Here is a 282,328-nt window from a genome sequence, read left to right on the forward strand (position 1 = left end):
AATTATAATTTTTTATTTAAGAGAATAATGCATTTAAATTAGTTAAAAGAGAGAACAAAACAAGATTTAATTTAATCTGTAAAAAAAGAAACAAAAAAGTGATTAAAAGATAATAAGATTAGTTAATAACCTCCCAACGCAAGCGATGAGAGTTTATAGAATAAAATGCTAATAAAAATAAGTTAAAACTCGTGAAAGTGGTGGGCCCCGACTGCAACGATTTGACGCCCTTTAACTTTTTTTATGTACATATTCTCTCACGTGTACTATTTCTTCTACCCTTTATCCCCACGTGCTTCAATACCCTTTAAAATATTCACATATTCTCTCAATTTCCCCTCCCTTAAATTCTATCTCTGCAACTGTCTCTCTCTCTTCTTTAAGAAAGAGAAAAAAAAAAATGAATTCTCTCAAAAATCTCTCAGTACTCTTTCTCTCACTTGAAATCTCTTTCATCTCTATCATCTCATCACCATCCTCTTCTCCTTCAACAACAAGCACAAGCCCAAGCCCAATCACATGTAATAATAATAATAATAATAATTGTGATGGCGACTATTCATATTCGTGTTTAGACGGTACCTTAAGCAGAGTTAATTCCTTGAATTCCAAGCGAAAAAACCAATCAAAACCCACAGAGGGAAAACCGTCGTCAACCAGCTGTGAGGTGTGGAGCAAGACCTGCTCGGAGGCTGTTTTGGCCCTGGCACGGCAGCCAGAGACGGTTACATGGTTAAAGAGCGTGAGGAGGAGGATTCACGAGAATCCTGAGCTTGCTTTTGAAGAAGTCAAAACAAGCGAGCTAGTTAGAGATGAGTTGGATAGGATGGGGATTGAATATAGGTATCCTTTAGCTCAAACGGGTATTCGGGCTTGGATCGGCACGGGTGGGCCTCCCTTTGTGGCTGTTCGAGCTGATATGGATGCTCTGCCAATTCAGGTAGCTTAGCCTAGCTTCAAAGTTTTATTTTATCTATTGATGTATATGTGTTATCATTTATGCATGCATGTGTATTGTTCTTGGAGATTATGTTACTGTACCTGGTGAGGATATCTTGTAACTCAGAGGCTTTAAGGAAAAAATCAGCTTTTTTGGGGTGTATTTGTTCTTCTTTATTTTCTAATTTCTTCTTTTCATCTCCTTTTTTTTTCGTTGAAAAAAACAGGAAAATAAGGAAATGAAATCAGATGGCTAAATTATCTATCATAATCTATTTTCTTTTCTAGTGCATTAGATTTGAATTAGCTGCATAAAAATGTCTGATATAAATTACTTGTTACAGAGATTTCCAGCTTGCTGCGTGTTTTATATCAAGCCCTAATTCAAATTTATTATTTTTTTTCTGGAGAAAAACAGGCGAAAGTGAAAAAGAATTTGTGAATGACTTCCTTAATGTTGACATGGAAGATAAAGAATCTATACAGCTTAATTTTATTATTGGCCTGTGAAGATGAATCAAATCTAGTGCGACAATAATTTAATTATAAAGAATATTTATGACTCAACTATATTATTTGTTTGTCAGAGCATTTAATTATTAAAGTAAGTCAGATTTAATGTGACACCTGAGATGAGACAAATTAAACTATATTCGTGTTCTAAAGTAAAAGTTGTGAAGAGCATAGTGACAAAATACGTGGGAATGGATTGGCATTATTAGTGTCTCCATGGGATCGGGGCTTACTTTACTCTCTTGGGATCTCACTGTAAGAAATCCTGGGGTTGCCTGTTTCAGGAAGCTGTAGAATGGGAGCATAAAAGCAAAGTGGCCGGCAAAATGCATGCTTGTGGGCATGATGCTCATGTCGCAATGCTGATGGGTGCTGCCAAGATTCTGAAGAGCCGCGAACATCTCTTGAAGGTTTGTTCTCTTAATTCTCTTGTAAATCCTAAAAGAAGTTCTATCGAACATCAAGATCTTAAACAAATCCTGATATTTACGATTCAAATTACCATTTCCAATAAGAAATCATCGTAGTCTTTTTCTTTCTTTTTAATCTGCTCATAAATTTATAGAGTATATTGGGTTTTTGGAGAGAATACTATTTGTGTTGTACTGGGTGCAACATGATGCTAAGGAAATAGGCAAAAGGAGTATATTGTTTCTGTTGGACCTCAATTTCGAGTGGCTAGCATTGGTCTACGAAAAAAGAAGGGTTTGTGTAACTTTTCTCTTAGCCATAAATGGCCGTAAACCGTATAGGTTTTTTCACTTTTGCTTCGTTATTTCCCATCAGCTGCTCTTGTCCTTTTTCTGCCTGTCTTCACTCTCCAGTTTGGTTCTTGAATTCGTGGTCTATATAAATATCATTTGGAATAATTATCTCTCTCTCTCTCTCTCTCTCTCTCCCCCCAATGCTTGAACCCACCAATTGAGGATTGATTATAGGGACGAAATTCTCAAACCCACCAAGCATTTATGTATGACAAAAAGAATTTAACTCGGCTTTGAAAATTGTCGGCTAGAAGACAAAATCACCGCAACTCCCTCTCAAATACGTCAGAGGTAGTTTAGATTTCTGGGCATCTCGTATAATGAAATGCATGTTTTTCTCTTCTTTTCTAGGATTTCTAGCTCATGCTTTCGTCTTCATAGGTTTAGGAAAGCGACTGCCTTTAATGTGCAAGTCTGTCACGTCCTTGAGTGTATCAATTATACATGGGCTTATTAATTTCTTCTGTCCTCGTGGGCATTTTTGTGTGTTCGTTTTAGTCTGTGCTCTAGCATGTTTCCACTTTTGTGTACAGTATACGCTTACAAAAGAGCTACTGATGTGACTTTGAGATTATTTGCTATGGTTAGATGTAATCATTATAAACACAAATAAGTTTTGATGCATGCATGGACAAGAGACATAAGATTTGGATCTGTACAGGAGTAAAGTAAATCTCTTCATGCTTTTAGCCTTCGATCTGTCAAGCATTATAAATGTTGCATTATCACCATTTTAAGTAGCGAAAAATTAAGACGAATCTGGTGTCCTAGTCCTACAAGCTACAGAGACAACATATTTTGTTTGAGTTTACATTGCAAAAAAAATAAAAAACTCTTATTGGCCATCTTGCTATCGATTTTGAAGAAAACGAAAAATCTCGGTATTTCTCCTTGCCGAGCAAACTATGGACGTTACACTCGAGGTGGTCCTCAATCATTCGACATGCTTTTTGGAAGGAGTTGAGGTAATAATCAAATTAATGATTGTAAAAAAGATGTAAAACACCTGGAACCTTTTTTTTTTTTTTTGTCCACCAAAAATATTCTATCTTTAAAGCGAGCTTGACCTTTATTCAGTTTGCATTAAGCCTTTTTATAATGAATGTCTGTTTGCTTTTATTATTCGTTCACATGCTGAAGGACTTCATTTTAGTGCTCTACGACCATAGATTTGTTTCTTACTTTGTCTTATCTGGGAGCGTGCTTTAAGCTCAGAATCTTTTGCTTAAAGAAATGAATTGGCCAGGAATCTAGTTTCCCACAATGGCTTTGTTATATGACTAGAATATATCGAAAGAGAGGATAATGAATCATTTAGTGCACGCTGCTTTCGCATAAACAATCTTCTGTCCATGGCTCACGCTTAAATTAAGGATTAAATCATATAATCCGAGTGAAGTGCTTAAAGATTTGACACTTCGAGGAGAGAGAGTCATTGTCTAGTGAAATGAAATTAGGTGTTGGTACTTTATTAGTTTAAATGAAGTGATTAGGTTTGGATAATTAAAACGCTTGTGACTTTTCAGACTCCTGAGCAGCTTAAATGGGTCTTTGGTGTTCATAAGGAATCAGTGGTTTTATAAAACTAGGTCATAATTAAACAAAAAATTCTACAGGTTGACATAGACGTGCATGCTAATTCTGCTCTTTATCACCTTGAGTTGACTGATGAAATCAATAGAAAATGATAACTATCTTCCATGTCTGCGAATGCACCCTAGCTCTATCTTGATGGGAAACTTTATCCACCTTTCTCTAAATTATACCTTAAACCTGAAAATCTTTATTCATGTTTTGATGATACCACGGTGGATTTCTAAACTTGTTAGTTTCACTGTTGCAATTACAGGGAACTGTAATACTGCTCTTTCAGCCAGCAGAGGAAGCGGGGAATGGAGCAAAACGGATGATAGGAGATGGGGCTCTAGAGGATGTGGAAGCTATATTTGCAGTTCATGTATCCCATGAGCATCCTACTGCCATCATTGGTTCAAGGCCTGGTCCTTTGCTTGCTGGATGCGGCTTCTTCAGAGCAGTAATTAATGGCAAAATGGGCCATGCTGGCACCCCTCACCACTCTGTTGACCCCATTCTGGCTGCCTCTGCAGCTGTAATCAGCTTGCAGGGCATTGTGTCTCGTGAAGCAAATCCGTTGGACTCTCAGGTGTCCATGCTAGAAAACTTAATTAGCTTTCCAAAACTGTTTTCCTCCATCAGAATTGTAATTTCGCTAACCGAGAATTACTCACTTTCACTAAACAGGTAGTGTCTGTTACCACAATGGATGGAGGCAATGATCTGGACATGATTCCAGACACCGTTATACTCGGTGGCACTTTCAGGGCTTTCTCCAACACAAGCTTTAATCAACTTCTTCAAAGAATCGAAGAGGTTTGTTCTAATTCCCCTTTTATTAATTCGATTCAACACCACTTCCACTGAGTATAGTTGGTACTGAATTCAACCAGTAGACATGCACGTAGGCTATCATGATTTACATCATTAATTGCATGGCTGCTTACCTGTGGGCTAGCTATACGGGGGCCTGCATGCCCTTCTGTATGGGAAATTAAGAAACCACCTTCCATGATCTCCTCCCTTTCTAGTCTAAGCATGAAAAAAGAAACATTGTTTTATGGTTTTCAAGTGGAGACATAGAGGTATATCTCCAGCCACACAATCCAAACGGAAACTTCATATTTCGAGGTCCCGTTCCTCTGAACACCTGTCAAATTTGAATAATTGATCCAACAGTTTTTGCGTATGTATGAAAACAGGTGATCGTTGAACAGGCTTCTGTTTTCAGATGCTCAGCAACAGTAGACTTCTTTGAAAATCAGTCCACGGTATATCCCCCGACCGTGAATGATGATCATATGTATGAGCATGTGAGGAAGGTGGCAATTGATCTGTTGGGTCCAGCGAACTTCAGGGTGGTACCACCAATGATGGGTGCAGAGGACTTCTCGTTTTACACTCAAGTGGTCCCTGCAGCTTTCTATTACATAGGCGTGAGGAACGAGACATTGGGGTCAACACACACGGGTCATTCACCATATTTCATGATAGATGAAGATGTTCTTCCCATAGGCGCTGCAACTCATGCAACTATTGCTGAAAGATATCTCATTGAGCATGGTTGAAGTGAGCGATAAGCCCTAGCTAGCTTATGCTGCTAGGCAAAAGTCATATCTCTCAGGGAAAGAATTGTGCAGAAATTTGCCACGTGATTCCTGCTTTCGTATTTGTACCATACATGGGGTTTGGGAGGGGGGCGATGGAGGGAATCAACTCCTCTTTGCCAGCGTAAAGGACAGAGGGAGAATTCATACTCATGGATGTGGTTGTAAGCAGCAACTCTGTAGAACACTTTCAAGCTATAGTAATTTGCTTATATTTGTTCAGTCAAAGCATTGGAGTTGTATTCACGGTGATTTAACCTGATTGAAAGATGGGTAGAAGTTATTTTTAAAAAAAGTCTTTAATTTGAAGATGTATTTTAATAATATTTTTTTAAAATATATATATATAAACACATCAAAACAATTTAAAAACACATAAAAAATTAATTTGAAGCTAAAAATAATTTCAAAAAATTTAGAGAATATAGTTGGACTACAATATTAAATACTTAAAAAATCAATTTGGATGCAGAAGACATGTTTTATGTTGCTTTTTTGTTTAGTAGTTCCAAATTATTTCCTTCTTTTCAACTTTAAGAATTGTTTTTACATATAAAATAAAAATACACTTGTATATTAGATAATAATGATTGTTCCTCTTAGAGTATTAGAAGAAAACTAAAATCCATCTACAATATCCCTGAAATGCTAACCACTCTCCAAGTATACGAACAACCATAAACTAATTACTTAGCACCTGCTGAGCAATTATATACCTCATATGTCATCTAAAATAAAAAAATCCCAATCCCTTTAAACAACAAACCTCTACTACTAATCAATAACATAAATAAGGGATAAATATAGTTGAATTAGCACAACACTTAAAAGAGATGGGGTTAAAAGTAGGACAAACAACAATTTGTATTTACAATTGTCTAAAACCTGAACGGGTCAACAGACTATACACAATCTTGAGAGGAAAAAATATTATGAATTTTAAGCAATTTATTATAGATTATAACTAATCAATGAGAGAGCACATCGCTAAGTTCACTGACCAATATGGCTATCAAGCAACTAACTTTTTTATAAAACTAAGGTTGTTTGATTCATCTTTGATCAAAATAGCTCTCCACTAGTTCTCATATTACCTTACAACTCAATCAACAGTTTAAAAAAGATGGAGACTTGTTTTTATGAATATTTCTACAAGACAGAACTAGAGGTCATGTTGGATAAATTAGCTAAAATAGTCCAAACTCTAAGAGAGGCTATAAAAATTTATACCATTTGATTTAAGACATTAAAAACTAAGTGCATTGTGGCTATAACTGAGAAAGATTGCATAAAGTTAATACTAGAGGGAATGCAATAAAACATAAGGAAGAGGTTCATAAAAAAAAAAAAATTGACATCTACAACTTCATTGATGTTGTTGCTCATTAAGATAAAAGGCTAGCAAAATTGATAAAATAGAAGCCATTGAGAAGGATATATCATGTTGATTATTCAAATAATATTGTTGGTGTACATTTATGGACCAATTCAGACTCTAATAAAGAGTTTGAAAAGATCTAATAATAGCTCATATCGATCATAAAAATCAAAGATGGAAGAGTGTTTAAGATCTTGACATTAAAAAAAGGCTAAAAAGGCTTCTAAACCTGGTAGCAAAGATGTAAAGACTACCAAAGTAGTCGGAGAAAACAAAGAATACTTTTTTATTTATAAAAAAAGATTAAAGAAATCTTTGACTAGTTAATGTATGAGCGGTAAATTAAGCTCCTAAAAAAATTATATTATCCCAGAACTAATAAAATTAGAGGAAAACAATATTATAAGTGGTATAACTCTTAGAAATGTGACCCTAATAGGTGTGTAGTCTTTAACAATCAAATCTAGAAAGCCTTAAAATCCAGAAAAATCCATAAATGAAAGTTAATGGTGATTTATTCCTCGAGGTCACTAAAATAGTGGATGCCTCCAAGCTCGATTGGCTTCTTCAAAAAAAGATAGCAATAAAAAGAAAAAAAACATCGACCATAATAAAGGCTGGTGTTGGTCATGTATGTTAGTACTAGAAAAAAATGCATATTTTATGGAAAAGCTAAATAGATGTCTTGACAAGCCTAAGATATACCTAATAATAAGGTGTTTCTATGCCTTACTTACCACATGATTCTTTCAAAGGGTAAAGACTAGGTATGCAATGTTAAGCAAGTAGTAACTCAGAGATATATCAAAACCTTTAAGCCTAAAATATGAATGAATAGCACAAGCACTAGCCATATCAAATATCATTTAAACTCAATGAGAAGTTAGATGATGAGCTTATCAACTATCATGAACATCTCCTAGACTTGGAAATCAAATGAAAATAAGGACAACTTTAAAAAAACCTATTTTAGAAGAATCCAACGCCTAAACACCTTAGTGATGAAGGAGGATACACATGTAAGTGTATAGGCCTTGTATAAAATTGATTGGTTAAATGTAGCATTAATTTTGTTCATGTGAAAATATATTTATTATTAGTAATGACATTATTTATATTTCATAATCCTTTATGTTTAATTAATGAGTTTAGAGTAAATATAAATCTCTTGGAACAAAAATGTTTTGCCAAAAAAATTATAAAGTTATTATCATGTGATTACATTGTTTTTAAAAGTTCTTGGCCGATGTTTTATTAAGACTAAACATTAATTAGAGTAGTTGAGACTGGTATATATTATATTCTTTTTTTATGAAAAAGTAGTTAATATTATAAGTTTAGGTATGAAAGATATCTAGAACTAATATGTAGATACTTGCCACATGACATGTACATTGAACTGACTCACATAGAGATTTCATATGAAAAGATTACTTATGTTTATTAAAAGGCTTATGTGACAGTTATTTACGTGATCTTTAGAATTGAAATCACTAAGTCATCTTATATAATAAATGTTATGTTTTGATCATGACTACATGTTTTTCTAATCAAATGTAATAACTGAGCATATATTGGGTATAACATGAACTATATGAAGATATTTGAGTGATCAATAAAAGATTCATTAACCTAGGTGAATTAGAGAAAATATTCTACATGCTTTCAAATAGTATTAATTGTGAAATCCTAGCACATGATGAAATAAGATTTGAAAAGAGTTTCAAATATTATTTAAATTATCAATGATTATGGTATTGAGAATAAACATGATTCAATAGAGTAGACACACTTCGTGCTATGATATCTAAATTGAAATGTCCATGATGAGAGGATGATGATTACGCTAAGAAAATAATCATTGAAAAGTTAAGTTAAATCACACATAACTTTCCTAATTTTTTAGGGATTATGACACATTACTAGATTATGTATTTGATCTTTAAATATAAAGCAATCAATTATTGAATTGATAATAAATTAAGTTATTTAATTTATTTAATTATATTTTCATTAGGATTGTGATTTATATTTAGGTCAACTTATTAGGAATCTAATGGGTCACATACATTAAGAATTATTAATCAAAAACTAAATTGAGATGATTAATCAAATGTCACTTAATTATGGATAAATTTTAGAAATTAAGGATTATACTATAATTAATAAATGATATTATAATTCTACACCTAAAGAGAACAAGTATGGACTTTACAGGGAGGTATTAAACATACTATAAAGGTGTTACAAGTGGATTTTAATTATTAGGTCTAAACCCCCCTCCCCAATATTGCTTTCTTTGTGATAGAATAAAGGACAAGCTATTATGCTTTACTTTGGTATGTTGTACTAATATTTTCAAATGATTTGTTCATATTATCATATCAAGTTTTGATATTTTGGTTACTAGATGATGCATCAACTAAAATAGTTTAGGTAGATTACAAATCATATCTGGTTAATTCAAATATGACGGATACATGGTTATATAACGATAACATCGATCCAATATAATTCATAAGCATGGATAATATGGGTCATTTAATTGACTTTTCACTAAGCAAGAAGATAACATGTAGTGAGTGACTCATAATAGATTTTGCTAGGCTAAATAACTTGTAAAGAAAAAAAAATGGAAAAGAATTTGAAACATGGTATTAAATAAGTTATTATGACTTAATAACATATTTTAAGGCTTTTGATAAAGCTTGTAGAAGTATTAAATACCATAATAGAATTTTTTTTCAATAGATGAAAGATTAGGTTGCCTTGATTTCTTTACTCATTTAATTTGATCACATAAAAATTGCATGCTTTACAACTTAAACTAGTGTTATATCTAGTCTTATTTACAAATTTTGAACAATAAAATGAACTAAAATTGTTGCAAAGTTTAAATTTATAAATGTCTATATAGAGTTTGGGATCATTTGAGTAGAAGTATACAACATGTATTCTTTTTTATTTTTTTTTTAATACTAAATCTTTGAAAAATAACAAAGAATATATTACCAACTCTTATTTTATATTGTTCTCACATGATCAAGGTTGAAAATAAAATCGATCGGTTAGTCTTTAGATCATATCAGTATGATTTTAATGAATAACATAGAATAATAATTTATAAATAAAAAAATATATTAAAAGTATCTTACTAATAATTTAGTGATTTTATAAATCATTTATGTGGCAAGTAAATCAATTTTATAAATCACTATTGTTAGTAAGGTATTTTTCTTAGAGCAATGTTACATTTACAGATTAATTACAACAGATCTCCTATTAAAATGACGTGACAATTACTTTATTCATACTCTTTAAGTACTATTGATCTGTATGCATGACCCTTTCCTTTAATGTATTGATTTTATTTTTTATTTTTTCATAGACCTTTTCACAACGAACAAAAAAGTGAAAAGGATTTTCAAAACATTTCAAACTCACCATTTGCAAGGGCATGCATGCTGCAAGGTGCAAATGGCAAAACAAACCACATATACTAAAACAAATACGTTTCTTTTGACCAGCCATGATAGAACAGTGAGAGAAGTCCATTGAGAAGAACCCAGTAGGATCATAGCACACTAACCAGATGGATTATTCAGGACTCTAACAAAACCATGCCCAGAATTGATACATGACAAAACAGCATGTCTTTTTCAAAGCTCATCTTTTGCTGGCTCTTGTTGGGCAACTTCATCCCTGTTCTTCTCAATGAAATCAATGATGTCTTGTTTGGTCTTATCTCCTTCATACTGCACCATCTTTCCACTAGCTGACCTGAAGTAGACTGTGGGGAATCCTTTGACGTCGTAGGTATCGCCTGGGATATCATTTGCAGTGGCGTCCTACAGGTGCCGCAAGAAAATAGTTGCATCAATAGTAAGTCTTGTTTCCACGCAAAAACCTTACATCTAATTAAATCACAGGCAAATAAGCGTCGATACATTATTTTCAAGTGTTCATTACACAGTGACAAAACCATAGTGTAAATATCTAGAGAGAAAAAATACACAAAAGAGCAAGTGGATATGTTAAAGGTATGACTAAAACTAAAGTTCTTAGAGCAAAACGAATAAGAAAATCAGATGAAAATAACAAAACAGTAAGCAGCCAATCATTGTAATGACCCAAACGTATCGATAGTGATGAGGATATAACACCCTAATTTTCATATTGTGTCATCTTCCACATCATCAAGAATTTTTTTAAGAAAATACACATAGCTTCTTCAGACAGGAGATGAACAAAACTTACAAGCTTCGCAATAAGAACATCAGCATCACGTTGATATGAGACGGCAATTTCCTCCAAGATTGGAGCCAATTTTTGGCAGTGACCGCACCAAGGGGCATAAAACTCCAAAAGGACTGCAAAGATACAGTGTAAATACCCCAATTAACATTTTTGTGAACTTGTACAATCTGACAGAGATAAAAAGTACACAGAAAACACCCGCTTAAACAAACAGAAATGCTGCCATCCAATGGAACCATCACAAAAACACCAACGCATTCTAAACTAGGAATACAGTGAGGAAAGAATTAACAAACCCTAGAATCTAGCGAAGAAATAAAGGCAACTACATGTCATTAAAATAAACAGAGATGAAATAAAATGGAACAAGCACACCAATCTAATGATATAGTGAAGGAAGAACCGATGAACCCTGCAAAGCTGCATATCATACACACCATTTTTTCCAGATTTGGTAACCAAGTCATCAAGGCTGTCAGCGACAACAACTTTCACTGGCTCTTCATTAGCTTCGGGGATAGGTTCAGATTTAATAAATGGCGGTACTTTGCCTTCCTGCACAGAGTATTTCAAATAATTTTATACGTACCAAGAAGGCTTTCCATAAACAAAGACAATTAAACCCTTTTGGATCCCGTGACTGGAATATGAGTACCATCATCAACAAACTAAAAAACAGTGTAACTTGTACTTGAATATGAAAATTAAAACATAGGCATCACCTTGTACTCCTTCACCCAAGGAGCAATATGATCAGACTCCAAGTTTGACTTCAAGTATTTCTTTCCATCTGTGGTCTGTATGACGAGAAGAGGTGCTTGGTACTCTTTGAGTCCAAAGTACTGTTCATCCATGCAAACAATTTAAAGATAAAAAAGAAAATATTGAGTAAAAAAATTACAAAATGTACACATAAAAGAAGACTTTCTAACCTGTAGGGCACTTTGACTAGCCTCAAGGTCTCCCAACAAAAAGATTAACCCATCCCCTTTGTGTTGCTCAGCAACTTCTTGATAGTTAGTTTTAATGGAATCAGCACTGTGACCGCTGAAGTTCAAAAATAACATCGCCTGCAACGGTCAACCAGGTTCTTAGAAGATCCATAGTATACAGTAAAAGAAGACGCAAGCCAAGAGTCAGCAACAATCATATGATAAACCAGCCAGTTTTGTTCAAAAAGGTGTTTACTTGAAACTAATGCATAGAATAATAAGGAAAAGACCTTATTGTATTCGTTGGACATTGCATGATGCTCTGATATTTCATGAAGAGATGCAAAGTAAAATCTGGAATTAAGCACAGTATGGCTCGAGCTATCCATTTCCCTTCCTTACCTTCCAGAAAGCAAAGGTGAAAGAAATGGAGTGGAAGGGGACTACCTAAACAAATTATCCTAAGAGCATCAATGGTTAAAGAATAGTGTGATTTAGTACGTAATTCCAAATAATCACTTTGTAATTTATCAAAAAATGACAACAGTACTGAGAGCTTGTGTTTTTATACCTTATCAAGGAGGCTGTCAAAATATTTGACAATATAAGGGTGATTGCTTGGTTCATCATCGAAGACAGTCACAACGGGTGCACTAGACTCTTCAATAAACTTCTCAAGAGCATCCACATTAAAGTCCTGCAAGCATGTGGTTTTATCAGAAGAAACCATTGATTCACAAGACACTGCTGAAAACATATATATAAAAATATTACACAGAAGAAACTTTTACTCTCAAAAGGCATGGAAAATTTAACGTGAAACCCACTGCAAATAACGCAAATACCTTAGAATCAACAAAGAGTTCATCGAATGGCTTGAACAATCTAACTAGGGGTCCAGACACCGATGATTCCCCGCGTGGAAGGTGCTTAGCATCCAAAGTGTGGGCAAATTCATAGTCAGAACGCAATTTATCTGTGACAGCGAGAAAGCTCTCAAACTCCTCTCCAGAAAACTTTGGGAACACCCCAACCTGCAAAACCATAAAGAAACTATTAACATCCTAATTTCTGCAGAATCACGTACGTAAAAAGCAAACAAAAGGTGTACTTACAATTACTACTTTGTTGTCACCAATGAAACTAGTAGCATCATCAGCTGATTTCAATTCAGCAGAAGCAGGACCGGTTTGTTTCTTCAGATACTCAGCAATGCCATCTGCATCACGAGGGCCTTTGTATTCGTTAACAGATGTCCCTCCCTTTCTCAAAATTTTAATTGTGGGGAATCCCTGAACCTCATATTTCTCAGAGATCTCTTGGTTAACCTTCTCATCGGCATTAACTTTGGCAAGAACAATTTGAGGATCGTTACTGCTCAATATAGAAGCTGCTTTCTCATACTACAAAAGAAATTGACTTCATCAGCGAAACATGCACGCCATCACATAACAGGAATCCAAATCTTAAAAAGAAAAGGGTAGCTAGATATACTTAAAAAAGAAAAAAATCATTACCTCTGGTGCTAGATTCTGACAGTGGCCACACCTGTGCTAAAACAAAAGAGATTAGAACTCTAGCCCAAGTTAGAAGATTTTTCAAAATTTGATATAAACATAGGTCTTTTAACACATCATCAACAGCAAAACAAAAATAATAATTAAGAAAAACTGAAATCAAATTAAGTGAAAGAACTAAAAAGATGAAAAGAAAAGAACATAAGGAATTGAAGTGTAGTGTGTACGGTACCAAGGAGCGTAGAACTCAACGACGACGAAATCGTGCTTGGTGACGGTCTCAGTGAAATTGGAGTGGTCTAGCGTCAACACGTACTCCTTAGATTCATCCTCTCCAGTAGAAAGCGCTACAACGAGAGAGAAGACGAATAGACAAGACCAAAGCGAAACCTTAGAGACCATCATTTAGCGATTGAGGGAGAGTTTCGAGCGGTGTCTGATTCTTGTTCACGTTGGGTGCGGTGCAGGGTTTTATGGAGGCCTGCGAGTAGCAAGTGAACGAGCCGAACATGGAAGTAACACGTGGCATACTTCGCCTTCTCTTAGTACTTTTTTGAAGCCTACTCGCTTTCCATTTGCTGTGTATCCACGTGGATGGTGTTCATTGGATTAATCTCGTCACACGTGGACATTTTTGGTAAGTTCAATATTTTAAGGCAACTATATCTTGAGAATTTCTTGATTTAAATCCCGAGGTGAGTTATTTTTAAAAATATTTTTTATGTTAAAATATATTAAAATAATATTTTTTTATTTTTTTTAAAATCATTTCATTAAAATAATTTAAAATATATATATATATATAAATTATTTTTTAATAGAAAAAAGTTAATTTTTTTGAAACAGGGACTAATGCGCGTTTTCAATCAGGCTTTTTATATTGATACGATGGTACCAAAGAGTACTAATGAAATTAGTTCAACCAATTAAATAAGAAAACGTCATAGTAACTTCTTTCAACTTCCGTCAATTGTTTCACTTTTTACTAACCTTTCCTTAACCTTGACTTTCTACTCGTAGCCGTACACATAAATTTTAATTTTTTTATTGGTATGACAATTTTGTTTATTGTGTCAATTAAATGCTCTTATAAATAATTAATTAATTTCTCATATTCTAGATTTTTTTTATGCGAAAGAATGTCTCTTCAAAATAATATTATATTTAATAAAAAAATTATTTTAAATGATAATAAATCCTTTTAAAAGAGGAAAACTCTTTTGAGATTTTATTTTCTTACTATTTTATGATTTTCTATTTCAGGTATCTTCGAATTAGTTTTCAAATATTTAAGCTTAATTATCTTCTTTTTCCAAAACTAAAAATTATATTATAACTAATTAAAACATTTATTATTCTATTCAAACAAATGTAGAACAAATAATTCCAAGCAATGTTGTTAAAAATATATTTTTGACATAATACAAAAAACATAAAATAAAATGGATCATAAAAATAAATGGTAAAATCTTAAGAAATTTCCAAATAAACAAAAAAAATTATCTTAATTTTCATAAATGTACTCAATCGGCACAATAAAAATTTTGAGATAAAAAGAATTAAAATAATATACTCAGATGATAAAAGGTGTAAGTTGGTGTACCTACAATGCATTTTTTTTCCCGTAGGAAAGGTCAAAGCACGCATTGGTAATAGTAGAAAACTTTTTACTAATTAATTTATTAGCAGAAAGTAGATCGTTGGGCCACAGCGTATTGATTTTTCAAAGTAAAAAGTATTCAATCGTTCCTAGTGTTTTTTAGTAAAAAAAAGTTAAGTTTTGAGAGGGTTAACTCCATATGATTTTGTTAATTTGATAGTTTAAAAGTAATTTAGAAAAATAAAAAAAAATATAATTTGATTAAAAAAATTTCAAATAATATTTTTTTAATATTGAAATAATAAATTAAATTAACTAAGATCAACCTGAGTTAATTTATTAAATTCATTATTTGAATCATGAGATCATGATAATCTTATATAAAATAAATTAAGAAGCTTAAATCCTAAATAATGAAATTAAAAAATATATATATATATATATATACACATATAAAAAAAATAAAAACAAGTCTATTCGCTAAATCAACAACTCAGGTTATAAGATTAGAATAGCCTCAAAAAAAAAAAATCAACTTCATGTTAAATGATGAAATTAAAAAGAAATCAATTAAGAAAAGGATACAAAAAAAAACCCAAATCAACTCAGATTAATTTATCAAACTTATAACCCAAGTCAAGAAATTGGTATAACCTTAAAGAAAATAAACCAAAACAATGACCCAAACTAATTTGGGTTAATCTCCCAAACTCGCAATTCAGATTGTGAAATTGAGATTATCCATAAAAAAAAAATTATTAAATTTAAATCTCAATCAACCCTAATATATAAAATTAAAAATATATATTCTAAAAAAATCCAAATCTACCTAAATTAAGTCACAAGTCTCTTAACTTGGTTATAAGAAAGGTGGTATATAATGATTCCATCAATTACTTGGTAAAAAAAATTTGTGTAGACGGTTGATGATGAATTTGACCACATTCAAAGGTCAATGAGGTGTAAGGCCCGATTTTTTGAAGTGTTACCTCATTACACCCGATTTTTTTTAATTTTTAATTTTTTGCATTTTCAAAGGATAAAATAAAACGGCCTTCTCAAATTATTGAGGTGTGTGTAAGGCCCGGCCCGGCCCGGACCAGACCTAATTAAAATCTTTAAATGGGCCATGTCTAATCGTATACCTTGCTGATGATTTTAGGATGGTAGTAGACCTCATACGGAAACCATATCAGACTGTTACCAAACCAGCTGTATGCGCTTGTGAAATGCCTTTTTATTATTGTGCGTCTAACATAGATTCAACTAGAGCTGAAAATCCAAGTGCAATTTTCATTTTGAGCAGAGAAGGACCCAAATGCCCACCCACAACCACCACCTCCTCCTCCTCCTTGATTTTGCCGCCGCCGCCACTCCATAGCGATGGTAGGAAATAGCTAGCAGAATCCATCACCCAGATGGATTTTGTAGAGTGAGAACTCCACAAGCCTTTAATAAACCATTCTAATAACCACCACTCAAGGATCAAAATCCAACGGAAAATTCAGTGTTGACTACAATTGTCCTGCAAGTCAAGCATTCTGACCTGCGAATTGATCATTCCAAAAAATCACAAGGTACAATCCCTTGCCTTCCATTAATATTATCACTAAATTCGTATCAGAACAAAACATGACAGACGTAGATTATTCAAATGCATAGGAACAAAAATGAGAGCAGCTCCTCAATTTCATTACCAAGTACTTGAATGAAAAAAATTACGTTTTTTTCCTACATCAAAAAGTCTACATACATACACCATCTGAATCCTCCATCCAGTCCAGCTACACCAGGTACATCCACCAACAACCAATCAACCAATAAATGAATTTCTGTACAAAATTTCCTACATATCTATTCAAGGGTTAGGGAAGAACCAATTGTAAAGGAAACAACGTTTGACCTCACAAATTTCTATAAGCAATTCTACTTCATTGTGTTATCCAAGTGGTTCTTCAACCCATTGTGCCTAATCTCTATTGGTATATTTGTTTTTTTCCCTTTCCTACTGATCGATTATGAGTGATCCAGGTAAAACATGGTAACTTGCCTGAAGGACCTTCAACACAGCTGCTGATGCATTTCCTATGGGCGTCCAGCATCTTGAAGCCTAATTTCTTCATGAGCTTTCAAAAATTCTGAAGTGAAGTTGCCCAAAGCCTCAAAAATTGGGACCAAACCTGCTTGTAAACTACTAGAAGCTGCATCATGAACTAATTTGGCCGCTTCCTTGTGCCTTGCTCTCTCTTCTTCCAATTTCTTCCTCAATGAATCCAAATCCACCTTCAGATCATCTAGCGGTGAGATTCCACTTTCTGAAGGAACCTTTGACGTACTTTTATCTAATGATGCATCATGCTCGTGCTCGATCCTTTCCTTCTCCATACGTAGGGTTTTAAGCCGTTTCTCAAAATCCTTTGTAAGGTACTCTGCTTTGATCCTCTGTCGTTGCTCCTCACCTTGCCGTTCCCACAACTGATGCAAACTTGAAGCAAAACCAAGCATCGCATTCTCAACTCCCTCCTCAGAAACCCTATCCATTGCCTGGTACCAATCATTGAAAATTACAAAAATAGGCGGAGCACCAATCCTACTTGGGGAAAATGGAGCAATCCCATCAGGGGTTTCTTCAGGTTCCTGGTGAAGACACCTTAAAAGCCACCTATTTAATGACCCAACATAAGATTTTTGGGTGTTAATCCAGTTGTTAAAGCAGGTGCACCAATTGATAAGCTCCATTTCAAGTTCAACTGTGGCTTTCAAACCAGAATCTCTCTGTGCCTTAAGAGAGCGAACTTTGCTTTCCATGATAGCTTGGAACTGCTTCTGGTGACATTTGTGCATGGACTTCCACATCCTTATCAATCTGCAAATAAAAGTCAATGATCATATAAAAATGGAAGATTACAAAACATCTAAGAACAAACAACTGAGAGCACAAAAAAAAAAAAAAAAGCTCATGCGTTGGCTTTTTCCCCCATCTTCTAGTGATTTACGCATGCCAAATGGCAGCACTAGGACATATGAACACCCGGAAGTCTTCAAGTACCACAATTTCCTCTAGACCCGCAAGAGTGTACAAGGGTTATCAACACTTGAATGAAATACCTCATTACTCCCTAAAAATGTACAAAGATGATAACTAAATCAAGTAGCAACTGGAAATGAAGAATATTGATGGGTCCAAACAGCAGAAATGTCCATCTACTTGTGCATGTAACCAAATAATTCAGTGAACAAGGAGATGCCAAGACTCAAACCAGTTTATTAAATTCCTTTTAGTAAAGACCAGTGATAAAGGTCACTTTACCAACTAACATGCCCCATTTCTTTTCATCTCAATGCAGGATAAGAAGCATTGATGGTGTGTGAGATCACTATAGTTCTTGGTCACAAATCAACCCTGGTTCAAGTAACGTAAAAACACTGCATCCTTGTATGGACAAATGGGAAGCAATAGTCCCCAAGGACCAACCATCCACACATTTGCCCTAAAAGACCTAAAATACATATTGTGCATATAAGAAGTGCAAGTTATGAACTCCAAATTGCTTACTTAGCATTGAAAAGACCAAGGAGCATAGCTGTTAACATACCCATGAATCAATTTAGTGATCTGTGGCTCCAATTCTTCATCCCTCAACCTGTGTATCTTACTAGATATAGCATCAACAGCTCGGATACAAACATTGATTTTTGTCAGCAATTTTCTTACTGAAGCCTGTGTAGCATCAATTTTACTAGACTCAGCTCCACGGTCATCCAATATTTTTAACCTTTTGCACTGCTTTTCATACATGACCCGTAGCCGCTCTTCATCCTGAACATTCGCAGAAACACTTCACATGCTAAGAAACATTCAACAGCAACTAAAGTAATAGCACATCAATTAGTACTCAAAGCATCTTTCATAATATAAAGGCAATTAATTTTTGAGAATTTTCCATTTTGTTTTCTCCAAGGATAATTTCCTTTTCTCAGATATCATTAGCAGGCATGTTTAAATAATATTATAAATCAAAGACTGGTTGAACACTCAAACACTTGAACAAGATCCACTGTGAGGAAGAAAAACAAATAAGTCGACACTTCCATGTATAATAATTTGTTGGTGACGCAGAATAAAAAATTGCTTGTGTAAGCTTATTAACCGGAAGCTGTTTAACAAGTATTGAACTCAAACTTAATTATCAGATGAATATTTGAAAAATAAAATCATGGCAGCCAAAGAAGAAAGCCGAAGCTTCAATGCCCCATACCTTCACTTCCTTGTATAGTTTCTTCTCCCAAGCATAAATTTCCTGTAGAGTAGATGAAAGGTTTCTGTGCCTTGGGTCAAAGTCATTTCCAGGTTCGGCAGCATAAGCTTTGGCCAATTTCATTGTCCTAGAAGAAATGCGTGCTGATGGCCTTGCAGGAGGGTGGGAAGACCCCAAATACAGGATCCTGGAAAGAATCACTGCACCAAGCCACGTTAGTTTTACTTGAGCAGCAAAATTAATGTATTTGATAGAGATCATACTTAAATCTGACATAACAAGGGAAGTAAGTTATCTCCAGTAGGACCAATCAAACGGTAGAAAGAAAGGATGAGGCATTAAATTAAATTAACATTCAAGTTAATATTTCAAATCCTACTCGTGTGTGATACCATAGAGCAAATTTTCCATGGGTATTCTTGAAGGAAATCTAACCATTGAGAGAATAATTTCTTTCATTCTAAACTTTAACCTAGACTGCAAAGATGTGAGAGTACATATGGTAGACAATACGCCAAACAAAAAAGAGCATAAACCCAAAAGGGAGCCTGAGCATATGTCTAAGCAACAATCAAGAAAAACACTATAACTAGCATAACAAAAATACAAAACAAAATCCTACCTTTAAGCAGGGTACTTCTTCGCTGATGTTGGTAAGGCAACTTGCTCACCTCAAGCATTAATGCAACCTCTTTCCCATAATCATAAGCAGTCTCAAACTCATCGCTGATTTCCTTGACCACCTCTTGAAGATCCCTTGTGCCATGAGCCGAAAATGTAGTGGTATAAGTAGCAACACTACTATGCTTTGAAGATTCAACATCCATTGTTACATTAGATGCATCTTCAACCTCAAAAGTGACCCCCTTTTTCCTCACAGTCCCCTCCCCGGGACTCTTCGATACAATGCTATCAGGACTCTGAATTGTATCCGGACTCATACTGCTCTTTATTCCTTTACCCTTAATTGACTCTAAACTCTCACTACTACTTGCAATATGCCCAGATTTTGAAGTACCCTCTCCGTAATTCCTTTTCATTTCCTCATTAAATTTCATTCTCCCATTCAAATCCATGTCTTCACTCGCTTTCTTCTTCTCTTTATGAACCTCTTTCACCGCTTCTTGCTCCGCTTCATCTTCTAAATCAGGTATCCCTTCTCTCTCCCTCACCTCCTTTGAATCCGGGCTACTGGTACTCGACCCATACCCGTATCTCGCATTGGGATAATAACCCGGATACCCACCACTCCCACCATTATCGTATGCATCAAACACGTTGAAATAATCCCATGTCGACACTTTCGGTGGCGATGGTGGCACCGGTGGTGGCTTTTCGGGAGATGGCTGTCTTGCGGGCGATCCCCTCATCGGGTACCCAAAATACCCACCTCCATAATAACTCGAAGACCCATTTACAGACGGGTCCTCATATACCACCTTTTTTGCCGGGGTAGCTGACCTTTTCATATAAAACGTATTAGAATACGAATTCTCATGCGAGTATGGATACGGGTACTGGTTATAGTACGGGTTATCTCCTGAATAATTAGGAAAGCCCCAATTTCCTTGAGGTTGTTGATAATCAGTAAAATTATTATTGTAAGAGGTTGGAGGCACCTCTCTTACGGCTTCTTCTTCCTCTTCAGGGGTGTCATGAAATTGAATATGACCCGATGAGTTCGATTCGGTATCCGACCCGGAAGACAAATGCAAATGCGAATCTTCAACCTCGTCGTCTTTACTTTTGCTGTCTACAGAGTGCGAAAGTGAGGTTGAAGCAGAGGAATCCTTCGATTTGTGCCTGGATTTTCCTTCGCGAGGCGGTAATGTTAGTACGGGAGAGGCAGGAGAAGTAGAGGAAGAGGCGATCACGAGCCCTTCATCGACAAATCGGCGAATCGCGCCGCCAACTTCCCTGAGTGAATGGAAATAAGCCACGTGTGCAGCAGCGAAAGCGTAGCGGTGGTCGGAAGCAGCTTTGATTTCTTCTTTGCGCTCTCTGCAGAGAGTTACTAGTGGTAAATTGTCCACCTTAGATCCTCCACAGCCCATAGCAAGGAGAAATGAAAGCAAGTTTGATCAAGAGATGAAACGGCGTAGTTTTCATGGTGATTGTGTAATAATTCTAGAAGGAGAGGGCATTGTTTTGTGGATCAGTGGTTCTTTTCAGTGCACGGAGAAAGCGGTGGTCACAGATGGACGAGAAATGTACAGAATAGAAACCATGGTGGGAACTTGAATCCGACGGCTGGTATCGGAGTGATTGAATCAGGGATCGGGAAAGGAGTTTCGATTTTGAGTATTTTATTGTTTTTTGAAGAAGATGGACGGAAACTGAGACATGTTCGGGTTTAAAAAAACAAAACAAAAACAAAAAAAGGAATATTGATGTATGGAGATTTGTGATTGCAGTCAGGGAGGTGTTAGAGAGGGAGGGGGGAGCAGAAGAGGGGTTGCGGAGGGGTCCATGTCCTCTTCTTCTGTGCAGGGTTTTTGCAGAGAAAAGGAGGGAGAATTGAGAAGAGAAGAAGACTCGAGGAACCCGCCAGCCTATGGTAACGGACCTTTGTCATTATGATTTCTCGGGTAGTTTTCTTTTTGCCTTTTTCTATCTTACAGCCTTCTGGTTTCGTTGGTCGTTGGGGTTAATAGACCTGATAAAAAGACGCCCGCTTTCTAAACAGCAAAAAGAAAAATTAAAAAGCGAAAAAAACAGCGCTTCTCTCTTGTCAGGAAAGTTCTATTTCGTTTTGGTTCAGTGTTCAAAAACGACGTGGCATTAGTCAATGTCCATGCACGCTTGAAGGCGCCTTTTTTAAAAAAATAATAATAATTAAGTGCTAATAAAAAAATAATTATTTCAAAGAAGTTGAATGGTTATTTACGTAAAAATAAAATAACTGAGTTAGTACAAAAAAAAAAAACAATCAATGTGTATTTGTTCAGAGTTAAATTCAAGACGCGTTATTTAATTACACTACAGAATCAACTCCCATGAAAGGAAAGTTCTATTTCGTTTTGGTTGAATGGTAAAAAATAATGTGTCATGGGTCAATGTATCATCCATGCTTATCCATGCTTGAAGCATGTTGTTTTTTTTTTAATAATAATTGAGTGACGACAACCTCTGAAAAGAGTTACAAATAAAATAAAATAATAATTAGTAGAAAAAAAACAATGAAATTAGCTAATTAGCTATGTGTATTCATCCGCATTCAAAGCACGTTATTTAAGTACTCAAAAATCAACTCTCTTAAAAAGGAAAGTTATATCTCGTTGTGGTTGAATGATCTATTATATTTAACAAAATCAAATATATAAAATAGCAGGTTTTTAAACTATATTTATTAGATTTAATCCAGTTTAACAGATTGATTCAAAATCTCTAATTAAGTTTAAAAAAGTAAAAAAATTAGGCTGTAGTTGACCTGGAAAAATATGAGCGACTCATTAAATTAGTTTAGAATTTGCATGATCTTGCAACTTAATAAAACTCCTGTTTTTTAAATAAAAAAAATAATTTTAAAATATATATTTATTAAGAGGTGGAACAAATTCCGTGATGGTTCTCCGAAACAAAGTAAATTAATTTACAAATACTTTTCATTCGTGGGTGCTTTTTTCGCCCAGCCAAAAAAATTAATGAACAACTAGCATTATATATTATTTTTTTATGGTGCACCCCAAAACAAAACGTCTACAACATGGTGGTTTTATTTTAAAGGTTAAAAACAAATTACTATGGAAGACAAAAGATAGGCATTGCCTCGCATGCTTGGTGTAATCTTCTACGCGTGAATCTATTTTTTTTTATATTGGTTATTAATCTATATTAAATTTTATTATATAAATATTAAAAGATAATTTTTATTTTTCCAGTATAAAATTAGAAGCTCATTAAAGTATATACTCCATATTTATATATAAAAAAAAGTTATATTTTTTTTATATAAGATAAAAAATTATTTTGATTTAAATACTTTAACTTAAAAAAGAAAATAATATATTTTTAGTATATGATATATAAATTTTTAGAAATAATCTTTTAAATTTTATTATTTATAATATTTATAACCTCCATCCATATAAATTATTTTAATTTTTATATTTAAAATATTAAAATCTCAAATAAAAAAATTATTTTATTTTTTAAAATTAAGTCAAGCCAATCAATATCATCCAGAGCTCGTTTCCCAGAACAGGTCAACCCCGAGCCACATATAAAGACCATGGATTTAACCGTTTTGTTTTCAAATATGAAAAAGGTGAGGTGTTCCTTCGCTTTCCATACACGTGGATTGATATCCTTGTTTCTCGACATGATGTACAACTGGACATCTCACACACTTCTTTCTTTCACTGCTACAGACCCAGACCAGATAGAGCATTGATTTCCAAGATGACAGGAACACACTCTCATCGAAATATCACCCCCGCAAATCCCATATGAAAATATGGCTGCATTCAATAATGCTAGAGCTTTGAGGTGTCATGGCTGCCACGCATTCAATGAAATCCGACTACGTGTCTTCCTTCCAGGATTTCTTATTCAAGACGTGCATTTTTATTTTTGTGAACCTTGTACAGAGACAACAATACACTCGGTGTCCCTTTATATATATATATATATATATATATATATATATATTGGATAAAAAGAGAGTCGTTCCTGTTTATTAATTTACTGGATCTTGGCCCGTGTGCTATACTGTGGGACTGGATTATTTTTCCATAAAAAATATTGCGTGTTTTTTTTTTTAAATTATATCTTGGACTATAGATCCTGATTAAAATTAAATAAATTGATTTTATTTTAATTAAATAAAAAAAATAATGATAGTGATTGACCAAATTTGAAAAAAAGTGTCACGGCTATCTGAAAAAAAAATCTATTTCTAAAATTGAAAAAATAATGTAGCTAATTTTTTAATTAAATAAATATAGAATAATGAAATTATATAAAAAAAGAATAAAAAAAACTTAGCCTGAGTCAATCTACGTTAGCATAACAAATCTATAACCGGGTTGTAAAGAGAAAGCTAACTCGTTAAACTCACAGTTCAAATCATGAGATCAAAATACCTTAATGAAAAAGAAAATTAAGAAAACCATAAGACCTTTTTTTTTCAGAAAAAACATCGAATTAGAAAATTAGAAAAAACAATAAGTTTTTCAAAAAAGAATGTCAACTCGCACAACAACTTTTCAAAACCATAACTCGGGTCATTAGACCAAAAGTACCATATATAAAAACACTCATCCATCAAATGTTCAAGAATAAAATTGAAAAAAAAATAATAATACAAAAGGATCCAGAACTAAAAATAACAATTGAAAAAAATAATGATCAAAGTTGAAATAAAAAATAAATTAGCGAAAAAAACTATAAATTTTTTATTGAATAGTAAAATTAAAAAGAAAAATCAATTCAACAAAAAGACAAAAAAAATAATTAAAATAGCAAGGACAAATTTAAAAAAAAATAATGATAACAAATTGAAATTGAATGATAAAATTGAAAATAAATAAAAATTTTATAATAAATAAAAAAAAAAATAAAGATCGAACATGAACAAATAATATATCACAAATTGAGATTTAATATGAAATTAAAAATAAATAAATTTTTTACAAAAAAACCAAGAACAAAATTTAAAAATCAAATAAATAAGGATCAAATTAAACAAAATAATATATAGCAAATTGAGATTGAAAGATATAACTAAAAAAAAAAATTTTTTTACAAAATTATCAAGAATAAAATTAAAAATTAAAAAAATAATAATTAAAGTTGAAATATTAACTACAAGGATAACTGTAAAACTTTAAGTGTTCAGCATAAATTTTGAAGGGAGAAGAAAAGAAAGAAAAGAGGGAGAAAAAGGAAAAGCCACTAATAAAAAATAAATTTATTTATTTATTAAATTCAAAATGATTTTAAAATATCATGACTAAACCGCACAATGGTGCCTAATATGACACGAATGTTGCTGGTATATATCCTATGCTATGTTCCCGTGTCTTTTCAACTTCACTTTTTCTGTCTTTTCAACTTCTCTTTTCTCCTCACAGTAGAGGTGAAAAGTTTTGTTGGAATCCCTACAATGCCTTTTTTCTTCTTCTTTGAGTGAATAGCTTTCGTTTGTTTTGTGAATCTATTTGCCAAACAGGATGAATGTTATGATGGCTTGCCCCTCCAATGTAAGACTTTGCGTTAATATTTGAAATTGTGATGCAAAATAATTTTTTTATTTAAAAATATATTAAAATAAATTATTTTTAATTTCTTTTAATTTTTAAAATTATCATTATAAAACAATAAAAAAGACATCAGTTGATATTTTTTTAAGTAAAAAGCATTTTTAAAAACCACTCAAAAACATTAACTTAAGTGCTCCCAACACACCCTAAATTCACACATGTACACAAACCCCAATCATTAAATTAAAAAAAAAAAATACAAAGAGACTTCATAATTTCACTATGACCTGGAAACAGAGTAGATTTGCAAAGTGTTTTCATTATCTTTATTCTTGATTTCTTTTAGATTAATTTTTTTTTATTTCATCATTTTAGTTACATTGATTGTTGATTGAGCTAGATAATTTATTTCATGCTTTATTTTTTTGGGTTTTCACATTCTCGGAAAAAAGACCCCAGCATTGATTTGGTTTTTGAATTTGCAAAGAGAAATTTGGTTTGATTACCTTCATATAATTAAAAATAAAAGGACTGAAATTGAAAGTAAAGTAAAATGACAACCCTTTATATAAAAAGAATACATGTTTTTTCTTTTTTGCTCCATTATTTCTTTTTTTTTTCAATTCACTCATCAAGGCTTTTTTTCTTAATTTTATTATTTCATATTGTGTTGATTGGTGATTTGACTTAGTGATTTGGTTTATGTTGCTTTTTTCGGGGTTATTGTAGTCTAAAAAACCTTGATATCAAATTAGTTCTTGATTTTGCAAAAAATAATTTAATTTTATTGTTTGCAAAAAATAAAAAATAAAAGGATCAAAACTCTTGGTGAAATGGTATCCCTTAAAAAAAAAAAAGGAATCTAGTGTTAGTGCCTTTAGCTTTAAGATTTTGTCCAAATTTATTTTTGAGTCCTTTAGTTTGGAAATTATATGATTTAATTCAACACTTTTTTGTATTTACATTTTAGTTCCTGAATTTGAGAGATGAGAGAGAAAGTTGTTGGTTTACAGTGAAAAAAAAAAAAAAAGATTGGTGGTTGACCATATTTTGACAGTGAAATAATTTGATTTTAATGTCAGCAAGTTTTATTTGACAATTGAAGTTATATTATGATCTTTTTAAACCTTTATATTAAATGAAAAGATAGATTGTGATTGTGAGAAAGTTTATTTTCTTGGTTGGATTTTGTATTTTTTGACTATTTTTTTCTAGTGGGGTTAGGTTGATTAATTGTATTTGAAAGGTTATAAGGGTGTTTAAATAAGTATTTTTAGATGAAAATAGTTTTTGTATAAAAACAGCACCCCTAATTTTCTTGTCACCTTTATGGTGGCTAATTTTATTTTAATATTTATTAGCGTATATAATTCTCAATCTATTTTATTAAATCTACATATATAAGATTTAGAGTTAATAATTAATATTTTTTTTCTTGTAAAAATACACGCTATCAACTCATGAATATTTTTTTACATTAAGAGAATCTATCGAACCGCAATGTAGTCAAGTGGGGTTATTTTTTTACAATCTTAGTTCAACAAATCACAACTTATTATTTAATATCTAATTGTGTTTTTATAGCTATGATAATGAAATTAAACTAACAATATCATCAACTATTTTCATATTCGACGGTGGCTTTTGACGCGTCAAATAGAGAGGTTGAGGAATGATCGATAGCTGCTGCTGTAGTTGTTGTGGTTAAGTAGAAGTTTGATGGGAACGCATGAAGGGATGGATTGCCACGTGGCAAGAATATTGTTTCTGATGAATGGGAAAACAAAATATTATTCCTTGTTTTGTTAGACGGGTTTTGATTGATAGCGTAGCCAATGGGTGGGCTCATTCTAACCGACCACTTTTGCAGGGTCTACAAATTGCCAACGCAAGTCGCCGCACGTTATTACTTCCGCATCCAGATGTCTCCACCGAAAAAGCAAGAAAAAAAAAGAAGAGAAATTGCAAAGAAGCTCTGGGTGATATTAAAAAAAAAAAAAAAACGAAATTAAAACGAAAACGATAGCTGGGATTGGAGAATTTCCCCAAGCAGCTTGATGAGTATATTAGTGATCTTGGCTTTATTATTATTACTCCTCAGTTTTTAACCCTAAAATTTCCCAAAAATTCAAAAAAGAAGAATGTCTTTTTCAGAAATAGTCATTTTAAAAAGCAAATATTAAAATAATACAGTTTCTAATTGCAATTATGCAAGAATTTAATTTATAACCAGTCAAAAAACCATATTGACATGCAATTTAGGGTTTAATTGAAGAAAATTAGATAAAAAGATGAAATTGGCTATATTTGCACAAATTAAAAATAACGTGTTTTAAGTTTTTAACTCAGGCTAGAAATTATTGTACAAAAAAAAAAAAAAGGAAAGAAAAGAAGAGAAAACCATACCCAAACACCAAAAAACCCAAATCATGAGGAACAAAAGAGTTGGGTTTGTAGATCACTAAACTAGTTCATTTTGAACTAGAGAGTTCCATCAAGGATAAAGGAACAAGAGAGGAAAAAAAAGAAAGAAGGAAAAATATAGAAAAAGAAGCACAATCCATAGAAAAAGAAGAAAACCTAATCTAGAGAAAAAAACCACCAAAATTCTCTACACCACTATGACAACCACCAGAAGCCTCAACAACACCTCCCCACTTTATTGGAAACACCCAACTTTTGATTTTTAAATGCATGAACAAGAGCTTAGTTCAAAAACAAATGTATTTATTTGATGTTCATGCAAGTTTTGTAATTAACATATTATTATTGTAAAATATTACTTTACATTTTCATTTTTCTGTTTGAAAAAGAAAAGGAATTTATTACATTGCATGTTTTGATATTAAATTTTATACTTGTTTATAAAACCTAAAACCTATTAAAATGTGACCAACCTTAAAAAAGCTTTTATGAGTCTACATTCCAAAACCTTTTAAAAAATCTAAAATTAGTCTAATCTAGTATTTTAAAATAGTCTTATTCATTATCAAAATTTTTTTGAAAAAATCAAAATTCTTTTTTAAAATGATAAAATCTTCAATTTTAAGGATTAACGTAAATTGTTTTTGTTAAAACTTTCATTTCAATGAAAATCATCTATTCTTAAAAATTAATTTAGACCTCGTTTGTTTGCTGAAAAATAGGTTTTTTTTTTTAAGTGGTTTCCTTGAAAAGTAAATTATTTTCCTGCGTTTGGTATTGTCATAAAAAATAAATTGAAAAATATTTTCAATGTTTAATTATATTATGAAAAATAAGTTAGAAAATAACTTATTAATATTTTTTAAATTTATTAAAATAATGAAGAACAAATCTTATAAATGAGAATGAAATTGAAAAAAAAATATAAATTTCATAAATTATTTCAAATAAAATAAATAATAATCAAAATAATAAAAATCAAATCTAACAGATAAAAAAAATTAAAAGATAATGAAATTAAAATAATAATAATTACAATTTCATAAATTATTTTAAATAAAATAAATAACAATAAAAAGAATGAGAATCAAATTTGATATATAAAAATTTTAATTAAAAAAATAATAAAAGAAAAAAAAATAACAATCATAAAAATAAGAACAAAAGTTGATATAAAAATCAAATCAAATTCTTAGGGGGTGAAATTGAAAAAAAAAATCAAAACAAAATATATAACAATCAAAAGTTTGATAACTAAATTTGTTATAATCACCAAATAATATGATATTTCTAAATTTTTCACAACTTCTAAAAATTATTTTCCGTCCAAAAAAAATACACTTTCCTAGAAATTAATTCAGATTTTCTTTTGCCTGAAAATTATTTTTTATTGACTTATTTTTCTAATGATAAATAAACACATAAAAGTTTAAAAAGTAATTTTTAAGAAACCAATTTTCACCAAACAAATGAATCCTTAATTTTTTTTCATGGAATCTTTTATTTTTAAAATTAATGTAATTTTCTATTGTTCTCACTTGCGCCTATTTGAGGGCTGTGAATCTTGTTTGGCTGGACTTCTTTATTTGACTTGGCCTGTTTGCCCTTGGGGTTTACTCTGAGAGTGAGCAATAATTGAAACTTTATTCAAATAATAACATTGAGAGAGGTTGTTTTTTAATTAAATGATTATTTTATGAGTTTTTAATGCTTTAAGAAGTGTGGGATTGACACTTCAAAAAGAGTGCGGCTGGGTATAGAGTTGCCTTGAGCCGTTTAGGCCTGGACAGTGGAGCTCACATATAAATGCATTGGCTTTGACTCTCCGTTTCGGATCCTTCAACCAATCATTACCTCAATACATTATGGTTTTCGATGCATGCATAGCTCATCATGCACCTCAGGAAACACCGCAATTAAAGCAGAGTGGATACAAAACAACACTGATCTAATAAGGATCCTCAGAAAAGAACTTAATTTCCAAGAAGAGATGTTAAAAGTGCCAGAACAGCAATCACAATAATGATATTTAGAAAATAGTTAGATTGGAGAGGCTTATCTGGGCTCCCGCCAACTGCTTCATACTCTGCTCTAATCTTCTGTTTCATAGTCTCTGACAACTCTCTCTGCAATTCAAATAGGCAACACTAGTTGAATTTATTCCTTTCTTCTTCATTTAGACTTCCAAGTTTTATATGTGATTTCACAAAAATTGCAAGTAGCTTCATCCTGTCTGTATTATTAAAAGAAACGGCAGTAGAAAACAAGATGCTTGTTTTTTAGTCCTGCAGTGAATCATGAAAAGTGAAAAAATGAACATTTTGCAAAACGTATATTTCTGCCATATAAATCATCCATGCAACCCTAAAAACCAAGGAACTTTTATGATTAACAATTAACAGAACGTTTTGCAACAACTTGCTTGTAATTACGACCTTTCCAGAGGAGTACTTGGCTGCCACAAACTTCTCTCCTGCAACACCATCTAGCATAATTCCCTGATCACCAAATCATCATTTAGTTTTTCAAGTTACAAACTTTCTTGCAACCATTGTATTTTACAATTGAATCTAATCGTGGTAGTTCCAATAAATTAAACATAGAAAAAGACTTTAAAAGACGGTGTATGTGTAGGTAAGCATGCATGGACAAGTTAACAAAGGGTTAGTTGGATCTAACCCCGGAGTTCATGGAAAGAATGTGTGCATGCGCAGCTGTGAGTGAAAGCACATTCACATGACATGTCATCAATCAGGAACTATTTTACAAGGCTTAGAAATCATAAACATCAGCCATCATAAGCTCTCAATTTTATTTTTTTTCCTGAAAAAACTGGGTTGCATATATAAGATGAACATTTGACCAAGACCTTTCAAATATTTTCGAGGGCAGTTATAGTAATCATTAGAACGTGGGTAAAGGCGAAAGACATGAATTGAGCATCTCGGGACAACACTTGGCTAACAAACCTCTGGAGGATCAAATTTTGCCCCAAGATTGCTGAGCTTCGCATGGGCTTCAGCATAATCCTTGAAGAATGCCTCCTTATCTTCAGCATATTTCTCTGCATACACCTGCAGTTTATGCAATGCTTAGCTGATTAAAAAGATTGTTATGTGCTTCTTGACCATCTTACTCTCAAACCTCAATCCATTTTACCTTGAATGAAGGATCTTCAAAAAGAGCAGCATCAGTTGGCAATACAAGTAGATCTTCATCCTTTCTTTCTTTAATATCCTGTGCAGGTAAATCATATTCAGCAAAGAAGCATTGTAACACCCCCACTCCCCAACCCAAATTTTTACATCTTTCTTATGGTATAAATAGCACATTCTGATTGTCAAACCTTGAAGTACGAATTGTCAAACTTCAGCCATTCTGCTGTCCAGGACTGCCCTCCTGGTGCTCCAGGCCCATTTTTCTGTCAAGCAGCAGATAAAATGTGTAAATATCCAACTGTCAATGCTTTCTATAGCTACTACTGTTTCTATTACTACCCTCTATACAGGCTGCAAGATGAGATAAAAGGATCCTGATGGTGATATCAAAGATAAACCATCAATTACATATATTTGTAAACCAGAAAACATGCAATAATCCTATGTCAAATGCTCAGCTGTACGTTTTATCAAGGACAAAAAGAATACAGAGGAAACGGTAGTAGTTAATAAGGAAGTTGTAATAGAGATCTAACATCTCAACTGCATGTTTTAGCTTTAAGAATTGCCTGGCGGCTATAATCATATATCACTAGTTGCAATTCTCCAGAAAATAGAGAATATATAGAGAGAGGGAAAAGTTTGACCAGTAGTCAGTTTCTAGCATCTCATTCGAACAATTATTAGCCCATGAGCAAAAGATATGCTCCCAGTTCACAGTGATGTCAAATGAGAAGGAAGATGTATAGAAATCAAAGTTACTGGTTGAGCAATCAGGATTAATGGTTATTGAGGATCTTTCAAGGTAACTCTGAATATGAGATTGAGAAATCACTAGGAACCATCACCTAGAATCCCTCACTTGTGTACTATACATAAAGCTATATCTACTGTTGCATATGGAATCAATTGGTTAGTAGTAATTTAACCTTAATGAGACATAAAAGTCTAGGGAATCTCCATATTGAAATGAAACATTAATAACAGTAATAAATGATGATTGTGCAGTCTACGATTAAGCAACTCTAGAAATACTTATATTCTAAAAAATTGGAAGAAGTCGCTCTAATACCGTATACTTCGTCTCTGGTTTGCCCCAACCACTGCGTTCTGGTCTAGACCTTCCTAGTGTGTGTGCACCAGACAATGCAACTATTTCCTGCAGTTTAAAGACTTAAACAGCAAACATAATATACACATTGAGATAGCATCAAGCAAAGCATGATATGCAATTAAGATTACCTTGTCATCTAATCCCATTCTATAGAAAACTCCTCGTAAATGATCAGCAGGTTTAGGGGGGCCAGCATCTATGCACCAATTAGAATTTTAGATATCAATACTTAACTGTAGTTAACAAGCATTAAGTTTATGAAAAACATTTATTACAAGAAAGGATTCAAACTGAAAATACTTACCGGGAAGCCTCCCCTCTTCAGGGCATTCATCAGGGACTGAGACATCCACCCTGCCATACTTCATGGGAATTTTGGGGCCTCCGGCTTCCTAAAACCACAACACATTTATCAATAAAATGTTTAAACAATGATTTCAAACAAATCACGCTAAATCCACAGAAGAGCAACCTAGACCTCTATAGCAGTTGCGCTGGCCATTTGGAACAAATCCGCATATGTCACACCAGAATACTTATCTTTGATAGGCTGAATCAGTTTCAATGCATCAACAAGCCCTAAAATCCCAGTTAATTAGGCAACAAATATTACAGAACCAAGCTAATTATTAGTTACACTAATTAAAATGTGAAACAATTACCTGCATTGGCTGCATGCTTAAGTTCAATTTCAAATCTAAGACTTCCATTGGCTCCACCCCTTTTTGGCCACTCCTCTATGTTCTTGTTGTATGTGCCTGCATCATGCCACCCCAACCGAACCTATAAAAGAAAACAACAGCATTATATCAGCATAGAAACTAGAAAGCGAAATTTTTTCTTGGCTAGCAAATAATTAAGCAGTTTATTATGAGTTGATCATTGAAATTTAAAGAGAAAAAAAATGTTTATATCAAGTAAATTAAAATAAATAATAAAACAGTATTACCAGAATAGGATGGCAAAATTTAGATTTAAGAAGCTCCTTAATATCTTCTCTCGCACTCTTCAACTGAGCAGAATCCGACGCCGCAGCAACGGTGCTCATTGACGATCGCTTCTACATTAAAAAAAAAACTCAGAAAAAAAACAGCCAGCGCAATATAATTTATTTATATATAGAGTGGGGGAGGAAGTGAGACCTGATCCTTAAAAATGAGGGGTGAGCGAGGAGGGAATCGGAGGCATTTGAGAGAGGAAGGAGAGTAAGAGGAAGAGGAGGCAAGAGAGAGTGAGGAGGAAGCTGAAGAAATAGAGCGACGGACGCGAGAGGGGGAGGGGAGGAGGCGGGAAGTGGCGGCGGCACCACCACTGAGAGAAGCCATTGGTTGCGATTTTGGTTGAGATAGTGTTAGTTGGGAGAGGTACTATGCCATCTGGGATTTTGCACCCGCTTATCTGTTGGTTGGCTGGCTCTCCTCGTGTTTTGGATGAAGTGAATGTGGTGCGCACACGCGCATTTATACAGGCTGTTTCGCAATAGAATCGGATTTCTTTGTGTCATTTCATTGTATGTTATTCATTATGCTATACATTATACATCATACATTGTATACTATCTCCGCTATGCATCAAATATTTTTATTTCTCATGGTATATGTAAGTTTTTTAACATATTTTTATAGTTAAAAAATTTAAGTGCAAATAAAAAAATATATGTCTAAATGTAATTAAATAAATTGATAACTATGTGCACTAATAAATAAATAAAAAATCATTAACGACACTTGAAAATAAAACATGAAAAACTAAGAGACAGGTATAGATTAAAATATTTAATCTCGCTAGACAAGACATTTACCAAATCATATTAGCTAAATTTTTTTAATTAAAATATTTTTTATTTGATCAAATGATAATGAAAACAAACAAACATATTAAATTGATGTAATAAAATAAATAAATAATATGCAATGCTACACATATTAGAAATATTATCTAAAAATAAATATTTTTATTTAAAAAAATATAGCTCAATTATATAAAAGATAAAAATAAAAATCATAAATGAATTAGAAAAATATCTTCAAACATTAAACACATAACCAAAAAATCATCATCATTTAAAAGAGATTCTCTAAATAAAATAAAAGAGATAAAGGGTGTTAATATAAATATAATTGAATTTTTTTTTAAAAAAAAAAAAAAAAGTCAGGTGGTACTAGGCCTGGCAAACTAAGTTAGCCCACCTGACCCATTTCATCAAGGCCCGTATATCTGGGCCTTTTTTTATAATTGTACCTGGGATGAAAGACATGTCATCAGTTCTAATTTTTTTATATATAAAAAAAGCAGATGATGTATCATCTGTTTTCTCCAAATTCTAACCATTGTGATGGCTAAAAAATCAAGAATTATATTCCTTTGACTCAAAAACTTTTTTTTGACATTTTTTTTGCCCAAAACACTTTCAAAATCACAATAAACCGATATGTGGCCCAAAATACTGCCTCAAAAATAAAAATTTAAAAATACCTCAAAGAAAACTTTATCGTGAAATGAAATCTATTAATACTAAAATCAAATTTTTTTATTGTTGAATTATGGTAAAACATTATTTTCGCTCTCCTTAACACTTTTCAAATAACTCTCTCTTGAAGTCAAGAAATAAAATGCTAAGAAAAAACAATTTTGAATCAAAATTTAAATTACAAAAACTAAATGGATTGTAGAGTAAGAAAAAAAAAAGTATGTGGGCCAAACATTTATTTTTATTTTTTTTTGCAAATTTGAGATTGGTTATGGTTACTTAGATTTCTCGTTGTTTTATAGTTTTGTTTTTGTTGAAATTCATATTTTTTGAACAATTTTTTAAGAAATCAGTCATCAATCATAGTTTGCTACGATTAAAATAAAGTTTAAGGAAAAAAATTTAAAAAAATTATAACTAGCAAGGATTGTTACAGTGAAATACCTAGCTATTTTAAAATATCCTGTAATTGTAACTGTAACGTATTATTGTACACATCAAATTTTCGTATGATAAGATTAGGTGGTCAAAACAACATAAGCAAAAGCATAAAAAGGTTTAATTTTAACCTTCTTCTGGGTGGATATCGGATAGGATCAGCACTAGAAAAAATAATAAACTGCTCTTGGATTGTTTAATTATAAAGCTAGATCAATCAAATAATTATAAACTTAGCTTATTACACAAGAGGGGACTCAGCAAACACCACGACTCCTCACTTTTTTACCAAACTATTTGTCTCAAAATGAATGTAAAAGAGGTTGAAGTTGGCAATTTGATTCTGCCATTTTTCCCTACCCCAGAAAAAAAAAAAGTTGAGAAATGCAATACATGGAAACAATTTTTTTATTATTATTAATATGAATATTCTAACGTGCATCTTAATTAATTCTATTAAATTTAAAATTAAAAAATATATAAGTTTTTGGTAATTCTTAAAAAACTTAAACTTATAATTATTAAAAATTAAATTTAATATCTAATTAATTAAGCTATTCCGAAAAAAAAAAACTTCGTGTGCAATCATGCAGACTGATTATTAACTCCCTCAGCTGTATTTATTTAGATCAGCCCAGCACATGTGCCCAAAATTAATAATCCAAACCCAACTACCAAGAGCTCAGGAACCAGGCCTAAGAAAATAGGGCCGCATATTAATCTCGGTAGACATAGCTTTAAGGTGGGCCGAAATGCTACGTGTTGTTAGGAATTGTGTTTAAATAATATTTTTTAAAAAAAATTATTATTTTTTTATTTTTTAAAAACAAAATGCCTCATGGCACAAGAGAAATGAAATGAGCTATATTTTATCTTGATGAAGCCAGGTGGCTGAATTTCCTGTCAATCCACGATTCATTCATTTATTTATTTATTTATGTCAAAGATACTATGAATACAACAATGATAATACCACATTAATTGTCAAACATATTCGTGATGATTTTAAAAATCTCTGTAATGAATATACAGAAAAAAAATAAAATAAAAAATCAAAGTATTCTGAAATTACTATTTATTTTTTATTTAAGGGATAATTGCAAAAATCTTTCTACAGTATAATTATTATTATTTTATTTTTTCTAAAATTACAGTATACAATTAACTCAAAATTTAAAGTAAAATAAAACAATAAATTTACTATCCTATACAATATAACACGAATACACAAACAACATATCATTTTTTTTTCTAATCTATAATTTTTTTTTAATTCAATAACAAAGTTATGATATTTAATATAAAAACTCTTTGGTCATTAATTGAAATATAATAACAATTTTGTAAGTAGTTTAAATTTTACGGGAGGATGCATTCTCTTATACAATTTATAAACCATAAAATATAAATGGTAATTTATGAAATAATAGAGATAAGGTCAAAGAGAGGAAGGGCAGTTTTTTTTTTTTTTTAAATCAAATTTCACAGGTGGCAGGTTCTAATTTCTTCGATACCATTGCATTAGGTGACACGTTGCTATCGATGACGTCACATATTAATCCTTTTTTGTTTCTTTTGGTATGTCCAAGATTGTAAAAAGTTGTTGATGATGACGATTATAGTTTGTGTTCTTTTACTTTGAAAGTGCAATGCTATGCTACGATAACTCATAAAAAGTATAGAATATTATTAGGTGCCTGCTACATCTACATTGTCGTTGCCTTATTGTCGACAATATTTAAACTATATATAGTAGGTGGTACAATGAATCAAGAGATTTGTTTGTTTTATATACTCAAGTTTGATTTATATGGTTGCTTAATATAATAGCTATTGAAAGCTTTATATAATTGTTAACTTTTATGATCCGTGAGATTAATGAAGGTGCATTCAAGCAGGTCCAGATTCCCATGTTAATAAAATAAAAAATGAGATGGAAAACAAAATTTCAAGCTTTTTTTTTTTTCATTCAAGTCCTTTCTTTTTTATTGGATTCCTTTTTTATTATTATTCAAGTTCCTTTAAAAAAAAAATATTAAGTGTAATGATAAAATTAAGGAACCAAATATATAAGTAAAACATGAGCCACAGATGTTGATTTGGATTTACGAATCCAATCATAATTTTTTAAAAAAATCATGAAGATTTGGTAGAAAGGCAAATAAATAGGATTGATCGTTCTTGAATATGAGGCATGATTATTGAAGGAAATAAATGAACATATTTGTTTCTAAATAATAAGTCATGAGAAGCAGGTCCATGGCCTAAAAATATATATTATTTGATTGCGAAGAAAGAAAATTGATTGAGCATTAGAAAAGGGGGATTAGATTGATTAGTGACCATTGTGTATCAGTAGTTGCTATTACGGAAAGGAAATGAACGTGATATGTGATATTTCATGTAGGAGTGAGAAAAAAATTGGAAAACTAATTAAATTGAAAAAATTAAAAAAAAAATAACTGATTAAACAATTAAAATTTTTTAAAAACTAACTGGTTTGGTTTTATAAATTTAAAACTGAAAAAATCAAACTAAACTCAAACAAAAAAAAATCAAACCAAACTAGAAAAAAAACCGAGCCAAACAAAAAAAAAATGGCTAAATCATTTGAACCGTTTTTGTTCTAAAAAATCAAACCAAACTAAAACAGGTCGGTTTGAACCAGTTTTAATTTTTTAAAAAAAATTTAATTTGGTTATTTTTTAATATAAAAACCTAACTGAAAATGATTACCCTAATTATATGTATTGCATTGAAAGATAATTGTAACAAATATATAATTATCAATATAAACTAAATGAGTTAATTTTGATACATGTATTTAGTAATACCTAAGTGGTGGGATAAGATTTTGAAGGATTTCTGAAGGATACTGTTAGAGGTCTAGGCGCGGGGACGCGCCAACGAAAGCACACTGCCTAGAATTCAGCAGCGATGGACAGCGGCAGAGACGAATTCGGCAGGTAGCGTGCAATGGTTTGTGCAAGTCTTTGAGCTGGCGACTTGGCATGGACATGGGGCTTAGATAATGGACCTTCTAAGTCAACAGCTGACGCAGCAACAACTGGCAGTTGGACTGCCAGAACGTGGGTGAAGTGGCACAGCTTCATGGCCCAGAACGTGAGTGACTTGGCAGCTTCGTGGGGGCAAAACGTGGGTGATGTGGCAGCATCCTGTGGCCAGAACGTGGAGCATTACTAGGGTGCTCTTCAAGCTGATAGGATCATGGGGATCATGGGAGAGAAAGTGTCCCACTAAGTCCTAGAAAATAGGGGTCATGGGTGAGCCTTGCAGCTCACATATGTATCTATAAATAGGCTGCAAAGCCTTGCTGTGTAGAATGCAATTTATGTGCAGAGCACATACACTCTTATTGTGTAATCTTTTGTTGACGAGATAAATAAAGGTTGAGAGGTATTCTTGTAAAGATTCGGTGTGCTTGCTTGTGTTTGTTCTTTGTTTACGACGAGGCGATTGTGAGAACCTCTTTGGATGAGCGAAACACATAGTCGTAGGAAACACGAGTGAAAGGGAGGCAAGGCTGAGTCTAGTTGGGACTAGACTGCCGCATTGGGTTGAATTTCGTTGCGAAAAATTTAATCCCGTGACAGATACCATGGTGAAAGGATAAAGATCATGAGGATGTGTCATACTCGTGGAAAGAAAGAAGGATAACTTTGGAATAAATAAAGGAAAGTTAATGTAAACATTGTACAGTGAAAATATCCTCAAAATGAATCATTAGTTATGGATATTATGGTAATAAATATGTATATGCAGAGATTAGTATTGATGTCTTTTAGTTTATTTAATTTTTTTATTAGGTAGACTTTTATATAAATGGAAGGATTATGTGTAAATAAATTTAGAATAAGTGAACAAGGAACGTGTGATAAAAAAAATCAAACTTTTATAACCTAAAGAGCCCCATTTTCAAGGACAAAGCACATTTTATTTAGTCTAAAAACTAAAAATTAAATCAAACTTTTTGATTTTAATCTGTTTTTTTTTTAATTTAATAAAGAATTAAACTACCTTCATTAAACTCTCTCATCAAAACGAATATATTGACCAAGATTGATTTTTTTTCATCTTAATATGATTGATTAAGAACCTTCTCTCTTTTTTTTCTATTTTCTGATGATTTTCTTTCTTTTCTTTCAATTATTAGAAACAAAAAATTTTATGACTGAAATGTAAACTTTAAAAGAAGAGATTAAAATATAGAAAAACACGCCTCTTGAATAGTAAAAACATAGAAAATGACCCTTCTTGTTTTATGCCGTTAATTTTGATCCCTGCTATTTAATTATTTTTAAACTGAATTCTGTAATTTTATTCCATAATAGTAATCTTTATATAACATAGAAATAAACATAGTCATAAAACATACCTAAGAGCATGTAAAGCGAAACAAACTCCATTGCATAAAAACATTCAAACATGGCATACGAGGATTAAAAAACAAAAACAAAAATCTAATAAAGTGTCCGAATTTCAAGGACCAAAAAGAACAAGAAAAAGAAAAAGCCATCAACAATGATATGCTAATGTATTATTACATTAGGTGAACCGTGGCAGTACAATGAATTCCCCATCTATTTTTTTTTCATTAATTGTTGATTATTTATAAATTAACAGTTAATGAAAAAACCTTGCGTGCTTAATTTTAATTACATCCTCTAATACTAAATTAATAACCACCATCATGGCAACGCACGTGATCATAAAATTGATAAGAGATTTTTGGCAGCAACATTAAATAGTACAAATCGAATTTAAAGAATATTTATTTTTGTTTTTCAAATGTGTTTTTTATAAAAAAATATTTTTTAAATTTTTTTATTTCAGACATTTTAACGTGGTAGTATCAAAAATAAATAAATAAAAATTATTTTATTATATTTTTAAATAAAAAATAACATTACCAAACTTAAAAATAAGCAATTTATGTTGTCTTCTCATGATTTATCAATTTACCTAGCTTGCTAACAAGAAAGATTAAAGGATACAAAACCAAATTTTGTTGTGGACTATCTAGTATGTTAGATATTGTGGTAGCTTTTGTAGTTGTGATTTAAAAAAATTATTTAATAAAAAGTACTTTTAGTTGAGGTTGGTTTGATATTTATATATGTTTGGTTAAAATCATGACTGAAATTGAGATTGAACAAAAAGTAGTTTAATATATTTGATTAAGAATGTTTTTCAAATTGAGGTTATAAGATATATATATATATATATATATATATATATATATAAATAATAGTTTTAAATTTAAATATTGTAGATTTAACTACTGTTATTATATCATGAAATAAATAATACTTTATATAAAATATTTTTATTGTTCCATTAATCTATCTACAACTCCATCACGTATGAAATTCATTTGATAAAGATTATAATTTTTATGGTTTTTTGAGTGTGCAACAAAATCAGGTAAAATATCATCAGGAACAAAATTGAGATTTCAATCAAATTTTACAAATGTTAAATCATCATGCGACCTCCTTTTAATTTATGCAGTGTCATTGAATAATATTAAACACTAGTTTTTCGAATAAAACACAATTAAAAATAAAAAAAAATTAATTTTTTTACTAGATTGGACCCGATCCAATATATTTAGGTTTGGGTCAAATCCGGACCAATCATGAACAGTTGAGACGTTCTCCATTATTCACGTGAACAATGAAGAATGAATTAATTCACTCTCCATAGACGGTATAAGAAGAGAAGCAACTTGAAGCTGTTTTTGGTTAATCTATGTTTTAAATGTAAATTATACTAGATCCTATAAATAGTAAATTATTTTTTATAATTTACCAAACAGTTTTTTTAATGATTTATTTTAAAATCAGAAATAACCACATAAATAAACATCCTCTAAATCCTTGTAGCTTGTGCTAATAATCTCTAAAAAACACACACACACAAAACCATGATACCCCAGGGAAAGTGTGGCTGTTGATTCCCAGAGTTTAATCGATCCTTTTTCTCTTTCAATTGATTACACACACACACACACTCTGACGTCCTGGCTGGTCATTTGTTTTGATCGAGTTTTTTTCTTTTTCGTTTTTTCTCGCGGCACTTTTCCTTGAGAGCAGACCAGCAATGGCTTGCCTTGAGGACACCGTGGCGTGTAAGATAACACCAAAGTTCGGTGTACCTGCGAGACCAATGTCTCAACAGAATTACCTACCTTCATCTATGCAGGTAGGCCCATGTCACTAGAAGCATACTTCTCTGGTCACCCAAATAACTCAAAAGTCAGATCATACTCTGTCAAGACGTGACAGAAATTCTAAAATCAACCTCCACCGACGGCCTCTTGGTTTGGTGATATGTTTACAGCACAACACCTTCACTCACAGAGGTATCTAACATACCTAAAAATGGATTTAAAAGCGTGTGCTCCGAGGACTAATAAGTCGTCAGTTTTTCTAGAAAAAAAAAATTGCATAGAAAATTGAGACTTTTTTAAAACCATAGCAACATTTAACGATTTTTTCTGAATTCTAAATGGTCACGGCCACCTGCACCCTTGCTGGGGGATGCCGATGGTTACCCGTCGTTTTTATATTCATATCTTAATTATTACTTATTAAATATAAAATTTAAATATTTATAAAATTATTTATTATATATGTATATATATATATTTGAAGTATGTATATACATATTAAATAATAAAATGATAAATATTAATCATATATATATGTGTGTGTGAGAGAGAGAGAGAGTTTTATGTCAACATTAAAATTTATATATATATATATATATATCATTTTGTATTAAAAAATATCTAAATGTTATACAAATATATCTATATAATATAAATATATATTTCAAGTTAGGTTCGGACGGGTTTATATATATATATATATATATATGAGAATAATATATTTTAAAATATAATATTATAAGAAAATTATAAATTACTAGTGTGTGTATGAGAAATAATATACTAGGATATATATTAATATACTATATAAATATATTAATTTGATATATTAGTGCATATAATACTTTAATTTAGATGATATTGCTAGAAAATACACTTGAATACAAAACATGCTATATTATAAAATAATCATACATTTTAAATCTAATAAATAGTGTTATAAAATTAGAATACCATAAAAAAATAATTTATTTTCAATGTTCTCCAGCACCAAAAAATGTTTGATAAAACTAAGAATTCTACTTTAAAAAAAAATTAATAACTCAGAATGTATTATTTTGTAACTTATTTTCTTTCATATGTTTAAAGACTAGAAAATGATTTTCAAGTCATTGTTTTTCATTACACATCAAACATATTAATGTGTTTTACTTGAAAATATTTAACAATATTATATGTCTATAATATTATATTTATACACACACATGTATGCATGTATAGTTACATTTTATAAAATAAATTATATATAAATATATGATATAATATTTTTTTTCACCTATAAATTTAAGATGATCAATTCTATAGTTTTTAGACCCAGCCTGGTCCAAGGTCCAGGTTCCGAGTTTTGACCCGGTCAATTATTAGTTTTTTACAAAAATCAAAATGACACAATTTTAGAAGAAAAAAAAAGTCAATGAGTTGAAACCGGGGTTTTGACCAAGTCTTGTCAAATCAACCTGCTGAATCACGCCGAGTTTTTTTTTTTCTGTTTTTTTTTAACCAGTCCCGGATTGATCTACGGGGCCGGATCAAATTTAAAACTATATTTAATTCATCCTTAGTTAACAGATCATGCCGGCCATGACCTGCCCTAAAATGTTAATCCAGGTTAAAGGCAAAACCATGCTATATCATTTATTTTAATTGAAGCTACTCCATTTCAATTTTTAATTTTTTTTAAAACACATTATTTTGAAACAAGATCTTCTTAAAAGAGTCCTCATCATTTTGGAAAAAGAAGAAGACGTCATGACATCTTTTTTTATGTTTTGTTTTTTTTTGTTAACATGAAACCACATCATTTAAAAATTAAAAAATCTAGAACAATATTGTTTTTTACGAAGAAGAAGAAATTTGTCCAGATCTAACCTAGGCCGATGCCAGCTTTGCGTTACGGATTAATCAACTGATTCATTCATCCAATTAAATGATGGAATAGAAATAATTAAATTGGTGAAAATGGGTAGTTGACTTGGAAAACTCAAAAACTCGATAAAAGCGAGGCGGAGGCGCGGGCATGGCGGCGTGGGTTGCGCGCGCGCGAACCTTCCATGGTGAGCCAGCGAGGTGGGAAGACACGCAAATGATACAGATTCCAGACTTCTCGCTGCGGTCGACGACTTTTTGATGAATCGGATTCAACGCTGATACAGTGATTGTAACTTGCATCCGATTTGCTCTTATTTGGTAGCATACTCTTCGAAACAGGGCGGTGGGAATCACTCTCCAATGCATCTCAGGTTAAAGCCAAACGGTAGGATTTTTGGAGTTGGGGGATTTGATTCGCTGCTAATTTCATACTCTGTAAGTGATGTTATATTTGTAAAGCTCGAATTTATCATATTTTATAAAAAAAAAAATAATTGATTCATTGACCTGATCAACTCATACTTTATATAATCAAAACTCAGCTTTTAATCATTGATTTTTTTATATATAAAAAAATTATTAAAATAATATTATTTTAATTTTTTAAAATTAAAATTAAATGTTGGTTTTAGTTAACCTAAATCAACAATCAGACTTTATCCCAAGTCATATTTTACAAATAGAAGTTATACTCGGAATCTTGTAGCAATAGGAAGGAAAATGGGAATATCATTTTAAGAATTTCAAAATTGAAATTGCAAGTGATTTCCGTGTTTTTTTTAGGCAGGATTCCTGTGATTGTAGCATTAATAGGTATATTTTGGGATTATTTATGAGAACTCTTTTTGGGTGCATAAATTTTAGCAAAAAAAAATTGAATTTTTTGGAAACGCCGGTTGGCCCGCATTTCCAAACGCTCTCAAAGGCATGGGTTTTTCCTATTAAAGATTGCACTATTTATCCTCCCACATATTATTATGGATAAATTGTGTAATTTTTTTTTTGTTCCTTCAATTTGATCCTTAGATTTTTTTTCCATGTGATTGCATTTTTTTGGCCAAATTCAAGGACAATTAAAAAATTTATTGGATAAGGATGAAATTAAAAGATTGGGGACTAAAATGAAAAAGACACCATAAACGAGTGATGATTTCAAAGTTAATTAAAAAGTTTAATATGGTTCTCATATTTTAAAAACTATAAATGTTCGGTACCTCAATATTTTATCAATTTTATTTTGGTACAAAAATCAATTTTTGTTATTTTTTAGTTTTTGATTTGAGAGATGAGAGAGAGAAAGTGTCACTGCCTAGCCCAACCTACTAGATATTGTCCGTTTTGGGCCTTATTGCCCTCATGAATTTGTTTTTGGTGACCACGCATGGCACTAAAACATGTCTGACAAGTCAGTAACCCACACTACTAATAAGGTCAGTTACCAAATCCTCACTCGTCGATGTGAAATATTACAATCCACCTCTTTTAAAAAGTCCGACGACCCCGTTGGCATAATCAGATAACCAGTGAGGCCGGCTCTAATACCACATGTCACAACCTGGCTTAACCTGCCAGATATTTTCCACTTTGAGTCTTATCGCCCTTATGGATTTGTTCTCAGTGACCACACATGGCCCCAAAATGCGTCTAACAAGTCAACAACCAGCACTATTAATAAGGTTAGCTACAAAATCCTCACCTTTCAATGCGGGATATTATAGAAAGGTCCCCGAATTCCAACGTAAAGAGAGTTACTATCGTTGACACCAATTCAGGCCACCAAAATAGTCGATCTTGATGTCGAATGATTACATTTGATGAAAGAGGTTTATGTTAGGTGACTTTCACTTTGAAATTGCCTAAACAAATATGAGCTTGTGAAGATTTTGGGTTTTGAAATGATTATTTTGGGTTTTAGAGGCATGAATAGGTTTATCACAATTTCTAGGGTGTTTTGGGTTAAAAAATGATTGAAAATGAATTTTTAAGTTAAAGAACCTTCTGGCCTGATTTTCCAGCCACCATAGTGGCTGAATTTTGGAAAAATTAGGCAACGTGTCATCCGATTATTTTTTTTTCAAAACAATAGGATGGCCAAATGCAACATAAAAAAGGCCCATGCACACGAGCATTAATGAATAGGCCCAACAACGCCGTGCCCCTATGCCTTTTTCTTATTTTTTTAATTAATTCTTTTTTTAATTGTTTTTTCCAAAATTATTATTTTTATTTATATTTTACTTTTATTTTATTCAAACATTTTAATGTGTGTTTCTATTCCTATTATCGTTTAATTTGATAAAATGATTATTTTGATCAATAAGATTTAGCGAACACAATTAGGTAAATATCTTGTCTTACAAGATTAAATATCTTAATTTATGTTTGTCTCTTGATTTTTTCTGTTTTATTTTTAGTTAGAATTAATGAGTACACATAGTTCTTGATTTATTTGATTAAATATATGCATAGATTTTTTTGTTTTGCTCTTAAAAATAAATTAGCTACAAAAATGCATTAAAAAAACTAGCATATACAATTTTTATAATAAAAGATAAAAATATCTCACCTATAGCAGAACATATGTCACATAACTAGTAAAATAAACTAAAGGAGGATGATAAAATACTATTTCTTTCACCATGATGCCAGACTCAGTGCATGGTGGACTGCTACAATGCATCTGATTTTGGTTTTTTTTTTTTTTGTTCTTAAGAAATTATTCATTTTAGTCATCATTTTTTCAATTTTGTCATTTCATGTCATGATCATACAAGTTTAAGCCTATTAATTTGCTTTGGTTCACATGCTATACCTTGGTCATGATGTCAAAAAATGCCTTGACATTAAATTGATGCTAAATTTTTTAAAATAGAATTTGATTTTATCAATTTATAAAATTGAAATAATAGGGATCAAATTTAATATAGAAAAAAAACACAACCTTTTTATTCTTTTTTATTGTACATGGGCGTGGAAAACTACAGTTTAATCTTTATAGTTTTTTTTTTTAATCTTTTTTAGAGTTTCAGGTTTTAACACTAAATTTCATTTGTTTTACATTTCAGTTCCTAGAATTTGATATGAGAGAGAGAGAGAGAGAGAGAGAGAGAGAGAGAGAGAGAGAGAGAGAGAGAGAGAGAGAGAGAGAGAGAATCATTGAAACATAGGAGATAATAAAGAAAATGATCAATTAGTCACATTCCAACCATTAAAAAGATCGTTCTATGATGTTAAGAGATTCTTGTTGACGGAAAGAGTTCCATTGAGGTATTTTCTTAAGAGAGTATAAAAAGACCCAGTCTAATCATCTTATTAGATCATCTACTAGCATCCAATTCCATTCATATTGATAACTCATTAACCAATAGTCAAGTCCAATCACCTTGTTAGTCGACAATTAGTGACCAAGTTTGATCACCTCTTTAGCCTATTAAACACTGATGGAAAGGCCTAGCTTTAATTTAAATTTATTCTGACTTCATCAATGATCTTTTTTTATGGGAACATGAATAAAAGCTAATTCATTTTCATTTCACACCTCATCCAAAAAAATATTTTTATAACTAACGACTTAAAAACTTCAAGATATGAGGGAGGAACTAACATCTCCATCACAAGTACTTTAGCTCCTTTAAATTTCCACCAACTCTCTATAAAATAAAGGTGCTCAATGATATTATTCTAGTTATATAGCAATAGCTTTATATTATTCCACACTGTCAATAAAAAATACAACACTTAGATCCATCACATGCATCAATAAATGCATAGAGACAACTCTCGTTCCTCAAATAAACATGAAAAAATGACATGCAAGTAAGCACAAGAACACTCATGCTCCAACCCTTTCAAAAAAGTTGTTCCTGCTATGAAGAACAATCATTGGCAAATCCTAGCCATAAGAGTATTTATTGCAATCAATCTCCCTTCAAATCTCTCTAGTATACTCCTCCTAATAAAAAAAAAACCATACACAAAATGAGATTGGTAACTACATAAGCTCCTTGGAATGAACATTGTTCCCACCAAATATGATATTTTATATTTTATCATTAAGTGTTACACACCCATCTCTTAAAAGATCATGTGTTCGTTAAAGTTAACTAAGACAATTACAATGGACTTACTGATCCAAGATAACACATACAAAATATATGGACCATCTTAGAGCTTGTAATATAAGATAAAGACATTTTGTGCAAAGTCCTTCCAATAACATTTCATGGATTTGCTCAGGCGTAATAACATAACGTAGAGTGTTACTTTGTTTTTATCTCTTATGATTTTAGTGCCAAACCAATATCCCTCTTCAACATAAGTATACTAGCTAATAAAAGCATAATCAAGCTCTCCATCATCACATAAGGAGAAGATGAGAGCATCAAAGTGTACCTCTAAAGGTTTGACGAAGAAATGTTTAACGTGGAAAGTCTACTCGAACCCATTACCACTAAAACCCTTACTAATGAGGTTTAAAATTATTTTTTATAGAAGCGTCTATATAATCTCCCTAATTGAATTCTTCTCGCAATAAAATAAACAATGAAAAATCATATTTGAGTAAAAGAAGTGTACGTGACCAGACAAGAACACCCTCATTTCCAAGCAACCTTAGGGCATCTAAAAGGAACATCAAGTGATCAAGTTGAGATCGACTTATTTTTTCTAAGCTCATTACCAGACCTTTGATCACCACAAGTGTTAAGGTATTAGCCTCTATTAAGGGAAAAGAATTTTTGTGATACCTATATTTCATAGAGTGGCATAAAAAAAACCCAATAATTTTTTTTTTCACCATGACATCGGTCATGATACTAATGAATGTCATACCCTTAAAAAATATAGAAAGATTGATCATTAGGGTTATGATATAAACAATAGTGAAAGATAACATGGGTTGTTACATGTCAAAATCCTGAAAGCCAAGAACATCATAATTATGAAAATACACCCAAAATATTCAATTTGTATTCATCTAAGTCTTGTCAAAAGATTATTACAACCCTTTATATACTAAATAAGAAAATTATTCTCTTCAAATAGAAAAACTAGGAAAGCCTAATAATACATTATAAAAAAAACAAAAAAACAAAATTCCTAAAATGAAAAGCAAGAGTTAAAAACAACTAAGAAAAATATTGATTTTTTCCAAAAAGCTCTTGCATCAGTCTCCTCGGATTGGAAGGGACTTTTCCCTAGGTTTAGGGCTTGCTAAGAAATTATTCTCCCTTAGAGGTAAGAAAAAAAATCGAATAACTAATTAAACTGAGAAAAAAATAACATAAAAAATCAAACCAAGAAAAAAACTGAATAAATCGATTAGAAAACAAAAAAAAATGGTTTCGGTTCAATTTTAATTTTATAAGTCTAAAACTAACAAAATCAGACCGAATTGAGATGATTTAGCCCAAATATAAATACCTAACAAGTATAAAATGAAAACCAAACCCTAGAAATTTTAACCAAGACACACCCTCAGCCACCCCTCTTTGACCCTCTCATCACAAACCATTTTTTATCTTACCTCGTCTTTCTTTGATCAACAAGACCAATTTTTGTTTTATTTTGTTTTCCTTTTCCTCTTTATATAAACAAGACATGCTCTCTCTTTCCATCTTATTTAATGAGTTTTTTATGTTTTTAATAGTATATGCGATTGATTTATCTCTAATTTTTTCATTTGTTGATGTTGATGGATTTTTTTCATTCCCCTTGCAAGTTCTTTGAAGTTGCACGCTCTTATGTCTTTTTTCTTTCTAAGCTTTTATTTTTCTAGTTTAATTTTGTTTTTTTATTTATGGTTTGCTTGGAGATACTGATTTGTTTGGTTTGTTTCATTCTCTTTGATGGATTTGTTTTTCATCTTTTTACTTTTCAAGGAAAATGTTTCCTTACTATTGGCTCAATTAATGTAGGAAGTCACTCCATTAAAGTTTGATGAGGATGTGTGTTTCACCATGGCTATTGAAAGTAGTGGTGGAAAGGTGTGATGTTCTTCGTGAAAAATCATGAGATTTCATTTAAATTTTATGATAAATCTATATTTTCAAATAATTATGTTTGTTGCTTTTATGATTTGTTTTGGTTATTATTGTAAAGGTGTGCTTGGTTAAGAAGAAAAAGGAGAAATGAGAGAGCTTTAACTCTTATATGTGTTATTTTAATTATTACATGAATAAAACTTTGAACTTGGGATTATTAGTTTTCTACGTTTTCTGGTTTTGTGTGTGTTTAAGAGTGTGCATGAGTGCTACTATTGTTTACTTCCATAAACTTTTGAACAAGTTAAATCAATATTTTATTGTTATCTTAGCTTTGCTAGGTTCATGGCTTTTTTTTGTCCCACTGATTGGTATTTATTATTGAGGTTTTATTGTTTATTTGTTTTATTTATAACAAAGAAAGAAGACATGTTAATTTTAAGCAATGATTTATTTTTATTTAATGTAGTTATTGAATATTTGGTTTTGGGCTAATTTTGGTTTGTTGTATGTTTATGCAAAGACGAGCATTCACTTAACCATAAGAATCATAACTTTGCAATTTGGTACTGCTAAGAAAATGAATGAACTTTATGACATTATTCATTTTGAAGTTGTTCTATTAATACTTTTTCACAAGGTATCCCCCCGTTTCTCTTATAATAACAATCTATTAGGGAAAAAAAAAAAAAAGAAGAACAACAACCTTTGCAATTCATATGATACAAAAAAAAAAAAAATACTTATAACATATTATGAAATTCGTTGTTTTGTAGACACCTTATGCAAATTCTTTGACTTACAACCTTTTTCCATTTCAGTTGCCAAGTTGGTAGCAGGATTATGTTAAAGAAGATGGTCAATGTTCAATTCAATCTTTATTTAAAAATAATAATCAATAAAGTCTTTAATTAAGCTTTGTTATACATTTAATGTAGTCCTTAGATTTTTCTATCATTGACGAGTTATTATCACAAAAAAAAAAAAAGAGAATGGACAAGCCAAGCTTATAATAAATAAAAATTACTATATAAAAAGTTACATTTTAGGGCCCATAACGAGAGGAAAAAAAAAAAAACAAATCAAAACACATGTAGGCAAGTGTACAAAAACCTAAAACAAGCTAAAAAAAGCCCAGGCCCAATTAAATTGAAACAAGTCCAACTAGTTTTGAAAGGAAAAAACCTGTACCAAACCGACATGTAATTATTAGTTTGAACTAGTTCGTCAGTTCGGTTCGGTTTATAATTTAAAGAGAATATAAATTTTAGTTTTGTTAGTTTTTCACCCTATCCTTCACCAGTAACATTGTTTTTATGTATACGTCATCCCACCATAGATCCCTAACAACTTTGTATGGGTTATCAATTATTAATCTCTAACACAACATTTTTATATGAGTCACCCCATCATAGATCCCTAACATATTACCTTTGTACGATCCATCCCATCATAGGTCTTATCACCAAGATTTTCAATAATATTAATTAATATAGATGGAAATAACACACTAATTTCTAATTTTTTATTTCCTAAAGAGAAACCTCTTTATTCATTCCTACATAATAACGTCTTGTTCTACAATCTCTTCGAGATATGGTTATTCTATAATATACACTAATTAACTATCAGGAATAGTTGAGGTCTAATACACGTGCTCTATGACCTCCAACCAAAATCATTAGTAATCATTGGGCTTTCATACCAATTGATGCAGACATGAGTGAAGGATAACGAGATTTGTTAAAAATCAAAACCCTTAAAGACCAAGAACACTATAACTATGAGAAGATGTCTAAAACATTCAATTTTTATTTATTCAAATCTCACTTATCAAGAGGCTATTACAACCCTTTATATATAAAAACAAAAAAAACCATATTAATACTAAATAGGAAAATATAAAAAATATAAAAGTTATTCCCTTTAAATAAAAAAAAGTAGAAAAGCCTAATAATACTTAATTAAAAAAAATTACAAAACTGAAAAGAAAGAAATAAAAGTAACTAAGAAAAATATTTATTTTCTGAAAAAATTCTTGTATCAACTTACCTCAAATAATTTTTCAAGAAGGAAATGCATTTTGAACAAAAAAAGGTTGACACATACCATGATGCGTTGCTCAAGATTAGATAGGCTCCAGGGATTGTATCTCCATTTGCATGAGAAATTCTTTTGAAACCCAAAATGACCCGATATCTCATCACCTTAGTATTAAAAAAAGTATCATATTGATTATTTTTTTAAAGTTAAGCCATGTCTTTATTGGTTTTTTAGATTGTCTTTAAACCTGCTAAGTCGATCAAATCATATCAAATTAACATTCACATGGTTTAATTTAAAGTTTGGTTTATGCAGTGATTCAAGTTGGAAAGTTTTAAGGATGACCAACTGTGAAAGGTTTAACAACACTTACAAAGAGTTTCCCATGACAATGTACTACCATTGTGTTGTTATTATTTTTTTTATATGCTAACATTAAAATTATTAAGGTGTTATTTTTTTAAAGCTGAAAGTTATTTTTGGAATAATAATAAAATGGTGCTTAAAAAAATGGTGCGAGACAAAGGAGTTTTACTTGGAAGATGTCTTTTTTACCATTGTTTTAAATCATTCTAATTTTATTTTTTTTTATGTTTTCTGAATGCTTTTAGTTTTTATTAAACAAATGATATTGAAATAATTGTTATATTTTTTTTTAAAAAAATCAAAGATATTAATAAGAAAAGGAAGGCTTTTACTAGAAATTTTTTTAATTGAATTTAAATTATTACTCTTCTTATAAAAAATATTAGTGCCACGTAATTAAATTAAAAAAATTCAAGATCTTCTCATAACACATGAACATATATCCTTAGCTCCACGTATTTCTCAATTTCATGAATTAGTTTTTAGTTAGCATTAAAATCTTTTTTTAGCATTTGTTAGCATATATGTTCCCTGGTATATTTTATTAAAAGATGCATCAAAATTTGAATTAATGATTAAGATTTCTCTTGGCAAAAAAATTCGTCAACAACATTTAAACATTATTTTTCATGTTAAAAAATTTGTTAATGCATGTATTATAGCATGAGCCAATTATATATAAGTTTTTTTTTTCCAAACTAGCATAGTAGGAAAAATATTTACCAAAATAGCTTAAGTGGGAAAAACATTTCTTAACACACACAACATAGTCACTCATATAGGTCCATATATGCGACTTGCTATTAATCTCTTTTATAACACGTGCTAGCAAATCATTTTTTCTTATATGGTGCATGTACATACAAAAAGTTTTGCATGTTGCTTGTGTTACACATTAAAAAAAAAATTGACCCTCTAACCTATGTGCAACACACGACAATATCTAAGTATTTCGTCAACTTTAAGTGGTGGGTGACTCTCTAAAAGCTTTAGAGGTGACTTTTCTCGGTGTCTATAACGTTGTTTCATCGATATCTTTGTAATGTAATTGGTGTCATATCATCAGACTAACGGTGTGTTTTCAGCGTTTTGTTCTTTTCTTTTTTCTTTTTTTTTTTTTCTTTTTTTCTTTTTTTCTTTCTTCTACTTTGGTTATTATGTCAGCCTATTCTTTTTCTCTCTCTCATTTGGTCCCTCATTTTTTATGTTTAGTTAATTTTAGTTTTATTATTATTATCATCTCATCAATTAACTTATTTTTATTGGAGTTGGGCAAAGAAACCTTTTTTTTTTTTTGGCAAAAACAAGAGATGAAATGATCATAATAATGAAATCAAAGTAACTAAATAGAAAAATTAAGGGGCTAAATGAAGAAATAAACTAGCAAAAAAGAAGGAAGAATATTTTTCCATATAAGTTGCTCATAGGAGACCCCACGCAAAACTCACCCTAGCAACTAGTCAAATAGTGTTAATTTTCAACTACGGTAGCTGAAGAAATATCTTTTTTTCAACCTTGCATGTTTTGAAAAAAACTACGTTACTTATTTTCAATTCCAACTTTTTTTTATTATTATGTACAATATATGTTTTGAAGTTTAATAATAGTTTTTTTTAAAAAATATTTTTTATTAAAAAATATATCAAAATAATATATTTTTTATTTTTAAAAAAATTATTTTTAATATTATCACATTAAAATAATTTTAAAATATAAATAAAAAAATTTAAATTTTATCCACCCTCCTCCATTTACAAGGCAATACCAAACAGAGACTTTGAGTTTTGTACTCGTCCTACGTCCTCATACGGTAGAGAGCAGCACGACTTCTCATACAATAAATAATTGATTCTTTGCTACCATCATCCCGAGACAAACCCATTCGACGACGCGCTTTAAGATCCGGTGAAAACACGGCCCAAATCTCTCGTCTTATCAAGTTATCTTTCCTCTCCCGCTTAGAAGCCGGCTCGACAACTACACCACTACAAGCGACAGCAACACATTTATATTATTATTCCTCTCCCATTAATGCTAAGTAAATTCCCTTTTACAAAAGTCGAGTCCAATCCAAACAGAAATAAAGTATCCTTCTCTTTGCCTATTAGAACAAAACACATTACATCACGCAAAACTCTTATCTTTGTGTCCATCGAGTGGTGAAATGGCGACGAAGGAGGAGGAGAACACGGTGTTTGATGTGAAGGCAGCGAATGTGTTAACCCAGGAGCTGAGAGACGTTTTTGCTTCTGGTAAAACAAGGAGTTACGAGTGGAGAATATCTCAGTTGAAGAGTATTGTTAAGATGTGCGATGAACACGAGGAAGACATTGTTGATGCTCTCCGTCTAGATCTCTCCAAGCCTCAACTTGAATCCATCGTTTATGAGGTCTGAGAAATCCCAGGCATAACCTTTTTTTTTAGAAAAATCTTAGTTTTTTTTTTTTTTGTTTTGTTATATATGATATTCTCAAACGTGATATGATGTGATTTTTTATTTATTTTTATGCGTGAGCAACTGTTTTATAAATGGAACGATTTTAATGCGGAATCGGTGACTATCTATCCGTCTAATCTATTATTGAATTTCAGTTAGAGTTGAGGGAGGAACCAGTAATTGATGACTCTTTATTTTTAGCTGTACTACAGGACACTGAAATCACAACCGCCGCGTTTTTGTTTCTTGATCTTTGGTTTGACTAGCAGTCTGTTATGATGTGGGTTCCCCACTACTCTCTAGCTTTTAATTTAATGGATATTCTTAGGTCTGGTTTAATCCCGTATCTTTCATGTCTTACTTTCGATTGCCATTACTGTTCGTCTGTCTCATGAAGAGTTGGGCAGGAGTGGTCCTCTATTGACGAGAGAAGCATTAATGACACGCCACTTTTTTTCTCTGTTTTATTTTTTTAAAATGTTCCTGTCACAAGGTTTGGCCTCTGTCTCGAATATGATACGCAGGTGATGTGTGGCATTCAAGGGAACCTGCAGGACTCGGGCATTTATAGATAGATAGATAGAATGTTTATTGCACTGCTATTCTTCAGGAATATGACTGATACCTAGGATGCCAGATATTCATGATGGAAGGAAATTATGTCAATAAAGAAACAAAGAAATTTGTTTGGATAAATATGATGTTGATTTCTAAATCAAAGATAGCCTGCTACAGATATGAAACCTGAGTCAATTGCCTAACCTGATGTTTATTGTATTTGACTCTAATTGTGGAGTTGGTGCTTTAGATTGTTTAGCATGCGCAAACCTTGTTTAGTTCAGTTCTGTTTGGCCGGGTACAGTGGCAATGAGATTGTAAGTGGAATCTGGGATGGGATTTTAGTACAACTAGATTGAATGTGCCAATGAAGAAACAAGTAACTGGGCAGTATTTCCTAGAAAACCATTTTCCTGGTAAGACTTTTGCCGAAAGAAATCCAAAATCATATCACCATGACTCCAAAGCACCACCAACTGTATTTACTATGGATTTAACTGTTTTATCAGGGAATAGTTACAATTTCTTATTAATCTGCTACAGCTTAATTGCTAATTACGGACGTCATCTTTTAATCTTGTAAGATGAACTTTATTGATAGGATGTGAGGTGTGCATGTGCAAGCACTTGCATCTTTGTGCATCTGAAAGAGAATAACGGAAGCTGCTGCTTTTTATATAAATTCGAAAAATCTAGCTCCCTAAATATTCTCATGAAATAACTTATATTATACGAGTTCTATGTGAAATTTCATGTCAGTTTCTCAAAAGTTGACTGATGGTTTGTTATGCAGTTAACTATGGTAAAAAACTCGTGTGCATTGGCTATTAAGGAACTGAAACGTTGGATGATGCCAGAAAAGGTAGCTGCTTTGAATATTGCTCCACTATTTGTAGTTTGTTTACAGTTTTGATCTTTTTGGTAATTGAGTTGAGTGTAATCAATATATCTTTTCATTGCAGGCAAAAACTACTTTGACAACTTTTCCTTCATCGGCTGAAATACTGTCAGAACCACTGGGTGCTGTGTTGATTATTTCAGCATGGAATTACCCTTTCTGTATGTTCATAGAAAAGCCCTATATTTCTTTGCATTTATTGTTGATACTATAATAATCAATTCTTATTTCTCTCTTTCTAGTGTTGTCTATGGATCCACTCATTGGAGCTATTGCAGCCGGTAATGCTATGGTTTTAAAACCATCAGAACTTGCACCAGCTTCATCCGCACTGCTTGCAAAGCTACTTCCAGAGTATTTGGATTGCTCTTTGATAAAGGTTGTTGAGGGGGCTGTTTCTGAAACTTCTGCACTACTGGAGCAAAAGTGGGACAAAATATTTTATACAGGTTCTTCTTCATTCCTCGGTTTGTATGTGCATGTGATGTCTAATTGTTAAATTGTTCTATAGATAGAAGTATATGGCGGTAAATCAACACTAAAGAAACTGTGTACTTATTTTCTTACAATTCTCTGAAGTGATATAAGAACATCTTGCTAGATGTTGAACAAGTTGCGGAATTCTTTTTCCAGAGGTATTTTGAAAGGTTTCAACTCAGCTGCTTAGTAAAAGTCTTAGAGGTCCTCTCTGCATTTCTGTGATTGACATGTTTGGAAAAGTGTAATTTTATTAAACTGACAAAAAAAGGGAGCAACCATAAGCATATTGAGCATACACAGTAATATGCCATGATGAAGGGAGAAGGCAAGGCAGAATAGAGCAGGAAAATACATTCCGCTTTATACTAATCTCAAGAAAATCATGTGTGAGAGAGGTGATCCTTCTTTTTTTTGTCTGTTTGACATGGCTGTCATAGAACATTCTATAATTTTTGGTGTTCCTAAATGTCTCATGTCAATCATCATCATACCACTTAAATTGCTTGTTGTAATTTGTGAGATTTTCCTGGCAAGTTTGGTAGCATGTTCTTATTATCATCTGAGGGGCTGTAGCTTCTGTATTCCTCTAAAAGAAGTAATTTTGGCTCTCGGATTGCTGTACTTAAACCTTGTAAACTGAAATTTGGTTGAAGGGCATTGTAGAATCCAGATTTTCTATACATTAGTTCCTTTACATGAGGCAGTTTGTTGGAATTTGGGAGTATGTGAGACTTAGTGGTCAGTACTTTTCTGAAGAATGAAAGCTTCTCGTGGTTGTGGAGTTAAATAGAATATGAAGAGGTTAGAATGTTTTATGCTGGGCTTGCTATTATAATGGTAGATCAAGTAATGCATCTTTTGCCTAGGGATGGCATGTTTCTCTTTAGATTCGAGAGTGATAAAATGCATTGCTTTGGGATGTTGCTGACGTGGAGTGATGCTACTATTTTCTCAGGACAATGCTCCTCAGAGTATTCAGCTATCCCAGTTTGTTGAATATGATATTCAAAACGTGCTCTTTTGAAGTACTACTATATTTAGTGTTTGTCTCATTTAAAGGGCATGGTTTTATGCCTCAAATAATTAGTCTAAAAAGAGGAAAAAATAAGAAACAATTCAACTATTGCCCAGTTGACAGAACTTTCAGTTATTCTTTTGGAGAAACCCTGCAAGTAAAAGAGGAAACTAAACTGATGCTTTAAGCACAAATTAAATGGTGTTTTATTCAACACAAACTTGAACCCAAAAACATGTCATCCTTGATTTTACAGGCAATGGAAGAGTAGGACGAATTGTGATGGCTGCTGCAGCAAAACACCTGACACCGGTTGTTTTGGAGCTTGGAGGAAAATCTCCAGTTGTTGTCGATTCAGGTATCGATATACAGGTAAAAAGCTCCTTGCATCTCTTTACATGTGTGTGTTATGGGTGCCATTTTCTCCATGTTCATTGCTACATACCGTTGGTTAAGGCACCATAAGTTTCTTCTTACTGTCATTTTCTGACACATCTACCTGCTTGTCCAAGATTGCAACTAGGCGGATAATTGTAGGCAAGTGGGGGTGTAATAATGGACAAGCATGCATCTCTCCGGATTACATTATAACGACGAAAGATTGTGCTGAGAAGCTGGTAATGCTGATTTCAAGCATTCATTTCTTTTTCCTTGTTGGAACATTTTGTTTTTCAGCCACTCATTAATTCCTTCTGTGGTACAGGTGGACTCTCTGAAAAAAGAACTAGAGGCATTTTATGGAAAGAACCCATTGGAATCAAAAGACTTATCTCGAATTGTGAATTCCAACCATTTTGCTCGTTTGACAAAGCTACTGGATGAGGATAAGGTTTCTGGGAAGATTGTTTATGGAGGTGAAAGAGATGAAGCCAACCTGTGAGTATCTGCTTGCCATTTTCTTGGTTCGTTAATTTAGTTTAACTTGGTGCTATTTGCTTTGCATTGACAAATCTTTTCTTCAATGGCAGGAGAATTGCTCCCACCATATTATTGGGCGTCCCACAAAACTCTCTAATAATGAAAGAAGAGATATTTGGTCCATTGCTTCCCATTCTCACTGTAAGCATCAAGAGATCCTCGGCTCATAGCTGTATTAATGTACGGACAGTGTATGAAGTAGGACATAAAACTGAATCTAGACTGCTTCTACAACATTAAAGGAGGAGCTTCTCTTTACAATGGGTAGAAGTGATAGCTCTGATATTATATATGCGGAGTAATTACTATTACAAATAGCAAAAAACATCATGGTTTTCTATATATGCTCTCTCTCTGTGCTTGTTGATCAAAATGAGTTGGTAGGAGGTTGTCTTCCACTTTAGTGGAGTAATTTTCTGCTGGAACAATGCCTTTGTAAATGATAAAAAGGAAAGATTAATCGTTACTGTTTTCTGGATAACAGTAATATTTTTTTAAGAGTAGAAAGTTCAATAGGTTGTCACATAATTCTTGTAATAAAATGTGGGATGCCAATTATGATTTCTTTTGTTTTTTTGTTCAAACAGGTCAGCAAAATCGAGGATAGCTTTGATATAATAAAATCAGGAACAAAGCCACTTGCAGCTTATTTATTTACCAATAACAAGAAGCTGAAGGAGCAGTTTTTGATGTCTGTTTCTGCAGGGGGTGTGGTCATTAATGACACTACTTTGCATGTAATTATTCTTCTCTGAACTTCCAGAACCTTGTGCATATCCTTGCATATATGCATACTACACGAGCAGTCTCAGTCTGTATGGTTATCACCCAGGTACACTTTATAGTTGGGGGTGATGGTGGCCGGAGATGAATGAGTGCCTCTGGCGCTCACAGTACTCGTGAATGATTCCGGCACTCTCTCCTTTTCACATGAAGTGGGAATTACCATGATAACAAACCATGGACCACAATTATGTGCGAGGGAGGGACTAAGACTCCTGGATTCCAAGGCTGTCGTTTGTTCCATCTTTACATATACTTGCTCTTGAAATTTGTGGACGTAATTTCATTAACTGAATAACCATCTAGTATCTGCACCTAATATGTTCTTGATGGTGCAGCTTGCAGTTCATAGTGTACCATTTGGGGGCGTGGGCGAGAGCGGAATGGGTTCATACCATGGCAAATTTTCCTTCGATGCTTTTAGCCACAAGAAGGCAGTCGTGTATCGAAGTTTTGTAGGTGATGCATCTTTGAGATATCCACCGTACACACTGGGAAAGCTAAGATTGATGAAGGCTCTAATCACTGGTAATTTTTGGACAATACTTCGCACCCTGCTTGGAATGTCTTAAGTCTAGGTATATAATGTGATGTGTTCAGTGTGAGCTCAATCACTATGTTATTTTTGTACTTAATTTAAGTTGGAACGTTGATTCATTACAAGAACGAAAGTGGAGTGCATTGTCAGTTAAACCCTCTAATGAATAAAATTTGTTTTGTAAGTGTGTTATAATGCATTTCAAAAGTATTTTTTTTTTTAAAATAAATCGAACAATTTATTGTAGCCGTCGGCCATGTAGCCAAATGGCGCCTGGTAGCATTGCATGTCTGAGAGTTTGCGAGTTAGGACCTTGTCCCAGCAGCTGATGCTGTAAGGGATAAACTACCACGAATCTTCTACTAGTGACAACCAAATATTGGTCAGATTCTAGACAAGAGGAATACCATAGAGATTCTAGGTGTGTCGTCCGATGATCAGCTGGGTGTGGATCGGCTCCAAGGGAAAACTGAATGATTCAAGAGGAATCCTCTAAAAAACTAAGAATATCTGACCGTTGTTCATCTGTCAGTTGTGTCGGGAATTCAACGAGGAAGACAACTCTCAAGTTTCCTCTCCGCCCCTGCTCTTTTGTGCTTGGCATGCCTTGACCTTCTATGATCCTTTCATAGCCATGGTGAATGATATCGTCGATCATCAAACTTGTTTCCTCGCCGCCCAACAAAGGGACTGAGATCCGGCAACCAGTTAGAGCCTTCACTAGTGGAACTTCTACTCCTATCTCCAAACCTTCTCCTTCCCTCCGAAACAGAGAGTGTCGTTTCTCGGCAATCACGAGGATTATATCAGCTGTGCAAGTGCCAGGCCTCTCTTTTCCCGTTCCTTCAAATGTGATCTTCGTTCCCTTTCTCCATCCTGGCTTCACTCTAACTGTCAATGTTTCCTCTTCTTGAATTACTTGCCTGCCAGAAACAATGGAAGACATCATCAATATAACTAGCTAGTGATGTTTTTCTCCGTTCTAGTTTCATCCTTCTTCGATCGACTTTCAAATGCCCTGCGGAGTCTCCTGGCAAATATGTGCACGCCTTCCGAAAAAGGGTCGTTGTTTCCCCGGCTTAAAACTATTCTTTGCGACTCGGATTTTTTTACAAAGAACGTGGTTTTATGGAATTTTTAACATTTAGCAACCAAGACATGAAGAATTGCAATTTCGAAGCCTGATCTAATTGTAAATCATGTTATCAAGGAGAAGAACAATCAAAATTCATATGAAAAAACGGAAGCAATAAACGATGAACTCTGGACCTGGGAACAGACCCTGTATTTGTAATTATGACATCTCTTGTTATCTCGATCTTTTTCATGCACCCATAACATAACTCCTCAAGCGTGCACTCGAGAAGCCTTTCAATAGCCGGAGGTTTCATCTTTCCCGTTGAGTTTGAAAACATGATGGTGCTGGCGTTCTTCCGGCTTGCATTTCTTGAGAGAGATGCAGACAAGCCATGACGTGAATCGGTTCTTTTCTGACTCGTATTTCTCTTTCGGAAAGATAATTTTCGAGAAGGGCTCTTCAGGCTTCCACTTCTTGACAGAGGAGAAGATATATTAGGAAAGCAGCGATCCGTGCTTTTATGTCTGAAGAATCCTCTTGGACTCGAAGGATTGTATCTAAAACTGTGGATTCCATTCATCGTCTTTCCCTCTTCTGTATCGTAACCAAGTTCCTGGAAATTCCACCTACGTGAGGATATGCAATATTCGTGATGGATGTGAGTTTCGTTAATTTTTAAAGATAAACGTCTTGATGGGATTTCAGGATTTCGAATCTCTATGCCAGTTTGTTCGAGAGATGATCAAAACAAAAACTTCTGGAAAATATAATTCCTGCAAACTTTACATTTATTAATTTATGCATGGAAGTACCTATACCTCGGGAGCTTGGCTGATGGCTTCAAATTTCACTTGTAATTCATCTGATCTGCCTGAAGACGGTGGAGATAATTTTCTATCACCGCGACACCATCCGGCGAATATGCATAGATAGGCTTTGCAAAATTCTTTAAAGCTGGAAGGTTGCTCTTTCTTCACAGAAACGGGGGCACCTGTTGGTAAGCCTAGAATGTCAGGACGAACCATGAGAAAAAGAAAGGGAGAGGGAGAGGGAAAGGGAATAATCACGGGAATCAAGAGTTTGTTGAGGCCTTTAATTAGCAGAATCCGTTAAAAGAGATGGAGGCTACCTTATCTTAATCATGCTTAATTGCTTATTAAACCTGTTCTAGTCTGGCAATTAACTTGAAATTTAGTTAATTTAAGTATTTAACTAAACTTATATAAGATCCAATTAAATCAATTCCAAATTTTTTTTTTTTAAACTTTTATCCAAAATAATATCATGTTTATTTTTTTTATGTGTCATTTCATTTTTTAAAAAAAAATTAAATCAGCATGATCGATCTAACTTGAATTTTAAAGTACTTCAAATTCCAAATGGATTTGATAACTATGACCTTGGTTAGCTAGTACTAGCATATTGTTAGTGAGTTGTCTACAAATTTTTAAAAATTATTTATTTTATTTAATTAGATGATAAAAATAAATAAATAAAATTATGAAAGAATATTTTTTTTGTCAAATTTGTCTTTTCTTATTTATGTAACTTCTTTGTTATTTTGACACAAAAATATTTTATTTATTAGTAGAATAGTTCATTAAAAAAAAAAGTAAAATCAATAAAAAAAAGTATTTGTGAAAACTATAATAATTTGAATTAAAATGGAAAATATATGTATATAATGCATATTAGAATACCACATAATTATTCATAAAACAATCAATAATATTATCATAAAAAAAAGACTTAATCTTCTTTAAAAACAATAGCATAATTGAACAATCACTTAAATATTATTTTATTTTATTTTTTTAAATTTTTTTTGTCAAAAATAATAAATAAATATACAAGAAAGAAAAAAGCTTTGACCCATGCGGACTTAGAAGGCTTGGCCCACTCCCTTGTTTTTTTTAAATGGATGAATGAAATGTTGTTTTTTTTTTTTTTATAAATCATCTATATTGTTTTTTAATTGACTTTCAACCATCAAACTCCATATTTGTATTTTTTAAACATAAAAACCCTAGTTTTTAACTTATTTTCATTTGAAAACACCTCAAAAATATTCTAGAAACCTCAATAAATCAATTTCTAACCTCAAAATAGCTTACAGTCACTCTAAGAAAAATCAACCAAATAATATAAAACTTTGTATAAGTTTCGATATATTTTTTATCATAAACAAAAAGACTTAATCTTTTTAAAAACAATAGCATAATTGAACAATCACTTAAATATTATTTTATTTTATTTTTAAAATTTTTTTTGTCAAAAATAATAAATAAATATACAAGAAAGAAAAAAGCTTTGACCCATGCGGACTTAGAAGGCTTGGCCCACTCACTTGTTTTTTTAAATGGATGAATGAAATGTTGTTTTTCCCTTTTTCTTATAAATCATCTATGTTGTTTTTTAATTGACTTTCAACCATCAAACTCTATATTTGCATTTTTAAACATAAAAACCCTAGTTTTTAACTTATTTTCATTTGAAAACACCTCAAAAATATTTTAGAAACCTCAATAAATCAATTTCTCTTTGATACTAAGATAGCTTTTTCTATTGTCGGAATGTGATTGGTCAAAAACTTTCTCTTTCCTCTCTCTTTTTTATAGTAAATTTCTCTCTTCATTCAAAAACTTTGCACAGTGACAAATGTACAGTGAAAATCTCACGCTTTGGGTCTGGCAATCATGTCAAACCCAAGGTAGTGGATTGCTAGACCCAAAACGTTTGAGTCTAACAGTCATGGGAAACTTAGGGGTCATGGGTTTGGCAGTCATGCTAAAAATAGATGACGCGTTACTTGCCAGGGCAGATGACATATCGCTTGTTTTGCCCAAATATGGTTCCTGAAAAACTTGGGCCTGTGCTCTTTTGAATTAAAAACCTATTTTGCAACTTTTTTTTAACCCAAAACACCCTGCAAAACCATGAAAAACTCATTCATGGCCTTAAAAAATCGCTTTAAAAACTGAACTCAACCTTAAATTAAAAATCAACTTGAGTTCAGATTTATTTTTTATGAAATTTTAAGGTATAAAAAAACCTAATGTGAACTCCTCGCATCAAATGGAACAATTTAACACAAAAATCTTTCATTTTGGTGGCTTAAATTGGGGCCAATAACAAGTTTTTTTATCTACTGCTAGAATCTGGCGATCCCTCTCTCCCTCTCCTCTCTTAACTAGGGACCAAAAAATAAACCTTTATACCAAAATTGAATTGGAACAATTTTTAGGGATTGCAATTGTAGGACCAAAATGAATGTTTTCAAAACTTATGGTATGTTACCTATATTTGTCGTGTTTTTTTTATTTCGATCCCTTCTTTTCCAATCCCACCATTTCATAAGAATTTGAAATCAATTGCTCTTTAAATAGGACTTGATTGCCTAAAAATAAAGTTTGAGGACCAAATTGAAAAAAAATAAATATATGCACAATGATAATTATAGAGTGAAAATCCCATTCCTCTTAGTATATAAGTAATTAAGAATGAATGTATAGGTTTGAAATTAAATTGAAATTTCCCAAAAAAATAAAAAAATTTATTTTTACCTATATTTTTATTTTTATTTACAATTTGCTCCTCATTTAAAAGTCTTTTTTTATTATTATTATTTTATAAAAGTTTCATCTAAGCCTCCATATCCTTCAAGATTGTGTTTTTGCCTCACGTGGAATCCTACTTAGCCATTATATTCCTATCTGGACACGTGTCGCATGGAACGTGGCATCTGATGGTGACGTGCGATATTATATGGCCCCATTATTAACTGCATGCGTATTCAGAGTCTTTTCCCAGAATAATGAATGCAATGTCTTCATTTTGATCGGCTTTTAACTCTTCTTTTTTATCATCTACGGACTATACTGTTGCTTTATCTTTCGTGCACCCAAGGAAACGCATACGTTCAAAGATTTGGATTTTGGAGACAAATCTTGTTCACTCAGAACCATCTACTCCTCCTCGCTTTATGACGAAGAAGCTTTTATTTAGGCTTTTATTTTATGAGATATCCATGCCTATCTACTTGTTTTGTATTGATTATATATATCATTTAGTTTTTCTTATATAATGTTTTTAATGTAATAAATCATCTCAATTATAATGATACATTATATTATAATTTTAAAAATTATATAATTAAGCATGTAGATATAATAAATCAAGATTAATTAACAAATATTAAGCCGTATGACCAAAATACTGTAGCAAGTTTATTGTTCATCATCTCAGACCACCGTGGATTGAAATGATCAAATTTTTAAAAAAATTTCATCTGATCCTTGAATTGTTTTTTCACAATTGAGCCTAAATTTACACCCAATTACATTTTTTTTTTTAAAAAAAAGGGTTGGATTGAAAGTAAAATGATCAAAATAAAAAAATTGCAAGTAACACTGACTTTGAATTTCATACAAAAAATTTATTTAGTCTCCTTGTTTTTGGTTTATGGGTTATCGATCTCTTTGGTTTTTATAAATTCAATTTTGATACCATAATTTATTTTCCCCTTGTTTTTCAATTTAATTTCCATGAAAGAAAAGGGGGGAGCAGGCAGAATTGCTGGAATTTAGCTTAGAAAGATGAAGTTATTGTGTATGTTTATTCTGATCATCAAAATTGTTGAAAATGTTGTTAATAGGTTTTATATGGCGATAAAAGTCTTACAGTAGTTGTTTTGATTTTCAATACTGCTTAAAAAAACAGATCTAGGTTGAGGATAAAAAAATTTATTTGATTTGATTTTATTATTTGAGCTGTTTTTTGGGTTTATTAGGCTGTTAAGTGCTTGTTTATTTTTACGTTTCAAAAACGCACTTCAAAAAGTTTGAAATTCTTTTTAATAATACCTATTTTGTTTTTTATTTTTTAAAAATTACTTCTATCCGGCACAGCACGTACCGGATGTACTAGCTACTATACCGTCCACTAAAGGATGTCCGTGAGAGTACAGTTGAGAGTTGAGACACGAGTTTATTCGATGATGGAAAAAAAAAGGAGCGTTGGCGGGTAAGAAATTGGTTCCCGCCACTAAAGCGACAGGCCAGATCCAGAAACTCCTAGACCGGAGCCAAAAGCCCCCTGAATCCCACTGACATGACCTCAACAACCCTCAGTTCACCACCTTCGCTCCTCCTAAGTAAATTAAAAAATTACCCCTCTCACTGCTATTAAAAAAAGAAAAAACCCAAAAATAAAAAAAAATCGAAGCCCCCCCTCTCTCTCAAATAGTAACCTTTGCTTTCCATCTAAAATCATTTCCTCCTCACCCCGAAACCAAAAAAAAAAAATAAATAATAGAAAACCCACTGCTACACACAAATAAAAATAAATCCGAGTCTTCTTGTTTATGTCGTCGTCATCGTCGTCGTCGTCGTCGTTGTAATAACTGAAAAGTGTGTGTTGTCTCTCTCTCTCTTTCCACTCTAGCTTCTCGGCTTCTCCTTTTGTGTTTCAGGTACAGAAAATACTGTTAATTTCACTCTGATTTATTTTTTCCATCTTCTTTAACTGTGACTACTCAATATCGTTCTTGACGTCCTGATTTGTTCCTATTTCCTCTAATTACCAGTCCTCGTAGCAATCCCTTGCTCTTGATCATTTTTCTTGATGCTCAGTTGACGAGGTATTGAGATAATTTCTAGGGTTTTTTTACCCCCCCCTCTCGTACTTACTCTTTACTTTCTTTCAGTAATTGTTTCTTGAAATGTTGTTTTTGTCATGTAAAGACCAATTTTCTTTTAGCTCCATCCGTACCCTGCATTTTGATTGTTCCTCGGGAAAAATATGTTATTTTCCAGAGTCATTTAGAAATAGGAGTAAGGCATTGTTATAACTGATGCCTTCTGTTTGCTAGCAGAAATTGTGTGTTGAATTTCTGCTATATTTCTACTACCATTATTGGATAAATGCGTATACTTGCACATATCTTTGAAAACGGCCTTTTTCGGGGGCGAAATTGTATTTTTTGTTATCTTCGCTAGCACATAATTATGCTGTGTTATGGGCGCATAATTATTTGGATACTTTCGATTGCTTAAATATTTGATGAGATTTTTATTTTTACTCGTGAAATAATTGAGTTTTTTTTTAATCTGTGATAATTATCGTTGCTGATTAGCAGAGTAGGCTAATGATAAAATGACTCCACCAGCTACGCGAGGGAAAAATAAAAGGAATAGACCGGCTGATATTGCTAATATCACTTCTGAGATATTAAGGTACAACCTTTTATTACTTATGGAGATAGTCCGTTATGTGTATTGTTTTGATTTTGATTTTTATTGTTTCTTTGCATAGGAAAATTCATGCTCATGGTAAAGTTACTGATGGAGACGTGAACCAGCTGTACATGATATGGAAGCCAGTTTGTCAAGGCTGCCGTGTGAATACTAAAGATAACCCTAACTGCTTTTGTGGATTGATTCCACCACCCAATGGAAGTCGTAAATCTGGCTTATGGCAGAAAATGTCTGATATTCTTCAAGCACTTGGCTCAGACCCATCCAATGATCTTCGTAGTACTGATGAAACTCCGTCTGGTCTAACTAATCTGGGAGCAACATGCTATGCCAATAGTGTACTTCAGTGTCTGTACATGAATGCCTCGTTTCGAGAAGGTGTTTTCTCTGTTGAGCCAGATGTGTTAAACGAACAGCCTGTGTTATATCAGCTTGTCCGGCTTTTTGCACAGTTGCATGCTAGTAAATTAGCTTTTATTGATCCAGCTCCATTTATAACGACCCTGGAGCTAGATAATGCAGTTCAGCAGGATGGCCATGAGTTCCTGACCTTGCTTCTTTCACTGCTTGAACGTTGTCTGAGCCACTCTAAAGTTTCTAAGGCGAAAACAATTGTTCAAGATCTTTTTCGAGGAAGTGTATCACAAGTAACAACGTAAGACAAAGACCAATTTTGACTGTGTTTTATTTTTATTATTGGATTTTTGTTTGTTTATCTGGTGTTCTGATGATTATCCTTCTATGTTTATGTCAGTTGTATATTTTCTTCTTTTGATTTGCCTTATTGTTTGTGTGGTCATTTTTTAGTTATAGCACTTTTAAGTGTTTGCAATGCTTAATAGTCATTGATATGGATTTTACAGTTTTTTTTTTTTTTTTTTTTTGTTTGTTCTTTATGCAGGTGCTCAAATTGTGGAAGAGATTCTGAAGCATCTTCCAAAACTGAAGACTTCTACGAGCTGCAGATGAATGTCAAAGGCTTGAAAAGCTTAGACGAGAGTTTGGATCAGTACCTTAGTGTGGAACAGCTTCATGGAGAGAATCAATACAATTGTGAATTGTGTAAAAGCAGAGTCGATGCTACTCACCGCATCAGGTTGCGAACTCTACCTGATGTCCTTAATTTTCAGCTTAAGCGTTACGAGTTCCTTCCAAAGGTACTTTGTGATATCTTTTCAAGAGCATTATTTTTCATTGTCTTACCATTATGAAATCTTATAACTGTAAGTGCATTTATCTCTATTCCAATCTCTGAATTTTGGTTGTTCTATACTTTAATTTTCACCTTGGTGGTGTCGTGATCGGGCAGTAGCCTTTTCTTAAATGATGCATTGCAATTGACAAATGAGAACTTTTGCTCTGTTCTTATAGTGAAGATAATTACTTGCATGTGATGGGATTTGAAGTAGCTTTATTGAAATATCATGCATGGGTTTCTTGATGGAAAAAAGGTTAATGCATTGCTCGCGGTGAATTCAGAGAAAAATTACTATTGATGGATTTTGTGACAATGGTGTGAAGTAGGAGTTTGATAATAGGCTCATAAACAGTGACTATTTTAAAACTTCTTGTGATATCCAATTTTTTAGTTGCGTAATGGAACCTGTAGTGCCTTTTTTCATGAATGCAATTGCTTTTTGCATGGTCATAATTTTTAATTTTTATTTTTTAGCTTGAGGCGGGTTCTGTGCTTTATATTTATCTCCCTTGCTTAGGATTGGTTCTTTTCATGCTATATTGTTCTAGATTTTGGGAACCAATCACAAGAAAGAAAAGTAGCTCTTTGGCGTAGGCAATCATGTATTTAAGCATTTTGTGCATTGATTTTTGTCAATAGACTACTACAAGGAAGAAAATCACATCTGCTTTTGGTTTCCCTGGAGAATTGGATATGGGGCGTAGGCTGTCTGAACCTTCTCAGCTGGAATGGATATATGATTTGTCAGCTGTGTTGATTCACAAGGGAACTGCTGTAAATAGTGGCCATTACATTGCTCATATCAAGGATGAGAATACAGGGCAGTGGTGGGAATTTGATGATGAGCATGTCTCAAACCTAGGTCGTCGCCCATTTGGAGAAGGCTTTTCAAGTTCTGCTAAAGGTGTTCATAGTGACAAAGTTTCACCATCTTGTGCAGGAGTAACGCTTGCTGATACCAGCAGAAGTATGGATGCTGTTCAGCCACAATCTTTAGAATCTAACATTCATAGTTGTAAAGAGATTTTTTCATCTACTGATGCATACAGGCTGATGTATAATCTTAGGCGTACTAGAAAGAATGATGGTAAAAGAGATCATATTGCCAACAATAATCAATTAGAAGGTCACAAGGGTTTACACAATGGCTTTCCTCCTGCATCTCAACTCTTTGAGGATATAAATGATATGAATGCATCATATGCTGCTGCTTGTGAAGAGTACAAATCGAAGAAGGAAAAAGAGGTGCGTCATATCACAGAACGGAGAGAAGAGGTGCGATCAGTTCTCTTAGAAGCTCCTGTTCGATTGCATCAAGAACCATTTTATTGGGTTTCTACGGACTGGCTTCGCCAGTGGGCTGACAATGTCACTCCGGGGTGAGTGCGTATTTGTGGTTCTACAATATGCATGCATAATTGTTGCTTCTGGGATAAAGTATTGACAGGGCATTGCCTAAGATTGTTGTGATTCATATTTGCTAATTTGTCATAGGCACCTAAGCCTCCAAAATGTGATCATCTTAATTGTGTATATTTCTGTTTGTTTATTTACTTTTGTATGGTTTGCATATCAATTGTCAATCACTTTGCAACTGTCCTTTTAATGTTTCCTATGATTTACTCCATATTGTCCTGCAGTGTTATAGACAACAAGCCTATCCAATGCTTACATGGAAAGGTTCCAGTGTCTAAAGTTGGGTCCATGAAGCGGTTGTCTGCTAAAGCTTGGGGAATCTTGTTTTCTAAGGTATCTCTCTGTCTAATTATCTTGCGTATAGTAAAACACTTCATGATGCATTCATATCCTTTCCCTAGTTATTTTTGTTATCAACATTTGTGCATGCATACATGTATATTTTGTATTTCCCTTTGTATTTGCGTTTAACTTTTTTTTTAAGTATAAAGGAGAGGCTTCCCAGTACTTCTAGTTCACTAACTTATTTTCTTCTCCTTCTCTCTCTAGCCTCCACACACGCATGCAAGCACAATTTATCTGTGTTCATGTTTGTCTGATTCAAGCTTCATCTAGCTTTTCCTATGTATCCTTTATTACTAGGCTGTGCCATCATTGTTGATGCTCTTCTGTTAAATGCCTGACAACTGCAGTATGATGGAGGGCCAGCACTGACCAATAATGACTGCTGCATGGCTTGCCTTATTGATGGTGCCAAATCTGTGGTCTTTGCTGATAGCTATAGGGATCAAAGAACATTAATGAGAGATCTTGCAAATGATGTAATTGCTGGGAAGTGCTTGGATGGAGCATATTTTGTGTCCAAGACATGGTATGCTTGGAACCTTTATGTTCTTTTTTTCTTTTCTATTTAATTTTTACTGCTTTTGTTAATGATTATTAGGCATGGCTTGCTAAAGGGCTTTTTTTTTTTTTAATTTAAAAATTAACTGATCCTGGCAACAGCATGCTAATTTTAATCATCTTTTTTTTTTTTCTCCTGTACAAGAACAAAACGAACTCGTGCTTTTATTGTCAACAACTACTGCATTTCTTCATCATGTCTTTTGAACTTGACTTGGTCTGCTTGGATTGGTGCGTTTCTGGAAAGTATCCAGTAATTCTGATTTTTTTCATGATTTTAGGCTGCAACAGTGGGTGAGACGAAAAAATATTGATACTCCAAGTGAAGCTGATGCAGGACCAACAGCTTCAATTATGTGCCGACATGGGCAACTAAGACCTGAGCAAGCTGGTGCCAAGCGATTGCTGGTTCCTGAGAAACTTTGGCACTTTTTGTACAAGGATGCGGTTGCTGTAAAGTCTGATGATCCCTTGGGATGCACAACTTTTCCTTCAGATTCTGCACAGTGTTCTGAATGCAGTGATGAACTTTCTGAAGTTGCCTGCTTTGAGGATTCTATAAGGTTATTTACATGTCTTATTAATAGCACGGATCAATCCAATCTCTCTTTTCTTGAATTGTGCCATGCTGCAGGGAGATGAAGCTCAAACAGCGCCAAAATCATGAGAAGTTGGCTACTGGAAAGAGTATTCCCCTGTCTTTGAACTGCACGTATTACTTGATGCCTTCTTCTTGGCTCACAAAATGGAGAAACTACATAAATTCAAATGGAAAGAATATTTCTTCATCAGTGGAACCTGAAGTTCTCGATCCTGTTATTGATGCACTGAAATGTGAATGGGTAACTTGCAACGCCTGGATATTTCCTTGTCGCTTTTCAAACAAAATTTTTCTTTTGTAAGAGCCAATATGGTTGAGGTTACTTTATAGCACGTGGAGTGAACAAAGGGTAGTTATACTCCTGGAATTAGAATCAGTTTGTACATCAGCCTACTCTTTTTCCTAGCCTATATTTCAACTTCAAATGTAAGGAGACTTATTTGTTGTTCAACTCCTGCCCCCCTCCCCCCTCTTCCTTTTCAGCATTCACGACTCCTAGAAAGGCCTCCTGACCTGGTGAACAAACGCGGTGTGCTTATACAGAAGAGTTCTACTGTAAGGATTACAAGTACATAACTCATTATTTGTTTATGTAGGCCAGTAATTGCAAGAAACATGCTCATGTGCCAAACTTAATTGTATTGATTAAAATGGGGCTGGAAATGCACAACTTGCTGTATTTTAAGAAACTGTATTAGGAAGCCACTGTACACTTCATTTCAATCCTGCTTAAAAACCTAGAAAAAGACAAATAAAATAGAAAGATGCTGCTATTTTGAGTGCGCACTAATTTCAGATTTTTTTTCTTTCGATCTCCTTTGCCTTGTTTATGGGTTCTAGACAGATGCTTTTACAATAATTACAGAGAATGACTGGGACAGCTTCTGTGAAGACTGGGGCGGCAACAAGGAGAAAGGCATAATGGCAACAATTGAGTCCAGTGATGTTGCAGAAAATAATTTGGGTGGGTCCCAGGAAGATGTGCTTATATTTAAAGACCATCCAGGTTCTCAAGACGAAGCAAACAATGACCCAGAGATCAGACAGCCTTTGATTAGGACCTCTCCAGAGGTAATAAAAATCCTACCAAATTCATGTTTTGAACTGTGTTAACCACAGTTCTACACAAGCTAGTGAAAGCCCTTCATTTCGTCGTCTCTAATTCTTCGGAGGCTTCTGCATAGTCATACATCTGGTTCCAATTTCAGAGCCATGGCCTCCTTATCAGGAGGGGAAATGGTCACTGGGATTTGGCTTCCATTGTCTCTTGTGCTGATATGGAGTTGATTTTTCTGCTAGATTTGCGAGGATTGCATTGGTGAAAGAAAAAGTCGTGAGTTGGCGAAGAAGCTGAATTACTTCAATGAGGACATAAATGTATCTCTTGTACGTGGTAAGGAAGCTCCAAGATCAATATTAGAAGCTTCTTCAACCACTCCTGAGACAGATCGGCGCGCCTCCAAGCGATCTCGAAAGACTAGTTATGGGACTTCAGTAAATCTAAAAGTTTCTGGTTCCACATCATTATACCAGTTAAAAATGATGATATGGGAATCACTTGGGGTAAGCTACAGTGAGCATATAACTTGATGAACATCTAGAATTTGATCATCAATGCATTTTGGATGCCATGTGCTTATACTGTTGCTCCTGTTTGAATCTCATCCGTACATGCATCAGTCTCTGAGATTTAAGCAGGAAGGATTGAAAATTTTCAAAATTAGATTATTGCTTCCATGGAATTCATAAATGTATGCAGGAAAGTTATATTCTTTCTATAACTGACAAATGATGGGCTGTAACTATTTAACTCGGAAGAGATCTTTTAGAATTGGTCAAGTTTTGAAATATTAAAAGTCAGATGTTGGCTGAAAGAAGTGTATAGGTTCGCATAAAATGACATGGTTGTTATCAAAGAATTCTGGATAACTGTGATACCCAAATTAACTTTGCATGTCTTCACAATTTGTGATACCAGACTTGTATTTCTCATTTGCTATCAGTAGTTTTCTTAGACAAATATGTCCCATCCTTTGGCTCTCCAACATTAATATTTTTATTTCCTTTGCTTAACCTCTTTTAAGTCATGGCTCTAGAAACTTGTGGATATGATGTCTGTGCTTATGTGCCATCAGTTTAACTGAGTAAATATCTGCAGGTGGTTAAGGAGAACCAGATACTTCACAAAGGTTCAATGATAATTGATCAGGAAAGTGCTACGCTTGCAGACTTGAGTATATTTCCTGGTGATAAGTTGTGGGTGCAAGATTCTGAAATCCACGAGCATAGAGATATTGCTGGTAATATGAGTCACTATGCTACTTTACTACTTTAAAATTAATGGTTATTTTATTTGAGTGACAGTCGCCTCTTATTTAAGCAAAACTTTTTTTCCTGATGCAACTTGTATGCTTGAGCAGTAATGCTATTTACCATATAATGATAGAAACGATAATAATAATAATATAGTATGAAGTTCAAAATAGTTTACCAATTATGTGGCCTTTATTAGAAGGTTTTGCGTTTCAAATTACCAATGTGATTTTGATATAACATGATTGGCCAATGTTTTTGATGGAATAATTATCATGTTTAAAATACTTGTTATGTTTCATACTGGCTGGCTTAATTGTATCAGTGCCAGTACCTTGAGATACTCTGAATCAGCTGCTTTTTATTTATGTATTTATTTATTTTTCTTATGGTGTCAATATTCTACAGATGAGATTACTGACCAGAAAGCAAACGCACAGCATCCTGAAAAGGGGTTTCAGGGAACACTTTTGACTACAACGACTTCATCCCAAGTTGCTTAAGACGCATGCTTTGAATAGCTGTCTCCATGACACATCTAAACTCTTTAGATAAATATTCTGGAAGGAAGACCTGCATTTTGGAGGTGAGTCATCATTGACGGACATGTTGTATGCACCCCCACACAATATATTCTTCCTGCAACCCTGGCTTCTGATTGCTGGCCATCTTTATTTTCTTTTCATTGTGTAGGACCAGTGGCTGGCCTTGGTTGGTTTTGGCTCCCAGCATTTTGACTTTGAAAAGACTGGTTCAGTACATAATTTTAGAACTCCCCGGACACTTTGTGATGTTTGTACCCAGAGATGGACTGACCCTGTTTTATACTGTTGGCTGATGTCTGGAAAGGCAATGAACTTGGTGACCGACCTTTTTTTATCATTTCCCTCTTGGGCAGACGAGTGGCTGAACTTGGTGGATTTTGGCAATTGCAGATCCAATGAAACATGTTGTACCTTTTTGTACCTTGAGATGAACGAGACCATACAGCGCTGTTGGTCAACACCTGGAAAGTAAATGGAACCTTTGTTGTTGTAGATTTGCTGTTCGAAATGTCTGAAAGCTTTCTCCGATGAATGCTGGATGTCAATTATGTTATGGATGAACATTCTCAGTCATTGTTCTCTGGTTTAAATAGGAAAACGATAAAACCCTTCACTGTGAAAAGCCTGGTATTCGTGCTCTCATGCCTGCTCATCAAATGTTGGGCATTAGCCCATGCATTTGATGCACTGAGTATACTACATGGCATGTGAATCGATGACAACACAGCCTTTATGCGAGTGCTCCATGAATCATCGAGCTCAAACACCATAAGGTAACATGCAGGAACTCTCTGGTGACTTGGGTTTTGTCTCGGGGCGTTTAATTGCTCCTTTTTCGCCTCCTGATCCAGTAACCGGCGTATGATGTTCAAACCCGGTTGGGCTTGAGTTGGCTTGTTTGGATTGTGGAGTACCATTATTATTTAAGTGACGGATTTCTATAGAACATGCTTGACGTTAATATTTTATAGCAATAGCAAGTAAAAAATAAGCTCCATAAAGAGGTGGATGTGAAATCCGCGTGCGCTTTGGTAGAGGGAGATGGAGACCTCTCATCTATGAATAGGTTGACGGAGTCGTCTAATGATGTATCTGAAAGAATTGTCAGATTAAAGTAAAAAGAGTGGCGTGGGAAAGATGAGCGAACTAGAGTCGTCCAAAAAATTATCACCGCCACTTTCCTTGAATTCGAGGACGGCTATGAAATGGTAACCGATTAGCCGGCCGTTAAATGCATCTTGCAGGAAGGTTGACCTGCTATTCTCTTTTCGAAGATCAATAGAAGTGGGTGCGGCCTACACTACTACATTGCATAGCGACAGTTTTGGGAAAAAAAGGGTCTTCACATTTTCTCTAGAAAATAAAAGGTTGCATTCCGTTAATACTTGTCTGCGTTTATTGGGCACTACATGTTTGAAATGGTAGGCCTGGTGGCGGCGATACATGGATAGATGTTGTAAGAAGAAAAGCTCCTTAGATCCACCGTCTTCGCGAGTTCTGGTTCCCTTTGAACCACCGATCCCAGCTAGCGTTTACCGGACCTTGAGTCCTATGATAAATAAATCAATTATTTCACACCAGCAAGATCATCATCGATGACGGATGGATAATAACACAGAGAGGGCAGTAACAAGGAATACTAATGACAATGTTCTTACGATGGAAGCAGCGGGTCAGGAATCGATTCAACACTTGACAGGAGTCTGCAGAGCAAGTAAAAACCAAAGGATAAAACTCGAAGAGGATTAGGAAGGCAGAGGGGGTTTATTTAAAAAGGGATAAACGCATTCTTTACTAATTTTTGCTTACTCTTCGCAAACAATCGACGATTCCCCTAATGTATCAAGCTGGTCCAGCTCCTCCTACACAATTTAATAGCTACAACATGTTACTGCAATACCTGCTCGGAGTCTCACATACTGCTCTCACAAAACACACGAAATGAAAGCTAACCTGTATGAAATTGATTTGATTCTGAAGCTGGGTGATTGCAGCTACCATTCGATGCTTACTCAGGAAGTTGTTAGGCCCTGTTCTTGGAATAAAACTTGATGTTTCTGCCGCTACTGACTCCTCCCTTTTTGGTTCTTCAAGCGATGACACCGAATGTTGCCCGTCCATTTCTACTGAATCCGATTCCATGGTTCCCGAGACCAGCGGGTGTGTTTATGGCAGGCAAGCACGGAAAGAAAGGAGATGCCAAAAGAGGAGAGAAGTGGAAGGAACAAGTAGGGGGGCAGACTTGGTTGAAAGACGAGTGGACCAAGTCCATAGAAAAAAAAATTAGGAGGATAGAGCGTCCACTGGTGTTTAACTTGTAAACAAACAGTAAAAGCAGTTGAGTCAAAAAGTTGAAACGCAGGCACTGAACACGGTCCACCACCACAGAGGCGTTGATAGGACAGCAAGTGTCGAAACCAGACCCAAGCCCACTTTATTAAAAAAAAAAAAATCATTTCACACTGTTTAATTCAAATTTAAAAGAATATAATTTTATTATTTATTGTAAAGAATATAAAATTATGTTGTATTGTGATAGATAAAAAATTTACGAAACCAATGACATTAGCTTGTTTGGTTAATTTGAGTTCATTTTATTTTTTAATTAAATGTTATTTTTTGTTGATTTTATTTTTCAACATTAATTTAATTTGACATTAAATTTTTTTAAAAATTATTCTTACAAGTTTTACAGATAAATCTAAATAAATTATATATTTTTCCATCTAAGTATTATATTGAGATATAATTTCGTTTATAATTAAAGTCAAATGTTTTTGAAGAGCACGTTACGTAAACCTAAATATTTTTTCCCGGCGGCGTAGGGCGCGCGGAGGGGCTAGGTGTCCATTTCCAAGGTCCATTATTTTCTGTCTTTTTAAAAAGACAAAGGATTCATCACCAGATGTTGGCTGAGGTGGCATATAAGCTTGTTCTCCTTATCCCTTATTTCTAAACGATGATATGATTAATTTTTTTTTTATTACAAGGTATTTTCTATATTAATGAGATCAAGACTTTTTCAAGTGATCTTAGAAAATTATCCTGAACACCTGTAAATCCAAAAAATTAAGAAAAGAAGCAAAACAAAACCAAGCAATCTTTTTTACATTAAAAAAACCCAGAACAAAACTTTATGGGCCTTATCCTAATGGACCTGTTACAGGCGTCCGTGTAGGCCTTCGAACATTACAAAATGTCCCAAAGTTTTAGGGTTCTAACTCCTAATTCTAATCTTCCGAAAACACTGTTGGTTGGTTGGGATGGTGATGCAGGTGGGTTAGCAAGCAGAAATGGCAAAGCGAATGATGTATTGCTGGCTGTCAACCCCATTATCAACAGCCAAACAACGCTTCAATATCAAAACAGCCCCCTCATACTCTAGACCAGTTCTTGCTTCTGCTAGAGCCGAAAGAAGTATTTCCACTGCCAGTAAGAAAAAGAAGAGAAAAGAGAGAAACAAATCCGTAGAGGAACTTGTTGTGGTAAAGAATGATAAGGAAAAGAGAAGAACTCGCTCAGAGAAAGAATACGAGGAGCTCCATTCTTTCCATCAGACTGAAAGTCACGTCCCTGTAATGCTAGGTGAAGTTGTTGATGTTTTCTCTTCCTTACCTCTCCGCTCTTTCATCGACTGCACTCTTGGCGCCGCTGGTCATTCCTCTGCTGTCAGTGCCCTCCCCCCACCCCCTCCTATTTTTTTTTCTTAACTTTTAATTTTGTTTGATAATGAAATAATATATATATATTTTTAATTTCATTTGACAGATAATAAAGGGACATCCTGAATTAGAATGTTATATAGGAATGGATGTGGATCCAGTTGCACATGCCAAGGCACGTGCTCATATTGATGCTCTCTTGCAATCAACCCGTTCTAGTTTGAAACCACACTTGCTTTTCAAGAATTTCAAGTATATAAAATCTGTGGTTAGTGAGATTGATGATGATTGCAAGCTCTTGAGCTCTGGAGTTGATGGCATCTTAATGGACCTTGGAATGTCATCCATGCAGGTTTATCTAACTCACCCCATTTCTTACTTTCTCATTTTCTATCACTTAACTACATTTTATTTGTTTCTTTGTTGACAATTGCTTGCTAATTTTAACTTATAGGTGAACAATCCTCAAAGAGGGTTCAGTGTACTCGCTAATGGACCTCTTGATATGCGCATGGATCCTCGGGTACTAGCTCTCATTAAACCACCCTTAGGACATGTTATCATGTTTATTGTCAACAATACCTTGTCTAGCTCTAAATTGCAAATAGATTATCTATTGTTTTACTGGTATGGTTTGTCTCAAGGGTATCTAGTTTTATTTAAACTGAAGGCGGCGAAGATTAACTAGTATCATTCGCTCTAAATCTGGATATGGAAAGATGAGAATCAATAAGAGACATATGGAATGGTGCAAAGTTGAAGCACGGCTGACCACATATGTAGGTTAATTCAAATTATCTTTCTTGAGCCAATCTAGTTTGGATCAAGACTTGGAGTTGAGTTGATTGTTTATAGTTGAGGGGAAGTCGGCCAAAACTGAACTGGTGAGAAAATCTCATGACATGTTATCTTAATTTATTTTCTTGGAGTCCTCTGGTGTTCAATGTTTTCCTCCCAAGCATCACAGTGGATGTTACTAAGGACTCTGTTATATTTTTTGCTCATCAACATGTCAACATTCCATCTTATAGGCTCTTCCTTGCTGTTTATTTTATGTTTTATATCATCTTGGCCAAAGCCCAGTTGAGATTTTACAATGATTTTGTTTGAATTATAAGATCAATTTGAAGCTTGTACAAGTGATCACAGATACAGCCAGATGCAATGACTGGGTTATGCCTTTTAAATCATGGCTCATTTTCCCTCTTGTAGGGATAAATTTGCTGGCCACATTTTGTGGATGAAATTGTGAACCTTTTCACTCATTGTTTTCTAACCTATGCTGTTGACAGGGGAGGGTTTCATTTCTCATTTAAACACTATAATGTCGTTACCAAGTGATTTTCAATAAAATTTAGTGTGGAATGCCTTTGTGGTTCAATGGCACCCATAACCCTCCCTGTAAGAGGTCTTGGTCTTGAGCCTTGGTCGAGGAACAGAAACTTCTGTGGTATATTGGTTTTCAAGATCTCTGCATCACTTTTAAAAAGAAAATTTTGAAGATGCTGATTTTACCTCACAGAATCAATAAAATACATGTTCATCTAACTGACTGGAACAGGCATGTGACAGGCAAGTGTGAAAGCAAAGGACATATTAAATTATTGGCCAGATGATGAACTGGGCCGAATTCTGCGCGAGTATGGAGAAGAAAGCAACTGGCGTTGGCTTCAGAAAAAGATTGTTCAGGCTCGTCAACAAGGTGGTTTGCATTCTACTGGTGAACTAAGAGATCTTATTCAGGGTGCAACTCATGGAACAAAAGGTGGGCCTTTACCCAATACAGTCCATCATTGTATTGTTTTACCTTGCCTTCTCTATTCCTTCTAAAATTAAGGTAACCTTTTCCAGCATTGTTCAACAAGTTACATGCCTAAATCTTTGCTGATGCTTGGCGTTGCTCCACAGAAAAAAGAAGGGGGGGGGTGTTTTTCTAAATGATTAAATTTGTTATTACATTGCTACAGGAGGGAGGCAAGGTTGGATAAAGACAGCAACACGGGTGTTTCAAGCTCTGAGGATAGCTGTCAATGATGAACTCAATACCCTGGAAAAGTCTCTTCACGCCTGTTTCGAGTGCCTTGTCCCTGGAGGAAGGCTTGCTGTCATCTCTTTCCACAGTTTGGAGGACAGAATTGTAAAACAAACATTTCTAAAAATTATTGAAAGCAACGGGGGAGATGGAGATGTGGTTGAAGAAGAGGCTGGTAAAAGAGATTTAAGAAAGATGAGAAATGACATTGATGCAAAAGAAACATGGATTCGACAGATGGTACAAGGCCAGAATGGAACAATCCTTACCAAGAGACCAATAACACCATCTGAAGAGGAGGAAAGACTAAATCGCAGGTCTAGGAGTGCCAAACTCCGTGTGATTGAGAAAATTCGTTGAGATATGTATTGCAATTGCTGGCTTGCTGCCCCGTATCATTTAGGGAAAATCCATGTATAAAATATGATCTGTGCCTAATTGCTGTGCCTTCATTATTCATTATTTTTATAGATTAGTCGGTTCATAGCATGGTATTTTGTTTTGCATTTTGTAGTTATGACCAGCAATAATACATCTAATCATCCTCCAGGTCTACAAACAAATGAATCATAAATGAAATAAATTCCAATTTTCTCACCATTCTGTGATCTGAATGGCAATTTCACTCTTTATCCTTCGTTGTGCCATGGGCCAATTGGGCTGTTGTTGAATTCTATTAAGCCCAAGTAAAGTTTAAAGATCTTTTTGTATTCTTGGTGGAGATTAAGTTTAATGAATATGAAAATAAAATAATAATTAAATAAGTAGGAAAGCCAACAGGCTCGACCGCTCGAGTTTAACCGACTGTTAACTACCAGAACATGAACTGATAACGTTAACTACAAAGTACAAACCATTTTTCGAGTGGCCATGACAGTGACAGTGGTCTCGAAATGAACAGCTAAAACACCAAAAAAATCCTCCTCCCTTGCAAGAGTGGCACATGATTTTCCTCTCGGAAGTCGAACTTGAAATAAACAGGTGAATGAAAGCTAAACTCTGCTGAATTTTTCTATCACTTTTCTTTTTTGCCCGAATTTGGAGTTATAATCCTTCATTTTCCTGGTCCATTTGGGCTCAAGTATTCAGAGAAACATGCAGTATTATTTCCTAATTTTCCAGTGTAAAAGCTAAATTTTGGTTTGCTATGATGGGTTTTGATTTTCATGTTTATTAATTGGGTCATTCAAGGGAAGCAGCGGGTGAGGAACTGAGGATGATGATACCAAGTGGTAACAAATGGAAAGCAACAGGGAAAGAAGGCTTGACAACATTCACATCTTTTGCTTTCCCATACCTCACCAATTCCAGGTTTTATTTGGTGTCTTTGGAACTCACTTTTAGTTTAGTGAGGATAATTGTTCCATGGAATTTGAATTTTATCGTGTAGATTTTTTTTTCTTTGCATCTGTTTTTGTCTTATGATGTGAAATTTATTCAGGAAAAGAAAAGAAACTGTCAATGTACGTAGAGCCGATATGGCAGTGTATAACTCAAAGAAAGCAAATTTAACTGCTGCAAGAAAGGAAAGGATGAATTTGCCGATTACCGATGGCGGTTATCGTATCAGTGAATTTCTAAGTCACCCGTTTGGGATTCAAGCTATATTGAACACGGGTAGTTTGCAAAGTTTTCAGTCACTTGATGCCAACACATATAGGTGCATTTTGCCAAAAGTTGAACTTCTTAACTTTGAAGCAGCACCTGTGCTAGACTTACGAGTTTCCCCATCAGACGAACATTGCACTGTTGAGATGATTTCTTGCAAGGTAGAACCAACCATGCACTTTATGTAATGAAAGAAAAAAGCTAAAAAGAGGGATTCTTATTTATGCACCATGCTATTGTTTTAGCATTTCTTTACTTTGATGGTACCAAAGGATGCATAAGATAATGACTAGCAGAAGAAGCAACTGAATTTGGAGGAGAAACTGCTTCTCTGTTTTCACTGTAGATGTATCACTGCCATCCATTTTTCTTTAAATTCAAAAGATTTGCAGATCTCTTCCATATGTATGGTCATCTCGATGGAGTCTAATTTGATGTATGTGGGTTGCTGATTTACTATGCAGTTCCAAGGTTCAGAGCTTGTGGAACGCCAAAATGACCATTTTTCAGGTACATGCCTATCTCTTAACTTCTGCAAGACAATAGTTTACGAGAAAACAGTTTTATAAAACATTGATAACAGTAAGCATATCAGGTCATGTTCAAATTGAACATATCAAACATTTTCAGGTTTCTCATGTAGGGATGCATTGTTGAAAGTCTTTTAGGCATAATAATTTCCATCACAGCTTTTATACAATATGCTAAATGTGCAGGTGTCATGTACTCATATTACACATAATGCAACTACCTTTCATCGAAAAGATAAGGCCTTAATTAAGAACTCAAGTTGCTTTATTTGACCAGCTGTTTTGTAGATTCAATAGTGTCACCTTATTAGTACAGGAGTTTATCTTGTATGTTATGAGATTGTTGCAGATTCTTGCAATCACTATGTTTCAACATCTTGACAATTCTTTTGAACTTTGATTTCTTCAGCTTTCATGGTGAACTACATGACATGGAACACAAATATCTCTGAACCATTTTTGGAGGTTGACGTGAAGTTGAATCTCATGCTTGAGGTTGTTAATACACTTTTAGATCATCATAATGGCTAAGTATTTGTATGGTTCATTGTCGTAGTTACTGAAAGCCCTTTCTTGTAAGCTGACTTCTTTCAGTTAATTTCCTGACATTTAAATTTTAGACCCTGTGCTCCTGCAATGGTTAGAGTCCCTCGCCCAATGTAACTGCTTGGTTAGTTAACAGCAGATATTTCTTGTGAAAACAGTGAAGACTATTTTTAGAGATTCAGCACGACCATAGCCTGGCAACCACTCTCTGGTTGACTGTTAAAGATAGATGACTTCAATATTAGTCACTGGGCATTGAAGTAACTATGACCTATAATGGCATCATTTATCTGCTTGTTAGCTATTGTCCACTTTTATCCTGTAAATGGAGTAATTTAACCCAAGGATTTTTTTAAACTTACAAAAATTTCTGCCTGTCATTCTGACTTTCATGTCAATATTCAATATTTCCTCTCCACACTTACACCAGTAGAAGACTTGCTCTGCTCTCTTTTACTGCTCTTCAATTGTCAATCTGACACTAAAGTTTGATTCTAACTTCTTGCTTTGAGGCAATATTGTTTGTCATTTCTGTTTCTTGAAGTTGAGTCTCGTGGAATTTCAAATTGAGTTGTTTGTTCGAGTAAGAAGATATTGTGACTAAATATTCTCTTCAAAAAAAAAAAAAAAAAAAAAACTGTGGCAAAGTTTCCGAGTCTTGTTTGAAAAATATCACAAGCTTGTTATTCAATCTTATCCCAGAAGCTCAGGTTTTCTGCTTAATGGACATAATGTTATGACTAGCTTGCCTATTCTTATCAGTCATAACTGAGCTATTCCTGTTTTTTGGTTATTACATGCCTTATCTGCTTCAGTGAATAATTTGTTGCATTTTGCTCGTCTTTTCTTTATATGGTTGTTGAGCAGTTAATATCATACTCTTAAAGGTCTTCATTCTTTGAATACAGATTTACACACAGCCCCTTACTTTGCTGCCAACATCTGCTGTGGAGAGTGCTGGAAATTTGTGAGTGATCTTACGATGAAATTCAAAATTACAGTATATGCACTTGTGGGATTTATTGTCTTAATGAATATTTCATTTAACATATTGGTATATTTGTTGCTGTACATGATCCTGGAACTAGGAAACCCTTGTAAGTATATTGGCCTTATTTTACCAGTGAAAATAGATCTTGGATGAAGAAAGTATCACGCCCTCAACGTGGCATCACGATAGATGCTACCGTGCTTTGATTGCATCAACTAAAATAATTTTTAACCAGCCAAGGATTGACTTCTTAACATCCATTGAGTGAGCTTCCTCAAAGCCATTGTTTAATCAGTGTCCTACAACATGCCACAAGTATCAAAGTGAGTAGATTGGAGCCATTGCAACTGGCTATTCCTAATACGAGGGTTGAAAACCAAAACATAGAAAATCTAAGTTCATCCAAATAATGGAAGAATTCTATTTCCCGTAAAAGAAATTATAGCTTTCATCAACTACATCCTGTTACTAGAATAAATAAATGCATCCTGAGAGTCACAACTTGTTTGCAATTTCAAGAAGACATTAAGAGTTGCAAGAAGTTTTTTCCTGCTAAATATCTAGTAACGTTTCATTTTAGTGCTGATTAACTGGCTAATAGCACCATGTAATTTTAAAAAAACCAGTGATTCTTTCCTATTTTGCAAGATGCACTTGTACTTCTGTAATTTTGGGAACAGAGCTATCATATAATAGAAACAGCTGAACTTTGCTGACATACAGAGTAATGCAAGCTCTTCTGGATAGGCTCGTACCATTACTTCTGGAGCAACTGCTGCTAGACTATAACAAGTGGACAAATCAACACCGGGCAATTATTCCATGAATATGCATCCTGCTTGTGGTTTTCACGGCCAGGTAATTCCGTTGCACTTGCAGTTGTCTTTCATTAATCTTATTCTCATAAGAATTGATGACAATTGTTGATTCTTTGTTTGGAGTTGAAGTAAGCCAATTGTCCAAAAAACATAGAACATCTCGTATGAGTTCTGGAAGATTAAACTTAAGAGTCTTACATTTTTGTTAGTTTTTTCTGCATCACCCAATCCATGACATCTCTGCGATGAGATTCGGCTCAGATTGATTTTGTAATCTGAGTGGGTCTGAAGAAGTTATCTACAATAATAGATCGCTAAAGAAGTTTTAAAATGCTTGTTTTGCAAGCTTTTGCAGTGCTATATGATCAATGGTGACACAGGTAGACCTGGTGATTAAGACTTAGAGCAAATGAGAAATATATATTAACATTCACATCTTGTATTATTATGAACTTATCGAAATCTTTTGATAACATATCAAACTGCAGTAAAACGATTCAAACAATAGAACGATTTCATGATCAAACTCATCGAAATCTTTTGATAACATATCTTACTGCAGTTCATGTAGAATTTAGGTGAAAGATTGCAAGATGAAGATTTTGCATGTTAAGTCGTCGCATCATTCCTGGTTGGTTTGCATGAAATGAAACAATGTTTGAGTTGTGCAGGCTAATAGCAAAATGATAAAACAAAAAACAAAAAACAAAATAAAATGTAGGAATCTACAAGAAGAGAACTAATAAGTGAATGAATGCTTTTATTTGCATAGATCTCGTGATGCAAAGAGGTGGTTATGCCAATTAACTCAATAGACAGTTTCAAGTTGACAGCTCATTCTCTGCGCTCATGCTCTTGCTCTGACTGTGGACATTCAGGCTTCCCTTGGTAGAGAACGCGACGGTGCCACATTAAGTAAACTCTTAATTTCACTGACTCTTAGTAAAGAAAGCAAGAAAATTGACAGAGGAAGTTTGAAGAATAGCAGGGCAGACTTATTATTCAATGTATTTGCTACACTCCGTATACATAGTTTATATAGGAAAGTTCTTGTCTAAATAAGTAAACTGACAGACTAGCAACTAATATTTAGGACTTAATTACAGCAATAACAATCAAACTAAATCTCTAAGATACGATTTACAAATCAAGCTTTAATTGATTTCCAAATCTTAACACGCCCCCCTCAAGCTGGAGCATGGATGTCCAAGGTTCCCAGCTTGCGCAACAGATTATGAAATAACGGGCTTTTGTGAATATATCTGCTATCTGCTGTGTTGAAGGTACATAAGTGGTCTTTATCAATCCTGATTGTATTTTCTCACGCACAGTATGACAATCAATCTCGATATGTTTTGTGCGTTCATGAAATACGGGGTTGGCTGCGATGTGTAATGCAGCTTGGTTGTCACAGTACATGAGGTTGGTTGCAAGTGTTGCAAATCACATAGGAGTTGTTTAAGCCAAACCAGCTCACAGGTAAGTGATGCCATTGATCTATATTCTGATTCTGCTGAAGAATGTGATACCACCGACTGAGATCCCTTGGTTGCTGCATGATGGTGCCATTGAGCAGTTCACCTTATGACGTTGGTTTTGTTCCATTGGAATTTTAGTTGGTCTTGACCCAATCAAACCTGCATCTTTAAGTATATCAAGAGTGTATTTACGTTGGGAGATGACAATACCTTGTTTGGAGTAGGCAACTTCAATTCCAAGGAAGTACTTGAGATTGCCCAAATCCTTAATTCGAAAATGGTTGTGAAGAAACTTTTTCAGTTTTTCAACTGTGGCAGTGTCATTTCCTGTGATGATCATATCATCAACGTAGAGTAGTATTGCTGTAAAGGAAGCCCCTTGTACCTTAGTAAACAGAGAGTAATCTGCTTTGGATTGTTGAAATCCAAAGCTCTTGATGGCTGTGGAAAATTTTGAGAACCAATTACGTGATGCCTGCTTTAAACCGTATATGGACTTCTGAAGCAGACACACAATATTCGCCCCCTGACGAGGAAGGCCAGGAGGAGGCTGCATGTAAACCTCTTCATTCAAATCACCGTGAAGGAAGGCATTTTGAACGTCGAGTTGGTGTAAGGGCCAGTGACGAACAGTAGCAACAGCAAGCAAGCATTTGAGAGTAACTAACTTGGCAACAGGGGAGAAGGTGTCTGTGTAGTCAAGTCCTTCCAATTGATAAGGGGAGAACATGACGAGCCAGGGGGAAGCAAGGCGGCATGAAAGCAGTGATAATCTTGGAGGTGGGAGGGGCGGGTATGGGTTCGAGTACTTCGGCGTGGGAGAGTAGGCGATGTGGAAACAGGTGGTGATAAAGGTGGATCATTGTATGATCCTAATTCATCCCAAAAGGACTTGAGTGCTGAATAATAAGCTGCTATGGTTTGTTGTTGTTGACGATGTTCCACGATCCCTCGTTTGAGCTCAAATATGCGTGAGAGATTTCCTTGTGAGAAACGCTCACTGAGATCTGCCCAGACATCAGCAGCAGTATCAGAGAAGATTACAGTATTTGTCAAGGATGGACTGATGGAGTTGAGGATCCATGACTTTACGATCTGATTGCATCGTCTCCAAGCTCTATATTTAGGATCTGTCTCTGAAGGTGCTTTTAATGTGCCATCAATGAAACCAAGCTTATTCTTGGCCTCCAGAGACATCATCATGGCACGGCTTCATGTTGCATGATTATCACCTTCCAAAAGTTGGTTGACAATGGCGTGATTGATGTGATCTGAGGGATGGATGTAATAAGGATCATAAAAATCCATTGTTTCTGTCATGGTGATGTTGGCGGAAGCAAAATAATGAGCAGTATTAGGTGTTGAACCACTGCTCTGATACCATAAAGAAAGCAAGAAAATTGATAGAGGAAGTTTGAAGAATAGCAGGGCAGACTTATTATTCAATTATTTGCTACACTCCGTATACATAGTTTATATAGGAAAGTTCTTGTCTAAATAAGTAAACTGACAGACTAGCAACTAATATTTAGGACTTAATTACAGCAATAACAATCAAACTAAATCTCTAAGATACGATTTACAAATCAAGCTTTAATTGTTTTGATTCCAAATCTTAACACTTAGGTTATGCTACAATCTTCTCATTTTTTTTTAGCCCTCCTTCAGCCTTGGATCTTGTTCTGGATGATGGAACTGCGATTGGTGCGTTTGATGTTTTGTGTTGTTTGTGCTGTCTGTTGCCCAACAGGCGCTAGCATCACAACCCGTAATGCTATGACTAAGTGTATTTAATTAAGCCGTGTTTGGGAACGCTAGTTTTCTTAAAATTTAATTTTTTTGTTGTTTAATTTTTATTTTATTTTCAGATTATATTGATATGTTGATGTTAAAAATAATTTTTAAAAATAAAAAAAATATTATTCTAATATATTTTTGAATAAAAAATATTTTAACTCGTAATTGCTATCATATTTCCAAACACAAAGCTATTTGAAAACAAGTCAAGTTGATGTCACAAGGTAAAATTATTGGAGCCATAAAACTTATTTTTCTTCTGTACTAATATCGTTATTTTAGTAGATGAAACTATTTAAATCTTGTTTATTTATGTTTTAAAAGTATTTTTTAAAAAAATTAAAATTTTTATTTTTTTTTTGCTTCAAATTAATTTTTTAGTATTTTCAACTAATGTCAAAATTAAATTTTTAAAAATAATATTTTTTTATTTTAATATATTTTTAAATAAAATACTTTGTTAGTTATATCTTATTTTATTTTAAAATATTTTTTAAAAAAACAATTCTTATATGAGTTTTGGACAAGGCATGATGGACCCATTTAATGATCCATTTCATTTCATGCATGTTCTAACATGACTCCCATGAACCACTAAAAAATAATTTGCATTAGGAAGATAATGGCCACCCATTAAACATGTTTTCTTATTATTTAGTTTTAAATAATATCATATCATTAATTAAATTCAAAAAATATTACACATTTCAAATATTAAGCATCACACCTAATACAAAATATTGAAATACAATAAAAAGTGACATTTTCTGATCATCAGTAATATTATAATATTATAGAACAAGCATGTTCTGTACAAATTTTCTAATCCCTAGACCCACAGCGCATTCAAAGCATGTTTCTGATTACTAAATAAATAATAAGACTACAAATTTGTAGAGCAATTATAGACCCTTAAATAAATAAATAAATAAAAACAGCTTGGCTGCAAGCCAGAAATCTTCTGTTAAACCCCAAAATGGATTTTTACTAACAACCTCATAGGAAAAGATTAGTCTATCTCCAAGGGGTATCATTCCATACATGAATTCCACCAAAAATAATAATATTATCTCACTTGAAAATACATGAAAATAATATACTGATATAATCTATATACATATAGGTAGAAAAGGACAGTTGAGAGTAAACTAAATGTATGTTTGGATGGAAGGTAACTTGTGATTTTTTTTTAGTAAAAAACATGTTTTTTTTTAGTTTTTAGAGGTGTGGTTTGTGCTTAAAAGATGTTTTATCTTTGAAAAAAAACCATCACATTAAAAAAACTAAAAGAGATCAGTGAGTCACTATAGATTGTGTCTAAAATCATTGTGTATTGCACTGTTTACGTTTAAAATTCATTTTTGCAATAAGTTTTGGCCAATTTTTTTTCATTGTTTTTTCATTTGTTTTGTTGGATACGTGACAACATCCCTACCATATATCTTTATGTTTTTTTTTTTTTTTTTTTACAGGTTACAGCTTTCCCATCGCTTTGTTTTTTCCAGTACAAACGCATCAGAGAATGCCTCACAAACAAACCAAAGAACACGTTCACAATTCCATATCCATCTCAATTAAAATTAAAAAAAAAAATACTAAAAGGGCTTAAGAAAACATTGTAGCTACCGAGCGTTATTATTATGGACTGGAGCAATTCTTATCGCTTGAAGGTCTGCTTTAGTGTTTTCTTGCACTAAGTTGGAGTTGGAGTTCATGGAGATTTATTCCCTGTTGGTTTGTTGGTTTGTTTGTGAGATGAGAGTTTTTAAGTTGTTAGTTCTCGACAATGTATGCTTCTATAGGCTTGGGTGTGGCTTTAAGGATGGGCTGGTTGGCGGCTCTATCCAGGAGGAACATCATCTTGGTTTCACTCCAAGATCTTAGTTTGCATCAGGATTTTAGCTTTAAGCAGTGTTTCTCATGGGAAGTTTGTTATATTTCACAACATGTTTTGTTGAATTTCTTTTATTATTTTTATATGTTGTTTATTGGTATGTTTTCTTTTGCTTTAGAGAGCAAAGACGTGGCAACCATCAGAAAATCTGGCTTGATTTTAAGAGTCCTTTCTTCTGGATTGTACGTGTTCTCATATGTTACATTAAATTTAAAAAAAAAACTAAAAGATCAATGAATTACTGTAAATTGTGTCTAAAATCACCGTGAATTGCACTGTTTACATTTAAAATTCATTCTTACTATAAGTTTTGGCTAGTTTCCAAACTAAACACCCTTTAAAACGGGATTATCATCTCACATCATAATTAAGAACTTAGAAAAGAAAACTTTCTTCAACAAGGGGAAATCTGGCACTACAAAATGAACGCATGAAATTGAGATATGCATAATGCATGGTTCAAATACTGTGGTTAGTTTTCATTTTGCCTGCCCACAGAAATCATAAAACCCAGTCAGATTCTTGCTCGCCTGCATCTTCTTCGTCTTTCCTTTTCTCCTCTGTATGTCTAATAGAAGGACAGCTAGTTTGCCACTTCTTAAGCTAATAGTTTTTTTCTTCTTCTTTCGTCATTGATAATTATCTCAAACGTGACAAAAGATCACTATATATGCAGTTTAATGTATTATTTCATGCCTACTAACCTCTCTTCTTTGATCAGAACTCTGATATGACCAAGCATAAGGGATTCCTTTTCTTTCGATGATCTTCTGTTATTCCTTTATGTGCAAGTAATTACTATATATATATATATATATATATATATATATATATATATATATATATATATATATATAGAAAGAGTTTAAATTGGGCTTGATCATCATGTGCGGTTCATCCATTACACAAGTCCAACACATGCATACGTTGTCGAATATTCCAAATTTCAGCAAAAGAAATGAAGAAATTAATGATGGCGATGTCGGTTTGATTTTTGAAATGGTAAGCGAGATTAGGGGGAGCTACCCTAGCTAGTTCCTAGTGTTTACATAAATTTAGAAATGCGTGCGTTCGTCTAATCTGCATTAAATATTCCTAAATCTAGCTTTTCTACGACATGCAGGAAATCACGGTTTTATGACTCATTAAATATTATATAAATTAATACAAACACATGAATATTAGTTTTATTAAATATAAACTAGCACTTTCAATTTAATTCTTCACTTGCGAACCCAAGTTATCACATGCGGATCGCATAATTCGTAGCCCACACGACACATTAAAAAAAAAAAAAAAAAAAAACCAGGAAGGGGTGGTAAAATTCTAGACAACAATGTATCGTGGGTGAGAATATTGTGTTTATCATAGATATAAAATCCAATTTGGTCGAATTAATTGATTCATAGCCTTGACTGGGTTTCAAATTATAAAAATTTAGGCTTGTAATTGACTCGATCAAACCTAAGTGACCTGATGTAAAGCGAAAGGTCGATATTCCAATTTTTTTTCATATTTTTTAAATAAATAAAATTAATTTATAAATACTTAGCCTCACGTATCTTCTTTTATATTCTATATCTACATGAATTGTTTTTTTAATTTTTTAATGTGAAATAATTATGGGTGATTATTTTTCAGTTTAGTTTTTACCTAGAAATTAACCAAATCAAATTTATTTTTAAAAATTAAAAACCAAAATATTATTATTAAAAGTTATTGAAACTTGGTCGATTGAATCGTATAAAAGTTAATTTTTTCTTGGTTAAGTTTAAAACCCGAGTAAGAAAAAACTTAACCCAATAGGTCTTTATTTTAATTTAATTGAAACTCATTGAAATATTAACAACACTTATAAATATTATTATTTTTCCCGATTTGAAATTAAATTTTGATTCCACAATGGTGGAGAACGAGTAAATTAATTGTGGATTATGATAATAATTTGTATTTCCTTGGATTTTTTGTTTTTCCATGATCATTGTACTTTTTTTTTTTTTTTCCAAATTCAGTGGTGATAAACTTGGTTTTCCCTTTTACAATTTAAATAAAAATTATATATATACATACTTCTCTCTGAGTTTTGACCTTTTAATTAGATTTTAAATAAAATACGAAAGAATCCAAATTCAAATTGATTTAATACATTCACATGAAAATCGATTATAACTTCAACGTGTATCTGATAAAAATAAAGAACAACGTGAAAGAAATTTATGGATACCAATCAAAGAACTAGGCATTTGATTTTTCCCATTAACAAAAAAACTAACATTACCATCCTCAGCCTCATAAACACTATTTATTACAATAATAGTTTTTTTTTTAATTTTTTATATTTTTTTAATTTTATCATTCAACATTTAATTTATTAGAGATTAAAATTTGTTGAGGTTTGCTTTATATATGGTTATCTAGATCTCATGATCCATGTCGCTAGTTTGACGAGTTAACTTAGTTAGCTCAAATCTTTTCTTTTCTTTCTTTTAATTAGTATTTTTTTTTATCAATTTTATTCTTCAAAATTAGATTGATGAGGAATTAAACTTTATAATTTATTTTGGTTTTGCTTTCTACAAAGTTATTTCGATCTCATGACTCGGGTTATAAGTTTTGTGGGTTAATCCTAGTAAACTCTGGTTATTTTATTATCCTATTTTTAGATTGATTTTTTTTTTCAATTTCACATTTCAACCACGTGTTTATTAAGAATTGAACTTTATATTTTATTTTGATTTGCTTTCTATAAGGTTATCATAGTTTTATGACCCGAATCACAGTTTTGGCAGCTTAACCCGGTTTACATGAGTTATATTTTTTGTTTACTTTCTATAAAGTTACTCTAGTCTCATGATCCAAGTCATGGATTTAGCAGGTTAACCCAGGTTGACTTGTATTATTTTTTTCTTGTTCTTTCATTTAATTAATTTTTTCTTCAAAGTCATCCCTAGTTGATTTAAAATTAGGTTTCATAATTTATTTTGAAGTACTTTTAATAGGGTTATCATCGTCTCATGATCTAGGTTATATGTTTGACAAGTTAACTTGAGTTGAATCAATCTTTTTTTTTTATTGATTTTTTTAAATTTTATTATTTAATAATGAGTTGATTAAGAATTGGGTTTCAAAGTTTGCTTTTATTTATTTATTATAAAATTATTTTAATTTTATAACTCAAATCATGAATATAATAAATTATTCTAGTTAATATAGGTAAAGTTAATATATTATCATTTCAATAATTATTTTAAAAAAGCACCGTCTTAATTTGTGGGTCAAGCTGCGTTTTTAGTATTCCATTTCTATATAATTTTACTATTTTTACTAAAAAGATTAAATACTCCTGAATGTTTATTTTAAATTAAAAAAAGTGTAGCGTGGCGCGCGGAACATCGATCTAGTTACAACCACACTAAAATGACAAATCCAATTTCAGAACTAAAGAAGAAACCAAACAAGTAATGTATGAAAGACTAAAGACCCCTGTTCTCAACCAATAAAATCCATTCCTTTAATGACCCCATCATTTATTATATAGTTTCCTAGTAGACTTCCACGCGGTCTCGGTCTCACACCTCTCTCTCTCTCTCTTTTCTTCTTTTTTATTTTTTATTTATTTTTTATTTTTTTCTGGAGACTTGATAGAAGGAGAGACAGACGCTCTTACCTTGTGAGACCACATTGGAGTGAAATCCTCTAGCAATTACGACCTTCCAAACCTCCGCGTTCTACAGCCTGTGCTGCCGTCCTCTTTCCGTGAACTTTCCTAAGACGAAAATCTATTATTAATTTATTAGTTATTACCTATCCCTTTCCCTCCGAATATAATAATGAAACACGTAAAAATAATTTCTTACCGAAGTTGCTAAAAATTAAAAATAAGTATTATTTATGTCGAACCTCTGTATCTCTCTCTAAAAAAAAAAGGGGTTTAATTAATCAGAATTATACTTTGCTGTCTTGAATTATCATTTTTTTTAAAAATATTATCTTTCTTTTGATTTATTCGTTAAGTATTAAATAAAAACCCTCGTGTTTTTATATTTTCAATTGAATTTTTTCATAGATGGCAATGAAAGTTCCATCTACTTTCATAAATAATTTTATTTTTTTAAAGTGGGAAGTATTTTTTATTTTATTTTTTGAATAATAGAAACTTCATAAATTATGAAAGATATACAATAAGCTAGAATTATCTCTAATTTTCTTGAGAGCCCTAAAGAGATCATAAGAATTTACATAGCTAATTTTAACACGGTTCTCAAAAGTTTTGTGTATATAGTTTCTAAAATTAACATATATTCAACTTAGTTAGACATATAAATATTTTAAGAATCATATTAAGACTGAGCATATAAATTTATATTATTTTTTTAAACCCCAATAAAATTTTGGATCATTCCCAAATACTTTCTTTTTTTATATATATTTTGTTAGAAATTAATGTTAAAAAAATTAAAAACAGCTTAAACATTTTTTAAATTAGATTAAATTCTTATTAGGATATGTAAAGATTTTCAGCACAAAATACAAAAAAAATAATTTTTCTTAAAAGGATTGTTGGACAATAAAAACGATCAAACCAAATAGAAGGTTAATGTTTATATCAAAATATTATAGTTAAAAAAATTAATCAAATTAATAGTACAAGCACTCGATTTATTATAACCCTGGTATTTTAAGGCTTAAAATGCCATTAAACCAAGAGAAAAGAAAAATCCTACCAAAATTTTATTTTTTATTTTGAATCCCCGTTGTAATACACGTGGAGACATGCCACATCTATAAAATGCCGAGACTGATGTCTCTATTCAGGCAAAAAGCAGAGTAGATTTCAGTTCTCGAGTCTATAACTCGTCGCTCTTGACACAGAGCTTCTCTCTTCTTTCTTTTTCTTGATCAAGTTACAAGCCATAACAATACCTTTTTGCTAACAACATAATTGACTCTAAAGATTTGAGAAGATGGAAAAGAAAAGCAAAAGAAGCGTATCATTGATGACGATGATGTTCTTGTTCTTCATAGTAATATCTGCTGATTTTCAAGGCTGTCTCTCTGCTGCCAGTCAAACACCCATCAAAGGAGAGTCAAGAACCCCTGCTAATGATCGCTTCGGCTCCTCTGTTTTCTTTCGTGTCACCGGAAATGTTTATCCTACTGGGTGTGTATTTACTTGATTCTTTGCAGAAATAAAATGAAAATGTTGGATTCATATTGGAATTTTATACTCTGTTTCTTGGTACTTTTTTTTATTTATTTTTAAAATAGTTTGTTTTATTAAAAGTATTTTTAGGTATTTTGTGTTTAGTTTGGATTAATTTTCTTGTTAGTCTGGTAAGAATTGCTTGGTCATTCATCAACATCGCCTCTCCGATCTTTTTTTTTTTTTTTTCACTACTATATTTGCAGCTTTATTTTATGTTCTTGTTTGACTGCCGCAACTGGATCTTTCTCCTGTCTGTGTAACATTTCCACTAGCATTCTCCTGATTCAATCCCACTTGATGGATTCTTCTAGGAACGAGACCCCTTTGTAGTCCTACGTAGTTTCTTTAGCATTTCTTGAGATTTTCCTTTTCTCTCTCTCTGGAAAGTGTTTGACTAGACCAGTTTCTCACAAAACAATTCTATATCAAGTGTTTTTTTTTTTTTTGGAAAAATAATTCTACATTTAAGTTTCCTTGGCAAAAGGAAGACATGGCTTAGAAAAATGAATTCCTGCCTTAATAATTCCTGATTGAACCCATTTCCCAGAATTCCTTATGATTTACCTCTTCTTTTTAAAAGCTTTAATTGTAGTGGAGTGATGATGGTGATGATTCTCCTTACAATTTGCAGGTACTACTCTGTGATTCTCAACATAGGCAACCCGCCAAAGGCTTTTGACTTTGACATAGATACTGGAAGCGACCTCACCTGGGTCCAGTGTGATGCTCCATGCAAAGGTTGCACAAAGGTAAAAGTGTCCTTACATGATGACAATAAGCAACATGTAACAAAAGTTTGATCATATATCCTCGCCAAGTGTTTGATATGCATGCTAAATAACATGTGCAGCCACGCGACAAGCTTTACAAACCAAAGAACAATCTTGTGCCCTGTTCAAATTCCATATGCAAGGCCGTCAGCACAGGGGAAAACTACCATTGCGAGGCCCCCGATGACCAGTGTGACTATGAAATCGAGTACGCTGATCTTGGTTCATCTATTGGTGTGCTTCTGTCAGACTCCTTTCCGCTAAGATTAGCCAATGGCACTCTTCTCCAACCTAAAATGGCCTTTGGGTGCGTATCACGCATTCCACCGCACCCTTTTAGTTTTGTTTGTGCTTCATAACACACAACTAAGCTTCAAAGAAACTGAGTTTTTACCATGTTTTATGAGCATGGACACAATCTTGAGAAAACGTTGCAATCCTGCAGGTGTGGATATGATCAAAAACATCTTGGCCCACACGCACCTCCTGACACAGCTGGGATCCTTGGCCTTGGCAGAGGTAAAGTAAGCATTCTTTCACAGCTACGAGCCCTGGGTATCACGCAAAATGTGGTTGGCCACTGTTTCGGTAGGGCAAGGGGAGGCTTTTTATTCTTTGGAGGTCAACCTTTTCCATCTCCAGGAATCACCTGGACACCAATGCTACGCGGTTCCTCAGAGTAGAGTGCTCTCCTCTAGCTCTGTTCTTTTCCTTCTTTAAGCAATTACTCTCGGCTTTTATTTTGCTTAGTTGCTTCACTTAAAATCCACTCGTTCTTTCTTTTCCCAGCTCACTATACTCATCAGGACCTGCAGAACTTCTTTTTGGTGGAAAGCCCACTGGCATTAAAGGACTACAGCTTATTTTTGATAGTGGGAGCTCCTATACCTACTTCAATGCTCAAGTTTACCAGAGTGTACTCAATCTGGTGAGATATACTTGATTTTTTATTTTGGGGAATAGCCCTGGATCAGATAGAGAAAAATTCAGTAAAATATCGTGTTATACGAATCAATAACTTTCTGTCTCAGGTAAGGAAGGATCTTGCTGGAAAGCCATTAAAAGATGCACCAGAGGAGAAGGAACTTGCAGTTTGCTGGAAAACTGCAAAACCTATCAAATCTATTCTTGATATCAAGAGTTACTTCAAGCCCTTAACCATAAGCTTTATGAATGCAAAAAATGTGCAGCTGCAGTTGGCACCTGAAGACTATCTGATCATCACTGTAAGCACCTCTAGAAATAACTTTACAAGTTTCCTGCTTAGCAACCATACATTTAGACACCATTTCCTGCAATCATGAAGCATATCTAACTGCCTCTCCCATTTCAGAAGGATGGGAATGTGTGTTTAGGGATTCTGAATGGCAGCGAGCAACAGCTGGGAAACTTCAATGTGATTGGAGGTGGGAGAAATTAACAGAATCACGAACCCTATCTAACAAAGCCCTCTATATTTGCTAATCAAACGAATCTGATTCCCCTGTTCTTTGCTATCCACAGATATTTTTATGCAAGACAGAGTGGTGATTTATGACAATGAGAAACAACAGATCGGATGGTTCCCTGCAAATTGCGATAGACCTCCCCAGCCCTGAACCATTCTCTCGTAATGTCTTCTTTTTAATTGCTCGATCTTGGATTTCTAGAAGACCAATAAGCTGACTGGCGGATCTTTTCACCAAAAAATACAAGGCAAAAATAACTTCATGTCATTAGACATAATAGATACATGCATAGGAACATTCAAGCATAGATGACGCAAGTGGGATTATCCCACATATCGAGAAAAAAATTATAGTTTATCACAGAACATGTAGGCTCATGCGAGTCCTCGTTTCATTTCTGCTGCAATATAGAAACATGATTAAATACAAGAAAATGATTTGATTTAGTTAATATTTCGATGACTGTACAAAGAAGATTACACCTGCACAAAAACAACAAGGATGCATAAGGTGGGGAAAACAAAAAACAGATATGGCCACCATATCAAGCAATTTTACGTGTTCTTGGTTACAATAGCAATTTTGTTAACGATGGATTAAGGTGAACTCGGATTCAAATAAATGTAAATATCCTGACAGGGTGTGGCCAAATAACAGAGCAGCAAGATCACAATCCATGGTGAACAGAGATTGCTATGATTTTACCAAATGGTATGTTGCCAAGAGCAGACTATCAAAATCCTATGCTTAAATCTTCAATAAACTCCATAATATTGTAAATATAGATACGACTCGATTTCAAAATCACACTGGAACAATTAGCTAGAAGAACATCGTAGCAGAAACTTCTTTGGAGTAGAGATAAATAGGGATCAAGACTAACCTCAAAGGCCAGCAGTAGCGATGGTAACAAGCATTCCATCAGACTCGATTTGCACACTGCATGGTAAAGCAACTAAAACGAGATGAATATACTTAGAGCTCATATCACACTGTATAGTAACATTAACATCCTTAAATTTAGCCAACGCCGCCCCATCTATTGCTATCAAAAATCAGTTGCCTTTTAGCAGACTGAAAATCAATTCAGCCGGGCTCCAATCAAAATCTACATTTTAGTAACTTAACAAATTTATGTCAACATGAATATAGTTTTGTTTTTCAAAAAAAACATTTCATAATATATTTTTATTTTTTAAAATTTATTTTTAAAATAGCATATCAAAACAATACAATGAAAATATATTAAAAAAACAAAATTAATTTTTTTTAAAATCAAAATCTTACAAAAACATTTTCCACTGTAGAATCAAGGCAAACAAACAGAATGAAACTCGTTAACTAATCACAACATTAATTTAATGATAATTAATTTTCAAATTCAATTCAAGGCAAAGCATTTATTTATAACATATGAAGTGAAAATTAGAATCTAGAGCTAACCAAAATCCATAAAGCAATTGAAGAATTGTACTCGTCTCTCACTGTAGAATCTCCACCTGCCTTGCCATCTCATCTCCTTTATTAATTTCCCTACCACTAGAAAAACCCACACACAGCTGAACACTTACAGCTAAACAGCAGTCAACAGACCAATCACTGCTAGTCAACTGAACGATGTTGTTGCACTACCTGAGAGGCTGAGAGGTTGGAACCTGACTGTGACCGTCACATTTTCCGACCTCTTGCTGGTTTCAGCAGTTCATGGGCCTGAACTAGCAGGAGAACTATACAAATTCGAGGGAGGCCTCGAAGAAAGGTTATTTTGGTATGTGCAATGGCAAATTCAATGGTAGGAGCATCTTCAACCGGGCAGCTAAAAAAAATACGCAAAAGAAAAAAGTTTTAACTTTTATATATTTTTTTAAACACTTTAATCGATCAGTCAAATAGACAATTAAATAGCTGTTGAAGACAGGAAGTGTTATTTTTACATTTCTTTTTAGTAAAAGGCAAAAGTAAATGATAATATTGGCCAACATCTTTATTTTGTATCCGTTGGCCAATATCTTTATTTTCTTTTAAAAGCAAAACAAATAGAACAAAAAAAAACAATGTTTAATTTTTTTTTTTTATAAAAGCTTAACAAAAGGAAAAAAAACTTACTTGTAAATTTCAAAACCTTGCATTGTGCCTCACCTTTCTCTCTAATTTAGAAAAACAAGAATTAATTGTCTTCCAGTTAATTAATAACATCGATTATGTTAATTAGCTTGAATAAAAAGGTATGTTTTGCTTAAAGACTTTTTTCTTCACATCTCTTGATTCTTGAGACCTTTCGTTGTTAATTTGCAATTTGTGATTATTTTTATTTCCTTGTTATTTTATATTTTTTATATGGGTTAAGGAAGATAATTTTTATTTATATTGTTTATCTTTGACAAAATTAAAAAGAAGTAATAATGATAGCTGATATTGATAAAAACATAAAGTGACATATCTTAAATTTATTTTTAATTGCCTGTTTTAATTTGAGGTTAATTATATTTTGTCTTGTTGAAAATACAACTAAAATAGACAAGACAAAAATAAATTTAACAAGATAAAATATAATTGACCTCAAATTAAAACAGACAATCAAAAATAAATTTAAGATATGTAACTCCATGTTTTTATCAATATCAGCTACCATCATTATTTCATTTCAATTTTATCAAAGATAACAATATATATAAAAATTGTCTTTCTTATTTCATATCAAAAACATAAAATAATAAAGAAATAAAAATCAAGAGATGCAAAAAAAAAAAAAAAAAAAGTCTTTAAGCAAACATAATTTTTTTTTCCAGTTAATCAACACAATCGATATTATTAATTAACCGGAGAACAATTAATTCTTGTTTTTTAAATTTAGAAAGAAGGGTGAAATTTGCAGGTAAGTTTTTTTCCTTCTGTTTTGCTTAAATGTTGTTTTCTTATATTTGTTTTGTTTTTAAATGAAAAAAATTAACATTGACCAACGGATACAAAATAAAAACGTTGGCCAACATATATAAATCAACAGAGAAAAATACGATAGTCAGCACTGTTATTTACATTTGTTTTTTGCTACAAAGAAATATAGAAATAGCATTTACTGTGTTTAACAACTATTTTAGTTGTCAATTTAGCTGACCGATTGGAGTGAATAGAAATAAACAAAAAAGCTAAAAATATAATAGTTTTCTTTTACCTATTCTTTTAGCTTCTCGGTTGGAGATACTCTTACAACTTTTATCTCCACACTTAATGTAAATGTGAAAAATTGCATTCCTTTTTCAATTTTTAGTTCTCTTAAATTGTGTTAGGCACATTGAACCACACCTAACATAATTGCTTCTAACTCTTCTTTTTTTACTCAATTTGAATGGATATGGATTAAACACAACCTAAAAAAATCGAATCCACCCTTATCTTCCTCGTTTATGTCTTGAAAATCATCATGGTCGAGTTTATACACTTGATCGCCATAATTTTCTTCTTCATCTAGATGTTCTTGCTCCTTAATAACCAATGTTTTATTTGTATAGTTAGCTGCAACGTAACCAAAACCTTCACATCTAAAACATTGAACCTTGGAACTCGACTTAGGTCATTCAACAAGAACATGTTTGCCCTTGTCTACTTTAGAAGGTTGACTGTAATCTATGAGTGCATGCTTGACTGTAAGAGTGCGAGAAAAGAAACTCAATCGAAAAAGACAGAGAGCTGAACGCCTACTATAATCCCCACCAAGGCCAAGGGCTGTGGCCCAGTCCTTGCCTGCCCTGGTTTGGTTCCCAATTTTTGCTGACCCTTTTGTGCTAATGAATCCAAAAGAAATTGTTGATTCTTTTTTCAATCTAAAAAATGGTTGATTCTTGTTTCTGATGTATACAGTCAACACAAAAGGCTTCCCAGCAAATTACAGAAGAAGCTGTATACATGTGCACTGGAAACCCATTGCCCAAAGACGTAAATAACCCACTGGCTTCTGAATAAATCTTTTGCAGAGAGCTATAAGCGTATGAATGGTTTCCATATATGATTTGATTGTTTGTTATAATGTGCAATTTGTGAATGATTTCCTATTTTTCATTTTTTCTGTACTAATTCTTCATAGGAATTTTGAAATCAAGACAAGGAAAGGTTTGGCCTTGGTGGATATCGTCAGAGAAGCGACCACTTGTTATTCCAACAGGTTTGTTTTCCAGATTAAGATGAAATCAGATGTCCGAGTGCCATTGATCAATGATGAATTCCAGAATTTTATAGGACCCTCTTTCCAAATTGTGGAGCCTGTGTTTTCACCATCCAGAAATTGTCTATTCTCATTCTTTCTTGTAAAATAAGTTCCCCCGCCCTCTCGCTTGTCATTTATTCCGTTTTGGACCATGACATAAAAGACAATGTATTGATCAATCGAGTTTTCCCCCCCCCCTTTAATCTGTCATTTTCCACTTGAAAGAATATAAAATTAGGGGCGGGAATTGATCGAGATACGGACATTGCCAACTTTCCTTTTTCCCGAAATGGCGACCCTGATCTTCCATTGCCACAAGGTCTCCGACCTAATCGAAGCTTTGGCTTACTCCCATCAACTGTGAAGACGCATGGCCATTTTTAAGTTTTCTTTCTCCACAGATGACCTGATGTTTAGATAGGTTATTGATGGAAGCAAACAGGCAAGCATGTGCATCAATCATCATGGCATAAAGTTACAAGTCTGCTCCTTCTAGATACAAACAAAAAAAACCCTTCATTTTGTTTTGATTTATATTTACCTCTTATTTGTTATTTGGAGAATTTATGACGATATTCAGGAGAAAGCACTGTTCAAACCTGATGAAATCGGGGTTAGAGAGCGTATTAAAGTATCGCAGTCCCGTGTACGGCAACACAGACAGCAGCAGCACTATATCCAGGGAGCCAAGAATCGAATCTCATGGTTTCCACAATTCATTCGCTAAAGGGGGGCAATAAAGATGAAAGGGTTAGTTAGTCTTTCCAAAAATTCACATCTCTCACCAGAAGGAACCATCTCCACTGAAAAGCTTGATTTAATTATTTTCTGCACGCTATTTTTTCTATCGTACGTTTTAATTGCTGATGCCTATGAACTGGCCTGTACAACAACTTTTAAACGACTTAGATATCTTCCCTACACCATGGGAACTACCCACGACCCCCTTCTCACCTCTGCAGATAAAATAAACAGTTCACACTTACATTTAACGTAGCGTGTAATCTTTGTTGCTGCAAAACTGGACCTTCAAATAACGAAACTACTTACAAGCAAATCACCCTTCTTCTGCATCCTGTCATGGTGAAAATGACATTAATGATTCTCCCCTCAACTTTTGAGCAGCCTCCTGTGCCGAATTTCAACAAAGTCGCTCGTACAAATAACCCTATTTATTTCCCAGTTTGTGCTATCATTCCGATGTCCTGTTGGTCCAGACAATCTCAATTTCAAGCGTTCTAGAGGAGCCATCCTTGTTGCTATCATGATTCAGGCTGAATAACCCACTGTATACTCCCTCTGACACAACTTTATCAATTTGGATTGTCACTCTTCCCAGAGTATTCTGAAAAAATAAATCATCTCCCAATCAGAATTTTTGTGTGTCAAAACATACTGCCTAAACATAGCATGTGCTGTTGACAATTAGCAAATCAAGAAAAAGATCAGAGATTCATGTGTAATGAATGGTTTTCCTACAATCAAATGTTTATGCTTCTCTTCCAAGATGAGCATATATATTCGATGAGTAGCAATGAATTGATGACCATTCAAACCGAACGCTAAAAAATCTGCTTTCAGAAAATTGCACTAGAATGCGTATAGATGAAAAACCAATTACTTTACCGAAAGTAATTCTTAAAAAAATTACCTTGCCAAAAGTATTTTTGCTTTTGCAAATGATGTGAAGTTTTTGGCCCTTCGGTGGTACATCAAAAGCCCATGTGAATCCTTCTTGCCATTCTGGAGATATACTGTGGCTCACAACCTGACAAAATAGATCATTTCAATATGAAATTTAGCACTCCCTGACAATTAGAAATAAGCATATAGTCACCATTTTCCTTGGGATCCGATGTTGCATTTTGGCACAATATTAAAATTATGGTTATAATGTACATTATATTTATTCAAAAGGATGAATAATCTTAGTAGACCCATTAGGTGTTGACTTCCTCTGTTTTTGAAAAGGAGAAACTACAAGCTGCTAGGGGAAAACTTCATCTGGTTGAAAACAAATATGGGAATCTCTGCATGTGATACAAGTCATGCTATTTAATATAACACTGAAAGGCTAGGTTCTGTTTATTCCTTCAGAAAAAAAAATGGTATTCCAAAAGCTCACTCATCCTACCAGACTGGTGTGCAATCATGTTTACCCCCAAGAAATGCAACAATTTACATACCATGAATTATCTCAAGTAAACACCAATCTATGACAACTGCAAACTGAATGGTTTGTCTATGAACATGTTACTATAGAAAAACTCTCACCTTGGTCTGGCGAGGAGGACCATTGCCTATTGTCAAGCGACAAAAAGCATTTGTGGTTCCCATTGCCTGCTTTAGGTTATTCCCACGATTAATTGTAACAGTCAAAGATCCTGGCAAACAGTGCAACAGGAGGTCTGCTCTTTCATGAAAACTTGGTGGGCACGTTTTCATCAACATTTGTAGAATAGGAATAGCTTCAGCTGCAATCATGGCCTGGGACTTTGCAATATCTATTGGCATGGTTGACCAAGACTGTTTTAACAAACATAAGGTGTCCAACACGGATTCCTGAGCTGCCTCACTACCAGATTTGAGTGAATTTACCAAGTGGGGAATGCACAGGGTAGCTGCTTCAGAAACATGGAGCTTAGGAAAGTTGGCGAATATGACATTCAAGGTTCTCAAGAACTGTACATTGATAGTTGCTGTGGACCACAATTCTCTTTCAAGAGCAGCTGCAAAACAAAGTTACAGTTGGTTCCATAATTAGAAGGAAAAAAAGGAAAAGCATCAATGTCCAAATAATAAACCAGAAGAGAGAAGTACTCATATAAGAAAACTTCCTCTAGAATGAAAACATGCCGTTATAAATTATATGAAATTCTGGTCCTTTGCCTCATACAGGCCTATAATAGGGATGACAGTACACAAGATGGTACACCTTCAACCCATCAACAAAAGGATCAGATATGTAACAAAATGGAAATAAAATTACCTGTCAAAGATCTGATGAGCTCATTCGATACATATTCTTGGAGAGTATGATTAGAAAATAACAATTCAATCAGCATGGCTGCCTGCCCAGCCACATCAGCACTAAGAGACAGTAGTAGTTCCTGCACTACTAATATGCCACCTGCTTCTGCAACAGCTCGCCTATTAGTCCTACTGTGCATGACAAAGTTCTGCAATGCACAAACTGCTACCATTGTCATTGCTTCTGACGGTTGATCTTCAAGCAAGCTTACCAAAGCACGACAAGCTGAAACAGAATCACTGGCCCTTGCAAGTCCTTCCTGCTGGGAGAGGTCCCCAAGAGCTAGAGCTGCAAGAAACCTGCAGGTCTCTGATCTGGTTTGCGGGTCTAACAGATACTGAGATAAAGGTGCTATTGCATACTTAGAAGCCTTCTTCTCTCGTACTCTGATGTGATTAAACAAAGCTTCAAGTAGTGTTCCGGATAACTCCTCACATTGATGAGATCTTAGCAGGTTCAACAAAGAATCTATAACACCAGCTTCAGTCATCTGCTCTGCACTAGAAGCATCAGTCCTTTCATGAACAATTAAGCCATTAAGAGCCACTTTAATAGTGCTCTCACAAGTAGAGTGCAACATTTTCACAAGAACCACCATAGGAACTTTGAAGTAGTACTCTGCATTGACACGCAGAACATTTGAGAGAACCAAAGCAGCCGTTTCCCAAAGCTCAACAGGTGGTTGAGGATCATCTTGAATAATAACCTTTGCTAGCTCAAAAATTCCTCCAGCATCAGCAACAACCTTTGGCCAGCTAATGGAGATCTTTTCCAGTGCCTTTATTGCTGTCTGTTGAAGGTTCAATATTCCAATTCCTGCAAGCTGCACAAGTGGAACCACTGCATTTTTTGTTGTTATATCTTGCTGAAAATGTTCTTGTGCAAGAAGATGAGATAGCAGTTCTGTGCCAAGTTGCTGAATGGCTTGAGATGGGGACTCCAGAAATGAAATTAAAGGCTCAATGACCTGGCTGGGAGTAAGTTTCAATGTTGCAAGGCTCTGTGGCTTCTCCAAAATATTTACAAGGGCTTGTAAGGCACTGTGCTGTCCCCACAAACCAAAATCTGGCCGAAGCAAAACCATAAAAAGAGGTTCTACCACTTTTGCAGCATCTGAACTTCTAGCAATTGCACCACTGTTTGTCAAAATGCGGAACAGTTCTGCAATTGCAGAGCATAATGAACTGGGCACAATTGGGAGTAGCACAAGACATTTATCTACAATACCTGCTTTGACCATATCCAATTTGCGTGGGGCCCGATCTTTCCCCAACTTTATTAGAGCAGAGATACTACCCTCAATAAGTCGGAGATTTGTTCCAGAAACCAAGCCAACAAGAAGATCCACTATGTTAACATAGGCTGCTGCAAGCTCCACCTTTAGTTCATCATCCAACAATCTCTCAAGAGCACAAACCACAGATTCCACAACTGCCGTGTTATCAGACTGGATGAGAGATATAAGGGGCTGTATGCATTCAGAGGCAGTTGGATTTGATCTGAATTTTGCATTGCTAAACAGAATAGAGCAAAGTTCTGCAGCATCTCTCTTCAGTTCCAAGGACGAAGCAGAAGACAATATTTTGTATAGGCTCTCAAGTGGATTACCTTCAACATCAACAAATAAAGTTCCTTTTGAATTATGCCCTGATGTCAGCTTGATCAGGGCAACAAGAGCAGCCTCTTGCTCACTCTCTGATGCTGCATTGAGCATGTCAATCAATGGCTGAACAGCCTGCCAAGCTAATTCTGAGTCTCTAATGCTTTCAGCATCAAAAAGTTCATGGAGAGCCCTTGCAGCACTAAATCGAGCATCTCTTGATCCGAGGCGCAAAACAGCTATAAGTTGATTCAAAGAACTAAATGATGCTTCATATCGAATAAGATCAGGATTGCTAAACAGGATTCTTAATAATTCAGATATAGAGGCTTCTGTGGAGTCTTGAGGACTCAATGACAGGTATTTTGTTAAAGCATCGAGAGCTCCTGCTTCAGCCATTATTAATTTATTTGCATCACTTCCTTCTGCAAGACGGCTTAATAGTTGAACAGCAATTGGAGGAGCACCTGGTCTATCTGGAATTGGTCTTAAGAGATCCACCAACAAAGGAATAGATTTGCGTGCAGTGGAACCAAACCTTACATCTTCTATTTCAAAAAGGTGTTCCAGAATAACTTGATCAGGGCTACGTACCAATGAAAATTCTTCTGATAATGCAACAAGGTTTGGCATATCCAATTCTATGAAACCGATTAATGTTATTAAGCCAGCAACAGCACCAGAGTTTGCAATAGTGAGGCTTATTCCCTTACTTCCATTGCAAACAAGACTGGCCATTGCCTGGGCAGCAAAAAATTTATCAATCACTTCATCAGATCTCATCAAATGAGCAAGAGAAGGTATGATGTGCATTGTTGTAGGAGACAGGACAATATTTGGGTCTTGGAATAAGAAAGCCAGGAGCAATGCACTGATCCATATACCCTCTGTATCCTCAAATTCTGCCTGGAATGAAGAAAAGTTCTTGAGGCTCAGCCACCATAACTTATGCAAAATTGTCTGGAATTCATCATATTTACTCACAGTTTTTTTATCCAGAGTACCAAATCATTGAAAATAAAATCACAACAAGTAGCAGAAACTAACATTCTCGTTTATAGAGTATTCTAAGAACAACAATTTAACTGCATAGTCCATTAAAATAGTTTTTTTTACATCACTGATCCCAACCTCTCTTCTTTTCTTCACTGTTCTTATCTTCTCTACTCATTTCCCCACTCACTCTAGTTCATTATTCCACCGTAAATGTGTGGGTCATAATGACACATTATAAATGCCATATATTATCATAAGCAAGTCTGCACTTTATTTCATGCACAGTGAATACAAATCATCTCCTCCTACTTTTTGAGGGAGACAGAGGGTACTAAGCACGAAAGCTTACCATGTTTGTTATATCCCCATACAGTCTATATATGTATGCAGACAGATCACATAATCAGTGTGACATCTTAGTCACATAGGCTATAATTTACTTATACATCCATTAGCAATCATCAAATAAGAAAGTAATTCACCACAGGAGAAAGGAAAAAACAGATGATTGTGGCACAGCTGCATTGGAAACAGAAAGCCCTGCTATTAAAGAGGCTAGATAAGGGCATACCTGTGGAGTGGAAGTATAACTGAAAAGCTTATCTGAGAGAGCCTCAAGTCCACCAGCTTCCATCACGATGAGCTTGCTTTTTGCATAGATGGAAGAAATTATTGATAGCAACCACAAGGCAACAGTACCGCCTAAAACAATGACTGGATCAAGGACATCAAATTCATCTCCTTCCTGGAATGCTGATCTTTCAAAAAAACCTCTTGGAGTTCTGACTTGCATTTCTAAAGACAAGTAGCAAGTGTTCTGCTTCATAATATTCACCAAGGCATATATAAGGGGTTTCAAGTATCCCGACACATCAAGTGCTTCCACTGACTGCTGTGTGTGTTCTTTAGCAGCACATATGAGTAATGTGATCCCTCCAATTTTCACTTCTAAACTGGAGGAATTTATTATTCTATTGGCTAGAGAATCAATCGATCTTGATCTTGCAATCAACAGATCACCCACCACACCTGGCTGATCGCCACAGAGCTGAGACAAAATTTCTATTGCCTTATCTTGCAGTAAAGGTGGCCCCTCGGCCAGTAAGCGTGCTAGAGGATCTAAGCTTGAGGGCACTTCTGAGAGGACAGCCCGAGGAAGGTAAGTGAAGTTCACACCATGTTTCATCCTCACCAAGAGTGCAACTACTTCTAAAGCATCTGTGATATCAGTGCCATCCATACCCATTGAGTTCAAGGAATCAAGTATTGCAAGAACAGAAAAACGGCACTGAGCATTTCCACCGAGCACATCACCTACTGGAAAATGACTCAGCAATTGATGAAGAGCTCGCGATGCATTCTTTTTTCCTTCTGAAGTTCCTTCTCCCAGGACTCTTGTCAAGGCACCAACAACATCTTCTGCCAGGGCTTCGGCAGCAATCTGGGGATCAGAGAGGAGGTTGGCAAGTGCAGCAATTGCTGTTTCAGCAGCATCAATGGAAGTTTTAGCCAACTTAATTAGAGGCTTGACGTCTCCTTCAGCGATATAAGGCATTTTCATAGTACTTTTAGTCTTAGTTGGGCGCGACAAAGCACCCAATGCTCGAGCTAACTGTGTTGCAACAACTTGAGTATTATTACTGGTCAAAAGCTTCATGCAGGGATGCACAATCTCATCTGTTGCAAGACTATCACAGATATCTTGCCTTGTAGTTAATAGATCAGCAAGAACAGAAGCTGCAGATTCTTGGGTTTCTTCGTCCGAGGAGTTCAGAATCTGGATAAGAGATCTTAGAGCTTGATTAGCTGCAGATCCCCTTTGCACAAGATCCTGATGTGATGCCATCGTTAGTACATGACCCAAAACTCTTATGGCGTGGGCTTTTGAGCCAGAAGAGTCGCCAAGAAGCAGAGCTAATAACTGATTAATAGTGGTAGAGTCAGCTGTTTGGACAAGCCTGGTAAGTGCCATAGCTGAGGCTTCTTGGCCTTTAGGTCCACCACTCTTTAAAAGCCATAAAAAGGCAGGGACAGCTCCTGCACTTTCAACACAGGCACGGATATCTTCACTATGACAGCACAGATTCCACAGAATATGTGCTGCATCCTCCCTTGCCTTCTGAGACCCTGCCTCTAACAGCTGCACAAGAGGAGGAATCCCACCAGCGGCAGTGATAGCCCACTTACTGTCATCAACCTGATCAGTTAAGATTGCTAGAAATCGAACACCATATTCTTGATGCTGCTCACTGGATAATCCCAACAATGATATCAGTAACTGAATCCCTTCTCTCTTGCCGATGGCATCCCAGATGCCTACCCCGCCACAACATAGGCTGGTTAGCGAAAGTATTAGATACTCCTGCGGATCCCCAACAGCCATTGTTATGAGCCCAATAAGAACCTTCTTTGCTTCTGCATAATCAAGACATATTGAGAGGTAGATATTGCCGTACAGACTTGCCATAGCTTCAAGGACACGTTCCTGAACCAGCTTATTATCCCGAGGCTTCAGTAGCTTTACTAATATATCCTCTATCTTGGTTGCATCAAAAGTTTCCTCGGCAGTAGTAGCATTTTTCTCAAAGACCATCAAAGCATAGGCAAGTGCTCCAATTATATCAGCAACTGGTGCAGCAAGACGAGGAGACTGTGATAGTTCTCCAAGATATAGTATCAAGGCAGACATCCCGCCACAGATATTTGCCAGAGCTCGTGTTGCATGCCCCTGCAGAGCCTGGCCGAACTCCCCTTGCATACACTCTTTAGAAGGAGCAACTATGGCCCCAATCAGAATGGGAACCCCATCAGCATCTACAATAGCTTTCTTGGCCTTCGTTGACTTTGAGGAGAGAGCTTCCAAAGCATCAGCAGCACTAGCACGAACAGAAATATCATTATTCTGACCCACAAGCTGAAGCAAAGCTCGCACAGCTCCAGAATCAATTACTTTCGGTATACTATCACCAAATGCCAACATTAGACAGGCCAATAGAGAAGCTGCATTGGACTGGGCAGTGGCATTGTCAGAAGACAGAAGACCCACAATGATATCCACTCCTCCAGCCTCAAGCATTGCTCTCCAATAATTATCCTTGTCCCCACAAAGATTTCTCAGTGCCCCAGTAACAAACCCTTGAACCACTTTGTCCTGCTTGTTCTTCGGATTAAGCTGTTCCCATAAGGTTGGTGTCACACCTTCTGTGGCAAATATCTTGATACCAACTTGATCATCTGAAACCGAGCCAGAGGAAACTTCATATATAGCCTCTGCTGCTGCCTTCCTAGCCTCAATCGATTCAGACTTCAGAAGTGAGAGTAAAGGTGGTATACACCCACCAAGAAGTACCTTCACTCGTAAATCATCATCTTTGCACAAAGCACTGAGAGTCGAAGCAACATTAACTTTTGCCCCAGAAGTACCACTCCTGAGAATGGATATGAATAACGGCATAGCTTGGGCATGGGAACCAATGACTGCCCTTGCCTCTTTTCTTGCTTTGGCAAGACGAAGCAGACGAGCTGTTACAAGTTCTTTTTCAGGCGGGGAAGATATCCTGGAATGTAGCTTCTCAATGAAGCGAGCAACCGCAGCCATTGTATCTTCACTGTCATCCATTTCTGCCGTTCCATTTTGTTCCCTGTATATAATCAGAAAATCCATTAGCTCATAATTAATTAGTACTAATTCTCAAGAATTAAACCACTAAAGATGATGATAAATTCTGACTTGGATTGTCTTGATATTCATTTCACTTGCCATAACACAGTTATGGCAGTCTGTTTCTCGTAACAGGAAGAGAATAAAAAGTTTAACTCATGGCTAAAATATTCATCGGAATGATGTATAGAGTTTATGGGATAATTTTACTTGAGAGAAGGATACTAACTTAGACTCAGGAGCAGATGAGGATGTAGGATCTTGCAGTTTAGAGGAAGGAAACTTTGACATTTGCACCAACACGCCACTCTAGCTTCCTTCTAGGCCACCTGCCAAAAAAAAGAACAAATATCCCAACTAATGAACATCTGCAATTTCATTTACAATCAGCACACCAAGCACTAAATCCTTAGAACTAAAATCCCCAAAATTATAACAGCGAAACAGACCCAATTCTGAAGATCACCCACAGTACATACCCACAAAGCCAAAAAAAAAAAAACACTGAAAATTATTACTCCTTACTTTCAAATTTTCCCAAACATATCCCAAAGTGAAGCAAATTCCCACAATTCATTTTCAACTAGAAAACCAAGACCTGTCATTATTTTCCAACTTCAATAAACTTGTGCACCCTCAGCTCTCCAATTACTATAAACCATTTTATAGATTATGCGTACAAATACAAGCATGACTGACAATAATTCTTTCCACAAAATGAAAGAAGAAGAAGAAAAGCACAAACAAAACACTTGGAATTAACAAAACCACAATCAAAATGCTTGAAATAAAACACAGCACAAGACCTCGCCACCCCACGCCAATGCAAATGCCAGAGTAACTCCCTCACTTCTTACTATCCAAAAACCAGGCATCTAGCCCCAATCATCACCGTCCAATCCAAAATCTTGAATTATACACTGCAATAGAAGCTCCTTAGGCAGCAGCGCAAACCTAAATCACTGTACCAAAATAGCGAATTGGAGATAAATAATTGATATCACAATTGGGTCTTTTAGCATTAGAGAGAAAGTGACTGGTACCACATCTCAATTTTATTCGAAAAAAAAAGTAATAAAAATAATAATAGAAATGGAGATCGGATCAGAAGTGCATGTCAAGGAATCTAGGGCAAGAGAAACGTCATTATCACGTCTCTCGTCACAATCCTCATGATTTCCTTAATCTCTCTCTCTCTATATATATATTAATTATTGATTAGTAACTCTTAATAAACTACAAATTGTATTTTATACAGAAACAACTAAAAATTGAAACGAGAAAGAAAATGCTACCTGAAAAGTTAAAGTGTGAGGGAAGAAACTGGCCTCAATGGAAGTTGAGAGAGAGAGAGAGAGAGAGAGAGAGAGTCTGGGTGGTCCTTTTCGTTTCTTCTCTAAGACTGAGAGTGTGTTTTGCTCACCAGTCTCTTGTTTTTCCTGATTATTTTGGGATTTTTGTTTGCTGGCTTTTATTTAAACCTTAACCGTTACTGGCTGGCAGACAGATAAGTTATTTATATTCATTGGTTTTGGTGTGTCTGTCTCTGTTAATTGCTGCAAAAATTTTGTTATTAATGAGACACAGTGATTCCGTTTGGTAAAAGAGTTAGGAGCATGGCAGCGCAGAGAAGTACCCTTTTCTTCTTGAGTTATTTTTTAATTATTTTAATGTATTGATACTGAAAAATAAATTTTATAAAATAAAAATTATTATTTTAATATATTTTTAAATAAAAAAATTTAAAAAAATATCTTTTTTTTTTGTTTTATATATTCATGGTCTCTTATCTAGATGGTTTTTTACTATTTGGTTTTGCAGTTTAAACATCTTTTTAAAATTTATTTTTAAATTTTTAGTTTTAAATTTTTTTTTTTTAGATTATTTTGATGTGTTAATATTAAAAATAAATTTAAAAAATAAAAATAATTTTAAAAATAACTTTTACACTGTCAGAAATTTCATTTATCCTGGAGGATTCTTTCTTTTTCACGTTTGATTTGTTATGTAATTGTCAAAAACAAATCTCAATGAAAGACACGTAGGCTTTTTGGACTTTTATATGATTGAGATTAGCTTTCCATTTCTTGATGTCTAAAGGGAATTGTAATTTTCCTCACTGCTAAACCTTTTTTTTTTTTTTTTTGTGAAACAAACATCTGAGATTGTTTGGTTGATAGAATTTAAAATTGCTTTATATTAAACATCATTTTTAACCTCAGAGAGTTTGTTTTATGATTACAATTTTTTATTTTTTATTTTTTTTACTTTTAAATTCAGATTTTAGAGTTAATTAATCATGGAATCTTATTAAATTTATATGAATAAATTAAACCAATGTAAGACATATATATATATTATAAAATCATCAATAAAGTTTTTTCATATTTGATTTTGTATTTTAAAAGTGTTTTTAAAAAAATTTAAAAACTTTTTTTTTCTTTAAATTAATATTTATTTTGTGTTTTCAAAACATTTTAATATGATAATATTAAAAATAAATTTTAAAAAATAAAAAAATATATATATTTTTAAATATTTTTAAATAAAAAATATTTTAAAAAACAATAATAACTATATTACCAAACTAAAAAACATGGTGATGGTTTCATGAAAAATGACTGTTGACATAAAATAGTGAGTATTACATTATTAATTTTTATTTGGAACGTTGTGTATGAAATTATCACTTATTTAATTGTACATATCTTAAAATATCAAGACAGTGATGTGATGGTGTAACAATAAAGATGTTAGGAGTATGCTCGAGATTGTACACGTCACTAAACTACTTAAAATTCAATTTATTTTATAAACTATTTAAGATTTAATTAAAAATCTCAACGTATAAAAATTAATTTGACAATATCTTAATTACTTTTAAAAAAAGAGATACTTCTACAAGATGTTAGTCAGGCCAACAAGAGATTATAAAAATCTTGTTGATTTAAACTGATTAAATTAAATTTAAAAAAAAAAACTAAAAGTTATGGTAAATTTATTGTACAAGCACAGTAGACCAACACTTATTTTGCTTCGGATTCACACGGTTTATATTATTATTTTTTTGTCCTTAAAGTTTTTCTATTCTAGTCACTAATTTTTTTTCATATTATGTTTTTGGAATATTTAATATAATAATTTGATTCGATTACTTTTCTATAGAGTTTTTAGGATGACAACAAAAATATCTTGTTATTAATTTGATACTTAATTTAATAAAGTAAAATTTAATTTTATTGTTTAAAATAAATGTAGACTTAAAAAACCAAATTTGACACAGGAGGAAAGTTTAATTTAGACTTAGGAGACCAAAAAGGCTCTTTTTTTAATTTTAATTTTTTTTTCTAGTTGCTTTTGGTTTTTATTAAATTGATATAAAATTAAAAAAAAAAACTTATATTTTTTCTTAAACAAATAACAAGAAAAATAAGAATTATATTAACAAATCATTTTGTTTGAATAAAATTTAAATTATTATAGTTCTTGCAACAAAAAAGGTTTAAAAAATTGAGAGGTCTCGTGCTAGGAGTTTAGATATCATTCCAATTTAGTTTTAATTTACATTGGAACCTCTTTTGAATAGTCTGTTTAATTATATGTTTCAAAAATATTTTAAAAAATTTTAAATTTTTTTATTTGTTTTAAATTAATATTTTTCTGATGTTTTTAGATTATTTAATGTGCTAATGTTAAAAATAATTTTTATAAAATAAAAAAATATTATTTTAATATATTTTTAAATAAAAAATATTTTAAAAAACAATCACAGCTATATTTTTAAAAACCAATAGTAACTCTAGATTATTTTATTAAAAAAAATCAAGTTTTTAATTTGTTTTTTAATTCTAGAAAACGTGTTGACAATGCATGTATATTCTTCTTCTTTTTTTGCGTAAAAAGAGAGATTATACAACTTTCAGTGAAAGGCGGATCAGCTGCCTATTGACACCTGAATAGAAAGCAGTCACTGTGCAGGCATCTTTAGTGATGAAACAAACACATTCAACAACCACCTTAACATAAAGCCTACATTAATATTATTTTGTCGTGGACACGATGCTGCCTCGTATCACCATCACGTTTTGTTTTTTGTTTTTTATTTTTTTTTCCTTCCTAAAAACAAAAGGAGGTAATAATATAATGTCAGAATTAACTACATGTATAAATTAATTCAATGGTTTGTTGTGTGGGTTCCACCTCAAGGAGTTACTTGCTCTATTTAATTAAATGGTACGGTCCACCCTCTATTAATTTTGATGCAGCACACACATGCTTGCTACACTCTTCTGTTGCAGAGGTAGGTGTAAATCAATTATATATTCTATTTTTTTATATTTTAAAAATATTTTAAAAAAAAAATTATTTAAAAAAATATTTTGTTTTGAAATATTAATATTAAAAATTATTATTTTAATATATTTATAAATAAAAAAATATTTTAAAAAATAATTATAAATTTTATAATTATGGAGGGCTACCGCAGACATGCATGTTTTGTGGAGATGTTCGGAGATGGCAGATCAGTCAATCTATTTTATTTAATTATGAAACCATATCATCAGCTCAAATCTTTAGTGAATCCTGATAGTAATAAAATACATGTGGATGTAGGAACTCTAGATAGGTGTGTGGATATTATTATTTGACATATAATAATCAGTCGACAAATTCACGAGCTAGGCTTAAATGACCGGAGATCGAGATTTATTTTCATCGGATTAAAGATCACTCTTGTTAAAAAGGCAATCAGTTATATTCATAGTTTTAAAGCTCGATTTGATAATCAGTTTGATTAAATGATTGGATTATAAATCAGATGAATTAATTTGAGTAAAAAAAAAATATATGCAATGTGCATCAATTATCATGAATTAGACACAAAATGCACAGCAGCAGCTATGCATCTATAAGCAATTCGCTAAAATGGGGACGCTGTAATTCAAGATGATTCCATATGAAATTCTGCAATGTCATTGACAATCCAATTTTACACTTCAGGCAAGAATATAGGGTCGCCAGTTCTAAAAAGAGAATGAATTCCATCGAATATTTACTTAGCATTACTTTTTAAAATATATATATATATAAATAATATATATTTTTATTTTTTAAAATTTATTTTTCATATTAGCATGTTAAAATAATTTTAAAATACTAAAAAAAATTAATTTGAAAAAAAAATAAAAAAAATCTCAATTTTTTTAAAAACATTTTTGAAATATTAAAAAAAATAATAATAAAAAAAAACTAAACTTCTTACCATCTAATTTTAAAACAAAGCCCAACAAAGGATTTGTTACTAGGATAAGCTACTATTTTTAAAATATATTAAAATAATATATATTTTTTATTTTTTAAAATTTATTTTCAATATTATTATGTCAAAACAATAAAAAATAATTTTAAATTCTTACCAAACAACATTTCAACCTTGTTTCCAAAAAGAATATCTACTACTCCTGAGTTTTCATAGCTGAATTTTCCAGTGCCGACTCTTTAAATAATGTAGAAATATGCAAAGCCTCAACAGCGTACAACAAAAAAAACAAAAATCCTTGGTGTTGATACTTCAAATTCCTTTCAAAGGTAATCGTGCATTTGTTGAAACTGTTTATTTTGGTTTTCTTTATGTGATTCTGCTATTAGTTTTCATCGTTTTGGCTTTTTAAAAAGCCAAAACAATGTAGTTTCATGTCTCTATATATATATATATATAAAAAAAAAAGCTTAGGTCTTAGTCGGGTTTACTCAGTCAGCTGTATTTTCCCAGAGCCAACTCCCTGGCTGGTTTTTACTTAAATCCAAACCAGTCCGAGCGAACCCGCCGGATCGATCCGGATTTCAAAACTATGGTTGTATCTTAGAGAGATTTAGTGCAGGTTGTTAGAAATTGAATTTTAAAATATGTATATTTGAAATCAAATTAAAATTACAATCCAAACTCTAGATCCCATATTAAAATATTAAATGATTTTCTTATAGCTTAAATAGTGAAAAACTCAAGAGATAAAATTAGACTTTTAGAGCACCAAAACATTTAAACTTGAAGAGGCACTAGTCCAAGTAGGCTTTAAGACTTAAGGTATATATGCGTGCTCGCTCAACTCAACATCTGTTAAGCCTAGAGTTTAGGTATGAGTTCCCAGTAAAATAACTTTAAAGCCCATAAAATAACTTGTGTTAACAACAAATAAAGTTTCTTTCATAACAACGATGTCGGCCGAAGACTATGAAAGATCAAACATTTATTGTACCAGGTGTTATACATATTCTTGGATATTAAAAGTGAATAAGATAAAAATGATATGACATGTTAATAGCAAACTTTCTTGGATATAAGCATTGAAGTTCATGTTGAGTTTATGTTATACATATTCTAACACCACTAGTGAAACTTTTTCACCTTGACATAATAAACTTAGCTAAACATTATGAAGAAGAAAAACATGAATAAACAAGATAAGAACATGATTATGATATAAGTTAACTAAGTATATGAAAGAAAATAAAAATGCATAAACAAGAGATTAATATAGCATGAAAGAAAACTTGAACATTACAAAGAGAGAAAACAAGAAAATGATCTTGATCTAAACAACAAGATACCTAAATACATGGCAAATGCCTTTTTTATAGGTTAAAATTCAGAACTATTGATTAAATGACTAACTATTTAGTTGGTGGCCAACAATTGACTTGGTGGCTGGTTAAAACACCATTGCCAACATCATAATTCGAGCACACGATCTTCATAAAAGTTGTGGGAAATTGTCTCAGCTTTTCATAAAAAGAAAAAAAAAATCAGAAGCTCATTTGAACTTTCTAGAACTCGAAATATAGGCTGAAACATTGAATAATATATGGGATGTATGACATATTCAGACGTCTCTTTTGTTGTTAAGATTTGAACTTGAAAATGAAAGATTTGAACATTGGACTCTTCATGAAAGTTTTAGGCCTATGTCTTAGCTTTCTATCAAGATAAATAAGACCTAAATCCAAGGTCTACAACTCCAATTATGATCCAATAACAAAATGGTGTTCTAGTTTAAATTGAATCAGCATCTATTCTCCAAACTTAGTCCTTTATTTATCTTTTCACTTTCAATAGTTAAACACATCAATCAATCCTTTAAATTGTGAGATATGCCTACATTAAAAATGAGCATTTACCATAAATTAAAGATTTCTTATATTATCGTACTTACTATTATAAAATATGCTTAAGTTAGGGAATTTAATTATACTTTAAGTGCAATATGATGATATAAAACCTTGATAAAAATGCACTTTTACATACTAATCAGTGATCTTTCACTATATTTACGATCCAAAAAAAAAGACGACGACTCATCCTAAATCTCCTTTTAAATTGACTTTCAGTGAATTTAGGATTTTCAACAAAATAATCATTATATATCCTTAGTTCACCTTCCCTTTTATTACGATTGACAATATTGTGATTAAGAATAGAATCACGACACTCCATTCTCCACCCTTGATTACTCGATTCTTCTTCAGCAACCACTATAGTAGCAACTTGAAAGGCGAACATGGGAGTGCTATCACCAAAATCAAAAGCATCATAAAAATTAAAATTAGAATCATTCATGATGAACTTTAATGAAATAAAATAAAGATTGGAGAGAAGAAAATGATGAGAAAAATTGTATAGGTATATGAAAATATTTATAGATGGATTTTTTTTTCAAAATTTCAAAATCTTAAAACATTGGCAGTTATTTTTTAAAAAAATTTGAAATGTTAGGCAATTATTTTTTCAAAATTCAAAATCTTATATTTTGAAATGTTGATGGTTATTTTTTCAAAATTTAAAATGTTGGCAGTTATTTTTTCAAAGTTTGATTTTTTTTAAATCTAAAAATTAAAATTTAAAATGTTGGCGGTTTTTCTTTAAAGTTTGAATTTTGAATTTGCTTTTCAAAAATCAAAATTTTAACAGTATCATAGAAAACTGAAAATTGAAAATATTCATATAAATAAATTTTAATTTTAAAATTTGAACTTAAAATTATATCTTTTAACTTTCATATTACTTTATTAAGTTTATATTTAATTTTATAAATTACTCATAGTAATTGTATAATTAATAACATGATTATATTATATATAAAAAATAACTAAATTAGTTATATAATTATATTAAAATTAGTTTAATATAAAATATATTAAAATATAATTGGCTTTTTTAAATGACTTTTTACTATTGAAATGCACATAAACAAAAAGGCTATATTTATACCATTATAAAAAGTCATTTTATCAATTTGGTTCTTCAAAATAGCATCTTCCCTTGAAGATACTCTAAATATCTTATATTCTTATTGATTTTAGTTTAATACTTTATGTTTTAGGTAAAATAATATGTATTTTTTATATAGATTTGTATGCATGTTAAGATCTTATTTTAATTATAACTTTGAATATTCTATCATATACCTGCGTATGCATGCTAGGTTTTTGTTTCAACTCTATTGCAATTTTAAGTGTTTTTTCTTTGATTTAAAAAGTGCATGCAATATATATTAGTTATCAAACTTTTATATATACCATATACTTGATTGTAATAAATTTATTCAAACTAAACAACCACAATCTCTAAAGTACCCTGTGAAAATATAATCAAGATATTTATCTAATATCTTATATTCAGTAAAAGTATAAACACAAAAGAACAAATCATACATCACTCTCAAAATAATTATAATTAAAGTACATAACATGTACAATTATGAAAAGTAAGATAATAAATTGCTGTTTAGTTTTATGTATTCCAATTATTGCTATTATATATATATATATATATATATATATATATATATATGAAATGGTATAAATTTGAAGAACTATAAATTACAATCTCATATTCAATCAATCCTTGCATCACAAATAAAACTTATATTTATTAGAAAAACGAAATATATCAAATATATAATATAATCCTTATAATGCATGAGCTGTTTAATCAAAGCTCATAACAAATTTATTCCTACATTATTAAAAAAAAAATCAAAGGAAAGCCTTCGACTTCTCAGGCAAAAGGCCTTATCCAAATTACAAAATAATAAGACATGATTGTATGTTTGTCCACATTTTATAGGGCTATACAAGACATGGAACCTACATCACCTGTCGAAGAAAATGAAAGATAATGATCCACCCAGAAGGAAATAAAGATATGTATCTAACCTTTTAAAAATAGGACATGGGAAAAACGTTTTTAAAAAACATCTTTTTATTACATATAATTGTAATAATTGTAAAAAAGAAAAAAAAAACATGGTCTTTTCGTTGTTGATCTATTATGTATCCTCTTACATTTCACTATTTATGTTACTATTCATAGCCATTTTTTTCTTTCTAAGTCCTCAGAATTTTTATTATTTTATATTTGGGTCATTAAACTTAGATTTTCTTCATTTAATTTCATCCTTGCAAATTATGTAAGCGTTGTTTTATGTGTTATGATCCATTTTCACTCGAATGCTCTCTTGTATCTAATATATCATGAAATATTCTTATATTAAAATAATATTTAATTTTGTGAATTTGAATTTTAGGTTATTCATAAAAAGAACTAAAAAAACAATGATAATATATATATATATATATATATATATATATATATATATTTGTTATTTCAAAAAAGAGAAAAAAAACCCTTAATTTCACCACTCAAGTTTCAAACAATACATTGCATGTTCTTTATTAGTTTAGGTTTTTATGTAAAAAAAATTTTATATTTCAGTCTCTTGATATTATCACGACCACGGGGGCATCAAAAAATAAAATGATAGAGGCTTACATGATTATTAACTTTAGAGCTTTAAGAAATTAGTTGAGGTGCACATAAACTGACCCGAACACCAACAACTAACAAAAAAAAAATCTTGTATATTTGAAATTATAGTAAATATTATTTTTCAAAGTATTTTTTAAAAAAAAATATTAAAATAATATTTAATACAATAAAAAACAAAAATTTAAAATTTAAAAAAAAAATCTAAAAAGTAGACTCCAGCCACACAAACAAGCACTTCCAAATTTACTCACTCGGCACATTAATTATTATTTTTAAACTGGAATATTAATTTTTCTCTCCGTTGATTGTTATAATTTGATACACTGAGCACATGGGCGCAGCATAGTGGAGGACAAGTCGTTAGTCATTGGACGGCATTTGGAATCAAATAAAGCAGCCATCAGAATATCATGCATCCTCGCCGTCAATACTGTGATCGATTATTTTAGTTACGGTCAAAAGGGGATAATTAGACCAGGAGAGGACAGTTATCATCATCATCTTCAGCCTCTTTCAAACAACTTGTTAATGTGCTACAGCTTAACGGATCTTATCGTTTATAATTCAGCATTTCTGTCTTCTTTCTTGCCTCTCCTAAGTTCAATAAAACAAAAATATCTGCTCCGTCCTTCGCAGATACAGTGCATTAATCAAAACTATATATCGATACAGTGCATTAACAAATATCTGATCCGTGCTTTTTAAAAGTTTTTCTTACCTATTAAATTAATTCCAAACTATATATTTGATTCAATCATGTTTTTTGTGAAATATCTATTTCGGTTTTTTATTTTTTCATGAGCTTGCGGCCTATAATTAGTGTTAAAAGCTGATAATTAACCTATTAAAATAATTCAAAACTATATATTTGATTCAATCATGCTTTTTTGTGAAATATCTATTTCGGTTTTTTTTTTCATAAATAGGAGCTTGCGGCCTATAATTAGTGTTAAAAGTTGGTAATTAATGGGAATAATTTTAAAGAGGACATCGTAATCATTTTACAAATGCAAAAAACTTATAATCATTTAGCCAAGTCTTTGAAAATGCTTTTCAAATTATTTTAAAAAAATATATATTAAATTGATATTTTTATAAATAGTTTTAAATATTTTTAATATGCCGATATAAAACAATATCATTTTAATATATTTTCAATTAAAAAATACTTTTAAAAAATAAATTGCATCATAATATTAAACATTAAGTTACTAAGTTTTCATGAAAAGTATATTTACATGTTTAAATTGATATAATTTTAGGATCCGACAAGTCATTTCATACAGGAAAAAATGGGTTTTACTTGTTCCTGAACTTTTGAATATGAGTAATATTCAAGATGGTATTAACATTTTGAAATTAATATGGTGTCTTAAGCCCTGTTTGGGGTCGGAGTTGAACTGATTTTTCATCAAATTTTAAAAAAAAAATTATTTTAAATTATTATTATTATTAGTGTTTTTTATTGTTTTGATGTTCTAATATTAAAAATAAATAAAAATATTATTTTAATATATTTTTAAATAAAAAATATTTTAAAAAAGTGATTGTGATTTAATTTAAATACTATGAGCTATTATAATGTAAAATAAGTAACAATTGTCCCATGAGACGACCATTCAATCCTTTTATCGTCGAAGCTATCCCCAGATTCTCCATCGCTTTATCACATCGTTGACACTTCGTTGTAATAAAATGCCTTGTCATAATCACCCTTGAGTTCCGATAACTTTTTTTTTTTTTTTTGAAAGTACCTAATAGTTAATTTAATAACTAATTAGATTAATGAATCTCAAGCGAATATAAAAGAAATCAAATAATCATATCCTCGCTAATTTCTCGAATTCTCTCATGGAAAAAAATTATAAAATGAAAAACACTATAAAACTTCTGTGTTCAGGGAAGAAAATAATTTTTTTTAATATAAATTATCTTGTGATATATACTCTTGGACTCCCTCCACTCACAAATATCAATAGCCACATATATCCCAAAACATAATTTTTTTCTGGATATAAATATCTAAATCGATAATTCGATGCGTGCAAGCTAACTTTTATACATAAAAAAAAACTCTCCTAGCCGCCCATGTGCCGATGTGGGAGCACTCAGATTCCACGCTTTTATCATGGGGCGAGAAGTCCTGAATTGAACTAACAATGTGCCGACAGCTAGTTTCTTGACTTGGTGATAGAGAGAGAGAGAGAGAGAGAGATGAGACCTTGATTGTTTTTCCAACATTGATATTCAATGGTTTAAGTGAAATCATCGTCAACAACAATTATCCATCTTTCATTTACACACGCACGGTTTTTTCAACGGTTTTGGAACCGGTGCACGAACGCAAAGGCTAAAGTTCTTCACGCAAGAGCTAATTATTAAAGAGATGAAGAAGGCTTTCTTCCAAAAACAAAAACTGAGGAAGGAATCGACTAATTAAAAACACAGATTGGAGTATTGGACATGATATACTTGCAGATTAATAATAACTTTTATAAGATTCCACCACAGGAAAGCCTGCTGTTACAAACTATAAATCCAATTATACCCTCAACAGGGTCGTTCCCTGAATCTACCACATCTGTACAGAGTAGCGGCGGCTACTGGACTACACCCCCACAAAATCCACATTCATCACCGATCGTCTGATCAGTGTCTCGTGTTAATTCTTATCTACGTGCGCTCTCGCACGCGCACACTCATAGACTTTCAGTCTCGTGTTACCGTGCGATTGCGCCCTCCAACACAGTCAACTCCCATAACTATGACCTTCAAAACGGCTTCTGCAGATACATGAACATGTCCTGAAGCGGCGACATCTGATGATTCCCCTGAAATTGGGACGCGAACGGAATATCCATGGTGGAATCCAAGTAATTATAAGGATTACTCTGCACCTCACACGTGAATTCTGGCGACACCACATGCTCCGAGCAGCTCGAATCTGTGTGCAGCCTCGGCACAGAATCTGACGTGTCGAAATACACGTAATCATTCATCGTTCCTGTCGCCGAGGACGGAGCTGGTGGCGGCGGCAGCATAACCACCGACTTCTTCTCATCCTCCTCGGAAATCTCCGTCGAATTCGCTTTCCTGACGCTGAGATGCTGTCCTTGCTTCTCTATTGTGCCTTTCTTGTTGTGTATGCGACAGAGTACCCAATCGTCCAGCTGCAAACAATCAGGACCGTTGGTTTAGCCAAATGATCATCAGAATCAGAATCAGAGCACACAAAATGAAATTAAATCCAGTCTTATCCAACGAAGAGATAAGGACGAATATTTTCCCTTACTGGAATTAAAGAACTAAAATGATGGCTTCAACTTAGCTGGTGTGACAGCAACAGTCACGGCTAACCTCATTAAAAAAAATAAAAATAAATTTAAGGCAAGCAGCATCAGAGGGCCACCAAATTTAAGACCACGTTAATTTTTTGCAAAAAATATGTGATTAATTAGGTTGATGATTGGCAAATCCAAGTATCGTCATGGAAAGGCCAAAGCTGTCATTTCAACCTCGACGTCCATCTTTGGAACCATCTCATGCATGTAAATGTCGAAACTATCCCTATCGATGGTTGGGGTGACGAGTATACCCTTAAGCTGTTCTTCTTGCGAACGGAGCGATCCACCTCGGCTAGGCGATACTCGTGCATAATCCAGTTGGTTTTCTCTCCCTTGGGAGCTTTTCCTGCGTAAAACACCAAAGCTTTCTTGATCCCAGCTGTCTTTGGCTGCCCGATCGGCTTGTCGGCTCCCGTGGCTTTCCAGTAGCCCCTCCCGGCAGCACGATTCGGTCTCGATCCGTTAGGGTACTTCCTGTCCCTCGGCGTAAAAAAGTACCACTCCTTTTCTCCGTACAAGGCCATACCTGTAATTTGACATAACAAAGAACAACAAGGATGAAAACTTGTAATCAACCAGTGAAAGAGCAGGATTAAAACAAGAAGAGCTCGATCGTTACCAGGGAGATCCCATGGGTCGAACTTGTAGAGATCAACTTCAGCAATAATAGGAACAGCAATGGGCTGCGATGTGCATTTACGGCAGAGATAGTGCAGCACGAGCTCCTCGTCCGTTGGATGGAACCTGAAACCTGGTGGCAACTCTAGTGTCGCCGCTGTCATTTTTTGTTGCTGACCTTTCTACCCCGACTTCCCTTCCTATTCTTTCTGGCCTCTCCCTTCTTCTCTTTTCCGTGGGTCTAACACAGTGACGGCGCCTGAAACTTAGAACGCAAGGGAAGGGCATGGATTTATAGGGGAAAATGAGGGAGACTAAGCAGGGATTGTTTCTAGAATACAGGTGGGTGGTCATGTTTTTTCCCTTTACTTCACCGATATTGAGTGAAACGTGGCATGTAATGAAGTGGGTAAGCGTGCGTGTCAACGCCTCACATAGGGAGGTGATTTTGTCACTGCTTACGATACTTGTTTTGGACTGTGGTGTCAGGGTACTGTAGAGATTACTCAGACGGTTCGAGCGAAAACAAAAATGAAAAAAAATAAGATATTATTCCTTGGGATCGGCGTGTGGGGTCGGCAGGGTTTGTTATAAGTTTCTTGCCTTTTGGTGTTTTCTTGGATACGGAGCCGACAGTTAACGGTGGATAAAGTGTACACGTCAGGAAGAGCCACGTGCAATCGGCATTGTGACCTGGCGGAGAGAGAAAGAGAGGTCGCATGTAAAATTGTGATGAATTAAAAAAAAATGTATTATAATAATATTTTTTAAAAAATTATTTTTAATATGATTTAAAATGATATTAAAATTTATTTAAACTGAAAAAAAAAATTAAAAAATACTTGTTAAGCACAGAAAACAAAAGGTCAGTGATGGATTACAAAAATAATCTTGATTTATATTCTACATCGTATTTTCATAAATTATATTAAAATATGTTAGCGGTAAAAAAAAATCAGAAAAAAGTTATATTAGATTTAATACCTAAAAAGCCCCTAAATCTCAAATTACAAAAAGGCCATTAAACAAGTCTTTAACTAGAAATCATCACCAAACTTCTCGTCCAAATTCAAGCAAAAACACTCCCTTTTATTCAACCAAACACATGCAAAATTCAACCTAAAACACGTCCAAAATTTAAACACTGCATTCCCTCTTTAGCACAATAATCAAACACAAAGAACAGCTTGCACTGTCTCATTTTATTCAGTTTCAGCATCTCTCCAATCATTTCTATCAAAATTCAAATTCTCATCAGCTTCAGTAAACTCCACAAGATCAAATGCAATCCTGAAATTTAGACGAATGCAGCTTTCTTCATACCCCAGGAGGCAGTAACGATTGCAGTAGTTCAATAGGCAAAAAAAGAAGAAGTGAAAGTGTGATTTCAAGTAAATTAATATTATCTCACCATTGAAACTGGACAAAAGCAAATTCCTATATAATGAGAGATGAAGAGGTTTGATTTTACCTTGGAAGCCATGATTTGAAGGCCAGCATACCAGACATCCCAACTGAACTCTGTAATGGCCCGACCAATCCCACCAAAACAATGAGCATTGCTAATGACGTACTACAAGTTATGTTGCACTAATAAGGACACCACTAGAATAAAGAATTATATGAAATTGTAAGTTGACAACATAACCTCACAAGATCTTCTACAACTGTGCAATTAGGTTTGAAATTAATCATGCACATAACCATTAACAGCAAGGCTGTGCATCCTCCGCGTGAAGTCTGCTGTTCTCTCCCTTCAGGGCATGGCAAGCTCTTCTACAACTGCTAGAACAACTTCTTCAGCACAGACTAACTTACCTCCTTGCATAGACGAAGAAAACCCATCCAGATCGAGAAATAAAAATAACCCATTGCTAAATAACGGTAACCCTAAAAATTAAATTGGGGGTTTTGATCGGGAAAAAAATTTGAAACCTGTGTTGCTGAGTTACAGGCGAGCGAGGGGGACCACGGTTACTTAGTTCCTCCGGGAGAGGGAATCAACGCAAGACAGTAAAACAGAAAATTGAGAAATCGGATTTCTGAATGCAGGAGAGAGAGAGTGACAGGTGATGAGAGGGCTGCGTCTGCCTTCATTGTATTATATAAAAGGGTACTTTAGTCATTTTCCTTTTGCATTTTTTTGTTTGACTATGGAGTAAAAACATAATTAACCTTCAGCAGTATATGGCCACGCACCGCACGGTGAAAATTCTGATTCGCAAGTTTTATTTGGGTGTTGCAGAAAAAAAACTAAAAGCTAACGGTTTTTTACTGTTAATCAAGAAATAAATTATTATGAATTTTAAAAGTATAAAATAGAATTATTATTGTAAAAAAAAAAAAAAAAGCTTGTTAGGTATGTCGTTGAGGGTAGAATTATTTTTTTTATATGATATATTTAGTATTGAAAAAATAATTAAGGACAAAATGGTTTATTCATTTTTTTTGTACAGTACAAATACTAATTTGCCTTTCATAACATAATTTTAACATTTGGGTTAGCGGTTCCCTTTATCTTTTCAAAAAAATATTAATCATTGGAGTTACAGTTGTGCCCTTGGAAAGAAAAAAATATGTATGTGTTGAGGGCTTCTTCATCTTTTTCTTTCTATTAAAATAGTGCAAATACAGAATTACACTTGGGTTTTCAAAAAAAATTAAGGTTGCATGTAGGGGTGTTTTCATATTGTCTTATTGTAAATTTCAGGTGGAGTCAGAAATAATTGGAAATTTAGATGTATACAAATTACTATTTATATTCAGAAATGGTTGGTGCTTGCTTAGCATGCACTAGTAAGTGGGTGTCGCCTTCGCCCTTCAGGTGGAGTGTGCAGCTCCAAAACAGAATTGAACATCACTTTCTGGGCTGGTGTTCGATGTGTCTCGCCACCTCAAGCATAGTGATAAGGCCTGTGTGTCGAGGCGGCCCACATAGGAGTTCTGACTGGGTTTTTTCTCTCCTACCCTCTGTCCTCCTAGAAAATCACGCTGCCCATTGAAAAAAAAACAAAAAGGTCTGGTTATTTGTCTATTAAGTTAAAAAAGGTCCTCATTCTTTTAATTGCAATATATTTAGCTCAATTGTTTATTGAGTTTTTTTTTTTTAATTTCATCCATTTATAATTTATTTTTGTATCAGATTTGGTCATTATTTTTTTTAATTATAGTGTATCTGGTCTTAAATCATTTATCAATTTGTTATTCAATTCCATCCATTTGCACTTGGTTTCTATATTAAATTTGGTCTTTATTTTTTTTATTGTAATGTATTTAATCTTGAATTCTTTATTAAATTGATTTGTCTTTGAATTTCATCCATTAATATTTTTATTATTATTTTTAGTTGTTATTGTCCTTTTTCTAGATTGAATTGTGTTTCAATTTCATCCCTTATGATTTATATTTTTTTTTTTGTCAAATTTAATTTTCTTTGCTTTTAAATCTACATTTTTTAAATCATTCTTTTTAAATTTACATTTTTTAAATTGCTTCTTTTTTTATTTGTTTTTTTCAAGTTTTTCCTTAATTGTTTTGGTTGGTTATGAGTTTTACATTATTTTTTTTTCAGGTCTAACTTTTATGTTATAATTTGGTGTCACGATCCACATTACAAAATTCTAAAGGTTGAATCGAGCTAGCTTCAATCATTTTTTATTATTTTTAAAAAAATTTAAATTCATCATCATTGAGTTCGTTTGAAACTGGTATTCTTTATTTTTTTTTATTCATTTGTTAATTTGATTTTTTTTTTTCAATTTTGGCATTCAATTCAAGATTTTTGTTTGTCCTCTTATATATATTTTTTTTGCAAATGAGGTCCTTGTTCTCGTAATTGCTATTTCTTTATCCTTTTGGTTTTTTTATTTTTGCATCACTTGACATTTTAATTATTGAGATTTGGTCTCCTAGGTTTTTTCCATTGTTTATAAGCCTTTCCCAAAACTCAATCTGGGACAATAATAGGATCATGGGTCAAGTGGGTTAACTAAAGTTAACCTAATCCAACCAAAATTATTTTGTTTTTATAAAAAAAATCAAAATGATATCATTTAAAAAAAAACAAAGGAAAATAATCAATGGGTTTTGACAGGATTTTTCTCGAGCTAACTGAAACTTGGTATCAATCTAGGTTTTTAACAGTTTTACACTTGATCAATTCTCCTTTAATTTCATTTTAAGCTCAACCCGGTCATGGTTCAAACTAAGTTTTAAAATAGTTACTTTTCAAATGCGATGCATCCAGTTTAGTCAATGCTTATTGTCATGAGTTTGACAAGTTTACACAGGTTTATATCATTTTCTTTCTCGATTACATCATTTAAAGTTGTTTGTTTTTAAAAAATATTTTTGTTTATTTAGGTAGCCTAGGTTTCTTTTGAAGTTGCTTTATTTATTTATTTTGTACTTCAAAATTTATTTCTTTTTAGAATTAAACTTTTTTTTTTTTTTGCTTTTTTTTTTTTTTGTTATAATGTTCTAATGATCTTTCTCTCAGGTTTTATGATCCTTGCTTAATTTTGCTAGTACTTTGTTTATTGTACTTTTTTTTTCATTGATTTTTTTTATATATAGTTTTATTCTACGTTTTGATTCCTAAGGATTGCCGGATTGCCAATCATTATTTTTCTCATGCTTTCTTTCTTTAAAATACAATAATAGCACTTGAACAATTTTTTGTTGTGCATTGCAAAAATGTGATTATTCCAACTAAAGAAATATTAATATGATAAAATTTTGATTAACCCAGCTAAATCTTTCCTTTTCAAACTGCGCTGGATTAACAATAGGAAAAAAAAAAAAAAAGAGAGGATTAAAACCATGTAGTTTGAATAAAAACAGTTGAAATGGATTAGCCCATGAGATGTGTAGTTGATTTGAATTTGATGATGGAAGAAGTCATGGTTTTTTTGGAAAGTGAGGGAAAGTGGTTCAAAGATTCGATGTGTTTGGTAACATCAACGTGCATTAATGGAAGTTGATGAAATCGCAACCGTTGATCATGAGGATAAACGAGGGGGATTCGGTTCCTCCCAATGTGGTCGAGAAACATGGGAGAGATTCGAGGTGGTCATGACTTGTTAATTTAATTATTGTCCTTTAGTAGAGTTTGCTGCCTTATTGTCAAATCATAGCGACAGGTAGATATATGTTCTCCATGCCTTGTCAGACACTAGGCACGTTCTTGCCAGAGAAAGTCATTAATCTCTCATTGAATTCAAAGCACCTACGTGCGCTACCTTTACAGCAAATCTGAGTGGAATTAATTTTTATACGTTGATTTTAAAAATAAATTATTTTATATATATTTTTTAAAGGTTATTTTTAGTATAAATCTGAAGACCACTCACATCCTGTTAATTTTTGTATTTTAAAAATACTTTAAAAAATAATAATTATTATAATTGGAGATAATCCATTAAAAAAAGGAGTGGTATTGTTTAATTTATGCTTGGAATTATGTTTTTTTTTTTTATCACATAAACCTTGCTTTGGCTGGGAAGGGAAAAAACAGAAAAGGAAAGGAGAGTTTACAACATTAATTACAAGCAATGAATTTGAACTGAGTAGATTCATTAATAAATTTGTACAAAATAATTAAAAGTAGTCTGTAGTCTAGATAGATTCACATAATAAAAGTTCTCGTATCTCAGAATTCACAAGTACTTTGTTTCCTCGATGAAACTCTCGTTGCGATGAGAATTCCTTCTTGGTTTGGAGCAACAAATTCTTTTACTGCGATGTTCATTTATCAACTGATTCACCTTAGTTAGTTGATATGTGTTTTGAGTTATATAATATTTTTAATAAAAAATTAATGTGTCAAATGTTATTAATATATTTTTTGTTAATAAGTAAAAAAGACAATGTAAAAAAAAATAATACTCACATATAATAAAATATAATGAAGATTATATGCATCAATAATGATATATAAAATCTTAGGTTAATTTTTAACATAGTCAAAAAAACAAGATAATATTGGCAATTGCTATATTGAAACATAATTTTCTTAGTATTTGTATAATATATATTTTTTTTAAAAAATAAAAAATAAATTATAGAAAAATAAAGATGAGAACAAAAAAAAAAGGTATAAATAAACCAAGTGTAGAGTGATAAATATTCAAGGTACAAAAAAAATAAAAATAAAATATTTTTTTTCCAAAAAAAGTGTAAATAAAAAAATAAAAACAAATATTAAAAAAATAAGAAAAAAATGGTGATGAATTAATAAGGATAAAATGATAAATATATATCAAGTATAAAGAGAAAAGAATATTTTTTTTTCTGTGAAATTTTTTTATAAATTTGCCAGTGCAACACTAAAAAAAATTTAAAAATTACAAATATGTAATTTCTATAATAAAAAATAAAAAAATACATATTTTTCACCACTACATTAAAAAAAATGGAAAAAATTTACAATTATACAATTTATACAGTAAGAAAACAACTTTTTTAGTGTATAAAAACATAAAAAAATTTCCCCTTTCTTTTTTAATTTAATTGAAATAATTCAGAAACAACTCTGCAGTGTCAGTATGTGTCTGAATCTTTGACGTGTCTATGGCCGACGTGGATAAGGATAATCAAGGAAGCTACTCGGCAAGTGCAGAAACCACCGAATCATACTACTTCCACGCTCCCTTTTTCTCATTTTCCATTAATTTTGTCTAGTGCCATAAAATGCGAACCCGTAATAAAAACTCCAAAACGCCTGCACTTGTTAGTTCTCTACGTGGATATATCAATTTCAACTGACGGTATTCGTCGAGTGTGGCAGCAATGTGATTTTTAAAAGTATTTTTAATTAAAAAATATATTTTTTAATTTTTAATACTAATATATCAAAAAATTTAAGAAATATTTAAAAATATAAATTCAATATTTTCTTATAAAAAATAAAAATAGTTTTTGAAAATAAAAAAGCACACCAAAATACCAAACAAATATATAAATTTAGGGTCCATTTGTTTTATAAAAAGTGATTTTTTAAAAATTACTTTTCAAATTTTATAGTATTTATTTGCTATTAGAAAAAATTGATCAACAAAAAATACTTTTCAATAAAAAAAATAATTTGATTTGATTTCATAAAAGTATTTTTTTTTATTTTAAATAGGAAATATTTTTCAAAAGTTATGAAAAATCTTGAAAAAATATATAAATGTCATTTTATTTACTGGTTGTATCAAATTTGATACCTAAACTTTTCATTGCTATATATTTTGTTTTAATTTTTTTTTCAATTCTATCTCTTAGAATTTGATTTTTATATTAACTTTGGTTCTTATTTTTATGATTCTTATTTTTTTTTCTCTTATTATTTTCTTAATTGAAATTTTTATCTACCAGATTTGATCTTCATTATTTTATTTGTTATTTTTTTTATTTGAGGTAATTTATTAAATTAGATTTTTTTTCAATTTTATTCTAATTTAACTTTTTAATTTGTAAGATTTATTTTTTTTATTATTTTAATAATTTTTTAAAAAATATTAATAAATTATTTTTCCAGTTTATTTTTCATAACATAGCCAAATACACTGAAAAATATTTTTCATGATCGTATCAAATAAAAATATCACTTTCCAAAAAAAAAAAAAAACTATTTTTCAACTAACTAAAATGATAACTTAATTAGGATTCTATGGATACCACCTCAATGGATATTTTTTAAATAATTATCTTATTTATTTAAATAGAGTTTTCATGTGGATTTTGACAAACCTCCACCAACAAGCACTACTCCACCTTGGGACCAGCATAATGGCCCCTCATTGCATAAAACCAACTTTACACCTCCACATGTCAAGTGCCATGGCTTTTCAACAACTTACATGTAAAATCTTCCTTTTTTCCCCTTTAGTGTTTAGCAGAACACGTTTCTGTTTTTAAATTAAAAATATATTAAAAAAATTATTCTTTAATTTTTAATATTAACATATTAAAAATTTTAAACACATTTAAAAAATTCAAATTTAATATTTTCTTATAAAAAATTAAAACACTTTTGAAAATGAGAAGCCCACCAAAATACCAAACAAACATAAAGCTAAATTTATCAACTTAATTCAAATTTAATAGATATTGATTTTACCTAAATAAATAGATATTTTTTGAATAATTATCTTACCCAATAAATAATAAATAGAATATAATATTATCGAGCTTAAAATATATATTTAGTTGTAAAATATTTTTTTAATACAACATAATATATATATATATATTAACTATTTTATTTTATAATAAAATATATGTACTTTTATATAAATTCCTAAAGTCTAATAAATAACTTATAAATGTCTAAACTTTTTACTTTATAGATAATTAATAGAATATAAATATTAGAAAACAATACTTTACATAAAGCTATTAATGAGTCGCAGCTACGGTCAAATGCTTTTAAACCAATAAAGTCGTGACACGCAGTTGTTGGAGGATATTTTCGTCATTGACATGGGACCTGTAACACTCAACTTCCTGATAGTCAGTGTCTCCGAGGCGTATGATTTCTTTGTTTGGCACGTGTAGCAAAAAAAGGCAAGTAGTGACCTACCCGAGGCGCAATGAGTGACCTAATAAAAGGCTCCTCTTTTGACTAGACTGCCATTTTTCATGGTTTGGCAATGTATTATTTGTTGGAAGATGAAGTTTCGCATGCTCATGACTATAATAGCTACCAACTAACATATTCGGGGCATCAACGGCTAAAACGAGCCTACGAGTATCGCTAAGGAATCTAGGAGCAAAAGTCAATTCTCGGACGGCTAGGATCATTTTGATGATCTGGACCATGAAATGTGAAAATCATTGTTTTAAAACTCGATATGCTCGACACGTAGATACCAAATCAGTGTTATCGTAAAGAGATAAGTGGAGGGTGATTATTAATTTTAGAATTTGTAAAATTAATTGAGATTAATTCGGATATTTATATTAATAAAAAAATCAGTGTTTTAAGCCTAGACCAGCCTGTACTAAGAAAATAAAAAAAGAAAATTTCTCGTAAAAAATCTAAGTTAATTTATCTATGTGACTTAAGTCTGATCAAGTTAAAAATTTAAATTAATTTATTAATTTAATTGATTAATGTATGACCCGGTCATAATTTAATCTTTAACTCATTAATTTTTTTAAAATAATTTAATTAAAAATATATTATTTTAATATTTTTTGAAAGATTAAAATTTACATTCTAATATATAATTCAAGTTGTCTTAGATTAAAGTATATTTGGTATTGCGGTTGCTGTTGTGGTTTGAAAAAAATTGTTTTATAAAAAATACTTTTAATTGAGGTTGGTTTGAAAAAATATATGTTTGGTTAAAACTGTGGTTGAAATTAAGGTTGAATGAAATGTAGTTTAGTATGTCTGGTTAAGAATGCTTTTGAAATTGAAGTTACAAAATAATTTTAAAAAATATATATTACTATTGATGATTTTTAATTTAAATATCGTAGATTTAAATATTGTCATTGCATCATGAAATAAATAATACTTTATATAAAATATTTTTATATTATTCCATTGAACTATCTACAATTCTATCACGTCTAAAATACATTTGACAATTTTCTTAGTTTCTTTAACACGCAACAACATAACTTGTAAAATATAATCAGGAACAAATTAGAATTGTGATCAAATTCTATAAATACTACGTCATCAGGTGGATAAAACACAATTAAAAAATAATATATATATTTTTTACTTTACTAGATTGGACCCGGTTCAATGCATTTTACGCGTTGGACTGGACTCGGTCTGGCCTGAACAGTAAAGGCATGCTACACTGTTCAGTGAACAATGTAGCATGGTTGAATTTCTTAGCCGTGCAAAGAAAGTAGCAGTTTGTTGCCTTTTCATCTCCTTGTGTTTTGCACGCAATTTATTATGGGACCCATGCGCAGTAAGCAACTTTTTTTTTTCTTAATCAAATGTTTACTTAGTGTGTTTTTGAAGAGACGTGAACACTAATGCGTAGCTAAACGGGCTCCAAATTTTAAAAGTATCATAAAAATAATATAAATATGAAAAGATTGAGTTATAATCTAGTAATTGTCCGCCATTAAACTTAATTGATTCTATAGTAATAATTAAGTAGATTTTGATAACTAGCTATGATCAACCTTAATTTATTTTGCCTCAAATACTTCTTTCCATAATCAAAACTTCCCAACTTATCTTATTTCCCTTGCATTTTTTCGGCTTTAGGTGAATTTTCTTTATTAAACTAGCAATTTATGTGGTCCAAAAATACATTTCATTTAGGTGAATTTTCTTCATTAAACTAGCAATTTATGTCCTTACCTATGTTATTAATGTCATCACCCATGATATAACCGCTCGAGCTCCTAATTTTCCTTTCTTGCTTGATTTTATTCTATGGAAAGAATAGATGGCACAACGGTTTTAATTAAGATGATATTCAGCGAGCTTTAAAATAGGATAAAATTCTTCAATAGCAATTTTTTTAAGGTGAAAATGATATTAATTTAATAATTATATACTGAGAAATTTTATAGTACTTATGCTAAACTACTAGATACTTACAACATAAAAATGAGATAAACATAAAGAGAAGAGAGAAAATAATATTAATTTTTTTTATCACTTTTTAGCGGACAAAATATAACTTTCTCTTCTTTCCATGTCTATTTCTTTCCCATGCAATAAGTATATATATATATAGTAATTACAATATGAGTACTATAAAATTTCTTAATACATATTAGCTGGATCCTTAAATTAATTTCATTTTCACTATTTTAAGAAACTGCTCTAAATATTTTCATGAATGTTTGAGAGAATATGTAAATTTTTAAAGAAACAACTATATTTTTCATCTATATTAGTTATTTTTCACTAAAAATATTTTGCTAAAATCTATATGATATATCAAAATATATAAATCATCTGGAGCACAACTTTCTCGCTATCACCTTATAGCTAACACTTATATATATATATATATATATATATATATATATATATATGTGGATTTAAATTCATTTTTTTCAATGAATTATACATAAGTATATTTTATTAGTGAATAAACAATATTTTTCTTTAATTTTCATATTCAAAAACAAGAATTTTATTTTTAACTTGAGCTCAAGTATATCAATTATCCATGTTTTTAAATAAAATTTATAACAAACTGTAAATCACTCCTTTATAGCATATACAGCCCACATTGGAAATCACATAAACTTTAAAATCTCGATGGACCGTGGATATTATTTTTAGCTAATCCATAACATAAAAAATAAAATAAAATGTATGCCATCAAAAGGAATCAATCTTGTCGTATTAGGATAGAAAAGAAAAGGATCGAAAATGACAAATGAAAACAACCGAAATAATTCCTGTTGCTTAAATAAAGTATATGCGGTCATTGGTGAACCACAACGAAAACTAGAAGTGGTGTCTAAGCACGCGGTATTTTTTTAAAAAATATTTTTTATTTAAAGATGTATTAAAATAATATATTTTTATTTTTTAAAATATAAAAAAGTTAATTTAAAGTAAAAGAAAAATAAATATTTATAAAAAACAAAAATAAACAGTCACAATAATAAAGGTATGCTTTTACAATTGGCTAGACAGCATGAGTTCTTTTTTGAACGTGTATTCCTTTTTTTTTTCTTTTCTTTTTTCCCAATTAGCAAGAGCAAGGCCCTTTTCACGCGAGGGCACAGTCAAATTTAACATGACAAGAAAAAAGAAAAAAAAGAAAAAAAGGGTAATGTTCATTTAACCTGGACAAAGTGTAGCATAAAAATATAATAAAAAAAGGGGTCACGCCAACCCACTACGAGTCGAGTCTTGTTGATCAAGTTTTGAGATGATGGGATGTTTGCAGTCCACATTCGTCTGGGTTCACTTTCACACCCAGTATCATGCTAGTAGTTCAAGATTAACTTAATTCATTGTATTAATGCTCTATCTTACCTTATTGGATTGAATTTTATTATTATAAATACTCTGATAATTATAAAGTTGACAAACAATGGTTCTCCTCTCGCGTGAACTAAGTGTGTGTTAGCCGTTGAATTTTAAGTGTATAATATATTATGGCAGTAATTATTTTTAATTTTTTGATAAAGTATATATTTAATATATATTTTTTAAATTATTTTTCACATCAGTAAATCAAAAAAATTTTAAAAAATAAAAAAAATAAAATAATTTGAAGTAAAAAAAATATATTTTTTATTTTTTTTAAATATTTTTAAAATATAAAAAGGATCGAAATGAATTACTGAAATAATTAAATGTTAATTATTTTTAAAATTAATATGTTTCATTTTATCTAATTTGTTTTTAGAGAGTTGTTGAGTTTTTTTTTATTTATCTTTTTGTCAAATTCTCACCACCATCAAAACTCACACTATTAATCTTGTTTTTTTTATATTTTAAAAGTATTTTAAAAAAAATTGATTTTTTTTATTTTTTTTATTTACTTTAAATTAATTTTTTTTTTGATGATTTTAGATTATTTTAATGTGTTGATATCAAAAATAATTTAAAAAAATAAAAAAAATATTATTTTAATATATTTTTAAATAATTTTTTTTTTAAAAAAGCAACTACAACCATGTTCCCTGATATATCTGCACAATCTTTTTTCAAAATTATCCTCTGTTTTCTTCAGAGGGTATATATGGTGATGCTTTTAGCATAAAAAGATTACTAATTTCTGGGCAATACGTGTATTTAAAGATTCTAAGATAGCAAGAAGGACTGTCTTTGTAGAGTACAGATGACTAGAGGGAGAGATTTCTTACAAAGAAATTCACACTAATCCTTAATAATGTTAGGATCTTGAATTTTCCTCCCATGGTTTTTGAAGTTTTCCATTACTTAATGATATATTTATGAACTGTATACGAAATCATTATTTAAATGGGACTATTTAGTATCTTGCAATTCGATTTTAATAAGATATTAATGTTTAAATCCAGCATTATGTAATAATGAAGTAACTATTTTGTGTAATAATACCTGTAGAAATAGTGTTTTTATTCTTACCTTCCTTGACTAAAAATCCTACCTCCACCCTTGAAGATAGCAAACCTTCGTGGGTGAGTATTACTGGCAGACAGAAAATTGATATTTTCATAACATTTGTACATAGCAACATGAAATGATATATTTATTGGTATTTCACTATCCAATCGATCTGTGAATAGTGGTTTCTTTTAGAGATAGCCATGAAAGTCTATTTAGTGAAGGTCTGCATTTACCTGTGAAGACGGGTGCTAACCGTCCCAAAGACTCGTATGGTAACCTTCCAATCTGTTTTAAGCTCCAATATATATATATATATATTATTTTATTAAGAAGTACATACATTTTTTTTTAAATATAAAATATCTTTATTTATTACACTACTCACAATCAAATTTATACATATTATATTTGTCATATTTGTTTTTAGACGACAAATAAAGGTCTTTCTTTACTTTTAAATTATATATAAAAATATTGTTGCCTTCAAGAGTATGTGTGTATTGATGTTTAAAAAAACATTTGATAAGTACGAATAAGGGTTTAAATTGTAGCTAGGAGGAGTTTGTAGAGTGGGAGGATGTTAAAAAAAATAGTTTAAAATATGAATAATGAATATATTTAAGATCAAATTAAAAGCGGAATTTATTTATTTTAGGGTTAAAATTTTATTGAAAATTATAATTTAACAAAAGCTCTTTAACATAGAATATTAACATGATTAAACAAATTGTGGTTGAATGAGAAATTGATATCAAAGAATTCTTGTTAACTTGTTTTTTGTGAAATCCAAAACCCTTTATCCAAAATTAAAAAAAAAAACAAATATAAGATTCTCATTAGTTTATGGAATGGAAAGTTGAAGAGTCATGAATGAGTCTAAACAAAGTTGTTTTAGGCTTAAGCCATGTGCACACACTCACTCATCTTGGCTCAGGCTTGAGCATAGACACAAGTTGGAGCCTCCAGCTTCAAGATTTCAAGTCTCAATTTTTTGGCATGGGTTTGGGTTTTTCTTTTTACTAGCTAATTTCATACTTGAGTTGGGTTTGTTACAAAATAATTTTTTGTTTTATAAAAAATTATTTTTTATCAGTCCATTAGTTTGTCCAGCCCATGAATGAAGAGTCTAAACAATCTTATTCTTTAACCAAAATAGTTTTTTTTTTTATTTAATGTAAGAAATGTTAGATTTTAAAGTAAAAAAATATCAGGTTAGTTTTGTTTTAGAACAAATAATTATGGCTAATAAATAACAATAATTAATTCTTGCACTACATTATTTTTTGTTAAAAAATCAACTATACAAATATATAGATTTTCAAACTCTTCTTCACCTTAGTTTTTCATTTTACCTTCCTTAGCTTTAAGCTTTGTTTTCCCTTTGTTTTCCTTCTACACTAGAACTTAGGTTATGTTATTATAGAACTTAGGTTATGTTATTATAGAGAGATATTTGAGTAATATTTTCTTGAGTTCGTAGACCTTTTTTTAGAAGTACCAACTAAACAAGGTGTTATTGTTGAAATTTTAAAAGTTTGATTGCATATATTTTGTTTGTATCAAAAAAGAAGAAATAAAACCTTAAAAATAAATAATAGATCTTTGACAACGGCATATTGTAATTTGAATTTGGTAACAAGTTCTTCAATAACCAAGTAACTTGCATATACATTGTTTTTAGTCTAATTGTACTAATTGTCTATATATATGATAAGATATTTAATTATTCAAGTATAATTTTAAATATTCAATTATATGCTTAGAATGCATATCCGGTTTTTATTTTAAATTGTATTGTAACTTAATGTTTTTTTACCTTGTTTTATAAAAGTGCATGCAAAACAAACTAAATAGTTATAATCACTATTCTAATTTTTGCATAAAAAACTTAAAGCTTTATTTAACTTCTCTTTTATTTAGTTTATAGATCTAATTTTCTGCAAAATAGTTTTATATGCTAAAATTTAACCTCTAATGTAATTTGTCATGGTCATCTAATTTATTTTAACAAAATGATGCATGTTAAAAATGTAGCTTTTTAAATAAACAATTAAAATCGATTAAATCATTTGTCTTAGTTATAAAACTTGTATTTGTTAATTTGATTAGTTTTATGGTTGTTCTATATATTTAAATTATTTGTTTCATAATTGTATATGAAATGCAAAGTTTTAACTATAATTATTGTCTATTGTTTATATAGAATTATCACGACTTCAACTCGAAACTTGGTTGTCCCAACATGGCTTTGGAATTATCACGGCTCATAATTATCACGAACCAAAAATATTGTACTACCCAACATGGCTTTGGAATTATTCTTTTCGATTCTCATCGGTACCTATGTTCACTAATTCCAACTGATTTAGTTTTATCATATATTTTAATGATTCTACTAACATAGAAACTCTTTAACATCACTATCCTCCCATTTTTCATTATCAATTGCAATTATACTTTCACCTAAATTAGTCCAAATATGCTAAATGCAACGATTTTGGATATTTATAGATAGATTGTTTTAGAATTTTTAAAGCAAAAGTTGTGTTGAATAAGCGAATGATGAATGAATAAAGAAATGAAAAGAAGAAAAAGACATAGTTTGATTGAAATCGCATGATCTCATTAAGTAAAAAGAAAACAACAAATAAGGCTTATCATAGAGACATATTTCTTTTTCAGCATCTTGAGCCATGATTGCTAAAAAAATTAGGATAAGAAAATAACAATATTACTTATAAAACAACATCTGAATTTCTTTGACTTCCTAATTGTCTAACTTCTCCCTCTCAGCACATTTCTTTTCTAGCTCTTCAATAAGTGGTGCCTTTTTTAGAGTATTGATAGTCAATTGTGAAGAAACCATAATTTAAGGACCAATTGAACCTAACTTGGGATAGATGACATAACCTTTAATCTATTTCTCTTCCAAGTTATGAAAGGAGATATCGACAAACACCTTGTTCAAAATTTTCGCTCACCGAGCAAAGAAAATTGTTGCGAATAGAAGGAATGTCAATCTACTCATCATTAGGATCACTCCCTTTAATATGAGTGATCCCCTTCTCACATTTTCTTTTTACCACTCTCATATAGTCCTTTCTCCTTAAAAACCTAAGCCAAATTTATGATCGATATATTCCAACTTCATATAGTTGATTTGCTTTGGTAACCATGTGTTCAGGCCATACCTCAGTAGCAACCCTTGCTTTATAACGTACTTAACAACCTGTTGTATTGCTTCTAAAGTTTTTAACTTTCTCAACAATGTATTTTTAAATACAAAATCAACATTTATAATATCAAAGGTGTGAAGATTTCCATTTTGATTCCATAACACTTGTAGCATTAATGCAGGGCTGTCCTAACAACATACTATAAAAAAATAAATGTTAATTATTTAGAATGTAACTTGAAACAGTTGTGGCCATATGATCAATTCTATATCAATAATGTCTAGATAAATCATTGTATGCTTTTGTCATCATGTTGTTAGGCCTCATATATGACGCATCAACTGGTAAATGGTCTAAAATGTGTTTAGGTAATACATTGAGGGTTAAATCATTATCTATATAAAAAAACTTGGCATCAAATAATCTTTACACCATAACATACAACAATTTATTATGTCATGTTCTTTCTAGATTTAGCTTTTCTTAAGAAAAATACAAGTAGTTTATAGCTTGGATCTTCCCTATTACGTGTTTCATGGAATCATATGTGATGTTTTATAGAATATATGCTTCATTCAAGACCTTCTACAATGCTTTGTGAAGTAATTTTGAATCCAAAATAAGCTAAAATAAGGAAATTCATGTTGGGGTTTTCTTCAATTGATCAACTATACTACAATTGCTATATTTTATCACCTTTAGAAACTCACTAGCCTTTTCATCGTTTATATACTTGTTAACTTTATCTTCTTTATCCAACTCTTTAATTGCTTTCCCTTTTACCTTTCATTAATTTTAAAACCCCTCTAGTATAAAGCACCTTTTGTTTATAGTCAAACCCTTACTCTTGTTTACATGACAATGAATGTTTTTCCTTTTGAAAGGTGTATCTATAGATATTGGGTAAAACATTATAATCATTATTGGTTTGATAAGCAAGTATTAATAAAATCACTCTAAATAGTCCATTGGTTGATATCTATATGCTTCTACTTTCTCTCATTGAATGGACAACATCCTTACTTTATATATAGCATTCCTAAAATCAACATGATTTTAACCTCATGATAAAATTCCTTGCGGTCATTTATGTTATGCCTTGACTCGTAATGAAACTTATTATAATACTTTTGAAGGTCCAATATGACATATGTCTTTGGTGGTGATAATGCACTATGGATAACATATCAAACAGTTTACTCATTGTTACTTTCGAGGTTGTTTTTTTATTGCTATCATTTGAGTAACTAATAATCACATTTATATTTTCTTCATTTGTAGTATGATTTGGTAAAGAATTGGTGTTTACATAAGGGGTATTATCAAATGTTATCCAATTAGCTTCAATGAGTTGCACAACTATGCTTTTAAAAGTGTAACAACTATCAATGTTGTGCCTAATGACACCAACATGATATTCATGTTTTTACTTAGGTTTATACCTTTAGGGATAAGGTTGTTAAAGATGGTTTTATGGAAAGGGGGTAATTTATCCAATAATGACTAGTCTTTTAAATAGAAAGGCTAAATAGTTCAAGACATCGCGGTTACTATTTAGCCAAGTAAATCTGATAATATTTCACTAAGGAAAGTTTAAAGCCAAAAAATGCCTATCCTAATATAATGATTCATCAAATCATTTTCTTTCTACAAATCCTTAATTTTTTATATACTAGTCAGGTAATTTCCATTCATGTGAGGATTGTTAGAAAATTTATTTAAAACCATGGTTAATGAGCACATTTGAGGGCAAGATTAAAAGTGGTTCCATTCTTTTTTAGGGTTAAAACTTTGATGAAAATTATTCTTCAAAAAAAGTTCTTTAAAGTAAAATATTAATATGATTCAAATAAATAATGGATAAATGAGAAATTAATCTAAAAGAATCATTGATTGATATATTTATATGAAACTCAACATTCTTTATCCCACAGAGAAAAAAAACACAAGATTATCTTATTGTTTATATAATAAAAAGTTATAGTCATAAATAAGCCTAGGCAAAATGCCTTTAGGCTTAAGCCACTCATGCTTGCTCGATTCGAGCTCCAGGTTCTAAGCATCGGGCTCTTGATCTTGAGGACTAGGCTTTGATTTGAGTTTGTTTTTTATCAACTTATTTTAAACTTGGATTTGAGTTTATGCTAAAATATTTTTAGTCCATAGAGAATAAAAGGTCTCAACAATCTTTCTTTTCTTCTTAAATAATTTATTTTCAAATGAACAACATCTTGTATTTAAGGTAAAAAAACTGTGAGGTTTTTATTCTTTCTTTGGTGGGTAATTAAGGTATACAACGAGAATTAATTCTGGTAAAACAACATCTTTGGTTCCAAAAATAAATATAAAATAAAGTTGAAAGGGAGGGAGATCTTATGCACACCTTGCAGCAGCTCTCAATTTGTTTTTTCTACTGTTTTTTTTCCAGCTTATTTTATTATTTTCTCCTTTTTTCTAGAGTTTAAGTTCTAGTTAGTTTTTGAATTTTTTATTTTTTTGATTTGTAGATTTTAAAAAAATATGATAATTTAAAAAGTATAGTTTATGAGATTATAAGAGGCTTATTAATATCATTCTGTTTACACCAAAAAATAAACAATAAAGTTTTAAAAATAAAAAATGATTTTTAATAATAATAAATATTCAACTTGATAAGAGATTCTTAGTGCTTAAGTACATTACAATATTTTAGTTTAAGTATAATATTCAATTATATATATAATTTATAATCAACACAGTTTTACTAAACTGTTTTTTTTACCGTTCTCATTTTTGAAAGATAAATTATGAAGATAATTAAGAAAGCTGAATATATAACTGTGTCAAAGCACAATTACAAAATGGTAAATGTATTTTTCAAAAACAGATTCAGTTGTCAATTAAAAATAAAACTTAAAATTATCTAACTAAGGTTTTATTTGTTTTTGTGTTTTAAAAATATTTTTGAAAAATTTAAAATTATTTTATTATTTTATTTTAAATTAATATATTTTGATATTTTGATATACTAATATTAAAAATATTTTTTTTAAAATAAAAAAATATTATTTTAATATATTTTTAAATAAAAATTATTTATAAAAAATAATTATAATTACACTTTCAAATAAAATTATAGTAGTAATCAATGAACCACAATTCTTTCAACGCCGGTCAATTCTGAGCCCCATCTTGATGTAAATCACTTTTGACCAGGTGAGGATTTTCTAGTAAAATATTTAATTTTTATTTTGTTTCATCATCAAAATCAAATGATTTGCGTTTTTGTACCATATACGTGTATTTAAGGCATTTTTGCTGGGAATGCGGATCAAATGAATACAAATTTATTTATTTTTTATTAAAAAATATAATTTCACCCAAAAAAAAAAAGTTTCATTCAGCTGTTTTATTTTCCGTACTTTACACGACATGAGTGATTTTCTTTCGATCATGGGATGCCATTTCTATTTGTTTTGGATGGGATGTGTTGGGATGCTATCAACGGTCTAAATCATTTTTTTTCTCGGGAAAATAGCAGACAGCTTGGGATCAAAACTTTAATATAGCACATGGCTAGGTGTCTTATTGATGCTACCAATTTCCCATCGCATTTTTGAATTACTCTGTTTGGGGTTGTTTTTGTACTGAAGTGTTAGTTTGTTTAGTATTTTTTATTGTTTTAATATGTTGATATAAAATATTATTTTAAAAAAATAATAATAAAATTTTATTTTTATATATCCCAACTGAAAATCATTGTAATACAATTATTATCAAACTCTCAAATATTGCTCCTGTGTCAGAAGACTAGTGTATATCAGCTTGTATTAAGGATCTTAATATAATTTGGCTTAATGAAAGAGGTAAGAAGAGATGTATTCCTATTAATTAAATGAAGAAAGTTGTGAAATTAGTTAATTGCATTTCAAGTGCTATAATAGTTCACTTTCATCCTCTGTTTTTTCAATTGAGGGTTGATAAATTTTTTATTTGAAAATGTGGTACATATTACTTTTTAAAGTATTTTTTATTTTTTAAAAAATTAATTTTGATATCAGTACATCAAAATGATCTGAAAATATAAAAAAATATTAATTTAAAATAAATAAATAAAATTATTTTTAAAAAAAACATATTTAAACGGAAAAAAAAAAAGGGGATCAAAAGTGAATTTGCCGCATGCTCCATTAAATTACAGCTCCCATCGCATGCTTAATTGGGGTGTTGTATAAGGCCCAGAACAGCTTGTTTTTGGGCCATGTTGAAGACGGGCTGCCACATAGGGGCGGTGTGTTTCTCATGGTGGCCCTCGTATTAAATAATAATTTAAAAAGCGTGAGGAAATATTATAGTTTTTTTCCAAACCTTTTCTATATCAGTATTATTTCAATTGTTTTGTTTTTTTTTGTTTTATTTTTCATCTTTTTTTTATTTGTTTTTTGTTTTTCTTACCTTTATTGTTTTTTTTGTTGCTTTTTTCTTTGTAATTTTTTCTTTTAATGAATATTTTTTTTGTTTAATTTGGTTTGTTAATATATATAAAAAAATTTATTTAGTTATCAGACTTTCATGACACGGCTCTCGGGTTTAACGGATTAACCTAATTTGACGAGTTAATCCAGATTTTTTTTTTTTTGCTTTTTTCCTTTTTAATCAATTTTTTTTGTTTAGTTTAGTTTATTAATTATTTTTCATTTAACCTGTTGATTTTTTTTTTTCTATTTAGTTATCAAACTTTCATTACACGAATCTCAGGTTTGACAGGTTAACTTGACTTGACGACTTAACTCAGTTGATTTAGATTTTTTTTTCTTTTTCCTCATTAGTAACAAGCGTACATCTTTTGCTTGTTTGATTATTTTTTTTTTCATTTAATTTAGGTTGTTAATGTTCAATTTTTTTTTTTCTATTTAGTTATCAAACTTTCATAACACGGATCCTTGGTTTGACTAGTAACCTGTTTGACGGGTTAGCCCAGTTAATTCTGGGTAACCCGTCAATTTTTTTTTCTATTAAGTTATCAAACTTTCACGACACGAATCCAAGTTTTAATGGGTTAACCTGGTTTAAATAGTTAACCCAGTTAATTCATATTTTTTTTCTTTTTCTTCATTAGTTTTTTTTCTTTATATTTTTTTTTTTAATTAATTTATTTAATTATCATACTTTTATGACATGGCCTTGCAGCTAAACTTGCATCCAAGCTATTGGCTCTGGTATTGCAGTTCTACCTACTAAATCATGCAAATTTAATGTTATTATTAATATTATAAATATTACTTTTGGGTTGGGCGTTACAGCCAAACCAAGATTTTTTAGATATAGCGTTGCAAAAAGACCTAACACTTTTAGATCTTAGTTTTTTCTGGTATTTTTTATATATAAAAAAATTAACCACGGCATCGTACTGGTCATTTAACTAGTGAATACTGGAAAACATGTTCAATCTAGAAATTTAGGGGCTGTTTTGAAACAACATAATATTTTAATTTTTTTATAGGTCAATAGAGTTAGAAAAATAAAAATTAAAAACTATCAATTAAAATAATTTTTTTTCTCATCTAAAAATTTAGTCTTATAGTTTTTTTCAAATTTATAACACGTTTTAAAAAAAAAATTAATACAAGCTTTTCATTATTTTTCAAAAGAAAAAAAAACATGAATAATTAAATTTCTTCTTTTATATACAAAAAAAAAACCTTTTTTTTTGGCAATTTTTAAATATTAAAATTATATATATATATATATATATATATATATATTTTTTTTTTCATATTTAGCTACTACCATAAATTTAATTTTTTATAATCCAATATAAAGATTTTTTAGTTAACAATATAATTTTTTTATGGTATTTTGTATTTTTATCTTTAATTTAATAAAATTAATATTTTATAATTAAATTATCACATATATAAAATATCACGATGACTTTTATGAATTATTTTTTTAAATTTTTTTATGAAAAAATAATTATAATCTTTATCCATTTCTTATTTGTTTTTATTTAAAAAAAATGAACACTTTTTTCCAAATTTTCATTGAAAAAAAAAACTATAAAAGAAAAGGAAAACGGGAATGGAAACCGTGGTTGATTTCTTAGTTTTTCCCTCTGTAAAGGATATAGCCCTTTTTTTTTTTCCCCTTTCAATGAAAAACTTTCATTCAGAAAAAAAAAGCTCGTTTGTATTTTTCTTTCCTTCCTATTTTTTTTAGTGTTTTCTAACTACAAATTAGGATTCGTATAACTAGTTTTATGGTTTTATTAGATATCGATTGACATTGTATTAGTATTTATTTTTTTCAATGATAAAGATAAAATTGTTTGATTAATTAAATATTTTTGTTTACATTGGACTCCATATATAATTGCATTTTAAATAATACATTTTTTTATTCATAAAAACCTGTTTTTAATTTATTTTGCATGTAAAATCTATCGCAAGATAATTTTAATCAAACATATTTTTTTAAAACCGTAGTTAAAAATATATTTTTAAAAAAATATGATTGCAAAAACTCCTACAATACCAAAGATACTATTAACTTTTTTTACCTTCAAGAAAATTTCTTCTTACCAACCAAAAAAATTAATAAGTGATTTAATCAAATAAATCAAGAATTATATAAACAAATAAACATTAAAAAGAGGTGATATTGCAAATAAAAAATAATTATAAAATTTAAAAATAGATGTAAATTAAGATATTTGATCTCGTGTTTGGAGAGTTATTCATTTTTTTATTAGTTAAGTAAGAAATTAATAATTTAAATTATATATAAAAATTAATAATTTGCTAGTAAGACTTATTTTTCTTTTAAAAAAATGTGATGGTGATAACTTGTTAAAAATATATTATTTTTTAAAAAAAAAAATAATGTGACTCAACCAATTTCCAATCAATTAAATATGGAAAGGATAAAATTGAATTATAAAAAATAAAATTAAAAAAAATATTAAAATTTTTTCTTTTAGAGATTTGGTTAATTTGCAAGGAGGTTACCCTTTCGATCCCTCCTTCTAGAGAGTTTGAACATTCAAAAAGCTCTGTGGCAGGAAGAGCCATAATAGCCCCCGAAAGTAGCTGCGATGGGAAATTTAATCCTTTAGTGGGAATTAGAGTTTTGCTTTGGGCCTTATAGAAGGGACGTGATTGGGCTTACTACTCTGGGCTAGGCTTTAACCCATTCAACACAGACATGGTTTAAAATTTTGAAGATGCCCACCCGTATTTCACTCTCTGTTATCCCTCCCCACCCCCACAGCTCTCAGAATCTCGTGTTCTTGATCTCCCTGCGCGAAGTTCAGTGATGTGTGACCTCTGATCGGCGCGTTGTCATCCAATCCTTTATGAGAGGCAAATTTGAGTCCCATGGAGAGAAGAAAAAACAGAAGCCTCTTCAAGTTTTTTAATTGAATAAGCTAAGTTTAGTCGAAACCTTTGGCTTGCTTTTATTCATTGATGTACAATTTCAATCGAGTTCATGAACAACCAATGTTACAATCAGATTAATACCGAGTCTTAAGAACTTTACAATGCATATCAAGTGGCAATAACTAATCAGTCCTAGAAATATTTATAGGCGATGATACTTCGGTGCTGCAAATGGGGCAAATCTTGTTGATTTGAAGCCACTTGGTTAGGCATTCAGAATGATAAGGATGATCACAAGAAAGAGCTACCAATGATTCATCTTCTTCGTATTCCATCTGAAAAATCACACACCGATCAGTCCCAGTTTTGTTTGCTAAAGATCGATACTTCCATGGATGCAAGCAAGTAGATATTTCATTTACTGATAGTCCTCTCTTCTCCTGCCCTATAAACTCTCCCAGTGCAATCAACTCTTCGTAAGATAGCTCGTCCAGGTCAATCTCATCCTCTTCCTCTTCCATATCCTCATCGCTGTCACTATCCTGTCCTTCCTGCTGGAACTCCATTTCAGATTCGAATTCGAATTCGAGGCTTTGGAAGAACTCGTAGTCATTGCCATCCTCATTGCTGTCAATGCTTGAAGCTTCATCACTTTCTTCCTCATTACTGTCGTTTTCGATGGTTGTGAGAATTGTGAAAGCCCTCTCTTGTTCTTGCAAAACCATTGCTATTGCATTATCTGGATCGACTTGTTCGAGCTGGGTACAAGGGACCCACCTCGATGCTAGTTTTCTCTCTTCGTTCTCCATCGAATGAGCCCTGCTGATATCTCGAAATAGTTGCAGTCAAGGATAGAAATATAGATTCTGCTATATATGATCAGGATAAAGATACATGAAGGAATAGAGTGAAGGAATTAATTAGGAGGTTTCTTTAGACAAAAGGGAGCTTTCATGCAAAGAAATGGAAAACCAACTCTCATGTGTTGGATGTAAAATTCCAGATTCCTAGAAGTTCAAAGTTCAGACACTAAAGTTTGCACCATTCTTGCCTCTCACTTTTTTACACAGCCAGCTTTTGTGTTTTCTTTTGAGAGAAGGAAGGTTTCGTACGTGCTTGAAGCAATTGAAAACCATTTCCCATAAGTAATATGATATCCTATTCGAAAGTTCAACCAGTTAAGCTTTGTAGAGACCTTGCTGTATGTCCAGGCAATCTCCAAAATCTAACCAGCTGCAGGTATCCGTGGGTTATAAATTCGTATGAACCAGAAACACATAAAAACTTGCTATGATTCTTAGTTATTGATTAAAGGTTCAGGAGAAACATGTATTCAAGGGCTGACCTTTTATATAAACAGTGACCAAATTATAGAAATGGCTGTTTACGACAACCCACATTCATAATCTGCGTATGACACTGCTGTTTCAGGAAATGAATACCATGCGGTGAAGAAGAACCCAAAAGCTTCTACTCACACAAGTATATTCAATCATGTCTCCGTACCTTGAGTTCTTGATATCAGATGTTCACCACCTTTGTCTTGGATAAGCCCTTCCCCTAAAACTTGCCCTTTTCCGCACAAACTGCGACGTGTGAGTTACACGAATGCTATGAATTGTGCTAAAACGTTTTCCGAGCTTAACATTAGGGATTCTTCCAGATCCATAATCAAAATCTGAGCCTAAACCTACTCGAACACGGTGACTTCTTGGCCTCAAAGACTTCTTTAAGTGAACTCTCCTGTAATCCCTTGTTCGACGAGATAATGAACCACTTCTTTCCAAGGTTCTAGGTATATGATCAAAGTCTTCTTCACTTGTATCAAACTCTGACGAGTCACTTCTGTGGCCATGCCTTACCCTTTTGAGCACCATAAGCTTATCACTCATGAAAATGCAACAATACCCCCACGTAGAAAACCAAGCAACCAAACATGCCCAAGCCGTTTTGCAGAGGCTATGGCCAACGCACTCGCAGATGCCCGTTTTATAGAGCAGGTAGAAGAATAGGAGCACTGCAAGTTAATAAAATGTGAAACTGTGAAGATCAACCGTCATCTGAATCAATGTTAAATACATTCAAACTCACCAATGTATAACAGAGCTAGTACAGCGACCATCTTTAGTAGATTGGCAACACAGAAATTCTCGATGGAACATAAAAAATCCCATGGTGACGCACAAACTGAACTGCATCATAAAGCGAAAACAACAAATAGAAGAATTGAAAGGGCGGAATCAGGAAAAAAAAATTCACAAGATACAGAAGTTGAAACCAAATTCCCATTATTCTTGACGCTTAAAAACTGAGAAACTTTTTTACAGGTTTATAAGGGCCAAACCAATCATATTATTTGTTTACAGGGATCCATAACAACAACGATAATAATATCAAGATCTATAGGCCCACATGAACCTGGTTCGAGTGACAAATTTCACAGAGCCTACTTAAAGAAAGGTGCATGCATCCATGGTTTATTCTAAAATGCAGATGATGTATGCAAAGAATTAAAGATCAGCCGGTAATATTTACGAACCTGCAAGACTTTCCAGCAAGAAAATCGAGTGGAGAACCAAAAAGGTCGCCGGTGACTTTAGTAAAACCTGAAAGGAAGGAGGTGATTATGTTACCCATCTATATATCCACTTCCACTTGGATCAATAATTCAAGCAACGCCTAATAGGTGATGATCACAGCAGACTTTCGAAAGTTCCTTATTCCTCCTGTTGCTCACTCCTGCAATATTAAAGAACATGGATTACTCTCTTGCAACACTCTCAGAGTAGTAACTACAAATTTGCTCTTAATTCCGAGATTTTGCTTTCGGATAAACAGTATTATGCAGAGAAATTGATTCCATGATGAAATCTACAACATGAGAAAAATTACTACTACCCTGAATCGTTTGGCATTGACTGTGGCAGAAAATTTAACTCACGACTTGCGAACGTTATAAGAAAGAAAACGAAAAAAGAGCATAAGAACCGAAGACTTCACTTGTTTTAGCGATGTGAAGAGCAATGAAGCCGCATCGAAACCCGAAATTTCATATTCATCCGAAAAAATAGAGTGAAGGAACGTTCATCTGTAACCGTCTTTCAAAACACTTTCTTAAGACCGTTTTGTCCTTGTATCCAATCCAAAATATAACCGGATCAATTGATGCCAAAAAGTTCATTCAAATCATTTTAAAAAAACAAAATTCAAACCAAACTGAATAATCGATCCAAACCATATTAGTTTCGTTCAAACCAAATTAGAATCTTTTGTTAGGCTTTTTAAACATGTTTTGATGTTAATTTGTTTTTACAAGTTTTAAAGGGTGTTTAAGATAATAATAAAAGTTGCTTTTTAACATCTTGAAAATCAAATGAATTTGCAATTCAAGTTTCAATACATGTCAAATTAATTAAAAATTTGAAATTGTCATGTATTATAATGACTCAAGAAGAATATCATAATTTATATGCATATATTCACAATTACTAAAAAAAATTTTTTTTAGCTGGAATTTTGGTAGAGTTTTCGTTGTATTTTTAATACCAAGTTATCACATCAATAATTTTTCAAACTGCAAACAATAATTGCAAAAGTCATCCCATCATATGGACTTTCATAGCTCAATCATATTATTAACTTCCCATTTTTTTTAGATTTAACATTATGATATTCTAAAGAATGAATATTTAAAGCTAAATAATTCATGGCATATATACATCATTTTCTTTTTTAAAAGAAAAAGGATAAATAAGTTTAAATAGGTATAAAACAAAACTATAAACTAACTTTTATAAGGATAACTTTTTTAAACTACAACATTCACAAGAAATAAATTAAACATTACAATTCTTAAACACAAAAATATATTACAACAAAATATTAGTTCTTCCAATTACATCATTTACTTAACAAAAGACATTGGCCATACAACTACTTCTTGGCTCGAGGGTGTGAGGTAGTTAGAAACACACACACATGTGTTAGGTTGATTAAAATTTACACTTTATGGTAAATAAATAAATTAAATTAAAAACTATTTATTTATGCTCATTTATATATTTCCCACATCATTTAATGGAATATATTATCTTTAATGTATTAACATCTTCATCAATCCTTAATACAAATTTCAAAAGAAAATTACAAAAATACCAAAAGTGCCTCTAGGCAAACCAAATTATTTAACTTCAATTTAAATCATCTAAATTCTACAATTTCCTATTAAGTCCCACAACCTAGTCCCCTATTGTTGATTAGGTCTTATGACCTTTCATGTATCAATTAAATCATTACATCAATTGTCATTCATTCATCATATAATCAATTATCTTTTTCATATAAAAATTTTGAATTTTCACTTTATTTCCTGTCGAGAATTTTTCATTCTAGTTACGTAAAACGTTCATTTCTTTTCTTCTATTCATTTTCACTTGTTTTTTTATCGACACATCTTTATATAAATTTCTCATTATTAAATCAAACCAATCAATTTTTTTGTTTTTACACGAGTCTAATTAGTTTCTTACCCACAACGGATACATTCTCCTTTTGTTTCTTCATATAATTAACATATTATTATTATTATTATTATTATCATCATCATCATATCATCTAGCCTTCAGGTGACTCAATTGAATTCGTTTAAATATTTTTTTTTTCATAATAAATACTTAAGAAAATTTATAATCCTCTTCATTTCAATACGTCATTGGCCGAACATGGAAATGAAGGAAATTGTAATTCCTTTCTCCTTTATAATTTCATCCAATAACATTCATCTAACCACTAATCCCTTACAATCATAACCAATTTCATCAAAATTCTCAATTTACCAACTTCTTCCTATTTGCTGAAATTCAACACAATTAGGAAGGTTTTTTTTTTTTTTTTTTTTTAATCATTTCTACTATTGAAATTAAATCCTTACCCAACCCTAATTCATGCATACAAACATAAATTAACCAAAATTACAACCATTCATCATACATTTAATTCAAAGTCATCCTCACATACATCTAACAATTTCAATTCATGAACAAAATCAAAAGTTCAATGAAATTAATTTATTTGGAGGTATTTCTTACTTTAATAGGAATGATTTTACATGTGTTGGATGTAAAAAAAAAAAAAAAGGCCCTCTTCAATCTCTATTTTTGTTATTTTCTTTCAAAACCCTAACCCATAATCTATCCCAAAACTACCCAAAACACTCAATTTCTTCCTTTTGATTTCTTATTTAAATCTCACACACATTAATTCTCTTAATTTTGAGTTGATTCAATAAGAATTTAGAAAGAAAAAATCATTTTTTTGCTCCCCTTCTCTTTGCTGGAAATGTCATCAACCATGAGAAGAAAATTAGGCATTTATATTGCCCAATTTACTAAATTTGCACATTGACCCATAGTTTTTTAGGTTTTTCCTATTTTTCTCCTAAGCTGTCCTTCTCAATTAATTCATCCCTTACCGCCTTTTTCTTTGTTCAATTTCACCCCTCTCATTTATTTCTTTTAAGTTCTTTGATTTATTATAACTCACATTTATTTTTGAGTTGCATAATAATTTAATTTTCACTTAGACTAAATTTTAGTTGGGTTATTACATGTATTATACAACATTAACAGTTTAACTAGATCAACAAAAGCAAAAATATACGAATAATAACAACGCACAAAGGTAGCATCAATCAAACAAAGAAAAATCAATCTTTTTCTCCAAGCCTCACTTCAGTCCCTCAGTATTTAGGCAACTAAAAAAAAAAAATACAATGATGTTTTTTCTTGTTCAAAAAATGCAATTCATCTTCAACTAGTAAAGCAAGTTCTAATTATAAAATAATTTTCAAAAAGTTATTATTACTTGCATAACTATCTAAATTTCACTATAGATGAAATAATTATTTGTTCAGGCAGTTGGATAACATCAAGAAAAGATCATTCTATACCATGTTCCAACTTATTGTCTGACCAAAGTGTTTTGAAAGTAAATTTTGAACAAGTCATTAAGGTAAAAGGGTGTGAAACCATTAGTTAGAAGGGACAACACTTTATAGTCCTATAAATTTTTATAATCATGATTTATAATTAAATTTATTCCATAAAGCGTACACAATCTGAAAACTAAGCATTTATAGGATTGAAGTTGAATCTCATCACTTATTCTCATTAGCAATTCCATGATGAGACAAAAAGATAGGTGTAGCAAACAAAAACTTTCCTAACAATTAACATAGAACAACATAATTATATTTTTAATATATCTTAAGGTTATCAATACCATAAAACACAATTAAAATTTGTAATTGCTATTTACATTTGCATACTCATTACAATGCACTACAAAAACATTCCTAACAAACTCATCAATGTGCCATCAAGACATCAAATAATATTAGGCCATTTAGTGTAAAAGAGGTAATTTTAATGTTGAAGTAGATAAAAACAACAATAGCAAATTAAGATCGAAAGGTTAACATGAAAAGCAATATGAAAAGAGCATGAGAAATTATAGTCATACTCAGTTTTAATAATAGAAAAAAATTAATTTGAATTTTATTTTCAATAGTAAAAAAATAAATATTACAGCTCTTTTATGCTTCTTAATTAATCCAAAAAAAATCATAAATATAATAAAAAATTCTAAACTAGATGAAAAAAAATCCTAAATTAACTGAAAAATTATAACTAATCACAAATAGTAAATTTTAGTCCTAATATGGGAGACTTACAAACCTCATATGGCTACTATAATTTAACCCTATAATAAAATGAGCTTTTATAATCTCTAAGCAAAATTTTAGGTCGATCTAAAAGTCAAATTGAAAATCATGTTTGTTATTGTAAGCTATGTGTTTAAACAAATCTTCTGCATCAATTTTTATATGTTGAAAAAAACTTATTCTCAAGTTCAAATTATTCTTACCTTAATCTTGTGTATGTTTAACTAAGATTGAGCCTACAACTAGTCGTATTTGAGAATTTTAAGCAAACAACTTTTTTCAGTTGAGCATTGAGCATGATTTTATTGAAAACAATTAGAATGTTCTCTTTTGAAAATACATATTTTTCAACTACGCTAAAACCATCTTAAAATTTTTTAAGCATAAACTTTGAACACTTAATCGTTAACAATGAACAAGAGGTTGGAGTATTGATTTCCTTATGCTTCTAAGTTAGCTCCAAAAAAAGCTTTTGAAGTATCAAATACTTATTCATTTCATGATAGAATCCTTGTAGATTCTAATTTATATATTTCTAGATTTTGCAACATCAACTTCAATGATATTTTGAGCTTTTTCCTCATTAAATTTTGATGGTTGATTCCAATCTATAAATGAACTAGAATTATATATAAAAAAAAAAAAATTTTAATGTCATATTTATCACAATAAGAAGCAAATGTGTTTAAAATGAGTTCTCAAACTTAGTTACCATTTGTGATCATTCTCCTCACTTGCTTATTTCTTTGATAGTTAACGGTATATTTCTACAACTTGCCTTCGTAGATCTTTAATCTTTAATTTATTAATATTGTGTTCTAAGACATCACTTTCCCGAGATGGAACCTCTACATCACATCATACATGAACACACCTTGTCATGCAACCTTAAACCATTAGAAATATTTAAGCTTTGATAGCAAGAAATAAAAATGACAACAACAATAATTAAGGCTGAAAGGTTAACATGAAGAGCTGTACAAAAAGAGCTTAGAAACCTTAGTAGTACTCAATTCTCACAATAGAAGAACTCAAACACGTCTTTGATCATGTAATTAAATGAAACTCCTATGCAACATAAGGCCTGTAGGTTCATTCCATGCTAGATTTTGAAGAAAAATGTAGGAAAATATTCAAACATAGTTGTTGCAGTGCAAACATGGAAAAAACAGAAGGTCCTACTTAATTAGAGTAAATGATGACAATAGAGCACACATGGTGTTGTTGAGGCTTGGAGGAGATGGTGGAGGTCTTATATTAGTATTAGTCTATTAGATGAAATTTTCTCTAGTAACTAGCGAAGACTAAAGAATTGTTGGGAATGGAGATAGCTGCGTGCACCATTTTGCCAAACAATGATTAAGGTATCAATTTTCAGAGTAAAAGCCACATCCAATACACACCATAACTTGACAATAAGGTGAAACTTCGCTAACGCACTTCGAAATTTTATCCAAATTACATTTTTTAACCATTCCTGCGCAAGATAACATCTTCCATTAACAAAGAAAACAGAATGTTCCATTAAAACTCCAAGTCTATGGTTTGGGAAGACAGAAAAACTGGTGGCATCATGGACATGTAGGAGGGCTTCCGTCAATCCATCCTTCCCTTTAGGATTTTCTCTCTAATTTCATCAGGGGTGCTGCAGCATAACCATAAATGACTCAATGCCAGAAAGCAATAGCCAATACACCACCTCAAAGATGTACAGTTTGATAAACTATTTGAATAGGCATTGAAACAGAAATTAATGGAAGGCTTACACAATATAGATGTGTCCTCCCCAACCACTCAAGCAGTCCCGATCTACTGATGCTAGTAATGCTTGGGATACAACTTCAGATAATTCCTCGGGTTCCTGGCCAGCAAGTATAACAAACAGTTAATAAATACTTTCATAACTGGACAGAAAGAAGTGGCTTTCGTTCAGCAATCAAAATAGTAATGCCCAACCACATCACCACTTTCTTATTTGAGGTAACCAGCTCCAGAACTTAAAAAATGGGATAGATGTCCATTGGAGTCGCATACGAGATCTAAACATTATATCAATAGCTTCTATGCCAAAGTTCCAGCTTGATGTGGAACATAACAATATTGTGCATTAAACTAGTAGCCTATCCATGCCTAAGTCAAAAGTGCACTATGTACTTTTTCCAATGCAATTAATGACAACTATCCACCTTATGTTTGCAAATTTTTCTTTTAGACCGCAAGATGCCATGGTTTGAAAATGGCTTGCAAAGAAAATAAACTGAAAATTACGAGACAGCTCAGTGTTTACAATGACCAAGAAAAAAGACATTGAACATGAAAAGGTGAATTATGGTTTTTACTTAAACAGGATTATATCTTTAACCGGCAAGTAAACCAATTTGTCACTGCTATTGTTGTGCACAAACAGCAAAATGATATGACACTTATGTCCATTCACTTTCCGCATTCTCTTTAGGTCAACTTTGAACTGCAAGGAATTAAATTAACTAACCATGTCAGGCTTGAACAAGGCTTCACAGGCACCATAAAGTGACTCAGAGGCTGAGCCGGCAACAACAAAATCTTTTGCAAGTTCCCTGCATTTGGGAAAGAACGAAAATATTACAACTGAAATAAATGATAGCACCACATCAAGAGGATAAATTTATTTAAGGGTGATTGCACTTTGGTTTATTTAACAAGGTTATTGCTTATATGGGAAACACACCACAAACTAAAGATGTCAAAAATATAGGCTAGTGTAATTAATGGCATATAATTAGACAGCATTCACATAAATTTCTACAACCAAAGTAAACAGCTTGAAACAGAAGTCCAATAACATCCTTAACCGAGCTTTTCAAGACAAGTTACAGGTTATTTCCAATGTCCTAAAAATAAACTAAATTTCATAGGTTCAACAAGAACCTGGAGAGACAAGCAAATAAGCAAGATAGAATCAATTATTTTTCTAATCTTAAAATAGAGTTTCCAACATGTCAAGAAGAAATTATATAGAATTCCTTGAAATAAACAGGAGAAATTGAAGAAATGGTCATGATAGTTCTTCATGTTTTGCCAATCCGCAAATAAAGGATCAATGATCTACAACCTTCACCATGGACCATAGCACTTATAAGTTGCTGACAATACCATACAAGGGATTCTAAAGTTTGAAAAGATATAAAAAAAAATGGAAGAAAAATAGCATACTTTGCCCCAATGAAATCCATTGTGCAGATGAATGGCTTGTCATCATCACCCAATCCAGCAATGACAGGCTGGCAGAAATACGGACCAAACCTGAGAGAGTAACAATTAATATAACTGCTCTATAAGAAATGCGCCACAAAGAACCTTAGATTTCTACAGAATGAAACAAATTGAAGATCACATTAATCTTTATGGTACTTGCATGCTTGAACATCACAAAGCGTTCTTGATATGCAACCAAAGATACTCTTATTACTTATTACACCAACAGAACTTCACTCTTGCTAATTAAAACCAAATCCAAACCTTTTCTCATATAGTATAGCAGAAACAAGGCTGGCAAAAGTCTCAGGCTTCATGTCCCTTTCTTCTCGCAGCTGGTACAGTTTGTGACGGAAAACAAGCCTCTGGTACCTACACATTATTACACCCACACCCACGAAATCCAAAAATCAGTCCAACCTCCAAATCACTACACAATAATCACAAAAACACCTATGATTTGAAGCATTAAGCATACTTAATTTTTTTTTTACTCACGATCAATCCTTTTCTTTTTCTCTGATGCGGTAAATCACAAAGCATTGCCTAGTCTACAAAAATCTCTACAATTCAAAAGGCTAAGGAATTTACCAGTAGGTTTTATCATATATCACAAAGTTTGAATTTTTTTGCAAACTAAATTCAAAAGGCTAAGGAATAAATAATTGATGGGTGAGCAAGACGTACAGTGTTTGGGCGTCAGTGCCAAGGCCAGAGAGACCGACGAAGACCTTATCGTGGATTTTGTAGATTCGCTGGAAATCAGTGGCGACTGTTTGAAGGTTGACTCCAAGTCGGCGATCGCTAGCTATAGCGAAGCAGTTCTTTCCCACCATAGCAACTATGGCACTTCCATTGTACTCGAAGATCTGCCAACCAAACAAAATTAAAACGAAAAAATTGTAATAAAATGCAAAAATTAGGGTTTCGAAGAGACAGAAGCAGGTGAGAAAAAACTTACCGACATCGGAAAATGAAGAGAGAGAGAGAGAGTAAATAGCAGGAGAAGAGAATGGAAGAGGCCCTCGAGGATTTCTTTAGCTGTTTTTGTAGAGGAAGTTCACTTCAATATAGAATGCTGGCTTGTGGGAGAGGCAAGGAGTTGTGCTAAATGGGCTATGATGGGTTGGTCTCGTTAGGCCTAACTAGAAAAAACTCCATCCTCGCATTTTTGATACCTTGTCTCCCAGTGTCATAGCCCAACAATTCAAATTTGTTAGTCACGTGTCCTTGGTACTTGTTAGTCTATTGATATGTCCTCTCTTCTGGGTAGAAAAAAAAATGTAAAAAAAAACATTTAAAACTGACAAATTTATAGAATAGGTTAATCTGTTATATTGGCAAATAATTACATAAAATTTTAAAGTTCAATAATATGGTTTTTTTTTTTTTTACAAGATAAAAATTACATAATCAAAATCGAGTTCAATTAAAAAAAATATAACACCAAACCCGTGGGATTAGGTAATCCGAGCTACCATGTCAAACTTATAAACTTGATCATTGACTCACAAAATTTAATAACTTGTTTTTTTTTAAAATAATTTTTTATTTAATTAAATGTTAAAAAATAGAAGATATCTAGATGTCAGGATATTTTTCAATAGTAATCTAATGATAGGATATTTTACAAAACATTGTGGATCACAATTGAATTTTTTATGTTTTTAATTCAATAAGTCCATTAAGATTTATAGATGATAATTTATTTTACTTGAGACCGTTATGACCATGTATAAAAGTATGAAAAAAATCACTATAATATTTATTTTTCAACTAATCTAATATTGAAGTATGAAATTGAAGAAAAAAATAATATATATATATATATATATTTAATATTATTGATATTAATTAAAAGACTAATTACTTATTAAAAAAAAAATCAATATGAGATCATGAATAAGCCCTTAAAGCTAAGTTTTACAATTTGTGATTTTAAAGGCAATATAGCAATAACATTGTGCGTTAAAGAGTGAAATAATAATAATAAAACTTAGAACCAAGCTAAGTGTTGTTTTGCTTTTAACAATAATTTTTTTAGCTACACCAAAATTAAACCTAGGTTAACTTTTTTAATTCGCAACCCGTAAAACTGCAAACATGGGTTTAATTAAGAAGTTTAATTCTTAATTAATTTAATATTAAAAGAAAAAATTAAAAAAAAATCTCAAATAAAAAAATTACCAAAGTTAAAAAAAAAAAAATAGCATTAATATGAAAGAACAAAAAAATGAAGGAGGGTGAAATTGAAAGATAATTTCAATTTTAGAAATTAATTAAAATAAAACAAATAAGAATTAAAAATGAGGGATGAAATCAAAAGAAAACAAACTTGAAGGGTGAAAAAGTGAACAAATGAAGAAAAAATCTTGTGGAGGTTCTGGCAACAAAAGGAAAAAATTGGAAAAAAAAATTAAAACAATGCATGTTTATACCTATTATAGCATGTGATGAAATGCGGAGAATGAATTGAAAAGAAATAGAAATCTTATGTTTAGTTTGTAATGGAAAGATTAGTTATGCTTTGAATTATAAACATTGTGATTTTGTAGGGAATTATGGAATTTTTATTTTATGTTGAAGTATTACTGATGAAGAAATGTTAAAGAAAGTAAATGCGTTTTTGGTGAGAGAGTTTTGGTTATTTCAAATAGGATATCATAATCTAATTTTGTATCCTCCAAAATTGTTTTATGAAAAAATCTATTTCTTATTAAAAATTAAAAATCTAAAAATATTTTTAAGACACGAGGAGTTAAGCCTTCGAGCTTTAAGAAATAAAAAAGCCAAAAGAATAGTCTGATTGAGGTATTTTGACAAGATACGATGAAGAAAGAATTAATGGAAAGAAAATTGAGGTTGAAATTCAAACTTGACCAAAATTAGAAGAATTAATCAAGTTTAAGGAATTAATTACACTTTTAATAGGTTTAATTGACTTAATTAAAGATTTAATTGAATCAAAATTAAGTCTGAAAGTCAATTTGGCCAAAATTGAAAGAGTTGATTAAGTTCAAGGACTTAATTAAACTTTTAATGGGTTGGGAGGATTTATTTAAGGACTCAATTAAGAAAAATCAAGTTCTAAGGTCTAATTCGGATCAATTAACAAAGATTGAAAGATTAAGGACACAATTGAAACTTCAAAAGGTTAATATGGTGCAATTAAGGGCTTAATTGAAAGAAAATTGAAGTGTAAAGTTCAATTGAGGACCACAATGAAGAGCTCCAAAACTAAGGACCACTTTGTAAAAGAACTAGAATTTAAGGGTTCAATTAAAGAAGACTAAGGGTGAAATTGCAAGGAGTTTGAAAGATTATAGCTAATTAGGAGTTGCATTGCAAAGTTCCACAAGTTTAGGGACCAAATTCAAAAAGGCTATAATTTTATTATTCATTTTTTTCTTTTCAAAAACAAAAGAAAATGATGCCCAAGTATTCCACTTCTCAGTATAATTTTACTATTTCATGTGTTTTTTTTTTATTGGCTTTATAGTCCCGGCAACGACTAAACTCCTCTAGCACCGCTTTTGTTTTAGATTTATTGTATTTGAAAATACAAATGTTTAAATTTGTAATAAATATTTAATTTTTATATTATTATAATTTCTTTTATACTGTTTTGGACATGTAAGCACGTACAAGATTGACCAAAACAAGGCAAAAGTTTGATTTAATAGAACATTGGAAAAAATATAAAGACAACATTCCCAGTTTTTATAAAACTTCATTGAAAGAAAACATGATATTAAAGTACAAGAATGCAACCAAATATTCATTTGATACACTTTCAGGCAAACAAAGACAATTATATTTATACCAACTTATCTTGAAAGCTAAGATTATATGTGCCTGAACCATGTTTTCATGCATTAATATGCACATTGTATATTAATATTTTTAAACAGATTTCCACAAAATTCCTCTAATGTTTATTTTATACTAATGGTGAACTCTGCTAGACGCAATTCTAGTAACTACCCTGAATAAGGTGAGTACTTAGGCATCATTTTCTTTTGTTTTTGGAAAGAAAACAATGAATAATAAAATTATAGTCTTTTTGAACTTGGTCCCTAAACCTGTGGAACTTTGCAATGCAACTCCTAATTAGCTATAATCTTTCAAACTTCTTGCAATTTCACCCTTAGTCTTCTTCAATTGAATCCTTAAATTCTAGTTCTTTTACAAAGTGGTCCTTAGTTTTTGAGTTCTTCATTGTGGTCCTCAATTGAACTTTACACTTCAAGTTTCTTTCAATTAAACCCTTAATTGCACCATATTAACCTTTTGAAGTTTCAATTGTGTCCTTAATCTTTCAATCTTTGTTATTTTATACTAATAGTGAACTCTGTTAGACAAAATTCTAGTAACTACCCCGAATAAGGTGAGTGGGTAGTTAAAATAAATTATTTTAAATAAGGTGAGTGTGTAATTGCTGGAAATTATCTTGAACTTTTCTATTTAAAGAAGGCAAGGCAATTAAGGAACACATACTCAACAAAAACTCAAATCATTTCATTGTAGTTTTATCAAGTTCCAGGACTTTCTAAACTTGAAACTTATAGGTGATAACTTTGTAAGCAATAGAATAATAGGCGATAACTTTGTAGGTGATAATCATGTAGGCTTGTGATTTTCTTTGTAGTTAGTAGGCTTGCAATTTCAATTCCATAAATAAAAAATATATATAAAAAAATATTTTATTATCCAGGAGTTTCAATTCGTGGATGTAATTAGGGTATGAATCACTTTATGAATTTAAGTATTTTTTTTTCTAAGTTATTGAGTTTACTTTATATTCAAACTGTTTTAATTATTTGATTATATTTTTAATTGAATTATTGTTTATATGAAGTGATTTAATCATATTAATATTCGTGTAACTTTGTAATATAATTTGGAATTACATGAGTAACTAGGATTAAGTTCAGAATTTAAACCAATTAATGAGCTTAGAACCCCAGGGTTCAAACTAGTTAACAAAACTTCAATTTTAAATTACAAAGTTTTCTTAACTGAAACAAACATAGAAAAACCTACATCAAACAATAAAATGCATCCATATTTATAGATACAAAATCAACACATCATATCATTATACACTCGTTCACTTTAATCACTAATTAAGCTCACTATAATTACATTAAATTAACACAAATCAAACTAACTAAAGCCAAGGTTAAAAGGGCTTTCAACAATAACTTTAACTAGTTACAACATAATAACCCTAACATAGACCATGACAATTGGATTTTTTTTGAGATTTTTAAATACTTATGTTATAAATTTCTTTTTATGATATCAAACTTAATAAACATAGTGGTGTTAGTCTTATTAATTACTATGACAATTCCTAGACTATGTCGCGTGATAATACAATGCAAACATGAACTCCATGATTTCACCAGTAACTTGTGGGGATATAAGGTAATTAATTGTCTTTTAAGAAATAAGTTAATCTTAATCTATATGAGCTTACTCTTGTTTTCAACATTTTTGATATTATTGTATTCTTTTTATTTTCTGAGATATGCATTTCCTATATATTATTGAATGAAATTGGATTGCCATTAATTTTCATCAAAACCTTTGCCACTTCATCACATAAAAGTCCCTTCCTCCTCCATGTATGGTTTCTTATTCTAGGGTGGTGCACCATTTTTTCACATTTTTATTCATTCCTTCTATGAATTGTTGGACAATATAAAATTGATATAACTATAATTTGCTTGAGATTGGGTTGTTAGGTGAGAATATACAGCTTCATGATAGAAACTATGGAAGTGCTAAGGCTTAATTATTAGAGTTGGTATACAAGCTCTTATAAACCACTTACGTGGCACAAGGTACATTAATTGGTCTTGCTAGTTCTTAATTAAATCAAATTTATGCTTAGCCCTCATCAAATTCTTAATTTATAACAATTTTACAAACTATTTTTGTTGCACCTCTAGGAAATGATTCGATTGCATTGAACCTTAGTTCGATGGGCAAGGGTGAAGCTTGGGTTAATGGCTAAAGCATAGACATATATTGTGTTTCATTTTTTAAGTCTGATGAGAATCCCTATCAGACATGGTAAGCGTTGGATAATAATATTCATTTTAGGTGTAAGCTATATGGCTGATACTTCTTGTAATTTTATTCAATCCTATGATTGCATCATTATTTGAGAGGAAAATATCAAAATCATTGTTCATGTTTTCGTATAACACAATCACAATAATTTACAAAGTTGTTAGATATGTAATTATTGTTTAAAACAAGATTATCTCTTTTTTCTTAAAGGTATCATATTCATTGAACATTCCTTAAACCTTCAGGAACGTAATAACACCCAAGTTTCTCTATAAAGAAAATAATTTTCCAGCGATTTGGACATGGCACAAGCATTCTAGCGATTTGGGCTAGGCCAAATCGCTAGAATTTCAACTCGAAACTCCACCTCAGACCCGATGTTGACCTGGTTTGTCCAATCCTACATAACACACCCTTTTATGCATTTTAGGTTCTTATGAGCAACGCACATAAACTTTTTATGAACATAATTTTTTTATGCACACACGAGTTTTTCCATGTAGAGCAAATAATATTTTTTGCACCAATGACACAGCTCATCACCAATATTTTCAATGGCAAAACATTATTTTTTCTCTAATAGGTGACTAGCTCAACAACTAATGACCAACACCAATTTTTCCACAAATGATATATACGTCTCATTTTCCATAAAGAAATTTCAAAATCTGGGTGTATAAATACACCTAGTCACTAGTCAAGCAAGCCAGAGCATAGCCAAGCCTGCAAGTAAGAGTAATTCCTAACAAAAACAAGTCCAATAGACCACAAATAACCATGTTATTCTAGGCCAAAGCTACCTAAAGGCTATAAAAATCGGTCAAAACCAATAAAAAGCCATAAAATCTAGTCAAAGCTAGTCAAAGCTGCACCATTGAAAGCCATGTCAAATAAGGCTTTGGCTAGCTTTAATTTATTTTTCTCATTTTGTATATTTTTTTTATGGATTTTTAGACCAATACACTCAGATACACATTTCCTAACCTTTAATTTATTTTTTCTCATTTTGTATATTCCCCCCCTCCTTTATATATGTTAACTAACTTAAGTATATGAGATTTTCTTATTCTTCAAGGGATATTTATTTTTTCAGGCAAATCACACGACCACCGTTCAAGTCCATCAAGCAGGGGCCAAACCAATCACATCATCCATCAATCCATCTATGGAAAGCATAATTTATATTTGAATTTTTTCATAACTTCATCAAAAAGTATTAGTTTTACTAGAAAAAGATGGAAAGCATAATTTATATTTGAATTTTTTCATAACTTCATCAAAAAGTATTAGTTTTACTAGAAAAAGAGAAAGGAAACCTTCTTGAAACTTCCATAGACACTTTGTCAATTACAAAAGTATATGGTCATGTATCCAATTTATATCTAATTTCATGACAAAAAAAACTAATGCGGGACAAAAAGCTAAAAAAAATAAAAGAAAAAAATAAAGAAGTCAATAATTAAAAGGGAAGAAAATAAAAGTTAGAAAAAAGAGACAATTCAAATAAAAAATAATCTATTATTTTTATCAAATCATCCAAAATTACCAAAACTGCATAATGTCTTTAAAGCTACGTATGAATAATAAACCCTAAACAACCAATTATTGGGCTTGGTATATTAAATAAAACTGTCTAATATATATTGAAAAAGCCTAAACAAATGAACCAAAAGAAATAAAATGAAATAGATATGGATGGGCTCAATTTTCCAATAAAAAGGTGACAGGTCGCGCCATTCTTCATCATCTCCGTTTCTCAATCTCGTGTGATCTGCTGTGTAAATCTAGCGTCCCCACTGGGAACACAACAAAACGAAATATGGTAGGAGTCCTAAAGTTCAGGTTCGCTGTCCCCGCAGGAGGAGGATTCCCAGTGTTCTCTTCTCAAGCTTTCGAACTCCTTATGGTTGGTGGGATCTCTATCCCTTTCTCTAATGGCCTTGTAATGAAGTTGATTAGTTTTTAGTTCCTTATTTATCAATTAAAATGAAATCATGGCCGTTTAGTCTTTTTTTCCAATATCATGACCAGATATTTTATCCATTATGAAGCATAAACTGCATGAATGTCACTCTCACATATTCTGCAGGCTTGTCTAGGCAAGGGGATATGTTCCATTCCTGTGTCAATCAAGAACTTCCATGTCCAGGCATTGCAAAGCCTTTGCTCATTGATGCTGAGTGCAGATGAGGAGGGAGACTTGGGTGTTTTCCCTCTGGCGTGATTCAATTTACAGTCGCAAGATTAATAACATAATGTTTTCACCATCAAACCAAACCGCAATTAATGATAATTTATTATAAACTATACTTCGATTCAGTTTAACTGTCTAAGCTTTGCTTGTGTTTCTATCAACAGGGTTGCTTCATGTCCATGAGCAGCATGTTTTCTTGGTGGGCTAGAGCTTGTCCAATAAATTACTGAAAACGATGCCATTTATGTTTCAATTAGTCAGCGTGCCTCCATTAATTTGCAGGGATGAGATGATTAATTACTGCCTCCACATTTTGGTGCCTCGAAACCGGCAGGTTTTTGTGCCGTGAGATGAGATCTTGTCAGAAAATATGTAATTAAAGTCGAAGACTACAGTATATGTTGCTGACAATCATAGATTAATATAAGTTTGATCGGTCCATGGTTTAGATTCTTCTTCAACAGAGTCTGTACGGCCTGCTAGTCCCATGATTTTTTCTTGAAATCAGGCAATTTTTTGTTTGTTATGCTAGTTAAATCGGACAAGCAGATCTTGTTGAGCAGCTTCTTTGAGAGAGCTGCGATGTTTGTCAAGTCAACTATATTGTAGCTTTATCCACATGCATTACAGTCTCGAAAGTCGATGCTCCACTTTGCAGATGGAGTTATATATAATATATCTGAAAGGTGATATATATTGTTTTCTTAGTCATTTTTTAGATAGCATAAAGTCTTAAAATTAAAACTACTCTTAAGGCAAGGGAAATATTGTTTCCAAAGCGTTGTAGACACACATTCGTGGACACTATGGAATCACTTTGTTCATAAGTTTTTCATAATTTAGCTAAAATTATTAAGAAAAGGAAAAAAAAATGATAGACGGATGATCACAATGCAAAACACAAAAGAGATGGATGATGTTTTCGAAATTTGCTCCACTTAATCACAATTATAATCATTGATCTATTAATAGAACAGTCGTAGTACGTAATTGCTCGTATATTAGGAAGATAGAAACTCCAAGAGGACGTGGTACATGTACTCTATATACATACATGAAATTAATGGACCGTCAATCATTCGCTATTTCCTATTAGTTGATGGATAATTAATACAAGTAAAATCAAATTAAATTGGAAACAAACCAAGCAAATCCGCATTATAATCCCAATCAATTAAGATCCAATATGCTCTTATAAAACGGAAAAGAAAATTAATGTAGAGAGAGAGAGAGAGAAGCAGTGCCTGAACTGGCTAGTTGCTATTTCCAATTTCGTGGATGAACCTTGCAAAAACTCTGAAGCAGTCAACGCAAGTTAGAGCATAGACATCGTCGACATCCCACGTTCATCATCGTCAATTAAACAGTCCACATTCTGGATTGCTCCCTCCTGTTTTCTCTCCATGATTTGAATCTTTCTCTTTCTTTTTTATCAGTTACGTTCGATCTCTTATTAGTAATTTCAATATCTAAAGGCACGTCATTCTCCTTTTATTTTTTTAGCACACAAGTGTTTCTATATATTTGTAACCTTGGTTTTGACCCATAGCAAACTAGCAGTTATGAAGAGAGGGGGGGGAGTAGGTTACATTTTTTAAGGCTACGCTATCTCAAAGGCAGTTGAGATCAGTATATATCAGTATAGTTTCGAGAGAGTCTGTATATAAAGAGGTGGAAGCTGGAGACTCGGGTGTGTGATCACCAAGAAGAAGCTTCAGGTCACTAAATTAATAGCTAGATATTTAGAAGATGGTGCGCATGCTCTATTGGTTCACTGCAATATTGCTGCTATGGACAGCGACGGGCACAGTCCGTGGAGGCAACGTAACCTACGATGGAAGATCCTTGATCATCAATGGCCAACACAAGATTCTCTTTTCTGGTTCAATCCACTATCCTCGCAGCACTCCTGATGTACGTATCTCACTGTTCTGTTCATGAACTTACGATGCATTTGTTTCTTTTCTTCTTCTTTTTAGTCTGTTTTGCCTATAGTAGCTCAACAAGCATGGCCTTTATCTGTTTCTTTGTGGCCCTTCATTCCTCTATCTCCCACCTTTACTGTAAGTCGAGGACGTTGCACTTAATCTCTTCTCTTCCCTTCTCCCATGGATGCGTTTCCCTTAAGAAAAGATAAAGCTGGGTTGTCTGCAGTTCTAAGATGATAAATCCCAAGATATATACCTGGTCCTGTTTGCAGATGTGGTCATCTTTGATATCCAAAGCCAAGGCTGGAGGCATAGACGTTATACAGACCTATGTGTTTTGGAACCTGCACGAGCCACAACAAGGGCAGGTAGCTCTTAATTTGCGCGTGTGTAAGGCCCCTTTTAGTTTTCGTTTGATCGACGGTAGTGGTGAGTGACCATTGCATACCCTATTCGTTGCAGTTTTATTTCAGTGGAAGAGCGGACATAGTAAGGTTCGTGAAGGAAATCCAAGCTCAAGGCCTCTATGCTTGCCTTAGAATTGGGCCCTTTATTGAGAGCGAATGGACATACGGGTAACTGTTATTTCCAAATTCAGACGTGATAAACAGGCCTGTCAAAAGCAAAAATAATGTGCCACCTTTTATTTATTTTTACGTTGAAGAATATTTTTAAATAAAAACTTTAAAAAATTGCAGGGGACTGCCATTTTGGCTGCATGACATTCCGGGCATGGTCTACCGATCTGATAACCAACCTTTCAAGGTATCGACTGCTTGTCACATCAAATCCACAAGTTCCAACACTGGATTAATGTATTTAACGGTGCACTGCTAAAACTGAACTTGTATTCTGATTTGGCCAATGGCAGTATCACATGAAAAGGTTTGTATCGAGAATAGTAAACATGATGAAATCAGAGAAATTATATGCTTCACAAGGAGGGCCAATCATACTATCACAGGTTAAGTCCAACGAAGCAAATTGAGGCATTTTATCATTGCTAAGGCCGTTATCATGGTCTAATATCTGTCTGTTTGCTTACAGGTTGAGAATGAGTACAAGAATGTTGAAGCAGCTTTTCATGAGAAAGGGCCAAGTTATGTTCGTTGGGCTGCATTGATGGCCGTAAATCTTCAAACTGGAGTGCCCTGGGTGATGTGTAAGCAGGATGATGCTCCTGACCCTGTGGTTAGTTCCCTCGTCCTTCAATGTTTAGCATTTAGCAACTGTTGCTTCAAAGGTAATCCACCATTTTCTGGTCTGGAAGACGTTCAATCTGCTTGCTGGCCTCCTTCCTCAGTGCTGCTTGGGCCTGCCAACCAGGACAGAAAAGGATTAATTAGAGTTACAAGCTTTCAAATGACCTGCATTCAGTCTCTATAAGAGCAAATTCATGAGATTCACTAAACATACACAAGTCATTGATGAACAATGAGTTTAAAAAATGCACTGAAATTTATGGTAAAAAGCAGAAAATCTTCCTTGAAATTGTTTGTCAAAGAATCTGCTAGTTGCTCTAACACCCTCTTGATTTGTTTTTTAAATTCCATTTTGCATTATGTGCTATAATAAGCAGTTATTCCGTGATTAAAGACTAAGTCGTGCAATTTGCAGATCAATTCATGCAATGGAATGCGATGTGGAGAAACATTTGCAGGACCAAACTCCCCGAATAAGCCATCAATATGGACTGAGAACTGGACGAGTTTGTATGTTTTTAATGAAACGCTTTATTTGTTTTTTTTTTTTTTCCAAAATCAGATTATACATTGAACATTAGAAAGAATTCTAAATGGATTATGTCAAAAGGAGAGCTAAATGGCATTGACAAGTAACATTAACTTGTTGCAATAGAGAGGGCTGCCTTGCCACAGTTTAAATATAATCTATATATCCTGCAACACTCTTAAGCATGATCACATAAACAAAAGTCAGTAGTATATTTCTGATTTCCTTTCAAATGTCGATAAAATAAAAATAAACAAAAAAGGATGTGCTCAATATGCTTGCCAAGCCAACTTGCTAATGAAATGATTTACCGAGACTACAACTAATGCCTTCATGTTTGTCTGAAGCTATCAGGTATACGGGGAAGAAACATACATGAGATCAGCTCAAGACATAGCATTTCATGTTGCTTTATTCATTGCAAAAACAGGAAGTTATGTAAACTATTACATGGTATGATAATTGCAGCCTAGACTAAACCAAAACAGTATAGTGTCTCCCTTTTTTTCATTCATGATTCAATGTTTTGAAATCTATAGATGGTAGCCCAGAAGACTACCCCGCATACAAACTTTTTCTTTGATTTAATGTAATCGCAATAACAAATACTGTCCAGACCTATTAACTTCTTCCCCAACACACTTCCAGTATCATGGAGGAACCAATTTTGGAAGAACAGCCTCTGCATTTACAATAACAAGTTACTATGACCAAGCCCCTCTTGATGAGTATGGTAAGTCTTGTAGATTTTTCCATGACATTAATTTGTATTTTTCAAATTACAATCTGATCTGTTTTAATGATGGGTGCAGGTTTAATTAGGCAGCCAAAATGGGGTCACCTGAAGGAATTACATGCTGCAATAAAGTCATGTTCAAAGCTGCTACTTCATGGAGCACATAAAACTTTGTCATTGGGGCCACTACAACAAGTAAGAAAGCTAAGAACATTGTCTTTCCTGGAGATTGGTAACTTGTGTTTGATTTCTTTCGAGAAACATTTGAGTAAATTATTTCTTGATCACTCAACCCTGAAAATTCAGGCGTATGTCTTCCAAGGAAATTCAGGACAATGTGCTGCCTTTCTAGTGAACAATGACGGCAAACAAGAAGTAGAAGTCCTCTTTCAAAGTAATTCATATAAGTTGCCTGAAAAGTCTATTAGCATTCTACCAGACTGCAAGACCATGACCTTTAATACAGCAAAAGTAAGGCACCTGTACACTCTACTCAATCTCTCATAACATCAGGGCATAATATTTTATCCCCGTGTTCTGATCATTATAAAGGTTTTCATATTTCAGCATTTTCATTTAATTGACTTAACCACATTAAGGTCACAACAAAAGTATTAGAAAAATACATCATTGAAATGCATTGTGCACGCAATGACTACAGAATTAAGCATCTCAAAATGTGATTCTATTTCTTTTCAACTTTTTCATGGACAGGTAAATGCACAATATACTTCAAGATCAATGAAACCAAACCAAAAGTTCAACTCGGTTGGGAAATGGGAAGAGTATAGTGAACCTATCCCAGAATTTGACAAAACATCTTTGAGAGCAAACAGATTGTTAGAGCACATGAGTACAACAAAAGATACATCTGACTACCTATGGTACACTTTCAGGTAAAGCACATAGAAAAGATTTAATATTAACAAGGTTGTAGTTCGATGAAAATGAAAAAACCATATGACCTGAGATGCTTACCATATGCTACAAAAAGTGCAGGTTTCAACAAAATCTGCCCAATGCACAGCCTGTATTTAATGCCCAATCACATGGACATGTTTTGCATGCATATGTAAATGGAGTCCATGCTGGTATGCTTCTAGAACTCTTAATCCTTTTTAGTATGGTAGAAAATAGCCCATAAATATAATTCAGCGATTTTTGTTTTCGTTAAATTAAGCAAACAAGTCTCACATATCTTCTAAGACTAGTTAGACACATAAATGAGAGAATGCAATGTTGGTCTGCTGTGTTTAAAGATGATGGAAGAAATGACCAATTGCTGAGCAAGTTTATAAAAAAGTTGTAAACTTTTATAGCTACACATATTAGTTCCTTCACATCGCTTTAACATCTATGGCACTATTACAGGAATCCATCTTATTCCATGTTGTCAAGAGGCCTTTTTTTCCCTTCAAATTAAAGGTTACAGGGACAATTTAAAACAACTACAAATGAATCTTGGCTACCCATAATCCACTGTACACACGATAATAGGTAGACTAAAGAGCCAGAAACAGCTCATGTAGCGGATAACCAACATGAAAGAGTGACATAAAACACAAGCATCTATCAACAGTTGACTAGTTGCTGGACAGTTCTTCTAACAAGGCTTGCATATGTATAAAAGTGAAAAATGAATATACACAGTATCTAATAATGCAGGATTTTCAATATAAACCTTGGCATCTGGAATTTCAAGATGGACAGACAATTTCAATGTCCGGTTTCTATAGTCTCCACCACAGCCTTGGGGTGCTTATTTTTAAAAGTTATCAGTTTTTAACATAATTAAGCTTTTTCTATATAGGCTTTGGTCACGGAAGTCATCAGAATACAAGTTTCAGTCTGCAGGCTACAGTTCATCTAAAAAATGGAACAAATAATGTTGCCTTACTTAGTGCAACAGTTGGATTACCGGTACTTTCAGTCTCAATGCTCTTCTTTTTCTATACAGTGACTCAAGAATATGATGGCTACTTGACAGATATTTAAGGAAATACATGTGTGTTCATGTATGTATATAATTTGTTCGTTTCTTATCTCAGCAATGACACAGCAAGCAGAAAACTTTTGCTCGACCTTGATAAAAACAAATTCAACATTCAAGAAGCAAATTTAGATTCACCAATAAATGCTGATATTTAATTCTACCTTGATATGACACAGATAATACAGCACAGCAGTCAAGCTGTATTCTTTTCAACTGTGTTTCTGCAAGTGGTTTTGACTTTCAAAATTATGTGACACAAGCAGAAGCTACTTGATTTCAACATAACTTTAACAGGTCAGCTTATTTGTAACACAGGATTCAGGAGCATATCTCGAGCGCAGGGTTGCTGGATTGCGTAGAGTAAGGATTCAAAACAAGGATTTCACAACTTACACATGGGGATACCAGGTATGCCTTGAGTGAGGGTTCACAGATCCTATTTCCTCTGAATTTCAATGATAGACCTTGAAAATAATCAGATTATACTGATCTTATAAACATATTTGACAAAGGTTGGGCTGTTAGGAGAGAGGTTACAAATTTACACGGAGAATGGATCTAACAAGGTTAAGTGGAACAAGTTAGGAACCAATCGACCACTCATGTGGTACAAGGTATGGAAATTCATTAACTGACTCTAAGTTGAATTTCTGTGTTTAATTTTGATACAAGAAAGAAATTAAGGAAAGTACACTGTAACTACATATTATATTAAAAACCAAATCCTTCCTTTGAGAACAAGAGTAAACTATGATGAATCATAAAAATTCTCTTTTGTTTCAGCACATTATGATCAACATAAACACACAACACTATCTAATTCTAACAGGAGTTCCTCATTATGTTTGCCAGTGCTACAGTGTAATACTGACTTTTCTCTCATTTATTATTTGCAGACTCTCTTTGATGCACCTGCAGGAAATGATCCAGTGGCACTAAACCTTGGTTCCATGGGAAAGGGTGAGGCTTGGGTTAATGGCCAAAGTATTGGCCGATATTGGGTATCATTCCATACTTCCCGAGGAAGTCCTTCACAAACATGGTAATATCATTTTTTACGAGAAAGAAGAACATGCAGAAACACCATTTTTTTCCTGAAAAAACCCTAATAATCCTTTTCAAATGACCATTACTTTATGATGTCTTAGGTTTTGGCACTTTTTTTTTTCAATTCATAGAAAAATAATGTTTCATTTCAAGGCTTTTAAAACATACTGGTGCTTTGTCTTTCTAAAGAAGGTCTCTTAAGAGGATAACTCAACTTTGATCTATTTTTTCCTAATAGCTGAACTAATATATTAGGTACAACATCCCTCGAGCTTTCCTCAAACCAACTGGCAACCTGCTAGTTCTACTAGAAGAAGAAAAAGGATACCCTCCAGGGATTACAGTAGACACTGTTTCAGTTACAAAAGTATGTGGCTATGCATCCAAATCACACTTGTCTGCAGTTCAGCTTAGTTGTCCTCCAAAAAGAAACATTTCTAGGATCATTTTTGCAAGCTTTGGAACCCCCTCGGGTAATTGTGAAAGTTACGCTATTGGAAACTGTCACTCATCTAGTTCTAAAGCCAATGTAGAAAAGGTAAGGTTTTGTGTGATTTAAATTTTCTAAAATTAAATTCCTAATGCTTCGCTTTGTCATGAAGTTAGAGAAAATCAGAGACAAATAGGAAAGTTAAGATATTTTGGCTTAATTTATTCTTTATCCATGCAAAGCATTGATGTTATAGGATTACAAATTACATTTAATTCATTTTAATATTAACATGAGAATCTTTCTCTGATATTAAAATGGCAGACAACTTAAAGCAAGGTTTGATCGCTCAAAGTTTTTTTTTTCTTTTCAATTTCCATATTGTTGACGACAAGAGACAGGATTGAGTCAAGTGAAATGGGTACTTTACGCTGTATGGTATATGCCCTACTAGAATAACTACTTGAAGCTGCTCCAAATCTCCCCAGCCCCCCAACCTTCAACAATTTTTAAAAGTGGTGGCAATTAAGAGATATATCTAGCCATTGCAGTCACTTGCTGAAACCCAGCTAACAGTGAACTATAATTATGCATATATATGACAGGAATAAGCCACGCACCTTTTCTTGCAAATTGATTAACCCAATCAAAACTGTTACCTATTTTTCAGGCTTGTATAGGGAAGAGAAGCTGTTCCATCCCTCAATCAAATCATTTTTTTGGTGGCGACCCATGTCCAGGCATTCCTAAAGTTCTGCTGGTTGAAGCCAAATGCACATGATTTTAAGTTTCATAGCATATTGGGCAAAGAGGTACCATGAAAATTTAAATTCAATTTTTAAATGATGTATATCTAGGCGAGATGAGTGAACTCAAGGTGTCATCTTCATTCCAGAACCCATATATCCTAGTCTAGGTCTAAAAACTTTTTGGTTTATTTTTTGTATTTTATGGGAGGATAGAATGCACTGTGGCTGCGAGGGGCTACAAGTCTGGGCACTGCAAGTCTAAAAGTTTAGATGATGGGATTATGGGGAGACCGATGTTAACTAATACACAGTGTGGATAAAGCACGTGAAGAACATGTAAATGTTCCTCTTGTTTTTCTCTATAAAAGTTCCCCTTTCCTTGGCTATACAGTGAATTCTTGATTAAGTGGTTTTGTATATGTTAACTTGCAAACTTAGTGTCAGTCAACTTATATTGATGATTTAATGTTCTCCAGATTGCAACTTTATTTCCAAATTTACTTTTTTTATATCCAGAAAAAAAATGTCAAAATAAGGAAAACGAAAATCAATCAATCTATCAGAGCTTGAAAGAAGAATGGTACAATCTTGACAACTGTAAATTTACACCAATCATGCATGTAATCAAGGGGATCTAAAGACATAAAAGAAAAAATAAAAGTAGCAGACTTGAAAGCCAAACATATGAATAAAGCATAAAGATTCTGCAAAAATTAAAATATCAGGGATGCTTAGGTAATAGCTTCAATTACCACGTTGTGCTTTGCTGCCTCTTTTCTTAGAGGATTTCTTTTCATTGACAGTCACTGATGGTAGAAGGGCCTTCTGCGAGGGCAATTCAGCAATGAAAAGTAATGTCTGCGCCCATCCAGCATATTTCCCGTACTTAGTCACAAACGCATCTGCCACACGGCCGCAGAGCTTAGGTGTCAGGCTAGCACCAGCAAGCTCAGGTACAAGGTGTGTCGTAGCAATCTACTCGAGTCAACCCCAAAACAAGCATTCTCTTATCAAAACTATAGCGAATCAAAGCTACCAAATAAACTAAAACACAACAGAGCATTGTACCCGCCACACGTGCGTATCAACAGGGATGGCATGATGTTGATCGAGAGAAAACAGAGCAATACAGGATGCCACTTTTAAACCAATTCCAGGTAATGTGCAAAGTGAATCAATCACCATTTGGAGTTGTAATTTTCGAAGAGATTCAAGCCATTTCACACCTCCTTCCGGTTTCAATTGCAAAGCATTCACCGTTCCAGTAACGTATTTAGCTCTGCTAATTAATTTACAGCATTAACAAAAAAAAAAAAAAAATCAACAATAACACAGTATTTAACAAACATACCTACCTATAACCAAAACCAGCCTCTCTTAGCTGCTGCTCCGTAACCAAAGCCAATCTTTCCAGGGAAGGAAACGCGTGGAACTCAAAACCCTCAACATTCCCCAAATAATCACCTAAGGACGACACGAAATCCACCATTTTAGTGATCCTCGAAATGTTATTATTCGAAGAGCATAAAAATTGAATCAAGCACTCAAGTGGATCCTGCCTCAAAACCCTAGCTCCTTTAAAGTGCTGTGCCAATTCGGCGAACCGCGAATCAGCGGCGCCAAACCCGTGCCACATTTCGGTTAGTGAGATGTTGGTGTTGAGGAAACTGAGGAGAGCTGATTTGGCAGCGGATTGGGAGGGGGAATGGTGGATTTGGTAATAAACGTCGCCGTTTTGATGGTGCTTAAGGGAGATTAAGTGACGACCGAGACTGCCTGTGTATTGGAGGGGGCCGGTTTGTTTCCAACGGAAGGTTTGGCCGGTGGGGAATGTGAGTGGGAGTGAGAGTTCTGACTGGGTCAGGTTGACTGGGGCCCAGTTTGTTGGCTGGAAAATTATTTTTTGGTGTTTTTTGGAGGAGTGGCGGGGTTGTGGTGGTGTTGGTAGAGGTGGTACTGGTGATGATCTGCTGGTGGTGGGCTTGGGGGTGGCGGGTGGCGGCGTGGATCTGGCTCGCTTCATTGTTGGCGTTGGGAAGGATTTGAGGGAGTGCATGAACTCCCTTTTAGTGATGGGAATTTTGCGGCCAGCTATTCGTTCCCTCCCTGTGTGGAGTCTCGCGAGTGCTATCCCCTCTCATGACCGCATCATGCTATCTCCTCTCGCGAGTGCCATCCTCAATTTGATTGTTATGTAATTACTCTTCACCCATGATATCGTAAGAATATTGATTTTTAATAATATTTTGTTGAAAACAATTATTTACAAACATGCTTGTTTTTATCCTATTGTTCAAACTTCTTTTTGCTTGTTTAATAATCTTTTCCAGAGATGGGAGTATTGGATTTTCTCCATCTCCATACATTGCTACCAATACATTTCACTATATCCATTTTCTTCAAACATGCATGCATGATTCTAGTGAGATCTCCACAAGGTTTGGTAGAAGCAACTCCATTGTTTAATCGTTGAGATTTTGAACCTCCATAGTCGCTTATCTCTTGCCTTTTTCAAATTGTTGTGTTGTTGTTTTAGTTTACATGGATAAGAACTCTTTCAATAATAAAAGGAGATTCAAAGCATGTGTTTTTGGTTTTATAAAGGAGAAGGTGATTACTTCGTGGACTAAAGTTGATTTGATGATGATGTATTTGATTTATTACAAGTTATTTTTTTTTTTTTGGTAAAATATATATTTGGTTTAAAATTCAGATTGAAATTGAAGTTGAATAAAAAATAATTTAACATATTTGATTAAAAATATTTTTCAAATTAAGGTTATAAAATAACTAAAAAATACATATATTAATATTAAAGGTTTTAAATTAAAATATTATAGATTTAACTGTAATAAAAAAAATAAGATAACAATAACAAATAAAAAAAAATATTGTCATGGACAAAATTGAGCTAACATGTGAAACTTGTGACTTGGATATAAGATATATCTAAATTATATATCTATTGTGTGTCCTACGTCATAAGATCAGGATAATTTAATAGAAAAAAACTAATGATAAATAAAAACAAAAATGAAAAAATTAAGAGACAAATATAGAATCAAGATATTTAATATCACAACCCGAATCATTTACCCAGTTATGTTTAATGAATTTATTTATTAAAATCAATTTGTAATAGAAGTCGACACATATATAAAATTTATTGAATAAAATAAAAGAAAAAAAAATACTATGTAAGGCTACACATATTAAAAAATTAAATTAAAAATTTTAAAAAATCAATGATACATAAAATAATTAATAGTCATGATCACCTTTAAGATAAAATTTATTAAATAGCAATAATTGGTTACGAAACTGAAATTTTTTTTAGCTCTGACCCTTTCTGAAAAATCAGGGAGAAACAAATACGGGAAAAAAAACGCTTCCTTTCAGACAAAAATAAGAAAAAGATTCAAGCACGTGTCACTCACTCTCCATCAGCAGCAAAAATGTATCAATTCACGCGCTATTTCGCGTGTCGTGAAATGGACACTTGCACTGCACTCCCACAGCAATACTTTGGCTCCCCTTCAAGCTATAGTACAATAACCCACCAATAAAGGAAAGAAAGAAAAATGTAAAAAAGAGGGTGAATTGTATGCTTACCCTTATAGATTTACGAATGCTCCACTTCGACCCTTATAGTTTAAAATTCTTCAACATCAACTCTAATATTTCCAAAAGTTCTTACTTCAGGCATTGGACATTAGTTTTTTAAGCTTTTTTTTTTGGTAAAGGTTTTCATAAAATTATTTTAAAAATCATTTAAAACCCAAAAATTATAAATTATAAAATGAGGGATTTGAATCTTATCTAACATAAAAGATATTTTAACAATATGTATTATTTATATTTTTATAGTTACAACCACAATTATAAAAAAACATATCTTACAATACTAGTTACAACAAAAACTATAACCATACCATGTAGATTTTTAAAATTTTTATTTAATATTATGGTCCAATCATGTTTTTGAAAAATCTTGTTAAAGTTAATTAAATTTTTAAATGTTTTTTGGATCGTTTTGATATGATAATATTAAAAATAAATTTATAAAAATAAAAAATATATTATTTTAATGTATTTTTAAGTAAAAAAATATTTTGAAAAACAATCTTAATCAAATAGCTCTAAATATATATTTGGTTTAAAGATTGGTTATAATTACAATTAGAGCTAGAGTTAAAGCTACATGTGTGTGTGAGAGAATCTAATTCAAAAAAACCTTATTCATAGCTTTTTTTTGTTTTTTTACTATTTGAGTATTGATAAACTATACAAATTTATATGATAAAAACACTTAAAGGCACAAATATATTCTAAATAGAAAATAAAATAAAACTAATGTTAAATAATATTTTCAATCCTCTTAATTTATTTCTAGGACATTATCACATAAATAAGGATATAGAAGAAGAAAAAATCATCATGAAAAAATAGATATTTCTTGGGTGTTTTGAATAGCTACGAGCCACATTATAATGTCTCGAAAACACTGAGGTTGATATTAAGAGATTCGAAACTATAGAATTCAAAGTGTAGTATTTTGCGAATTTATAGGGGCTAAAATATACTTTACACAAAGGAAACAATTTTGAGAGAGAGAGAGAGAGAGAGAATGCCCCGAATTGAAACCTGGCTTTGCAAGAGACCAGACAAAGCAACAGCACAAAGCTCGCAATCAGATACATAGAAGAGAGACACCAACTCTCTCTCTCTCTCTCTCTCTCTCTACCATTTCCCTCCCTTTGATTCCCCATTCAACCAATTGAAGACCCCACAAATCTCCGCATTTCCCTCTACTCCAACAATGCCAGCTTCTCCTTCTTTCCCTTCCTCAGGTACTCTCTTCTCTTTTCCCACAAAACCCCCTCTCCCTCTCCACAACTCCAACATTTATTGCCCTCCCCAACCATCAATCGTAGTGCTTGTTTTATTTTATTTATTTATTTAATTCGGTCTGATTTTGACAGATGGTAGGGGCAAATGGAAAAGGCGAAAGCGAGGAGATTCTCAAATTACACGAAAACCTCCAAAGCACCACCACCAAGAAGAAACAGAAGAACCCGAAGAAGAGGACGACGCCGTTGAGGCAGACGACAATAATAACAACGTTATCGACAGAGAAGATTCTGATGACCCGAACCCAAATCAACAGCCCAGCGGACCCGATCCAAACCCTCAAGAGACCGAGGTTTTAATTGATGGTGGGGTCCGCTTATGCGATTTCCCTCCTGTCACGAGGCTCGCTGTGAACCGCCCTCATGCCTCCGTGATGGCGATTGTGGCCGCCGAGAGGGCCAGCCTGGCTGGGGAAAGCATTAATAGAGGGCAATTGGTGGTTAATTTGGAGAATGTATCGTACGGGCAGCTGCAGGCGGTGTCTGCTGTGATAGCGGACTGTGATGGGAGTGATTTGGAGAGGAGTGATGGAGGGAATACAGGGTATGTAGTGACGCCGCCGCAGATTATGGATGGAAAGGGTGTCGTGAAGAGGTTCTGGAGTAGAGTTCATTTGGTTCCTATGCATTCAGGTTTGAAATTATCACTCTCTTTTTCTCTTTTTTTTTCGAATTTTTAATTTTTTTCTCTTTGTTGATATTAATGTTGAAGTGGGTGTTGTGTTATTATTGTTGAGATGGATATGGTAGGGCTTTGTGTGAGTATTTGGAAGATGAATTTATTTTTGCTTTAGCTATGGAAAGTTGGTTTAAGTGGCAGTAGTGAACTTGAGGTTTTGAGTGGCTTTTGGTTTTAAAGTATTGAATATTGAAAGAAAAAGAAACAGTGATTGGGGGATTTCATTGCCTTTTTGCTAATTTAAGGATTTGATTTTCTTGAGGGTTTGCCGTGTATCAAAAATTATATGAAGAGGAAAATAGAGAGGCAAATGGTATTTATTGAATCCTATTGTGATGATATAATTCAAAAAGGCAACTCTTATTTTTTGGGAAACCTTTAATTTTTTTCATAGTAAACGGCATTATTACTTTCGAGCCCTGCACCCTTAATGAATGATCCTAATCCAAATTGCCATGGGAACCTGATTCTGAACCTCGCTAGTTGCCTTACCAGCTCAAAGCATCTCATGATCTAGTGAGCTAGCTAGTTGCCTTACCAGCTCAAGGCATATAATTTCGAGGTTTGTATGGGTAAAAATTGTTAAGCAATTTCACACCAAGAGACGCGTTATGGATTTGCTTGATTGAGGTTAGTTATCACATTGTTGCTCTTATTTAGAGAACCTTAACACAGATATAACTTGCCTTAACAAATATTGAATATCTTTTGTCTGAATATTTATGTGAATGTTTGTTTGTTTTTTTTTTTTTTTTCTGTGCAAACTCATTTTTAGCTGTACTATATTCATAGTTTTATTGATTTTGGCATTTTATTGTTGGTATTCTCTGAGAGTAGATTGGTTTTCACCGGCCTTGGTAAATCGACTGGAGAGACAAGTGGTGCCACATTTTTTCTCTGGAAAATCTCCAGATCACACACCAGAGAAATACAGGGAGTGTAGAAATCGCATTGTTGCTAAATACATGGAGAATCCAGAGAAGAGGCTCACAGTTCCTGATTGTCAAGGATTGGTAGTTGGCATTGACAATGAAGATTTTACTCGAATTTTTAGATTTCTTGATCATTGGGGAATTATAAACTACTGTGCAGCTCCACCAAGTTGTGAATATTGGAATGGGGGGTCTTATTTAAGGGAGGATCCAAATGGTGAGGTTCATGTGCCATCAGCTGCTTTAAAGTCTTTTGATAGTTTGATCCAATTTGACAAGCCCAAATGTAGGCTCAAGGCAGCTGATGTTTACTCATCATTGTCATGTCATGATGATGATCTCTCTGACTTGGACAACAGAATTCGTGAGTGCTTATCTGAAAATCGTTGCAATCATTGTTCTCAGCTTCTTCCCTCTGTGTGCTACCAGTCACAAAAGGAGGTAAATCCTCATATCCTCTGTCCCTGCTTTTGCTTCCTTTCTATATCATTGTGATGCTGTTGTGTTGTTCTATCCATACTTCATTTCCCCCTTTGCTCCCTGGGAGCTCATTCTAACAAGGTTCTTCATTTTGAGATCTCAAAAGACATCCATGTACATATAGGGGCAAAACCTGGAAATGCCTTTTTAAATATTCAGTCAACCTAAATCCTTATTTGAGTTAGCTCTTTGTTTTTTTTTTTGGATCCACTCTCGGCTGATCAGCATCTCGTGTAGCAGGTTGATATACTGTTATGCCCTGACTGCTTCCATGAGGGGAGATTTGTGACTGGTCATTCAAGCTTAGATTTTATTAAGGTGGATTCAACAAAAGATTATGGTGATATAGATGGGGAAAGTTGGAGTGATCAGGAAACATTACTGCTACTTGAGGCAATGGAAATTTACAATGAGAATTGGAATGAAATTGCAGAGCATGTTGGCACCAAGTCAAAAGCACAATGCATCCTTCATTTTCTCCGTCTGCCTGTGGAGGATGGCCTGTTGGAAAACGTTGAAGTTCCAAGCATGCCCAACTCAATCAGTCCATCAAATAGAGAGGATAACAGAAGACCACACTCAAGTTCAAATGGTGGTCTATCAGCTATTTCTATTGCTTATGATTTTCTGAATTCAAAAAAATGGTGATGTGTTTCTAATGTTCTGTGGCTGCGTTTCTCTTTGTTTCTGTAGGATCCTGCCTCCAAGGTGCTGATGCTGAAAACAGGCTCCCTTTTGCAAATTCTGGCAATCCAGTTATGGCATTGGTAGGTCACTATTATATGCTGTATTAATGTTTACTTGAAAGCATATTAAGTATAAACAGCTCAATTTGGTTAGCAATGCCATTCATGCTAAAATGAGCTGCTAATTTTATATATTTTTCTCACATTTGTTGATTTTTCAATAGTAGTACTGAAGGCCTTAAATAATTAACCTTGTTGCATGGTCATTGTGGATTCTGGTGTTTGTTTTTTGTGTTTTTCACTTTGTTTACTTATCGTGTTGCAGTTGAGTAACAAAAGAAAAAAAAATCTAAGCAAGATCTTGCAAACATTAGGAAAAAATAACCTAGCAACATGGTGGATCGAATCTCTGTACCTTTTCAGTTTCAGGATATATGCAGAGTACAGTATCTAGAATCACTCTTTCATCATAAAGCTCCTGTGAACTAATATGACTCCTATTTTGAACTCATTAGCAAACTTAAATGCTGAAATTGAGTCCTCCGACACCATCTTTTGTTTTAAACTGATTTTTGCATTAATTGTCTTTTAATTCTTTTGCAATCAAAGAGCATTCAGGCTTATATAGTAACTACTAAGAATTTGCAGCAATTACTCCAAGTTGTGTTGTAATATCTGTGAATCATATATTCCTCTTGCCCTCAGTTTCTTGAAAAATTTACCACTTGATTTTAGAGCAATATTTGATACCCATCATGCTTGAGTTCTAATCACTGCAACAGTGTGTTTAGATGTTTGATACGATGTCTTTTCCAATGATCATATAGCTCTACCATACTTTCATATGGATTGATGGAAGTAATTTAACTTTTCTTTTCCCTGATTTACTTCATTACTAACCCTTCTAAGATGAACCTTCTCCATCATTAGCCTGCTTGGAATATTTTCCTCGATAGTGCTCTACTTCTGTTAGGTTGGTTTCTATTGAATGGCTTTCACATTTGAAGCCTCTACTATCAGGACTCTAATATCACCCATTTTTTTCACTAATTCCTTTCTGTCCTTGATTCTCCAAGAAAGTTCATGTGGTCATTTGTTTCCATCCCTCTAGCCCTGTACTTTGACCTCAATTTCCTTTGGCCCAAATCTGCCAACCTGGAGATTTCTTTTTCATCTAATAAAAGTGAAGATGCAGGAAAGATGAGTTATTGGCAGTGTTGTGGAGTATATCTGGATTGTTACGTCCTTATTGTTGGTTGAATTATGATTGGATTGGCGGGTAAAAATGGGGTCTTGGGGTTCGGGCTTACAGAACTAGGGTGCATAATTTGTTGGTTGAATTGGGATTGGATTGGTTGATTGTTGTTTCTGAGCAAAAGTTTCACCAGCTTGAATTAATTGGATCAGGTTGCAGTTTTTCTGTCAGCAGTTACTTTAAGATTTTAAAGGGTTGAACAAATTACTTTGGTGGAAAGAAGATGGGAGAATGGGGATAAATGTTGGAATATAGGTTTATTGTTGGTGAATTGTGGTTCAAAATTATTGGTGAATGGTGGAATGACGCAGCACAAATGAACTTGTTTCAAAAGCTTTTTCTTGCTTGGGTATTCTGTGGATCCATCTAACCAGTGGAAAATTTTGTAGGTTGCTTTTCTGGCCTCTGCTGTTGGACCAAGAGTTGCTGCAGCCTGTGCTCATGCATCTTTGGAAGTGCTGTCTGCAGATAATAGGTGGGTGTATGCCTCTCTTAAGAACATGAATGAACTTTCATTTCTTATGGTGTGCCTGTATACAAGTGATTTCTCAGGGATTTGGCATTTTAATGCAGATGACAAATCTCCTTCTTCTGTTCTTTCTTCCTCTAGTATCAGGAACTGCTGAGTAGCAATGCTTTTAACCAAATAAAAGTTTCTTGCTTCTTTCCCATTGGCAAAAATAATACTCAATAGAGGAATTTTTTATTGCTTTTATGCATGCATTATTCTTTCATGTTATCAATTCTCGTTGAATTCGATTAATTTTCTCCTTTACTTGTGAAGGTTGGGTTCAGAGAGACTACATGGTAGAGAAGGTGGTTTTCATGGAGAAGTTGCAAATTCAATTCAACTAGAAGGTGGGCCATAAGTTGCTTCCCGGTTTTACTTATCTCCCTCTCCCACATTTCTGTCTTCCTTCTCCTTCATCTAAGATTAGCAAAATATTTCTGTGGATCATACTTCAGAAGATAGCCAACATGGCTCACGGGGTCAAAATGGGGCTGAGGTTGCTCCTCTTTCTGCTGAAAAAGTTAAAGCTGCTGCCAAAGCTGGCCTTGCTGCTGCAGCAACAAAAGCTAAACTGTTTGCCGATCATGAAGAGCGAGAAATTCAGAGGCTTTCTGCTAATATAATAAATCATCAGGTAGAACTGTTGCCAACATTACTTGCTTTGTACTACCATTTTCTATGTTACTTCTTTCTTAGTATTTGTATGTTTATGCCTTGCTTGTGTATACAAGGTGAAGAGGGCACTGTTGAACCTCTTAGGGACAACCTTTATTGCGTCTTTCTTTTCTGGGTGGCATGTATTTTCTGAAGCAAGATACTATACTTTTATCCCTTGTATCAACTGGCATGTCTATAGTGAAACTGGAAAGATGGTCTTTTTGTCTGGCTTTACCATGTAATGATATATGATTAACAAATTAATAAGTTGTTGATATGGTAACAGTTGAAGAGATTGGAGCTTAAGCTGAAGCAATTTGCAGAAGTGGAAACCTTTCTAATGAGAGAGTGCGAGCAAGTGGAGAAGGCAAGGCAGAGGTTTGCTGCTGAGCGAATCCGCATGCTATCTACCCGGATAACACCTGCAGGAGTCGCTTCACAAATGAACCCAGCAGGTGTTGCTCCTTCGATGGTTAACAATAATGCTGGCAACAGTAGGCAGCAGGTGATGCCTTCCTCTTCTTCGCAACCAAGCATTTCAGGATATGGCAGCAGTAACCCAGCCCATCCACACAACAATCAACAAGTCCATTCTCACATGTCATATATGCAACGGGGACAGCCACAACCAATGTTTCCATTAGGGCCGAGGCTGCCCGTGGCTGCTATACAGCCATCGTCGCCAGCTCAGTCAAATGTCATGTACAATGCCTCTGGAAATTCACAGCCTAACCTCAATCAAATGCTGCGGTCTGTGTCAGGCCCTAGCTCTGGTTTAGGTTGAAACAGAGAAAGTGATTTAACCTTGGAGTTTTACGGTTGCTTACATTGGTTACTTGCTCTCAATCTGTGCTACAGCTGGGGCTTGAGGATGAAAATGGAAGGAGCCAAGAACGTTTCATCCGTCTTGCTTTGTAGTTTTGATCTGATTATAAATTATTCTGTGCAGTTTGTAGGCTTGTAACAGATCTCAGTTGATGTAGCATTTGTGTCGAATTATGAACGCTATCCATTAACTAGGAAATCTTATTTTCAGAACAAATAATCTAAGATATAGAATGTGTCGTGGAAATGGCATGTATGACTGCTATTTATGTTTGTTTTGTTGTCTTTCGCAGATTAGTAAATAACTAAATCATTGTCCCCGCTGATGGATCAGACTTTTTTTTACATAAAAAAAGCCTAGGTTTTACCTTGTCTGATAACTCAACTTTTAAATTGAGTCTTCTGTTTTTTGACACATTATTCCAAATATATATGGAATTAGAAGCTGTACTAGCGTGCAAGAGAGACAGAGAGAAGAGAGAGAAGGTCTGAAAGGGAGATCAGAGAAAAATGAGCTGCCAAAGCCATTACTACTTTGGTTATTGTTAGATTTCACTCATTTTTAGATATAGATGCGTGGAGTGCCACTATTTTTTAGATATGTGGAATGCCACACCCAATATTAAAAATTGAACGGATGAATTTTGTTTATCTAGTATCATTTGAAAGATATTACTGAAGTAATAGTTCTAGGAAAATTAAGTTCGGAACAGCCATAGTTGCTGGTTTGTTTTGCCCTCGTTCACCTTTGGATTTGCTTTATTTTTTTAAAAGAGCTTCGCTTGGATGTCCTTTTGGTTCTGGATGGTAGAGATCAAATTCTAAAAAGTTTGAAAAATCTTTTTCTTCTTGGATTGGCCACTACTAGTTTTCAAGTCAGATTGTTCCTTTGTATATCATGACTGATCTAACCAATTGATTACTCTGTTTTTTGTATATGTTATGCTATACTTGTTTATCCTAAACCGGACAATTGGATTTTATCTACTTTTGACTGTATTTAAAGTATTGCTTCTTTGAATTTACTTCTCAGACATGATTACCAGTAATCTAGGATCCAGTCCTGAAAAAAATCTACTAGTTACTTGCACAATCAACTACCTACCTCACTACAACCACCAAAAAACTCTTTAATACCACCCTCAATACATCAAACACCATTGCCACCAACAAAACCATCCCTTAACCTCCTCCAAACACCAAGACTACCTTTAAACAACCACTAAAAAAAAACCTAACTTACCTTCACCCAAGTTGCCACATTGGCTCACAAGAACATCACCGCCCACAACCTTGCCCCCAACACTTTATGTGCTGATAGAGTGAAGGTCTCCAACTGTGTAACCTATGCCAAGATAGCCTCTTTTCCATGAAAAGAGTTTGGCACCATCTTGGACATTTAAAATAATGTCACTGATGAAAGTGCATTGAAATGGAACCGATGTTTGGTGGGTTTCTTCACGGGTTATAAGATGTCTTACCATGTTGCCAATTCTATTGCTATTCGAGTATGGAAGAATTATGGCATTGAGAGTGTAATTATAGCATAACAAGGTTTCTTGATTTTTCATTTCAAAAGTGATGATGATGCAAACTCGGTTATGAAGAAGGGATCATGGATGTTCGACGAGAAATTCCTTATCCTTCAACCACGACACTCACATTTTGTTCTTGACAAGAACAAAATTTCAAAAGTGCCTGTATGGGTTTGCCTTCAAGGTCTACCTTTTCCATTTTGGAATGAGACGGGCCTAGGCATTGCTGCGAGTATGGTGGGGAGACTATTGGCTTGCGACGAACAAATACTTAGTGGCACCTAATTTGACTATCCTAGAGTATGCGTTGAATTGGATACTTCACTACCCATTGTCAGTGTTTTTTAGCTACGATGTAAGTTATCAATGAAGCCTATCACATTTATAGTTGATTATGAATGGAAGCCATGAGCATGAGCTTGTGAGATTTGCAAAGTTTTTGGTCACTTATGTAAGGCATTGGTTGAGGCCCCAACCTTATTAGAGGAAGACATGCTCAAGATAAAAAATAAAAGGGATGTTTTACAAGCTTGTAGCTCACTAATTATTATTGTTAAAGGGGTTACATCCCCTTCAATTGCTACTGTTGCAAAACCTAGATAGACATATCAGGTGGAATTGTTCGAGTAGTTTAGACTTGTTAAGAACCAAATAACTAACTGAACATAATAGAGGCCCTGAGAGTTACTACCCTTACCGATTGAGACATCAGAGGAACTGGTCGACTAGTTAAAACTGCAGATCACTATTGAAATAGTCAAACCTACTGATGTTGAGAGGAATAGGTTAAATGATGATGGGGGGTTAAAAGTTGACTCAATTTATGACATATTGCCATTCTTGAAGGACCAATACCTACTCACTAAAATCAAAATATGTTTGGAGAACAAACATGCTACCTTCACTAACAATAATGAAGCTAGCACTTCATCACTAAAATAGGGTTTTTCAAATTCTATCTCGACACCTTCTCAACCAAGTGAAACAAGTAAGCTTGATCCTTATAGTACTTGTGAAATTAGGCAAAGTAAGAAAAAGACAAAAAAAAGAAGAAGTTTGAGGCCCTTTGATTATTTTCCTTTGTTTTTGATATTTTGTTTCCTATGTCCACGTATAATATAGGAAGTTGGAATATTCAGGGTCTTAATGGTGCATCAAAACATAAAGTAATAAATGATTGAATTAATAATCATAATCTTAGCTTAGTAGGCATACTTGAGACTAAGATTGCATCTAATCATATGAAGGGTTAAGGCATCTATAAATCCTTCTTCTTGGTAGTTTTTTTCTAATATCTGAGTTAATATTAATTATTGTATTATAGTTGCATGGGATCTGATAGTATATAATGTTGTTTGCTTGCATTCTTCTCCACATTAGATAACTTATGGGGTATCTAGCTTGATTGATGGGCACTTATTTGTTGTCACTTTTATGTCCATCCTCAATACATATTTAGGGCATCAGGACCTTTGAGATTACTTGAGGTGCTGAGCTATTGCATCTTAGTCTATACCATGACTTACTTTAGGAGACTTTAATGCTATATTGAGTTTTACTGATAAGTGTGGAGGTGATCCTACTTAGTATAATCACATAGATGATTTTGGAAGTTGTGTCCAGGCAATAAAAATGGTTAAAGTTCCTTATTCAGAAATGAGATACATTTGGAACAATGGTTAGCATGATATGGATATTATTCTTCAGAATCTAGACTGGATCTTTGGTAATTCATGTTGGTTATCTACTTCACCGACTACTTGTTTTGAATTCTTACCTAGAGACTCCTTAGTTCATAGTGCTATGGTTGTTCACTCAATTGGTCCTCTTTCCAGGTTAAAATCATCCTTTAAGTTCATGAATTTATGGGCTGATAAAGATGATTTCTTGGGTTTAGTGGCAGATACTTGAAAGACTCCTATGGATGGTAACCCTACATACAAGCTTATAAAGAGATTTGGATTGCTAAAGCCTAAGTTAAAAACTTTGCATCGCCTACACACTAGCCATATCTCTAGTCGTGTAGTTGAGACAAATACTAAATTGGCTGCAACACTGACTCTTCTTGATGATTCTCCTCGATTTAATAAGTATCAGAGGGCAAATAGAAAGCTTGCTAGGGAATTCTTTGAATTAAGTAAAGGTGATAAAGCTTTTTATAAACATAGATCTCAGATTCAGTGGTTAAACTTAGAAGATGAAAAAACCAAGTTCTTTCACAGATCACTCCTTCACAAACAAGTCATGAATAAAATCCATTTGTTGATTGATGAGATATGATCCCAGGTTCAAGATTAACAAGTTTTGGTTCAGTTAACAATATGTTACTTTCAGGGACTACTTTTCACACACTCAATTATCATTTCAGAGGATGCTTCTAGTTTCTACTTTAGCAAGTTTCCTCTTGACATTACCTCTTTTTAAGAATCATGCATCACAACTGATGAGATCAATTAAATTTTATTTTCCATCCCAGATGATAAGGTCCTTGGTCTAGATAGCTGTACCTTTTTATTCTGTAAAAAAAGTTGGGACATTATTGATAGAGACTTCATTGCTACTGTGAGGCACTTCTTTGATACCAATACTTTACCTAAATGTGTTAATATTACTAGGATTGCTTTAGTTTCTAAGATTGAGTCACCCATCACTATGAATGACTTTAAACCTATCTCATGTTATAATATGATGTACAAATGTATATCTAAAGTCATTATAAGTAGGTTGAAGGGTATTTTTCTAGATGTTATTGGTCCTATTCAAACTGCCTTTGTTCCAAGTAGGCAAATATCAAATACTATCTTGTTGACTCAAGAGCTCATACATAAGTATCACTTAGCTAATCTAATGCCTAACTATGCTTTGAAAATAGATACAAGGAAAGCTTTTGATATGGTTAGTTGAGAATGTATCCTTATGGGCTTAAGGGCTATTAAAGTCTCTAGTACCATGGTTAGATGGATTGAGGTAAACATGTCTACAACCTTTTTCTTTGTGGTCATAAATAAGGAGAGTCATGATTTCTTCCCATCTTATAGAGGTCTTTGATAGGGTGATCTTTTATCTCATTACTTGTTTGTTTTGGTTATAAAGGACTTATAAGGTATACTCAGAGAGGCTTTGCAGAACCTGAGGTTTAGATATCATTGACGGTGTTAAAGGATTGTCATTACTCACTTGTGCTTTACAGATGACTTTATGATTTTTTATAGGGAAAATATGGACTCAATTAGGATTATAAGAAGGGTTTTGGATGATTTTATAGGGTTGTCAAGACTTGTTACAAATCCAAAGAAGAGCTATACCTTCGTATCAAGAGCTGATGATGAGATTAAGAACTCTTTGCAGACTTTTTTGGGTTTCAGGCAGGGTTCCCAACCAATCATGTATTTGGGCATACCATTGATATCTACTAAAATGACACACATTGATCATATACCTTTGGTGGAATGGATTTCCTCTAGGATCAAGTTGTGGACCTTAAGTTTTTTTTCTTTTTACTTATGCTAAGCATCCTTAACTTATCAAATTTGTTCTCTTCTCCATCTAGGTATATTGGTTCTTTATGTTTATTTTCCCTTACTTTATTATTAAGAGGATTAAGGGTATCCTCATTTTCTTCCTTTAGAAAGGTTGTTCTCTTTCACACTCAGAATATAAGGTCGTTTGGGCTTATGTTTGTTATTCCTTTAAGAAAGGTGGCCTAGGAATTATGAAGGTTTACATTTGGAATAGAGCAACTATTCTCAAGCATGTTTGGAGAATCCTTTTAGCTAGATCATTAGTCTGGTCGGGATGGGTCTATATTGTTCTTCTTAAAGGTAGATCTTTTTGGCATGTCAGAATTCTTTTAGTGTTCTTTTGTTCATAGATGAAGATTCTTCTTAGCAAAGATTTGTGAGAGGGAAGTTTGTCTTTTGTATTAGTATAGGTCTACTACTTCTTTGTGGTTAGACTATTGGTTGTCAGATGGGCAACGGTTCTGTGACCTCTTGCCTTTTAAGGTGCTATCATCTATTAGGCTCTTATGGGATGATAAGGTCCTATACATTATAGAGTATGTCCCCAAACATCACTAAATATTAAATCAAGTGGGGTAGTAGTTTTGTGACTCATAGGTCGCAATGATAGACACGAAAACTTGCCAAGCAGACAAGTTTGACATTGAACAAGAGAGCGTTTAAAAGTACACATTAGTTTATTTTTGGAAACTAAAAAATTAAGAATATAGGAAGTAGGATGACTTAATCGACAATGCCACAGATCAGTAGTTGTAGAGACGCAAGAAGACCAATAAGCTTAAGGAATTGTGGTGGCAGAAGACTCAGAGAGAACATATAAACCATCATTGCTCTGACCGGAAAGGAGCACTGCTTTAGTGGTGAGATCCTTTATATAAAACACAGAGGCGTGAAATTGAAAATAAACATTATTATCACGATAAATTTTTTGAACATATAGCAATGGTTTGGTAAAATGGGGAATATAAAGAACATTAGATAATGTAAATGTGCGTTTAGGGAAATGTAACATAGTATGCCCAATATGGGATATAGAAAGACCCTTATTGTCATCAACACGCAAGTGATCATTACCAAGATAAGGTGCAGAATCGGTCAGAGTCGCAAGATCAGGCGTAACGTCTTAGTTCGCACCAGTGTCCGAGAACCAAGTTGGAGTATAAATAGTACCAATAATAAGATGGGTAGAGGGCTAGTAACCATTGTTGCGAAACTGAGCACATTGTGGGGTTGTATGGTTGAAGGAGAAGAATAGCTGACACTTGATGTTCTGTTTAAAGGACCGGTGAGGAGACCACTGCCTAGAATCAGTAGGCTGTCTGGTTTATTGCCAATTACCCTGCTTCTAATCGATGGGAGCAGAGAAATGCGAACCATAAAAATTAGACTTGTGCTGGCCGCTATACCTATTGTTATTGGAGCGCCAGTTGCCGCAATAACGACTTATGTTATGGCTAAAATTAGTGTTGTGCTACTACTAGGTAAGATGAGCAGAGGGCAGCAGAGATGGCGTGGGCAACAAAGGTGGATTTACAACCAAGGATTAAAGGGAAGTCTTATGCAGAAACTTATGAGTAAAAAGATGGCTGTGAAGGTCATCGTATGAAAATGGTTCTGCCTTGGTCAGGAGACTAGTTACCAAGTCTTCAAACTTACCATGAAATATATAGAGATTGAAGTCTTCAAGAGAAAGGGCCGGCCAGCAGCAACCAATTCATCAAATAATGACTTGGAGTGTTGCATTTATGTAACAACTGAAGCATCTCCTTGCCGAAGATCTTGAAAAGACCCATGAAGTTGCATAATGTGAGAATTCAATGGAGAAGCAAGTGCTTTCTCAAGAGTGCGCCAAACATAAGAAGTCTGACAATCTACCACAATATGCAATACGTTAATGGAGAGAGATGAGAGTAATGCGCTTAAAATAAGCTGATCCTGTTGCTTCCAACAAAAAAAAAAGGGTTGATTCCCGAAGAAGAACAATCAAAACTATAAAAAACATGGGAGGAAGGACACGGCACTAAGCCATTGACAAAGTGGAAAACACCTTAACTAAGAAGATATGACTTCATCTGCATTCGCCAATAGAGATAATTGGTGCTCATAAGCTTTAATGAGGCCACTTGATAAGTGTTGGACAATGCAACAATAGAAGGAGTTGTTGTCCGTATAATGTGAAGAGGGACAACAGAAACATGGGAGATGGGACCATGATTCTGCTCTATAGGTTAGGGCTACTGTTGGTGGGAGAAAGAACCATCAACACCAGCTTCTGAATGGCTGGCCGATTGGGCTGCACCATCGGTGTGATGGGGGGAGAAGGTGACAGCAACAACAGAGTCCATAGGGAGAGGGAAGAAGAGTTCTGATTGCAAAAAGCTCTGATACCAAATTGAGAATAATTAAGAGGCTTGATCTATTGATTAACCAACTTTCTATTTATATGTGCAGACAATATAAAATAGTAATAGTGGAGATTACAACACAAAAATATGATTGTAATATTTTCTATATAGATACATTTTATAATAGTCCCAATCACTGTCCGAAAGTATAAATAAAAAAAAGGGTTAAATATTGCAATACTGTATAGATTGTGATACTTTTAATGGCAATCGAATTTACACATGCCTTTAGTTATATCAACAGCTACGATAGCTGCCTCTGCCTGCAACCAAAACTTTGGATACTCCACCTTGCACAATTCGAACAAGTATTTACTTGAAAATCCAATGTCGTAGCACAAAAATAATTGCTAGTAGTTTTAATAAATTTTAGATTTGATACCCTGTCGTGAGTTTAATTATTTGAAATCTTGTTTGGAAACATATTATAGTTGATTATCTTCACTTCTTAATTCAATCACGTACCGGTGCTTACACCGAGATTTGTAGCATGAGATCAGATGGCGAGAGCGAAGATCAAACCAATAAGTATAACCCATAACAACTGAAAATTACACATGACACCACTTATTGTTTTCTTTTTTGGTTGTATTTCTTTACACATCGTATAAATCCATGGTTGGCTCCTGCTTGCAAATCTGTTTCCACTGCAAGTAGTGCACATGACACCATTAATTATACGTTAACAAGTCAATAAAAGCTAGAGATAGGGGGAACGAAAGAGAAAGGACAGGTGCTTACAGTTTCGAGGACCAAGATAAGCTAATGAAACAAGAAAACCGGGTCCTATATATGGAAGTAATTTTCTCCATCCAGGTTTCCATATATAATATACGTCAAAAGAGCCAAACATGTAAGTAGACTAGGAAAAGCTCGATGTTTTTTCTTTCAAAGAATATAATGGCAGAGAAACCCAAAAAGAGCTTAACATGAGAGAATGACATGGACCTGCACACTTTTTCCCGGTGATGTTTGAGCAATCTGATCGCACAATTATTGTTCCTGCTGCAGGCTAGTCATCTCTCTCTCTCTCTCTCTCTTTCACTTTCTTTACCTGTTAGGGATGGAGGATTCTTTGGGTTTGGTTATATATGATCAATTCCCTTAAACTACAAAGTATCTTCACAATTTAATTTGAAAGGATATTCTTCATTGATCTGCTTTTTTAATTATAGTGCTAATCACAGGGTGGAATCAAATTAACAATTTCTTATGAAGACAACTTAAAAAGTGCTATTAAATAAGGATACCATGACAACAAGTTACTAGATTATTTTCACATTAACTTATATTTTTTTATTAACGTTGGTATCTGTGACAATTTACATGTGCCGTGATTAATTCAACAAGCCCTGAAATTAAAAACAATGTAAATTTTCAGTAACCCTAAAAGAACTTGAATTTATGATCATTAAAGAACAAACTTAAAATCAGAATATTTGAGCTACCCTTTAAAGTTAACTTATATTATTAATTTTTTTTCTTGTAGCAATTTTTTTTTTAATGCTAGCTAAAGATTAAGTTGTGAAGTTGGTGAAACTAACATGGAAAGATATCTAATCTTGTGCTATTGCTAATAGATCTTGCTAGACTTGGCTGGAAGTTTTTAGAGAAATAGACTTTGGTCTTAGCAATGCTCACCCGCTGACTAGATGAAACACAAAACATATCCAAACACTCCATTAATAGTCTCCGTTTGCTTGCATAAAAGCATGTCTTCTGCAAAGCATAAATGCAAAATATTCGAATGGCTAAGATTAGATATTTTAATGTCTCTCAACTTTTTGATTTTCTTTCATATGCATCAACACGTCCTTGTAACATTTATTTCAACTTATTGATTTTTTCTTTGATATGTATCAATAACCCCTTCTAATAATTATTTTTATATATAGTTCTTGATGTCATCTTTTCTATTCATAAAAATAATAATAAAGTGGATGGAGCGTGTATTGAACTCGTCAGCAAAGAAGTCGCTCCATCATGTTCAAGTGATGTTTGCACCTTGCAGCGACTTACGGTGGTAAAAAGGTCTTTCTTAGTGTTTCCTTAATCATCACGACGAGACCTACCTTCCTAAGTGACGCGTGTAGTGTAATTCTTTTTGGTTTGATGCCATTTGACCTTGTTTTTGTTTCTTTTATCCTCGATTTTCAAGGCAATAGCAATGGCCATGATCGATTTTAACTGAAATAAAAGCCAAAATTACAACTTTAGCACGTCATAGAATTTACAAACGATGAGTCCTGCTACTGCTAGACCCAAAAGGCTTCATATTACATCATTTTAACCTCGATTTGATTGTGGTGTCATGTCCAGTAACAGAGAAAACCCTCTATTCTGGCAGAGGGATATCAGCTAAATCCTCTCTATATGGTGCTCGATCCATGTCTGGGCCCTCATCGGTAGATTTGGTCAGTCCGTTTTCCATGTTAGCTTGTTGTTGTGGATCATTCTTATTTGGCCCCAGAAACGTCACCACAGAGTCCTTTCTGAAGGTTAAATAGATTACTGCTAGGATATAGGTTGCCATCAGAGGAAATACTATAATTGCAATGAAAACGTTCCCAACTTTTGGTAGATTGTTGTCAATTAGCCAGCCCACAAAGCTTGTGCTCAGATAATAAATATTGATGCCTATAATTCCCAGACCCAAAATCCATGAGATTACTATAATCTGTAATCACAACAAGGAAAATGATTGTATATGAAAGGCAGCTGTCGAGTCTTAAATTTATTTCAAGAAGAAGAAGAAAGCTTACATAAATTGAGTTCTTGTGTGGTCCCATCTTGGTGGCACTGCTACTGAATTTAAGAAGTGGGATGAGAGCAAATGGTAGTTCAAAGGAAAGAATCATCTGCAGAACCTATGACAGTTAGTTACACTTGAAAATGGATATAACTTAACACTATTATTAGTTTGGCGTCAACAATTTTTCTAACCGATGCAATGACGATTAGTCGGCCTGCGCCCGATGATCCACCAATAATCGAGACAACAAGACTAGGAGCAATGGCAATGCACCTGGTCACCAGGTTCCGAACCCATTTTCTCATCTTAAGTTCCAAGAAACCCTGAAAATTACACCACCCGAAAGGAATTTACTATCTCCTAAGAATTATGAATAGTTGAGTTCAAATGCTAAAGTTTTAATCTTCTAATCGTCAGAGACCTGCATGATGAATTGTCCTGCATAAGTGCCTGTGATAGTGGAGCTTTGCCCTGAGGCTAACAAAGCAATTGCATAAATTTTGGAGCTTGATTTTCCCAGCACATTCTGCAAAAACAAATTAAATCAAATTGTCAATTTATCCTTGAACATATGCATTATAGTAACTCTTTTTTTTTTTTTGGTGGTTTCTACCTGAAGAAGGAAGGAGGCAGAGTTAAGGGTGAGATCTCCACATCGATCTGCATTTTCAGATGATAGATTTTGGGCTGAGCAAACAGTCCCAGATACGGAGATGACTGCGAGATTGATTAAAAATGCTATAAACAGTGCGAATCCACTCTCTATCAAAAAATAACGACAGGCATCCTGTAAAATCAAGAAACAAAATAATACAAGTCAATTTGCTCAAGGAAGATTATGTATAGCGAACTGAGAAGAAGAAGAAGAAAAGAATTAAAATGCGGTGCTTGAATTTATTAATTTTATGTCAATGTCATGTGAGCAAGCTTTAGCCGCCCTTGAAAAATGTTACTACAAGGTAATATAGTTTCTCTATTTTAGCTTACGTTAATGCCACGGACAGAATTTGGCATTTTCCTAGACAGAACAAGGGCAGAGTGAAGGAAGAGGTTGTGTCTGTAGAGAAAACAGACAAGTGAGTTATTTAGTATACAAAATAGATCGAAAAACTTGGACGTTGTATTACAAATTTAAAGCAATTGAGTCATTTTTGAGGATCGATCTTACGGCATGATAAGGGCACCGAGTAGGGCAATGGCATCGCCGGTGGCCCCTTGGCCTGACAGCTTGGGGATAAACATGCCCTTAAGCACATCAGTTGCAGGAGGTTTTACATAGCTCATTTCTCCAAAGAAACATGCTGCCATTACAAACACTAGCACTGCTATTAACAGTTCCAGCTTCCTCACCTGACCAAAAAATAAATGATTTCTCAGAAGAAAGTGCATTCAATTAAGACTTGTATGAACAACCTTTCATCCTAATTCTTAAAACATTGAAGGTAATACAGAGTCTGAGTGGGAAAATGGAGTATAATATATATTTTTTGTTTTGTTTTTATTTGGGATAGAAGAGAACAAAATACCGGCTTACGTGTGAATAGTTGACTGACAAAATAACAATTAAGGAACTAAAAACTGGAAAAGCACAAGCAACGGAAACCCTTTTTTCTTTTACATGTGTATTGAAACCAAACATGCAAATACAGACAAGAACTCGTGAAGACTCAAGGCTTGACATGTGTATGCAGTGGTGTCAAACATTACGTCAAAAATAAAGGGCAGGACAGAAATCACTCTCATATTTTTTCTTCATTTTCCCTTTAATGAGCTACTAACTTACTCCATATTTCTGCAGGCCAAGGAGTAGGAGGGTGCTGCAACCAGTGCAAAGAACTCCAACCCATACCGGGATGTGAAACAATATGTTCAGCGCAAAAGCTGTCCCAATCACTGTAAAGAAATTTAGAAATCCCACGTTATAATTTCTTTTTCTCTCTCTGATTTGTTTGTTTTAACAGTCTAAAAGTGACGAATAAGAACAAAACTGAGACGTATACGTGTCTTATCAAAACAGCATTCAATAACAGCCAAGGACATCGATAAGTATCCAAGATTAATTTGACGTATAGAGTAATGAAGAAATTATGCCTTCGGGGATATCGGCAGCTATGACAGCTATCTCTGCTAGCAACCACAGGCAATACTTGACATATTTTGGGTACTCTGCTTTGCATATCTCTGACAGGTGCTTTCCTAAAATCCTCACACCAAATTTTAATAATCAATATTAATAAGATAAAAATGATAAATCCCAGTTAATACGAAGTTAGAACAAGGTTAATAACCATGAGGTGTGATGTTTGAATGTTTTACCGGTGCTGACACCAAGGTTTGCAGCAAGTGACTGGATTATGAGAGCGAAGATCAATCCGATAAGTATCACCCATAGCAGCTGAAAATACCAGATACTTCGGTTAGTGAATTTATCCAGGCGTGCTGATTTTCTAATTGCTAACGAAAAATTATGATATATTTTTTTCATTTCTGTTTTTCTCTTTAATCACCTCATATCTGTGATTAGCTCCTGCTTGCAGATCAGTTTCCACTGTTTACATGCCATGATAGAACTGTTTATAAGTCATATAGTCCCAAATACAGTAAGTACATAAGTGACAGAATATGGAGGGAGGTACATGCACTTACAATTGCCAGGGTCTAGATAAGCCAATGAAACAAGGAAACCAGGTCCTACATATGATAGGAACTTTCTCCATCCAGGTTTCTGGTCATCAAAACAAGAGCTCAAATGCTGATACGTAAAAGCTTACTAAAAATTAGAATTCAATCAACACGTTAATTTCCCTGAACATATATGAAAGAGACCTGTTGATTTGGGTCTTCCAACTCAAGATCATCAACCCAAGGTTGTGGATGGCCCTCCACATCAACCGAAGCTATTCGGTTGCTTGATCCATTCCATGATGCAGGCAATGTATCATTCACTAGTTGTTGCTGTTGAATGCCTGCCATCTCTCTATCTCTATGTCTCGGGGTTCCTGCGTTTTGTATGCCTTGCATGGTATCTAGTGAAGTTGTGGTGGTCTATTTATAGTGGTGAGTAAGGAGCATGCCGCCTGTCTGTCTTGAAGAAAGTTCTCCAGCAGCAGTCTATCTATTTCTCAACCATTTGTCCCATCCTACGTTGTCTTCTCTGTAAAGTTCTGTTGACGCATAAATGGTTATAAACATGCAGTCAATTATTAGTTGATGCTCATGTAGGATGATGTATTAAATATTCTTGATCTTTATTTATCCTATTGAGTTTTCAGTGTATGTACGAAAAAACTTTCAACTATGATCGCCTTGGGCCATGAATCCAGTAACAGGGATTTATTTTTATGAAAACTGATGACAACATATCCAACATTTTATTTTATCTATCCGAGCATCACCTTTAATCTTACAAGGCATTGATTTGTGGCATGTGTGTTCCTAAAATTAAAACTACACACTAATCATGTAATAAGGACGAGGAGATCCATGACTTCCTATTTCTATTGAAAGAAGAGGTGATTCATGCCTCTTATAACTACTCTTGTCTACATGTATCGTCATCTTCGTCTTCGTCGTCATCAATCAATTAATTAAGTAATAATACATGAGGTAATGGTGGATTGATTTTAGATATCTTGTCCACTCAGTGGGCATGGATTAATGTTTCATCGTGATAATCACAGCTCAAATTAAAGTAATTGACTTTGTTTATCACTAAATTCCAATTCTGAGGTCTTGCTTGAGTACCCTCCGTTAAGGAAAAGGCAGTCTGATCTTGCTGGAAATAAATTGCGGAAACAGAGAAGAAAGAAGATTGGAAGTGATAATAGGTAGAGCTGCAGCTCAATACATGATTTTTTTATTATGCTTATGTTCTGCTTTCTTGCTTACAAAAAATGAAGAGAGAAAGGCCTAAATAACAGGAGCTGAATTAATGAAATCTGGGAACACATAGACTTCCACAATCTAGGGAAAACCGAAAGAACAAGAGCCATGAAAGCTAACAATAAAAGACATTGAGAATTACAAATTACATTTAACACTCCCTCTTAATTTCTAATCTTCAAAAACTCCTTGAATTGCTGAAACTTCTCAAATGGAACAACTTTGGTGAGGACGTTTGCAGGTTGATCATAAATATTGATAAACTCCAGTTGAATCTCCTTCTTGCTGACTATGTCTCTAATGAAATGACACTTCAACTCTATGTGTTTTGATCTTGCACAAAAAAACTGGATTCTTAGTCATCGCAATTGCTAACATATTATCACATAGTATGGAGGTAGGATCAAGAACATTTTGCTGCAAATCACGAAGAATTCTTCTTAACCATATTGTTAGACAATTGACATTTTTAACTCTAGTGTTTCATGTTGTTTAATCAAGTATTGTCTGTTTTCTTTTCTTTCATTTCTGTTTTGATTTTGTTAAAGTAAATCCCTTGTTTTTTTGATGTTGTTGCTGAGATTAGTGGCAGCATATTCTCCACTACAGTTAGTGGCTAGTGACAGCAAATTATCCACTACAGTTAGTGGCTGATAACTAGGGAGGTTTGTTCTATTTAAAGACATGCAGTTAATGAAATACTCACTGAGACATTTTATCAAACACCTTGTGTGTAATTCGTGTTCTTCAATACCAGCATTGTTGTTCTTGATTGTGCATCCCTTCACCTGCACAAAACACAGCAACACAATTCTTAACAGTGGTATCAGAGCATCTCAGATCTTACAGGACCAAAACACTTTTTTTTTTTCAAAATCTCAAAAATGACATCCAACAACTTACTTTTAAACTCCCCCATTATATTTACTGGTGAAAACTACCATATTTGGTCAGTGAAGATGCAAGCTTTTCTTGAAGCTTATGATCTTTGGGAAATTGTTTCCGAAGACAAACCAGTAGCTCCCTTACCAACAAATCCCACTATGGCTCAAATCAAGTTCAGCAGTGAGGAAAAGGCAAAGAAATCCAAGGCGAAATCAATCATCCAAAATGCTGTGGCAGAAAGCATTTTCTACAGAATTATGGCATGCAATTCAGCCAAAGAGGCTTGGAACAAACTAAAAGAAGAATACCAAGGCAGTGACAGAACAAGGCAAATGCAAGTGCTGAATTTGAAGAGAGATTTTGAGGCACTTAACATGCAAGAAGATGAAACAATCTCTAAGTATTCTGATCGAATTTCACTAATTATCAACAACATCAGATTACTTGGAGAAGACTTTCCTGACAGTAGGATTGTGGAGAAGGTCCTTGTGACTCTTCCTGAGAGGTTTGAATCCAAAATCTCCTCTCTAGAAGAATTAAAGGACCTCAGTAAAATCTCATTAGGTGAACTAATGAGTGCTCTTCAAGCACAGGAGCAACGAAGAACAATCAGGCAAGACAGATTGACTGAAGGAGCCTTTTATGTGCAAAAACAACAAGCTGGAAAAGGAAAGAAGTTGCCTAATCTGAGATTCAAAGGCAGAAATGAAGGGGGCAGCACTAGTGAAGCTTCAAAACAAAAGAAGTTTCCTCATTGCACTCACTGCAAAAGAAACACACATTCAGAAAAATATTGTTGGTGGAGGCCAGATGCAATTTGTGGAAATTGCAAGCAATCAGGGCACATCACAAAGGTCTGCAAGTTCAAAAAATCAGATCCAAAACCTCAACAAGCTCACCTAGCAGATGAAGTTGATACACAGGAGGAGCAATTCTTTGCTGTCACTTGTTTCTCAACAAATGATCCAGCTGATACTTGGCTTATTGACAGTGGATGCACACATCATTTGTGCAATGATGCTGGAATGTTCAAAACCCTTGATGAATCTTACAAATCCAGAGTAAAGGTTGGCAATGGAGAATTTCTGGAGGTCAAAGGCAGAGGGTCAGTAAATGTTCAAACAAGTTCAGGTATCAAAATCATTCCTGATGTGTTATTTATACCTGAAATCAGTCAAAATTTGTTGAGTGTTGGACAAATGATGGAGAAAAACTATTCTCTTCAGTTTAAGGATCATAAATGCATTATCTTTGATCCTTCTGGAGAACAAATGTTCTGTGTAAAGATGAAAAACAGAAGCTTTGTTGTTGACTGGGATAAAATATCCAATCATGCATATGTGAGTGCTACTCAGGATATTTCAAATCTTTGGCATAAAAGATTTGGACATTTCAATCAAAAGGGCTTGTCAATTTTGAAACAAAAGGAAATGGTTGAAGCATTGCCCACATTGAATGGTGAGATTCAATTGTGTGAAACATGTCAACTTGGCAAGCAATCAAGGCCACCATTTCCTAAAAGGCAAGCATAGAGAGCCAGCCAAAAACTTCAGCTCATCCACACTGACGTGTGTGGACCTATGAAGACAGCCTCATTATGTGGTAACAAGTATTTCATTCTCTTTATTGATGATTATACTAGGATGTGTTGGGTGTATTTCATCAAATTTAAGAGTGAAGTATTTACAATCTTTCAAACATTCAAAGCTTTAGTTGAGAATCAAAGTGACATGCTAATTAAATGCTTAAGATCTGACAATGGTACTGAATATACTTCAAATCAGTTTCTTGAGTTTTGCAATAGCAGAGGCATTGTGCACCAGTACACTACACCATACACACCACAACAAAATGGTGTATGTGAGAGGAAGAACATGACAGTAATGGAGATGGCTAGATGTCTCCTACTTGAAAAGAAAATGCCAAACAAATTATGGGCAGAGGCAGTCAATACCTCTGTTTACTTGCTAAACCGACTTCCAACCAAAGCACTGGAGGACAAGACACCATACGAAGGCTGGAATGGTGTTAAACCTGCTGTAGATCATCTTCGAATCTTTGGCAGCATATGCTATTATCATATAGCTGAGCCAAAGAGGAGCAAACTTGACAACAAAGCTCAAAAGGGAGTTCTTGTGGGTTATGGAATAACAACCAAAGGATACAAAATTCTTTGCTTACAAACAGAGAAGGTAATTCTCAGCAGAGATGTGAAGGTTGATGAAGCAATCACATGGGATTGGGAACATCAGAAAAATATGATTTCTGATCAACCATTCACCATTCAGCCCCAGCCAGTAGCTGATGAATCAGTGGATGATTTTCCAGTTAGAGGCACAAGATCATTGGAAGATATTCACCTAAGATGCAACATGGCAATCCTAGAACCAACCAGCTATACTGAAGCTCAAGAATTTCCAGCATGGAGGAGAGCAATGGAGGCAGAAATGGAAATGATCAACAAAAATGCAACATGGCAGCTGATTGAAAGGCCTAAGCATCGCAAGGTGATAGGTGTAAGATGGGTTTTCAAAACAAAACTCAATTCAGATGGGTCAGTATGCAAACACAAGGCTAGATTAGTGGTAAAGGGCTATGCTCAACAATATGGTGTGGACTACCTAGAGACCTTTGCTCCAGTAGCAAGGTATGATACTATTAGACTTCTCATTACACTTGCAGCACATAACTCTTGGCAGATTCACCAACTTGATGTCAAGTCTGCCTTCTTGAATGGATTTCTTGCTGAAGAAATCTTTGTAGAGCAACCCGATGGGTATGCTGTTAAAGATAAAGAAGATCATGTGTATCTACTTAAGAAGGCCTTGTATGGGTTGAAACAAGCTCCCCGAGCTTGGTATGACAGAATGGACACACATCTGCTTCAACTTGGGTTCAGCAGAAGCCAAAATGAAGCAACTTTGTATGTGAAATCATGTGGTAACCATTTTCTAATTGTATCTATTTACGTAGATGATATGCTTATCACAGGAAGTGAACTTGGAATGATCCAAGAGTTCAAAGATGAAATGAAGAAGATGTTTGAGATGTCTGACCTTGGAATGATGAATTACTTCCTTGGAATGGAAGTGATGCAATCCAGCAATGGCATTTTTACATGCCAAAAGAAGTATGCTTCAGACATCCTAAAAAAGATTCAAAATGGAGGATTGTAAACCAGTGGGGACTCCTATGACAACAAGTATCAAGCTTAGCAAGGATGATGAATCTGAAAAAGTGGATGAAAGTTTGTATAGAGGCTTAATTGGCAGCCTTCAATATCTTACAGCAAGTAGACCTGACATATTATTTGCTGTGAGTATTCTTTCAAGGTTCATGCATTCTCCAAGGGAGACTCATTTCATTGCAGCAAAAAGGATACTTAGATACATCAAAGGTACCATTGATCTTGGTATTTTCTGTCCAAGATCATCAGAAGGGGCTGTGGAACTAAAAGGCTATACTGACAGTGACTGGGGAGGCTGTGTTGATGATTCAAGAAGCACTTCAGGGTATTTATTCTCACTCAATTCAGGTGTCTTCACCTGGAGTTCAAAGAAGCAAGAGACAACAGCTCAATCCACTGCAGAAGCAGAGTACATTGCTGCTGCCGCTGCTGTCAACCAAGCAATTTGGTTGAGGAAAATGTTAAAGGATTTGGGACATGAACAGGTTGAAGCTACTAAAATCATGTGTGATAACAGTTCTGCAGTATCAATTTCAAAGAATCCAGTCTTTCATGGACGTACAAAGCATATCAAAATCAAGTTTCATTTTATTAGAGAAGTTCAACAATCTAATGAAGTGATGCTGATTCATTGTTCTTCCGAAGAACAACTTGCAGATATATTTACCAAACCACTACCTAAAGAGAGATTTGAGACATTAAGACAAATGATTGGAATTTGTCGTCAAAATGTCAAGGAGGACTGTTAGACAATTGACATTTTTAACTCTAGTGTTTCATGTTGTTTAATCAAGTATTGTCTGTTTTCTTTTCTTTCATTTCTGTTTTGATTTTGTTAAAGTAAATCCCTTGTTTTTTTGATGTTGTTGCTGAGATTAGTGGCAGCATATTCTCCACTACAGTTAGTGGCTAGTGACAGCAAATTATCCACTACAGTTAGTGGTTGATAACTAGGGAGGTTTGTTCTATTTAAAGACATGCAGTTAATGAAATACTCACTGAGACATTTTATCAAACACCTTGTGTGTAATTCGTGTTCTTCAATACCAGCATTGTTGTTCTTGATTGTGCATCCCTTCACCTGCACAAAACACAGCAACACAATTCTTAACACATATTGACTGACAAACAACTTCATTTGCTGCAATGTATTTTGCCTTTGCAAAAGATAAAGCTATAGAATTCTGTTTCTTTGAAAACTAAGAGATTATATTTGTTCCAAGATAGAACACATAACCGGTCGTACTATTCCTATCACCATAGCTTCTTGCCCAATCACTATCGGAATAGCCAATCAATCTATTTTCATCTTATTGCTTGTACAGGATCCATGATTCTTGGTTCCTTGAAGATATCGCGAGATCCTCTTTGCTATTGCAAGATGAAGACTGCTATGATTCTTCGTAAATCTGGAGATAATACTAACTGAAAAAAGTATATCAGGTCTTTAATTTGTAAGGTAGATTAATGATCCAACGAGGCTTCTAAAATACTTTGAATCAATCTTAGTTGCACCATCATTGATGTAATTTCTCATTGGATGACATTGGAGATGCTATTGGTTTACACTCTGTCACATTGAACTTTTTTAAGAGATCTGTAACATATTTTTCTTGTGAAATAAATATTTTTCCTGGAGATTGCTTCACTTCAATGCCAAGAAAATATCTCATTAAAGCCAAGATCTAACATTTCAAATTTTTTCTTCATTGCAGCCTTGAATTCTGCAACCATATCCTTACTTGTTCCTGCATAAATCAGATCATCAACATGGAGCCTGTTTTAATCCATAAAGAACCTTACAAAGTCTATAAACTTTATCTTCTTCTCCTTTTAATTCATATCTAGGAGACTGCTGAATATAAACTCTTCTTCCAATTCGCCATTAAGAAACGCCTAACTTAACATCAAGCTAAAACACCTACAACTGAAGTTTTGCAGATAAGGGAAGAGTTATTCTGATAGCATTAGGGTAATACATTTTCCATTCTTGCAACATGTGCTAAAGTTTCTGTAAAAACAACTCTAGGCTACTGAGAGTAGCCTTTAGCAACAATTATAGCCTTGTGCTTCTGAATACTACCATCTTTATTGTATTTGATCTTGAATACCCATTTTCATCCCATTGCCTTCTTTTTTTTTGGCAAATCAACTAACTTTCACGTCTGATTCTTTTCGATACTTGTCATTTCTTCATTTATTGCTTTCCTCTATTCTTCCTTTCTTACTTCTTCTTCAAAATTCTGAGGTTCTCCTAAAAGATGGCAGCATGATAAGAATTGTAAATGTTAGTTAATGAACGAACTCTCCTGGAAGGAGTTTTTGATACTGATTCATCAATAGAACTCAATGAGCTTCCTTCATTTTGCGAGCTTGAACCAGTTCTAATTTGAGAGTTGGAAGCATTAGGCTGCTTTCAAGCTTAAAGTAAATCTAGTATTGTCGTTTCAGGATTGATTGATTCCCATTTCCAAACAATAGATTCATCAAAGATAACATCTCTGGAAAGTAGTAACTGATCCTTTTTAGGATTGAAAAGTCAAAAGCCTTTTGATTCATCACTATAGCAAATGAAGATACGCTTCTCCCCATTCTCGTCAACTTGTCTCTGCTTTGAGAAGGAATAAGAGCATAATCAATGCTCTCAAAAACTTTAAGATGGCTGACATTAGGTTTTCTCTTGTGCCAGGCTTCAAATGGAGTTTGATTTCTAACTACCTACGTTGAAAATCTATTAAGAATGTAAGCTACAATCTTAACATTTTCTGCCCAAGATTTGTTAGGGAGTCCTTTCCCTTTTAGCATGCTTCTTTTCATTTCTTCAATAGTTCTATTCTTCTTTTCTGCAACTCGATTCTGCCGAGGAGTATGCCTGACTGTACGTTGCCTTTGAATGCCATTCACTTTGCAGCAATCAAGAAAAGGCTTGTAAATAAATTCTCCTCCACAATCTGTCATTAAAGTCTTCATTTGGCACCCACTTTGCTTTTCTACAAGAGCTTTGAATTGCATAAAGATAGAGAAAGCATATGATTTGTTATTAAGAAAATAGATCCCAAATCATTCTAGAGTAATCATCAACAAAGAGTAAGAAATATCTCTTATTATTTAGAGATGGAGTTCGCGTAGGGCCACAAATATCTGCATGACTAATTCAAGTGGTGCTTTGGCTCTCCAAGTAGTCTTTGAAAAAAGAAAACGATGTATTTTTTAATAAACACGTCCTTCACAAATCCCAACGTGGTTCTAGATTGAAAACATACCAGAAACCAAATTCTTTTTCATTAGAAGCTATAAGCCATTGTAATTTAAGTGCCCGTAGCTTAAATGCCAAAGTTGAGAATCATCAATATGCTCATTTCTCATAGCAACATTATAAAGTGATTTCATGTTAAAGGAAAGATATTATTAGAACTCATCTTGAGTATTGCTATTTTCTGATTTGTCTTCTTATTATAAATCTCACATTGAGTTCTTCTCATCATTTTTTCCACTCTTATAGTTGACTGACAAATTAACAATTAAGGAACTAAAAACTGGAAAAGCACAAGCAACGGAAACCCTCTTTTCTTTTACACATGTATTGAAACCAAACATGCAAATCCAGACAAGAACTCACGAAGACTCAAGGCTTGACATGTGTATGCAGTGGTGTCAAACATTACGTAAAAAATAAAAGGCAGGACAGAAATCACTCTTATATTTTATTTTCATTTTCCCTTTAATGAGCTACTGACTTACTCCATATTTCTGCAGGCCAAGGAGTAGGAGGGTGCTGCAACCAGTGAAAGTGCCGAATAATAAGAACAAAAATGAGACGTATACGTGTCTTATCAAAACAGCATTCAATAACAGCCAAGGACATAGATAAGCACTCAAGATTAATTTAAAGTAATAGAGTAACGAAGAAATTATGCCTTTGGGGATATCGGCAGCTATGACAGCTATCTCTGCTAGCAACCACAGGCAATACTTGACAAATCTTTGCATAGCTCTGACAGGCGTTTTCCAAAAATCCTCAAACCAAATTGTAATAATCAAGGTAATGTTTAAATGTTTGAGATAACCAAGAGGTGATTCATGCCTCCCTATTTCCATTGAAAGACGAGATGATTCATGCCTCCCTATTTCCATTGAAAGAAGAGATGATTCATGCCTCTTATAACTACTCTTGTCTACATGTATCGTCATCATCATTAATTAATTAATCAATTAATAATATATTAGGTAATGGTGAATTGATTTTAGATATCTTCTCGACACATTGGGCATGGATTAATGTTTCATCGTGATGATCACAGCTCAACTGAAAGTAATTGTTTGTTTATCACTGAATTCCAATTCTGAGTTCTTGCTTGAGTTCCCTCCGTCAAGGAAAAGGCAGTCTGATCTGAGACAAGAAGATCAGGAACAACAAGAAGAGCTCGTTGTGCTGCTTCCAAAGCCACAGTGAAAGTCATCGTTTGGTCTCAAGGGAAGCAGCACGCACCACCTAAACTCGGTGAGCTTTCCCACTTGCTTTTGCCCTGCCCATTTACCTCAATCCCCATATTTGTTTTACTTCCAATTTTGGTCCTTCAATACTTAATTGTTCTAAATCAGCCAAATTATGTTTTATTTTGCAAAACCGAGCATCAAAAAATTTCATCGATAATACAAGATCCCCATATCAAGGAAGCCAAAACATACTACCTAGTCAGATCCCAAATAAAGATAATGTGAAGGGATCAAATTGAAAAAAAATAAAGTTAAGGGACTAAAATTAAAAGGAGAGATAAACTCCCCCCCCCCCCAAGCATGCACATTTGTCATTGACGCTGGAAAAAAAAAACGGATGGAACATTTTTTAAGTCCAAATTTTATCCCACAAACTCTAATTATTTTAAATCAATGATATTAAATTTTGTTTCGCTAAACTAAGCATTAACCGAGCAACAAAACATTTTCTTGACACCCTGAGACCCTGTATGCAGGTATGAAAACAAGTCATCAAGACCAATCACAAATCAAAGCAAAAAGGATAAAAAAAAAAAAATTAAGGGACCTAAACATAAAAAATATGAGGGACAAAAACAAATATTATTCAAATAAATAATATTTCTCCTCACAAGCTATAGTGAAAGACTGGTGCCTTTTAATTTTTTTATAACTAGGTTACTTCTCGTATTACATTACATGTTGAATAAAAAATAAGTTGAACGTAAAAAAAGAATGTCCAAGTCATAGGGAGATTTTTTTTCATTATCATTAAAGCTGATCAAATTGGTCAAATTTTAAAATTTTAAACTTGACTCCTTACTTTGTGCAGGTTTCAAATTAAATTGTATGAGAATTGTTTTAATATGATCTAATTGACTTGACAAATCCTAAAATAAAACAAAAAAAAAAATCAAAGGAAAACTCAAATAACAAAAAAAAAAAAAAACTCAAGCACGTGAATCCTAAATCAACCTGAACGATATGTAAAATTGTGGTTTGGCTATAAAAAAAAACTTAAAATGATAATTTTTTTTTAATATTAAGACATAAACATATTGGATTGATCCGAGTTAACCTGTCAATTCCATAACCTAAGGCATGGACTCCATTAGGTTCAATAATATTTTTTTATTTAATTATATTATAAAAAGTCAAAAAGATCAATTGTAAAACAACCAAATATTGAATGATGAAATTAAAAAAATACAAGAGAATATAAAAAAATCAATGTTAATATTGAAGGATAAAATTAAAAAAGATATATAAGTCAATAAACAAATTCAACAAAAACTCAATGTTAATATTGAAAGATAAAATAAAATAAAAAACTGAGAGAGAGAGAAATAGGTTAGGCTATGTGCACAAGCTTGGTGGTCCAACACGTTTCGGCCTTAAAAAAAGCCCAAGCATGTGGGCTTAAGGCGGGCCCTCATGCATAGGCCATATTTTTTTTTTTTAAGTGGTGTCCACTCTTTTTAAAAAAAGAAAAGGAAAAGAAACAAATGATGCGTCCTAGGTGTCAACCCAAAATTCAACCACCACTGTGGTGACCGGAAATTTAGAGGATGGGGTTTGTAGATTTTCATCCAAGAAAACCTAATAATTATCATAAAAACCTTTTTAAATCAGCTAGTAACCCAAAATCACCCAAAAAATAAAAAGCAATTGAATCAAACAAATTAAAACAGAGCCCAATGTACTTTTTCAAGTATGTTTCAAACTCTTTTTATCCAATGGAATTATTGACACCAATAATAATGAGTTTGGTTGTTGAAAAGCAATCAAACTAAACATTTTCTCTCTCCTTGTTATTTTCATAGGACTTTGACAATATTTGGCACTGTGGTTGAAAAGTGTTTTTGAAAAAATTTAAAAAAAAAATTTTGTTTTAAATTAATATGTTTTTTATGCTTTTTTTATCATTTTAATATACTAATGTTAAAAATAATTTTAAAAAGAAATTAATGCGTTTTGGAAAGAAAATTATTTTGAAAAGTAACCACTACCACACTTCTAAATACCCTTTTTGTCTCTGTTCTCTTTAATTCATGGACCGAAGAGTTAACAAAATGAATTTTTGAATCAAAATTGAAATTGAAAACCATAGGATTTGTGTATGAGGATGAAAAAGAACATTTCCCTCAAGTTTGGGATTGGTCATGGGTTTTCTTAGTGTTTTACACTTTGATCCTCAATTGTTGAATTTTTTTTTCTTTCCTTAACAACTTTTGACAAATTGGTTATGAAATTAATTAGGCATAGGAGGCTAAATTTTTTAAAAATAATTTGAGGATGAAAAAAAAGAAGAAATAAGTTATTTTGGATTGCTACAGTATGTTAGCCAACCAATTTTGTAATTGCAATGAGCTCAGCCAACATTTAATTTTTGTCATAGTGGTGTAATTTTATTGAAATTTCATGGTCATAGAACACAGATTGGTTGCAGCTTATATTGACATTAGATATTTATTTAGAACACAGTTTATAAATTTTGATTGATAAAAATATCAATAAATTGAGTGTTGGTTGGAAGAATCAGAAATTACGAAGACAGACAAAAATGTTCTGATTTGTCAAGATGATTAAGCAAAGGCATGCCGGGAGCAGGTTATATGCAATTGGCAGGCAGATGTCTGGAGTTTCAGGCATCAAATTATCAATCATGTCCTCATGAATATTGACCAGAACAACAACTAGAAAGAGCAACGAGCACTTGATAAAAACCTTTTTTTCTTCTTTGAATTGCCTTATCATCTATAGAAAAACAAGACAATGGCGTCTACATAACGACATTGACTGAGATTTTGGAACGAACTTTGATTTCTACTTGCAACTCGATAGTCCTCTTAGAAAACAAGACTCCTAAACTCCATGGGAGGAGAACTATATATATCCACAGGTCATCTTGGGCTGTAGATCCAACAAAGTGACAACACATGTGGCATAGTACATAACTGTAAAGCAATCAAAACTTATCGACTTGGTAAACATTCCGAAGAAACAACATGTATGTGTTCCTTCAAAAAAGTCCAAACCCAGCCCACTGAGCATCACTCACAGGTCGAGGTGACGACTGATATGATGAAAATGACGACGATGGAGAGTCACGAAATGACGAGAGCGACTTCCTGCTTGAAATGGACCACCGAGACAGCGTGTCAAGGTCTGAGGTATAATCGGGCTCGGATGCAGGTTTAGCTATGCTGGTGCTGGTCCTCCTCTTGCTGTCTTTTCTCCTTGATAGAGGTGATGGGAAACACCCAGGTGAAACACATTCAGGTTGGACATGGGTGGGTTGCTCAAACCGCCAACGCCCGGGGCGGCTACGTGGAGCAGATCGAAATGAGTAGGCACGGGGCTCTGGTGAAGGGATAAAAATGGATCTAGCTGGTGGAGGCTTAAGCTTTTGCTTTTGTACTTGAGGAGTTGGTGATGGACGACGGTGATTGAAAGGTGGTGATGGTGATGGCAATGTCGGGGGTGATAATTCTTTCTTTTGCTGTTTTTGCTGTCGTTGGATCTTAGGGACACCAGGTCGGATCTCCCATTTAAATGGGACAGCTCCAGGCTTTCTGAAAGAATCGTCTATCTCTACTGCCATCTCAGCTGAAAATTAACTAACCACACTGAGAGCGAAGAAAGCAAGCACAGAAACAAAAATGACACAATTCTCTCTTCCTGTGTTCCTCAGAGAATGTCGATAATATAGGTTTATATACAGCCAGGTGAAGAAAATGTTTGGTCACGGCGGGATTAAAGGCATGAAGCGGGGTGGCGGGGCCAGTATAGAGGTTAATGGGTCCATGCACGTAGATATCAAAAGACAGAAATTTCAAGTAATCAAATACGACAGAAACTAAGGTTGCAAAAATTCAAACATCAGAGATTAAGACATGAGAAGCCGACCATATCCTTGAGAAAATACCATCACATGAACTGCCACGTGTATGATATCAGGGTACGTATAGACTATAGATTAAACTTTTAATACATAATATTGTCTTCCACGCCTTTAGCTTTTGTTGTATGAGCAATCATAGCATGAGATCATGGACATTTCAGCAGATTTACTTGTAAAAATTAAACAGTAGTCTAGGTCACATCAAATAAGCCGCACAGGACAAAACATGGCATCCTTGACTAATGCAAATTAACTACTACTACCATGAGCTGTATTGAATTTGGACTCCAAAAGTAACTGTAATGATCTTGTGCACCATTCAGAATTTCAAATATTACAAATGACCATGCACCATATGAAGCCTCTGGCTGTCTGGCAGCCCGACAAGCCTGCAACGGTGGAATTGCCACTTGTAAGTTGTGTTCCTAAATCATAATGCAAACGTGAAAGGGCTTTCAAATACGCGAGGAGCTATAATCATATCAACTTCAAACTTAGGTGGGGGTAAGGATAACCAATAAGAACGCCTTTTTGTCCCAGCTTTCAGCAGTATTTCCACTAACAACTCTTAAACCAAATAATCATAGGCTTCTCATTGATAGATTTCTATGCCTTCAGAAGGTTGCGAGTTTCAGGCACTCGATCGAAAAGAAAAATGGGCATGTAAAATAGAGAGAAATTTGGCAACCACTTCTTTCAATCTTTTAATCAATTGGGGTTCAAATACATGAAAGTATTCTAAGTAGCCACCAATCCCACTGGGAGGAAGAAAACGATTGAAAAGCACATGCATAAATATTTTGTAGGTAACTCTTCTGTTAAGAATTTCTTTTACAGAACAGTTTCCAAAAGTGGAGCATTATACCGTACATGATCTCACCATGTGCTGCATCTCAATCCAAGCTTGAATGCTAGCTAAATATCATAAGAGAATTCTTGTGGCATGTTGCAAAGAGCTCGCATTGTGTTGCTAACCACATCCAGCAGCTGCAAATACTCATCCGCACCATCAACAAGACACTGCAAATACAGAAAGGCATAAAATATAAATATTATGTTCAATAGGGGCCACTATGATATCGTGTGCCTTCAAAAATTTATACCCGGAAAATGAGATAAAGATAGAAACAAGAATATTTGGAGATACTTGATTGAAATTGATGGGTCAAAGAAGCTCCTTATAAAAAAAAGGTGAAAATAGTGAGATTCAGTAATGGGGAAAAACAAACTTCAGTGGTTCTCTCTCATATGCATCATCAGCAATGGTGGTGAAATGGAAGGGGTGACAGCATGATCAATTCGAATACAGCATTATAACCATTTTCTTCTAAAAAAAGAGCAAATTATGATTTTCTATCAGCAGCAATACTGGACCACCCAAGTTCCTAACTGGTTTATAATATAAGACACTCTTGCCAAGTACTCTTCGGCTTTTGTTATTATTAGTTAATCTTGTGTGAAAAAATAAACGAGCTTCTGAGAAAGTAACCTTATCAGCCATAGCCAAACTCTTGCATATGCGAACCTTTTGCTCATCTGATATGTCATCTTCTTCAACCACCACCTCAAATAACTGGAAGAAATCTCATATGAGTAGCACATTTATCTGTCAATTGAAAATTGGACAATGGCAATGAAAGCTGGTTAAGGATAGAAAAAACAGAACCTGAGCAAGCATCTGAGAGACTGGATATCCTTCTGCAATTACATATTTTACTTCCTTGTTCGCCACATCAAAGTCACCACTTTTGCATGCTGCATAAATTGCCTCAGTAACCTCTCGTGGAATGGCCTGATAAACCACAACACCATGAAAATCCAGGCACAAAAGGAATACCATGCATAACAAGAATATACATTTCCAAAACAAAAGGCCCAAAAAGTTTTTAATATAACCTACCCCTGACACACTTATGAGGTCTTTGGATGAAATTGACGATCCAAATAGGCGAGCAGCTCCCTACAATAAGCATACGCTGAAGTTCATCTATAACTGAGAGATGGGAAACTTGAAAAGAAGACAATGCATGAGCTAATGACTGGGTATTGCCTGCTTTCAAAATGGAACTTTCAAATAAAATGATCAAAACAGTCAGAAAAACAAATGGTCACAAAATTAGGATCTTTGATATTTCATGTTCTTATGCTAAGGGCTCTCGTCATTTTGTTCTCGTCCAAATTCAATTCAAAACAGATCAACAAATTGCAAAACATACATTTGGACCCCTGTCTAGGATGATCATTCAAATATCACACACCAAAGGCTTACTAGTAGTACTAGCTTTTTTATGGAAGCACTCTCCGTGAAAGGGCTTGGCTGAGCAGGTCTATCGAGAATCTCATCTTCGATTGTGTTACATCAGAAATTCTAATATATGGTATATTTCTTTTTGAACCTGATAGATGTTTCTGATCCTGATATAATCATAACAGGCCTAATCATCAAAAGCTAGACTTTGAGATTATGTTTGCACGATAAAACAATCCAATCTAGTGAAACAAGTTTTCATGCTTGATGAAGGTCAAAAAACTGTCACTCATTTGAAGCAATATTCATAAAGGCAATGGTAAACTCAATAACATTAAATTATGCTCTGTTCTATCTCATGGAATAAAAAATGCCATAAGAAATCAATATTTTAATGTGAATAGTCCCAGCAAGTGATAAGGATTCAAGGATAGTCTGCTTCATGCCTTCTGGACCAAGAGGAAATGAAAAGAATTTGTAGTTTAGTTTGTACAAGTAGCAAGACCATAACTCTTGGTTAACTAAATCAATGAGCAAAACACAAAAATAATGGAGTACAGAATATAAGCATGATAGTCATGACATGAAATGGGGGGAAAAAGAGAGAAAAAAAAGCATCACTTACTTGCAAGTATGTGATAGCCCGGCGAAGATCACCTTGTGAGACAGAGCTTAAGGTTGAGAGAGCCTGCAGTGGTACATTACATGTTTTTGCTAGGAAATCAAGCCACTGAAAAAATAGGAATGAACGTGGCAAGCTCTGCATACCTCTGTGTCCAGAGTGAGGCCTTCTTCATTACAAATGTGCAATATACGATTGCTCATGATTTCTTCTGGAAGTGGCTTGAACCTGAATTTTGCACATCTTGAAGCAAGTGGCTCTATGATCCTGCAAAAAACACAATCCCCTGAATTATGAGTGCAAATCATGCAATAATATTTTTTTCTATCCAAAAAAAAGAAAAGATCAGGACTAATGGCCATAGAGTTCACAGAAGAAATTTGCAGTGGAATCGTCATTGCACCTAAGCATCACCCCATTGATGAACCCATACAATGACTCCTTGTTTTATTAGGAAAACAGATGCAAGATGGAGGCCATTTACGTCAGAAAACTATGTTTCACAAGTACATCGTGCCCCCAGAGTGCAGTAACAATCTTACTAATCGCAGAATCCCCAACAATCATCAAATTATGTGTAATGAGATGTTGTATGAAAACTAAGCAATGTAGAATTGGCTCACCTGCTAATGTAATTACATATGAAGAAGAATCTAGTAACTTTGGAGTAAGTTTCCATTGTACGTCTCAGGGCATTCTGTAATGTATTGCATAGATTCCAAGTGAGATAGCATCCATGTAGTTCACATTATTTGTGTAAATAACCAATCATAAAGGGAAGAAAGAAACATGCCTGAGCATCTTCAGTCATCGAATCTGCCTCATCTAGGATGATAATCTTATAAGGTGGACAAGGGTAAACCCTGTAGCATTGGAAGCATAAAAGGCGAATGTGAAGGGCAAGTTACAATCATGTTCTAAGTTGAAGACAAAAGTTATTGCAAGAAGAAGAGTGTGCACCCTTGACGCTGACCAGAACCTACAGCCACAGCAGCAAAATCCTTGATCTTAGTCCGAACAACATTGATTCCACGGTCATCACTTGCATTTAGTTCCAGAACCCTAGACTTGTTGAGTTCAGGCCTGTAAGAGATTGTCATCAATGCAGAGAACATTTTCCAACAAAAAAACACAGTATTGCTGTAAAATTAGCAGTACCCGTAGAGCTGGTGTGCGATGGCCAGGGCAGTGGTGGTTTTTCCGGTACCAGGTGGGCCATAAAAAAGCATGTGTGGGCACTGCAAAAAGGGAAAAAAAAAAAAAAAAAAAGCAGAGTGGTAGAGCTAGGGTTTAAACTGAAAAAAAAAAACACATATATATACAGTAAAATTGAAGGGGTAATAGATAGTGAGAATCTGCATCTCGCTCACATTTGCGGTCTCGAGAGTGTTAGTGAGGACGCGAACAACCTCATCTTGGTGAGCTACATCCTTTACTTGCTTTGGTCGACTGCCCAAAATAACAAATAAAAAATCAGTGTTTTAACAGAAACGTAAACACTATAATTGAGGGAATTGAAGAGCGATATTTTATTTAGTTACTATTTCTCCACCCATGGCTGTGAGCTCTGCAATAATGGCGCCATGCCTCTGTCTTAGGTTTGTTTGTGAGATATGAATGATAAATTGTGGGGGAGGAGGGAGGGAGGGAGGGAGGTGTTCCAACTTTTCCCGCTTTTAGTAGAGTTTCGGCCTTTGGGCCGTGGGTTTGTTCTGTACAATGGTTGTGATGTCGACAACCATGAAACGCAGCGTTTTACATTTAATGAGAGGCCATGTCTCTTTACCTGACACGTTTCATGCTGATGTGGTTTGTTTCTATGTTGTACGCACTTGACATGTGTCATGTTAACATTACTTCTGTTTTACATTTTTTTGAAAAATTACTATGAGTTTAGTCTTTTTTTTTCTTTACCTTAGTTCTTTTAAAAATCATAATTTAGATCCTATTTATACATTAATAAAATTTTACGTGGCGCAAAAAAAATCAATGTAAAAATTGAGTTATTTATAAAATTATTATTATATTTCATTTAATAATAAAAAAATTATTATTGGAATAAAATGAAAAATAGTAAGATGCCTGACTTATAACTATTATTTTTATTTTTCCTCTTATCTCTCTTTTAGACGATGCCTGACTTCCTACTCTCTTTTGTCTTTCCATTCCTAATGTCACTTCCTAGCGTTCTTCTTAATATAATTCACATGTCTTCTATACAATAAGAGTAAAACAAATATAATAAGATGTGATGCTTCAAACACCTAACATGTCTTATGCGAGCAAAAACAATTTAAACTGTCAAATATAATAATAATTGTTTTTTAATACTTTTTACTTTTAAATGAAATAATAATAATAATAAAAAATTTATCATTATTATATTAAATGATATTACTTACTACTATTAATACATATTATAGATGTTATTGACCATTCTATTTGACTATTAAATAGAAGAATAATTGTAGGGATATTGATATAATTAATAATTGTGATATATAATTTAATTATTATTAATATGGTAGTGTTTGATTTTATGGTAGTAGTTGCTTTTCAAAATATTTTTCACTTGGAATTGCATCAAAATAATATTTTTTTTTATTTTAAAAAATTTATTTTTGACATCAGCATATCAAAAATATCAAAAAATTAATTTAAAAAAAGAATTTTTTAAATTTTTTTGAAAAGCACAATGTGGTCACAAAGACAAAGATGACCAAAATAAAGAAGCAAAATGAATCAAGACATAGCTACTAGCCAAAAAATTTATTACCTTGTCAAAGCTACCATTCACACAGGTATTTATCCATGATCAAAATGGTCCAGCACCCTGAGGATAGGTTATGGTTGTTTGATCTATTCAGCTCTTTTCCCTCACAATACAAACATATCATTAAAATATTCTTCATGCCTTGTGAGTACACACACATATAACCCCTGAAGTGGATGCTTCATTTGATTTCTTTTTTCTCTTCTTTATCATAGGTTTAGTTTAGTTCTTATTTTTACACTTAAAATTTAATAAAATATAAAATAAATATAAATATTAAACTAATAACGAATGATAAACATCTATGTTTTCCTTTTTTCTTCAAATTACGTTGGATGTTTGGCATGGTTTCAAGTTGAATAAATTTCATAAGTGAATTGAAGAATAAAAACAAAGATTTATAAGAATTTTCAAAATAGATAAAAGGATTAAAAATATTAAAAATATTGGAAGAGAAAAAAAGGTATAATTCTAACACATTTTGGTAAAACAAATTAGGAAAATAACATAGGTTAGAAAAGTATTTAGGAAATAGCACAATTTAAACACAATCGCGTTTATAAATGTTGGTTTTGTGCACAACTATTATTAAGAATACCATTTGTTTAGTCAAAAGTCAAAATGCATGTCTTATGCAAATTAATCAATATGTACAAAAATCAACCCAAGACTTTATGAAGATCTAATGGTCAAAATATGAGATTTGAGATCCAATAGTCAATACAAAAGGAGATAAGTTGATATGGTAAGAGAGAGAAATGGAGAAGAAAAAGAAGAGAAAGAAAGAATGGGCTACTAAGGACACATTGGGTCGTTGTTTTTCACATATCTGGTATCATTCAAAAGATATCGACGAGACGATTCTAATTACATATTGAAAAACCACTAAACAAGGTTATAATTAATCTTAATTTATCCCCAAACAAACCTTTAACCAATTACAACCTCATTTGGTGGTCTACCAAAGTATGGTTAGAATAGTTTTTTTCAAAATATTTTTAACAATATTAGGTATGTCAAGAACAAAACCCCGGTATGTGTCCAATGACCCATCCTTTCTTTTTTTCTTCCTTTATTTATCTCTTTTACCCTTATAAACTTATCTTTTCTCTTTTTTCAGTCATTGGATCTTTATAAATTTTTATGTTGATTTTTGTACATGTTAATTAATTTGCATAAGACATGCATTTTAGGTTATGATTAAACCTAGTAGCAGTTGTGTACAAAACCAATATTCAGAAAACACAGTTATATTTAAATTGTGTTATTTCCCAAAAAAAAATTTCAACCAATGTCATTCTCCTAAAACTTTTACTAAATTATGTCATCTTTTTAAAAACAAATCAAGTCTTTTACCACTCTAACATAATTTGATAAAAGTTTTATGAAAATAACATCGGTTATAAAAGTATTAGAGAAATAACACAGTTTGAACATAATTGCTATCGGGAATAATGATTGTTTCAGTATTCATCTCTCATTCAAATTAATTAACATATACAAAAGTCAACTCAAAGTTTTATGAAGATCCAATTGTCAAGAAAAAAAAGAAGAAGAGATGAGTTGATATAGCATGAGAAAGAAAGGACGAAAAAAGAATGGGTCATCGGGATACAACGAGACTTCATTTTCAATATGCCCAATATTGTTATAAAGACCACCAAACAATGTCGTAATTGGTTAGGGGTTTTGTTCATGGTTAATTTATAGTTAATTATAATCTGTTTGATGATCTTTTAAAGTATAGTTAGAATCATCTCGTGGAGATCTTATAATGGTATTATGTTTTTTGAAAATGAATCCCTAACGTGTCCTTGATAACCCATTCTTTGTTTATCTTTTTTCTGATCTCATTTTTCTCTCTTGCCAATCACTTTATCTCTTTTCTTTTTTTTGGTCATTAGATTTTGAATCTCATCTTTTAGTCATTGGATCTTCATAAAATTTTAGGTTGACTTTTGTTTGGGTTAATTAATTTGTAAAAGACATGCATTTTTTAAAGATGACTAAATAACTAGCGGTTGTATACAAAATAAATATTTAGAAATATGATTTATATTCAAGTTGTGCTATTTACCAAATATTTTTTTTCAACCTATGTCATTCTCCTAAAACTTTTACTAAACTATGTCATTTTTCAAAAAAAAAAAAAAAAAAAACTGAAATAAATGCCAAATTATTCATTGGTCTACATCTCCTTCAAATCTATCTAATGTACAATTCACATGAAAAAACCTAAATCTTTTGATAACTTGACTCTTTACCACTATGCACACTCTTAGTGGTAAAACCCACCTTTAATAATGATGGGGTAGGAAAGATGTGTCAATGATTATAACAAGAATATCTACAGTCCATATGCCATAAAAAGATCCCTCATTGTAATTGAATCTCAATCTTTATTTGTTTCCTCGCCTTTCTTTAAATTCTGCCTATATACACTCACTTTCTCTTATCTTCCTTCTTTATCTAATATTAAAGATTGTTGAAGATGCTAATAAGAAAGATGATAGGAATTCAAATAGTAATATTTATAGCGATATTCAAATTGTGTTATAATGTATCAGTATATCACACACACACACATGATATGTCTGCTTCAAAAAAAAAAAACAATATTAAAAGGGTTAAAAGTAGGGTAATAACCCAACATACCTAAGCTTGGTAAAATGCCAAGCCCAAATGACATAGTTCTAGCTTCCTTCCAAGCCCAACACTATTGGGTTTATTTATACATTGAGCCCAAGTACATGTAGGTCTAGCAAGTTACTAGACCCGACACCTTTAAGTTTTGTTAAACCTAAGGGTATGGAGAGGTGTCAGACCCAACGTTCATAGGTCAACTATGCGTTAAACCCAATTATACATAGGTTTGGCAAGATACTAAACTCAACACCTTTGGGTTCAACTATGCACTAAACCTAAATACATGTGGATCTGGCAATATATCACAACAAATATCCTTGGGTTTAGCTACTTGTTAAGCCAAAGTACACATGAATTAGACGAGATGTCAAACCCAACACCCTTGGGTTCAACTACACACTGAGTCCAAGCGCATATAAATCTGAAAAGATATTGTACCCAACACCTTTAGGTTCAACTATGTGTTAAGCCCAAATATATATAGGTCTCATAAGATACCAGATTGGGTTCAACTATAGGATGAGCCCAAGTATATATGGATCCATTAAGTTGTCAAACCCATCACCATTGAGCTAGGAATCATTTCATATCCAAATACATATGGAGTTTATAATATTTTTAGGTTTTTTTTTTTATCACAAAGATTTGTTTGTTTTTTCTTATGTCTTTCAATATAAATTATTAAAAGTCAAGAATGATCATCTCCCTACATCCCTAGATGTACAAAAGTGTCATAAAATGCCTACCATATTTCCATCATACATTAATATTGTGTAAGATTTATTTATTTCTTGTTAATATTGTATATGAGATATTTATTCATCATTAATGCTATCAAGAGGAGATGACATTTCAGCCCCTCTATTCAAGCAACATGACAAAGTTCAAAGGCTTTATATACCATCTTGACCATCTAAGTAAAGGGTTCACACTTTTCCTATTATCTAAATATTTATACTTTTATTTTTAGAGCATTTATCATTCATAACTAAGAATAAACATTTTTGTTCTTATAATTTAAATCTCATTCTTTCATTTATTGAAATCCCTTATCAAATGTCACTAACTTTATCATCAGAAGCTCATTAAATCCCACCAAAAGGACTATTTTGTAAATGTCAAGTTTTCTATCACTAATCAATTATTTCTTGAATTCTTGAGAAAGGAATATTTATGTAAAAGTGTGATCATCATCTATCCAAACACTTAAAAAACCCTCATTCCTGAAAATATTGGATTTTCAAACATCATCAATTAGTGTCGTCTGGGAGAAATTGATCAAAAAGTTATCAACTATTCTTTCTAAACTTGTTTTTGACATCCCTAATCCCCATTAATGGTAGACAATCAAGATACCCTTATGATAGAACATGTCACATGCCTCTTTACAGTTACTCTCATGCTTGTTGCATCAAAGTTTCAACAACTCATTAATCAGGTGCAAGCCTTAGCCAAGCCCTGTTGGCATCCTTAAGGCAATATCAAACATTGTCACCCTAACAAGTTCTAGCACATAAGGTAGCTCCCTCAGTCCCAACCTTTGAACCATAAACAATCCCCTCTTTTAGAAGACAATTGTATTATCCAAAAAAGGTAGAGCAAAATGACTTGGAAAGCTTTCCACTTTAATGATCTCCAAGTCTCTATAAAGATCATTCTCGTAGACATGAAGCTCTCCTAATTAATGATCATTCTAAATATGATCCTTCTAGCTATCGTGGGATTAAAGTTAGCTACCAATCCTATTGTTCCATGACATAATCATCTAGCTTCTCAAAACCTATTCAATAAGAATCAAGAAAAAATATTATAGGTAAATACATCTAAAATAAAGTTTGCAACCTTCTTAAGATAAAATGGTCATATTTATCTATGCAAATCTTGCTCACCTTCATCCCTAAGGAGTATATCTCCACCAACATGATTTTTAGACAACTATAATAGTCTTGTGGATCCATGAGAACATGTCCAAAATATAAGTAGAAACCTTGAGTTGGTCAGCCAAGATGATGATGTTATGTGCACGATCCTTTTCATGACCTTAAGAAGGTCGACACAAGTTGGGTATAACAACTTGAAGCTAGGCTCTATCATTAGTTTTTATAACTTTATGTTAAACTTGTGTTATGATTTAGTACTGTTATACCCTCCAAGAGAAGCTTCATAGAACTCTTTAGCTTTACTCAATCAAAAAAGAAGTTTATTAAGGTATATTTAAAGAGGTTCAATGAAGAAATGCTTAAGATAGAGGAAATGATTCAACCAGTAGCTTTAGAGGCTTTGACAAGTGGAGTGAAAGAATGTTTTCTATGGAATGATTTGTATGCTCTACCAAACAAAATCTTATTGAAAGTGAAATAAGTCATAAAAAGTCATAAATGGGTGAAATAAACCAATATATTAAGGTATGGGTCCTTCCCTTTCTACTATAAGATTGAGGATAAAAAAAACTTTTAAAAGAGAATTACTCTCCTAGTAGAGATAATAATTCCAATAAATGTCAGAAAAGACCAGTAAAAGATCACATATAACACCCCAATAGAACATATATGATTCATTTAAATGTTACCCTTAATCTTTACAATCATCAAGAAAAAAGACTTTGTTTGTTATCCATTTCCTATGGTGTTGCTTCCGCGCACACATGCTTTCAAGAAGTTTTGGTTATTCCATAAGGATAAAAAAACATAATATAGAAGATTACTTCACATTAAAGAAAGAAATTGAGAAGCTGATAGACAAAGGTTATTTAAAGCAATTTGTTAAAAGGTATGCCCATATAAAATGTGACAGAGCAGAGCCCAGCTAGCTTAAGTCCTATATGAGACCAATATGATTTTAAGGCGCACTTCAACTGAGGGAGATATTTCTAATGGCAAGAGGAAGTATGGAAAACATGTCTTTACAATGACTTATTAATAAAACCCATAACTTTTTACTCTATAAGATGATGTTGGTAAATGATAAGAGCTAAATTAACATCCTATCTAGAGATGTGATGTCCTAGATAGGGATAAATCTCTCAATGATGACTCTTGTAAAAACCTCTTTAATTAGGTTAAAGGGTTATGAACAATGAAGAGTGTCTTGTAGATCTCAATCACAATATACACTTACCCTAGGTGGATGGCAAATAAAGTGTTCGAACACCAAATTAGAGGAACATAAAAGCTTATATGGATGACATGCTGGTGAAAAACATGATTTTTGAACAATATTTGAAGGATCTAGAATAGGTTTTTTCTACTTTAAGAAAATGTCAAATAAAGCTTAATCTTTCCAAGTGTATGTTTGCCATTAGAAAAGAAAGATTTTTAGGTTTTCTAGTAAGGAGCAAGGGAATAGAACCCATTCTAAGAAGATTCAAGCAATATCGGACATGACTCTCCTAAAAAAGTTAAAGATATTCAACGCTTCATTAGGAGACTAGCCACCCTCAACATATTCATATCCAAACTAGAAGAATACGACCTACCATTTTTTCCAGATCTTGAAAAATATCACAAACTTTAAATGGACATCAGAGTGCCAGAAAGCTTTTGAAGAGCTTAAAGCTGATCTCTTCTCTTCTATAATCTTGTCACAACCAAGAGAAACCGATAGCATATTCCTTTATCTCAGGGTTTCTAACTAGGAAGTCAATTTTATATTGGTAAAGTAAAAGGAAGGCATACAATGCCCGATCTACTATTTTTGCTAAATTCTTAATGATGTTGACACAAGATATTTAAAAGTGGAAAAGATGGCCCTAGCTTTAGTGAGCACCTCTAGAAAAATGAAATCATAATTCCAAACTCATTAAGCTATAGCATTAACATAGTAGCCTCTGTTATAAACTCTCCACAAACTATACATGTATGGACAGTTAATGATGTGATCGATTAAGCTATATGAATATAGACTTTTATTTCAACCAAGACTAACTATTAAAGAGCAAGCCTTAACAGACCTCACAATATAATACTTTCTTGATAATGATATCTAAGATAAGCATTTTCTAATATCTAAATAGTTGATCCCCTCAAGAGAAACTATAATCCCCCTTACAGTCTATACAATTGATTCCACCTTGGGAACTATATGTAGATTGATCTTCCAATTTTGAAGGTAGTGGTGTTGTGGTGGTACTTATGACCTCCATAAATATGTCTTTGAGTGTGGAATTCGATTTGAATTTTTAGCCACCAATAATATATTAGAGTATGAAGCTTTCTTAGCAAAATTGGGCCTAGTAAAATCCTTAAAGGTTTCCTCTCTCCATTTCCACAATAACTCCCAGCTAATAGTAGGGCAATGCTAATAAATATTTAAAGGCATATAAATCACAATTGAACATATTCCAAGAGAATAGAATAGAAGGGTAGATCTCTTATCCAAACTACTAAGCTCTAATTCGATTAAACTCCTTTTAGAGGTATGTATTAAAATCTTGAAAAAACCATGTGTGCATATGTGCGTGCTTCCGTGTTTTCTTAAAAACACCCATGATTAAAAAATCCACAAATAGGGTAATAGCCCAACATACCTAGGCTTGATAGAACATCAAACCTAAATGATATGAGTCTAACTAGCTTTTAACCCCAACACCTTTGAGTTCAACCACACATTAAGTCTAAATATATGTGGATCTAGCTACATATTAAGCTCAAGAACATATGGATTTGAAGGAGTGCAGACCCAACATCATTGGGTTCAACTACATGATGAGCCCAAATATACGTGAATCTGGCAATATACCAGACCCAACACCCTTGGATTTAGTTACGTACTAAGCTCAAGTACAGTTGGTTTGCAAGATGCCAGACCTAACACCATTGGATTTAACTACCTACCGAGTCCGAGTATATATGAGTTTTACAAGCTGTTAGACTCATCACCCTTAGTTTAGGAATCATTCCAAGTCCAAATACATATGGAGTTGATAATGTTTTTAGGTAATGAGGATTTATTTGTTTATTCTTATATATTTTAACATAAAATGTTAAAAGTCAACGATGATCATTTCCTTACATTCCTAGGTTCATAAAAGTCTTTTAAGGGCCTACTATATTTTTATGAAGATATACATTCCTCATTAATGATATCTAGAGGAGATGACGTTCCAACCCATCTATTTAAACAATATAACAAAGTTCAGAAACTATATATACCATCTGAACCATCTAGGTAAATGGTTCATATATATATATATATTATATATTTTATTCTCGAAATATTTATACTCATATTTTTATAGTATTTATCATACACAACTAATAATAAATACCCTTGTTCTTAGAATTTAAAGCTAATTCTTTAATTTATTATAATCTTTTATTTTTTCATCATGAAGATGATGTGAGTTTTATTCAACTTACCCAAGCTCCAAACATCCGGCTGATCATCATCAAATCTTTGCAAACAACTTTTTGGATGGAGGATTCTAATTGCAAGCAAAAAAGATAGCATAGGGACATACCAGATTTAATTAACAGTAGGGGGACTCGATTGATGAAATCTACATAGTATAGGGACGGTACTTATAATTTACTTTGGCCCTGTATACTTGGCATTTAAAAGTTCACTTTCCAATGGGGAAAACATGACTCCGCAGAGCAGCTCAATTATTAACAAATTTGTCTACGTTGTGAAGACAAATTTGAAGGATCTAGTGACCGTTTGAATTTCGAATTCAAAACTTTAAACCTTAGTCGACAGACAGCCTGTGACTTTCCATCCAAAACCATCTACTCAAATCGGCCAAGCTCCATTAAAATAAAAAATCTCTATCCCCGTGGCGCAATCTCGTTTGTCAGTGACACTCCAGAAACAAGACCCAAAAACAGGATACAGATACAGTGGTCCCTACAAAACTACGCTCCCAACGAATACCGAGCCCGAATCAACGGTCAGGATCTCTCTGCAATTCAAATCAAGCCCTTCCCCGCCTCAATAGTAAGAAACAAATATTAAACAGTAAAAGTAAAACCTCTCCTTCTGCGCGAATAAGAGAAGCAGAGCCCTTTTGCTTTCTTTCAAAAAATCCAAGATTGTTTTGTTTCCTTTTAAAACTCTCGCCTTTACCTTAAATCCTCTCTCTGTTTCTTCTTTACTAAAATTGAAGAGAAAGAGAGAGAGGGGGGGTTGAAAATGTCGACGCAGACACGCCGTTCGTCGTTTTCCTCTTCAACGTCGTCGTCTCTTGCAAAAAGACACGCGTCTTCTTCATCGACAGAGAATGTAGGCAAGGCCACGGCGGTTGCGCCTCATTTGGCCAAGAAACGAGCCCCTCTTGGTGACATTACGAATCAAAAGAATGTGACTCAAAAAGGGTCAAGAACCTTAATTCCATCATCTACTTTGGTGGGTTGGTTTTTTTTTTTTTAGTTCTTGTTTTCGTTTCTTTTCTCTTTCTAAATTATGAGAAACATTTAATGGGTTTTCTGTATCATTTTCTTCTGGGTATTTCTTGTTGCATGCGGACTTTCTTGGGTCTTTTGTTAATTATTCTTGTTAGCCCAGCAAGGTTTTGATTATTTTTAGGTTTTGTTTATTGCAATTTATTAAAAAAAGATAGTAAATGCTAAAAGATTGCATAATTATTTGTTAACAAGAAAAAGAGAGAATATTTTGCTTATTTGTAGGTGCATTAAAGATATCCAATTAAGTCACTGTTTGATACTTGGTAACATAAGATTCTGGTGATCTGAATCTTGACAAAATCTGCTTCTGTGTTATGATCTGTATAGAGTGCAGTGTTATCGTCAGTGCTGAAATTAATGCTTTTTTTGCGTACTTAGAAACTGCATTATAATCTGATTTTGATAATGTTATCCTCAAGGTGGCATGATCAAAGCATTACCAACAATGAAAGTTTTGATCCCTTGATGGCTCTGATTTTCCTGATAAAGCAGCATTTCGTTGAGTCGCCATGGACACTGGATTTATGATTAACTTCTCAAGTTCTAATTAACTCCCTCTATTGTGATGTTCAGATTAAGCTTGTGAGTTTGTTCTAGTATTCAGAGAATTAGTTGATCCTAACTGAATTTCATAAATGCAGGCACCATTCTCAAATAAAATTGCCAAGGTGAAGAAGGGACCTCCTGCTTCTAATAGCAGTACTTTACCTGCATCCTTAAATGCGAAATCGAGTGCTGTTGGTGTTTGTAAGGTGATCTCTATCTCAGCAAGAGACGAAAGTGTCCCTCCTGTTGCTGTTGTTTCTGTTCCATGCAGCATTGATGTTTCTCCGAGTAAATCTGATGATCTTTCAATTTCTTTGGATGAATCAATGTCCACCTGTGATTCTTTTAAGAGCCCCGAGGTTGAATATATAGATAACAATGAAATAATAGCAATTGATTCTATCAATAAGAAGACCTTGAGCAATCTGTACATCTCAGATCATTTGGAAACTGCAGGTTTTCAACTTTTATCACTCTCATTTCTGTTGTCTTTATTATATCTTAGTAAGTGTTGTTTTATTTTCTAGACTTCCTAACTTAGTTTGTATATGCGCGCAGAAAATGTATGCATCAGAGATACTCGTACTGATATGGAAACAGATGATAAAATTGTTAATGTTGATGACAATTACCAGGATCCGCAGCTTTGTGCAACCATTGCCTGTGATATTTACAAGCATTTGCGTGCATCTGAGGTAGAGTATTCAAGCTTATGTGCCAATTATGAGTCTCCTTTGTAGTACACAGTTGTACCTGCTTGTGGCATTGCTAAATGAGTTACTTTCTTCCATGTATAATCTGCCATCCTCTTCAAGTATTGTTTTGATCCTGGTAAGCGCAATGCATTTCCAGAGTGCTACCTGTACGTGCCTGGACTTATCGTTATTCTTTTCTTTATTGAATTTCATGGGATTTTAGATGAAGAAAAGACCCTCCACAGACTTCATGGAAAGAATTCAGAAGGACATAAATGCCAGCATGCGTGCAATACTGGTTGACTGGCTTGTGGAGGTAACATCATTGAATTGCATTACATATTTGTAAACTTGCAACGTGATTTGAAGAATGATCAATTTTTGTAACCATTCTTTAGATTAATAGATGGGTTATAGGAATACAAATATTTCTTCAGATGGACTATGAGTAATCAAATGCTGAACTTGTAATTCAAAATGTAGGTAGCTGAAGAGTACAGGCTTGTACCAGATACCCTGTATTTGACCGTGAACTACATTGATCGATATCTGTCTGGAAATGTGATGAACAGGCAACGACTGCAGCTGCTTGGTATTGCCTGCATGATGGTTGCTGCGTAAGAAAGAGTTTTCTGCGATGTCTTTGTTTGTTCTATAAATGGCACCTTTTTTTTCTTATAAAGATTTTACTATCTCATGTATTAACAAGGAAGATGATGATATTGCCAGGAAATACGAGGAAATATGTGCACCCCAGGTGGAAGAGTTTTGCTACATTACCGATAACACATATTTCAGGGATGAGGTATTGTTCTTGTTGTCCATATGCCCAAGTTCATCTGACAGATAATTCTGCCACTATACTTTTTTTTCCTAACCTGCACAAGCATTAAGTATTTTTAATGGCTGCAGGTTCTGGAAATGGAATCAACTGTTTTGAACTACTTGAAGTTTGAAATGACAGCCCCAACAGCTAAATGTTTTTTGAGGTAATGACCAACTTATGGTTATCAACTTCTATCTATTATTCCTGTGTGCTATTCTGTTTTCATGACTTGTCATCCATGCATGTAGGCGATTTGTTCGTGCTGCTCAAGGAATCAATGAGGTATCTATTTTTGTTCTGCTGGCCATTAAATTGTTGATTTTTATAATATCTATCACCTCCATCCCTAAAATCTTTGTTGTTATGTACGTGGCATCATTTGCTAGGTTCCATCAATGCAGTTGGAATGCTTGGCCAACTACATTGCAGAATTATCTCTCCTGGAATATACTATGCTTTGCTATGCTCCGTCGCTGGTAGCTGCCTCTGCCATTTTCCTGGCCAAATATATACTTCTTCCTTCAAAGAGACCGTGGGTACGTGTTAAAAAATAATGGAACTTCTAGTTTATGGGGTTTTTTTAAACTCGCAATCATACCTGATACTCCATTTCTTCTGGAACAGAATTGCACATTGCAACATTACACACTTTACGAGCCCGTTGATTTGTGTCACTGTGTAAAGGATCTCTATCGCCTGTGTTGTGGAAGCCATAATTCTACTTTACCTGCAATCAGGGAGAAATACAGTCAGCATAAGGTGAGCAAGATTCTCATTCTGTCCCTGTTTCCCCCTCTTTCTGTCCCTGATACTCCTAATCTAATCTTTGTTTATTGCTTTTGTCGCAGTACAAATTTGTAGCAAAGAAGTACTTCCCACCTTCCATACCCGAGGAATTCTTCCAGAACCTAAGCTGCTAGACTGTTGTATTACTCTTCCAATGCTCTGTTGGATTAACTTCAAGTGAATCAACTGCTTTTGGAGGCTCTTCCGATTCCATGCAATGCAATCCCATAGGCAACACTTTATCATTATTAACTGTAAAATGTTGAGGTCAGTAGTTTTTGAGCTTGTCTAGAGGTTTTGCTGAGTCTACTCTTTCGGCAAAGATCAACTTTCATATAATCCTGTATGATATGATATCTTTAGTTCTTGTTAATGAATTCATAGCCAGATTTTAGCACAACTATTTACTGTTAGAAAATTTCTTTAAAACCAGTAGACTCCATTTAAGATTAAAATTAAATTAAAAGTGGGGTTTAGTCATCTTTAGGATTGGAAATTATTTCTAATAAAATTTCTTTAACATGAAACATTAACATAATTAAAATAAATTGTGAGTGAATAAGAACTTAATATTGAAGAATCGTTAGGTGATATGGTTTTGTGAAATCCAAAACTTTTTATTCTATATAAAAAAGGACAAGATTTTCACTTGATAATTTTTATCCAATACTAGATAATTTTTAGTTCACCTAGGTGCATGTGTTATTTACACTTGCAAACAATCTAAATTCTCTATCCATTACTGGGTAAAACCCCTACATCTTGGAATCAAATTTCCATTTCTTAGTACTAAACATTAATCCTATACTGGGAAAGAATAATTCTTTATGTCCACTGCCAGACTTTATTTCCATTTGTAGAACTAATTTATTTTGCCCCTTATCGGACATTAATCCCTTCTTCGAGACTGATTTCTTTTGTTATTTACCGGCACTAATCTCATCACTAAAATTAATTCCATTACTGCTTTTTGGGCATTAATCCCATCATCGGGACTAATTTTCACTGCTTCTTATCGGGCATTAATCCCATTACCGAAATTAATTTCAATGCTCCTTATCGGACATTAATCTTCCACTACCTCTTACTAGACATTAATCCCACCATAAGAAAATTTCTTTTCTTCCACTATATGTTTTACAAATTAAAAATAAAATAACATAATATATCCAAAATATTATAATGACAATCTTACAAAAGAAAATGTTAAGGTGTGGAACACTTATCTGCAATCAAAGATTTCAGGTGTCTCCTTGCTACAACACAGCTTTCGAAGCCTTGCTGTATTAACATGCATACAATTTTCCCTTTTATTTTTGTCACCAAATAAGTTCTCATTTTCATTTTTTTGAATATATATATATTGCAATATCATTAATTCCAATTCTCTAAAACCCTTCATGCTCATTTAAATCTTTATTCAAGCATCTAAAATCAATTTACGTAACATTCATGCTAACAAAATCTCCGACTACAATGATATTTCAATCAAAATTTCAAATTATAATTCAATTCTTTCAAAAGTCATTTCCCACACATAAATATATATTATTGCACAATAATTTCATTTGATCACATGCAATGCAATTATGATTATATTCTCTTTGTTTAGCTTTTCCCCAATAATGTTTTTGCAGTATATGCCCACCTGAAGGTCATGTTTTTGTGATGGGTGACAACTATAATAACAAATATGATTCCCATGTTTGGTAGTATTCTCAAGCCTGTTCTTGCTATATATCTGCATTTTTTTTTTTAAATAAGACATATCAAGAACAAATTTTCTTTAGGTTCTTCACATTTATACCCAGCTTCCCTTCTAAAGGACATCAATGACTTGTGCGATATTCAAATTTATCGGCGTGTCCCTCCTAGGACTTCCTTGCTCGCCGGAGATAACAAATTGGACGGCAGTAGTACTTTTGTTTCTTACTGATGAGAACTTGGAGCAGGGTTTATTTTAAAACTCTGAGATGTATTTTCAGAATTGTTTTCTCAACATCATCGATTTTAACACTTTCTTGTGTGTTTGGACGTTGTTTATGGCAGGAGACCTGTTGCAAGAAGAAACAGTAGAACAAAGAAATCAAAGAGACTCACTCGTTGTCCGGCTCACACACAGACGCGATAAGGAGGTTTACAAGAAACTGTAATTGCTATCAACATTCTCCCGTTTTAAACTTAAACAAGTGGTATACCATATCTATCACATGTTCTTCATTCATTCATCGCTGTTGACATGTTTGTAAGTGGTATACCAGAGGACGGGCCATCAATTAATTTATAGTTCTTGTTGATGCTCTACAGTGGAATGAGTATATCATTGTATTACTAACACATTCGCTAGAACTATTGAGCTATGAACAGTCTTATTCCCATTAACAAGCTTCTAGCTGCTCTCACCACATCAAGCAAACAAAGCAGATTAAATAGGAGATGCATTATTTCTCTACTCCATTAAAGTTCCTATGACCGAGTCTTTCTATCCTATAAAAAAACCATCTCAACCAGAAAAATTAATATGTTAGATGAGATCCCAAGATATGATTTATATTATCCTATAACATACTACCTCAAATGAAAGCTTTTTGAGCATAAAACTTGCACAGACTCATATTACCTTGTAGTTAATTTTTATCAAATAAATAAGAATAGTAAGATTCGAATTCATGACCGCTTAGTTATCAAAGCTCTAATACTATATCAAGACATGATTTATATTATTATATAATATATTCTTTATAAACAGGCATGCTCAGACCTGATCAGGATCTGATCAAGAACATGCACTCAACTCATAATCTAAGTCTAGTGGTTGATTTTTTCTATAAGCTGGATACTTGTTGCAAACAAACTGCTACTCATGACATTAGTTTTGTGCCAGCTATAAAATAGCTACTTTCGGGGCTTTCTACATAAAGAAAAAAAGCCTATCTGGAATGGCTTCGGAAAGGGTAACTCAGCATCCACTCAAAGCAGATGGCAATCTTTCAAATCGTTTCTTGTTTTGTTTGGAACTCCTGCATGTTTTAATTGTTTTGTTCCTTGTGGGCAACTTGTAATAAAAAATCTAACTCCTCGAATGACAAGTAGGGTAAACTCTCTTTAGCCCCTATAGATTTAGAAATGTCCCACTTGCGCCCTCATAGTTTGAAAACATTTTGGTATAAACTTTAATGTTTTTAAAAAGATCGAATATGGTTCCTGGCTGTTGAATACCTTGCATTTTCCCATATTCTTCGTTCACTTTTTCCCTGTTTTTCTCTTGCCTTTCCTCGGTAACATCCAACAAAAACCATAATTCAAAAGTCACGTAGGCCCACGGAGTTATGAATGTTTGTTTGTTTTTTTGTTTTAAGAGTATTTTTAAAAGAAATTGAATTTTTTTATTTTTTATTGACTTTAAATTAATATATTTTTAGTATTTTCAGATCATTTTGATGTGCTAATATCAAAAATAATTTTTTAAAAAATAAAAAAAATCATTAACATACATTTTAACATGAAATATTATTTGAAAAGCAACCACAATCACACCAAACAAGCTCACGTCTTGGAAATCTCTGAAAACATCAGGATATACATTTTATGCTATAGGGGGCAAAGTGGATCATTTCTAAGCTAGAGAGGGTCAAGCTATAGTTTACCATATCAAATATTTGCATCTCCCACGGGTAGCATAAGTGAGATTAGTGCGTTGATTAAGTAATTAGACGTAAATGGATGATGCAAGATATGGTGCTATGGAGACAGATTCACTTGTATGGACGATAAGCTTACCAGCTGGATGGCAGCTGAGTGCTACAATTTTTTAGATTTTTGAAAGGGTGGCATTGCAATCAGATTAGTTACCAAAGCTCCCTTTTGCAACTTCTTGGAAGGCGGGGGGGCAAGTGTGCTATTTGTTTTTATTTTAATTCTAACGGATAAAATTCATAGATATCTTCACCCACCAATCCACGCCTAACTTTCCTGATTCAAAAGTTGGCATGCATGTGAAAAACTTGTACGAGTTCTAGAAAGCTAATTATTAGGTTCAAGATTCGTTATATGTCGATCATCATTAGGTTCCAATAAGAGGGAATTAATACTTTTTCGTGTGTTTAGAGAAAGCTATGGATGTTTTTCATGTCTTTTGTAACCTAGCGCAATTAAAAAGAGATTTTAGTTATAAAAAAAAAATTTAAAAATAGCACACATAATCGAGAGTATCTGTAATATTCAAGTCATAGATATTATGTATGACTGGATTATTAAAACATTTTTTTTTTAATTTTTTTTAGGAACATAGCACTATTAAATTTTTTTTTTAGTAAAATAATATAAGCAAAAATTTTACACTTTGATTGAGTTGGAATACAATATTTGAGTTGTAGACATTGTCTGTGACTCCATCATCGAAACTTTTATTTATTTATTTTTGTTAAAATAATTTATAGCAAAAGAATTCTTTTTCGCCGGTACAAACCAAACCTAGACAATGAATGAGCATCGGATTTGTTTTAATAAATTAAAGCATATCATTAGGAATTTCACTTATATCTCAATACCTTTCGAATATCCATGCACCTACCACGAAGTTTAACAATGATACATATCCACACTTAAGGGTCTAACTCAGTGGTTAACTGCAAGGCTTGTCTTGCGACTATCCCAAGTTCGATCCTCAAGAGTACCAGCTTGTCATCCCCGCGGTGTCTTACTTGCCTACTAGGCTTGCAGAATGTTCAGTGGGCCCAGGGAATAGTCGTGGTACACGTAAGCTGGCCCGAACCACCCGGGTTACCAAAATAAAAAAAAAAACAATGATACATATCCAAGCCTGCAAAATGGTCCAAATGGTAATCAAAATTGACATAAAGCAATAAGCCCATAAAATATTATACATGGTCCAATTAGAGGCTATTCTCAGGATTTTGTTCTTTATTCTTGGGCTGCAGTGGTCGCCACTCACCTCCACAAATTACAGTCTAATGGAATAATTTTCTGTGTTTTAAAAATATTTTAAAAAATTTAAATTTTTTTATTTTATTTTATTTTAAATTAATATTTTTCAGTATTTTAAAATTATTTTGATGCCTTAATGTCAAAAATAAATTTTTAAAAATAAAAAAAATATTATTTTAATATATTTATAAATAAATCATATTTTTAAATATACTCGTATAAAGAGAAGTTGTATAATGTTAGGACACTATTTATGATTCGGAAGACGACGTATAGAAGAACTGTGCACACAAGAATAAATGCAGAGAGACATGAGTTATGCTTGCTATGTTTCTCGAGTCCATCAACGAGGCCGATTCGCCGCACCAACTGGTGAATCAACACCGAGTCTAGACGGCGGCCTCCGTCGGGAAAAGGAATTGATTAGTGGGATGGAGTGGTGGTGGTGGTCCATAAAATAATTCTCAAAAGTTTATATTTCCTTTGATGGACCCCCTTGCCTGATCTTTTCAATTTCTATGCAGCAGTGAAAGCAATAAATGAAGAAAGTAACCAATTATTAGTGGCTGCAACTTGCTTGCACTCTTCTTCTTTATTGCTTTCAGTATCAATCAGATAAGATATGAGATTTATACCCCCAAAATAATAATGTGCAATACGACAGTCATTGTTGACTGCATCGCCATTTTTCTCTCCTTTCATCCGAGTGTTTAAAAATATAATAGTAATTATAATTTAAAATATTTTTTTATTTAAAAATACATTAAGATAATATTTTTTATTTTTTAAAAAATATTTTTAATATCAACACATTAAAATAATTTAAAAATAAAAAATTTATATAACAAGAAAATAATAAGATCATTACCATCCTCCACTGATACTAGTGTGGGCTTCAGTTTTTTTTTTCTTTTTTTTTTTTCTTTGTTTTAGAATTTTTTTTTGGTTTCAAGTTCGAGATTTTCTAAATGAAATCCTTTCTCTAGATTAATATGTACACTTAATATTTAAGTGGTTTTCATGAATGCCATAATACATGCCTAAGATTCAATCAGAGAAATAATTTTAATTAGACAACTAAAATGAAATAAATTATAATATAAATTATATCTAACAACTTAGATTTTTAAATAATATTATATATTTAAATGATTAAATGAATTTTTTATAATATAAATTATATTTTAAAATCCTTAATAAGATGATTCTTTAACTTCTTATTTATTATTTAAGTTTAATAATCAAATAGTTTAAGGTAAAGATTGTGTTTTGCGAGTTTACATCTATGGAAACTTAGTGATTAATATTTAAAATATACACGTTTTTTTTTTATATAGATGAAGAGGCTTGGTGTAAAAAAAAGAAGAAGATTGAACTCGATATATACGGCGAATAATTATCTCAATAATATCTTAAAAGTAACACAATATACCTGTCGAGCAGACCCCAGGAAAAAAAAAAAAAAAAAAAGCATCGTGATCGACTCAAGAGATAATCCTTTGTTGAAAAACTAATTTATACATTTCGACTAGTCTACTTCAAATAGAACACGAGTTCTAACAGTCTACTCTTTCCAATTTGCTGAAATAGCTTTACTACATTTGGCCCTTCTATGGTACATTTCTGTTCACTTTAGTCCTTTTCCAAAGGAAATTTCAAGGCAGGATGAGCTCAACGTAAATCATTGCCCGAGTGTTTAATCAATCTCCTTCATGCATTTTAATTATTGTGATTTGTGTCTTTTCAGTCTTCTAAGTTCTATCTATATTCTTCCGTTATCTTCTTGATCTATATGATGTGCTTCTATTCCCATGATATTTTTTAAAATTAGTACGGTAAATGTAAGATATTGACAAGATAAAATTATGCAATGCTTTTAAAAGCCCAGTCAAATATCACACTTTTAAAAAGTTACATGGTTATTTAAAAAAAAAAAAAGAGGATATTAATTAAAATTTAAATAAAAACATTAATGCAAAAAAAAAAGACAAAAAAATAAGAGAAAGGTTATTACTTAGGATTTAAATTAAGAAATGAATCAAAAGTTATATATATATATATATATATATATAAAAGGTCATTCCTGCATGCTTGATAAAGGATAAAAAAATCGAGGCTCACATGCGTAATTTTTTTTTTTTAAAGAACATTGTTCATTTTAGTTAGTTTTTTTTTTCCCAAACAGGTAACAAGTTAGCTGTTGTGAAAAACGATCTATCATCTTTTACACTAGTTTATGGATATAAATAATCAATGTTCAAGTTTTTAGATCTCATAAAACTCATTTTTCAACATTTTTTCACCTTAAAACACCTAAACAAATACCCTAAAAACCTTGTAAAACCCATTTCATCCCTAAAACAACCTCTAATCTCTCTAAAAAATAAAACAATTTAGAAAATGAGTAAAAGACTTTAAATACCCCGATTTATTTTTCTGGCATGGTTAAAGGGCAACACCACTTTCTTCGAATTTTACTAAAAAAATAAATTCATTGACATAAAAATCAATCTTTTTGGTTGTCAAAATATCATCATTTAAGCACTTTCTCTCACCTCAATATTTTCCATGTACTTTATCTGTCATCTCTCAACATTTAGGGACTGAAATGTAAAAAAATAAAATTTAGGATCAAAATATGAAATTCTAGAACAATAAAGACCAAATAAATAGGTAAACTAAAACTTTAGGTGGTACATTGATCCTTGATATTTATTACCATTAACCTTACAATGTTTGAAAAAAAAAATAGATATCAATATTTTTACTTTAGTTTATAATAAGCATTACTTTTTTAAATAAATTACTATGATAATTTCTCATTTGTCAAAATCATGTTATAAAAATGTGTAATCATCATAAAAAATAATTCATTACTAAGTAGATAATATATTTGAATTATGACTTAGTCATTAAATTATTTTTTAAAAATATATTTAATAATTAAATAATTAATTAAATCAATCATATATCAAATAAAATATTTGCAACAATGAAAAGTTAAAATTCAATATACTTTAAAATACAAGATAATAGTTTCATAACAAATGCATATTTTTTTTCATTATCATTCAATCTCCACCTCTTCACCTTGTTTGTTAAAATCTAATATATATATATATATATATATATATATATATATATATATATATATATTATAAGTTTTGCTTTTATATTGTTAGTCTTCAGATCTAGGTGGAAATTATAAAATGTTGAAATTGATATTTGTAAAAAGAAAAATTAAGCTTTTATCTTCTTCCCTCTTTATCTTTCTTTTTAGAAGGACAAAAAATTAACTAAACACAATAAAAAGCTCCACAACCATGCACAGTGGCGGAGCCACAATGGATTTTAAGGGGGCAAATGCCCCCTTTATATATATATATATATATATATATATATATATATATTAGAATTTTAATATAATAACTTAACAAGTTTAGTATTTTTTTTTATTAATTATTAATAACATAATTGTTGCTAATAATTTCACTAGTCCCTGAAAGATTTAGAAATAGATGAATGAAAGTTTAATTGTATATATTGAGAGAGGATATCTTTAATAAAATTAAGAATAAATTCATTATAAAGCAATTTTAAAATATAAAAACCTGAAAAAAATAATTATAATGTAAATTTTTTATTTTAAAAATATTCTTAAATTAATTTTACTTGACACGAGTTAATACATGTATTTCAAATTGATTTCTCTATATATAACACATGTCTATATAATATATAATATCAAGTATTTGTTAATAATTTGCCCCCTCATTTAAATTTTTTTGGCTCTGCCACTGACCACGCACATTCTTTGTACCTCACATTTTTAATTTTTTTTTTAATCTTATGAGAACAACCAAATGTTATGTCAAATATAACTCTTTGACGGGTTGAAATACATTGATGAAACTCTATACAAGGACTTTTGGTATCTATATACTCATAAAAAGTTTTAGTAAATTTTCCATATTTATAAAACCTAAAAAAAACTAAAAATAAAAAGAAGTTTTAGAGTTCAATCCTGCATGCTTTGTAAAGGATAAAAAAACCAAGGCATGCTTGGGTTTTGAAGCCGAAGCTAATGAGCATCGCTAGGTTTGGGTTTTTTTTCTTCTCAAACAAATGACAGATTGTTTGTTGTGAGAAACAATCTATCCTTTTCTGGACCAGATTATGGCCATAAAAAAATAAAAGTTTAAGTTTTTAGAGTTTAAAAACTTGTTTTTGAACTTGTTTTCATTTTAAAACATCTAAAACATTACTCTAGAAACATTAAGAAATTGATTTCGAACATAAAATAACTTCTAAGCTCTCTAAAAAACAAAAAAATGGACATATCAATAAAAAGCTTGAAAGACTTGCTCTATGTTTTTGATATGGTTAAAGGGCAACACAACCTTCATTGAATTTCTCTTGAAAATACAAACTTATTGACATTAAAATCAATCTTTTTGGTGGGTAGAATATCATCATCAGATCACTTTCTCTAACCTCAATATTTTTCAATTATTTTCTTTATCATCTCTTTATAAAAAAGTCCAGGTTTGAATTTTTAGATTTCAAAAACTTATTTTTAAACTTGTTTTAATCTTAAAACACCTAAAACATTACTCTAGAAACATTAAGAAACTCATTTCAACATAAAACAACTTCTAAGCTCTCTAAAAAAAAAAACAAAAAATGGACGTATCAATAAAAACTTTAAAGACTTGATCTATATTTTTGGTATGGTTAAAGGGCAACACCATCTTCTTTAAATTTCTCTTGAAAATACAAACTTATTGACATTAAAATTAACCTTTTTGATGAGTAGAATATCATCATTTGAGCACTTTCTCTCGTATGAATACTAGTGAAATTGAATCAAGAGGAGTAAAGTTGAGCTCACGATTTCTTTTTTCTTTGGTGTTCTTTTAATATATTTGATAATTGTTTGGAACAAATGATACAATTATGAAATAATTGGTTAATAATAGGAGGCTTATAGGCAGCTTTTGATTACTATCTTGTAACATAAAAGATGAAGATTGTGAAGACAAAAATATGTTTAGTTAAAGAAACAAAGACAGAAACATAAAAATAAATCTGTCTTTAGGATAATTTTGGAGTGAGTTTCTCCAAAACAGGAGATACAAAGAGGACATGTCTTCAAAGACAATTTTTATTTTTTTTATTCGTAAATTATCCTTGTAAAAAACTAAGACATGTAATAATAAAAATAATAATTATTATAATTTTAAAACCCGATATAAAGGTTGATCTAGAGCAAGGCTTGAGTCATTGGTCGAGGCTCAGGTCATGGGTTTGGTCGACCTAGGAGGTCACTGTAAGAATAAAATAGTTATTATTATAGTTTTAAAACCTGATTTAGGGGGCGATCCAGGGCAAAGCATTGGTCAATAGTGGGGTTGATCGTTGATCCAGATCAACATAAAAAAAATAGTTATTATCATAGTTTTCAAACTCGACTCGAGGGTTGACTTGAGGTAAGTCTCAGGTCACGTGTCAGAATGGTCAACTCGGGTGAAACCAAGTCAACATAAAATAAAAATGATTATTATCATTGTTTTAAAACTTGATTCGGAGGTTAACCTAGGGTAAGACCTGAGTCACGAATCAGGAGGGTCAACTAGGGTTGACTTGAGTCAATATAAGAATAAAAGTTGTTATTATCATAGTTTTAAAACTTGATTTGAGGGTAAAATAGAGTTTTTCATATTTTATTATATTTTGTTCATAATAACTAAGAAGATACGGATACAATCATTTTATCTTCTACACTATTATCAAATATAATTTTGTCTTCTTCTTTATTGCTTTATCCTAGAAAAATAATCACGGGATATCTTTTTGTTACTTATAAATCACCATGGGAAGGACATGTGATTTGTGTTTTTTTTAATATTGTTATTTTTTATGCAACGTCCAAACAACGCTCTAAATCTTTTGCAAGGAATATGCTTCTTTTTTTTTTTTTTTTCCTCTCAAGGAATTAAGCTTGTCGTGACTTGGTTATTTTCATCACCAAAATATTCGTACGATCGTAGCTTCTTCATCTTCTTCTATTTCTTCTTGTTTTTTATGGAAGGAACAATCAACATTCAATAATATCTTCTTTTTTCTTCACAAAGTAAGAGTTGAACTAAGTATTCTAGAAAGCTAGAAGCTTATAGCTAGCAGCGGTGCCCAGTTGATTAGATAAATTAATTCCATTCAAATATGTTAGCTTGAAGACCGATCTATTCCCTTGTCGTTGGGAACCAAAGCATCAAGCATGGGAATAAACGAATTAATATGATACACATTGTCAAATATGTGACAAGTTTTTTTTATTTTTTGTCTTTTAATGATCAACTCTTAAAAGAGATTGCGCCGTGTCTCAACTCTTAGCTGTGTTATCATCATTACATTAAATATTATGATAACAATGAATAAATTAAATCTAATTAATTAAATTAAGTAAATTATGAAGGACGATTAATTTTGATAGTTAACATAAGTTTACATAATATATAATATAAATGTTTCAATGTAACTATAGCATGTTAATCGTGATGTTGAGTTCATTAAAGTTCTAAAAGCATAATAATTAAAGCATCTTTTGATTACTATTTTTGTATAGAAAAGATGAAACGACTATGGTATAGAGAAGATATATTCAATTACAAAAAACATAAAAAATAATTTAGTCAAGTCGGTTAATCTGTTAAGTATTATTTCTGAGTCACGAGACCAAAATAATCTATTAGAAAGTAAATAAAACAAATTATAAAGTCTAATTTTTAATTAGCTCCATATTAAAAGATAAAACTAAAAAAAAACCCGAGTTAGTCAGATTAATCCATCAAACTCATCATTTGTATTATGAAATTGATATAATCCAATCAAAAAATAAATTTAATACTAAGAGTTAAAATTAAAAAAAAAATATTGAAAAAATAAAATCTTTTGTAGTGACACACTAAAAGAGAAGACACTCTTCAACTATAGTACTTTCCCTCATGCGTTTTATTGTTAATATTAATATTGTGGTAGGTGAGATTTAACTCTTAATGATTATTTTATGAAGAATTTACAATGTAATATATCAAGCAATGGTTAATAATTAATTTGCTATTAAAAAAAATCCTCTTCTGCAAGGAATTAATCACATACATGTTAATTAAATCTTAAGAAAACAAATCCAAGAAGAATTACAAAGAAAAAGTAAAAATACTCTGCACTCCTACACTGAAAGAGTAATGTTATATCTCAAGAACGGTTGCTTTTTAAAATAAAATATAATAAAAATAAAATGAAAAGGTGACGAGCCAAACGAACAGTTTCTATAATGAATAAAATAAAAATATCTTTATCTATAAATACCCTCCCTCTTCTATCCCTTCCAATTAGTTACTCCTCTTTCTTCAATTCTCTTTTACTGCTAAAGAAAAGATGGGTGAGACTGAGAACACAAGCGCGGCGAAGCACCATGTTTTTGATGTCTCCATTGGCATGCATCAACAAGGAAGCTCCAGGTGGATTGATGATGATGGCCGTCCAAAGCGAGCTGGTGATTAATTCCTTTTAACTCCTTTACATTATTATTTCTTGATCAAGTAAGATTATTCTGTTCATCTTGATCTGTTTCCTTACAGGAACCGTATGGACTGCAAGTGCTCACATCATAACAGCTGTTATTGGGTCTGGTGTTCTTTCCTTGGCTTGGGCTATAGCTCAGCTTGGATGGATTGCTGGGCCAGCGTTCATGTTCTTGTTTTCTTTAGTCACTTGCTACACTTCTTCTCTGCTCTCTGTCTGCTACCGCTCTGGTGATCCTTTAACTGGCAAGAGGAACTACACCTACATGGATGCTGTTCGGTCCAATCTTGGTAAATATTCCTGCTGCTATATGGAGCTAGCTTGATTGAATCTTTTTTAACATTCTAATTTCTTATTTATATGTTCGTTTTTAATCTTGTCAGGTGGTGTGAAGGTCAAGATATGTGGATTTGTTCAGTACCTGAATCTTTTTGGGGTTGCCGTTGGCTACACAATTGCATCGTCTATAAGCATGATGTAAGCTTTCACTTTCAAGTAAAACAAAAAATGAATTTCTTTCTGTCTTACTTGCTATGGCTGACCATGCCTAGCTATACTTTGAATTCTCTGGGCTTACGGTGCCTTTTCTTTTTCCACAAAACAGGGCAATAAAGAGGTCGAATTGTTTTCACAATAGTGGTGGAAAAGATCCATGCCGCATGAATGCCAATCCATATATGATAGGGTTTGCCATAGCTGAGATCCTTCTGTCTCAGATTCCTGGGTTTGATCAGTTACAATGGCTCTCTCTTGTCGCTGCGGTCATGTCCTTCACTTATTCATCAATTGGTCTAGGTCTCGGCATTGGTAAAGTTCTAGAAAATGGGAAAATCAGTGGGAGTCTAACTGGAATAGGGATTGGCACTGTGACTCCAACCCAAAAAGTATGGAGGAGCTTCCAGGCACTTGGTGACATTGCTTTTGCCTATTCTTACTCCATGATCCTCATTGAAATTCAGGTGCTAACATTATTATATCTTTGTAGCATACACATTTCTCTTGCTGCATAAGAACAGGATTACGTTATTTGATATTTTCATTTACAATTTAAACCATCCGACAAGTTTTACATCATAATTAACAGGACACCGTCAAATCCCCACCATCAGAAGCCAAGACGATGAGGAAGGCAACTCTATTAAGTGTTGCAGTCACAACCCTTTTCTACATGTTCTGTGGCTGCTTTGGCTATGCTGCTTTTGGAGACATGTCCCCTGGAAATCTACTTACCGGGTTCGGCTTTTATAACCCATATTGGCTGCTTGACATTGCCAATGCTGCCATAGTAATTCACCTTGTTGGTGCATACCAGGTCTTCTGCCAACCTCTCTTTGCTTTCGTCGAAAAAGAAGCAGCTGCAAGGTTTCCAGATAGTGAAATCATTACGAAAGACATAAAAGTCGCAGTTCCTGGTTTCCGCCCCCTCAATATCAACCTCTTTAGAATGATTTGGAGGACCCTCTTCGTGATCTTTACCACTGTGATTTCAATGCTACTTCCCTTCTTTAATGACATAGTCGGTCTCCTCGGAGCTTTGGGATTTTGGCCACTGACTGTTTACTTCCCCGTCGAGATGTATATTGCCCAAAGGAGGATACCAAGGTGGAGCACAAGATGGCTTGGCCTCCAAGTCCTAAGTATTGCTTGCCTCATTATTACTATAGCCGCCGCCGCCGGCTCTATTGCTGGAGTTGTTGATGATCTCAAGTCGATCAAACCCTTCCAGACCAGTTACTAAATCGGTAGAATTTCAGCAGTCAATAAAGGGGAATTAGTAGAAGAAAAGTTAAGATTATATGGCGGGCAAATCCTCGAAGTTGGATTTAAACCTATGTATCTCAAAGATATACATGTTAAACCTGTTTCTCTACGGGCGGCAACCTGTGTGTCTTGAAAATGATGTCTCATAGGTGACATAGATTGAACATGTGTCATTCTAAATTATGTTATTTTTGTAAATTAGTTTGGGGTGGTGATATTTTACCAGATATTTTTTTAATGCTGTACTATTTTTCAAAAAATAAAATAAAATTGATAAGCTTACCAAACAAATGGTTATCAAGTGTTGCGATATCTTAGATATTTTTAGTGGCCTCATCTAAATCTTTTAGGTGCAAAGAAGCGCTCTCAAACTTTTTGGAAGTGAAGGACACAACTTGTTTGGATTCTAATCAGAGAGGGGGAGATTTTAAATTCTTCGATATTTTCACTTGCCTATCTTCCACCGTACCTTCCCACCTTCAAAGTTATCTCAAATAATTTGAAAAATGTTTAGTTAATAGATAGACATCACAATATTTATGTATTTATCCCACTAAAAACGTTTTTTAAAACAATTTAGTTATAAAAAAATAAATTTATATATATTTTTAAGTTATTTTCTTAAACCGCAAAACTACCAAATACACTCAAAAACTTAAATTTTTTCATTAAAACTAGAAGAAACTAGACTTTCCACTTTCTGGATACGTTATGGGGCTATAGACGAGGAGAATAGTATTAAAAAAAAACAAATATTCCGATGCTTCTTCTTTTTCCTATCTTTCTCATTAAAAAAAAATAAAAATGAATGGAGATAAGTTAATTAGGAACTCAAATTTTTACAACCCATTTCACATATTGGCATTTTATGGAATTCAAGAAAAAAAATATATTTTGTATATTAAGAACTTATTTGAGAATGTAATTACGATTATTTTTTAAAATATTTTTCACTTAAAAATATATTAAAATAATATATTTTTTTTATTTTTCAAAATCATTTTTGAAATTAGTGCATCAAAATGATTTAAAAAACATAAAAAATATTAATTTGATTCGAAAAATATAAAAAATTAAATTTTTTTAAAAAATACTTTTAAAACATAAAAATAAATATATTTAAATTACTTGCAATACACCCCGGGTTACCAAAATATATATATATATATATATATTTTTTTTGGTAACCCGGGGTGTCCGGACTAGCTTGCGCGCACCATAACTAATTCCCGGGCTCACTGAACATCCTGCAAGTCCAGTGAGCATGTAAAGCACCGTGGAGGTGACAGACATGTTAAACTAATTGAGATCAAACACAAAAAGGAGGCTAGAATTCTGAATAAACTGTATATTATGAATGCATAGTCTTAACCTAATTACAAATAAAGTATATATAGGTTAAACTGAAAGTACTATTCTACCCTTAATAAATAAGACAACATAAATATTATTTAATATCTCCCCTCAAACTCACGATGCGGCAGCTACAAGCATCGAGAGTTTGCCAACTAGAAAACGAAAACGAGATATGGAATGCGCCTTGGTAAAGAAATCTGCAATCTGCAATGAAGAAGGAACAAAGGGCAAAGTAATGGTTCCATGCTTGAGATGATGACGAGTAAGATGACAATCGATTTCAATGTGCTTAGTCCGCTCATGAAAAACCGAGTTGTGAGCAATCTGAATAGAACTCTGGTTGTCACAATACATAGGAGTAGGATGGGAAAAGGAAACTCCCATATCAGCAAGTAACCAACGTAACCAAATAATCTCTTTGGTAGTAGATGCCATGGCACGATATTCTGCTTCGGTGGATGATTGAGAAACAATAGATTGTTTCTTACTCTTCCAAGAAATAAGAGAATCACCTAAAAAGATACAAAACCTGGTAACAGACTTGCGATCTGTGGGATCACTACCATGATCAGCATCAGAGTATGCACGTAACTCCAAGGAAGAGGTGGATGAAAGTAAAAGACTTTGAAAAACTGTACCCCGAAGATATCGCAAAATACGAAGAACAGCTGCCCAATGAACAGTAGTAGGAGAAGCAACAAACTGAGTAACAACATGAACAACATATGCAATATCTGGACGAGTAATGGTGAGATATACCAAACTCCCAACAATAGTGCGGTATAAAGTAGGATCTATCAAAGGTAAACCATCAGAAGAAGAGTACCTTGCGTTAACCTCAATAGGAGTATCCACAGTCTTGTTATCAGTAAGTCTAGCCCGCTCAAGAATATCTGCAACATATTTCGACTGAGAAAGAAGGTAACCTCTAGGTGAGTATGCTACCTCAATACCCAGGAAATATCGAAGATAACCCAAATCCTTCATCTCAAATCGTCTAGCCAACTCTGTCTTCAAAACTGAAATACCATCAATGTCATCACCAGTAATAATCATGTCATCAACATATAAAGACAGAATGATACGACCTGCATCAGTGCACTTAATAAAAAGAGCAGAATCATGACTGCTAGAAACAAAGCCAAGTGACGAGATCACAATAGAGAATTTCTCAAACCAAGCACGGGGTGCTTGTTTGAGACCATATAATGCTTTCTTAAGCTTACAAACATATCCAGAGTCATGTGAAATACCAGGAGGGGGTGCCATATAAACTTCTTCTTGAAGATCTCCATTCAAGAAGGCATTTTTAACATCAAGTTGAGAAATATGCCATTGACGAATCGAAGCTACGACAATAAGAGTACGAATAGTAGTCATTTTTGCAACCGGAGCAAATGTCTCCTCATAGTCCATACCATACTGTTGAGAGTATCCTTTGGCAACCAACCTAGCTTTATATCGCTCAATAGACCCATCAGAATTAGTCTTGATCTTATACACCCAACGACAACCAACAACACTCTTACCAGGAGGTAGAGGAACCAGATCCCAAGTATCTGTCTTATGCAATGCAGAAAGTTCCTCATCCATAGCTTGCTGCCAAAGCGGATCAAGAATTGCCTCTTTATAGGAAGAGGGCTCAACAAGACAATGAATAGAGGCTAAAAAGGAAGTAAATGATGAAGAATAACAAGAATAAGCAAAATCTGGTAGTTTTGTGGACTTACGAATACGGATGGACTGACGTGGAGGTGGATCCACAATCTCAGATGAAGCTTGAGGGGCTGTAGATGAGAATGGAGCTTCAGGTGTGCCAGAGAGTAAAGTACCAGTACCTGCAGAGTTATGAGTACAAATTGATCGAACATGGGGAGAGCTATCATTACCAGAATCCTCAGAAAATGGATCTATACTAATAAGATCAGATTTAGTCAGGTTATGAGTAGTGGATGGAATAGAAAAGAAAGGTATATGCTCAAGGAAGACAACATGACGAGACACATAAAGTTTCTGAGTGATTGGATCAAAACACCGATAACCCTTTTTACCTTCACCATAGCCCAAAAAGACACAAATAGCGGATCGAGAGGATAGCTTACTTCGTTCTACATGAGGATGAAGAACGAAACAAGTACAACCAAAGACTCTAAATGAGGAATAATCAGGGACATACCCATATAACTTTTCAAAAGGAGATAGACCCGAACTATGAGAAGATGGAATTGTATTAATCAAGCTTACAGCAGTAAGAACAGCTTCTCCCCAAAACTCACTAGGAACAAAAGCAGACAACAAGAGAGAACGTGCAGTTTCGACAATGTGCCTATGTTTTCTTTCAGCAACACCATTTTGCTCAGGAGTATCTGTACATGAAGTTTGGTGGATGGTTCCATCTAGGGCAAGCAATTGGTAAAATTTATTAGAAGTGTATTCCCCACCTAAATCACACCTAAAGCATTTGATCACAGTAGAATATTGAGTTTTGATAAGAGCTCGAAAAGCTGCATATATCTCAAAGAATTCAGAACGATGTTTCATTAAATAAACCCAACAATAACGAGTATGATCATCAATAAAAGAGACATAATATCGAGACCCTCCTTTTGTGGCAACAGGAGAAGGTCCCCATACATCAGAATGAATTAAATCAAATGGTGAAGAAGAAACAGAAATACTTCGATTAAAAGGTAAGGCGGAAAATTTTGCCAATTTACATCCACTACAATCAGAAATGTCACAAGTTTTCAAATTTCCTAAAGCTCCTGTGGATGCCAAAAATCTCAAACGAGAAGACGAAACATGACCTAGACGGGAATGCCATAAATAAAAACTAGAAGATGAAATACTCAAACGAAAGGAAGACAAATCAACTGTAGTAGTAGCAGCGGCAGCAGCAGCAACTGGCACTTTTAACTCATCCAAAATATATAGTCCATTCTCCCTACGGCCTGTCCCAATCAGCTTCTGAGACTGCAGATCCTGTATACAACAAAAGGAACCAGAAAACATGACTAAATAATCACCAGAATCACATATTTGACCAACAGACGCAAGATTCAATTTGAGTTGTGGAATAAGATAAACATTAGGGAGAGACATGTGAGGTGTGACAACAGAACCAACACCTGCTAAGGGCATTTGAGTGCCATCAGCAGTCATAACAGGAATGGAGGATAAAGGGGATACAGAGGTAAAAGATGAGGAATCTGGAGACATATGATGAGAAGCACCAGAATCCAAGACCCATTCAGAATGTGACATACCTGAGGAACTATGAGGCAACTGACCTATGGAAGAAGAAGCGGACATTGCTTGTGGCTGCAAGGAGAGAAACTTCTGAAATTGCTCAGCCAAAATATTAGGATCGGTAATAGAACTCGAGGAAGCTATTGCTGCAGTATTGTGGTGTTGTGGTTTATAACCCTGAGGTGGTCTATGAGCATTAGATTGTGACTGATTTCCAGGCTTCCAAGATTGATTCTGATGTCTCAACTTAGGACACTGAGCCTTCCAATGACCTTTCTGCTTACAGAAGCTGCACTCATCGAAGCCAACCCTTGTGTGAGACTTATTCTGATGATTAGAGAATGACCTAGAAGGTACTGCTAGTACAGAAGGATTTGAAGCAGAAAGAATTCCTTTTTCAGAATAAGACTGAAAACGTATTTCTTCAGCCAATAACTCACTGACAACAGAGTCAACAGAAGGTAGTGGAGAACGATGCAGAATTGAACCTCTAAGTCCTTCGAAATCACTGCGAAGTGCTGTTAAAAACTGTACCAATCTTTGCTGCTCTCTACGCTCAATATAGGCACCACATGCCTTTAATTCTGTCGATTCAGTAAGAGCCAATTGATCCCAAAGATCTGTCATAGCAGAATAAAACTCTTGAATACTATATTCTTCTGATGAAGAGCTCGTATGTCATTCTCTAATTGATACTGTTTTGCAAAATTTGATTGTGTGAATAACCTTTGCAGATGATCCCAAACCTCTTTTGCTTTCTCATATTTCGCCAACTGCGTACCTATTGAATGCTCAACAGAATTGTTGATCCAAGTAATGATCTTTGCATTATTTTCTTCCCATGTATCTATCAAACCAGCATCCCCCTCCTCAATATTCTTAGGTATCACATAAGTTCCACTAACATACCCCCACATCTTCTTACCCTTAAGGAAATTTCTCATTACATAACTCCAATATGAATAGTTCTTCCCATCCAACCTCACACTCACAGACTGAAGCGAATCATCTCTTTCAGTAGCCATAATCAACAATCACAAATAACCAGAATGCAAAAGCAGCGGAAGACAAAATACTCAATTGCAGAAACTAAACAAATATCTTCTCGAAATTATACGATTACTCCCAAAACACAAAACAAATTTGCAAAAACTGAACGCAGATACCAAATTGCAGAAGCTGAAGGGAAGACGAAATACCAAAATAATTGCAGAAACTGTTGAAATACCAAAATAATTGCAGAGACTGTTGAAATACCTAATTTTGCAGAAGCGGAAGACAAAATATCACTCCAAAAAAATATTGGATCCGCGAAGCTGTATTTGGGATTAAGCTTCGTTTCATAAAACCAGCTCTGATACCATGTTAAACTAATTGAGATCAAACACAAAAAGGAGGCTAGAATTCTGAATAAACTGTATATTATGAATGCATAGTCTTAACCTAATTACAAATAAAAGTATATATAGGTTAAACTGAAAGTACTATTCTACCCTTAATAAATAAGACAACATAAATATTATTTAACAAGACATACACAAATGGAGCTTGAACCCTGATATAGAGGAAAGAAACAAATTCCTTCAACCACTAGGCCCATAACATGTGTAATTACTTGCAATATTTAAATTACCAGCTCATGTCATGGTACGAAGGGGCATAAAGCTAGCCACACATCGCTATGATAAGCCCAAAGCATGTCTTATCCCTTGAATTATGATCGTGCGTGCTCATTGTCTTGGACATATAGCGTTGATTTTTCACTGCGCATGCTCTTGAATTTCCTTTCGAATCTCGTTCTGCCAAAATACATGTCAACTAGCTTGGGTGGGTTGCGTAGTGCGTTATAGGCTGAGGACCTCCTTGTGGTCTTCTGCCTTGTAGGGATAGTCCTTTCCTGTTTATGAAAAGCTAGTTGCCAAAGCAGCCCGGCGTCCTTCAGTGTTCACACATCCCCATTTTTACCTTTTTTTTTTTTTTTCCAGTTCAATTTATGCATGGACTGAAACTAAATCCTTTCCTGGATGATTTTAAGAGGCAATCTCTATATTAATTTGATGCATATAACTTAAATCCCTCGAAATATTTTCTTTAAGATATGAAGTAAAAAAGAAAAAGAAAAAGAAATACACCTCTTTAATCACAAGTTCTATCATCTTAAAATTATGTTTTTATATACCTTGTCATTTACCGTTGGGTGGGGAACTATAATGGAAATACTGATGGGACATTTTTCTCCTTTATTCCACTCAAGAAAAAACAACAGGATAGACATGGAAAATGTGATGAAGTCGTTTTCTATATGCTTTTTGGGATATGTAAAGTAGTTGTGTAAATTGGCTTTTATAGGATATAGTCTTTGGAAAGAATTGCGCGTAATACTCTATGATAAAATAAAACTCTCTTATCCAATAAAAATAGTGTTTAATTTATTATTATTATTATTAGATTATGAAATCTTTAATATCATCTCGCGTCTAGTTTTTTATTTTTTATTTATCAAAGAACATGCAAGAAAGATTCAAAAGAGAATTGATAGAGATTGTCATGCATATTATTAATTAAAACTTGTGGAGGATTGCTCTTCATAGCAAGAGTGACTTCTTTGAAAAGTGAAAAAATCATACATATTTTACATGTCATTTCATCATATTCCTTCGTGGAACTAAAGTTCCCTTTATACATTTAATGCATTTAATGCATGTAAAGAAACCGTTTGTTGAATTTTCTATTGATAAAATAAAAAGGTGTGAAGTTGTTCTTGTATAGCTAAAATAATATTATTAACCAATTACACTTGCTGGAGATCTAGAGGAGTTGAAACTCCTATAGCAGGATCGATTATTCTCCTATATACTAGAGTTTTGTCGGCCATGAAAGATATTTTTAATGAGGAGTGAAAGGGAATAAACTATTTTTTTTTGTTATTTTTTCCATGGAAGTCATGCATCACTAATAAAGTTTTGAAAAACTTGCAGAATATGGACTTTCCATGGTTGTGTTAATGGTTGGTAAATACAAACCTTTTTCTAGCATTCCTTGAGTTATTTAAAAAAAAAACTAGTCCTTCATGGAAATGTAGAACATTTTGATATTTAAATTAGTAAACATTTTGAATTTCACTTTACCATGTTCACTTTTGTAAAGTAAACATGCAGAGTCACATTCTACACTGTTCACTTTGCAAAAGTGAACAGTGCATAATGAATTAATTTACTTGCAAAGTTCACGTGAATAGTCCATAACATCTCTATTGTTCATGGTCGGACCGGGTCTAGTCCAAACCTAAATATATTGGACCGGGTTTGACCTAGTAAATTTTTTTTTAATTTTTAATTGTGTTTTATTAAAAAAAAAAAACTAGTGTTTAACATTATTCAATGACTATATAAATTAGAAGGAGATCGCATGATGGTATAGCATTTGTAAAATTTGATCGTAATCCTAATTTTGTTCGTGATGATAAAAACCTGATTTTGTTGCACGCTCAAAAAATCATGAAAACTGTAGTCATTATCGGATTAATTTCGTACGTGATAGAATTATAGATAGTTTAATGGAACAATAAAAAGTATTTTATATAAAGTATTATTTATTTCAAGATATAAATAGTAATAGTTAAATCTACAATATTTAAATAAAAAATAATCAATATTAATATATATCTTTTTAGTTATCTTATAACCTTAATTGAAAATCATTATTAATCAAACACATTAAATTATTTTTTGTTCAACTTCAATTTCAACCAAAATTTTAACCAAACATATATAAATATCAAATCAACCTTAATCAAAATATTTTTTATAAAACAATTTTTTTTTTCAAACCACAACAATGAAACCTACCACAATACTACACATACTGGTTAGAATTTTGGATTGGAATTGCAGTCATTTTGGCTGGCCAAAACAGATGTAAAAAACCTTTTTTAATGAAAAACTCCGCGCCATCAGAATGTATGCTACTTCTTTCGTTTCCCCTTTAAACAAGATATTGTATGGAAGAAAAACTCTAGAGACAAATTTGGGCGTCAAATTTATCTTTAGACGATGGAAATAAAAGCTAGCCAATACCGCCCCTAAATAGAGACGACACGAGAAACATGGGCACGGTGACCATGGTTCACAAGTCCATTAATTATCTGAACAGATAGGTCTCCTCCACTTCCACACTCTCAAACCAGCGGGCTCGATTCGCCACGGCCACAGGTGAGTCAGCCCCGCGTCTCCTTCCCCTTCACCTCCCCCGCCGCACAACACTCGAAGTTGTCACGGTTAAAACATTCAACATTAACAAAGACACATTTTCTTTGTCAAAAAAATATTCGTCTTTTAATCTTGTTTTTTCTCGATGTTCAACTTGGAAGTCACAACCAACCAGTTGAGGAAAAAAATAAATAAAGAATTGCATTTTTTTTCATTTTTTCCGCATTAATATCACTGTCAATGAGATGCGGCAAAAAAAAGGAGCATAATTATGAACAGCCTCGGTTGACCGGCGTAGCATAACCCTCCCTTAGTCTTTAAACACGGGACCCCCTGTTCAGTTGACTTCTCTTTACCATCCACAGAGCACCAATTACAATGGACAGTTAACTGCTACACATTTTTTTCAACAAATAAAAGTAAAAAAAATGTTCAAGTGAATCAGCTCCGGCTCCGAGCAGCTCAACTTCTAATTTCATTTCCTTTTCTTTTGGTGTCATGGTATAAGGATCTACTTACCATCTGCTTTCTACCTCTCAAATAATCTTTTTTATTTTATTTTATTCTTAGTTTTATTATAGTTTTCGAGGAAAAAATCATTTTCAAGTTAGGTGATCTATATTTCGGGTCAGTAATAATGAATTTATTAGCCAGTTGTGGCATTATACAACATGAAGTACAAATATTTCTTTCAAAGTGCTCGAGGGGATTCTAATTGGTTCAATTTTCAGCATAAAATATATTTTCCCCTAACATCTTAGAGCATCGCACTTTAGCTAAATAATAACCTATTCTCCAACTTAAAGGGTTCTAATTCAATGTTTATCCTTTATGTTCTCACCAAATATGTATAAAAAGTTAAAACTGTCAAGATATAGTTGATAATTCATGATAGTTTTTATCACTTTGAATATGAGATTTGGTAGCTAAATGACCTTAAGTTTTGATCAGTAACTAAATGCATAAAACTTAAATGCACAAGGTATTTAACTACTAAATTTAACAATTTTACTAATAGAAATTTTTATCAGTATTTATATTCATAGTTTGTCGATATATATATTACCGATAGGCTCACAAACATAATTAGTTCTTTAGTAATTTATGGTTTGTTAATGAGTTCATCGGTAATAAATATATTAATAGATTTATAAACAGACAAGGCACAAAAAAATAATTACTCGCTTCATTCTATCAGTAAATTTAACATATTATCAACATAAAAAACATATGTAATGTGTTTTTATTTGTTTGTCAGTATATTCATCGGTAAATACAACATATCACCAATTGAATATGATTTGTAATTTCATATGTGAGGTAACAGTAGCAGTAACAATTGCAGTAATTTTTTTTCCAATTTTCTCTAAAATATACCAACAGAGTTGTTTTGTCGAGAATTTCCTACACACTCCTCATATGTCAAGAGTGTTAAATAATATTTATGTTGTCTTATTTATTAAGGGTAGAATAGTACTTTCAGTTTAACCTATATATACTTTATTTGTAATTAGGTTAAGACTAAGCATTCATAATATACAGTTTATTCAGAATTCTAGCCTCCTTTTTGTGTTTGATCTCAATTAGTTTAACATGGTATCAGAGCTGGTTTTATGGAACGAAGCTTAATCCCAAATACAGCTTCGCGGATCCAACTAGGTATTTCGACAGTCTCTGCAATTATTTTGGTATTTCGACAGTTTCTGCAATTATTTTGGTATTTCGTCTTCCCTTCAGCTTCTGCAATTTGGTATCTGCGTTCAGTTTTTGCAAATTTGTTTTGTGTTTTGGGAGTAATCGTATAATTTCGAGAAGATATTTGTTTAGTTTCTGCAATTGAGTATTTTGTCTTCCGCTGCTTTTGCATTCTGGTTATTTGTGATTGTTGATTATGACTACTGAAAGAGATGATTCGCTTCAGTCTGTGAGTGTGAGGTTGGATGGGAAGAACTATTCATATTGGAGTTATGTAATGAGAAATTTCCTTAAGGGTAAGAAGATGTGGGGGTATGTTAGTGGAACTTATGTGATACCTAAGAATATTGAGGAGGGGGACGCTGGTTTGATAGATACATGGGAAGCAAATAATGCAAAGATCATTACTTGGATCAACAATTCTGTTGAGCATTCAATAGGTACGCAGTTGGCAAAATATGAGACAGCAAAAGAGGTTTGGGATCATCTGCAAAGGTTATTTACACAATCAAATTTTGCAAAACAGTATCAATTAGAGAATGACATACGAGCTCTTCATCAGAAGAATATGAGTATTCAAGAGTTTTATTCTGCTATAACAGATCTTTGGGATCAATTGGCTCTTACTGAATTGACAGAATTAAAGGCATGTGGTGCCTATATTGAGCGTAGAGAGCAGCAAAGATTGGTACAGTTTTTAACAGCACTTCACAGTGATTTCGAAGGACTTAGAGGTTCAATTCTGCATCGTTCTCCACTGCCTTCTGTTGACTCTGTTGTCAGTGAGTTATTGGCTGAAGAAATACGTTTTCAGTCTTATTCTGAAAAAGGAATTCTTTCTGCTTCAAATCCTTCTGTACTAGCAGTACCTTCTAGGTCATTCTCTAATCATCAGAATAAGGCTCACACAAGGGTTGGCTTCGATGAGTGCAGCTTCTGTAAGCAGAAAGGTCATTGGAAGGCTCAGTGTCCTAAGTTGAGACATCAGAATCAAGCTTGGAAGCTTGGAAATCAGTCACAATCTAATGCTCATAGACCACCTCAGGGTTATAAACCACAACACCACAATACTGCAGCAGTAGCTTCCTCGAGTTCTATTACCGATCCTAATATTTTGGCTGAGCAATTTCAGAAGTTTCTCTCCTTGCAGCCACAAGCAATGTCCGCTTCTTCTTCCATAGGTCAGTTGCATCATAGTTCCTCAGGTATGTCACACTCTGAATGGGTCTTGGATTCTGGTGCTTCTCATCATATGTCTCCAGATTCCTCATCTTTTACCTCTGTTTCCCCTTTGTCCTCCATTCCTGTTATGACTGCTGATGGCACTCCTATGCCCTTAGCAGGTGTTGGTTCTGTTGTCACACCTCACTTGTCTCTCCCTAATGTTTATCTTATTCCAAAACTCAAATTGAATCTTGCGTCTGTTGGTCAAATATGTGATTCTGGTGATTATTTAGTCATGTTTTTTGGTTCATTTTGTTGTATACAGGATCTGCAGTCTCAGAAGCTGATTGGGACAGGCCTTAGAGAGAATGGACTATATATTTTGGATGAGTTAAAAGTGCCAGTTGCTGCTGCTTTCGCTGCTGCTACTACAGTTGATTTGTCTTCCTTTCGTTTGAGTCTTTCATCTTCTAGTTTTTATTTATGGCATTCCCGTTTAGGTCATGTTTCATCTTCTCGTTTGAGATTTTTGGCATCCACAGGAGCTTTAGAAAATTTGAAAACTTGTGACATTTCGGATTGTAGTGGATGTAAATTGGCAAAATTTTCCGCCTTACCTTTTAATCGAAGTATTTCTGTTTCTTCTTCACCATTTGATTTGATTCATTCTGATGTATGAGGACCTTCTCCTGTTGCCACAAAAGGAGGGTCTCGATATTATGTCTCTTTTATTGATGATTATACTCGTTATTGTTGGGTTTATTTAATGAAACATCGTTCTGAATTTTTTGAGATATATGCAGCTTTTCGAGCTCTTATCAGAACTTAACATTCTGCTGTGATTAAATGTTTTAGGTGTGATTTGGGTGGGGAATACACCTCTAATAAATTTTGCCAATTGCTTGCCTTAGATGGAACCATCCACCAAACTTCTTGTACAGATACTCCTGAGCAAAATGGTGTTGCTGAAAGAAAACATAGGCACATTGTTGAAACTGCTCGTTCTCTCTTGTTGTCTGCCTTTGTTCCTAGTGAGTTTTGGGGAGAAGCTGTTCTTACTGCTGTAAGTTTAATTAATACAATTCCATCTTCTCATAGTTCGGGTCTATCTCCTTTTGAAAAGTTATATGGGTATGTTCCTGATTATTCCTCATTTAGAGTCTTTGGTTGTACTTGTTTCGTTCTTCGTCCTCATGTAGAACGAAGTAAGTTATCCTCTCGATTCGCTATTTGTGTTTTTCTAGGCTATGGTGAAGGTAAAAAGGGTTATCGTTGTTTTGATCCAATAACTCAGAAACTTTATGTGTCTCGTCATGTTGTCTTCCTTGAGCATATACCTTTCTTTTCTATTCCATCCACTACTCATAACCTGACCAAATCTGATGTTATTAGTATAGATCCATTTTCTGAGGATTCTGATATCTCTCCCCATGTTCGATCAATTTGTACTCATAACTCTGCAGGTACTGGTACTTTACTCTCTGGCACACCTGAGGTTCCATTCTCATCTACAGCCCCTCAAGCTTCATCTGAGATTGTGGATCCACCTCCACGTCAGTCCATCCGTATTCGTAAGTCTATAAAACTACCAGATTTTGCTTATTCTTGTTATTCTTCATCATTTACTTCCTTTTTAGCTTCTATTCATTGTCTCTTTGAGCCCTCTTCCTATAAAGAGGCAATTCTTGATCCGCTTTGGCAGCAAGCTATGGATGAGGAACTTTCTGCTTTGCATAAGACAGATACTTGGGATCTGGTTCCTCTACCTCCTGGTAAGAGTGTTGTTGGTTGTCGTTGGGTGTATAAGATCAAGACTAATTCTGATGGCTCTATTGAGCGATACAAAGCTAGGCTGGTTGCAAAAGGATACTCTCAACAGTATGGTATGGACTATGAAGAGACATTTGCCCCGGTTGCAAAAATGACTACTATTCGTACACTTATTGTTGTAGCTTCGATTCGTCAATGGCATATTTCTCAGCTTGATGTTAAAAATGCCTTCTTGAATGGAGATCTTCAAGAAGAAGTTTATATGACACCCCCTCCTGGTATTTCACATGACTCTGGATATGTTTGTAAGCTTAAGAAAGCATTATATGGTCTCAAACAAGCACCTCGTGCTTGGTTTGAGAAATTCTCTATTGTGATCTCGTCTCTTGGCTTTGTTTCTAGCAGTCATGATTCTGCTCTTTTTATCAAGTGCACTGATGCAGGTCGTATCATTCTGTCTTTATATGTTGATGACATGATTATTACTGGTGATGATATTGATGGTATTTCAGTTTTGAAGATAGAGTTGGCTAAACGATTTGAAATGAAGGATTTGGGTCATCTTCGATATTTCCTGGGTATTGAGGTAGCATATTCACCTAGAGGTTATCTTCTTTCTCAGTCGAAATATGTTGCAGATATTCTTGAGCGGGCTAGACTTACAGATAACAAGACTGTTGATACTCCTATTGAGGTTAATGCAAGGTACTCTTCTTCTGATGGTTTACCTTTGATAGATCCTACTTTATACTGCACTATTGTTGGGAGTTTGGTATATCTCACCATTACTCGTCCAGATATTGCATATGTTGTTCATGTTGTTAGTCAGTTTGTTGCTTCTCCTACTACTATTCATTGGGCAGCTGTTCTTCGTATTTTGCGATATCTTCGGGGTACAGTTTTTCAGAGTCTTTTACTCTCATCCACCTCTTCCTTGGAGTTGCGTGCATACTCTGATGCTGATCATGGTAGTGATCCCACAGATCGCAAGTCTGTTACCGGGTTTTGTATCTTTTTAGGTGATTCTCTTATTTCTTGGAAGAGCAAGAAACAATCTATTGTTTCTCAATCATCCACCGAAGCAGAATATCGTGCCATGACATCTACTACCAAAGAGATTATTTGGTTACGTTGGTTACTTGCTGATATGAGAGTTTCCTTTTCCCATCCTACTTCTATGTATTGTGACAACCAGAGTTCTATTCAGATTGCTCACAACTCGGTTTTTCATGAGCGGACTAAGCACATTGAAATCGATTGTCATCTTACTCGTCATCATCTCAAGCATGGAACCATTACTTTGCCTTTTGTTCCTTTTTCATTGCAGATTGCAGATTTCTTTACCAAGGCGCATTCCATATCTCGTTTTCGTTTTCTAGTTGGCAAACTCTCGATGCTTGTAGCTGCCGCATCGTGAGTTTGAGGGGAAATGTTAAATAATATTTATGTTGTCTTATTTATTAAGGGTAGAATAGTACTTTCAGTTTAACCTATATATACTTTATTTGTAATTAGGTTAAGACTAAGCATTCATAATATACAGTTTATTCAGAATTCTAGCCTCCTTTTTGTGTTTGATCTCAATTAGTTTAACAAAGAGTATATGCCGCAAAACTCTGTGTAAACTCCTTTGCTAGTTGGCATACCTGCTTCAATGTAATTGATGCTTTTATGTTCTGAAACCCTTCTCTAAAGAATACCCTTTCTTTAGACTTAACCTTTAAATCTTATGTGATAAGGATAATCTTCAAGTTTTCTTGTTTGTTACATTGATAATATATTTCTAACGTCTTTTACAAAAACACTGATAAAGTTATATTTGGATAATTTTTTTTTTATCTTAACTTATCTCTTATATTAACTAAACTTAATCAGAGAATTAGAGATAAGATTTTGATAAGCTTATATCTTAAACAAATTATATTTTTATCAGTCATAAAAATATCACATTTACATATGTAATTGTCTATTTTATTAATTTTTTTAAAAAAATTTGTCTGTTCACATTAAATTTTGACCTTGTATGTACTGTCTATCCCTAATTGATGATTTACCAATTTAATATGGCCTTGGTCGAGATTGCCGATTGATTGCCTTCTCGAAGAAAACAAAAGACTTGTTAATTAAAAGCTCAATATATATTTAGCACGTATGTAAACATAATAGATCCCAACATACATAGAACTTGACAAGAAAAAAGCACATGGAGAGTTGGTAACGCTTTTCCTTCCAACCTTTTCCGCTTTTTCTTTCCCTATGTTCTTGAACATTTGTCAACAAATTGCCTAATTGATACCAACCTAAACAACGAAACCTTCTCTGATATTCTTTCTTTTATTTGGAAAATTGCTAGGAGGTCCGTGTATAACACACACTTTCTATTTTTTGGTTAATAGTAAAAGTTTTATTAAAAAAAAAAACTATAAAAATAATAGCCTAACTTACATTAGATAAACAAGCAGAGAAAAGAAAAACACAAAAGTTATTGCATGAAACAAAGGAGAGAAACAAATGGGTGGAACAAACAAATCATAAGAAACCAACTCCTCTCTACTAAACATTCTTTTTATTAAGCTCTAAAGAGTTGAAATCAAGCCTCAACCATATAACAATATTTTGACGCACTATGAAAAAATATATTTGAAGGTTAGGGACAGCGTCACTAAAAATAACATCATTTTAGTGAAGTTAAAAATTTTAAACAATACATAAGAAAAGAAGCTATCCTGAGAGATTATTTCTCTAGCACGAAGGCCGAAGATATCATGATAAACATCCATAACTCTCACGATTTTCTGATAGAAAAATCTTATAGATTGTATCATGGCGAAAAGTGGCGTTCGTGTTGAAATATTGCTAATTTTATTGAAACAATTTGTGATATTGGTTTCTATGGTAGACATATTCTCCAAATTGTTCGCTTCCTGATGGCATCACGCAAGTATTTTTGCTCATGAGACTTGATGAGTAGAGCTTGATAATTCTTTATTTCATGACCTGCCGTCGCAACTGATTAGCTCTATTTTAGTGTAACGTATAAATTAGGAGTCCAAGATCCAATTAAACTATGAAGCATTCATCAATCTAGCGTGGGAAGAGTCAATATATGATGTAAGCGGTGCACCTTTTGCCTTCCAAAGGTCAGCATAATTCGAGACACGAGAGCTCTTAAGGTCAACATAATCAGTTTTCCAAATGAAAATATTAGGGCACATTGGGCCCTTATGCAGCCAGTACGTATCGCTTTAGCCCTGGTCAAAGCAGGAACGATTTCTCAACTCTCATCCATGCACTTCTCTGCCTCTTGGTAAGCTGAAAATCGTAGTTTTATTGCTGTTGTTGGGAGTCGACATTTGTGCATTAATTTTTCAAAACTTCAGTTTGTATATATGTACAAAATACTTTGACAATTGCCTTCAAATGCCATTTTATCTTTCAAAAACCACCATGAAAATTCAATTTTTATAGCAGTGTGTGGTTGCGGTTGTTTTTTAAAGTATTTTTCATGCTAAAATACATTAAAATGATGTTTTTTTTATTTTTAAAAAATTATTTTTGAGATCAACACATCAAAACGATTCAAAACATATAAAAAAATTAATTTTTAACAAAAATAATACTTAAAAACTTTAATTTTTTTTATAAAATATGATTTACATATGTTCCTAAATAGTGTCTAATCGAAGGCTTAGCACTATGATTTCTACTCAATTTTTCAGATTTGGCCCCTTGCATCACTTCTCTTTCTTCGCTACTACTAGCACTGGGCGGAGTGCTAGTAGTAGCGAAGAAAACAAGTGGATATAATTGTTCACCATATATATAAGTTAGTTATCTCTATGAGAATATTTGCATTATATGACTGCGAATTTATCCCGTGAGGCTACCAGACATGTTTCATTGTTTAATTTATAGGTGGGATGGGCATGAACTTTGCTTTTAAAGTTGAACGAGACCTTGTATTTGGGATTTACTTTCAATAATTGTAATTGCATGATTGCGTACACATAGCACATTGGTTTCTTGAAGACAAACTTCAATAAATTATTGCTTCTTCTTTTTCAATTCGAATTCCATAAATTATTAGTAGAAACGGGAATAATTAAAGAGCTCAAATACTATGAAATGGTAAATAGTTCATGATACAAACAATTTTAGACAAAACAATTAATACTATTTATTTTTGTTTGATTTGGTTTTTGGAACAAAAAAAAATTGAAAGATGAATTGCTGTCCATCTAATAAATTCTCAATTGTGTGCCTAAACAGTGGGGGAGGGTGTTTCTACCTTTATGAATACACATTTTGTACCTGTTTGGTGTTAAAATTCAACCTGTTTTTTTATTAAATTTTAAATTACATTTTTTTACTTTAAATTATTTTTTTTATATTTAGTTCGTTTTGATTTGCTAATATCAAAAATAAATTTTAAAAAATAAAAAAATTTATTTTAATATATTTTCAAATAAAATATATTTTAAAAAAAAAAAAAAACAATAATCCTCTCTTATCTAATAGCTAGGGCTAAAGGTTAGGCTGACATATATTTTCCTCGATATCATTTATGAACCCAGCAAGGCAAATGGATTGTTTTAAGCGTGAATCTTGACACAAGTGGAAGGAAGGAAATAAACAAAGGTGGGTATTTCACAGATCACGGCAGTGTGTGGGTAATTGGCAGATTGATTAATGACCTAACACCTATAAAAACTAACTTCTTTTAGTTTAAAAAATGTTTTGTAGGACTGAGAGATATACAAGTCATCGTAAATCTTCTAGAAAAATATATCTATGGTTCATTAATTCGTCTGGAATTCCTTTTTGTTTTTCTTCGACAAGGATAGGCTCACAACACTCTTTCGATTCCCCACGAAAAGAAACCGATCAAGCCATCAGCTTGAATACCTTCTTTCTGACATGATGATAAGTATTATTCTCATCTTATCAAATCCCATTTGTAGGTGCTTCGACAGCGCTTTCAAGCACTAGTAGTTTTGGAGAAAGAAAGAGAGCTCGGCCACTCTCCGTCTTCAAAGTCGAATAACTTGTGGTCAAACAATTCAGCTGTGCTAGAAGGTCTTCTCTGGCTGATGCGAGGTTGGTCTGATGTTTAATTTTGTTCCTCTCTTAACCCATACCTAACCAAAGTTCAAGCCCCAGACACCTTGCTCCGCGCGTACGTAGAGTCCCGAGTATCAGCAACAAAAACGTTTCACCATGGTTAAGAGGACGAGCTAGTCTCTGCTGCAAATCTTAAGATTGCTCTGAAAGAACTAGCTAGGACGTGAGGATGATAGAAGGGACGTGGGCATGCGGTCACCAATGATCTCATGCTTAATTCAACCTAATTATGAGTTCTTGGCAGACGCATATAGACGTTGATTGATGATACCGATCGGTTAATTAGGGAACGCCGTGTACAGTTTGGACTCAAATTTGTCATGTCCAGTCCCTATTCAGCATTTTTTTCTCTGATTCCTAACGCATGATAGTGCAGTGTTTAAAGCTTCAAGTTCATGTTTTCATTGTAGCTTTCATCTATTTGATCACTACAACGACAGGTAACTTAGCTACAAAGTGTTGCTTCGGTTGATCAACAGGCAAACACATCAGAGCTTTTGGGATTAAAATATCAAAGGATCAAGAAGAACATATACACATATTGAAAGGTGATGACACAGTGCACCAGAAAAGGTTCGGATTGTTTTTCATGATGAAAAACTCGGAGAGGGGAGGTGTTCAACGGGTGTGTTGGTGGTTCTGCCACGTGTAGGGACAAAACGAATCGTATCCCTTAAGACAGTTGATAGTTAATCTTTTTATTTACAGTACTCTCGGTACTGGGGGGCAATAACGAGGGCGGTCGTTAATTTGTTGACAATGTTGTTTTTTTTAAGTTAATTAATTAATATAATTAGTATTTTTATTCAATTTAAATTAAATAATTATGATCTCATGTATAGTAAAAATAAAATTAGATTTAAATCTGAAACATGGTCACCGTGAGAGAATCCAAATCCATAATTTTACAGTCATCTCGAGGGTGATTTTACAGTCATATGTTTTTAGAGCCCTTCAATCTATTGTGCACTCTGAAATATTGGCAACCCGCCGGCACAATGGAACATCTTTCCAACAGTAGGGCAGGAAATACAATTTATTTATTTATAATTTAAAATAAAAAAGTAACATTGAATTAAAATAAATTTAAAAAGAAAACCATATAATCATGCATGTAAAAAATTCAGATATTTATATAATATTTATTATTAGGTATAAAATAACCTTAATTTATTTCCTCATTCACAGGGAGTTAGAGACGGGAATTAGATGCCTGATTTGTCCACCTGCGAATGTTAGTCATGGTTTTTGCTTATGATCATCAAAATGAAATCCAAATCTTCTGATCTTATCTGCTCTTTTCAACTTAACGGAAAATGAAAGAAAAAGGGAACCTATTCTCGAACAACATTAATCGTGGCAGAGAAGCATTTAACGCAAGAATCTCCATTCAAAGGTGGTCTTTCGAAGAGAAAATATATTTATATTATATATTTTCAAGTGGCTCAATTCGCATGCTACTATATATATAAGGGTTGATAGAAGAGAAGCACACCAGCACAGGAATTCCTCTCCCTCATAAATTCTTCTTCTACCTGTGTCTGCTCTTAGCTCTTGCTGTGAGCTTTTATGGTAAATAACTGGGTGGTACACACAAGCTTTTAATTAGAAGCAGCTCAGGGTGCTAGAGAAGACAGCAGGTTACCGGGTATGAAGGTAAGTAAGACTACTTTCGAGTTAATCTTTATCTCTCTTGTCGCATATAATTCATTATTCGAAATAGGGTTTGTTCATCTTGTTATAAATCTGGGGACCCCAGATGCCACACATTTCCGAGTTTGGTCCGAGAGAGAGAATAGCTCCATTTCACTGTACAGAAGAAGCGTGAAAAAGATAATTGAAAGTGAAAGGAGTAAAAAGAGCACAAATAATATATATATATATATATATATATATATATATATTTGCTCCGAGTTAACTAAAGCCATGTCCAGTGGCAGGGATGACTCGGAGAATCTCACTTTTGAAAGAAAAGGTAGCACAGTAACCCCTGTGATTGCAATTTTGCAACAAAAGTGCGAGGAACACCCTTGTAAATAACAAAAGAGAGGCCCTGAATTCATGCGTAGCGTAGACAAAAGTTGATTAATTTTACCCACAATAACAGGAGGTACGTAATTAATTAGCAGCATTCAGCATCGCTTCTGAAGCGGTTAAAGAATGTTTTCATTGCTTAACTTCTTTAACTGCCTTTATTTAACTTTACTACAGTGAAAACATTTACGTGCAGAAGAAAAAAACATAAAAGGAAAAAAAGAAACAGTAATTAATTATTATTAATGCTAACAGTTTCGAAGTCAAAAAAATGAAAATTGGAAATCTGGTACCCTCGTGATTTTACAAGTAGAAGTCCAAGAACAAGCATGAACGGCTTGAATTTGGTTTCCGACACAGAGTATTGGTGGTGGGATAAGAAGACTTTAAAACCACGTGCCTGTGCATTTTTTTTTTATTTTTTTTTTCCTGGGCTCGCTCGTACCTCTTATAAATACCGCACCATCCCTTGCCTTCCAGTGTATCTCTGAATTTAATTCACTCTATTCTCCAGCTCATAAGAGCAGTGCCTCTGATACTGGTAAATAAGCACACTCCCCCCGTCTCTACCTTTTGAAGCACCGATAAAAACTAGGCTCTGAATGTATTTGGGTTTTGTGATTCTTGGGAGGTGTGTGGTTGAGCTTATGTGTCAGCTGTTGTTATTCTCGGTTTTCTGAGACTTAAACACCATACTTACAACTGCACTTGGATCTATCAAAGAAGGAGCCCCATCACTCTCTTTCGACACTTGTGCTTCTTTTCCACATGCTTTAATGTTACTGTGTTGAGTGCACAAGCTTCCATATAGTCTCAGACGCTTTAGAGGTTCTTTTATAACATAACTCACGTAATTGGTATCTTTTGTGAGCAAAGATGGGTGAGAATACAGCCACAAAGAACCATCTCCCACCTCAGGCTTTCAGTGTCTCAGTTGACACAGATTCACAAAGGGACTCCAAGTGGTTTGATGATGACGGGCGTCCCAAACGAACTGGTGAGCTTCACTTTTCTGAATTTCCTGGACATCTCTCACAAATAAATAAAAACATATTAGCGCTCTCTGCTTTGGTTATCTTTTTTCTATCCTGATTCTCTCTTGTGTTGTTTGTTTAAACAGGAAATGTGTGGACTGCTAGTGCTCACATCATAACAGCTGTTATTGGGTCCGGGGTTCTATCCTTGGCTTGGGCTATAGCTCAGCTTGGATGGATTGCTGGACCAGCTGTGATGCTTTTGTTCTCTTTCGTCACTTACTATACTTCCATTCTGCTCTCTGCCTGCTACCGCTCCGGTGATCCTGTCAATGGCAAGAGGAACTACACTTACATGGATGCTGTTAGGGTCAACCTTGGTAAATTTGCTGACACATATATTGTTAATGAAATTAGCATGACCCTTTTTAACTTTAAACATTATGGATCTTTCTTTTTTTTTACACGGTGATTTTTATTTTCACACAGGTGGTGTAAAGGTCAAAATATGTGGATTTGTTCAGTATGTGAACCTTTTTGGGGTTGCCATTGGCTACACAATTGCATCTTCTATAAGCATGATGTAAGTTTTACTCCAACCAAGAATTTGTAATTAACTTTGCTCTCTTCTTGTCGTTGGGCTGATTGGTCCTTGTCTTTGTGAATACAGGGCAATAAAGAGGTCTAATTGTTTCCACCAGAGTGGTGGAAAAGATCCATGCCGCATGAATGCCAATCCATATATGATAGGGTTTGGCATAGCTGAGATCCTTCTGTCTCAGATTCCTGGATTTGATCAGTTACACTGGCTCTCCCTTGTCGCTGCAGTCATGTCCTTCACTTATTCAACAATTGGTCTAGGTCTTGGCATTGGTAAAGTTATAGAAAACAAAAGAGTCAGGGGAAGCCTAACCGGAATAAGTATTGGCACGGTGACTCAAACTCAAAAGATATGGAAGAGCTTCCAAGCACTTGGTAGCATTGCTTTTGCATATTCTTACTCCATGATTCTCATTGAAATTCAGGTATGTTACATTACATTCTCTTGTAGCATAAGTGCTAAGAATACATTCTCACATTTGTTCTGTGATTTTCCAGTTAAACTGACCAATTGTTCGGCCCATTTCATGGCAGGACTCGGTCAAAGCCCCACCTTCGGAAGCCAAGACAATGAAGAAAGCAACTCTCATAAGTGTTGTAGTGACAACGCTTTTCTACATGTCCTGTGGCTGCTTTGGATATGCTTCTTTTGGAGACCAATCCCCTACCAACCTCCTCACTGGATTTGGCTTCTACAATCCATATTGGCTACTTGACATTGCCAATACTGCCATTGTCATCCACCTTGTAGGTGCATACCAAGTTTACTGCCAACCCCTCTTTGCCTTTATTGAAAAAGAAGCGGCCCGAAGATTCCCAGATAGTGACTTCGTTACCAAAGATATCAAAATCTCAATTCCTGGTCTCCCTACATTCAATATCAACCTCTTCAGAATGGTTTGGAGAACAATTTTTGTGGTTTTTTCTACTGTGATTTCAATGCTCCTTCCCTTCTTTAATGACGTCGTTAGTCTCCTTGGGGCTTTGGGATTTTGGCCATTGACCGTTTACTTCCCAGTTGAGATGTATATTTCACAAAAGAAGATACCAAAATGGAGCACGAGATGGCTTTGCCTCCAAATCCTCAGTGTTGCTTGCCTCATTATTACTATAGCTGCTGCCGCTGGCTCTATTGCTGGAGTTATTACGGATATCAAGACCACTATGCCCTTCCATACCAGTTACTAGAATCTCGTTGGTGTCACAACTGATGAGCATATCACAAGAAAGAGAAGAAGCCAACCTACTTTGGGATTTTAGTCCCTGCTCATGTTGATTGATCATCTCATTTTAATATACTTTCTTGCTGTTTATTTTAGCAGTTTAAAAACAAATGCTGGGACCATTCCTGCAATGTAAGTGGACTGTAAACGTGTCCCTAGGCACCTATCCCAGCTCTGTAACTCTCTATTGTTCAATGCAAATTGAAAGAATTTCTGCAAAGGATTACCCTTATGATGTCTGTCCTAACTAACTAGTTAGTTCAATTCTTTTTTCATTTTGTTCCTTGTATTTGCTTGTTAGTCGAATTGTTTCAACTGTTGAATCTAAATTCAACTCCAATTTTGATCACTTATTATTCCAGCTGTTCAAATCAGCAGAGGACAGCTCAAGATAGGAAATGGTATTTTTATTCTTACTTTTTTTTTTTTTTTGGTAACTTGGGGTGTTCGGATCAGCTTACGCGCACCACGACTAATCCTCGAACTCACTGAACATCCTGCAAGCCCAATGAGCAAGTAAAGCATCGCGGGGGTGATAGGCGTGCACAAGCAAGACTTGAACTCCTTCCACCGCTGGGCTACAAGCTCAAGCTCAAGTGCATTTTTATTCTTACTTGATAAGGCATGCATGGGGATCTCCATAGGCACCATTGAGAGTGCAGCGATTTCCAATCAATAGCGACGAAAACAGAGGTGGGGAAGAACAATAATGACAATCCAGTGCATGCTGTTGAAACAAGGCCGATCATATCTAATCTGTCTTGAATTTGTACATATATAGATCATGAGAACATGGTCAAGTGATCAAATGGTGGGTGGATCAATCAACTCGTGAGAGCATTAAGCACTAGTTCGGTCACCTTTTTGTGAGGGGGCCAAAATATTAGAGATGCGTCTTTGTTTGAACTATAGCAACAGTGAAAGGTTCGACTTTTTGGCCCAGAAGCCTTCTACTATATCCCCATTCCCTGCCATCCAAACGGAAAATGGATGCTGGTGAAGAACCCTCTATGGTATAGACACAAAGGTCTCGGTGAAGAGGAAAAGCAGTGGCAATTTTGTGGAATTAAATTGGTCTTTCCTTTCATGAAAGCAATGGTTTCCTAAATTGTACTGTGAGATATGTAAGCTCGTAGAAAATCTACACAGTGCATGGGATAGTGGCATTGAAACAGAGGAAAAGAAAGAAAAAGCAATGGGAAATGAGATTTTTCACAATTTTTCTGTAGAATTTTAATATCATGTTTCGTTTTTAATTTACCTTAAATCAAGAAAAGTAGTAACAAAGAAAAGATTCCACTCCCCTAGCTAGGTCTCGAAAATTTTTCCCGCATGTAGAATAGCATGTGAGAACCATTGAGCGAAACACTCCTTGTGAATCCATTTTAGCATTTGAAAATTGAAAGCAAGAAAGCAGAACATCTGCACAAGTTGCTATTAACTATTTTGATCAACCTCGTTTATTCATTATTTTCACAATTCCCATGAAATGCAATTATGCAACACTGGAGTAAGGAAATACAAAATCCCTGATATTTTTTAGTCATGTCATACTTCAATGATGATGCCTGTTACAGGTATTTAAAATCGCTAAAGGTGGTGGGCAAGGCTGCCACCTCCGCCGCCACCGCTGGATTGTCCCTCCTGAGTGGTGGGGTCTAACTTTTTGCCGGCATGGAATTTTTACTGAGCTTTTCTTAAGGTCTAAGTTGGTGTGCTTTTAGTGGGAAGGTATCGTGAATTTTACCATCTCCTATCACTCCGTTTCCCTGCCGTTCATTCTCCTCTTTTATCATAATAACTTCCTAGTAGCTAGTACCGGAGAGAATGGAGGAAGATTTTCCAAGGTTTAAGGAGATTTCAAGATTCTTTTTCTCCAAGCTGTGGTGGGATTGGGAATTGAATTATGGAAAGTTTTAGAGTATTTTTTGTTTATGCGCTGAAACTCTTGCAAAGCATGAAATTCATGGTTGCACGGCGGAGATCATAAATGAACATATTTTTAGTGGAGCATTAATGAAGGATTCTTGTGGTTTCGGGGATTGAAGTTGCTTGAGATATTTAGTGTTGTGTGAGTGTTTTTTAAAATGTGTTTTTGTTTGAAAATATATTAAAATAATATTTTTATTTTTTAAAAATTATTTTTAATATTAGTGCACCAAAATAATCTAAACTATCAAAAAAATTAATTTAAATTAAATAAATAAATAATTTTTTAAAAAAATATTTTTGAAATACAAAAACAAATAGAGTCTAAACTTGTTGAGGAATTATATTACTTAAATTTACGTTATTTTATGTTTAATTTTTATCAAAAAAATAAAAATAATAAGATTTAAACTTATAAGTTATAACTGTTTAATTAATAAAGTTATGATATTATATCAAATAATTAATTTAATTTAATAATTTAAATTGTTATGAAAGTTACAGAAATACTTTAATATTATTCACTGACTGAGATAACATTGTTTAATATATCTCTGGACATCAATGAGGAAGAGGTAATTGGAGGATGCAGTTGAATTTATGGGTGGCCAAAATGCTTAAACTGACGGTTGTGGTGTTACCGCACCGGGAGCAAGCATGTGGTTCGGTGTTTGCCGTCCAATTGTCTTCTCAGTTTTTGACAAATTGAAGCCGTGGTTTGGGTTCAAGAAACAATGATGAGTTGTTGGGCCTCTAATCAATCTTGCTGTCAAAACGCAAATCTGCCACCAATTTATTGCGGTGGAATTTTGAGAATCAAGAACCAGTGGGATGGGGATTGAAGGAGACTTGGAAGATGATGTTTCAAAGTTTATCTATAGTTATTTTTTAAAATATTTTTATTTAAAAATATATTCAAATAATATTTATTTTTATTTTTAAAAAAATTATTTTTGATATTAACATATTAAAATAATTTAAAAACATAAAAAATATATTAATTTAAAATTAAAAAAAATTAATTTTTTTTTAAACTTTTAAAATACAAAAATAAACAGACATTAAGTTCCAAGTTCAAGCTTCGGTGAGGTTATTCTTCCTAAACTTCGGAGTTACAAAGGCCTTTGCTTGTAGTCATGGGTGAAATGATTTGATGTTCTTAATTACTATTCATAAGCACGCAGAGATAATTTAGTAAATAGGGCCTTGAATTTATTTTTTAATAATAATTTACATTTTTTAAAACAACTGGAATAATCAGTGTATTAATCCTATTAACATTATTTTTAGCTATCTATTAGTACAATAACAAGATTAACTCTACGAATATATATCATATTTATATAATCTGAAAAATAAAGTACACTTGGGAGGATAGTTAATTAAAACAAATCATATATATTATTAATGTGTATACAAAAAAAAAAAAAAAAACATGTAGTAGCAAAGTGATAAGTGATTTTCTAAGCACAAAATCCGTAAAAGAGGAATTAGGGGGGGATGTTAATTCAATAATAGCCACCTAAATATTTGTGTATTACACGCAAAGATCTTCAAAAGCTCTTGCCAACAGAAGATGAAAGTCGTTTTACCTTGTTCAAAAGATTTTGCATGTCCTATACAATGTTATTGGAAGCCTAGGGGGCTTGTCTTTGCTAGGAGAAGGAGTCCATTGAAAAACAAAATGGCAAATACGGTAATTAAATTGACTTCTAAAGATTTGTGATTATATGAAAAGGTGTCCATTTGATGTTGGGAGTAAAAAGATTTTTTTTTATAACCTTAGTCATTCTTGCTTATGACTTTTCTTTTACTTTCATTCTCTATGCTTTTTGAAAACTTACTCTCGTGGCAAGACTCTAGATTTTCTTCACCACCTTTATTCTTGATCTAAAAAAAAAAAAAACTATTTCAGACATCTCTTTCATCAGAACTTTTTTTCCTTATATTTCTTTTAATAAGAACAAAAAAGGGTCCTAAGAACATCAGATCTATTCCTAAAAAGAGAAGCACTTTATCCCTTAACGAGGAGTTCAGATTTCAACTAAAACCTGAAGAAAAAAAAAAGTGATAGAGAATATGGGTCCCTTAGATTGGGACTCAAGATGAGAGCGGGTACCATATTGGCGACCTTCTCTAGTGGGAAGGAGGAGAGAAGATCCCCTTGTAGGACTTACATCTTATGCCCCTTCTAGAGACTTTCAAGAGAGAAGGGGTTGTCTAAGACTCTTAAAAATGATGTCCCCAGTAACATATGTGTTATAGAAGTGGAATTCGTGGCCCGTCACAACCTGGCAAGTACATGGCCCAAAACTGACCTTAGGCATCTCCCAAGGTTATTCCAAAATTACCGCCCTTGTCTATATGCATACAATGGGATATGTGAAATTGATTGTTAAAAAATGGTATCATGATGAGATGGGAAAGTCCTAGATGATAGGTCGAATGTGAAATCTTTATAATTAGGAAATGTGGATGAAGAGTCGATAACTTGGTACCTAAAAATACAAGAAAAAATCAGCTAGATTTTTTATATAAAAAAATATATGCCAAAATTTTGGGGTTGTTACAGTCATATTCTCAGTCAGGGTTGCTGCAACCTAGTGAGGGAAATATTTAACTGAGGAGCCTGGTCTGGATTTTTAGATCCTTATATACATGTATATATGTATCCATTCTTCTTTTATGTACATCATTTCTTTTATAATGTGATTCCTTTATCTTTATATTGCTTTCCCTAAGCTTTGAGTTTTTGTCTAGATCTAATGCCTATATTTAAGAGATCATTTCTAAGTCCAATGCCCATATTTAAAAAATCATTTTGGGTCCAACACCCATACTTAAGAGATCATTTTTTGTTTCAATATCCATACTTAAAAAATCATTTATGAGTCCAATGTTCATACTTAGAAAATCATTTCTCGTGGTGGGTGTCGAATCATCTAACCCTGTGAGAGTTTAAGATGGTTTTGCTTTCTATGAACCGAGAAGGGATATCATTTTCAGGCATTTGCTTATTATTGATGACAATATTTGTCTTATCCTTGGAGAAAAGTGTGATCACACTAGGGGGAACATATCAATCCATTCCAATGTAAAATGTGTTGTAACACTAGGGAGATGTTCATTACTTTCCAAGTAAATGTGTTATCACACTAGGAAGAGTAAATGCATCCCATATTTGGAATATTTAAGAGGCTTGCGCCCTAAGGAAACCGTATCCATCGTGATGATGCAATGTTTATCCTATTCTTGAAGAAAAGTGTGATCGCATTAAGGAGAACATACTAATCCCTTCCAAGGTAAAATGTCAACTAAGACCTTGAAGTTCTAATTATGATAGTAATTAGGGATGATAATGGCAATAAAGCCACTGGTTTGCAATAACTCCTAAAGTTACACGGTTTGAATCAACATCTCGCTAGTATCTATTAAAAATTTTCCAAGACTTTTAGGCTCTAAATTCAATGGTAATTATGAATTATAATGGTCTGGCTTCTGAAGGAGCAATCAATGGCTTTTTTTTATGATTTCCCCATAGATAGCGTCATTAATGAAATCTAATTTTATCTCATAGGTTTGAAAGTCAAGCCAAGATCTAGGATAAGATTGTTAATTTCTGACAATCTGATCCTTTTTTTTTTGGTGAAATGACTAATGGATTATGCTTAATACATGCAAAATGTTCCTAAGAAAATTTATGAGTCCAATGTGCATAATTTTTTGTCGAGGTGTCGAGGAAGGTGAGAGAGAATGGTTTCAAAGATGAATGAAGAAGAAACCCAAAAGCAAATGAAAATTGCTTTTCAAACGAGTCTAACAAGGTAACTCTCGGAGAAATTGAAGGAGGCTATCAAGACAAGAAAAGGGAATGGAGGGGAACAAGGCTTGAAAAAATTAGAAATAATGGCAGGATTTCCATATTTGCATATCAAGACGAGAAAAGGGAATGGAGGGGAATAAGGCTTGAAAATTTTGGGAATAATGGCAGGATTTCCAGATCTACAGGGGTTATTTTGGTTTTTTTTTACAATAGTTTTTTTCTCTGCACAGTTTTTATCGGTAAAGCAAAAGAGAATGCTTTCAAAAGGAGAAAATGCACAAAAAGCAAATGAAAATTGTTTTTCAAAAAGTGAGGTTCAACCCTAGTTTTTGGTGGGATCCACAAGAATAAAAAATATGATTCATATCTAACTAAACATTATAAAACTACGTTTTGACCTAACCACACTCGTAACTGCAACGCCAAACACTTTCTTAATAGACAATCTCATTCATCCTAGAAGTAACATCTTACAAGGTGCATCTTTTGGATTTATAAACTACTTATTTTATTTGTTACAATACCTGCCAATTAAGTTATTTAGTCACACCGTTGGTTAAAGCATCCATTGGTGTTTAATGTCCTTAAAACTATCCGGGGAAAAAAATGATTTATCATATGGTTGAATTAAAAAAAAAAAAAAAAAGTGATGCATAGGATTAGCTCCCATTAAGGATTTAGGTCTTATTTTGCATTGTGGTTAAATAATATTTTTTTAAAAAAAATATCTTTTTATATTTTTGAATTGTTTTGATATGTCAAAAAATAAATTTTAATAATAAAAAAATATTATTTTGATATATTTCAAGTAAAAAATACTTTGAAAAACATCTACCACATTCTCCAAAAACATGCCCTTAATATCAAATCTAACACCACATCATAAGAAATACTTCTAGTAGAATTGAAAGGATGCATGAAATTGCAAGGGAAAAAAGAAGAAGCTGGGTGTAGATCTGACTTGCATAAAGATGTTACCCTCTGGTTTATAGCATCCGTTGCTGGCATAGCCGATGCTGCGACGAAGCATTGTTTTGAGACAAACAGGAATGCCCTTCCTGCCTATTGTCCCTGCCTAATGACTTGCATAAAGTGTATATGCACATACATCATTTGGCTAACGCTTGGGGGTGAAATCATTTTTTTTTTTTTTTTAGTATATATATACTGTTTAAACAGCATTCCAGAACAGCTCCTTCAATCTTAATTGTATGAAAGTTCATCACACGATTCATTATACCATTAGCATGCATTAGGCTCTGGATACATCCTTCTCTTCTCCCAACACCACCTTTACCAACTTCCGCAAATTCATCCGACCACCATCCTTACCCTCCAAACACTTGCTAGCCTCTGCAGATGATGCCAAAACCCTTTGCTCTGCCGGTCCTGGCCACCAAACCATTCTCCTCCTTGAGCTTCTCTGCAACCTTATCCATCCCAACACCTACACACACTGTTCGGATGTTGCCTAAAAACTCCTTTAGGGATAGGTTCCCCTATTCCTGGTAGTTCACATAGAAGGCAATGCTCCCCTCCTCGAAGCTGCAACAGGTCCAGAGGGCATTTAGGCCCTTTTTTTAAAGAGTAGCGGCCTCAAGAGCTATTTGCAGAGCGAACGCTGCAATTAGCACAGAAACCAACAATCATGTTCTGTGCCCCAAAACTACTGAGAACTACTGAGAAGAAGCCTTAAAATGATATGGGAAATTGCCTATCTGGGAATCATGCCTCTTGTATTCATGCTACTTGCTAGTCGAGTCACGTAATTGATGGCATATAGCAGCGTTTAAGTGCATATTTAAGGCACTTGAAAAACGCATTTATGTATATATTTATTTTTTACGTATTTTTGTACATAGATCTTTAAAAAGTCTTAACTGCCTCTCTTTTACTTCACCGGCAGAGGAATCAACTACTGTCAAAAGTGGCCTCTTCAATTTCAACGTTTGTAAGGATCAAATTCAAATCATTAAGACTTTAGAATGGAACTTCACACTCTGGTAGGATGAAATTCTCTGTGTATCACTGCAAGAGCCTTGACAAATCGATGGCACTGACGCGAATCATCACATCCCACCAATTAAACCATCGCCCCATTTTGAGAAGGCACATGGGTGCGTTCAAGAACAATAATTATGGTAAGAAAAAAAATGCTGTGATGTTGAATATCAGCGAGTGCTGAAAAATCAGCTTCTGTAACTCAAGAATCATTAATTAGTTGCGCCTGCTAAATGCACAGCAAAACAACCACACCTTTCTGATTGTTTAGTAGATTAAATTCACAAGTTCATGGAATATCATTATTACAATAAAGAAGAAAATCCCCCACGCCTTCCCCATAACTCAAATACTGAATACTAATAAAGAATAAAAAATGAGAGCAGATTGAAATTCTCACCATCAATGCAATTGCCAAATGGTAGTTGAAATTTTCCTGGGGAAGGATTCTATAAATGTTGTAAAACCTGATGTTTCTAGAAGAACCGTTAATTTACACCATCAATTACAACATAAGTTATCTTCAATTAGCATATCTCTCAGTTATGAGACTCGGGATTCATGATGTAATGGAGATATTGCACCTAAAGGGTGTAAGATCGACACGGCGTGCAAGAACATTTACCTCAAAATCAAAGTCGTATAACTGCCAAATGGTGGGGCTCAAAATAATCAGAGGACGCATCATCAAAGGCATTCAAGAGAGCTCCTCCTTACTGAACTTGTTCCAAGCTTCCTGTTTAATGAAAAGCAAAAGACAACCTCCAGCAAATGAGAAACGAAGTAGAAAAGCAACTAAAGGCTAGATGTAGCAATTGAACCACAGTCAAAAATAATCCACTACCCAGCAATGTAGGTACCTAATTTTGATACTAGGAAATTCATGCTGTACCTTGAGGATATCAAAAACCTTCTCAGAAGTATATTTTTGTTGAATGGTGGCACCTTTCTGTTGAACCTTGTCAGGATGGACACATAATGTTGCCTTTCTATAGACTTTTTTCACTGAGGTAGAGGTTATCAAATCTGTCAGTGAAACTGGTTTCCAATCACACTCAGGCCAAAGCACCTGCTCATCATTCCACATATAAAATAAACATGTTGGTAATTACTTTATGCTTAATCTAAAACCAAACAGGAAAAAAAAGAATTCATTGAACATTCAATAATAGCTTCGAAACATGAGAATGACACTTCATTTTCCTTTGAACTGAAACCCATCACTTCAAGCGACCTCTTAAACAGATAACACAACAAATACACAAGTTCTAGCGAGTCCAATGATGCTGCCAGTGGCCCTCAAAATGTTTTCTTGATAGTATGGTTGGCGGTGAAAAAGCATGGACTTTACACCATTAGAACAGTGCCTATAAAGGTACCACAAAAATAGGCATGCATGGAGTGTGGAGGCACTATCATCACATCAAAACTCCAACAATAATTTTAACTTCACCATCATAAATACAGATAACCCAACACTTCCAGAAGCAGAACAAATAAAAAGTTGAAGCAAGGCACAAGACTATTTTAATGGAGCATATCAACATATTAATGTTTCACAGCATTCATTCAGAGCCAGAAATAGTAGTTGTGATCATCAATCCAGAAGCTCACTTCGAAGACTGGTTCCAAATTCTCACTTCTAAGATGCAAGACCACAGTTTGGTCAGAGACTAATGAGCAATTCAGATATAGAAAGTAACAAATATAAGAGAATAGATGCAATACTTTCTTGCCTAGTAAAGTGCTAAAAGTTAAGCAAAAAGATTTACAAATTAAAAAGGCTGTTGTGAAACTCACATGTTGCAATGACGATAGCAGTGCACGCATATTGCCTTCCTTCCCTGCAGCCCAGTGCTTTATCTGAACATCCATTTTGTCAGCTATCCTCTGCAAATTAATATCAAATATCACCAAAATATTACTCAAAATTAAGAGGTTACATTGCAAAGAAAAAAATAAATATTGGAAGATATAGCCATCACCCTGTTAATCCCAGCCTCACAAAGAGAGAGCAACAAAGAAATCAATAGATATGATCATTTATGTATGTACCATATGTACATACACATTAGCATATAGAGTGAGTTCTTTACAACTTGTCTTCAACCCCAAAAGAAGCACCGCAAGCATCCTTACATTGCGCATATGGTGCAAAAAAACCAATAACTTGTAGAGGCAATACACAAAGATCCCACTAAATGCATTGCAAGTCAAGGCAACTCTGAATTTACTTACACGCCTCTCCTCTTGCTCATGCAAAGTTTGAAGGTCACGCTGGTTCATATCAGCAACTGCTTGTTCCTGTATATAAAACAATCCAAAATTGTAGAAATCTTCATCTATGGTGACAAATACAAATTCAATCTACAAAGTAAGAATGCATTCAATTTCATGCTGTCAACTAGGACCATCAGCTAGGTGCTTTAAATCCGCAAGCAAAGAGTCACAGATATGACTCAATGGCAAGTTATCATTATTACTCTATGCAGGCTCTTACTAAGAAAAGGTGCACAAGAAGAAGCCGGGTGAGAACTACTGACAAAAACCAGAGAAGGACAAATCATTTCTTCCACCACTGCTGGAAGGAATTTTGTGCAAGATGAAGGTCCTTAATTTATGATTATAGCCACTAATCATCAAGTACAAGAGCTCTTAGATACTCCTTTTCTATTCTTATTTCATACATCCACTGATTTCTTTTCACCCTCTATATAAACAAACACACAGTATTACTATAATCCTAGAGAAAAAAAATAATTTCATCCAGTCAATATTATAACTCTGGTCGTGTTTGAGAAACAAAGAGTGGAGAAATGACAAGAAGGAAAACAGACCATACGATCCCTGGTCCTCTGATGACGATCCCATCTGGCTCTTCTTCTTTCTTCACTTTCCCCTTCAACTTCCTCAAATTCTCCAGATAATGTGGCATCTTTGGCAGAGTAAAGGTGTCATCATATCAGAAAAAACAATGCATCAAAAGAACATTTCTACTGCAACCACTGAAATCTAATTTCAATAATAAACTACCTCCAAAAATCAAAGAAAGGTCACCAAGTGCATTTGTTGTGGATGAAGTCTTCCTTATGCCATGTGAGGGGCTCGAAGCCTTTTTAAAAGGGAATTCAGGCTTTCCATTTCCATTTATCTTTGCATCAAATAGAGGGTCCTAACAAGTCCATCCAAAGTCAAATAAAAACAAGCTACTAGTGTTACAGAAACCTTTATTCTGGTATCAATAGTTCTTACCGGAACTCCAGACCTTGACTTTGGTACACTGCTGGACCGAGAAACCCTGCCAAAAAATGATTCTAGATCATCCACGCTCTCCTTTACTTCCCCAGCATGGTGACCATTAGAGACACTACGAGCATTGTTTTGCATCCTACCCATAGCAAAGTCTTCCAGTTCATCTATGGCAGAAACATCCAAAACTTTTCCTGCATCATGGAGCATTGTAACATTATTAAGTTTACAAGAACAGATAAGTAAAGAAATCAAGTTGACCTATTGTTTCAATTTAAGCCTGAACTAATTTTTACCTGTCTTCAAAACTTGTCCTGGTTTTGGAGGGGGTCTCAATGGTGGGGAACAATTCGATGAAACAGCACGTTCTGTTCTTCCAGAATGATTAAACTTACCAAATTCCTCCAGAGGGTCTGTAAACGATTTTGTTGTGGTTGAAGTTTGTTCAAGTACTGCAAAAGGGTCCTCTGATGAAGTGAATGCTGGTGTAATTGTATGCATATTTTTTCTGCACCAAAAGTATGATAACAAGAAACGTTCATGGCCATGCCATTACATCATACAGAAAATGGGGTAACACTATATAGGTCCAATAAAAAAGATTATAAATAGACTAGTAAATCACTATAAAAGGCTTCGAAAAATTTAACTAAATCCATACTAAACAAGAAATCTAATGCTCGATTACAAGAACCACTTTGAGGTGTATCATCCTGTCTCAACTTTAAGGCCATTAAACTACCATCTCATCATTTTCTTGAGAATGTGTGACCAGTAAAATAACCTGTCATGCCCACAAGTATTCATACATGAAGCACAAGATTTATTATAGTATGCAAATATTTCCCTACACATACAAACCAATAACAGAAAATATAAACTAAAGCATTGGCATTTAGTTAACCAAACAACTAAGCAAATAATCGATGAAAGCATCAATTAAGCATGTAATCAATGAAAGCGTCAAGTTTCCCCATAACGAGACACATACTCTTTCCTTGATGAGTTGCTGGGACCAAACCCAGGTATCAAATCATCAAAACCAACAGATCCATTACGGCTCGGAGGCTTCAATTTTGTGCCGAAACCCCCCAACAAATCTTTGACTGGTGAACTTTGCTTGGCGGCCTTTGAAGAAGAAGTAAACGCCCCAAAAATATCATCATCCTCACTGTTGTTGTTATTGCTATTGCTATTAACTGATGAACTAGACCCATTTAACCCACCAAATATATCATCAACAAAAGACGATTGCACACTCGAACTTTTAGTACTTGAAAAGACAGAATCAAAATCGAAACCAAACCCAGTACTCGTCTGTTTTGAATTCTTTTGAAAACCAAAAATGTCAAAATCATCACCAAAATTCTGGGATTTTGAATTGCTAAAGAGAGTTTCGTGATCCTCCATGAAAGACCCATTATATGATTTGGAGTTATAAGTTGATTTAGAAGAATATGAGTTGGATTTCGGGTTTGAAGAAGGGAAATCTCGAGTTTGGGCGTTATTGGGTCCTCTCGATGCAGACATTGGAGCCGATTTTCCTTGCGGTTTTAACCCAAAACGTTCTGTTAACACACCAAACTCGTCCATTCTGGAAAAAAAAAAAAAAAAATGAGCTATTATTTTTAATCAGTTCTGAGAAATGGGTTTTTTGATCTATAAGAAAAGACAAAGAAATTGGAGTGGAATTGAAGCAAATGAAAGGAGGATCTTGGAAACAGGGGAATTTTTCTTTTCCCTTTTCTTTTTCTTCTGTTGAAAAAAAAAAAGGAAAAGGAATTAAAAGGTGAAAGAGGGCATCAGGTGGTGTAGACAAAATGGCGGGAGTTGGGTGATAAATAGAAACAGAGAGGAGAAAATTTTCCGGGATTTGTAAGAGAAATTTTAGATTTCAGGGGTCCTTCTGCTTCACTCTCTCTCTCTCTCTCTCTCTCTCTCTCTAACATTTTCTGATTATGTGCCTGTCTCTGTCTGTGCTTCTGGGAACTGCCTAGGCGGTGGGTGGAAATGTGGAAGCAGCTCCATTTTGACTTCTGAGTGGTTTCACGACTCCAAAGTTTATTATAAATCCTTCATCTTCTTTATGATTATCATTTATTTTTCCCATCACTGTTGAATTTTGTTAAATCTCTCCCTGATGTCTCCAAAAACAAATTGATACACACACACACACACGCTCAAATGGATTTTTTTTCTTTTATTTTCATCGAAAAGGAATTTTGGATCCTCTCATTAAATATGATTAATCATGTTTTTAAATCATTCTATTATTTTTAAATTTAATGGTTTGAATTAAATAAAAAACAATATATAATTAAATTGTTGCCATTATTATTATGCTCCAAATTATATTTATTTAATGTATACTCACAATTTAAATTTAATGAATATAATAAAATAAGAGAAGGAAATGACCTTAATTCAAAAAACAATATGCGATCAAAATTTTCAATAAATATTAAATTAAAAAAAATAACAATTGGATTTTTAGGATAGTTTATTGTCATAAATAGAATCCAAGAAATTTATATAGAGACTAAAACAATTCATTGATAAATATGAAATTTGTCTTTGAACTAGTTAGAAATTCACTAAGAATTATCAATTATAAGAACAAAAAAACTATGATTGCCTCATTAACTTTAATAAGTGAATTTTGATTTTCTTGTGATTTTATAATTATTATTTAGATATTATTTGGAATTATGATTGGAATTATTTTAAAAAAAAAAATTTGTTAGAAGATATATTAAAAAAAATATTTTTAAAAAATACTTTTAATATTATCATTTTAAAATTCTAAAAATATTTAAAAAATAATTTTAAATAAATAAAAATAAAAATTCTAAAACATACAGTTCGATTTCCAATCTATTTTTATACTTTCAGTAAATTGTTTCCCATTTATCTTTATACTTTAATCTATTTTTCAATAAATTATTTTATTAAATATTTTTATATAAAAATGATAAAAATATCCTCATATAAAAAAACTTAAATCTAATTTAATTTATTTAAAGAAATAAATTATTTAAGCAAAAAAAAGAATTTGCCACTTTGTGCTAAAATTTGTTTTTTCCTTTTAATATTTGTTTTTTAAAATAAATCAGCTTGTGTTTGAGCTTATCATGTGATGGAATTTCATTAAACTTAAATGAAAATATTATTATTTTAATATATTTTTAAATAAAAAATATTTTAAAAGATAACTACTGTAACATTAAATACCTTTAAAACTTTAAAATTGTAAGTTCGCTTGAAAGCTCATGGTCTCTACTTGTAAAAACTTGGATAGTAAAACGAAGCCACTAGGAGGGTGAGAAAATCAATTGAATTATTTAAAATATTCATGAAAAAAATAATTCAAAATTAATTAAATCTGATGCTTTTATTTTATTTTATAATTTTAGTTAGGAAATTAAAAAATAAAAATTATTTCAGTTTCAAAAATCAAAACTGAAAAAGCCAAAATCAAACCTAAGAAAAAAAAACTTACAAAAAACTAAAAGCTCGTTTTAGATTAAAAGCTCATTAAATCAAATTCTACCTTAATTGAAAATTTTATGGATTAAATTGAATTTATTTAATTTTTTAAAATATAAAAATAAATCAAACCACTCACCCTCGTCAACCGAAGCTTGGTCTTCCACTGTCGTCTCCCAGGTCTCCGCCATGCCTCTCGTTGGCTATTGACTTTTGGAGGACTCCATTTTTATCGTAATAAAACTAGATAATTAGCTGGTGTTTCGCTCTCAGTTGGATTAAAATCTTTTACATTGTAATTAATATACCGTTTCTTTTTAGTATATTGTATTCAAAAAATTATAATTTTACTATCTCTACATCACCTATTATTAAAAAAAGAGTCCCTACGTAAAAACAAATTGAAAATTTTTATAAAATTGGCTTTTCTACTGTGTTTTTCCGTTTCTTTTTACTAAATTGTATTCAAAAAATTATAATTTTACTATTTTTACAACACCTATTATTTAAAAAATAGTACTATGTTAAAAAAAAATTGAAAAAATATATAAAATTTCCTTTTCTACTGTGTTTTACCATTTCTTTTTAGTATATTGTATTCAAGAAATTATAATTTTACTACCTCTACATCACCTATTATTGAAAAAATAGTACCTACGTAAAAAAAAAGATTGAAAAAACTTATAAAATTGCCTTTTCAACAGTGATTTACCTTTTCTTTTTAGTATATTGAATTCAAAAAATTATAATTTTAAATAGAAGTGTGTAGAAATGGCAGGTTCTTCAAGTCATCACATAAAAAATATTTGTGTTTTCGGTGGATCTAGTCCTGGGAAGGAAATAGAGTTTTTAGAATCAGCAAATCATCTTGGTCAAGTACTAGCTGAAAGAAAGATTCATTTAATGTATAGGAGAGGTAGCCTTAGGTTAATGAGGGGATTGTCAATAGCTGTATTTTTAGGAGGTAGTCAAGTTTTGGGAGTCGTTTCTAAAGCTTTAGCAAAAAGAGACATCATTGGAAAAACAATTGGAGAGAAACTACAGGTCCCCACAATGTCTGATCGACTGAATACAATGTTTAACCATGTTGATGCCTTCATTGCCTTACCAAGTGGTCTGGGCATATTGGAAG

General features: G+C 33.2%; 27 protein-coding genes and 2 long non-coding RNA genes across 44 annotated transcripts; 13 read left to right on the plus strand and 16 right to left on the minus strand.

The window, feature by feature from the left end:
- The first annotated feature begins 349 nt into the window (after positions 1-349).
- On the plus strand, positions 350-5,626 carry LOC118029246 (IAA-amino acid hydrolase ILR1-like 6). The gene is made up of 5 exons (XM_035033080.2): positions 350-940; positions 1,737-1,862; positions 4,066-4,380; positions 4,479-4,607; positions 4,994-5,626. The coding sequence occupies exons 1-5, from the start codon at positions 401-403 to the stop codon at positions 5,357-5,359; spliced, it is 1,476 nt and encodes a 491-aa protein (XP_034888971.1). The 5' UTR covers positions 350-400; the 3' UTR covers positions 5,360-5,626.
- Positions 5,627-10,364: 4,738 nt separating this feature from the next.
- Positions 10,365-13,895, minus strand: LOC118029247 (protein disulfide-isomerase). The gene is made up of 10 exons (XM_035033081.2): positions 13,715-13,895; positions 13,483-13,513; positions 13,081-13,368; positions 12,811-12,999; positions 12,537-12,662; positions 11,966-12,103; positions 11,756-11,875; positions 11,471-11,588; positions 11,034-11,146; positions 10,365-10,624 (listed from the first exon to the last, which is right to left on the minus strand). Exons 1-10 carry the CDS (start codon positions 13,885-13,887, stop codon positions 10,436-10,438), a joined length of 1,485 nt encoding a protein of 494 aa, XP_034888972.1. The 5' UTR covers positions 13,888-13,895; the 3' UTR covers positions 10,365-10,435.
- Positions 13,896-16,741: 2,846 nt separating this feature from the next.
- On the minus strand, positions 16,742-21,992 carry LOC118029248 (uncharacterized). The gene is made up of 4 exons (XM_035033082.2): positions 19,964-21,992; positions 19,342-19,541; positions 18,679-18,902; positions 16,742-17,948 (listed from the first exon to the last, which is right to left on the minus strand). Exons 1-4 carry the CDS (start codon positions 21,393-21,395, stop codon positions 17,168-17,170), a joined length of 2,637 nt encoding a protein of 878 aa, XP_034888973.1. The 5' UTR covers positions 21,396-21,992; the 3' UTR covers positions 16,742-17,167.
- Positions 21,993-29,899: 7,907 nt separating this feature from the next.
- On the minus strand, positions 29,900-33,683 carry LOC118029249 (probable L-ascorbate peroxidase 6, chloroplastic/mitochondrial). 3 transcript variants are annotated; one of them, XM_073409063.1, is made up of 12 exons: positions 33,383-33,683; positions 33,190-33,297; positions 32,903-33,023; positions 32,719-32,819; positions 32,545-32,632; positions 32,369-32,436; positions 32,199-32,285; positions 31,315-31,389; positions 31,128-31,205; positions 30,938-31,042; positions 30,404-30,466; positions 29,900-30,094 (listed from the first exon to the last, which is right to left on the minus strand). In XM_073409063.1, exons 1-12 carry the CDS (start codon positions 33,563-33,565, stop codon positions 29,942-29,944), a joined length of 1,230 nt encoding a protein of 409 aa, XP_073265164.1. In that variant the 5' UTR covers positions 33,566-33,683; the 3' UTR covers positions 29,900-29,941. The 3 variants fall into 3 exon arrangements, with proteins under 3 accessions (XP_073265164.1, XP_034888974.1, XP_034888975.1); XM_035033083.2 differs by having other exon boundaries at positions 33,190-33,300; XM_035033084.2 differs by having other exon boundaries at positions 29,900-30,253; positions 33,190-33,300; positions 33,383-33,682.
- Positions 33,684-53,548: 19,865 nt separating this feature from the next.
- Positions 53,549-59,411, plus strand: LOC118029250 (aldehyde dehydrogenase family 3 member H1). The gene is made up of 10 exons (XM_035033085.2): positions 53,549-53,989; positions 55,389-55,457; positions 55,558-55,654; positions 55,736-55,942; positions 57,245-57,360; positions 57,501-57,605; positions 57,692-57,864; positions 57,957-58,047; positions 58,494-58,643; positions 59,028-59,411. Exons 1-10 carry the CDS (start codon positions 53,765-53,767, stop codon positions 59,259-59,261), a joined length of 1,467 nt encoding a protein of 488 aa, XP_034888976.1. The 5' UTR covers positions 53,549-53,764; the 3' UTR covers positions 59,262-59,411.
- Positions 59,405-61,400, minus strand: LOC118029251 (uncharacterized). Its single transcript, XM_035033086.1, has 3 exons — positions 61,124-61,400; positions 60,509-60,918; positions 59,405-60,150 (listed from the first exon to the last, which is right to left on the minus strand). The coding sequence occupies exons 1-3, from the start codon at positions 61,328-61,330 to the stop codon at positions 59,706-59,708; spliced, it is 1,062 nt and encodes a 353-aa protein (XP_034888977.1). The 5' UTR covers positions 61,331-61,400; the 3' UTR covers positions 59,405-59,705.
- Positions 61,401-65,338: 3,938 nt separating this feature from the next.
- Positions 65,339-74,157, plus strand: LOC118029253 (ubiquitin carboxyl-terminal hydrolase 26). 6 transcript variants are annotated; one of them, XM_035033090.2, is made up of 16 exons: positions 65,339-65,775; positions 65,890-65,943; positions 66,442-66,538; positions 66,618-67,214; positions 67,461-67,716; positions 68,397-69,136; positions 69,398-69,506; positions 69,866-70,044; positions 70,358-70,639; positions 70,711-70,918; positions 71,161-71,232; positions 71,518-71,748; positions 71,977-72,240; positions 72,836-72,977; positions 73,399-73,576; positions 73,690-74,157. In XM_035033090.2, the coding sequence occupies exons 3-15, from the start codon at positions 66,459-66,461 to the stop codon at positions 73,491-73,493; spliced, it is 3,255 nt and encodes a 1,084-aa protein (XP_034888981.1). In that variant the 5' UTR covers positions 65,339-65,775; positions 65,890-65,943; positions 66,442-66,458; the 3' UTR covers positions 73,494-73,576; positions 73,690-74,157. The 6 variants fall into 6 exon arrangements, with proteins under 6 accessions (XP_034888981.1, XP_034888979.1, XP_034888978.1 ...); XM_035033088.2 differs by having other exon boundaries at positions 65,340-65,775; positions 66,439-66,538; positions 73,684-74,157; XM_035033087.2 differs by having other exon boundaries at positions 65,340-65,775; positions 73,684-74,157.
- Positions 74,158-74,857: 700 nt separating this feature from the next.
- Positions 74,858-75,819, minus strand: LOC118029254 (guanine nucleotide-binding protein subunit gamma 2). The gene is made up of 4 exons (XM_035033093.2): positions 75,489-75,819; positions 75,345-75,397; positions 75,194-75,238; positions 74,858-75,084 (listed from the first exon to the last, which is right to left on the minus strand). Exons 1-4 carry the CDS (start codon positions 75,675-75,677, stop codon positions 75,009-75,011), a joined length of 363 nt encoding a protein of 120 aa, XP_034888984.1. The 5' UTR covers positions 75,678-75,819; the 3' UTR covers positions 74,858-75,008.
- Positions 75,820-76,735: 916 nt separating this feature from the next.
- LOC118029255 (uncharacterized) lies at positions 76,736-79,718 on the plus strand. Its single transcript, XM_035033094.2, has 5 exons — positions 76,736-77,203; positions 77,304-77,549; positions 77,652-77,720; positions 78,770-78,962; positions 79,165-79,718. The coding sequence occupies exons 1-5, from the start codon at positions 76,829-76,831 to the stop codon at positions 79,587-79,589; spliced, it is 1,308 nt and encodes a 435-aa protein (XP_034888985.1). The 5' UTR covers positions 76,736-76,828; the 3' UTR covers positions 79,590-79,718.
- Positions 79,719-80,009: 291 nt separating this feature from the next.
- LOC118029256 (uncharacterized) lies at positions 80,010-88,488 on the plus strand. 5 transcript variants are annotated; one of them, XM_035033096.2, is made up of 8 exons: positions 80,010-80,210; positions 80,421-80,540; positions 80,671-80,998; positions 81,302-81,347; positions 81,777-81,862; positions 82,822-82,880; positions 83,652-83,762; positions 84,495-84,660. In XM_035033096.2, the coding sequence occupies exons 1-7, from the start codon at positions 80,173-80,175 to the stop codon at positions 83,728-83,730; spliced, it is 756 nt and encodes a 251-aa protein (XP_034888987.1). In that variant the 5' UTR covers positions 80,010-80,172; the 3' UTR covers positions 83,731-83,762; positions 84,495-84,660. The 5 variants fall into 5 exon arrangements, with proteins under 5 accessions (XP_034888987.1, XP_034888989.1, XP_073265589.1 ...); XM_073409488.1 differs by lacking the exon at positions 84,495-84,660 and adding an exon at positions 88,470-88,488 and having other exon boundaries at positions 80,011-80,210; positions 83,628-83,762; XM_035033095.2 differs by having other exon boundaries at positions 80,012-80,210; positions 83,628-83,762.
- A 5,230-nt stretch (positions 88,489-93,718) lies between these two features.
- Positions 93,719-96,766, plus strand: LOC118029257 (aspartic proteinase Asp1). Its single transcript, XM_035033099.2, has 8 exons — positions 93,719-94,052; positions 94,729-94,846; positions 94,948-95,174; positions 95,313-95,546; positions 95,657-95,795; positions 95,899-96,093; positions 96,201-96,273; positions 96,371-96,766. The coding sequence occupies exons 1-8, from the start codon at positions 93,856-93,858 to the stop codon at positions 96,463-96,465; spliced, it is 1,278 nt and encodes a 425-aa protein (XP_034888990.1). The 5' UTR covers positions 93,719-93,855; the 3' UTR covers positions 96,466-96,766.
- Positions 96,767-99,949: 3,183 nt separating this feature from the next.
- Positions 99,950-100,695, plus strand: LOC118029260 (uncharacterized). Its single transcript, XR_004684150.2, has 2 exons — positions 99,950-100,064; positions 100,174-100,695. It is a non-coding gene; the product is annotated as an uncharacterized lncRNA (long non-coding RNA).
- Positions 100,696-101,297: 602 nt separating this feature from the next.
- LOC118029259 (protein CELLULOSE SYNTHASE INTERACTIVE 3) lies at positions 101,298-111,334 on the minus strand. 2 transcript variants are annotated; one of them, XM_035033101.2, is made up of 8 exons: positions 111,100-111,334; positions 110,655-110,766; positions 110,034-110,133; positions 106,715-109,784; positions 103,506-106,053; positions 102,791-103,245; positions 102,168-102,284; positions 101,298-101,861 (listed from the first exon to the last, which is right to left on the minus strand). In XM_035033101.2, exons 3-8 carry the CDS (start codon positions 110,093-110,095, stop codon positions 101,709-101,711), a joined length of 6,405 nt encoding a protein of 2,134 aa, XP_034888992.1. In that variant the 5' UTR covers positions 110,096-110,133; positions 110,655-110,766; positions 111,100-111,334; the 3' UTR covers positions 101,298-101,708. The 2 variants fall into 2 exon arrangements, with proteins under 2 accessions (XP_034888992.1, XP_034888991.1); XM_035033100.2 differs by having other exon boundaries at positions 110,611-110,766.
- A 10,765-nt stretch (positions 111,335-122,099) lies between these two features.
- On the minus strand, positions 122,100-123,968 carry LOC118029261 (NAC domain-containing protein 2). The gene is made up of 3 exons (XM_035033102.2): positions 123,594-123,968; positions 123,226-123,500; positions 122,100-122,800 (listed from the first exon to the last, which is right to left on the minus strand). Exons 1-3 carry the CDS (start codon positions 123,754-123,756, stop codon positions 122,402-122,404), a joined length of 837 nt encoding a protein of 278 aa, XP_034888993.1. The 5' UTR covers positions 123,757-123,968; the 3' UTR covers positions 122,100-122,401.
- Positions 123,969-147,119: 23,151 nt separating this feature from the next.
- Positions 147,120-148,109, minus strand: LOC118029262 (uncharacterized). The gene has a single exon (XM_073409302.1). It carries the CDS (start codon positions 147,960-147,962, stop codon positions 147,336-147,338), a length of 627 nt encoding a protein of 208 aa, XP_073265403.1. The 5' UTR covers positions 147,963-148,109; the 3' UTR covers positions 147,120-147,335.
- A 139-nt stretch (positions 148,110-148,248) lies between these two features.
- LOC118029185 (uncharacterized) lies at positions 148,249-149,886 on the minus strand. Its single transcript, XM_035033000.2, has 3 exons — positions 149,693-149,886; positions 149,245-149,345; positions 148,249-149,170 (listed from the first exon to the last, which is right to left on the minus strand). The coding sequence occupies exons 1-3, from the start codon at positions 149,788-149,790 to the stop codon at positions 148,683-148,685; spliced, it is 687 nt and encodes a 228-aa protein (XP_034888891.1). The 5' UTR covers positions 149,791-149,886; the 3' UTR covers positions 148,249-148,682.
- Positions 149,887-155,283: 5,397 nt separating this feature from the next.
- On the minus strand, positions 155,284-158,228 carry LOC118029263 (proteasome subunit beta type-3-A). The gene is made up of 7 exons (XM_035033105.2): positions 158,070-158,228; positions 157,796-157,977; positions 157,373-157,480; positions 157,067-157,156; positions 156,366-156,450; positions 155,641-155,735; positions 155,284-155,519 (listed from the first exon to the last, which is right to left on the minus strand). Exons 1-7 carry the CDS (start codon positions 158,073-158,075, stop codon positions 155,471-155,473), a joined length of 615 nt encoding a protein of 204 aa, XP_034888996.1. The 5' UTR covers positions 158,076-158,228; the 3' UTR covers positions 155,284-155,470.
- Positions 158,229-164,881: 6,653 nt separating this feature from the next.
- On the plus strand, positions 164,882-165,837 carry LOC140955558 (uncharacterized). Of its 2 annotated transcripts, none has more exons than XR_012169779.1 (2): positions 164,882-165,099; positions 165,279-165,837. It is a non-coding gene; the product is annotated as an uncharacterized lncRNA (long non-coding RNA). The 2 variants fall into 2 exon arrangements; XR_012169778.1 differs by having other exon boundaries at positions 165,548-165,837.
- Positions 165,838-167,132: 1,295 nt separating this feature from the next.
- Positions 167,133-168,558, plus strand: LOC140955639 (beta-galactosidase 6-like). The gene is made up of 8 exons (XM_073409413.1): positions 167,133-167,297; positions 167,363-167,446; positions 167,584-167,679; positions 167,774-167,886; positions 168,010-168,076; positions 168,183-168,275; positions 168,359-168,502; positions 168,538-168,558. Exons 1-8 carry the CDS (start codon positions 167,133-167,135, stop codon positions 168,556-168,558), a joined length of 783 nt encoding a protein of 260 aa, XP_073265514.1.
- LOC118029264 (N-glycosylase/DNA lyase OGG1) lies at positions 168,146-176,209 on the minus strand. The gene is made up of 4 exons (XM_035033106.2): positions 175,353-176,209; positions 175,066-175,276; positions 174,750-174,972; positions 168,146-168,626 (listed from the first exon to the last, which is right to left on the minus strand). The coding sequence occupies exons 1-4, from the start codon at positions 176,051-176,053 to the stop codon at positions 168,586-168,588; spliced, it is 1,176 nt and encodes a 391-aa protein (XP_034888997.1). The 5' UTR covers positions 176,054-176,209; the 3' UTR covers positions 168,146-168,585.
- A 2,420-nt stretch (positions 176,210-178,629) lies between these two features.
- On the plus strand, positions 178,630-185,258 carry LOC118029321 (SWI/SNF complex subunit SWI3C). Of its 2 annotated transcripts, none has more exons than XM_035033187.2 (9): positions 178,630-178,847; positions 178,980-179,540; positions 180,424-180,959; positions 181,239-181,590; positions 181,692-181,765; positions 183,329-183,414; positions 183,724-183,797; positions 183,906-184,084; positions 184,394-185,258. In XM_035033187.2, exons 1-9 carry the CDS (start codon positions 178,817-178,819, stop codon positions 184,889-184,891), a joined length of 2,391 nt encoding a protein of 796 aa, XP_034889078.1. In that variant the 5' UTR covers positions 178,630-178,816; the 3' UTR covers positions 184,892-185,258. The 2 variants fall into 2 exon arrangements, with proteins under 2 accessions (XP_034889078.1, XP_034889080.1); XM_035033189.2 differs by having other exon boundaries at positions 183,909-184,084.
- A 9,285-nt stretch (positions 185,259-194,543) lies between these two features.
- LOC118029234 (metal transporter Nramp7.2) lies at positions 194,544-198,174 on the minus strand. Its single transcript, XM_035033068.2, has 13 exons — positions 197,972-198,174; positions 197,792-197,870; positions 197,653-197,693; positions 197,462-197,540; positions 197,237-197,341; positions 196,929-197,038; positions 196,314-196,495; positions 196,133-196,202; positions 195,759-195,932; positions 195,567-195,671; positions 195,337-195,468; positions 195,156-195,251; positions 194,544-195,070 (listed from the first exon to the last, which is right to left on the minus strand). Exons 1-13 carry the CDS (start codon positions 198,164-198,166, stop codon positions 194,729-194,731), a joined length of 1,710 nt encoding a protein of 569 aa, XP_034888959.1. The 5' UTR covers positions 198,167-198,174; the 3' UTR covers positions 194,544-194,728.
- A 12,423-nt stretch (positions 198,175-210,597) lies between these two features.
- On the minus strand, positions 210,598-211,179 carry LOC118029313 (uncharacterized). The gene has a single exon (XM_035033175.2). The coding sequence runs from the start codon at positions 211,177-211,179 to the stop codon at positions 210,598-210,600; it is 582 nt and encodes a 193-aa protein (XP_034889066.1).
- Positions 211,180-212,148: 969 nt separating this feature from the next.
- On the minus strand, positions 212,149-216,041 carry LOC118029312 (replication factor C subunit 2). The gene is made up of 12 exons (XM_035033173.2): positions 215,891-216,041; positions 215,720-215,798; positions 215,508-215,587; positions 215,310-215,432; positions 215,143-215,212; positions 214,973-215,046; positions 214,496-214,616; positions 214,353-214,415; positions 213,380-213,439; positions 213,146-213,271; positions 212,969-213,052; positions 212,149-212,499 (listed from the first exon to the last, which is right to left on the minus strand). Exons 1-12 carry the CDS (start codon positions 215,932-215,934, stop codon positions 212,395-212,397), a joined length of 1,029 nt encoding a protein of 342 aa, XP_034889064.1. The 5' UTR covers positions 215,935-216,041; the 3' UTR covers positions 212,149-212,394.
- Positions 216,042-225,738: 9,697 nt separating this feature from the next.
- Positions 225,739-229,422, plus strand: LOC118029309 (cyclin-A1-1). Its single transcript, XM_035033167.2, has 11 exons — positions 225,739-226,110; positions 226,811-227,171; positions 227,274-227,410; positions 227,634-227,726; positions 227,894-228,027; positions 228,140-228,215; positions 228,323-228,399; positions 228,485-228,518; positions 228,623-228,772; positions 228,861-228,995; positions 229,085-229,422. Exons 1-11 carry the CDS (start codon positions 225,898-225,900, stop codon positions 229,154-229,156), a joined length of 1,482 nt encoding a protein of 493 aa, XP_034889058.1. The 5' UTR covers positions 225,739-225,897; the 3' UTR covers positions 229,157-229,422.
- Positions 229,423-241,363: 11,941 nt separating this feature from the next.
- LOC118029311 (amino acid permease 3-like) lies at positions 241,364-243,555 on the plus strand. Its single transcript, XM_035033172.2, has 5 exons — positions 241,364-241,524; positions 241,610-241,843; positions 241,937-242,030; positions 242,158-242,512; positions 242,638-243,555. Exons 1-5 carry the CDS (start codon positions 241,407-241,409, stop codon positions 243,289-243,291), a joined length of 1,455 nt encoding a protein of 484 aa, XP_034889063.1. The 5' UTR covers positions 241,364-241,406; the 3' UTR covers positions 243,292-243,555.
- Positions 243,556-247,328: 3,773 nt separating this feature from the next.
- On the minus strand, positions 247,329-248,553 carry LOC140955651 (uncharacterized). The gene is made up of 2 exons (XM_073409620.1): positions 247,937-248,553; positions 247,329-247,652 (listed from the first exon to the last, which is right to left on the minus strand). The coding sequence occupies exons 1-2, from the start codon at positions 248,544-248,546 to the stop codon at positions 247,615-247,617; spliced, it is 648 nt and encodes a 215-aa protein (XP_073265721.1). The 5' UTR covers positions 248,547-248,553; the 3' UTR covers positions 247,329-247,614.
- Positions 248,554-263,346: 14,793 nt separating this feature from the next.
- Positions 263,347-266,928, plus strand: LOC118029310 (amino acid permease 3-like). Its single transcript, XM_035033168.2, has 6 exons — positions 263,347-263,533; positions 264,788-264,908; positions 265,032-265,265; positions 265,375-265,468; positions 265,556-265,910; positions 266,020-266,928. The coding sequence occupies exons 1-6, from the start codon at positions 263,528-263,530 to the stop codon at positions 266,671-266,673; spliced, it is 1,464 nt and encodes a 487-aa protein (XP_034889059.1). The 5' UTR covers positions 263,347-263,527; the 3' UTR covers positions 266,674-266,928.
- A 7,726-nt stretch (positions 266,929-274,654) lies between these two features.
- On the minus strand, positions 274,655-279,751 carry LOC118029233 (uncharacterized). Of its 2 annotated transcripts, none has more exons than XM_035033067.2 (9): positions 278,702-279,751; positions 278,007-278,218; positions 277,714-277,904; positions 277,495-277,612; positions 277,299-277,396; positions 276,700-276,765; positions 276,262-276,351; positions 275,354-275,530; positions 274,655-275,197 (listed from the first exon to the last, which is right to left on the minus strand). In XM_035033067.2, the coding sequence occupies exons 1-9, from the start codon at positions 279,301-279,303 to the stop codon at positions 275,159-275,161; spliced, it is 1,593 nt and encodes a 530-aa protein (XP_034888958.1). In that variant the 5' UTR covers positions 279,304-279,751; the 3' UTR covers positions 274,655-275,158. The 2 variants fall into 2 exon arrangements, with proteins under 2 accessions (XP_034888958.1, XP_034888957.1); XM_035033066.2 differs by having other exon boundaries at positions 277,495-277,633; positions 278,702-279,750.
- Between the last annotated feature and the right edge of the window lie 2,577 nt (positions 279,752-282,328).

Source organism: Populus alba, chromosome 5, assembly GCF_005239225.2.
Source record: "Populus alba chromosome 5, ASM523922v2, whole genome shotgun sequence".
In the NCBI taxonomy this organism is placed as follows: Eukaryota; Viridiplantae; Streptophyta; class Magnoliopsida; order Malpighiales; family Salicaceae; genus Populus; species Populus alba.

Bases quoted from the DNA above. Each gene is read 5' to 3' on its own strand.
- LOC118029246 (XM_035033080.2), top strand. From the start codon at position 401: ATGAATTCTCTCAAAAATCTCTCAGTACTCTTTCTCTCACTTGAAATC. The intron at 1,863-4,065 runs GTTTGTTCTCTT...TTGCAATTACAG, and splicing joins GCCGCGAACATCTCTTGAAG to GGAACTGTAATACTGCTCTT. The intron at 4,381-4,478 runs GTGTCCATGCTA...TTCACTAAACAG, and splicing joins CAAATCCGTTGGACTCTCAG to GTAGTGTCTGTTACCACAAT.
- LOC118029247 (XM_035033081.2), bottom strand. From the start codon at position 13,887: ATGATGGTCTCTAAGGTTTCGCTTTGGTCTTGTCTATTCGTCTTCTCT. The intron at 13,514-13,714 runs GTACCGTACACA...GTTTTAGCACAG, and splicing joins GTTGAGTTCTACGCTCCTTG to GTGTGGCCACTGTCAGAATC. The intron at 13,000-13,080 runs GTAAGTACACCT...ATGGTTTTGCAG, and splicing joins GTGACAACAAAGTAGTAATT to GTTGGGGTGTTCCCAAAGTT.
- LOC118029248 (XM_035033082.2), bottom strand. From the start codon at position 21,395: ATGGGCTGTGGAGGATCTAAGGTGGACAATTTACCACTAGTAACTCTC. The intron at 19,542-19,963 runs GTAGGATTTTGT...GGCTTGGTGCAG, and splicing joins AAGAAGTACCCTGCTTAAAG to TGATTCTTTCCAGGATCCTG. The intron at 17,949-18,678 runs GTATGTTAACAG...TTTTATTTGCAG, and splicing joins ATCACTAAATTGATTCATGG to ATTGATAAGGATGTGGAAGT.
- LOC118029249 (XM_035033083.2), bottom strand. From the start codon at position 33,565: ATGGCTTCTCTCAGTGGTGGTGCCGCCGCCACTTCCCGCCTCCTCCCC. The intron at 33,301-33,382 runs GTCTCACTTCCT...TTTTTAATGTAG, and splicing joins CCCTCATTTTTAAGGATCAG to AAGCGATCGTCAATGAGCAC. The intron at 31,043-31,127 runs GTAAAATGGATT...CATAAACTGCAG, and splicing joins TTGAAGATCCTTCATTCAAG to GTGTATGCAGAGAAATATGC.
- LOC118029250 (XM_035033085.2), top strand. From the start codon at position 53,765: ATGGCGACGAAGGAGGAGGAGAACACGGTGTTTGATGTGAAGGCAGCG. The intron at 55,458-55,557 runs GTAGCTGCTTTG...TTTTCATTGCAG, and splicing joins GTTGGATGATGCCAGAAAAG to GCAAAAACTACTTTGACAAC. The intron at 57,606-57,691 runs GTAATGCTGATT...TCTGTGGTACAG, and splicing joins AAGATTGTGCTGAGAAGCTG to GTGGACTCTCTGAAAAAAGA.
- LOC118029251 (XM_035033086.1), bottom strand. From the start codon at position 61,330: ATGGTTCGTCCTGACATTCTAGGCTTACCAACAGGTGCCCCCGTTTCT. The intron at 60,919-61,123 runs GTATAGGTACTT...TGGAATTTCCAG, and splicing joins CCATCAGCCAAGCTCCCGAG to GAACTTGGTTACGATACAGA. The intron at 60,151-60,508 runs GTCTGTTCCCAG...TGTTTCTGGCAG, and splicing joins GTCATAATTACAAATACAGG to GCAAGTAATTCAAGAAGAGG.
- LOC118029253 (XM_035033090.2), top strand. From the start codon at position 66,459: ATGACTCCACCAGCTACGCGAGGGAAAAATAAAAGGAATAGACCGGCT. The intron at 70,919-71,160 runs GTAACTTGCAAC...CTTCCTTTTCAG, and splicing joins ATGCACTGAAATGTGAATGG to CATTCACGACTCCTAGAAAG. The intron at 71,749-71,976 runs GTAATAAAAATC...TTTTTCTGCTAG, and splicing joins TGATTAGGACCTCTCCAGAG to ATTTGCGAGGATTGCATTGG.
- LOC118029254 (XM_035033093.2), bottom strand. From the start codon at position 75,677: ATGGAATCGGATTCAGTAGAAATGGACGGGCAACATTCGGTGTCATCG. The intron at 75,398-75,488 runs GTTAGCTTTCAT...TAAATTGTGTAG, and splicing joins ATCAAATCAATTTCATACAG to GAGGAGCTGGACCAGCTTGA. The intron at 75,239-75,344 runs GTAAGCAAAAAT...CTTGCTCTGCAG, and splicing joins TCGTCGATTGTTTGCGAAGA to ACTCCTGTCAAGTGTTGAAT.
- LOC118029255 (XM_035033094.2), top strand. From the start codon at position 76,829: ATGGCAAAGCGAATGATGTATTGCTGGCTGTCAACCCCATTATCAACA. The intron at 77,721-78,769 runs GTACTAGCTCTC...GGCATGTGACAG, and splicing joins ATATGCGCATGGATCCTCGG to GCAAGTGTGAAAGCAAAGGA. The intron at 78,963-79,164 runs GTGGGCCTTTAC...ACATTGCTACAG, and splicing joins TGCAACTCATGGAACAAAAG to GAGGGAGGCAAGGTTGGATA.
- LOC118029256 (XM_073409488.1), top strand. From the start codon at position 80,173: ATGATTTTCCTCTCGGAAGTCGAACTTGAAATAAACAG. The intron at 81,348-81,776 runs GTACATGCCTAT...TGATTTCTTCAG, and splicing joins CCAAAATGACCATTTTTCAG to CTTTCATGGTGAACTACATG. The intron at 81,863-82,821 runs GTTGTTAATACA...CTTTGAATACAG, and splicing joins AGTTGAATCTCATGCTTGAG to ATTTACACACAGCCCCTTAC.
- LOC118029257 (XM_035033099.2), top strand. From the start codon at position 93,856: ATGGAAAAGAAAAGCAAAAGAAGCGTATCATTGATGACGATGATGTTC. The intron at 95,175-95,312 runs GTGCGTATCACG...GCAATCCTGCAG, and splicing joins CAACCTAAAATGGCCTTTGG to GTGTGGATATGATCAAAAAC. The intron at 96,274-96,370 runs GTGGGAGAAATT...TGCTATCCACAG, and splicing joins AAACTTCAATGTGATTGGAG to ATATTTTTATGCAAGACAGA.
- LOC118029259 (XM_035033101.2), bottom strand. From the start codon at position 110,095: ATGTCAAAGTTTCCTTCCTCTAAACTGCAAGATCCTACATCCTCATCT. The intron at 103,246-103,505 runs GTAATTTTATTT...TTTGTTTTGCAG, and splicing joins GCTCATCAGATCTTTGACAG to CTGCTCTTGAAAGAGAATTG. The intron at 101,862-102,167 runs GTAATTTTTTTA...TTATTTTTTCAG, and splicing joins GCAAAAATACTTTTGGCAAG to AATACTCTGGGAAGAGTGAC.
- LOC118029261 (XM_035033102.2), bottom strand. From the start codon at position 123,756: ATGACAGCGGCGACACTAGAGTTGCCACCAGGTTTCAGGTTCCATCCA. The intron at 123,501-123,593 runs GTAACGATCGAG...GTCAAATTACAG, and splicing joins CGACCCATGGGATCTCCCTG to GTATGGCCTTGTACGGAGAA. The intron at 122,801-123,225 runs GTATACTCGTCA...GATTGTTTGCAG, and splicing joins GCAAGAAGAACAGCTTAAGG to CTGGACGATTGGGTACTCTG.
- LOC118029262 (XM_073409302.1), bottom strand. From the start codon at position 147,962: ATGGAGAACGAAGAGAGAAAACTAGCATCGAGGTGGGTCCCTTGTACC.
- LOC118029185 (XM_035033000.2), bottom strand. From the start codon at position 149,790: ATGGGTAACATAATCACCTCCTTCCTTTCAGGTTTTACTAAAGTCACC. The intron at 149,346-149,692 runs GTTCGTAAATAT...TTTATGATGCAG, and splicing joins CTTGCTGGAAAGTCTTGCAG to TTCAGTTTGTGCGTCACCAT. The intron at 149,171-149,244 runs GTGAGTTTGAAT...ATTAACTTGCAG, and splicing joins ACTAGCTCTGTTATACATTG to TGCTCCTATTCTTCTACCTG.
- LOC118029263 (XM_035033105.2), bottom strand. The intron at 157,481-157,795 runs GTACGTCTTGCT...AATAATGTGTAG, and splicing joins GGCACTGACGCCCAAACACT to GTACCAGAGGCTTGTTTTCC. The intron at 157,157-157,372 runs GTTTGGATTTGG...TTACTCTCTCAG, and splicing joins GCTATACTATATGAGAAAAG to GTTTGGTCCGTATTTCTGCC.
- LOC140955639 (XM_073409413.1), top strand. From the start codon at position 167,133: ATGGTGCGCATGCTCTATTGGTTCACTGCAATATTGCTGCTATGGACA. The intron at 167,447-167,583 runs GTAAGTCGAGGA...TCCTGTTTGCAG, and splicing joins CTCTATCTCCCACCTTTACT to ATGTGGTCATCTTTGATATC. The intron at 168,077-168,182 runs GTATCGACTGCT...GGCCAATGGCAG, and splicing joins CTGATAACCAACCTTTCAAG to TATCACATGAAAAGGTTTGT.
- LOC118029264 (XM_035033106.2), bottom strand. From the start codon at position 176,053: ATGCACTCCCTCAAATCCTTCCCAACGCCAACAATGAAGCGAGCCAGA. The intron at 174,973-175,065 runs GTACAATGCTCT...TGACTCGAGTAG, and splicing joins TTGATACGCACGTGTGGCGG to ATTGCTACGACACACCTTGT. The intron at 168,627-174,749 runs GTAATTGAAGCT...CCTGGTTGGCAG, and splicing joins AGGCAGCAAAGCACAACGTG to GCCCAAGCAGCACTGAGGAA.
- LOC118029321 (XM_035033187.2), top strand. From the start codon at position 178,817: ATGCCAGCTTCTCCTTCTTTCCCTTCCTCAG. The intron at 178,848-178,979 runs GTACTCTCTTCT...TGATTTTGACAG, and splicing joins TCCTTCTTTCCCTTCCTCAG to ATGGTAGGGGCAAATGGAAA. The intron at 184,085-184,393 runs GTAGAACTGTTG...ATATGGTAACAG, and splicing joins CTAATATAATAAATCATCAG to TTGAAGAGATTGGAGCTTAA.
- LOC118029234 (XM_035033068.2), bottom strand. From the start codon at position 198,166: ATGCAAGGCATACAAAACGCAGGAACCCCGAGACATAGAGATAGAGAG. The intron at 195,933-196,132 runs GTAAGCTAAAAT...TTGATTTTACAG, and splicing joins ATTCTGTCCGTGGCATTAAC to GATGCCTGTCGTTATTTTTT. The intron at 195,672-195,758 runs GTAGAAACCACC...TTGTTTTTGCAG, and splicing joins CTGCCTCCTTCCTTCTTCAG to AATGTGCTGGGAAAATCAAG.
- LOC118029313 (XM_035033175.2), bottom strand. From the start codon at position 211,179: ATGGCAGTAGAGATAGACGATTCTTTCAGAAAGCCTGGAGCTGTCCCA.
- LOC118029312 (XM_035033173.2), bottom strand. From the start codon at position 215,934: ATGGCGCCATTATTGCAGAGCTCACAGCCATGGGTGGAGAAATA. The intron at 215,213-215,309 runs GTGCACACTCTT...CCAATGCTACAG, and splicing joins GGTTCTGGTCAGCGTCAAGG to GGTTTACCCTTGTCCACCTT. The intron at 212,500-212,968 runs GTTACTTTCTCA...CTGTATTTGCAG, and splicing joins GTTTGGCTATGGCTGATAAG to TGTCTTGTTGATGGTGCGGA.
- LOC118029309 (XM_035033167.2), top strand. From the start codon at position 225,898: ATGTCGACGCAGACACGCCGTTCGTCGTTTTCCTCTTCAACGTCGTCG. The intron at 227,172-227,273 runs GTTTTCAACTTT...ATATGCGCGCAG, and splicing joins AGATCATTTGGAAACTGCAG to AAAATGTATGCATCAGAGAT. The intron at 228,773-228,860 runs GTACGTGTTAAA...CTTCTGGAACAG, and splicing joins TTCCTTCAAAGAGACCGTGG to AATTGCACATTGCAACATTA.
- LOC118029311 (XM_035033172.2), top strand. From the start codon at position 241,407: ATGGGTGAGACTGAGAACACAAGCGCGGCGAAGCACCATGTTTTTGAT. The intron at 241,525-241,609 runs GTGATTAATTCC...GTTTCCTTACAG, and splicing joins TGGCCGTCCAAAGCGAGCTG to GAACCGTATGGACTGCAAGT. The intron at 242,513-242,637 runs GTGCTAACATTA...CATAATTAACAG, and splicing joins TGATCCTCATTGAAATTCAG to GACACCGTCAAATCCCCACC.
- LOC140955651 (XM_073409620.1), bottom strand. From the start codon at position 248,546: ATGACAGATCTTTGGGATCAATTGGCTCTTACTGAATCGACAGAATTA. The intron at 247,653-247,936 runs GTATGTCACATT...TGTTGTATACAG, and splicing joins GTTGCCTCATAGTTCCTCAG to GATCTGCAGTCTCAGAAGCT.
- LOC118029310 (XM_035033168.2), top strand. The intron at 264,909-265,031 runs GTGAGCTTCACT...TTGTTTAAACAG, and splicing joins CGGGCGTCCCAAACGAACTG to GAAATGTGTGGACTGCTAGT. The intron at 265,911-266,019 runs GTATGTTACATT...ATTTCATGGCAG, and splicing joins TGATTCTCATTGAAATTCAG to GACTCGGTCAAAGCCCCACC.
- LOC118029233 (XM_035033066.2), bottom strand. From the start codon at position 279,303: ATGGACGAGTTTGGTGTGTTAACAGAACGTTTTGGGTTAAAACCGCAA. The intron at 276,766-277,298 runs GTCTGTTTTCCT...TTTTATATACAG, and splicing joins AGAGGACCAGGGATCGTATG to GAACAAGCAGTTGCTGATAT. The intron at 275,198-275,353 runs GTACAGCATGAA...TTCATTAAACAG, and splicing joins AGGTTTTTGATATCCTCAAG to GAAGCTTGGAACAAGTTCAG.